Below are 243,793 nucleotides of genomic sequence, written 5' to 3'. Positions count from 1 at the left end.
TGCAGAAGAAACACCCAAGTGCATTGCATAACTGCCTAGGACTGAAATGCAGGGGATGTACGAAACAGGAAAGGTCAGGAACCATTCGATTGCTGCGGCTGTTCTTTCTGCCTGAAGTACTGAGAGTGAGGCCCAGCAAGGGGTTCCTGGGGAGGCAGGTCCAGCCAGAGACTGGCCCACTGGCGAAGCGGGGTGAAGCCCCTCCGATTTCAGATTTTCTTCCTTCCATTTTGCATAAGAAGCACAAAACGTGCTCACACGCAATTTATGTCACTGAAAGGGTCTGTGCAATAAGGGGTTTTGAGCGATGAAGTATGGGTGCATGCGAAGCACTGAGAGCGAGACTGCTGCTGTTCACCGGTCAAATTGGCTGGCGAGCAGGTTCTGGGCTGGAGCTGAAGGCATGGCTCAGTCTGTCAGATGTGTTACACTGTACAGCTTCATTTGTACGCACGTACCTGGTGCTCATGACGTTCTGTAGCACACAGAGTATTGTGTTCTGCCATCATCTCGTCATAATATAAATACAAATTTTTATACCTTTTGGTTGTGGTTTTCAGAGTTTTTTAAATTTTTCATCATTTGGTTTTTTGCATGTAGTGTTTCTCCTCTTTGCAAATCTTTTCATATGGGCTTAATGACTATTTCAGAAGGAGCCCACTGAGTTTTAGCAATTCAAATTAAGAGTATGGTATGAAGGCTGCAGCGCGATTTAAATTAAAGTGCTTTTACCTACACTGGCCCAGCGTAACCCCAATAGTCATTAACGTTATTTGTCTCCAACCACGGGTGCTGTAAAAATTTCCACTTTTACAATTCTGAAGACAAACTAACCTGTAAAACAAAGCACAAATTGAAATGCATTAATGTCTCTTCTAAGTAATTACACCTGAAATCATTCCAGCTCTGCACAAGATAGAAAAAAAAAGAGCGTTAAAAGGCAGCCTGCAAGTTCTGCATGCGTATTTTGTTGATTATGAAAGTGACATCACAGGTGATGTAGAGCCAGACAAAAAAGAGCATTTTAATTTGTTACTAGGAGAGACAAGAGGAGGGATGAAACTCAAATGCTTTTGCAAATTGCATCGTTACGCTCTCGGCTGCAGCGCGTGACATCCACCAGTTTTTGTTTCAGTTTGTCAAGCATGTTGCACTTAAATACAGCGCGATGTCTTGAAAATACAGAAATAGCAGTTTTAAGCAGGTAGCTTGTCGATACGTTTATGTTTGATTCAAATAAACTGGGCTGCTGAATCAGTAAAAATATTAATGCGCAAAGCACAGTAAACTATTTTTTTAATCAAAGCTTTCTTTGAAATTACCACTATCACAGAAGAAGCTTAAAACACAATCCAGCACATCACTACCTTATTATGGATTAATCTTCAATAGGAAAAAAGCTACAATAACCATTTAGCAGGGCTGTATTTTGGGACAGCACCGCTTTTCTCAGCACAAGAAAGAATTGCACAGGGAAAGAGAATTATGTCAAAGGAGGTGGCACTGTTTTTGTAAATCCTGTACAGTTTATGGCCTGTACAGCTCCCTTCCTGACATTTGCCATGTCTTATGATTTGTGTAGAAGAAAAGTAAGTTCCGTCATTTTGCTAATGATGGATGTTTCAAGTTCAGTATTAAAAGCTTGCCTTGCCTATCAGGATAAAAGTGTTTTGTTGAAGCCTATTTAAATGGAAAAGAGCCTTCAATTATAATTAAATTCATGATGATGTAACCATCAGCTTCCTCCAAAGGAGGTAGTTTAAAGTGGTTTCAATAGCAAAGTTCTCAGTTATTATTATTCTAGAAACTGTGAATTACCCAGTGTTCTTAAGGACCGTGGCATGCAAGAAAGGTATGATCATGGTGTGGCTGGCACAGCTGCCACCAGGGGAGCCACGTTTGAAATAGCAGAGATCGCTGATGGTAGGAGGCTGGTTGCCTTTTGCCCGCTATGACTTTACGGTCCCCAGGCTAAGGATGCAGCTCTGCAGAAGCCTCCCAAGAGCTTGCTCTCCTGTGTCACTGCTGTGACAGGAGCCACCGTCCCACTGGCGAGGAGCCGGCTGGAGTTGGAGGGGAGAGGGGGAGTAGGGCCAGGAAGCTGGGGCAGGTCAGGCTGGTCTTTTGCCATCCCTGCTGAGGACCCTGCTGAGTCCTGCTGTATGTTCCCACACCAAGGTTCGGTTTCTTAAGAACAAAACCAGTGTGCAGACAGCCCAGCTGATCAGCCCCACACAGGGTTTTAATCCAAAATAGGGTCAGACGAGTAAACAAACAATTTTCTAAAAAAAAATATAGCCATGTGAATCATTTGTCTAAACACATTAGGAGTGTTAGCCCAAATGTGTAGGCGCTTCTTTTTTATTTATGGCATTGAATCCAACAAAGCTGAAGAAAACTAATCACTTTGACCTGCTTTTCTATGAATAGCAGGTCTCAGAATGAAATCTACCGTTCCTCTAGAGAGAAGATACATGTGCTTGGGAGAGAAAGCAAGCTGGTGCCAAATTTCTGTCTTGTGACTTTGTTATAATGAAAGTTCACATGGCACTTCCAAAGCTGTACTTAATTCAGAATATAGATTTGCTTAAAGCAATTAATTACCTTTCAGGACTGGGCGTTTCCGAAGAGTGGTTGGTACCCCAGCAGTCTGCAGGAGGGACCTCTAACACCCCACTGCTGCTGCGAGCAGATGTGCGGCAGGATGCAAAATGAAAAAGCTTCCACAGTGTTACAGTTCATCAGCTAAAAACTTATTTCCATGTCTTCTCTCTTGGGTGTTTTTGTTGGTTTGTTTTTTTTGTTTTTTTTCACTAACCAAACAAAACCAAACCAAACCCTTAAAGCAGTTATAAGCAAAACACATTTGTAAGAGTTTGTCATGTGCCAGATGTATGCCAGAGGGAGGGTTTATCCTGGCCAGCTGCAACGCCTGTATGGTCTCAACTGTGCCTCCTTGCCTGTGTTTTACAGCCTTGGCCAACGGGTAACCGATAGCTTCTCTCTGAGGTATCAGGCACAACGATGTCATATTTTGCAGTGGAACAAACGCAACATGGCATCGATGGAATAGCGCAGAGCTTGCAGACACCCTTCCAGAAATGTCTATGTCTTAATCTGCTGGAATCCACCATAAAATGGCTTGTAAATACAATATGCTATCTAAAGCAACCTCTCCAGTCCTCGGGCACAGATGCAAAACAACTGCCCCTAGAATGGAAAAAAAAAAAGGGTAGGTAAGCATTTCATTGTGTTTTGACTGAACACAACCAAGAAAAAAAATGAATCAGAGAAAAACAATCGTGACCCGTAAGGAGCTGCAAAAGCAAACAGCAAAGCACACGGGGATGCGGTTCAGCAGGGAAAGGGGCTGTGATGAATTTTGAAGGTATGTTTGTAGCAAGTTTGTAGGGAAGGCTGTTGTTTAACCTCTGCCCTAAAAGCTGATCGATGGTTTAACAAATGAGAATTTGTTTCACGTTACAGGCTTGCTCTTTCAAAATGAGAAGTTCAAGTGCACAATGTTCTGACCTAAAATATTTCAATTCTAGCCTGAATTCCTATGCCAGCGGGGATTATGAGATCATGCTGTCTGTCAACTCCTCTTTCATCCATCTGTTCCCCTCCTCCTTTCCTTGATAACTTTTGAACCTTCAGGCTAATTTTCACCAAATTTGACAAAGCAGAGGTAGGATGGAGGCTGCAACGATAATCCGCGGTGAAAACTTCCAGGGAAATTCCACGTCCTGGTAGAAAGATAAATAGATCATTTCCTGCACTGCCTGTGCCTGAAAGCTGGCCCAGTTGAGCTCTCCACTCTTCTAAGAGGTGGCTATTGGCCAGCACGTATGTGGCTCCTAACCACCGACAGAATGAGCAGATAGGCCTGCCTGCCAAGCTGAACAGATGACGACGTAAGTTTTGTGAAAGGCCACGAGGGAGGTGGGACATCGTACGCGTGTGAGCCTGGATAGAGGGAGGGGAACCAGTCACACAGACAGGGAACTGAAGGCTGCGGTTGCACCAATCCAGATAGACAATTTGATAGACAAAAGATAGACCATCTTTTATCAGACGCGTCTTCTTTCATCTAGGATGTGGACTTCAGTAGCAGAGCTGAATGGCTCCCAGGAGAGCAGAATTTTAGAAAACTTTCTAGGTGTTTAAAATTTGCTTTTACTCAGGTATTTCTTACATCAGTAACATAGTTAGGAAATTTTAAAACTCCAATACCGTGAAGCACAAGCCTCTGAAACACTACTGTAGGACAAGTTGATTTTCGTGCAAGTAACTGACTGAACTGAAACGGCATCGTCTGAAAGTGAATGCTTTTGTTCCTTCCCCATCAGAAAGACGAAATGCACTCTTATCTGCAAGAACAATTTGAAATCTTCAGCTAGCCGAAACTGCAGCTGCATAACAGGCTGCAATCTGATGGAGGGGAATTCAACACTACAGCTCTTTTTACCCATGAGAACTTGCTGCCAGGTCAGGGTTTAATTTAGAAGCGTGTCTTGCGCAGACCACATTGTACCAGAAATCAACATACTGCACTTTGTAGGCAATACAGGTGCTGATTTTGATCTAGAAAACCTCATGTGAGCTAGTCGTAGCTGTGCTGAGCTGCGAGGTTGCTCATTTCCCTGAGTTGCTTCATTTCGACAATTGCATTGAGCTTAGAGAAGTTGCACATTTAGGACACGGAGTGGGAGGGCTCAGCCACCCACATACAGACTAGGCCAATGCCTCATCAGGGTGAAATGTAGAGATAACATTTCTGGATGCAATGAATGATTGATTCCTAGAATAACTGGCCTTAGAAACCACAAGAAAAAAATCACCATTCCAAATTTAGTCTTCGTCAGCACAGAGGATCTAATTCAAGGGCTGTCAGTGGGTGAGCTGCTCCATAGTAGCAACCACAATATAATTAAGCTTCACACTGTAAGAAGAGAGCAAGACAAATAAAGCAGACGGATACTCAATTTTAAGAAAACGACCTATGCAAAAATGGGGAAAAATGCCAGAAAACCCTAAATGAGCAGTTCAAAAGCAAGAAGCCTACAAACACCCAGAAGGCTTCAAAAATACTGTCCTAGAAGCCCAGGTAAAATGCCTGACACAGACATAAAACTGTGGCCCAAACCTCTCCCCTGCATGGCTTGATGGGAACGTCGAGGAAGCTGTTGTGAGGCAAATGGGGAAGCCCAGAAAAACAATGCATGTGAAATGTAAACAGGAAACCAAGATGGCCAAACCTGAGGAGTGGCTGATAAAGGATGCTCCAACTGTTAGTGACAGGTTTACAAGATGCTTGACTCAGAACCAGCCCTTGCAATGCAGGAGAGGTCCTGCAGTCATTGCCAAGAGCCTTCTGTTGGCTCTGTGAGCAGCAGCAGCCAAAAAGGCAAGCAAATGGACCATTGTGAGGAAGGGCATTGGAAACGAGGATTCTGTGGAAAACCTCGGTGCACCCACACCTTGAGGACTGCGTGCAGCCTCGTCTCTGCACCTCAAGCAAGGTGCAGTGATGTTATAAAAGGTAGAGGAGGACAACTGAAATCATTGGGGAGCGGAGCACTTGCTTTAGAGGCCAAGTTTTGGAACCCTCCAAACTGAAGAGGACAGAGCTGAAGTGAAATTTACCCGTGGTTTCTAAATGGCTGTGAAGGTCACAGATAAGGTAAATGCAGAGGTGGCATTCACCAAATCCTGCAGTGCTAGAGCTGAGGGTCACTTGATGAGATTAGGAGATGGGTTAAAAAACAATTAAGAAAGTGCTTTTTTTAAGCAGCAGGTAGTGACGTTCTGGGATTTGTTGCCTTGTCAAGTTTTGAGGTGTTATCAGCAGGTTCAAAAAGGGATTAGACAAATTCATGGACCTAAATTCCATGAAAAAATACTAAAACGACCAGGCAGGGGTGAATCACTATTACAGCAGCTGTGGACAGAGGGGCGGTGGGCACCGTTAGCCCCGCCTCTCAGCTGCGGGGAGGCCAGTGGGCACACACGTGTGTGGCACGGTTTTGGTCCAAGCGGAGCAACGTCAAATTGCGGTCAGGGCTCCCTCAGCCCCTCCCTCCCACACGCTGGTGGCGGCGGGCCCCTGAGCGACCACCGCTACGGCGGAGGGGAGCGGCGCAGCGCTGAGGCGACCGGTGCGGCTCTGACGGGACACCCCTGAGGAGAGAGCCGACCCCACCGCTCAGCCCCGCCTCCGCTCCGTGGGGAGCCCCGCCCCCGCGTGACGTCACCGATCAACGGGCCGGAGCCGGCCAGCCTCCGCGCAGGCCCCTCACCCGTTGGCGCGAGGTGAAGAGGTGCGCGTGAGCGGGCGCCTGCGCGGGAGGGGCTGGTGTGGGGGGTGTTGGTGGGAGAGGCGAGGGAGCGCAGGCGCAGTTGGTGGCGGAGTGGGGCGGCCGCGCGAGACTAGGGCCTGGCGGGCCTTTCGAGCCGCCGGCGCCGCTGACGGGTGCGGCCCCGCCACTGGGCGCGCGCCTCGGGTCCGCCACCCCCGCCTGGGCGGGGCCGCGCCTCCTCAGCCTTCCCGCCGTTTTCTGTGTCTCCTGCTCTGTGCAGTCGCTGAGGTGAGTACCGGGCGGTGTGGGATCGGCGCTCGCTCGCACCGGGAGGGGGTAGTCCTTGCAGCCTTCCCTCTCCCCCCTCGTCCTGCCCTTCCCCGCTCCGGGGCGGATTCTCGGCCAGATCCCCCCTGGGGCTGTGGGCAGGGTCGAGACCGGGCCGGCGGGCGCTTGGACTCATCGGGGCTGCGAGAAAGCCCCTGAGGGCGGCACTCCCGCGGGCTGAGCCGGTTGGGGCCACCGGTCGTCCCCTTGTGAAGCTTCCTCAGGATTCCCGAGAGGTTAGTTTTGGTGTTTGATGGCGGCTTGAGCGGCAGTCTCAGGGTGCTTCAATAACCCGTAGACACATACCTAGAGTTATGTGCGCTCTTTTTAATGTATTTTGACCACAACTTTTTTCTGGCATGGAAGGCAGAGCGCAGTTGGAAGAGTGCCCCGTGACATGAAGCTTGCATAACAAGTTCTATTTCTTATATAATCTGTAACTCTAAGATAAATACACACAGAATTTCAGAAGGATGCGTTTACTTGTTCAGCACTCGTGCCTTCCAGGCTGGCTGGCAAAGTTGGGGTTTCTGGTGGAAGGTATGCTCTAGAAACAAAGTATTAAGTAATACCAAACTGAAAAAAACTCAACCTGGATATTACCAGAGTATTGCAGACAAGGCCTCCTGATTTTGTTGATAATTTATACTATTCTTTGCAGTCTGTTGCACTCACTTTAGGATCCCAAAGCCGATGATTTGTTTGCTGGGATATGGTAAAAGAGCAAACTCCTTTTTCTTTTAAGTTGTGACTATTTTCACAAGAATATTTACATTAATGCTAATTTAAATTTTTTTGTAATTGATCAAAAAACTGCATTATTATGTTGAGATTTTTTTATGTGAAAGGATTTCTTGTTCCATTTTCAGAGGAAGCTTTAAAATGGAGGTTTAGAAGACAAGTTTCTGCTTGCTGCTGGACTAAAACAAAAAAAACCTTTATAAGCAAGATCTTGAAGTGCAGTGTAACATCAATGAGGTTTTGTTTTTAGAACAAACTGAAAGTTCGTCTCACTTTGGAAGAGTTAAAATGGTTGGATGGGGTTTTTTATGTGAGGAAAACTATATAAGTAAATCACTTTTGCAGGTCAATGAATTACTCAATATTTACACCTGTTGCTTTTAAATTAGTTAATTGAATTTACTTTAACTTTAAAAAATATGATAGTATTCTGTTAGTGAATTTATGTGAATTAAGGAAAAACGTAAGCCTTTGCAAAGATCAGGGATTTAATTGATATAAAAATGTGTCCTGATTTGATGAACACCTTACATTAAGACATCCCTGAAATAAAAATTGGTTTCTAGCCTTCAAATAGCTGCTCTAATCCAGAATAACATTCAGTTTTCTGGTGTGATCTGACGCTTCCTTTTTCCTGTGCAGACTAATTTTATTAAAATACTGAATATTCATTTAAAATGACAAAAAAAATACAACTGGAATAATACCCCAAATTTTTTTGTGTATTTGGATCTTTTCTGCTTACAAAAAATATTTTAATCATGAGCTGTGGAAATGATTTTGTGGAAACTCTTAAGCAAATTGGATATCCAAAAGCTGATGAGCTTAATGGAGAAGATTTTGACTGGCTGTTTGAGTCTTCAGAAGACAAATCATTTCTGGAGTGGTTTTGTGGAAATGTAAGTAAGCAGCATGTGGTATCTGAAAAAGAACTGCAAGATTTTGGTAGTCTTGTTGATTCTGGTAAGCCCGTTTTGGAAGGAAATGCACTGGATGAAGTCCTTAAAACCTTGAAGCCTGTGGATTCAAAGAACAGAGAGGAGGAAGAAGAGGAGGAACTGAAGAAATTAGAGGATGAGCTTAAAACTCTTCAGAAGTTAAAAAACCTTCAAATTCATCGACATAATAAGCTTCAGATGATGGTTGCTGCGAACGGCCATGTATTGCAAACATTAAAAAGTAAAGAGGAAGAAGCACATAAAGATTTCAAAGAAGGGTTGGAAGTGTTTACTGTGGCAAATAATAGGCTTAATAATGAACTGCTGTCTCTTACGGATGCAGCTAAGGAACTGGCCTCTCTCTTCACTGCTTCAGATTCAGACCAAGGCTCAGGTCAGCATCCAGTGTTTTTTTCCCAACTTTCTTTGGACAAATATTTGTCTCAGGAAGAACAAAGCACTGCAGCACTTACCTCATACATAAAACCCCATTTTTATCAAGGTATGTCTGAAGGGGTTGAAAAGTCACGTGAAGACAGCTTTCAGTTTGTGGATATAGGCAATCAAGTCACTTGTGATGAGACTAATGAAGTCTGTGAGGAGAGTCAAGAGCTGGCCAGGCTCCAGACAGCGTATATTTGTGCTCAACATCAGCTAATTCAAATGCAAGCTGAAGAGGAGGGCATGAATTCAGCTATAAAATGTGCAGAGAGCATGCTACAGTTGTTAAGGAACGAGGTAAGGTGATAGAAGGTAGTGGAGTTTTAAACCGGCAGGCATGTTCAACTGGATCTAGTAAAAGGAATTGCTGAGTTATTGTTATTTCAACTATTTTTGCATAGTGAGATTGCACTTTTGTGAAGTTTGTCTTGTTCACAAAACTCTGCTTGTGAAATAGCTCCGGTTTCTGTCAGAAATTCTTCAGTATGGCAGAGTACCTTTAATTCTACTTTCCAGAATGACTACCTTAAAAACCTTTCCAGTTTAGTATAACTTTGACATTTCAAATTATAACTGGCTCTCAGCTGTTTGTACAACAAACAAAAGCTTTTCTTTGGTTGAAATTTTGTGGTATTGAGGAGCTAATATGATAAATGTATTCCTGTTTATATTCCATAGCATAAACTTGAAAAGTTTTAGTTCACTGACTTTTGAAACTCAAGTGTTTGTAATATGGGGACATTATGGTGATATGTTTTAAATACCAAATAAATGAATCAGTCTGTCCCAGAAATCTCTCAACAAGTGAGTGACAGGTAGATGTGACTACTGGAAGTTAATAATGTGGAGAAAATGTAACAGAAGGGAAAATATTAACTTATGCCAGTCATGGACTAACTTGAGGCATCATGTCAGTTTGTATATTTTCATTTATGGGTGACTAGCATATAGGCCTTGATTGATTAGAGTTATTTGAAGAAGATTGATTCCAATAGCAGTGTCGGCAGTCATCTGAATATAAAAAGTTACGTCAGCACGTGAGATTTCTGTTAGACATGCTTGAAATCTGGGTGCTAAGTAAAATACAACTTTTCTATTTTTTTCCCCACAATAAACTGTTTCCTGGCCCTGCGATAGAGTGAAATTAGTATTTACTGAAATACATTTATTTGATATCTACTTTAAAAATCTGTACTTATGTGTAAAGTTCTGTAAAACTGCTTTTGCAGTTTTAGTTTTATTTTAAATTGTATCTACAATCTAAAGATTTAATTTAATTGTAGATACAAAAGATGCAGTGATTATAATGTAATGTAAGTACGTGAATCTTGTGTGAAGAAATGTGTTAGGGAAGTGGCTTGGAGGGAACCATGAAGAAACTGACAAATATTTTGCTTTACGTAGGACATTGGAAAACAAGAAAACCTCAGTGCCAAAATATCTAGTTTAAATGATGAAACTTCAGCAATTGAACAAGAAATAACTCAGATAAGCAATGAAGAGCTGCTTCCCCTTCTAAAAGTGAATGCACAGCTTTTGAGTGCGCCAGTGGTGAAAGGATACTTGGATCATCAGATTGCTCAGCTGGACTATTATGCTTCAAGACAAGATGAAGTATGCAGGCATTTGATAAGACAGAAAGCATCGTTTGAACTTATTGAGCTAGCGTATGAAATGGAGTTGAAGAAACATAAGGAGGTCTGCTGTCAACTTGAGAATTTGGTAGCATCTCTGAAACAGAGCAGCAATGAGTTGCAACAGAGGCTACAAGCAATGACTGAGCAAACTGAACATGCAAAGCCAAGAAACGCTATTAGTTCAGAGGATGGTTTCTCTTGCAGGTAAGTATTTTAGTCACTATTGAACTTTGACTTACTTTGAAATAATATTGGGGAGATAAAGACTTAGGCAAGCTAAGCCTTTTCTGTTGCTAAGTTCTTAGTTGCTATAGTATTTTGAATTCTCCAGAACTGAAGCCTTCAAGATATGAGATTTGCCTCTTCCTTATCCTTTAAAATTCTTTTCAGGTTTGCCTGAGGTAAAACTGTTCAATTATCAGTCTTGTTAATATTGCTGAAGCATTCCCAAGCAATTTTGAGAATATAATGAATGTTTAAAGCCAAACCTGTCTCATGTGGTGCCCTGATCTAGGACCTCTTGAAAGTTGTTGTAGAAGTATAAGTGTAGAGAACTGTTAAAAACAATATCCCAGATCATATGCATGGCCTCATCAGCTTAGCCTGCAAAAACCCCCATGTGGTAGATGAGGGGAACGACTGCTTGAATATATGAAATGTGTTTAGCTCATTTTTACTGCTTGATTTGCCATCTGGCTTCAGTGTCCTGTCACCCACGTAGGAGCCAGGTTTTTCACACTCTAAGTAACTAAGTCGTCTTGTAACTCAGGTGATACAGTAGGAACATGTGCTGTGTTGCTGTCACTTCAAGGCTTTAAACCTTTTGATAAGGTATATAGTATAATTATAGGTGTGTTAATGTTAGACTTTTCCTCCTTCTTTAAAATGGTGCTTTAAGTGTGTTGTAATAATTAAGTGATAGTTGAGTATGGTCTTGCACCGTGAATAACTGCATGAATGAGGCAGCATTAATCGCTTTTGCATTGGCAACTTATAAAGTTTTTGTTCAGGTTTATAATTATGTCTCCAAATCACTGAATCAGAATGTTGTCTGGCTACTTTTTCACTTTTTTTTTTTTTTTAAATGAAATGGTATGTGTTAGTGTTCACGATTGTGAAGGGAAGTTGAAAAAGCTAAAAACCCTAAAGGGTTTGTAAGTAGAAGACACTTGAAAGAAAGTAAGTTATTTTTGAAATATAGCTCCTGCTCTTATTAAAGCCAATCTAATTCTATAGTGGGGCTCAATTCCTAAAGGTTTTAATATGCAGAGGTGGTGTTAGCAACCAAGCAAAGTTATCTGAAATCATGTTAGACTTTTCCTGATGCAGTGTAAGGGTACAGTTTGGTACAGCAGGTATTGCTGTCTTTTGCATGACTTGTAACTCATTGGAGAATTTCTTAGCAGTCTTTTCATAGATAGAAAATGGGAAATACTCCAGTAAGCTGGAAAATGTCATAAAGAGTTCTCTTATTTCTCACTGGCCATTGAAGTCTTTTTTTCAGCACTTAAAAAAATTGGATCTTTCTTTGCTGTCATTGAGGTGTTAGGAAATAGTTGGCAAAGGCACATCGTCAGCTTGTATTTGCATTCATTGTGTACTTATTAACTGTTACTTTGGTATTTCATTGCTGTTAATTTAATACTGAAATATTTTTGAGTCCTATTAATCACATAATAGCTATATATAGATAGAATCTTTAAATCAGTGGGAGATACAGCAGTGTAGTAAGAGTACCCTGAGCAGTACTGTCCTTTATGAGTCCTCAGGCTTCTCAACAGGAACATCTTCTCTTGACTAATAATGACAAGAGTGCTTGGGAAACTTAAAAATGCTTGTATGTCTAACTTCATTTGTTACAGGCTGTATCAGCTTCTGGAAGGAGAAAATGAAAACCAACAGTTGTTTAAAACATACAAAAACCTGGAGCAGATGGCTCAGAAGTTAAAGCAGGACTGTGCTACAGTACAAGATCAGCTAGCAGCATCTTCTCAAGAACAGTCTCTCCTTTCTTCCAAGCTAAAAAGTGATGTAGATACCCTTTATGATGCTCTGTATCGTGGAGGAAATCATATACAACTCCGTAGTCAGGTAAGCCCATATCTAGTTATTAAAAGTATTATGTTAATGTGTGTCATGTTCTTCTACTGAGAAAAACATCGTATAAAGGCTGTAGACTCAGGCTGCCTCCCTCATGTCAGCAACAGATTTATTAGCATAATGATGATGGGCCCAGTATTTATATTGTTCTTAGCAAAATGAATTTTGTAAATGTTGGCAGGTGGTGATTTTTGGTTTCTGAGCAAATCATTGCATCCAACTCTTCCTTTGAAAGACATAAACAGTCCTGTATTACTAGTAAGTTTAAGGTGTGGGAAGTATGTCGTCTGGATACAGTATCACTGGAAAATTAACTTAGTTTTCTCTTTATTTCAGCCAGGCTGAAATTTCCCCTGTTATTTCCCCTGTTACCTGTAATACCTGAATAGTACAGTTTGGCCCATTTAAAGAGCCGGGCCATGGGTGGCTCCTTTGGACAAAATAAGAATATCAGAATTTTGAAGGACAGGTATAGTAGGACAGTCCTGCTACAGAGCTCCAGATGTTGGGTTTAGAGCCTCTTTTAAATGGGAATAGGAGTGGTTAAATGCAACTTGTCATGGTTTTTAAATAATTGTAGCTATCTCAAAAGCAGGTTGAGGGAAGTCTACTGTTGAATAATACTTCCTTGGTTAAACACATAACACTTAACGATTCCATCTGTCAAGAGAATTTGCAATGTATAGAACTGTTTTCATGAAAAAATGAAACTTTGTAATTGGAACCATACATATTTTGGGATTGCATGTTATTAAATCCATCAAATACCTTTCTATTGATTCAAGGTACCTCTTAGAAAATAGTGACATCTCCTATTGCTACTCTTTCTCAAGAAAAGTAATTCCTTAAATAAAGAAATAATGTGCAAGTAGATGACTAGCCTACTTAACACTGAACATCATAAGAATGACAGTTGGGAAAATTGTAGCTGGTAATTAATTATGTAATTTTAAAATTGAATTGGCTTTTTTCTTGTGGCTTTTTTTTTGTTCCCTTTTAAGATTTGACAAGCTATGAAGACTTATAATCGATTAAAAATGTCATCCAACCATCTATCTAGTTGAGGGCCAGATTCTTATGGTCTTAACTCATCTGGTTTAGTAAACGAGTAAATGAAATTACATTTCATAACCTGATGCAAGTACCATTATATGGAGCTCAAAAGTTGCATAACTTGAATGGAATCCCTTATCACCCATGTTTCTATTTTTTTTTTGTGATGACTTTTCACTTAGAGAAGAGAAAGTGGCTTCCAAAACAAAAAAAAAAAAATCTGTATTTCTAGTTCAGCTAGTGTATTAACAATATAAAAGTAATAATTTTGTCTTGTATTTTTTGTCAGGAACTTACTGAGCTGTTTCGTCAATTGAAAGCTGACTTAAATAAACTAAATCAACTCCTTATGGATCTGATTGCTGATGTGAAGTCAAAGAGAAACTTTTTACAGTCCAATAAGCTGCATCAGATGGAAAGAAACTTGTATGTGCATTTTTTCAAAGATGAAGACCACTTGAAAGAGATGGTGGAGAAGCTTGAGCAGCTGTCTGAGGCTACAGCCAGTGGTCTGGAACATAAGAATTTCACCACCAGTGAAGTTCTTAATGTTTAAACTTAATTGTACTCTTGAAGGAAAACACATTACTGTAAACTGTCTACAAGTTTACGGAATAAGTGTTAGCTTATCAAGGCTAACATTTATCTATCATTGCAATGTATGTTTAGCTGCCACAGTTACTGAGTTTGGATTGTATGCTGCTTCATGGCATTTGCCACCTGCCCACTGAGTTAAAATCTCAGTTTTGTCAAAGTTCTTTCATATGAAGTAGTATGTTGTTTATTTGGATGAGTTACATTCAGGCCGGTCTTCTGCTAGCCTGTATGTTGATGTCAACTGCACACAGCATAGCACAAAAAGGAATATTTTATACCCTTGGGATAAGTTTTCTGCCATGATAAGAACCTTTGATATGTGCACTGAAAAATAAAGGTGGAAAAGACATTCCAGATTTTGGAACGTGAATGTAATGTGCTCATTCTGAAGAGGAGAGTCCTCCAAGGCAGATGTTCTGTGATTATTTCCCTTACAGCTCTCCTAAGAAGATTTGGTTTTGTTAGAATGTGTTGGAATATATACCAGAGTCTGTTTCAAGTACCAAGACCATCTGTTTTAAGACCCTTCTGATATCTCTTAATTTAACTTATGGTCTACCTTGTCCACTGAAACCAGTCCATACTCATACAGGGCTCTTCAAAGAAAAATAATTTTAAATTTACATTTTGGACTTCTGAGTTTGCTCTATAATTTATAATGATAGGCATTTCAATTCAGAGTCCTGATGCTTTCATAACTCTGCTTTCATGTGCATTGTTAGACTGTTTATCATATTTTTATATAGCTTCCTAATATACCAACGGAACTAAATAGGCTTTGTGATAACTTCGTCTTTTACATTTTGATGGGATCAGCTGTGCTTGCTTTCAAGCATTGTACATATCAATGAAGGTTCATAAATTAGCTTTAACTTCAGTAACAATAGTCTTTAATTTGATGGCAGACTTTTAATTTTTATGTGAGAATAACTTATTTTTTAAACTTCCTGGCTGGATGTCTTTTTATCTGGATTTCATGCTGCTTAACTCTATACATTGTGTTTATTATTAAATGCCAAACACTAAATGCAGTGTTGTCAATATTTATGGTGAATCCGTGTGTTGGTTTTAGGTGTATTCTCATGCATAGCATCTTGTTTATATTTAGTCTCCTAGGTTCTCATTTTGATACGCCCCTGAGGTTTTGACTGCTGCTTCCCATCCTGAGAAGTCAGGGAGTGTTTTTACCCTGTGTAGGAAAGAAATGTTGCTCCTAATTATGAAAGTTAGGAGGAGCTGTGTATGGGGAAGGATTATATCTCTGACTCCTGGAATGTCATGAAAAAGCAAGCCATTCTGCCTCTCCCTCTTTCACATGCTTACTATAAAATCTGAGCTTGATAGGTATAGTCAATACTAATGCAGCCTGATAGCTGTTCCTCTTTGAATCTGAATACAAATGGTACTTGTAAGTATTCAAACTGCAATTGGCCTATGGTCTTGAGCTAAGAAAAATACTTCCATGTAAGCAGCGGAAATATTGTTTACTTGATGGTTAAACTTGACTTGAAAGTCTACTTATGCCCTGGTCTCTTCTACCTAATCCAGAGTAACAGGACTTCCAATTACTAACTTGTGTAGGAATAATTTACTTAAAAGCACTTTTTGGTAGAGCAATTGACTTGTACAGCTTGAATTGTTTAAATATTTTGAAAATGTTGGGTATTTATTTTGTGTTTGTGGTAAATTTTATGTATTGTTATGGTCTAACTATAGAAAGTCATCAAAGCCATCAGTATGGACACCATTGTTTCTAATTCTCCCATATGTGTTGTATCCAGGAGCTCTCCAGGTATTTTGTATGTATTATAGAATATGGCTACAGGTCAACTGGAAAAGCAACTACTTTTCAAAAAAGGTTAAAATTTAGAACAGCAATAACTGCAGTCAAAGCCTGTAGAGACTTCAGATGTTGCTGACCTGTTTCTTAAATTGACAAACTATAGTAACTATTTTAATGTTATAAATATTTAATAGTGCTTGAGTACGTCAATTATACAAAGTTTAAGGAATAGAGGTCTTATAAGTATTTTCTGAAATAACACATAATGAATGTGTATCATGTTAGTAATATTTGTTTCTTTCATCTGTGTTGGCTCTATTCTGGCAGTTACTTGAAAGTTGTTTTGTGTTTTTTATTCTTGGTAAAATCTGAGCACCAATAACAGTAAATATTTACATTCGCTAGATATAAACTAGTTTAAAGATGTTGAGGAAGGGAGAGGTAAGTATTTTGGACATCTATGATAATTCTTGTTTTTTTGTCAGATTTTTTTAATTAGAAGTTAGCTTTACTCATAGGACTGCTTAATTTTTTATCGGTCTATGAGAACACTATTTCAAAGAAGTTTCACTTAGTGATTTGTAAATTATTACAATTTGCTAATTTTTATTTACAATAGTTAAACTTACAGGCATGTCAGGGAGGAAATGTCATTTTGCTATGGAGAAGAGTGAATGGCTGAACATACTATAATGTCTTTAATTTCAACAAAATGTAAGTGCAGATTGTTCCATGGCCCTGGTATCATGCATAACTTGTGTGTTCTGTGTTTAGGTTTAATCTTAAAAATGGAACAGTACACATCATACATAGGATGTGTGACTTCTGAAGTGCCTTTATCTGATATCGCTCAGAGGATTATGACAGCTTTGCAGTCTATTCCTGTAGAAGTTCAGACTAGCAGAAAAAATAACCAGAGTGAGTAAATCTTACCCTGTTTAAGTGTTTCTATTTTCAGTTGAAAAACTGAATCTCCAACAAACAAAATCATATAAAACCTCTAGTCCCTATTTAAAAAGAAAATAATATGTGAGTTTAGGTTTCCAGGTTTAGAAGGGAAATTAAGCTGTAACTGTGATATTTGCTGGGACTTCTCTGATTAAATAATGCTAGGTGAGTGCAAGGAACTAAGATATTACCAGTACCCTCAATTTAATTATTTTTTTCTTCCTGTTCCTCTGTGTAGTGTAGAATAGATGGGAATTTCAAACTGTTAATAATACTGTAAATCAAGTGTATACATTAACTTGACTCGGAACTAGAAATTTCAGGATCACTAGAGGTACTGGGAACTTACCAGAAGGCTCCTGAACTCTCCAGACTTGTGTCTGTCCTTTAAACATGTCTTCATTAGCAACTCACTCCTTGTGAAATTCAAGGGGGAGGAGTGAACAAAAGTCCCAGTAGTAGAGCAAATTGGGTAATGTTAAAAGTGCCCCAGCAGATCTTTGAGTCTGTTGGGCAAGATTTGCTCAGAATGCTGTGGATATTAGGGAGGTTTTGCAAGATGGAATTTTTATTCTGAATTCTTTGTATTTCTTAGTCTACCAGTCTTGTAGCTCTGGAAAGAAGTAAATAGCAAGTTAGAGTTTTGCTTGGTTTTAGTTCTCTGTTTTCTCCTGAGAACTAGATCCTGCAACATTATCAGGTTGATGGGATTTAAATCTAGGATGTGTTCTTGTATATGTGGTGTTTGTTGCAGCCTCATTTTTACATAAATGACAGTTCAGGCACTTCTTTCAGTAGTAAAGTATTGGATCAGTGGAGCCTGATGGTGTTTAGCAGTGAAAAGGGTAGTTCATTGCTGTGTAAATCAGTGATACACATTTGAAGAAATATGGGATGGGTTAATTTTAAAATTAAAAACCAAGCTTGTTTTAAATAAAATCAGATCTCTTCTCAGACTCAGTTTAAGTGCCATTCTACTTCTCTTGCTACTGTGTCATTTCCCCTTCCTTAATTTTCCTGTGTAATGTTTTTTGTCTTAGACTTGGGAACTCTCTGTACTGTGCAATATCTATATCGTGTTATGTTGTCTGCTGTTGACCCATTTACTCTCTGTCAAGCTGTAAAATTACAGACTCTCTTTTAAAAAACTCCATGAAGGTGTCTGGTATCTTTAGCCAAATGATCTTGTCGTCTTTGTAGCATTGCTAAATCCTTATTCACTGGGGAGTGAAAGAACAGTATAAGCATTTAGTGGCAGCAGGTCATATGACTAGCTTTTCTTGCTCTTGTTTTCCATGTAGTAATTACCACAATTGTTTCTAGTGTATAGGCTTAAGAACAAATGTATTTGAATTGCTTTTAGGAAATGGCCTGTATATATAACTTCAGCTGATCAGCGTTGATCTGGAGAGAAGAAAAAGTTTGCGTTCCGTAAAAAAAAAAGAAAACCAAAACCTGTTGTGTTAGTTGGTCTGTTTCAAACTGTATTGAACTGTATTTTATTGATAATCTTTACAGATTAAATTCTACTTACTGTAAAGACTGTTTGTCTTTATAAGGTAAATATTGGGTTCAAATAGGGCAAATATCTGTGATGTTGAACTAGCAGATGAAATTCTGTGGTTACCTTTGCAGTAGAGCTTGTAATGGTTCCATCTAGCCTTAAGGAGTTTGAAGGCAAAGATGGGTTTTTGCTGCCATCTGGCGATACTTTTCCATAAACCAGAAGTTTAAGGTTGCATAGCTCTTTAGATACAGGTCATACTGAATACTGTGTGCTGAAGGAGGGAAATGTAATCCTCACCATCTTCTCTGGGGGATGAATTTGTCAAGAGAAATAGTCTAGCTGTGAAACAATTAAAAGCACTGAATGTAAACTCAGTTACTATAGTTCTTAAATTATAATTTGTTGTAGGAAGTGTCAAGAAAACCAAACCTAAAGTGTTTGAAGCTGCAAATACAGCTATGCCATATTAGCTATTCTAACAGCTCAGGTTAGAAGTCTGAGCTGGAGATAACTGATTATACACATAACACCAACATGAACCTGCATGTAATACTATAAAGTAATAAGCTTCTGGAGACTAACCTAGTTAGTCTTTGAAAATGCTTTTCTTAGTATTTTAAATACAGGGTCCTGGTTTGCCTAGACAATTTTTTTCTTAAAATGGTTTCAGTAAATAGATCACCTTATGCTTTGTTTGATATTGGTCATCAGCACATTAGATTCAGAAAGTGTCTTGCTGCTGGTAATGCAGATTTTGTAGCTGGAAGCAGCAGCGGAGTGTTGTATTCCAGTATGGACCAGGTGTTAGAAGGGGACAAAATACATATTTTGCCCATGAGGTATCTTCTGGCTGGGCAGTAAAAGAACCTAGAGATAAAGGAATCGTAACTAATTGCAAACTCGTGAGAGACCCATACTTCAGTGTTCTCTTTTTCCCCATTCCTGTACCTACTGAGTTTGTAATTACTGCTGGCCTGGTGCCCCTTGTTCTTTTATTCCAGTCTTAACTTGCTTCTCTTCTTGGGGCTACTGGGCAGTGTTGAGGGCAGAAAAGAGGAGGCATGTCCTAATTCTTTCATTTAGCATGGTGCAGAGTCCTGAAGTGTATTTCCAAAGCCTTCCTTAAACTGCAGCGTCTGCCTGCTTTCAGAGCTGTAGGTTAAATATCACTGATGCGGTGTGCCTGGGCCAACAGCGGTGCTGTGGCACTGGGCTCTGTCACAGACCCAGCGCTGAGAGCCATCCTGCTGCTTGTGGTGCTAGTCACTGCCTGGCCTTTCTGTCAGTTTGATAAGTCTGAAGCCTTCTTGCTCTCTCTTCTTGTCTGGTCTTACAATACCTGTTCTATCATGGGGATGAACAATGTGAAAAAATTACCCTCTGCAGATGAAGCATGGTCAGATCTCTGCAAGGTATGGTATGCTAAAAATGTGTGTGCAAATAGTGTTCTACTGAAGAAAATTAATGTGGAATAATACTACCTAATTCTAAGAAAACACTTAAACCGTGTGAAGTTGTAGAGGTTGGGTTGTTTTGGGTTATTTATTGTTTGGGTTTTTTTTCCCTTTTTGCCCATGCCCCCAGCTTTACTTTGACCAAGGTGGGATGTGTTTTCTTGAAAGAAGGAAAAACACATATTTGTGGTATTATAGTAATGCCTCTTCTGAAAGCCGTGGAAAATGTTTGTCTGCTTTTAGCAAATTTGAATTAATTTTTTTCTTAATGGGGACAGAGCACATTTTTACATATGCATACTTAAGAACCTGCAGGGGCCATTTAAGCATGAATGGTATTAATATGAGGGAAGTGGTTGTCGTGGAATATCTTACTGCAGTTATTTCAGGTTTGGTAAAAGTGTCAGTAATGTAACACTATGCACTGCTCTCAGATCTGTATTATAAAACATTTCCCATTCTTTTTTTAAAGGTATAGAGAAGACAAAGGAAAATAAACTAGGTGATAAGGATGCACATCTGAAAAATGACAAGGCAAGCATATTCTAAGATTGAAGACCGCTAAAAGCAGTCTTTTTATAGCAGGTTTGCAGTTGGTTTGCACTGGCTCTTTCATAATAAGCTTTATCACAATATATTGCATACATACACTCCCAGTTCAGATTAACTTTCCTCTACCTTTTTTACACTTGATGTTTACTTACCTATGAGAGTCCTGGCCCCACTTCTGTTATCCTTTTTACAAGAAGTTAGTCTTTTGTGACAGATTGATCATAAATGAGGTTGCCACTTTTAGAGTTACCAGGGTTTAAAAATATTCTCACTCCTCTGTCACTGAACAGTCACTAGCACATAATCATAAAGTGAGCTGATTCATATGAAAAATTACTTTGTATTAGGAAGTTTAATTTTTGGTTTAATCACCTCTCTGAATTTGGTTTGATGTGCATGTGAGTGAGTGTCAGTACAAGAATGGGAATGGATGACTCTGGCAGCCCCAACTCAGGCTGTGATTGTAAGATCCATTGAGCTCATTGATGTGTTGCAGATACTGCAAGTGTACTGTCCCAGCTGCAAATTTCACAGCCTTCCTTACTGACTCTGGTGCATGTTTTGCACTTCAGCAAGAGCATTCAGGTTGCCTAAGATGCAGAAAACTGGTTTCCTCTGTGGGGTGGGATAGTTTCCTCCAAATTAAATTGGCTTGCAGACAGGTGTGCAGCTGTGGGTGCACATGGATAGTAGTGGATCCCCTTTTTGTGAGATGAGGTGCTGATTTTGACTCACTGCATCTAATGAAATTTTCCTTCATCCACATAAATTATGAAACTGCATCCTGGGAGTGTTTTTTCTCTACCTCCAGCCATGTCATTATTTCTAGTAGAAGATTAGTTCTTCCTGGAAGCTGCTGCTGCTTCTTTCTGTGGTTAATTGTCGTTCCAGATGTATTATTCTGACTTGATAATGAAATTGCTTTGTTTTTCTTGTTGAACCTTTAAAAGAGAATTGCTTGTTCCTGATTCTATAATTACTTGAGTGTCCTAATTCAGATTGTACTGTGTTAAACACTAAAAACTATTTGCAGTTAGACTGGAGAATACACTTGAAAGAATTAGTTGTCTTTCTATGGCACTTAAATATTTGGTCCTTCTGTGACATTATTTTTCCACTTATGGTAACTTTTTGTAGTGTTCGCTTTTTGATTAGCATTGCCTAAGTCCAATTAATTTGTCTTTGTTCAGAACAACCACTATTCATTTTGGTAGTGCCAAAGCTTAATTAGCTCCCTTCTTCAGTTTACTTAGAACCTGTTGATTGTACTTTTGCTGTGGAGTTGACCCTGTGAAGTACGATCTCAAGAAGCCTAAGCCTTTTTAATCTTTTGACTCCATAGTTCTGAGGTTTGGGAATACGGGAACTGGGATGAAGAATATTGCAAAACCAGAAAATAAATAGTCTGTCATTCTGGCTTGCTCAATCGATACAGATTGAATAGAGATGGACAATATCCTTTGATCAGTGAAAACTGTTGTCCAGGGGAATGGATGGGAACCCTGCACAGCAGTAACTTGTGGTTCTTTTGAAGTGAGAAGGCCTTTGTTTTTGGAATGGTATTGACAGCAGAGGTACTGAAGCAGGCTGGCTGTGCTAGAAGAGTGGAAAATAGAGTAATTATGAGAAGCTTCAGTTACTTTTCAGTGGAGTGGGTGAATATTATGCTTATGTGTGATGCCGAGACTAAAAATTAGGAGACAACTGCTTTGTGGAACCGTTAAAGAACTCAGAAGAGAAATTATTTTTATTCAATTCTGTGTGAGATCAGGTTCAAAATGTTCCTGCTGAAAGATGCTCTCACAGGGGCTACAATCTTTCAGAAGCATTAAAAGATAGAGAAGTCGCTACAGGAATGCTTAATTTCAAAAACAAATTACATAAAAAAGAAGGAGCTTTTAAAAGAATATATATGGAATTTCCCCTCCAAAACCAAAACATTTGTAGGCAGTACAGGGGTTTATTCAAAACAGAATATTGGAGACTTAATATGAATACTAAAATCTGTCCAGGAAAAAGAAGTATAGCTAAGCGATAGTATGGAGGAGACTACTAAAAAATGTCATCATGCAAGAAGCTGAACTTAGCAGAATTCGTATTCTTTTATAATTGCCTTTTTGGGGTAAGTTAAATGTAAATATACAGTAGTATAGTCCAAATAAACCTTGAGAAACAGCTTACCAATGCATCACTAATAATAAATCATTTTTTCAAATGCCTCAGGAGTCAAAAGCTTGCTAGTTCCTGTGAGACCTGTTGATGATCAAGGCGTAAGAGGAGTATTGAGGAAAGATACAACTGTGTATCTGTAAATAGTTGAACACACGTTTACCTTGGGGAATCTTGGAAAGGTTGCCATTCCAGAGTCCTTGTTTATGAAACCAGGCTAGAGGATCCATCTCAGCTGAAGAGGTTGTAGAAGAAACTAGCAAAATAAACAATAAGAAAATACTAGGGCCAGTAGCATACCAAGGAAATTTCTGAAGGAAATAAAGGATGAAGTAGTAGAATCATAACATTACCATGCAACTTCTTGCTTAATGCTATTTAATAGCATGCTGCTGTGAAGAGATTCAGAGACTATCTGGAGTAGGAAAGCTGTTATGGGCATAGTGGATTAAACAGAATAGAATATAACTTATTCATACATCTGATTATACTTCTTCAGTGCGACTTCCACATACATATTTTTGTTACATCTTACAATCTTGGAAGTTGTTTGAAGAAATCGGTGGCAATCGATGACATTGTTTCAGTGTACTTGAATTTCCAAAGCAGTCATGGTCCCTTGCCACAAGTTTAATATACTAAGCTGTCATGAAAAAAAGCTCTAGTTATTGAAGCTAAAGATGGAAATGAATGGTGCCTTCTCTCTTCATACAAAGATTGCTAATAACCTAGTTGCTATGGAAGATAGGCTGCTGGACTAGATGCGTCTTAGAGTTGTTAATTTGCCATTTTTAGTGTTGGACTAATATTAGAGTTAAAAAACCAGTGGTGGTTTTGGATGCAAACAATATAAATCAACAAAATAATCTTTACTGATAAATCCTTGAATGTTGTTCTATGTAGCGTGGTTCCCCTAAACTGACTCTTTGTTTTGTGAGTATCAATATTTTTTTCATAGAATATCACTTCCTTCAAAGCTTATCTAAATTAACTTGTTCATGTTTATTTTTATTGCTCCTAATAAGTTGAATAATCGGTTCACTAAAAAATTTCCAATTTTTCCAGGAGATTCACGATTCCACAATTGCCTTACTAAAACCATCTGCTAGCCCTGAAAAATGTACTGCTGATCAGATAGTCAGGACAGTACATACTGATGAAATGCTTTGCTGTCAAGATACCAAAATAGTGAGCTGTTACCAGGATTTAGACTTGCCAACATGGGGATATAGAGAAAGAAATCTTTTAGTAAAAGCAAAAAATATGAAGGGTGGTGAAAAGAATGTAGCTACTCCCCTTAAAAGAAAGCAAGATGTGCCTACATGTTGTTCAGAGAAAACAAGAAGATTACCTGTAAAGACCTACACCTCCTCACATGAAAGAGGATACAACTGTACTTCTGGACAAACAGAGTCTTCTGAAAATTGTCCTTGTGATATCAGGAGTTTGGGATGTGAAGAGAAAAGAGAATTGCTTGCAACTATAGAACAGGCAGTGGCTTTTGTAACTACTATGATTTTTCAAGATGGTTCTTCACAGCTCAACTCAGAGCAGGTTAGTGAATGATGTGTTTTGTTTAGACTCACAGAATCACAGAATGGCAGCTTTGTAGAACCATTTGAACTGTGCATGACTCTGAAACACAAAACCATGTTTGTTGGGAGCCTAGAATCTGGACCAGGTCTTGTGTATTACTGCTTACCAAAATATAAATGTAAAATGAGGTAAACCTTAATACTTCTAACTGCATTTTATTTTTAGTTACCAAGTAAAACTTAAAAAAATGAAATTGCTTGGACTAATCAGGCATTTGTGTACTTCAAAAGTGGGGCTGTTAGAATTCGAATATTTTTCCTGCTTTTTACTCTGTAATTGTGCATTTACGTTTCAAGGCTGAAACACTTGCATGGTCCTTTACTGAGTCAATGGTGTATGCAATAACTCTAGTGTACATAACAGGTTTCATATTGTAAACTATTTGGGAAATTTTCTTTATAGGATTACACATAGTCTGTCAGAGGAAACGCTATTGTAATTATACTTAACAGGTCTTAACCTCATCAGTAAAAGGAGTTGTTGTGTTAGTGAAGAATCAGGCTGATCACCCTTGCCCTCCCAGTTACTCCTCAACGGACTGTACTTGGAATGCTGCTAATGAAAAAGATAAATTAATTTATTTAAAAACTGAATGGTCATCTCTGTGGGAACAAGAACAACAGTCTCACAAGAAATTTGCTTGGTGAGAGTATGTGAGAAAAAATACTGGGTTTTGTTATATGCTTTTAGCAACAGGGATTTGGTTACATGGCACAGGCTTTATCTCTTTACATGTAAAGCTCACTGAATTTCATATTAGCTGTATTAGTTCTGTGTTGAGCCTGGGCTAATATAAACCAAATAATAATAGGCTATTCCTTTGGGCTAAACATATTACTAACTGCAGCCCTGCAGAACTAGGTTGGGATCCTGGTAGGAGCAGTTTACATTCACCTAGAAATCCTATATGAACAGCTTACAGCTTATATGGCACCAAAAAATATGATTCATCTGGGTTTATCTTTCTTGCATATTATCTTCCATTTCCTGGGCTATGTTATCTAGTATGTTATGATGAACATTATTATGGTAAACAACCTTTTTGAGCTCTGCTAATATTTTAAAATTTTTGAGCACAATAGGCTCTTTCAATGGCTTATGACATCCCAAATGAAGTTTTCCTAATATTCAGTAATAATGTTACATCAAAATTACAAGATAATTTTTAAATGCTTAATAGTTGGACTAAATATAAAAAATTCTGTTTATGTTTTAAACTTCCAGTTAGTATAACCAAAGTAAATTTTTATTCCTTACTATTAACTTTGAAATAGGGAGAAATGAGAACTGAATCTGATTCTTAGATGCAATAGTTGTATGTTAACACTTCATTAGAATATTTTGGCTTTCAGTAATAACTGCTTTATCGTAAACTGCTAATTTTGGTTATTAAATTACAAAGCATTCGTTTTGAAGATGTTGGACTTGGTTGTCAGTTGCATCTCCGCCACTGCTCCACTGTGACTTGAAACAAATCACTTCTCTTACCTGTACTTCTCCAGCTGTAATACTGGAGTTATATGTCAACTAGTTTAATAACTCATTGTTAGTTTGAATATAGGTTGTTCTGAATTGAGAATAACATCAATAAAGCACATCCATATGAACAGTAAAAACTCAATAATAAACAAGTTTAATAAGTTTATTAGCTATTATTTTTCTGTATTGCCCAAAATAGAGCTTAGAAAAAAGACACAAATAATTAGTAAAATCTATATACTAATATATATAAATTGGTAAAAGCTATTTAAAATAGCATGGATGTGAGAACTAGAAACATTTTCAAAAGGAATGGAAAAATGACAAAGATGAAGGATTCTAGATTTAAATAGCATATTAACAGTAGGTAATTATGGCAATTTAGATTGTCTAGTAACTTTTAGATCATTATTTTACAATAGTGCATTAAGTCAGGAGCCTCTTGATCTTATTTGGGTATATTAAAGTATGGGATGCCAGTTGCTGTTTCAGATTAAGATGGCATTTAATTTTGAGTGTCAAATAAGGATTTGTTTTCTTTGTGAATGCATGATAAGGCGTATCTGCTAGGATGTGTAATTTATTGTAGAAAGAAGCTTCAGGTATTATTGAATTGAGAATTTAATATTCAAATATAGTATTGTGTTCTTACAGGAATAAAGAAATGTCTTGTGTTAACTGTTTAGTATTAGGTGCTAATTAAATGTATAAAGTAAATAGATTCACTAAATCTAGTAGCAGTATAGTGTTTGTTAATGAACTATTTCTGTGCAGGCAAGTGTTGTTTCAAATGCTACGTTGCAAAGTTCCGATTATTTGCTTCAATGCAAAAGATTTCCTGAGGACTCTACTTCAGGTTTATGGTAATGAAATTAGCTGGAAACAAGGTAACTATCTGATCTAATCTATGATCTAATCCTATAATCTCTGTGCTTTTGATGTTTCTCTTAAAATCACTGGGTGTAGAAGTAACTGGTGGTTAAGTAATATATTGGAAAACAGAGTTTTAATACCATGGGAAAGAACACTGTTCTTGGGGAAGGTTGTGACCAGAGTCTTGGCATGTCAAGCTGATGTATTTATTCTCAGAGTAGGAATCAAATCATTGAATAATTTAAGGATAGCTTCCAGTGGAAACAAAAGCTCTCAACACAGTCCTGAGTGTAGCTGGAAGGATCAGACTGCTTCATCTTTCATGTTCCCTAGAAAAACTTTCTCTGCTCAAGAGGAAAGGCTAAAATTCCAGTGGTGCTCATAGTTGTCAGAATTAGGAAGCACTTGAATGGGTCCTTGTTTTTTTGGTAGGAACAAATAAGACTCTCTTGTATGGATTTAAAAAGAACGACAAGCAGAAGATATAAGATGCAAGTATAATTTTTTTTTTTCTTGGTTCTGTATACGGGATAACTGCTGAGTAAATTACAGAAATGTGTGACCGTGCAGGAAGGACTCCCTCTATGGAGAGCCTTCAGCTTGTGTTCAGCATATGAAAAATTTGTCAGTAAATCACAGTAAACTGATGATGATTTGAAGTCTGGTGTGAAGATCTACACAAATGACACATAGCCCTGGGAATGAGGGGAAGAAACGTTATGACGGTACTGGCACTGGTGACAGTTTTATAACCTGTACACATAGGAAATGCTAGATCTAGGTTACATCCTGTCTCATTGATGGGATTTGAATCTGAAGTTTCTAGTATCCAAAAGAATTCTTGTCTAGGTTTTTTAAACTTTGGAAGTTGATGTTTCCTCACCCATTATTTCTGCTATGGTAAGAAAACCCCCAAAAAACCCTACAAATCCCCTGCCTTTAAGGTTAAAAAATCCCATCGTTGTAAAACAAGTAAATGCTGACATTTCTGTGTCTCATATTGACTGCAATCGCTTGAATGATTGCATTAATTCTCAAACTAGTGTACTAACCAGTGGAATGTGTACAGATACGTTAGCCCTGACCAACAAAATACGGCATGCTTTGCTGTTGGAATTCACTAATGTTTTGAAGTAGAAGAAAGACAGGATTTGAGTACTGTTTCACAATCTTGAGAAAAGTGTGCTTTTATCAGCACAGGCTCTTCTCTTTATCCCAGCTTGACCCTGGTTTTGCTTCACTTCTTTCAGCTTTGTTCTGTCTCAGTTCCATAAGTGCCTCCTCCTTACCTTGAAGGTGTCATCCTTTTTCCAGGACTGAATCAGTGGCTATAACTCATTACTGCTGCCCTCACCTTTGGTGAAAATTTTAGTTGGGAAGGAAGGGATGGATGGTTGAGGGGTTTGATTCTTTATCCTTTTTTAGCTAGAGACTGTCTGCTGCTCATTGTGAATAGAGATATGAGAAAAGAATCTTTGAGGTACCTCAGAGAATACTTGGTAACAGGATTCTCTTCTTTCATGTATCCCTGGTAAGATGTTATTAGAAAAATCAGTGCTCATTTCATGCAGTCTTCATGTGAGATGCTGGACATTCACAAGCTCACTAGGCAGAGCCTTCCTGCAGCCTCTGGGCAGTTTGCAGCAGCCATCAGTTGCTGAGTGTTACTGCCCATCACTGAGCCTGAGTTGCTTAGTCTGCCTCTTCACAGTGCATCATTTATGTTTATGGCAAATCTGTCTGTTGCAGTTGTCAGTTTCATTTAATTCCTGTAGGGATTGCCTCTTACTGAAAAAGCAGTGGAAATACCATGGACACATCCAAAATTTGGGTTTGGAGTGTGTGCAGAGCTTGACATACTTTCTTAAGCTGCATAATTCCAAGGCTAAGACTGTCCTTCCGATCACAAAAAGACTCTCTTAGTAGTACTACCAGGAGGGTATCCTTGAGGCAATTTCTGAGGCTGTTCCTCAGCATCTGTTAGCTTTTGATGTGAATAGCTGTTTGGATTCAAAGGATAGTGAGCTACATAAAATCCTGATGTGAGACCATGCAGATGAAGTATTGTTCAGTTATCTGGTCACTCCAGCAGAGCTCACGCTGCTTCAGGGGCAAGATGTCTCTTTCCCTAACATCTGATGAGCAGCCATATGAAGTTCTTTTCAGCAATGGTTACACCAGTGGAGGTTAACAAGCCTGGTTCTCTAAGGACATTAAATTTTGCTTCCAGGTAACTGAGTCTGTAAGGTTGCGTAGCGTGGAGTTCTCTGTAAATGTACCTGTGGGTTGTCCATTGAACTTGGGGGTTACTGAAGAGGATACTTAGATCTATCTTTCAATATATCACAAAGCATTTTAGTTACTAGTTTCTCCTCTTGTTTGAAGTACTACAGTATATATGTTGAGATTGTAGTTCAAAGGGAAATTAAACAGCACTAAGCTTGCTCTGTCCTATGTATCTATGTGAACATGAGAGAAAGTGCAGTGTAAGCACATATTCTATAGGACAAAAGGTTCTGATTTTCAGGAACAATGCATTGTGCAACCATATGTGAATTCATATATACATTAGAGATCTCAGAAGTCTGAGATATTTAGGGTCTCCCCTGACCCCACCCCCCCAGCAATTTTGTGGCTATCAGTCAATTTAACAGCAACAACAGAATTGCAGCAGAGGGAGATGCTCAAAATAAAAACTTCAATTTGAAATTTTTCAGTGATGAGAGAGGCTTTTACAGTCAGTCTTAAGCACCCAAGGTTTACTCATAGTTTAAAACTTGAAAAAAAACACCAGAACCAAACCCACAAAAAACCCTCTTCAAAAATACTCAATATTGAACTTAATCCTATGTAGTCATGATATTGACTGTTTGTTATGGCTGTGAATTCAATGTTTAACATTTTTGTGGTGTAAATGCTTGCATATTTATATGTGTCTACAGGAAAGATGGGCAAAACTTTAGAGGTATTTCTCCATGTGGGAGGTAATTTAAATATTTTGATTGTTGGAAATACCTTATTTTTGTAGTTGCTGATAGCGTCGTCTTAGATCCAAGGATTGCAGCATGGCTGACAAACCCCAGCGACACAGTTCCCTCTTTTGAGTGTTTAGTACAGAAGTATTTTGAAAAGTATTTTACTATGGGAACAGTAAATACAGATACAGGCGCTCTAAGAAATACATCAGTAAGTAGTTTGTTTTAAATTGTTTGTGGTTGGGGTAAAAGGGGAAGGAAATGATTGAAGAATTGCTTTTGCTTACAAAATATTGCAAAAAAAGACAGAAAATGCTTTTCTGATGGAAGAAAATTATTATATTAATACTACTTGTTGGAAATCTAATTTTAAAGAAAGGGGAGAAGGGAAGGGATCGTATTCTCCAGGAACAGCTGTAGAATTCTGCTTCAAAACCATAAAGTTCAGTAACAATATTAATTGATGTACAATCTGAACTTTTTTCTTTCTACCTACCTCCAAGCTGATATCCAGCTTTCCTTTCCAAAATGTCTAATGCTTTGCTCTCTAATTGCTGTGAACTTGTAGCCTATATTTACTTAATTTTGCTGAATTTCACATCTGTTAGACCACATCGTAGGCTGAGCAACAGTAGGGAGTCAAATGTGAACCTTCAAGCATGTGTATGAAAAATCTGAATTTCTATTCTCAATAAGAGAGAATACGTGATGAACTTTTTGAGAAGTTATTCCAAGGTCTATAGAAATGTCTTATTGTCTGTTGAAACTTATTTACTGAGTGTTATAAAATTTTCGTATTTGTATTTTGGGCCACAGCGATCTACTCTGGACACATAAGCCTTCAGAGGTTGTTTGAATGATGAAAATAGATGCGCAGCAACCTAATGATGTGGTTTTGAAACCTTTTGCTTTTCAGAGGCTTTGCTTGTTCAGATGCAAGTATTGTAACATGGTTGTAGGGCTTCTAGGATGCAAAATCATGAATGTGAAGTGGGCTTAGAGCATGGACAGAGATCAGCTGTATCAGCACATACCCATCAGTGTAGACAATTCTGAGAAAACCAGAGCCAGTTTACTTAAAACACTAGCTGTAAACTGCAGTTGTTCAGAACCTACTTCATGAATTAAGCTATTAGTGTAGGGAATGAACAGGCAAATGTGCAGAAGCTATAAACTTGTTGGTTATTTCTATATGTGATGTCCCCTCCTGTGAGTCAGCATCTGTAATCTTATCTCTTTCCTTAATTTGACTCAGTCTTTTGTTCTTCATATGTCACATCTGTTCTTAATTATCATTTCTCAACTTTGTCATCCTGATTCCCAGTTCCAAGTTAAATATTGAAGTCTTATTTCCTTCCTGTCCTACTTCAGGTCTAGTTTGTTTCCTTGCCCCAGCCATCTCCAGTCCCTTTATGCTTCCTTTTTTACCCAAGTCCCAGATAATGTCTCCTTCTAACATCCTGTGATTATTCCTCTCCCCCATTCCTTACGCAATTAACTTGTTCCCTGGACTCTTCCACTTTCTTTTTGGCTTCTCAGTTCTTCCTGTGAACTCCTAGCTCTTTGACAGATTTCTCTTCAGCCTTCTTGCTCTGGCTTTACTGGTAGGTTCCTAACAGCTGTCTGTACTCCCAGAGGGATCCATACCAGGTGATATGTCATGTCTTGTGCCGCCCCACTACTTCAGTTAAGCTCCCTCTGTATTGTGCTAGTCTTGCCCACCCCACATAGTACTTGGAATGACTGCTATGTTAGTCTGTAGTGTGCTACTCACCCACACACCTCTAGCACAGAATATGTGTACTTGCTACTGGTCTGTATATTTGATGCGGTGCCAAAGGCTCCGTAAAAGGGGTCATGGTCCATATACCTTGAAACCTTTGCCTCTTGTCACTTATGCATTTGCTGATGAGGAATCTTGGTGTCAGTTGAAGCCTGTCACTGGCCGTACTTCCACCTCCAGAATGGGACTGAGTAAGCTTTCTGTTGCTGAAAGCATAGTCTTTCACAGACAGCTTGCTTGTTCTGGAACCAGCGGGTATGGGCAACCTTTCTTGGAGACAGGTTGATGCCTTTTCACTGGAGTATGGGCCTGCTTAAATGAATCTGTCTGGGGCAGGGAGAAGTCCTCACTGATAGGACTAGACTGTTGTGAAACAAGGATGACCACCAGTGGATCTAGATATTTCAGTTTTGAAGAGAGCCCTCTGCATCCTACCTTCAGGGCCTAACATTAGTCAGTCTTGCAGTGTTCAAGTGTGCCATAGGCCAAGGGGAAGCCTGTACGGTAGGTGTCCATATTGTCTACTCGCAAATGACCAACACAAACAATGCGGAGGTTGTATAGACTAATAGCTGCTGAGCAGATGGGGAACCTGCATGGGCTGTCAGTGGAATTCATTACCCCATTTTAACTCTCTCCTGCTGCTGGGGCTTTGCTGGGACACGCTTCCCACATCAGCTTGTGCAGAATCTGTTTAGTTTTATGTGCTGTCATCCTGAGTCATACGGTCATTTCAAGATGAAAACAATGGTCCAGGCTTAAGCATGTTCTGAATGGCTGAAACACTAGTGCCCGTTTATTTTATGGTATGTGGTAGGAAAACATGTCTGCAGCAAAGGTTACCCCAAAAATCAGGTAATTCTGGTTTTAGCATGAAACGTAACTTCTTGTAACTAATAGGTGTCTCATATGCTTCTGTTGTGCCCAGAACTTCTCTTTTCTTAAAATTAATTGGACCAATGTGGTAAAGTTCCTGTGATGGTTATTACCCAGCTGTGTATCAGAATACATGCCTCTGTAGCAATAATGTGCTATAATTTGTCCTAATATAAACTAATTTTCAGTCAGATCTGGTTCTATTGTGTTTGTGCAGCAACAAGTAATTTGGATTCCTTCTTCATTCTGTTTGGATGAAATAGTGGATGAAACATTGCTCTTGTCAGTCTGCATCTGTTGTAATGCTTTAGTTCCAGACTTCTGTTTTTCTTCGAATAATGGGGCTGTTTTACAAACAGTCGTCCAAAATTGTGAGTTTGTACAAGGCAGATTTTTATGCATTGTTTGGAGGATGGACTATGTTTACCTGGTGATTTACAGCTGACTCTGCACTGTGAGGGCACAGGATCAAATGTTTAGATGTACTGGTCTCAGACCATGCCTACCCTCACTCCCTAGAAACACAACCAGGAGGTTCTGAGAGTCATTCTGAAGACAGGAGGAGATAATGGCGTCTAGCTCAGGGAGCAATTCCTGCAGAAGACCCTGTTCAGATGGAAAAAGGTATCTAGAGATATCTGCTCACAAACTCAGAAGGGTCCTTACCTCCCTGAAGAGAGAGAAAGATCCTCCCCTATCCATTAATTTTGATGTGGAGATATTTTTTTCTATTTTAGAAAAATCCTTGATTTGGAGATCTGGTTAGACTATATAGCCCCTCCTTTAGGAAGGATTTTGAAGATTTCCCAACCACTTTGATTATCCTTACCTGCTTTTGCTTGAAAAGATCTGCTCTTCTGGCTGGACAGATTAAAAGTCCTGGAGCACCACAGTATTCTGACATCGGACCTGTTATTAATAAAATATTCTTGGAAACAGTTTCAGTGGCAATCTTTCTGGTCCAGTCCATAATTCAGAGCTTAATAGCATCCAGTTTAGTAGAGTGATATCACATCTAGTTACATTACATATACTCTTCCAGATGATAAAATCTTGATTTTGTTCTTTACAAAATATTGGATGTTTCATTCAAAGAGAAGCACTGTCTTCATTTTCTGTGCAATCTTAGCGGAAAATGTAAATCTGAAAACAAGTACAAATGTCCTTTTCTTCTCATCACAGAAGGACCAAAGGAAAGATTCTGAATATATCACATAAAAACAATGAAACTTTGCCCATGAAATGGGCAGCAAAGTCGGATTTGGTAGTTTAATTTCTGAGAGCTTACTCTAGTAAGGAAAACACTTCCTAGCTCAGATTGAGTGGAGAAAGCAGAATTTATTTACTTTGGAGTAGATTTTTTTTCCCAGCTGTGGGTATTTCATGAGAGTGGTAAGGTAAGAAACCTGTAGAATAGCTGCAGGTCTGTAGAGGAGAGAGAGACTTCTGCAGCACATAACGTGAGAACCCCTCTTAGTGTTCCATCAGCTCCAGGATAGGAATGTAATTAATAAAGTAAGCATAGAATAATTAGCATTCCTTTAAAATACACATAGGGTGAACGATAAACCTGAAGACAAGATTGCTTACAAGATGTCCAAGGAACCCTCACAGTCCTTTTTCAACCGAGAAGCTTTCCATGTGATTTCATGGTCACTTGGTTTCCTGCCAATGTGTTCTTTTTTCCTTTTTTAACTATTTTACTATTCTTGAATGAAGGATGTAATTCACTTGAAGCAGGTTTTAAATTTATTTTCAACCTGCCTATGTGTATTAATTTAGTAGAAATGATCTTGGGAATATCCTGTTCACCAAGAATCTAGCCAAATCTTGGTCAGTCTTCAGCAATGCGGCTACTGAGGAAGAAACAGTGAGTGTAACCAGATAATATTCTAAAGTGATTAAGAATCTATTGGTGTCAAAACTGATTTCTGCTCTGAGTCCTCCATGTGATGTACATTACACTCATGTTGTCAAATATAAAATGTTAAGGTTAGGCATCCTGCAGTTCTACTTGCTATTGATTTTGGTTTGGGTTTTGGATTTTGTTTTAGGGTTTGATTTTTTTTTTTTTCAAACTACCATGGACAGGAATCTGCAATCAGTACTGCACTGTGTCTGGGACAATTATCTTGCATTTTGGGTTTCTGTACTTGCTCAAAATTCCATAGTTTTATGGGGTTTAATGCAGGTTTTGCCTGTCAGATTTCTCTTGTCAGTCTTTCCTTCAGGGATTTGTTTTCTTCTTTTTTCCTTCCCATTTATTAGATAAGACCAGAACTATACTAGAATCTTTCTTAGAAGTCCTAATTACCCTTATTAAAATAATGCCTCATGTCAAATGAATTTCACATCTACCTTTTTGGATAGTCAGATGCTGAGCTCATGGTAGAGATCTCTAGGATCTCACTAAATTGAGTGAGCATAGATAGAAAGTAATGCATGTGGAGTAGTTTCAATTTACAGAGATCTTGGAATCATTGTTGCCAGTTTTATGTTGTTTCAATGTGTAGCAGCAGCCAAAAGCTGACAAAATATAGTCACTATAAGGAAAGGTATTGAGAACAAGAAAAAGGATGTGGGTTTTTTTCCAAAGAAAACCTTGATGCACCCACATCTTGAAGACTCTGCAGTTTTGGTCCCAGCACCCTGTCCAGACGACTCTTGAAGATGTCCAAGGTGGCTGAGTCAACCCCTTCCCTGGGGAGATTATTCCAATGGGTGACTGTCCTCAATGTGAAAAACTTTCCTCTGGTGTCCAATCGGAATCTCCTCAAGAGCAACTTGTGTCCATTCCCTCTTGTCCTCTCCATGTGACTCCATGTAAAAAGGGAGTCTCCATCTTCTTTATAGCTACCTCTTAAGTACTGGTACATGGTGATGAGATCCCCTCTGAGCCTCCTTTTCTCAAGGCTGAACAAACCCAGTTTTCCCAGCCTATCCTCGTATGGCAGCTTCCCAGTCCTCTGATCTCCTTGGTGGCCCTTCTTTGGGCCCCTTCCAGCCTGTCCACATCCTTTTTGTACAGCGGAGACCAGAACTGTACACAGTACTCCAGGTGTGGCCTGACAAGCGCTGAGTAGAGCGGGATGACGACTTCTTTATCACTGCTGGCGATGCCCTTTTTGATTCAACCCAGCATCCCGTTGGCCTTCTTGGCCCCAGCAGCACAGTGTTTGATCATGTTGAGCTTTCTGTCCACCAGGATCCCCAGGTCCCTTTCCACAGAGCTGCTCTCCAGCCAGGTGGATCGCAGTCTGTGCTGCACTCCTGGATTATGTTTTCCCAGATGCATGACCTTACACTTCTCCTTGTTGAACTTCGTAAGGTTCTTGCTGGCCCACTCTTCCAGCCTGTCCAGATCTCCCTGCAGAGCAGCTCTCCTTTCTGGAGTGTCTACTTCCCCACTCAACTTGGTGTCATCAGCAAACTTCATCAGGCTACACTTGATGCCGTTACCCAGATCACATATAAAGATATTGAATAACATTGGACCCAATATCGATCCCTGGGGGACCCCACTGGTGACAGGTTGCCACTTGGAAAAGGAACTATTTACCACCACCCTCTGGGTGCGGCCTGTCAGCCAGTTCCCCACCCACTGCACAGTCCACTTGTCTAGGCTGTAATGCATCAATTTCTTAAGGAGGAGACTGTGGGGGACTGTATCAAAGGCCTTGGGGAAGTCCAGGTAGACAATGTCCACCGCCTGCCCCATGTCAACCAGGCAAGTCACTTTGTCACAGAGGCCACCAGGTTTGTCAAGCATGATCTGCCTTTAGTGAAGCCATAAAAGATCAGAGGATGGAACATCTTCTTTACAAGGAAGGTGTGAAAGATTTGTAGTTATTTAAGGTGGAAATGGAAAGACTGAAGGGCCCTATACTGGCAGCTTTCTGCATTATTATAAAGGCAGTGGATAAAGTGAATGCAGTGGTACTATTAGCAAATCCTGCAGTACTGTAACTGTGAGTCATTCGATGAAACTAGGAGGAGATGGGGTTAAAAACTGATCCATTTATTTTTATGTGGTTAGCAATGTAGTCTGCAATCTAGAGATAAACTAGAAAATGTTAAATGTATTTTTTTAAGCAGTCAAAACCTGGATTGTCCCCTAGAGGTGGTAGTCTAACTTTGTGAAGAAATTTTGTAATCTGCAGATTAAGCAGGTTCCATTAAACCAATGGTTGTACACCAAGTCTACATGAAAATAATTGATAATTGATAAATTGTTCTCTTTATAAAAACTGTTACATTCTCCTCCTTCAACTTATTCTTCTAAACCTTTTTCTGTAGGTCATGTTTTATAAACTTAATATTATTTTTGTTTCTCTTCTTTAGCCTGTCTGACATTTCTTAATGTCTGTCTGAAAGTATTGGGGCCAAGTTGCCCCAATACTTAAGCTATATCCGCAGAAGTATTTATCAACACAGAGTAAATGCCTCTTTTAATACAAATAACCCTTAGTTTAATTTCAGTGTTTTATATAAAAACTAAGAACTATCATAACATGCCTTACTTAATTCCATGTAACCTATTTTCCTGCCTCCAACACAGACCAGTATGTGATTCTTGTGGAAGAGTACAGGGACAGAGAAGCATGTAACTTTAGTCCTCTGGAATGCTGTCCCAGGTTCTGTGGTTTGTGGCCCAGGAATTTTATGGGACAGTGCTAGGTTTTTTTGCACTTAATGGCTTGGGTATAAATTTATTCTATTTTGCTTGTTCAGCCATCATCAAAGATACAGGCTGCAGGGAAGAAAATGTCTGCAGCATTTTTCACATTTCCGTCTTTCCTCACAGGAATTCAGTAATGAAAAACAGCACTTTAATACACAAAATGTAAAAAAAAAATATAGCCTGGCAAATAAAAGTAATAAGTTGACATTAAGTTTCTTTTTAGTGACCATGTTTTTTGAGCTAACAATACTATTCTCAGTGTCTGAATGCATTTCAAAATGGTCTTCTAGCCAGCTGGATGAGGTGGCATGACTCTGTGCAGGATACCTCAGGAACAGAAGGGAAGGAAGTGAATAGTTCAGGCACAGAAGAGTGGCAGTACTGATAGGAGAAAGAAAATTGCAAGGAATTTTTCCTCATTTTACGAGTAGTAATAGAATTCTGACTGACTTCAGTGTCAAAGGCAGTGTAGTGGTACTATTTCTCCATGCTCAATCTGTGCAAAATGTAAATAAAGGAAGAGGTAAAGTCTTGAATATTCATTACCTGTACTGCTCTGCTCATGAATTGTTGGTCAGAAGTCTAAGAACATTACTAAAATGTTAAATATAACAGGAGACATACAAGAAAATATATAGTTTAATCTCTTTTAAAGTAGATAGTATTCTAAGTATTTTAATGTTAGCATTAAAACTTTCTAAAATTTTTTCATATCAGTATCAAAACTTAGGTGTGAACTTGGAGAAGCTTTATAATGTAATGATGGACCTTGCTCGTGCCTTGCAGGTAAGATATGAAAAGTAGTTGCTCAGGTATAACTTCAGAGGTATTATGATGAATTCAAGAGACTTATTGGTGTGCTGCTTGTTCAGATCGGAATCTCTACTTGAGTTAAATAGAAGGCTTCAATCTTTACTGGTTTACAGTGCTGATCAAATTTAAAATAAAGTTGCCCATCAAATTTGCCATTTTTTCCAGAAGGAGGAAACAGTTAGTCTTAAGGTTAATCTTTAGAAGGAACTTTTCTGTGGCAACAGTTAACTAAATATTTAAATGAAGATTCTAAGAACAGGAAATGTTCAGAATATTGTGACTTTTGGTATTTTAAAGCTATCTGAACCAGTCTAAAAAGTGTTAACAGAGTTAAAACAGAGTGTAGCTGGGTTTTTTTCGATGTATTTGTTGGGTACAAGAATTCTCAGCATATCTTTTGCTCTAGGTTGTATTAGCCAAACACTGCTCAAATATTGGAACAGCCTTCCCAGAGAGGTGGACGATGCCCTGAGCCTGTCAGTGTTTGAGGCATTTGGACAATGCCTTTAATAATATGTTTTAACTTTTGGCTAGCCCTGAAGTGGTCAGGCAGTTGGACAAGATAGTCATCATAGGTCTCTTCCAAGTGAACCACTTTATTCTATTTTAGCCCTTATTGCACTTCACAATGTCTCTCAAGAAGCGTTTTAGTCTTAGTGGGGTTTTGTGTGTGTGTTTGTTTTCTCACTGTAATCCTATACCTGGAAAAGTGTCAGAATTTAGGGATATGCTCAGGTTCTCGTGGAATCCTAAAATCCTCAAATCCTAGGGGTTTTCCTTGAAATTGATGGTAGCAAGTGTAGGGCTTTAGACCATTAGCTGATGGAGTGTATTAATCTGGATATCTTTAAGTGGCCCAGCAGTATGATGAAACGATCTGTGAAGGAAGGCAACAGGGAAACACCAAAGGCACAGAAACACTGAGAGCCAGGTTACAGGAGGAGTTTTTAGACAAGTGTTGCTGTCCGATTGCTTGAGTGGTTAGAGAAAAAACCAGACTTCCTGTTCTTTGTAACTCAGTTGGGTACATAACCCTATAATTTTTTTATTTTCTTCCTAATGAAAACAAATTTATGAAATCTGAATGGTTGCTTAATTGTTCAAGTGAATAAAGAAAAAAGGGATAACTGTATGTCTTATTATAATGGAGCTTGCTCTAAAACTAAACTGTTTAGAAAAATGAAGTGTGTATATTATTACTATTCCTGTACAAAAATATTATTATTACAAAATGTATTACTATTCCCCACCAAATTAAGTGATAAAGGACTACATTATTTAGATACTATAATTCACACTAAGTAGTATTTCATTACACCAACAGCGTTGTCATATAAAAAGGGATTATATGGAAAGTGAAATACTGCTTACTGGAAGATAGATCCACAGTATGCTACTACTATATGTTTTAAGATTAAATTTGGCTGGTACTGAAGAATTTATTTTTATCTTGCTTTACAGGTTCAAGGTTTGTGGAAACTATATTGCACACTAGAACTTCCACTTGTCAAAATTCTGGCAGGTATGGAAGTTCAGTTCAAAATATGAATCTTCCCTGTATTCACACAGCTGCTGACTATGCTCCAGTAGAACGTTATACCTCAGAGTGCCAAACACGGTCTTAGCATCATAAGAGCTGTGTGTTTTAGTTTGTTTTACAGTTTAAGAAGCATGTTCATGTTCTCAGTATATAATTGTATTTACAGTGATGGAAACACACCAAATACATGTGAACAAACAAGAACTGAAAAAAACATCAGAAATTCTGGGGGTAAATTTTATCTTTATTTTTTCTTTTGGAAATTGTATAGCATCATCTTTCTGCTTTTTTTGAGCATAACTGCTTAAAAAGAGGAGGAATCTTTGTTTTGTCGTGTTTTACATGACAGTTTGGGGTTTCTAGTATTTTTATTATTATAAACATAAGTAATGATATTTACATTTTAGGATACTTTCATGTTTGTTTAGGCAAGCAAAAAAGACATTTGCTTCATTAGCAATCTTACCCAGAATTGAAATTGCTTTGCAAAATGCACAGGTCCTTTTGGATTCTATGTTGTAAAGTAAAAATTGTAGCAATGCTTTCTGAACCTACAGTTATCAGTAACCATCTTCCTGAGAAGTGATATTTCTATCTCTCTTTGTAAATAAAATGCTTTTTACAACATAAGTGTTCTGATAGTTCTGAGTTTGCCATTTCCTCATTGATGAAAACAGCTACAATAGAATCGTATTTTGTAGCATGAAATCTGACTAGATAATCATAGTGGTCTGACAGGCTATTAATTTACCGGAATAATTTACATGGTTCTGTTTCTTACAGCTCTCCATAGTGTTCAGTAACCTAAATTATTTTCCCACAAATTTTTGTGCTTTTTACTACAGTAAATCCCCTTCCCAGATCACAAAGAAATATAGATTGAAGAGTACATAAGCAATCTACTAATCCAAATGTTGATAGGCAGCAATGATTGCACATTATCAAGTAGCCTATTTTTAAAAAGTCCAATATACCTGTTAACCTAGGAAATAGCAGATATTGAAGAAAATAATAATGTAAACAGAATAATTCTGATGTACTAATTTATAGTTGCGTCTCAAAGAGCTTGAACAGGAAGCTTATCAAGTTGCTGGAGAACAATTCCTTTTGACCAGCAGTAGTCAACTCAGAGAGGTAATATTTATGCTACTATTATTATGTAAGTTGTAAGTTCTGTAAATTGCTATTGACACAGAAAAACTATAAAGCATTTAAAATTGTCCTTAGAACTTCAGCATTATTTTTCTTTTATATTAACTATCTTATTTTCTGATTTTTATGGAGGACATATCAGTTTTTCATAAATCATAAATATTGGATAATCTGTATTTGAAAGTATTTGCATAAATTATGTGTTTGATTTTAGTAAGTACACTACTTGATCAATAGCTCAAAATCTTGATCAAAAGATTTGATCTTTTCAATTTTGTGTTAGTTCTCTTTGGTACAGTGTGCTCTGTTTTCCTTGAAATCTGTTTTCTAGAGTTAAGTTCAGACACCAAATAATTTTCCATTCTGTTTCAGCACTTGAAACACTGAAGCATTTATCTTATGTGTTTTTTCCTACTGTAGGTACTATTTGAAAAGTTAAAACTGCATGCACTGTGTGAGAAAGTTCACAGAACTGAAATACAACAACTTGTGTCCACCTCAGAAGTTGTGGTGAGATGGGGAGGGGTTTTAAAACCATCTGCATGATTTAGCAAAACTTCTAAGTTATATTCCAGTATTGTATTAATCACATTTCATTTATTTCTGCAGGAAATGAAAGTTTCATTCCATGATGGGATAAAACAAACTAGCTACTGAAGCAAAACTTTAGCAATAAACTAGAGTTAAAAACATTAATATATATTATAATAGAAATATATACTTATGTGTATATATAAATATAATAGATAACCTTTAATATATATTATTAGTATATAAATAACAACGAGCATGCATGTATGACCATCTTCCTCAAAGGAGAGAGACTTTCTCACCAGTCAGATTTTGGTTCCTCAGTATGACTGGCTGACTGGGTGAAAGAGACCACTGGCAAAAGAAAAGAACATTAACATAAATTCTGCTGGTGAAGGAAATAGCAACCCAGACTTTCTCTTTGCTATGAGGAGATCTGGGCTAAAACCATGTTGTCGTCTTTTTAAGGATGCTTAACTCATTCATTCATGCTAGGAAAGAGGTCTGTGGGAAATTATTTGATACCTGTGGTTTGAAATTGGACTTGTCACTTCCTTTGTATGGTCCAATGTTTTACTTGTGTGCATGAATTTTCCTCAGGCTTTTTTTTTTCCTCCTCTGTGGAGATGCTTGTCTTTAAGAGCGGTTACAATTGGAGTCAGATCTGCAGAATCTTGATGGAATCATAGAATCTTGTTCTCTTCGAACAATAATGACCAAACAGTTCAGATACTCTGATACACGTGTACAAGAGGACGCATGTATCTTCAGGTTCGGTGCAATAAATATTGTGCATATGAAGCATCTCCAGTTCTTCCTTCAGTTAGTGTTGGAGCAGATAATTTTCAGCAATGCAGATGTTCATATCTGATCCCACACAAGTGCAGAAACCTGACAAATACAGTAGTCTAAAAATTATGAAGTCAAGACCAGACTGCAGACTTTTTGCTAACTTGAGGAAAATGTGGATGCCCCTTCCTTTTCATAGAATCATAGAATCATTTAGGTTGGAGAAGACCTTTAGGATCATTGAGTCCAACTGTAAACCTAGCACTGCCGAGTCCACCACTAGACCATGCCCCTAAGCACCACATCTGTGTGTCTTTTAAATACCTCCAGGGATGGTGACTCAACCACTTCCCTGGGCAGCCTGTTCCAATGCTTGACCACCCTTTTGGGGAAGAAACTGTTCCTAATATCCAATCTAAACCTCCCCTGGCACAACTTGTGGTCATCTCTTCTTGTCCTATCTCTTGTGACTGGGGAGAAAAGACTGACACCCCCTTCTCTACAACCTCCTTTCAGGTAGTTGTAGGGGAGACCTTATCACTCCCCGAGCCTCCTTTTCTCCACACTAAACCAGTTCCCTCAGCCCCTCCCTCAGAAGACCTGCTCTCCAGACCCTTCACCAGCTTTGTTGCCCTTCTCTGGACACGCTCCAGCACCTCAATGTCCTTCTTGTAGTGAGGGGCCCAAAACTGAACACAGTACTCGAGGTGCGGCCTCACCAGTGCCAAGTACAGAGACACGATCACTTCCCTGCTCCTGCTGGCCACACTATTGCTGATACAAGCTGAGATGCTGTTGGCCTTCTTGGTTACCTGGGCACACCGCTGGCTCATGTTCAGCCGGCTGCCAACCAACACCCCCAGGTCCTCCTCCTCTGGGCAGCTCTCCAGCCACTCCTCTTCAAGCCTGTAGTGTTGCGTGGGGTTGTTGTGACTGAAGTGCAGGACCTGGCTCTGAGCCATGTTGAGCCTCACGCAGCCTGTTCAGACCCCTCTGCAGAGCCTTCCTACGCTCAAGCACATCAGCACTCCCACCCAACTTGGTATCATCTACAAACTTACTGAGGGTGCAATTGATCTCCTCATCCACATCATTAATAGATCATTTTGTTAAGATAATAGTAATGGAATTCCTTCTGAGAAGAAGCCTCTGTGCACCTGTTTCTGATTTATTGCTACAATTGTATTGCTCTAGTTTACATCAGAGTGAAATCAACTCATTGCTGAGAACGGACACCTCTGGGGAAGGTAGAAATGTAGTATTTGCTTCTCATGTGTGAAAAGGGGAACTTCAACTTTTGGGCCAAGTGTCTGAAATACCAGATATGATCTTTGAGGTAATGTCAACACTCTAACCATAAAAACCATTTGCTACTCAAGAAGGAGGAGGTTTCATAGATCAAATATGTAATCTTGGAGAGTGGCAGAAAGCCTTGGGAGAGATCAATGAAATAGAATGCATGTCATCTTTTTTTGGGAACCTAAAATCTGTTGCAGAAGTCAAAGCAATGCTTCTATCTAGTCCAGAACTTTCATTTCAACAACTGCTGAGACTTGTTTTTTAGAGAAAAGTAGGCTGAAACCTTCCAGTAGATAAATACTGGATAATTAACATGTTGTCTGTCCTCATAGCAAGAAAAAACCTTATGCTTTCAAATCTCCATTCTGGTATAGTTGGATCTATTTTTCACCCTGAACTGTTGTAGTTCCAGATATTTCTGTGGTATTTATAAATATTCAATATCTATTTTAATACTTTCATTCTTTTTCTTAACGAAATTTTATGGCCATTTACAGTCAATGTAATCAGAATATGCTTTATTTTATTACTTCTGGATTTGAGAATTTCCATTTTTCTTGAAGGTCTCCTGGAACTTTTAATAGGGGAGGAACAGGAGAAATTCTCCTGTTGGATTTTGCGTGTGTGTGCATAAATATGTATGTGTGTCAATATGTATTGTTTTGTATGCTTTTATCATATTCTCTCTTGCATTGATGCTGTCTAGCACAAAAAATAAAAAAAGGGGCATGTAGCCAGTGTTTTCAAAGTTGTTGTGGAAAAGTTTTTATGTCTACATGTCTTTTTGCCTCTGTCGGGGACAGGAAGGGAAATAAAATGGGATGGGGTAATCTCCAGTGTCCCTGCTGAAGGCAGGAAACAGTGAAGTCTTCCTTGGGCCTAGGGTGAGATTGCTTGAAGGATGTTATTCTTTTGCCAGTATTTTGGCCATTCAGCTTTGACAGAAAAGTATTTAATATTCTTTATTTTGCAGCTAAATAAGTTGCAAGATCTCCATCCTTTGCCTAAGATAATTTTAGAATACCGTCAGGTGAGCTGATTTTTTTCACATAATGTAGTTGCACTGCAGCAAAATTAGCAAGAAAGATAACATATTCACAGCTAAATAAATAAAAAGCCAAGTGGGCTCTAATGTAAGCTCATTCAAATATTCATTGAAAATTTGAAGTTGTAGGTATTCTTAAGAGTTTTTAAACTTAATGTTTATACTTCTGTATTGTACTATGTTAGATTATAGCTAGCAAAAAACTCTATTGCAAAAACAACTGCAAAACTTCCCTGTTAAATTTGTCTAGTGCTATAAAGCATACTTTTAGGGCAAGATATTTATTTTTTGGGTTTCGAAGAAATACTCTGCAGAAAGTGAAGGAGATAACTATTTATGGTGTTTGTTTTTTTTAAGGTGATGAGCCTCCTGAAAATCCAAAAAGCCTAGTTAGTCTGCTCTCATACTTAATTTTTGACTTTTCAGAGGATGAGTTTCCAAGATATTTAAAAAAAAAAAAAAAAAAAGTGTTAGGTTTTTGCGTAGTTTATTGACCGTGGGCATATAAGATATAAAAGAATAAATGTCAATAGTTCATTTACTAGTATTTGCAAAGACTTGGCTTTAGTGTATAACTGGGCACTTACCTAACTTAGGCTAACAGATTAAGCTATTAGTGAGTATACATCCATTATTTACTAAGATAACGCTGGCTTTTTAAAAAAAGTCTACAAAACAATTTAATATGCATTTGGAAATTAAGATCTTTAATTTGAAAAATCTCTTAATTTTAAAAATAAGCATTTATCTAAACTTTCATGTAATTTAGGTTCATAAGATGAAATCAACTTATGTGGATGGACTAAGAACGTGCATGAGAAAGGTAGAAATATAAAAAGTAGCCTGTAAGATATGGTATTTCAAATTAATCATAAAAGGATTGCAGTGTTTACTGTTTAAGAACTTTTATATATAGAAAATTATAAAGGTTTTTAACTATTATTTTGTAGTCTTGATTGCAGTGAGTTTTTCATTACTGGTACTTACATTAAATGGAATTTAGATATATATTTTAATCCTTTTGGTTTGGGGGATTTTTACTTTACTTGACTACAGGGATTTATTTCCTCTACATGGAATCAGACAGGAACTGTGACTGGCAGACTTTCAGCCAAACATCCAGTAAGTAAGCCTATTAGAAGATTTACATTTTAATTAGCATTAAAAATTAATATTATTTATATAAAATATGTAATTCAACACATGAAATATTTGTTTTCATATGAACCTAGCAGTTGCCGTATTGTATGTAAATGGTGGACAGAAAAGGCTTATTAAAAGAGTGTTTTACTCTAGAACATTTATTCTTATGAATATTTCCTGTTATCTGTGGATCAGAATTTAATATTATTACCTGAAGTTTACCTGAAGTAGAGTGGTAGAATTGTGAGCCATGCATGTACCCTCTAGACTTCAATTGAATACTTTGTGATGAATTCCTGGTGTTTGTGAACCACCCCTTGTAAAGGATTGGTGAGCCCTGGAAGGTACCCTGGGGGCTATGGGAAAGAAGGAAGCTCTTCTGGAATTTGTCTTCAGGCCTCATAGCAGCGAAGGGCTAAGCTGGCTATGCTGTTGCTCTGGAAGCTTTTCCAGGTGCTTACATGGCTGTGAATCTTGGGCTCTTTGTGCTTCTTCTCTTGCCTTTGGCTATAATGATCTCTGTGTACATGCTTGTGGGTGGAACGTGTTTTGTTTGACTTTCTGGACTGCTAAAGGCTCAGGCTATTTTTTTGTCAGAGTGCCCTTTTTAAGGGCATATTCAAATATATCTTATTATGCCATTTTACTTGGAGTTTAAGCAGCATGCTGACCGTTGAAGGGACTGGTGAGGCCTTTTGCATTCTACTTCTGTCACAGCCCATAGCTGCATGGATGACTGTGCAGCACCAGGTGTGGGAGGAGACAGGGTTGCAACTGCTTCAGGGGTTCAAATCAAGGTGTAGGTGGGGGAATAGTAGAAAAGTAGTGACTATCTAGCTGTAGAAATGTTCTGTTTGGTTTAATCATGGCCTTTCTTAGCCTAAGACCTGACCTCTGGCCCTGTGGGAGAAGGGGAATAGATACAGATGTGGGACTCAGCTCCTGAAGGCTAGAGGGAATCCACGAGGCCATTGTCCATTTAACTTCTGCTGAAAAGCATTGTCAGTTCTTATCCGTGCAGGTTGGAGTACTGCTTATCTGTCTATGCAGGTACTAGTCTTATCTTCATGGGTACAAATGGTGTTAGAAGTTTTCTGTGGTCTTGGGAGAAAGGCCATTATCTTCTACAGCTCTACCTAGGATTGAGAAGTTAGACATAATGGTTATGGTGTGACCACTTTGCATGGGCTCATGTGGCTCATTGCAAGCCCTGACTGATATGGTGACTTGTGGAGTTCTGAGAGAAACATGTCCTGGGAGGTTCTCATCCTCGCAATACTAGTGACTTGCTTAGCTCTTCTTTTACCTGTCTTCACAGTTCAGTTTTCATTTATATCTTCCTACCCTCATGATACATATTTCCATACAATTTGTCATCAGACAATTTATAGGAAGTGCTTGTGCTTTTTGCTGAGTAAAACACAGCGTCTAGGATTCTCAATTAACAATGGAATGGAGGAGTGTTACTGCTGCTCCCGCTTCTCATGCACCCAGATGGGGGAAGTGATGGGAGAGAATGGAAAAGATGATCATGAAGGTATTAGTTTGCTAAATATTCTGATGTGATGCACGGGCACTTACAAGTCAGAGCTGAACAGACAGCTGTCTTGAACAACCACATACAACACAAGGTGACCTTTGGCCCATCACGCTAAAAATTACATGAAATCTACTGTTCTTAAAGGTTGTTTTTCCCCAAAATAATGCTGCTAAATTTAGCATCCAGGGTTGCCTAAGGCTTTCTTTTCCTTATAAGGAAAAACATTGGCATGGCTTTTTTTGTGTGAAATGTTTATGGAACTTATACCATCTGTTTCTGAATAATTTATTGATAAGAAGATATACTGCAGTGCCCAGTCACTTTACGAAGTGTTAAAGGATTGGGAAGATTCTTGCCAGAAATCATAAATACTGTAGATATTTTTGAAGTTACTATGATGTTATGTCAAATTTTAGCTGAATATTTTCTGAGGTATTTTTAACTGTGTTTTAAAATGCTTTCAGGAGTGATTAAAGCAAAAGATAAGTATAAATCAGATAAATTGAGAATTCAAGTAGAAAAAAAATTCCACTTGCTGCAGTGGTTGTGGGAGATGGGGTTCCAAACAAAGGTTTCTTTCTTTCATTTATTTTGTAAAAATAATGGATCTATTTGTCCTCTTTCTTTTAAGGCATTAAATGGAGTCCAGGAGGGATTTACTTATAGGTTTAAGGCAAAATGGCCAGAGATTAGGTACAGAGCAGGATTTCTTTTTCAGATAAACTCTTCTGTGATCTTCTTTCAGACAAATCCATATCTGGTGTATGGATGATGTATATTTTTGGCTTTATGTGGGTTTTTCTCAATAGATAAGCTTATTCATATGGATTTTTATGAATTCTGTGTTGCAGCAACTTAGAGGGGGTTTCTTGGTAGAACTTTACTTCAGTGGCTCTCCATGTATACATCTATTTTAGTTTAACTGTGCACTCTATTTCTTCTTATTTGATTTCTTTTTCTACCATGTGTACTATATAATGTGTGCTGCATAATTAATGCATTTTTCACAAATAACAAAGTGTTATATAATGATACAGTGCATTGTTAAACAGGGACACGTTTGATACTGTAGTCTCCTGCTATAGCATTGTAACTGTCTATTTGCTACTCCATGAGAACCTCTGTATCTGAAACCTAAACATAAATATAAACCCTAAAATTCTTCAGTCAAATTATTGTGTAATATCACCATAGGCCAGTTATTTTTTCCACTCTGTCATGGATAGCTTATGGCTATTAGGGGAAGTTATCTAGGTTTATTATTTGAATATGAATATTTAATTAATTCTGCTATAAATACTAGTCTTGTCTACATTAGGATACTCCTTTATTATATTGCTCATAGATAACTTTCCTATTAAATACATTTATTACATTCATAAAGACTTGCTTCCGTTCTCCAAACCTACCTTGAAATACCACTTTCCAGGCTCTCACCTTTTATAGCAAAACCAAGTCGTGACAGAGGTGGAAAAGCATAAAGGCAATTAAGATCAAGCCTCATTCAGAATGAACAGAGAGAAATCCTAACTGAAGATATAAAGATTGCATGTAATTGGATGTTATAATTTGGTTTAAGGTGTAAACTCCAGTGCTAGAAGGTGATGTTCTGTATTAAGGTTTCTTTCCTTTAGGCTTCTGCAGCAGAGAGAACTGAAATGAGTTTACACTTGTATACTTCAGAACATGTTTGTATCATTAAACTAAAGAGCATAAAGTGGTGGGCTTCAGGGAGCATTTCCTTTCTTCTAGCAACAAAATTATATGTGGAAGATAAATAAAATTTTTTATCTTCTCAGACCATGTAAAAAAAAAATAAAAGCATTCCTATTTCTCTCCAGGGAACATGCTTTTACCAGCTTGTCCAAAAAGGCAAAGAAATAAAATAATTTAACCTGTCAATCAAAGAAGCATGTTAGCTTTTAATTTGGAAAGCAGGAATGTATTTGAAAGAGAAACTAATCAGGGTATGTTGAATGTTAATGTGCTCAAAGAAGGACCATAAAAAACCTGAAATATTGAATATACCTCAGTCTCTCCAACAGACATAAGTAATATTTTCTGATAGTGAATACATGATAGCGAATTGCATGCTTGTTTATTAGAAAATGTGTTACTAATAGTGTTTGGAATATGAATAATAAATTACCTGTCTGATTTTCATTTTAATGGGAGAGACAATCTCTTGAAGTAGAGACCCCTCAGAGCAATTGCCATCAAAAATGAGACTGTTCTGTCAATTAACTTAGCAAACCAGTTTGCAGAAATGAACCAATGCCTTGGCTGCTTTTGAAACTGCACTATAGGAATACAGTTTTTATAAACTTGTGTTCATACACTGTCCTACTGAAATGAATGTTGACTTAAAATTGACAGACAGTATGGATCTTATTTGCATTGATCTTTCTTCAGTGTGTGTTTATTGGAAAGCACTGGGGATAGAGACAAGTCAGATGTATTACAGCTTCACATAAAACTTCTTGTCAAAAGTCTTCTGTGTCATCTAGGCTAACAAAATCATTTTTAGGTAAGCATGCTCTGGTGTGGGCTTCACTAAAATAACGGTGAGCTGTCTGAACAGAGATGAAAATGTCTACACGTTTTTTCAGACCTTTGCATCAAAGCAATTTAGTATCATATTTTCTAGTCAGTACAAATAAGTATCACTCAGATGAGCTGATACACTATTAGAGAAAGTCAGAGCACACATGCCATTTGTTATGGTTGGTCTGTGTTCTTTGAGTATCTCTTGCACTCAGAACATATTTTTGTGCCAAGTTTCTTTTCAGTATATTTATTCCAATACTCTTGAGTCATATACTGATTATGACTTCACTAACGGCACTAAAATAGTATCTCATTTTATGAGTATTTTGAGTTTTGATGTTTTTACAATCTCTTGTTATTGCTTTATTTTTTACAAGTATATTTTAGTGCAGGCTCCAGCATTTAAAGAAAACGCATTTACAGCATTGGAGAAAGAAACTCTCTATTTCTTCTCTTTCTTCGTCACTCAACACAGCTTTTATTTTATTACAGGGAAATTTTACTTAAAAATGAGTGAATGAGCATGTTGACAAGACTTTAGTTCAATTGCATTCATGATTTACACTACATTAACATTACGATAGGATGTGCTTAGCTATTGGTGTGACAGCCACAGTGTGAAAAGTTGCTGTTAGTCGTATCAAAACACTAATGTCTGATGCTCCAGAACATCATTATGCTGATTTAATGTCCAAATGCAGAAATAAGGTTTCTGTATCATAGACTGTTGTTGTCTTAACATCTTGAGTACATACAGTATCCTTTTCTATGGTATATGCACGTCTTTGGCATTCTCTGTAATAATATTCCTGATTTGTATAAATTCATAGTCTCATGGTGAGTGTGGTGTATCCAGTAAATTACTGTTTTATAGCAAAATGTTTTCCATTTGGCTCGGTAAACCTTGGAGCATCATTTGGGCTGTAATTCTGTAGTAACAAGAGCAGTTCAATCATGTATATAACTTCTCTTCTATTTGGGATTATCTTTGTATGTATAATTGTCCTTTGTTATTTAAAGAAAGATAATGTATAGCCAGTATAAATCTGTTTCTATGCAGTAATCAACAACCAAAATGCTTGCATTTTATTTACGCATGATAAGATAGGGAGTCTATCATTATTTCTTCAACAAACTAAACATAAGCACAGAAATATATAGAGTGGCTAAAATTAACAGCTCAAAAATGAAAGATTTTGTGCAACTCAGAATAATACCGGCTACAGTATTTTTAGCACATTATGCAATATTGACTGTGGAGGCTGAATTCCTCCTTCACTCTCCTTTAGTTTCTGGCAAAGAGCTCCTCAGAGATGCTTAGACTTTTAGAAATGGAGGGGAAAAAAGTTCCTGTAAAATTTTTGTGTGCTAGAGAGACAATGGCACTGCTTGCTTCTGCTTGTTTCATTAAAATTTGAAGATAATACATAGCACATCAAAATGTAGTAATTAAGTTGTCAGCACCTGAGTGCCTACTGCTGTTGAGTGGCCTTTGTTAAGGTAGTTGGTTATATGCTGATTCATTTTATCCTTTGAATGGCCTTTGCCAAAGATGTTTTGGGAATGCTGCAGGTAGAAGCCAAAACTAGGCACTTACCATGCTTTAGAAATCCATGTTGGAATATAGCTAGTGTTACCACCAGGTCATTTTTTCTCTAATATGAATGTGACGGGAGCACATAGCTAACAAGAAACAAAATTAGCGTCATCTTTGATCAAAACAATTTGGTTTTTTAGCTATGTAGCTTTCATACCTTACAAATTAAAAGGTGTTTTAAAGTGAAGCAATTATAGTAATATCTATTGTTTAGAGTATTCTGTTACAGAAGTTAATCTATACAGTGAGTCGTGTCTCTTGGAATTTTATTAAGTCTGATTCCATGTAATTTTAGAATACTTGAAGAGCAATGTTAGCATTGTATTTTGGTTGCAAGAAACTAGTTTATCACAATCTACATTTTTCCCACTGTTTATCCATACAAATTTTAACTCCTGGCTAAACAGTTTTGTTATGCTTAAGACTGGCATATGTTAGCATCCCCTGAAGTCTGCGTGTGGTCACAGTCGTCGTGCCTCTGTACTGAGGAGTTTAATAGAGCGCGTTTCCTACTGAGTTCATTTTCACTGTCCTCATCCATAACAGTTGCTCACATTGAATCTTCAGCAATGTGCAGAAACGCATGTATGATCTGTATATTAGTTTAAATATTTGTGTGCCTGTTTGTTATGAAGTTGTCTGTTGGTATCTCTTGTGAGTTGATTGACATTTTAGAAATTGCACTTGAAGATTTTTTTTTTCTTCATAGGAAGTATTCCATTAGTGGGAATTCTAGATATACACTTTCAGAAAATACTCAGATCTTAGAGACTTATGTTCTAAAAGGACTATTATAAAAAAAATTCTCAGGCATACGAATTATGTCTTGTCTTACAAGCTCTCAAAATTGAGAGGTGTTAGCATAATCCTCTAATGGCTGAATTCCTTTTTGCAAGGACAAAAAAAAATATAGTCTAATTCTGATCTCAGCATAGGTTTCATTATGTTTTAACATAACAAAAATATTTAAAGTTTATTTTGCTATACCGTGTTCCTTTACTGTACATTGTTCTCCCATTCTGTGTGTCAGTCAGCAAAAATTACTTCAAAAAACGTTGAGAGTTCTGACAAGAGAAAAAAAGGAGACAAACATGAAGAATGATAAAAAGATAATGTATTATAGGGGAAGATCAAAAGTTAGGTAGAGCAGTAGAGACTTCTTGTCTTGGATGGTCCAGTTTTCAGGCAGTACTGATTTTCCAAAGCTTTGTCATTGGCATCCCAAAGAATTGAATGAAAATTATCTCTGTGGCTCTACATCCCTATTACATTCATCTTTCTCTGCTGACAGTCCTTTTTTTCCTGTGTCAATGAGTGAAAAATTTGCCAATTCTTTATTTGCTCAGCATCCTTTCATAAATCCTCAAGAAATCTCACCCAGAGTTTTGAAGATGGATGCACTCGCTCGGGTTTGGAACAAGAACAACAACAAAAAAGTAGTGGCTTGTGTAAGGGTCACTGACGATAGAAAGGACAGAGGTCATCTTGCTGGCTCCCATGTGGCCTTGTTCTTAGTTCTCCCATCCTAACATGATCATCTGCTGGTTGTGCCTTAGGAACTTATAGTTAAGGACCTCTTCTATCAAATCAAGAACTGTCCTTTCCTTACTGTGAGCAAAGAAACAAACATTGGTTATTTAAGTTTCCTTTAACTCCTTCAATCAGCATCCTGTTCGCAGTCTTTTGTAGCCTTTGAAGAGGAATTCCCTGCTAACATATGCTCAGTAAATTTTTCAGTATGTGGAACAATCTTGTTTCAGATGCTAAATTTTACCCTTTCATAAAACAACTCTTACATCTTTTCTTTAGAAAGTAAATTCCTCCAGTCTGGAAATCTTGCCTTTTTTCATGTGTTTAAAGGTCTAGTGTTTGTACCTTTGGGCAACATTTCCTTGACACTGTTTACTTTAAGGCTATAATATACAGCTAATATTCAACTAATACAATATTTACTAGCTCCAACTGCCACTCAAAGGATTGTTATCTCTATGCCTTAGCCCTGTTTTTTCATCAAAACCAAATCATATCTTCTTGGAGTTCATTTCAGAGTTTAATAGCCTCCTGTACTAATGAATATAAGTTTGACAGAGCTTATGTTCTGAGCATACTTTTGTTTCAGGAAAATGAAATAAGTAATTAAATTTAGTCAGTTTATATATGGGAAACAAAAGCAGTCTTTGTCTCTTTTAAAGATGCGTAGAGCTGCATGTATACAAACTGACTTGCTGTGCAAAGGTTAGTAATCTGTCAGTATATAAACACACATCTGGGCTGAACCCATGACAAAATAATTTGTCACAGAACATGTCAAATCAATGTTAGTGAAATTTAAATATTTTTTGTTATTTTAAAAATCACTTGTTGAATCTTTTATCATATGCTGCTACAACGTTATAACCTGAGGTCATTGCCAGGTGTACATTTCAAAACATATGGCAGAAAGAGGATTAGTCATAGGAAATGAAATACACTATTCTTATGGCCAAATCTCTAAAGTAAGAAGTTGTTGTTTTTGGTTGCCCTTCTTCCTTTGTATTCACTTTGAAAGCTGCCTAAGCTTGTGGGAAGGTGATGAATTACTAAATCTCCCACTTGATAATTCTGTGCTGCTGGCTAAGGCAAGAGGGGAGCACATTACCTTTGAATGATTGTTCACTGCTAAAGAAAGTAACTAGTACCAAAATTAAGTAAAACTTTACCAGAAGTCTGTATGATTCTGTGTTTTCTGACAAGGAAAATAGATGTCTCTTAATTTTTAACTAGCCACTAGGTGGCAATTGCAGACAAGTCAAGATTTGCTTAGAAATGCATGTACGCATACATACCATGCTGGTATTGCTATGGTGGCCTTGTTCATTTTCATGTTTTCTCTCTTTATTGAGCTACATGCTGTATTTTGAAAATCAGATCTTCAGACTATCTTGAAATTGTCTTACATAGAAGTCCCAGAAAATAACTGTGTATTCCTTTACAATAATAAATAAATGCTGCTATGGACAATAATTAAATACAGCAATTTTTCCAAAAGTGAAGTAACGAAGGGTTTTTTCTTTATTTCTGCTGTGTAATTTCTCATAAGTGAGTTACCACCAACTTTGGAGGTGCCGGACAAATTGAGTGAATTTGATGTTGTGAATGCCTTCAGGATTCAAAGTCTTGTTCTGCATTGCGAGAATACTGCTTTGGGCACTGTACAGTTTTCCTCGCTATTTCTCCAGCAGCTTTGGCCTTTAACAAAGGAGCAGGCAGAATGTTGACAGTTAAGGAAGTAGCTCACTGAACCTGTGCTTATATTTCTTCTCAAATTGATTAACTGAGCAATGAAAGCACAATTTATCAATAGGTGCAGTCCCATGCAGAGCAAGAAAAGACAACTGAAAAAGAAGGAAAAGGAGTGAAAATTTTGAAGAAGCAGATGAACAAGGGGAGGGGGTGGGGTGGGAATCACTACGAGAATAAAAAGAAAAAAGTAATTAGAGATGTAGAATATAAAGCTCAACGGAGTTGTCATCTCTGTCTATTATCATTGTAATGAAGTCTGGACATACAGACCAAAGTATTACTTCTGTTCCAAAAGTAGTGTAATGCAAGTCATCAAACAGATGCCATGAATTTAAAAGCTTACTTTGTGTTTACCTTTGTAGAGCTGAGCTCTTGTTCAAAGAGAACAGTTGTGGCCTAATTATTTTCATAAACTTTCTGGAGAAGAAGATACTAAGAGAAACTCCAGAAACTTTTGGACTTATAATGCTTCAGTTTCTGCCAGAGTGCTACACGTCATGAGATAAACTAGAATTTGCTGCTCTGAACTTTTTTCAAACAGAAGAGAAAAAACTGTGTTTTTCTCAAGTATTAAGAAATAATTGATTTCTTGAAGCAAGAGCTATTAAAATAATTAAATCTGACAAGATCACAGTCCTAGTAAATATTATTTCTTATAAGAAATGCAACTAGCTATTTGCTGGCATTGGTAGCCACAGTAAAACAATATGTAGTTCCTTTATTGTCTTTATTTTGCTTGAGCGTTTGGCACTATGCCTCACTGTAAGAGTGGGTGGATTAGTCGCCACATCAAAGGATCTGTACCTTATAACTTTACCTGGTCTAACTGCTTCTTTATATCTGTTCAGTCTAACTCCTTGGCTGTTTTTCATCTTCCCTTGTGACACATCTATGCTGTATACATTTATGAATGGACACTCTTTATTTCAGTAGTAAGTTTTATCTCTGTTCTTATTTTTCAATAAGTCCTTAGGTCAGTGCAGGAATTAATCAGAATCGAATGTCCATAGAATAGCCTGCAGCCACGTCCACGTGTTCCCATCTATTTCAATAACTTACTGTTGGGTTTTCTTCTGTTATCCTCCCTGCAGTTTATAGGTCTTCAGACAGACATATTCCACAAATATTTAGAAATGCAGATCTGAGCAGTTAGTGGATTAATGAGCCATTTTCTAGTAAAAAAAATTAATATACGTATGGCTATAGATGCCTTGGTATACATATATAGACATCTATTTCTAGGGAGTTACTGGGGTTGACTGAGGTTATTTGCTCAAAAAAATAGCTATTTTTGCTACTGCAAATGTATACGGAGAGGAAGAGAGAGGCGTGGTTAGATGAATCAATATAAGTAACTGAAAGGGGAATTTAACATAGGAAGTATGATCAACAGCCCTACTTGACACAGAGTAAGAAATAATTAAAATTTACCACCAGCCTCTGTGATTAGGTCATCTAACTATACTGACTTCAAAGGTAATTTATCCAGTATATATCTGTATCCTGTAATCCTTTGAAAGAACCAAAATAACGTACCAGTTTTTAACCTAGGGAGGAATCAAAAACTCAATTCCAAATGTAGATGTAAAACTTTGGATACAAAAAATGGAAAGTTCAACAGAAAGTGCAATTTATTGAGAATTAACTCATGAAACTGGGAACTCAATATTATTTGTTGGATTTTGATTAGGTTTTGTTTTCACTGATAATTCTACTCTTCTTTGATACAATGACTTTCCTTATGGATTAGAGTATCCTTTTTGCAAGGCCTGAATGCTTTATGAGAAAGCTGTGCTTGTGAGGTTCTAACAGAGACATCGAGCCTCAGACATTCTGAGCCTCCTTGCTACAGTGAAGCCTGTCATTGTTTCTGAATGGCTCTGTATATAGATGCTTACAGCATGAGCAAGGATCTGTGCTGTCTTCACCTGAAACAACAGACAAAAGTAGAACAACTTGTAAAAGAGGTATTTTCAGAACCAATAAAACACTGGAATAAGGAATGCATCAGGGTCATCAGTCAGGATGGACAATAGTGGCAAAAAAATCAGATTATGGAGGTAGGAGGAAAGAAATCAGCAGTCTGTTTTTTCAACATGTACAGTTTAATTTAGTGTTCCTAGTGAGATATTTTTTTCTGCCATGCCTATGCTCCCTGCTTTTCCGGCATGATGGTTTCTGAAGAGTTTAACTAAAAAACAGTGATCCAACATATGTCTAGATGCTGGGAAAATGTGTTAGGTAAAGTGAAGTTGTTAAAGAGGTGATGAATTGATGGAGTGCTAACCCCTTGTGTGGCAGGTCCACTGCCAAAGAAAGGAGTCAGCTTTGAACACCCAAGAAAACAAAAGCCAGTCTGCTTTTATCATACCCAAAGTGACTTCAGTGCACATCAGATTTGGTGGGGTTTTTTCTTTAAATTTTGTAATACAGTTATGAAACCTAAATCTTTCATCTTTTAATGCTTGTGGGGGGAAGGGTTTCACTGACAACAAAAAGGTGGAAAAGAAAAGGATACATTTGTAGGGGTGTGGGGTTTTTTCAGCTTTCTACCAGTCATGACCTGAGATTGAGCAAGGCTCAGAGCCAGGTCCTGCACTTCAGTCACAACAACCCCACGCAACACTACAGGCTTGGGGAAGGGTGGCTGGGAAGCTGCCTGGAGGAAAAGGCCCTGGGGGTGTTGGTTGGCAGCCGGCTGAACATGAGCCAGCAGTGTGCCCAGGTAACCAAGAAGGCCAACAGCATCTCGGCTTGTATCAGCAATAGTGTGGCCAGCAGGAGCAGGGAAGTGATCGTGTCTCTGTACTTGGCACTGGTGAGGCCGCACCTTGAATACTGTGTTCAGTTTTGGGCCCCTCACTACAAGAAGGACATTGAGGTGCTGGAGAGTGTCCAGAGAAGGGCAACAAAGCTGGTGAAGGGTCTGGGGAGCAGGTCTTCTGAGGGAGGGGCTGAGGGAACTGGGCTGGTTTAGTGTGGAGAAAAGGAGGCTCGGGGAGTGATAAGGTCTCCCCTACAACTACCTGAAAGGAGGTTGTAGAGAAGGGGGTGTCAGTCTTTTCTCCCCAGTCACAAGAGATAGGACAAGAAGAGATGACCACAAGTTGTGCCAGGGGAGGTTTAGATTGGATATTAGGAACAGTTTCTTCCCCAAAAGGGTGGTCAAGCATTGGAACAGGCTGCCCAGGGAAGTGGTTGAGTCACCATCCCTGGAGGTATTTAAAAGACACACAGATGTGGTGCTTAGGGGCATGGTCTAGTGGACTCGGCAGTGCTAGGTTTACAGTTGGACTCAATGATCCTAAAGGTCTTCTCCAACCTAAATGATTCTATGATTCTATGAAAACCATAAAAAATGAAAATTTGCATTTATACAATCAAGTAGTTCTTACTAATTGTGTTGCAGGTTTTACCAGTTTTATTCATGAAGCTTGGATGTACATTTTTGCACACATTTTCCATAACCAAGTCAATACAATTCTTTTTCTTGGAGCTTGAATTTTAAGACATGATATACCATTTGACTACAGTTTCTGCAAAATAATTGTCTTTAATCCTTGAATTTTAAAGTTATGCTACAAGCATACTTTATGTATTATTTTCATTTTATATATATATGTATAAAAGTGTGTGTATATAAATATTTTTTTTCAATTGCTTGGGAATGAAACCAGAGTCTTCCTGTGGCTTTCTACTGCCTCATACCATTGAAGACTTCAATGCTGTCTCAGCCAGAGAAGGCAATAGGTTGGCACTGGGATACATAGATCAATGAATTGCAGTGATGTTATAAAAACAGAATCAGAATTACAGGGTAGTTGAGCTTGGACAGGACTACTAGAGATTGTCTAGTCCAACCCCTCCTGTTCAACACAGGGTCCACTAGAGCAGGTTTCTTGGGACCATGTCTAGTTGGGGTTTGAATATCTCCAAGGATAGAGGCTTTACAACCTTTCTGTGCAACCTGTTCCAGTGTTTGACCACTGTCACAGTAGCAAAGGCTTTTTTTGTATGTTTAAGTGGAATTTCCTGTAATTGTTTGTGACCACTGCCTCTTGTCCTGTCATTAGGCACCACTGAGAAGAATCTAGCTCCATCTTTACACCCTCCCATCAGGCATTCTGAGCAGAGGGGAAGGAGGATCACCTCTCTTGACTTCCTGGTTGACGCTCTTACTGATGCAGCCTAGGATGCTGTTGGCCTTCCTAGGTACAAAGGCTCATTGCTGGTTCACGTTCGACTGTTTGTCACCAGGATCCACAGGTCCTTTTCTGCAAAGCTGCTTTCCAGACTGTGAACTATGAGATCCTGATAGCCCATTTCTCCAGACTCTTGAGGTCCCTCTGAACTGCAGAGCAGCCATCTGATGTATCAGCCACTCCTCCCAGTTTTGGATTGTCTGCCATCTTGCTGAGGTTGCACTCAGTCTGGTTATCCATGTCATTAATGGAGGTGTTGAGCAGTGTTGGCCACAGGGGTACTCCACTAGCACGTAGTCTCCAGCTGGTCCTTGTGCCACTCATCAAAATGATTTGAACCTGGCAGTTCAACCAGTTTTCAGTCCACCTCACTGTCCATTTACCTAGCTTGTATTTCATCAGCCTGTCTATAAGGCTTTTATGAGAGTTTATTCTGAAAGCCGTGCTAAAGTCAAGGTAAACAACATCTGCTGCTCTCCCTTCATCCACTGAGATAGTCACTTCGTCACAGAAGGCTATCATTGGTTAAGCACGATTTCCCCTTTGTAAATCCATGCTGACTACCCCAGATCATCTTCTTGACTTTAATATGTTTGCAAATGTTTTCCAGGATTATTTGCTCCATTGCCTTCCCAGGAATGGAGGAGAGACTGATTGGCCTGTAGTTCTCTGCATCCTTCTTCTTGCCCTCCCGGAAGAAAGGAGTGACACTTGCTTTCTTCCAGCACTCAGGAATGTCTCTTGATCATCACAGCATTTCAAACACAATTGAAACTGGAACCTTGGCTTCATCTATCCTTCTATCCTCTGGAAATGAATTTTGGAATATAGTGTTGGGGTTTGGTTTTTTTATTTTTTAACCAATGCTAGGGTTCTTTTATAAGCATCCACTAGAATAGCTTGATTTTTTTTCCTTTCACTCAGAGACAATGAAAAGAAGTATTAGTAGTTACCTCTCACAACCAGCTTTTCCGTCACACTGTTTCAAGTATATTCCTTCTTGTCAGAGCATAATTGTTCAGAGAATGCATTTTTGTTTCTCTAACTTCTAACAAGATGTGGATGCCCTTTTCTAACAATAAGGGATAACAGTCACATCTCAGATTGGATCTGTGAAGGTCTTGCAGAAATATACTTGAAATAAATACATAAAAGCAGACATAGAGGCTGTATTGTGTAGTCCAAGGTGGTGATTGCCATTTACCAAAGCTGCATCAATCTTCCACTTTTGATACAGTGAAACTGTCACTTAATTTTCAACTCAGACAGAGGAAAGCCTTCCATTTGGAAGACTTCTGAGGTTGTCTCCTTATTTCTCCATTCTTTAAAATATCTAAAGTAAATTTATCTAATCAAATTTGATAATCTAAATCTTAGAATACATCATCTCCAGGGGAATCTTAGGTCAACTTGTTGTACCTGTGTGCCATATACAGGGATGTTGAACTACCCACTGGAGATTCCTGTCTTTGTCTACTGACTATAGAGGGCTTCTAGACAGCTAGTTTAGACAAATGACTAGCCTAAAGATGTCTAAAATTAGATGGGAGCAATTTATTAAACTATTTCAATAGCTTAAAGGTGAATATTACCACTTTCATGTTCTTGAGTTACTTCTTTTCAGAAGATTTATTCAGTGTATGAGTTGTTAATTAATTTACAAGTGAAATTACGTTTTGCACTTGCAATTACTAGTGTTTTTCAGAATTATTAGTAACACTTCTAAAGTCGCATTAAAAGCAGACTTTCTGCGTATCCTGTCAGTGAAAGCAAGATGGCAATATAGTGATTTATTTTTACCATTGTAGACAGATTTTGAAATAGATTTTATTTATTTCACTTTGTTTAGGATTTTGAAGCTAACAAGTTAAGCAACAATAATCAGTGAAAGTAACTATAAACAACTCATTAACCTATGCTGGAGGTTATCTTATTAAGTGCATGTCAATACCAGTCTAAAACCCAATGAAAAGTCTATACAATGTTCTCTACCATTAAAATGATTCAAGCCAGAATTAAAATATTGTGATTTTGTTTTTGAAATGTAAAGTTAAGCTCCCACATTCATGTCCAGCTACATAATAAAGGACTTAATTTTCTAAACCTCTGAGGATCTACTAGCTTCCGTGGCCACTTAAACTGCATATTATTCATACGAAGAAGCACTGATCCTCCCCAACTTCTTATTGATAGAAATCAATCATTTTGTGCACAGGTCAAATAACCACTTACTTCAAAATATGGTTAATAGCATTAGAATAGGCATTGACACAACTGTATTTCTGAATGTTTATAGAAACTGAAGAATAAAATATTAAAGACGACAAGTGTTTCTTCTGGGTCAAACTTCATTTTGATGGGCTGAGAGCAGTGTTCCTAGTTTACCCATGCTGTGAAAATATTATGTATATTATATGGTAGTTTCCTATCTCCCTCTTTCTGTGTGGTGCTGTGGCGGGTGTTCAACTTTAACACATTTAATTGCAGATATTTAAGAGTGATAGACTAGAAATGATACTGTTCTGTTTTGGGGCTTTTGTTCTTTTACTTCTGCTTTAAATTTCAGTAGCTTTTGCAGTCTGATTACATCCCTCTTAAATTTAAAAATAACAATTTTGAGTTCAAATTTACAGGGAAAATGATCATTCTGATTTGGAAATTATATAGCACTATTCCCATCTCCTGAATTCACAGTATTACATAGTATTAGTATGTTCATCTAATTCCTGAACCACTCTCAAATTAATTGTGTGGAATCACAAAAATTGAGCTTGATACGCATTAGCACTTGTCATGTGTTACCTTTCTAGATGAAGAAGCATGATGACATAAAATAAGAAGGAAGCTATAATGTGTCATCTTTCATGCTTTGCTGGAGGTGTATGAACCCAGATCTTTAAAGAAAAGATCTTCTGTTATTCCTAGACCTGCATGTTTGTTGATAAACTTAGTTCTCACTTTTAACCTTGACTGATGTGCTGTAGATAACAAAGAGCTCCTTCTTTATTTTGTCATACATTTCAAAAAAGTGGGAGTAGATACGAGAAAATTTTCTAGAGGCTGAAGAAGACTCCGTTCCCTTAGCTTAAGGCAGGGTGCGTATACATTATTTTATTGAAAGTAACGCGCTGTACTTAAAAAAAATTGTTTTTATTGAGTTGCTAATTGTGTCCTATGGTGCATCCAGAGGTTAGGATTTGGAAAGGCTGCCAGTGAGAAATGGTTCTTACAAGCTTCCAATTTTCAAGACAGAGCAAATATTCAAAAGCATCTATAGTTACGGAAGTGTGAAAATCCATTTGAAAGGCAAAGTGGTTAATTTTATTTATTATATGAGAAAAACTTGTTGGCATTAGTATCACTATGTTCTTATGCTGCTTATAAACTGTTCATAAACATGTTTTCATAAACTTTAACTTACTAACATTTTTATTCTTATTCGTAGAACATTCAAGGTATCTCTAAACATCCAGTTAGAATTACAAAGAAACAGTACATGAAAGGTGAACTATTTTTTTTATTAACATGAAAAGGCAATTTTATCTAATTATTTTACTGAGTTATATTGTATTTTAAAGCAAACAATAGCTCCAGCATTAAAGAGTAGAATAGACTATTGATGCTTAGTTATACATTATCATTTAAACCAATTACTTTTTGCTCATTCTTCCTGCAAAGATTTGCTGTTTCAGCACTCATTTAAATAGTCACAAACTTTTAGGTTTTCTTTTTTTGTTTCCCTTGGTATCTCACTGTTCTTATTTTCCAGTTGTAATTATGCATCTTAGTTCAATTAAATATCCTAGGGATGATTTTGCGTGCATTCAGCTTGTAAGGCTTTTTTTGAGGAGATGTTAAAGCTGAGTCATTTTAATCAAACTCACAACTAAGCACCAATAGTTAGTCAGGTGTGTAATTTCTGATAACAGAACAGTCTTAAGGCACATGATTCAGAGAGGATCAAAGTAAAGTCTAGAAAAGCATGACCCAAGTGATAGAGAAACCCACAATAGTAGGCTCAAATATAAGAGAGAGATTTGCCAACATAAACTCTCCTCAAATGCATACCGCCGTAGATGGGAAATGATGCTCCTTTGTTGCACTTATTTCTCAGATAAGGGCAGGCTTGCCTTTCCACAGCCATTCACTCTCTGTGTTTGAAATAATACAGATCATAAAACAGGAGTCCACTGAAGACAATGTAAAACTTTGACAGAAGTTTTATCTACCTTGTTCATTTTTAGAAGTATTTTTAAAAAGTTATTATAAAAAAATGTGTGAGCAGTGGCTGTGTAAACCTGAGCTGACACGCAGAACTATGGCACATAGGCCTTTCTGGAAACAGTCCAATGAATTTTGTTGACAATCTTATAAAATGTGCTTCTCAAAAATATATTTCTAAGTTTTTTCATTCCTGTATCAAGCCACACTTAATTCACTTTTATGCTGATCAGACTAATTCTGTTGTATTTCAACCCACCATCCCTTTCTACACCAAGGCAAGTGGTATTCCCAGGATGCACTGAGCTCATAATACCTTGTCAGTGCACGTTATTGCTTTATGATATTACAGGGGATTTCTGTCATTAGAATTTGGATGCCTATATCAACTGTATGTTCTCAATATTGTATTCCCCTACCACCTGTAACTCAGAATTTTGTTATTAATAAATTGCTGCTGCATGTTCAAAGATAAGAATTTATTTTTTAGTTCATCTCTCTAGAACCTTCTTTATCTTCCTTTATTAAGTGATCTGTGAATAATGTTAGTTAATGTAGATATTTGTTACCTAGTGTTTTGAGAAGGGTTTGGTTTTGAAAAAGGAGAAGTAAGTGGTACTGCAAGGATGGCAGAGGTAAAGGTGTTGTACGTGACTGATAGAGTAAAACAATTGTGATGCTGGTAGTTGGTGCTCTGCTAGGTTCCTTATATTGCCATTTGTGTGGTTTTAGTTTTGTGTTTGGTATGTCATCTACAACCTCCTATGGTTTGCAACATGGTATTTTTGGTCTGGGGTTTGGGACCTAAATATCTGTCTTCTCTCTAGGAAAAGAAGAAGAAATAGTAACTATTTCCCCAAGAACATTGTTTGTTTCAAAAAAAGGATATACGTTTTTAGCAGCAGGTAAGATATATGTATTATTATTCTCATACATACTAATGCTAGCAGCTCTCCTTTGGATGACATTATATTCTATAAGGCTGTCAAATCCCTTCGTATCAATTAATATTGTTACATGATGTATAATCCTTAGTGTGCTTTGGAAGTAGGTGATATGTAAGCCTTGTCAGTAGAAAGAAAGAGCTAGTAAGATTACTTGACACCTGAAGATAATGAAGGAATTGGACACCTTGTGATCCATAGCTGGAATATAACTTCTTCAGGATGCGCTTTTTACAGGCATCTGTTTTTTCTGAGTGTGAGGAAATGACTGAATAGTCCAGACTTCCATTTTAATCTGTGATCGTTTGCTTAAAATGCAAGTATGTTTGTATTTTAGAGCAATAGGTTTGTATTAACACTCTGTTGTCTAGATTTTTCCCATATTGAGTTAAGGATCCTTGCTGACTTATCATCTGAACCAGAACTTTTGAAACTGTTCCAAGAACCAGAAACCACTGATATCTTTTCCACACTGGCTTCTCAGTGGTAAGAGTAAATGTTGCTGCTTTTTTGATAGTAATTCGACAAATAACTGTTGCATTACTGCATAGTGATAATGAAAGACAGTATTTTGCAACAGTGTCTATTGTTAATACTGTTCTAACACCATGAGTTATAATTCCTTTCTGTCTTTCTGAGCCTTTTCTTCTCCACTATGGTAATTACCATTTGTCAAAACATTGGAATCCAACTGACCAGTATGACCCTTGTGATTAAGCTGGTGCAATAATATATTGTGAATAGTGCATGCTGATAACCTTCTCACTGTATTATTGTTCACTAATTCTTTTTAAAAATGCAGAGCAGAAGTTAAGTATCTGAAAAATTGCAGAACAACTTTTCTCAGTAAAAACATTTTGGAAATGTGCTTGGTTATCCAGTAGAAGTATTGGAATCAAACTACATATGTATAAGAAACAGAGACTAGAGCTCATGGGATTCCTTTGAACTCATAGGGTTAAATGGTTCCATCTGTTGATGGATGATGTGATACTTGCAAAAGTGATACTTCAGTACTTGAAAAAATATATTTTTTTATCTCCAGATTATTATTTACTGATCTCTTCAGCATGCAGATCAAAAGATTAACTATCAGAAAAGATGCAATATTAGTCACTTAAGTGTTTGAAGGTATTTCTGATTACTGTTTGTATCATGGTTGTGCCTAAAAATCTTACCTGGGACTGGAAGTCCCCTTATACTCAGAGATGCACAAGCATTCAATAAGTGACAGGAAAGATGTCAAGAAGCTTACAGTTTAAACAGATAAGTCAGAAAAAGATTTAATAAAATGCTATAACATATAAGCGCTTTGAACAGAATGATGTCCTGTAAACATAAGGAAATTTTTATATTTTCTCTTTGTTCCCCTCTCTCTCTTTTAATCTTTTATCTCCATTTTTTTGTTGGAAAATTGTTAGCTGAAAGTGAAAGCAAAAACAGATATGATGAATTCACCAGTCCTGATCTAGCTCAATTCCTATCCTACGGTTTCTAAATTTTTGCAGGCATAGCCTTCCCAGCCTCAGTATTTCCCATTCCCAGAAATATTTGCTAGTAGACTCTGAAGTAGCACAAAGAAACAAAATGGAGGTCAACTTATAATTATCCTTCTACCAACAACTGAGTGAGTGCTTGAGGAAGGTTTATTCTGGTAGAAAACAACACAAGGTCACAAACATCCCAATTAATATAGCTATGGAAAGACCACCTTTCTCTGTTGATATTATGATCAATTCTTAGCTGTAACATGATATCACTAGAAGCTCGTGATGGAGTTAAATCCTTATTTTAGTTTGGAGGTATATTACAAATGTATGCATGAAGATGAGTCAAATTTTGTCTCAACTCTGGGCAAAGCTCCAGAAATACCATTCTATTCAGCAACCTCACAGCTCTTGGCAGCCGTCAACCACTTATAGTTGCTACACAGTAACTTTAAATTTAATGAAATATTACAGGCAAATATTTTTATCAGACAGAAGTGTCATGGTGTGTCTACACAATCATTACATAACGATTCTGCTGACTCTTAAGTTTCAGGAAAGCTAATGCTTGGAAGTAACTTTCTATTGAATCTATTATATGATTATTAATTACAGAAACATGAAGGGTGTGTTTAATCTCATCTAACATTGGACATCTGTTATATACCTGGAGAGATTAAGCTGACCTATTGTTGATGTCCCTTATGTAATAAGATCAATCGCACATTGAAAGTGTTGACTGCTCACCATTGAGAACAAAGTTAGTCTGGGGTGGCCAGCTCACACATAGACATCTGCATTTGTTCTGACAAATTCAATTCCTCCTATGTGATCGGTTCCTAGTGAACTCACCTTGGGTTTTGGAATTTTGTCCTCTATTTAGTGCCAGAGAGAAGACATAAAATCACAAGCTTCAGAGGTACTTTCCCATTCCAGATATTTATTAATCTCTCATGATCCACTATTGATAAATAAAATCTTTAGGGCAAAAAATTAGTTCATTGACTTTATAGTAGTTGGTTCTAACCATTGGTATTAAAATGAGTTATCACAGAATGGTGGGGTTGGAAGGGACCTCTGAGATCATCTTGTCCAACCCCCACTGCTTGAGCAGGCACACCCAGAGCAGGGGGCACAGGAACGCGTCCAGGTGGGGTTTGAATGTTTCCAGAGAAGGAGACTCCACAACCTCCCTGGGCAGCCTGTTCCACTGCTCTGGCACCCGCACAGGAAAGAAGGTTTTTTTTCTCATATTGAGGTGGAACTTCCTGTGTTCCAACTTGTGCCCATTGTCCTTGTCCTGTCATTGGGCACCACTGAAAAGAGCCTAGTCCCATCATCTTGACACCCACCCTTTAGATATTGATAGGTATTGATGAAATCCCCCCTCAGTCTTCTCTTCTCCAGGCTGAACAAACCCAGGTGTCTCAGCCTTTCCTCATAAGGGAGATGCTCCAGTCCCCTGATCATCCTGGTAGCTCCCCGCTGGACTTGCTCAAGCAGTTCCACATCCTTCTTAAACTGGGGGGCCCAAAACTGGACACAGCACTCCAGATGTGGTCTCATTAGGGCAGAGTAGAGGGGGGGGATAACCTCCCTCGACCTGCTGGCCACACTCCTTTTAATGCAGCCCAGGGTACCGTTGGCCTTCTTGGCCACAAGGGCATGGTGCTGACTCAGGGTCAACTTGTTGTCCACCAGCACTCCCAGGTCCTTCTCAACAGAGCTGCTTTCCAGTAGGTCAGCCCCCAGCCTGTACTGGTGCATGGGGTTGTTCCTCCCCAGGGGCAGGACCTTGCACTTGCTCTTGTTGAATTTCATGATGTTCCCCTCGGCCCAGCTCTCCAGCCTGTCCAGGCCTCGCTGGATGGCAGCACAGCCTTCTGGTGTATCAGGCACTCCTCCCAGCTTGGTATCATCAGCGAACTTGCTGAGGGTGCCCTCTGTCCCATCATCCAGGCCACTGATGAATATGTTGAACAGGACTGGACCCAGTACAGACCCCTGGGGAACACCACCAGTTACAGGCCTCCATCCAGACTCTGCTCCACTGGTCATGACTTTCTGAGTTCTGTTGTTGAGCCAGTTCTCTGTCCACCTCACTGTCCACTCATCCAGCCCACACTTCCTTAGCTTGCCTGTGAGGATGCTGTGGGAGACAGTGTTGAATGCCTTACTGAAGTCAGGATAGACAACATTCACTGCTCTCCCTTCATCCACCCAGCCAGTCACAGCATCACAGAAGGCTATCAGGTTGGTCAAGCATGATCTTCCCTTGGTGAATCCATGCTGACTGTTTCTGATAATCTTCTTGTCCTCTCCATGCCTGGAGATGACCTCCAGAATGAAATGTTCCACCACCTTTCCAGGGACAGAGGTGAGCCTGATTGGCCTATAGTTTCCCAGGTCCTCCTTCTTGCCCTTTTTGAAGATTGGAGTGACAGGAATTATGAGAAGGAAGAGCAGAATAAACAACAGACCTTTTATCTCCTCTTGGTCTTCTGATTTTCTTTGGGTCTTAATCCTCTAAAATCTGTGCAAGTGATATAGCAAGGGGCATACCAAATGTTTTATTCTGTTTAAAGGCATTGCACAATGTTGCTATTTGTAAACCTTTTCTGACACATTTTGGATGATTGGAAAACCTTGACAAAAAAAGGTCTCTTAGAGATCTATAAAGAATGAATTAGTTTCTGAAGGTCCCTCTCAGAATAAAAAAATGAAGTAAATGTCAGTGTCTGAGCGCATTCCAGCTTCTGAATGCATGTCAGTTGGTATCTTTTAGCAGGTTTTCTGCATTTAAACATCCTTAGACTGATGAATATTAAATAATAAATAGTAAAGAATGTATTATTGGACAAAAATCTAAGCCATACCTCAGAGTCCAGCCAAGTTTTATACCAGTTTATTAACTTTTTTTTTCTTTTCCTAGACTTCATGACTTCTCCACTGAAATGTACCTCTATTCCATAGCTGTTCTTTAGGCTAAAGCCTTCTATCTGAAATCCAGCCTTCTGAAAAACCTTTACAGGCCTTTTATAGCATTTGGCAACAAATACACATGGTGGGCAATTTCTGCAAAGAGGTTAGCTGTATGAGTTTCTGAATGAATTAAGATCTCTTAGGTATAAAAGCTTTCCTTTCATAATTTGGTTAGGCATGCTCTACCACAACTCAGTCTGTCTCTGGGACCTTAGAGATGCATCTCTCTTGGAAACCTGTTGGATCCGTCCTCTCTGCAAGACTAGGCTGTGATATTGTACTCCTATGGCTAGCATACAGAGGTAGCTCATTTCAGAAGAAACACAGCCTCCACCCGTCTGGCCTTCCCTGCACTATGCTCAGCTGTTTGCTGTAGCTACTGTAGATACTGCTTGCTCTAGATAGGTTTTTTTAATGTATTGTGCATTCTGTTTGACAGAACTGTCTTGAAATTACTCTTCAGATAAAACTTGTAGAAGCTGGTGTTAACTAGTCACTTAATGCGAGTTTCTGGGTAATCTTATGCTTAGTCTTGTGTTTTAACTTTAAAGTGCTTTTTTCACAAAGGAATAAAGTTTACGGAATTCGTGGAATAAAATAAAAATGGTGTCTGTTGGCCACTTTGCAATAAATTTACTTCTATTGGCTGTTTTTGTCAGTGAAGAGTCCAAGCTCATCTCTGCCTTGTACATCCAATCTATTTTCTGATCAGCTAACATAGTTACCCCAGCTAAAACTAAGATGATATAAACAGATTTTCATGTTCACTTGTATATGCTTAGTACTATTCCTATTCTTATCCTATTCTGTCTGTAATGATGATCATATGCTATTACCAACATTATCTTATGGCGAGTACTGTGTTATGGCTTACGAAGAGCAAGCCTTAAATAACAGGTCAACATCTGTTATTACAAGAACAGCGAGGGTGCATTACTTTAATGACCTACTTGCTACTGAACATATAGTAAAGTTTCAAGGCTTGCCTAAACTTTTGAATATTCATATCTTGGATTCCAGCTACTGCAAGGTCACCTTGTGTTATATTGTTTTGATGTCTTATGACAGTTACAGTCCTTTGAAAGCCAAATCATCATCCTGGTACTGAAGATGGTGAGAGTTGTGTTGGCAGCTGTCTGACCAGCCAAGACCTAAGTGCCATAAGACATCCAAATGACAACAAATCTTAGTATGCAATTGCTCTCACTTCTTTAATCTAATCTTTACATAATAAATGAAAAATAAGTAATTGTATTTAAAATGCTGTTGATGGGCATATCTTAAAATCACTTTCAAAGATAGAGAGTGAAAAATAAGTTTAAAGTCTTTTAGGTAGCCTGCAATTTCTTTCTTAATTAGAGGTGCAGTGACTACCAGTCTCTTTCAAACCATTCATTTGCCACTCTTTGCAGTAGGCTGTTGTCCTCTGTCATAGTATATACTCATAATGACCATATTGGGTCAAAATCCAGAAGTATCTTGATTTAGCTAAGCATTTAAGCATACCATAAATATATGATTTCATCCTACCTGACTGATGCCTACTTTCCTGCCTGAGTGCTTTTTTGAATTGGGATAGTACTGCTTCAGAGTTCCTATGACTCAAGTATTAAGCTATAGTTAAAATATTTGAATAAGTATTTTCCCCTGCTTCTTTAGAATCTGCCTTAGAGAGCTGGAGTTCCCAAGTAGTGATGAGTTCAGCTGCATCCAGCAGAGCATAATGATATCTTCCATGAAGGGTTCTGAGGGCAGCCTAGCCGTACAAATGCAACTTCATGGCTCTGAAACTAGCTTAGTCATTTTGATCTTGAAGGTGTTGTCATTGTGTTCCAATGTTTAATGCAGACATCTCTGATATCTGCAAATTACATTTACTTCCTGTATTTTAGGTTCCTGAACCTGAAATAGACAACAAAACCAACACTGGGTTGCCAAGCTCTGTGTACGGTGCCAAAGTATGCATCTCGAAGTATGCATCTGAAAAAGGCTATACGCTGACTGCAGAGCCATCTAAGAGAAGTTAATGAGAAATTCTAATCACAAAAGTTTGCATTTGAACTCTGCTTAGAAAGCTGGAACAGAATGACAAGGACAGTGAGTGGTCCGAAGTCCATACCTGAAGATACCTGCTAGATAGGTAGTGTTCATTGAAAAAAGTGAGCAGGATTCACTCTTTTCAAGTGACTGTGGTGCCCAGCTTTTATGTAAGAGCTAGGTGCTTGGAGACCTCAGTTCAACTTTTTAAATCTTAGAGTATTCGATGCTACATCTCTCTCCTCCCAGGAAGATACAAAGCAAGCTTAGACTTTGTACGTTGCAGCTAAGATTCTGTTCAGCAAATATTATAAAGTTGAAACAATTGTACTTGGTTGAGAGAAGAAATGATTTAGGAAAAACATTATAAAAGCCTTCATGTAGAGGGTAGATTTAGACTGACTGTAAGGAAAAATATTTTTACAATGAGCGTGGTAAAATGCTGGAAGAGGTTGCCCAGGGAGGTGGTAGATGCCCCATCCCTGGAAACATTCAAGGACAGGTTGGACAGAGCAACCTGATCAGGTTGAAGACACCCCTGATCACTGCAGGGGGGTTGGACTAGATGACCTCTAAAGGTCCCTTCCAACGTAAACCATTCTATGATTCTAAATATATAAAAGGTTATTGCAGAGAGTTGGATAGAGAGAACTAAGCATAATGAATGGGCTTAAGCTGTTGTAAGAGACATTTCAGTTAAAGAAATCTTTTGAATACTACAGGTAGCTAAATATGGAGATGGGTTACCTATGAAGGCTGTGGAATTTCCATCACTGGCAGCAATGAGACAGACAGGCATTTCCAAGGACAGCTGAGGTGGCTTGTCAGTCTCTCTCACAACCATATTTTTATGACACTATGATTTTATTGCAGATTGCTTAGAGCACACAGTTGGAAAAGCGATTTCTTTATTTTAGTCCCATTTGGGGGATTATTTGTTTTTTACTTAGTGATTGTTTAATTCTGTTTGTTAGTAGTAGCTACGGGGCAAAAGTTAAAGATTTATGAATCTCACCTGAGTACTCTAAATAGAATAGTGAGTACAATGTTTGCTTTCTTTCTCAACTTATGAATTATGCTTTTTGTTGTTGTTGTTTTGGTTGTTTTCTTTTTAGTTGGGGTTTTTTCCTCTTTTTTTTTTTTTCTTTTTGGCACAGTAGTACCATTTCAGTGTGATCTTGGAGGATGCCAAACCTAGCTTGTGGGCTTGCAATTAGAACATGTTTCAGTTGCATGTCACTGGGAGGCAGGGTTGTGGATGTGAATCCTGTCAGGTGAAGAGACAACCGAGTTGCTGTCCTTCAGTAGCCAGGCAACTGTTCCAGGGTGGTACCTCCTCTGCCTTATACTAAGAAAAAGCCAATAAATCCAAACCCAACAGCCAGAAGCTATCAGTGTGAAGGATGATGTAATCAGATTGCGTTTCCTAGGTTGGGACCTACAGGAATCACAGAGGAGGTCAGGTGGGCTCAGAGTGGGTCTATGATAAGCATGTGCACAATGTGGAATTTTGGGAGTCCGTTGAACTGTTGGAAGGTAATTGTTCCCTGAGGTACCCAGAGAATTCAAGGACATCCAAGATATTAAGGGGCCTCTTAGTGGAGTGAAAGGGGTTGGTTCACAGTTTTAGCTATAGGTATCCACATTCACTTCTTGAATTTTGTCTAGGTCTCACAGTTCCTTATGGAATTGCCAGTATAGCTTAGTGAGAGATGGACTTCCACTGAGACTGTGTAATAGGGAACTGGCCGAAAAATAAATGTAGGGTTACTGCTCTGAGGTGAGCGTCATCCCAATGGCTAAGTCACTTAAACGAAGTGGGTAGATTGAGCTTTAGGTGTCTGCTTTATGTTTTGGTCTGTAGAAAATTATTACTGGGTTATGCTTTTGTCTAGTGGGTGTTTCCTAAGACACACACTGGCAAGCACCAACAAGGCATTACAGATATGTTTGCAGTCCCTAATCTTCTTAGTTTCTATTTAGATGTGTTTATGTCATAAATACCCTAGCAGATTTATGAAAACATTTTTCCCTTTCTAAATTATGAAATAAGATATTAAAACATGTAAACATGTAGACTGCATATCTTCATAAACCAAAAAGTTCAGAGGAAAAGACCCCATAAGTAGGTTGGTTACAAATGGATTGAAGTGAAACTTCAGTACCTTTATATCCAGAAATCTAGGTACAGGAATACCAGGTGATTTATAGTTTCTAGGAACAATATTAGCATATCAAACAAAGAACATTCTCTTGACCACATTATCTCTCTGAGATTAAATCAATGCAAACTTAATCTAGAAACATTTATAATGTTGTCTTTTCAAGGTAAATATGCCTTTTCTGTACATGTTAGTTACTATTTGAGAAGGGAAGAAATTCAGAAGAGTCTTTAGTAAATTGTTTACAGTATGATATAATTGCGAGCATAAATCTGTTACTACTATAAACTGTGTGTTTTAATTTCTGTGAGAGCAGAAAGATAATTTTCCCTGTGCACAAACTTTTCCATGCAGTGATAAATTACCTATGCATTTTCTGTCATATATTCTGGGTCAGAGGTTATCTGTTAAGCCAGTGCAGATCCAGTGTAATGAAATCCATGTAGGTCTGTGCCTCAGAAAAATCCCTTTATAGACAAGACTGTTGGACAGTTGTGACTTAGTATTTTAGCTTTTGTACTCGATAACTTTTTTCAGTTTGGAAATTGTAGTCTATGAATCAGAGTACACATAAAAATTTTGCCCATATGCAGTCAGTTTTCCTTATACTGTGCAGCTAAAGAATGAGAGTACAGAAATTTTAATAATATCTATTAAAAATACTTATGTAGTACTATGTAGTGGAGGAATATCTCTAATACTGTTCAATATTTAGATGTATTGTGTATTAAAAGATAATTACCTGAATAATCTGATAACTTGCCGCCATTACAGTATGAAAACAGGCATTCTCTTTAAACTATTAATTTCTACCTCTAAACTATAATTTAAACTGTACACATTAACTGCTGACGGTGAATTAAAATAACAAGGTAATTAGTGGATACTCTTTAAGGGTAATATTTACTGATTATACCAATGAAAGGATGATTTGTGACAGTTGTTTACAATGGTTACTCTCAAGGCTATGCTTGAAAGAAGGCTGGAGAATTTGATAGTGGTCTCATTGCCCTGTTTCGCTTTGAGATCTGAGTTTTGTAAATTCCAAACCACAAAATATTCCCTTCTCTCTCATCTGTCATCTGGGTCCTCATATTAATGCTATTAGTGCTTTCTTTTGTGCGATAATGGAGAACAGCATGAATACATATCTTTCCTCCAGGTGTTGAATTTACCTTCTAATAAGTACTGGAGATTATAATTTTTCAGCTGAGTCTATGTGGCTTTAACTAGAAAAATGGCTGCAGAATAAGGCACGCATCTCATTATTTCTTTGTAGCAATGGCAGTTAATATCTAAAATAAGGAATTGTGTCACTGTCACGGAATTCCAAGGCATTTATGAATTCTTTACCACTAATCATTTTGAAAAACATTCCTTTCCATTTTTATAGTGTGGGCTTGGTTGGCTGATACTTTAAGACATGGAAGAGTCTAGCTTACGCTATCCTTGCCAGAATCAGAGGAACTTGAACACTTGATTTCCAATAATCTTGGGAAGTGTAGGCTGTTTATAAAATGGACTGAGCATGAAAGTCCATCTTTCCTCCGCTGATGTGTATGTGGGATCATGGTAATATCTGCTGTGAACTGTTTTGTAAGAGACAGACGTGCTAATTTTGGGAATTACTCGAGAAAAAGCCTAGAGAGAAACAAAGCACAGAACTTCTTGAGATTACGATATTGGAAGGACAAATGTTTTTTTGGGGTGGCTTCTTTTATTTTTTTTTAAGATAAATTCAACCAGGTCTGAATAAAAAGACCACAGTGCAGAAAGGTTTGTTTTGTTCTTCACAGACTGTCTTCCTCCAGGAAGTGGGGCAATTGTACCACCTGCCAAGTAGGGGACTCAAGGAACTGATTATATCTAATAATGGCAAGGTGAGCCAAACTGTTGCACACTGGTGGTTGGTCCAGCAGGAACTATGGCAAAACAGGGACTCTTGTTTTTCCAGCCACTTGGCAATTCAGGATACTTCTTGACAATAGCTCTATCTGTTGATATCCTGCTGAGTTCTGAAGAACACAGGAAATAAGCAGAGGTATTTTAGATATTCCTGAAATAAATCAAAATAAGTCCTCATGGGCTGAATTATACAAAAAGATAGTACACTGGGCCTGTTTGAAAAAGATAAGGTCAAGTATGCACAAATGCTTGGTGGTAGGCTGACTTGCCCATACCCATTTTATACAACCTTGTTTCAAATGCATTCTTTGTTTCAAATACATTAGAGATTTATCCTCAGCAAAACACTGGGTTTTTTTAGGTTACTTCTTATAAATGTATGATAGAGCAGACATTGAATCCAGTTAAGCTACCTGCTCTCTTAAATAGCAGGAGCAAAGGCCAGTAAATCAGGAATAAGACAAATAGATTTTTGAGAAGCGAAAACCACATCTATAGCTAAATGGTTTTTGAACAGATATGAATATGTGTGCTTCTGTATTAATTTTATGAAAATACTATCAACAAGCTCTTGAAAGAGTTGTTACTAATCAAGAGATGACACCCAGGTGTTTGTTAGATGATTAAGGAGTAGTGAAATAGTCATGCTTATCCAGGTGGACTTCTAGCAAGGTGACAGGAAGAGCTTTAGCTCTCTTCCTCTCCCTGTTAGCAGGCACATGGTTACAAGATGCAGCTGCAGGGTTACACAGCTCCCTTTCCCCCAGTTAGAGATCTCTGTTTTGTTCATTGTCTAAATAACGAGATATACCAGCTTAGGACTCTTAGAACGCCATCTTTGTCTAAATATTTTTTAGGTAGTCCAGGCTATTTCATACACTTCTACTCAGATATTAGAACATGTAGTCTCTTGGATTCATTTTTCCACTTTTTATGAGCTTAATGTCAAGTCTAAAATGAATTTGGGTTAATTAGTTTCACTTCATACATTGCAAAATAATGAAATCTTTGGTTTTTGGAGTTGCAATGAAGAGGAGACATTCCATACCATTGCGCACATATAAGATTGTGAAACTATGATTTGCAATATTAAGACAAATTACAGACATACCTGCTCTTCACCATGGAGCACCTAGGGTTGCTTCTAGAATCCTGCCTTTGAAGAGGGTGGAGAAAAGTTTTCATGTGTATTATATGGCGGTCCTCTTAAAAAGTGTAGGTGAATATCCCTGCTGGAGTCTCCATTTAGAAATATATGACTGTTGTGACTGAGCTGACTTTCAGCTCTGAAGTTTTCCTATGTAACTCAGCCAGTATTGACTCGCTGTATGTCTGGAGGTCCTAAACTCAGTGCTACCTGCTAGGAGTCTCATTAAGGGTTAGCCTAAAATTTCTTTCATTGTCATTGGATTACCTGATTTTGTAACACTGTTATAATTTTTAATTAGTTTCAAGGCTTCTGCTTATTTTTCTTTTGTGAAATAGACTCTGAAGAAACAATTTTTGCAGTGTTTTTAACTGAATTCTTAGTAGTACTTATCTATTATCTCATTGTTTATGTATCACTTCCATTCTCATCAATATCTAAAATATATCTAATTATGTATCTTCTATCTTTCTTCTTTTCAGAGTATTACTGATTAAAAGTGAGGAATCAAGAATTTGTTTCATATATGCAGTTCAGACATAGACACAATTTCAGTTTGAATGGGAAGGCACGCTCTTCCAAATCAAGTCATATTCAGTGGCAGGTATTTTGTGGCAGAAGGTCTAATTGTGGAGACACTACTCATTATGGATCTGGTGTTTAGTAGTAACTTCTTTGGTAAAATAGTTGTGAGTGAGTCTGTACCACTTGCAGCTCCTGCAGCTGCATGACTGCAGATTTCTTAGGATTGTTCCTGAGAAATTTGTTTAAACTATGAGGTACTAGAGTAAAAGCTTGAAGTCCTGTGAGAATGAAGTGGTTTCTTGTGGTAGGAAAAGATGCTGAGAAGGCCACAGCAGTTATTAAGAAACAGAGAAGCATTCAGAAGAGAAGCTTGAAGAAAAGTAAGGCAGAATCTCTCACGCTGCTAGTTAGTGCTTTATACTTGGAAAGAGTATGCCTGGTCTTACACAGGAGCATAAGACTAGAAGGACATTTTTGGATGTAAAGTTGCAGGTGTCAATGTCATAAACCCCCTTTCATAGATTTGTAGGGTCTCAATTTAGAACTAGTTTTAACCTATATAATGCTGCTGAAGAGCTGTTGAATTCCCCATTCCTCTTCAGGCTAGAAAACTCATTTTACTTTCTACCTTATATTTGTTCCTACAGTTTATATACCTAAATTATTCTTGCCAATGTTGCCCATTAGCTTTATTAGCTCTCCTCACCCCCAGTGTTTGCTTTATATAAATACTTCAGGAAGGCAGTCAACTGTGTTGTCAACCCCTCACTCTTTAAGGAAACAAGACAAGCTTTCTTAGGATATTTGTCATCAAAATACCTTAATGAACTAGTATTAGGAGCAGCTAGTTATGACTACATGCAATTCCATGTATATTAATCTGTATTTCTTCTTGGCAAGGAAAATGAGCCTCTGTGGCACTGACTGACTGTTTCACTAAACTGCTTTGGTCACCAAAGCTAGTTTTTTAATCTAGCTCTGAAATCTCTACACCAGAGCACAGTGTCAGGAATACTTGTATCATGGTCCAGAAACATAATTTTGGAACAGCCATGAAGCTGGGCTAGCAGAATGATGAATAAAACAAAGAAATAATGACTTGAGAGACTACGTTTATTCTAATAAATTTAGTGCCAGGGATGTTCCTAGTTGCTGGCACTCAAAGTCTGGGTTGGTAAATTGGTACCTGTCATGGTCGTGGCTCTGGACCAAACAGTTACTGGGCATAGTTCCTTAATTGGCATGGGCCAGGGATTATTTCCACCAGGCTGCTGAATGCAGCACCATCTTTGAATGGTAAGAGAGTTTTGAAGTATGGATATGTGGTCGTGTTTTCCAGTTAGCCCCAGTGCTGCAGGATATTTATGGGCAGGTTTAAATTCTTGATATTGACACAGTCAGTGTCTCCTTTCACGTGGTTGTTTTTTTTTTTCCTCTGTTCAATATTCTGGTAGCCTACCACCACCAAATTCATGTCTCTTGAACACGGTAACCAAATTATGTTAACTGCCCCAGATAAAATCTCACCAGTATATTGTACAGCAGCACTAATATTGTCCTGTCGTTGGAAATAGCTCACTTGGCACATCCTGAAATTGCATTTGTTTTTCCACAGCCAAACCACACTGTTTCCTAGCTGTTCCATGATCAATTATTACATCTTTTCTCTGTTTCTGATTCCTCATCCCCTATTTTATACAAAAATTCTATACTTTAATAATTCTTATTTGCAAATAAAATAACTTGCAGAAAAGCAATAATCTGTATTATTCTTTAGACTCTGTGAAAGGGTTTATTTCTCCAGCTGTGCAGCATGTAGGGATAGGTTGACAATTACTACAGTCTGGATGGAGGAAGCGGTCTCAGAGTGCTGATTTTGTTCCTTTCTGCTGTGTTGGAGAAGAGTTTGTTGTGAGATAGGTTGGAAAACAAGCTCTAAGATCTCTGTGTATTGCATTTCTGTTTCTCTTTTCTGTCCTATTATTATACTCATTGTGGGATTAGGCAGTCTCTTATATCTGCCTGAAAACATTGTGAAATCAGCTGTAATTGTATCCTCAGATTATGTCTCCAGTTTTGGCCTAGGAGTATTTATGTCAATAATGTTAAAGTTCATTACTTTTGCTTAAATTTATGTAAGGCTAACAGATTGAATCATTGTTCTGAAAAGCATCATTATTTAAATCAAGCTTGTTTGCATTAGGCAAAAAGCACTAATTCTAGTTTGAGATTTTCATCCCTTTCAATAACCATCACTTGTGAAATGTCTGTTGCTTAATGAATGATTGTAGTAACTGTTACATTTTTGCATAATAAAAGAAGTGTATTAAAGGGTACTCCTCAAAAGATTCTGACAGGAAACACTTGAAGATTATGGCATTTGCAAATATAAGGTACATGATAGCTGTAATAATTCTTGTTTTGCCTTTGCAATAACTTTGGTAGGTAGCTCTGCCTCTACAATGAGGGTTTAAATATATATATGCATGTATATTTGAACTTTTCTGTTGAAATATAGGAGACAGATCTAGGTTTTGGCTTGTGATGTTTAATTATTGCAGTATGTCTTTTCAAAGAGCATTCATGTAGTGGTTTAATTAGCTATTGCTTTCTCCACATATCCCCTTCTACTCTCTTGTCCCTTCCTGCCCCCAATAACCACTGTAAATGCTGAAATTTAGTAAAAGGGAGGGTATTCAGTCTGCCTAATCAGAATCAGAGTTTTAAAACATTTTAAGATCTGAGTTCAATGCCTCATGGGTGTTAGCGTGGAATATTTTAACAGTTTTACTTTTGCAGCAAAGCAATTTCTCTCTGTTTTGAAAGCTCACTTGCAATAGTTGATATTAATGAAATTTAACACTTGTCTTGCTTTGAACTCTGACAGACTGTCTGTATGTCATCTTATGGAAATTTCACCTTGTAGATTACAGTCCCTTGGAGAAGTGCAGCTGTGACATTTGTTTAGACTAGCAGATAATAAGGCAGAGGGAATAAAGTCTTCAGGAAGCATAATGGCTTTTGTTTTTAGAAGAGCTAAACAATAGCTTTAAATAAACCAGGTTGTTAACAACAAGTTTAACCCCAGGCAGCTTAATTTTATGTCACATTGGAAGCTTAGTATTATTGCCCATTAAATGCTTTCTTAGCATTCTAGAATAAATCAACAATAAAGTTTTAGAATTGGCACCACCACAGCTAACACAGACACTAGTGAAAAAGCAAGCTGTGAGGAGGTTGGAGGTTGGACAGTCCTCAGTTGTTTCGTGGTATCTGATAACATTTGGCTTTGCTAATTTCATGGAGAGGCTTTCTTGTGTATGAAAAACTATCTCCAAATAGTCATCTCCTTCTAGAGTGACTTTGATAAAATGCTGCATTTTATGAGCACACTCCAGAGCTTAATAAAATGTTTCCATTTATTTCATTTAACTCAATTAACTTTAACTTTAGTGTCAAGCTAAATCTTGATGAAATTAAGAATGCAAAGGCAATTCGTTCTTCACTTTTACTTCTGCCTTTAATTCAGCGTGATCATAGGCATAACAGAAATTTAAGCTACAAGAGGTGTTTTTAGTGAAGATTGAAAGAGGTGGGATATGAACTATCTCGTCCCTCTCTGCAGAACCCATTTGTTCAAGACCCTCACATACAGCATTTCTTCCTCTTTTGTTTGCCCTACCAAGATATTTAACAGTCTGCTTGATGCTTTTTTTTTTTCTGAACTGTGTAGGTGCAGTTCGATGTGGTGTGACATCTCCTCCCTTCTTCGCCCGCTTGTTTTTCCTGAGCAAACTGTACGTTGTTGTAGCAATATTATAACTCCATGTAGCAATATTATAACTCCATGTTTTGTTCCATGTAATATCTGAGATGGCAGTTACATCATCCTTTGATTATATATTAAGAGCTGTGTTTCCTTCTCTTTTCTGGTATTTGCCTAATGGCTGCTCTGAAGGTCCATCTATATCTTTATAAAGTTATGAGACTTCTGACAGGTCCGAGATGGGTAATTATTTGATACTCTGCTACAGCTACCTGTATCAGCTCCCAAAATGGCTTCTGTTCTTTCTTAACTGTTTGAAGCCTCTTACAGAAAACTTTGAAAAGTAGGTATGATAAGTAAAGAAAGAACTCCTAAGAGCATTAATTTTCATTTGATCCCTGACATTATTGTTTTAAAGAAATGGCCTCTGACAAATTTTATGTCATCCCAGTTTGTATAGACCCCTTAATCTCTTTACTTTTATTTGTTCTTTCAGTGATGGTGCCCATAACTGTTGATGTTCACACTGGCATCTTAAGCTGGAATTAGTTACCCTGACTTCCTTTTCTTCTGTGCTCGTAGACCCAAAGACCCTAAAATAAGAATGCCCTCTAGTTAATTAATTCCTTCAGCAATCACATGACTCAGAAATAAATATCACGTGTCCGTGTAATTAACTCTGTAAGAGAGGCTACAGATGTGACAAGAAAACCCTTTTTTTGTACCTGCAGGAGTGAAAGAGAGAAAAGGTGAAGGCTTCAGGGTAGGATGTGCTCTTCCAAGCACTTTCATCGATGTCAGGGACTTTCTGTTCTGACAGATGCCCAGAATTGTGCATTTTTACAGAAAAATCTCTAAGTGACCTTTGTTGTCAAGAGCACTGAAAATAAGTGCTAATTTATCTCTTCAGTATCCAATATCTGGGACATCAACATGCAGGTAAATATCTTAATAAAGATAATGGATCGCTTTACTCCCAAATGAATCTTTCAACAAATTATTACTGATGATAGCTATAATTTATGACATGACCTTGTTGTAGTTTTGTTGTCTGGTTCCCTGCTACTTTAAAATGTAGCAACAGAAGACTTCTGGCCCACAGAGCACACTGCAAAGACGTGTCTTTTCTTCTGTAAAATACATGAAAGCTAGATGTCATGCTCTTTAAAAGAAAGTTGAAGACTAATGAAATAAATCTTCATGCAATGGCCTATAGAGGCTACTCAGACAAAATAAATTATTTTATGATTAACCACTGGAAGGCATTTTAAAATCCTAAAGTGCTTCTGGAGTCTTGCAAAAGAGTTTTATAGGGATTATAAAGCTTTTCCTGGTACTAAATAGATATAAAACAAATTAAAATGCATACAAAGAGGGAAAAGAGATACAATGACAAAAAAGTTGCAGAGCTGTCTGTAGTGTAGGAAGGATGACATCAAGCTGACAGCGCTGTAGTCTTTCATTCAAAGAAGTTCAACACAACTAAAAGCTTTTATAAAAACCTCTAAACTTAATAAACCACAAATTTAAACCCCCTGAGTAGGAGGTTGTGACCCTCTTCCCTCTGTGCTTAAGTACATGACCCCTATATTTATGTGGGAGATCCATGCCAGATCCAGGTCCATCCAACATGTGCCACTGGAAGACATCTCTGCCTCTCCTGATGCCACAGTGGGAATAAACATAAACGAAACAAGAACCCTGCATATTACCCTTTAGATAAAGAGGAGGGGATGTAAGGAATCTGGTGTACTACTTAAGATATCCACTGCCCTAGTTTGTTGATTCATTTATTGGTGCATATCCTTGGGTGAGGAGTGAGTTTGTGTTATTCTGTAACCTTATATCCCACTTATGCAAACCAGGTTACAATAAAAATGCGAATACATGCATTTGACGTAACATTTGAATCAGACATGAGAAGTGTTTATAAGTGACATAGATAAAGAAATAAAAGAAAAAATGGCTCATTATATACTTAGTTTACATCAGAAAGGTCTATCTTTCTGTTAGCTATTTCACCTGCTATTTCCCTTCTGACAAGACGTTAGTCTGCATTTCAGTCTTTGTAGATGCTTCTTTCCTTTTTTTAGAAAAAAATCTCTTAACTTTATTTCCACTCTTCTGGGCAGTCTAGACAAATTTCATTTTTCATCCTGATGTCTCTATGCTCTTCTTACGAGAAAGACAATCTAGCTACATTTTGTTTAGAACATAGTTGTGTAAATGCCTCAAAGTTACAGAAGGCATGTATTTGTGGTTATATATGTAATTTTCACTGGACATTTTGTATCTAAATATACATTAAAACTGTGTATGATAAAATTATCTAGGTGGGCTAATTGTACCTTATGCCTGGCCCTTGATTGACACATGAGGTAGTAGTAGTGATCTATTTTGATATGACAGTGGCTTCAGGGAAACTGTTTCCTTGTCTGTATTTTGTAAAAGAGATTAGTCATGCAAAAGTTGTTCCAAGATTGCTTCCACATGTTACCTTAATGTCTGAGACAACTTATGCCTGAGCTTTGTCAGCATTTTCCATTAGTCATGGAATAGCAGCTTTCAAAAGAATTGCTTATTCTTGCGCATTGCATTAACAGCGAGTGGACTAGGTTATGTGTAGCCAATCTTTTCCATATGTTTAGGATGCTCACATACATTGTATATATTGTATTTGCCTTAGGTATAAGCCGCCCAGTGTAACTGAAAAAGTAAGCTTTCAGAATTTACCTCCTACATGATCTATCCAGTGGTGATACCACTGTAAAACGGAGCTTTTCTAAAGCTTGCAGTTGTCACTAATTGCATAAACTGTCTGTACCAGTTTCATGTACCAACACAAAGTTCCAGGCACAAAATTACAGAATATACAACCCTCATCTGCTATTAAATAGCAACAGGTGATTAAAAATGAGAGATTTATACAGTTCAGTAATGAAATCTTAAAAAAGCTGTAAAAGCAGTCAGATGAACGTATGTGTATTCACTCATTTATTGGACATCAATTACCACATATAAAATGAATTTAGTGGCACTCCATCTCGTTTCCCACATCCACAACTTGCAGCTAGGACTTGAATTAACTGGCAGATGCAGGAGAGTGGCCAAGAGCTTTGTGGCTGTTTTGACTGAGCTTAGCTTGGCTGGAATGTAATGCAGATCAAGGCAACGCATGTCTGCCAGATATTGTGTTTGAGAAATTTGTTCTGCCTTTTCCTGTACATAAACAGACGGCTTCCGTTGCCATACAACATTTCCCAGAAATGCTGAAATGTCTTATCGCATTCTTTTAAGACTGATTTCCTTCCATTTCTACCTGTTCTCAAACTTTTTTTTTTTTTTGGCATTGCTCAAACTTTATGCCCTGTGGCCTCTTTGATTTTTTTTTTATGTGTTCGTTTACTTTATGCTGTGTGTGGTCATTTCTGTATACTAAAATTTGCATTACTGCTTTCTTTTTAATAGTCTGTGCAGGTTAAAAATAAATCCTTCCAGATCTCTATTCTGTATTAAATGTGTGATTCTAGTTTATAGTTCAGCTTTTTCTAAATTACAGACGTGATTGCCATATTTTTCTTGGGTATAAAGAAACTTGGTATTCATATGTTTTAAAGACTTAAGACTTAGTTCAGCAGAAACTCGTTGAGATGTTCACTAGACCCTATGAATATATGAAAACATATAATCAGTTTTGGAGAAATTATAGAAAATATTAAAGATATTATCTCTGAGAAAGCAATAAATTACATATGCCTGTTTGTTTCATATCTGCATTGTATGTTTCGTACTAATAATGATGCTTCTTCACGGTTTTGCTTGAAAAATTTTCTCAATTTTTTTCACTCTAAGAATTAGGCAGCTATTCCCTTTTAGGCATACAGCCCAGTTCTTGGTAGTACCACCTTTTTAAAGAGTTTGTGTATCTCTACTGTCACTACATTTGTCAGATTTTCTACAGTTTTCAGCTTTAAGTTGTTTTGCTGTCCTCACAGACCTTTCCAGACTGTAGCTCTGCTAACTCCTTCCAAGAATAATGAGATCTGTTAACTTGAACGTGTCTTCCAGCACTGAAGTCCTTTCTTTATTCTACCTAATAGATGTGTATCAAGTAAATTACTATAAAGCAAAGTACTTGCAAAGCAGTACTAAACGAAGAAAGGTAAAGGACAAACAAAGATGTGGAAATAGACTGAGATAAGTGTGCAGGCAAGGACAGGAATGTAGGAGGTGAAATATTGCACATTTGGAGGTGGCAAGTCAGGAGGGATTTGGAGATGATGATAATATTGATTACAGTCTTGGACAAATAGTGCATTTCAGAGAGTGAGTAATGAGAAGGATGTCATAAAATGGAAGAATGTTTCATGCTAGAACTGATAACTGCATATGTATTTCCTGCAGGACTTCAGAAATTGTGCTATTTCTACAACAAAACCTGCAGCAAATTCTTTCTTCTCTTGAATCTTTTTCGTCATTAATTTCTATTACATTGCATTAACATTATTCCTGTTCCTCCAGAAACACGTACAGTGCTGGGTGAGCTGAAGTCTGCCTCCATGTCACTGTCTGGGCCCAGCAGCTGAGGCTTTTTTATGCCCATCCAGCTTCCTTTTTCAGATTCAAGTTTATTCGAAAACAATGCATCTCCACTATAGATCTGTTTTACATCACACCACAGTTCAGCGTGGAGTATTTTCATGCGTTAGATAGCTTGCTTAGTGATTGTAGCTTAAAAATTTCTTACACAAGACGACAGCAATGTCTCTGTTTCAATATCATGGCATTCCATGATGAGTCCAAAGCCAAAATAAGAAATTTCACTTCAAATAGGTTCTCACAGTACCAATTAAAACAATTATCACATATATAAATTTGTTTGTAAAGGAAACAGGCTGAAGAAGAAAGCCCACTGGGGATTTCTAACATGGCTGCTGTACTTCTGAGAGACTGCCCCCCCCCCCCATTTTGTTATTCAAAGCAATAGTCTTCACTTCAGACAGCAGGAATGCCTCTCTGTATTACAGAAGGAATCAAGCATCCTGGGTAGAAACCAATCGTTGTCAATACAAACAGAAAAAAATTCATTATTAGAAAAAAAAAGCAATCATTTTGATTAATGACTTCTGTTTCTTCAAGCACTTGTGATTTATATGGCAATTTCATACTTTATTATTCTAGACTCTTAAGTGTAGTACATAAATTTACAAATACACAGAGAGAAGTAATGCGTCTCTGCTAAGTGCTCACTTTTCCCACTCTAACACACTAGGAGGTGTTGACTGACCATTTTGTTTTTAGCATTATATTAAAAGAAATATTTGACACAAAGCTCTTAAATTTTAATTGCGTTTCATGTGTTTCATGACTGTCAAAGATCAGGAAATGCTAAGTAACTGTTTTGATTGCCATGATCACATGATACATGTGCATCTGCATCAATAACTGTGTTAGGCAAGGTTTTATTGTGATTGCTTACAATGGGAACACAGAATCCTCCTCCTGAGGCTGCCTATCATTTTTACAGGAATAAGTCTATTTCTGCTTTTCCCCACCAGCTCTGTCAAGCTGAAAGTTGGATAATGCAAAATCATCCTTAAAATCCTAGCAGTGGGTCTTACTGTGCATATCATCAAATTCTAGTGTCTTCTTTCACTGTTAAAGCTTCTCTAGAACCACCAGTCGCTCCCAGCACAACTGCTGTCTTATGTCTTCCTCAGTACCATGATCTGATAAGTATGTTCCTCTCCAGATCTTCATGAGTTCTTACCCACTGTGTTCTTTCTATTGTAGCTTTTCTTTTTCAGAGAAGTGAGCAGCAAACATACTCCCCTCTGCTGACCCCTTGGCTCTCAGTTGTCTCTAGCCCCAGACTTAAGTAAATCTGCAAGTAATCTCCATTGCTGCACTCCTGTCACTGGCCTTCTCCAGGCCTCTAGTTCAAATCATCCAGTATTAGGAAAGCAGTATTACATTTTGTATCACTTCCCTAGTTTCAGCATTCTTCAGTCTTGGTTCTCCACCTCAAGTAAGACCTATACTCTTATCAGGTTCTGTTTTCCCTCCTGGTTCTGGATGGATGCTTTCTCAAGTGTATATGTAGCTTTCTGCCAGGTTCTTCAGGAAATTCCTGTGGCCTTTCTGCCAGAGGTTGCTTCAGGAAATCCTTAATGATGTCTAGTTTCCTAATTCTGCACTTATTAACTCCAATTGCCACTTTGTCCTCTTATTCAGGTACATTTGGGAATCTCAACCTACTTTATTCAAAAAAGCCATGAACTCTTGACCTGGCGTAACTAAAAAGGCAAGTTGTAAGAATCAACAGCTACCAGAGTGATTGACTTGAGTGGAAATAGTCTTCATTACAGCTGGAAAACACTATGTATTAGATTATCCAGTTCTTCATGTTTCTCAGCCTAAAACAAGCAGTGAAAAGTCCATTTTATCTTTGAGCAATTAGTAGCGTTCAAAGCAATAATGTAAACTTCTACAAAACCAAAGACTGTTTGCCCAATGAAGGTTTGAAATCATGTTCAATTTTATTTTCCCTCTGCAAAAAATCTGTGCTGCCATAAGGACTTGCTTAAGTCTCGTTGCACTCAAGTTCTACCTGTTTATCATTCAGAGTGCCTAATTATACCAGCACTGTGCATAGGCTTGGCTAAAAACAGGGTATGGGCCAAGCAAGCAAAAATTTGTGGCTCTGCTGATTTTCTAGGTGTTTGAGTATCATAATAACGATGAAAGACAATACACAAAAAGATGCCATTTTCTCAAAACTCGTCAGCAAAAAATTTCCACGACAAAGCATCTTTCCTGGCAAAAAACTTTCATAACAAGGCATAGCAAACTTTGCTTTTAAAAAAGCAACCAAATCATCATGAACAGACTCATGAGGAGACTTACAAATTGTGCCAATGTCATCAAGTATGCCTGATAGCAATACATCTCCATGTTCCAAATGCAATTTCTGTAGGTATTTGTTTTCAGAGTGTGAGTAGATGATAGAGATTTTCCCCAATAAATTTAAACCAAATAATCAATATTCTTCAGTGTTGTCAATTGTCAATAATGTCAGCATTCTTTCTGAAGCTACATTTGGATAAGGAAAAGCATAGGTGGCAGGTACTTGACATTGTAGGGTCCTAGATTTTTATTCACAAATTGCTAAATCCATTAGCCCTTTCCAAGGACTGTTTACATCGGTTGGTGAGTGAATGGGAACCGGAAAGGATGATACTTTGCTGGGAGTAAACTAGCTACACTCTCTAGTTAAGAAACAGCCAGTGCTGCTGTTTTATGAAGCATCTCTATTGTGGAGCTCTGTAAGAAAAATGGAGAGACTCAGTGCGTGCTTTTATTAGTCATTCTTGATACAAGGTTGGCTGTTCCTATTAGTAAAGCCCTGATATAACCTTTGTTTAAATAAGCTTTAGGTCAGACTTATGCTTTGAGTCTCTATATATGTCACATCTTGAAGAAATGCTGTTGCTGGAAAGATTTAATTTTTCCCATGGGGCAATATTGAATCATCTTCAACCGAAAGAGCTAATAATATAGCAGTAGGACTCTTCCTAGCCAAGAATTTGATTAAAAAGAAAAGGAAAAGAGAAGATAAAGATTAAATTAAAATAAAAAAGTTTCATTTACTAGGGACTATCACTACCAAAATTTGTAAAGAAGTTGTACATTCCTGGCCGAAGACAAAAGCCCTTAAGTCCTTCTGTTCATACCTTACAAGTCTGGAGTTCTTAAATAGTTATTGTCTTTAAATATGTTTTCTGTGGACATAAAAAACTAATTTTAACTGAAAATGTATGATTTTTGTTTGATTATTTAGGAAGGGGATTCCAAGTGAACAAGTGAAACATGCTGACAGAGAGCAAGCAAAGCGCATAGTTTACTCAGTGGTTTATGGAGCAGGTAAGCATTTTTAGAAAAAAAAAAACCAGCTACAGTAGATTCGTACTTTATAAATAATTTATATAAGTAGACTAAATTTCTAAAGGTGAATAAAAGTTCATCCGAGTATTAAATTTTTATTTTTATCAAGGATTATTAAATTATCTACCCAGTATCAAAATTATCAAATTAATACAGCCACATTGACATAGACAAAGATTACTCTGGTTTTGTATTTATTTGCTGCTGCTGTAACTGAAGCATTTGTTTATCTAAAATGAGTTTAATTCTGAGTGGACTTTGCATTCTGTCAGTATATAGATAGAGAATAACTGCAGTGAAATTAAAAGAACACCAATATTGTCTCAAAACATATTTATAGAATTACAGAATGGCTGAGGTTGGAAGAGACCTGTCAGGTTTAACCCCAGCTGGCAACTAGGCCCCACACAGCCACTCACTCACTGCCCCCCGACAGAGGGGAGAATCAGAAGAGCAAAAGTGAGAAGGCTTGTGGGTTGAGATAAAGACAGTTGAATAGATAAAGCAAAAGCCACACAAGCAAAGCAAACCAAGGAATTCATTCACTACTTCCCATGGGCAGGCAGGTGTTCATCCCTCCCCAGGAAAGCAGGGCTCCATCACATAACAGTTACTTGGGAAGACGAACACTATCACTTTGAACATCCCCCACTTTCCTCCTTCTTCCCCCAGCTTTACATGCTGATCATCAGCTGTCCCAGTCATGTCCCCTCCCAGCTTTTTGTGCACCCCCAGCCCACTCGCTGGTGGGGTGGGATGAGGAGCAGAAAAGGCCTTGACTCTGGGTAAGCCCAGCTCAGCAGGAATGAAAACATCCCTGTGTTTTCAACACAGCACAAATCCAAAACATAGTTCAATACTAGCTACTATGGAGAAAAGTAACTATCCCAGCCAAAACCAGCACAGACCTCTGGAGGTTATCGGATCCAGCCTCCCTGCTCAAGCAGGGCAATCTAGAGCTTGTTGCCCAGGACCATGTCCAGACAGCTTTTGAACGTCTTCAAGAATGGAGACTCCACAACCTCCCTGGGCAACCAGTGCCAGTGCTCAGTCACACTCACAGTATAAAAGTGTTTACTTACTTTAGGTCTTAATGTTTGCTTCCATTTCTTCACACCTGCAGAAAACCTGCAAAAATCCATACTGCTACCCATTCTAAGTCCTGCCCAGGTCCTAGATAAGTGAAGACATTCTGCATACTTTCCAAAACTGCCTAGCATTTCTTAAATGATGCCTAACTCTCCTTATGCTCGATACATGCTTAGGCTTACCTTTTCTGAGAAGACAGATGCATATGTATCATCATCCCACAAGCTCTTCTGAATTTATTTTAGTGAACAGCTGACTAAACTTCACGTAGGTCTTCTGGAGAAATCCAAAGGCTCTACAGAAGATGAGTACTTGGAAAATTCATTTAGGAAATGAGAGCCCTAGTTTGCAGGCTTTATTTAACGTGGAAGAACCTAAAACTACATCCTGGGTTCCTGGGTGACAATACTTTCTAAACCATCTTTTGCAGTGAGTCATCATTAGTCCTTGAACAAAAGGCAGAGTTGGCCAAGGGCATTCAACTGAGAAGGGGAGAGAAACACTTCAATTTCAGCTCTCCAGAATATCTATTTTATGTATAGGGGAGTGTGTAGATTACATACACATATATAAGAATATATATACACATACATGTGCATTTTTACATTAAGCTGTATTGCATTTTAAACATTTATGTTTAAAATCTATATTTTAAAAGCCCAACATTAGCTGCCTGCAGACCTTCCCATGCTGAGACTATAATCAAATCTCCCATCTTCAGCCTGAATGTTTTCATCACTACATTATTTCACAAAATGCAAGCATTAGCACCCCTGCCCTTTGCTCCATGGAAATGCTACACATTTCCTGTCAGTTCTGTTCACTCTGGGTAGAACAGGCAGATACCTGACTTAATCAGACTGAATCACCACCAGTTGAATGCCCTGTAGTTCTGTATATATTGTCAGTGGAGAAAAGGAAATGCCTCAGTTACTGGGACTAGAGCCTCCCTAAGTAGAGCCTACGTCTGTCTACTCATGCTATAGAGAACCTAAATGATGAGAGTAAGCAGAGCGCTGGCACTCCCTCACTTGCTCTGTGCCAGGCACTAAATGTTTCAGTGCAGCAGTGCTATATTTAAGTATCTCCATTTACTTGTTTGTGCTTCATCTCCCTCTATCTCAAATGAGGGTAGTTGGAGCACCTGAAAGATAAGAGGCTTCAGTTCATTAGCAATGTGGTCAGATCCTAATTAAGACATAACATGGAATGATATGATTAAACTATTTAGATGGAAACTGGGCTGACAAAAAAATAATTGTTAGATAACTGAAATTGATGGACTGAATTCCACCCACAGTTTGTCTCCCTTCAAAGGATGGTTAACTTTTCATTAAGGAGACAGTTTGATACAACTGAAGAGTGTGAATAATACTTATTTATTTCACTTCTTTTGGGATTGAAAAATACAGAAGTGTTCCCTGAGGAGCTTGCCTGTATTATGCTTGCAGGACTTAATGGAAATCTTCCCTGTAGTAAATAGTGATTTTATTTTTTTTAGCTTTAGGTTACACTTGATTCAAGGTCTTTTCTATAATCCTGGGGGATAGAAGATAGTATAATAGAGAAAGAAGAGTCTCATTATGTCTAGGAGTTGGTACTTTAATAAATACTCTGAATATTGAGAGGGGTGACAGTATTACTGTCTTTTGCTTGGTTTGGAGCAATTTAATTCACCTACTTCTGCTCATCATGTAAAACTAAAGCACAGATAGCTTGAACACCTGTAAAATAAGGAATTAATTCAATGGCAGTATGTTCAAGCCCTGAATTGACACAGAGGGATGTCAAGGTGTTTAAATGAAAAGCAGAAAAACTAATGATGTTTTCAGTTTTAAAAGATGATATTACAGAATGGAGAATGCTGAAACTCGTAGGCTGCTGCTAACAATTCCCCTGGCACAGATAACTCAAGGAGAGTGCTCAGGGAAGCTGTAGTCCAGTCCTGAGCATTGCTTCACATGGCCTGTGCTTCTGCATTGTGGAACATAATCTAACATAATCTAACCCAATTACATGGCTGTACATTCTCCTCTTTTTGCTTCCCAGGAACTGCATTTCCCTGGAATCTTTCAGACTTCCTTACTGATATCGTGGCTTAATTTTCCTGCTATTTTATGCAATACTTAATTCTGTATATCAATGGTTATTTAGATGGATAACTAGGACAAACTTAGATGCTACGGTTCTCTAAGGAAGCCACAGCAGTCTCCTAGCTGTTAGCAATATGTGCTTTAGCAAATAGATTTGTCATTTGCTGACCCAGGAAGACGCCCCAAATTAATTAGATGTCAATAGCTCAGCAAGAGTCATCCTGGACGTCTTGTGAATTTCTTCTAGCACCTTGCCTAGACGGGTGTTCCTGCAGCTCAGTGCAGATCCTGGCATGACTGAGAACAAAATGCTACAGAATTGTTCTGAAATGCACATCAGACGGACAGTGATGGCATTTAGGTGGCTGAAGTCGTCTGTCTTCCAAAAATGCTACATAATTTTTCTTGACAGCATTACTGTGACAATAACTGTTCTATGACTTTGGTGCCTTGAGACGTCGCCTCTCAACTTATGTTATTTGCAGACACAATGCTGGTTTTGTGATGCTGTGCAGCTGACATAGCTGTATCTGTCTTTCAAACCTCATATGACTAATGTGGATGTATGTTTTATTTTTACTGGAACTGTTTGGTTTATAAATGTGTTTAAAATGTAGCATTTAGCTTATATTTTCACACTCTGGAAAACTGTCTTCAGCTTTTTTCCACCTTATCTTAGAAATCCTTTTAGATTCAACATAACATTTATTGTGCATCTATATTCTATCCAAAAGCCATTACTCCTTTCTCTCTCTGTTGAATAATTTTTCACTTCTGTTTTTTCTTTTTCCAACCCTTTATCTCACAACTTGGATGCCGATTTTACAGATATTGAGGAGCCTAAGACTGTTTGAAATCCGTGGGACTCAGACTCCTAACTGCCTTTCTAAAATCAGGCTACTTGGTCTGATTGCTTCAGTAGTTAAGTTTTCCTGTGACTTCTATACCGAGTCTAAAACTTTAAAACTTCTAGATAAACTCAACCATCCCATCTCCATCCTTTTTCAGTTCTTCATTCACATTTACATTTATTTAAAATCGATTTCAAGTTCTTTATCTGCTCCTCAACGTTTGCAGATTTCAGCGCTGAACTAGTAAAATTATACTTAAAGCAACAGTTACTCTGTGAACAAGAGATTTCAACCACATTGTAGGTATACACTATAACTAGGAATTTCTTAATTACATACTTCTTATTATGTACATTCTTAATCCAGTAACTTCGGTGAAACAGTCAAGCTCAAAGCTAAACATTTGCTTTGTTGAAATATGACTGTAGTATATCAGGTCCGTCCTCTTTCATAGAGATAAGTAAAGTTTAACTAATTCCACTAATTGTGAATGTAACAGTGCTTTTGTATGTAGGGGATTTCTGTTCTGCTTTATTGCATAATAAAGATAATTTCTTTATCGCCAGGTAAAGAACGTCTTGCTGACAGCCTGGGCGTTACTCCTCTTCAAGCCAGTCAATTTATAGAGAGTTTTATGCAAAAATACAAGAAAGTACATGAATTTACAAAGAAAACCATTGAACAATGCCGAAATAAAGGTAATCCAAACTCTGTAAGCATATTTTTGTTTAGTGATCAGCACTGTATGACAGTGGTGAAGGCAAAGATTCAGCTTGACCAAAACTTGGATAGTTATAGGAGAAGAAAAAAGAATATAATTTCTTGGTGAATCAGGATTTTTTTCTCTTTTAACCCTAAGAGGAGCTGGTTAAACCTGTCTGCCTTTTCTCAGAAAGATGCTAACAGAGTAAGACGTCTGTTCTCAGAGTGAACCCTACTTAATGTCAAGTTACACTGCATCATTTTGAGATATAATGTACTCCCAACACAAAAAAGCCCAAGGAGTCTTTTACTTAATAAATATGCTACATGGCTGCTGGACCGTGGAAGTTCAGACATTTAGTCAAAAGAGCCAATTTACAGAGCCAGGTTTTTTTAAAGTATTTTTTCTTTGCATCAGTCAGAATTTATATTCTTGAAGTTCAGGTGGTATCTGTGATGACAGGGGTGTACAGAGTGCTTCTTGGAGCCTGCAGCTGCAAACTCTTTTTGTATCAGATTTGTTGTTAGCCTACATATTCATTTATATTTAGTGAATCCTAAGAGTGCAGTAATTTGTGGAGAGAAAATATAGCTGGTTGAACTATTTCTTTTAAAAGCTTATTAGCAGAACTGTCAAAATGGATTTCTTTTGTTTCTTAGTACAGTATATGTACCAAGACATTTTGTAGCAATAAACAGTAAATTTGCCATATAATATTACCCATCATTTTATGGGTGAGTGTCATGAAAGGAACATATAGCTTACTTCTAGTAATGAAAATTATAGTACTCCTAGTTTGTAGGGCTTTAAAATCTACTGGAAGCATGAACTGTCATTGTGCCACACAATTGCATTTCTTCATTCATTAATATTACTGAAGAAAAGTGAAGTTACTGAAAATCTGTTTTTAGCTATCATTAAGCCCAATATAGCATATCTAGCAAAATATTACACGTTTACTATATATTTCTTTTATCTAGTTAAAATAACATAGCATTCTTTTCTTAAAGGTGAATGAATTTCAATAACCAGACCTCTATGATAAAGAATTAGGTTTGTGAGTTCAGTAGACAAGAGTGTCATAACTGATATCCTTGATTGTCATCAAAACACACTTGTCTAATTAGTACTTCCCCCTCTTCACACTCCCATCTATCAACCATTGTTTTAACCATTAGTAGTAGAAGAACAATGTTTTGGTTGTACAAGCTCAAAAAAATCTACAGCAGGTCAACATTATTTAATATTTTTCTTGTTAATCCACCTCAGATTCCAACTTCCCAACAAAAACATTCCAACCTAGTAAGCTCATTCTAAGGTAACTTTTCTTTACTTATCTGCAGTTTAACAGTGAACAGCACTCACCTGACTAATATTATTGAGGTATTATGAATGTCTGATGCTCTGTGTAGACATGATAAACATATAAATAATATTAATTTGTGATGAGGATACTTTTGTTAATGTATTAGTATATACGTTATTATACTGTTGGTTTTTTTGGTCAGATTATCAACATATTTAAAGACTACATTAAGACCTAATTCAGATATATATTTGCAGATTAATCTTTGACCACAGAAGCATACTCTGCCACTATTATATGAAAGATGGTATTTGTTTGGGGATGCTAATCAGCTATGAGTATTGCCAGTGTGATTCTGTTGTGGAGACACACCGCACAGAAATAAGGGTATTACAGTAAATTCGTTTTCCCCTGAGAATCCAGTGTTTCAAGAGTTCCATCTTTAGATATTGTCCTTCATGGAAGGACAAATTGGGAAGACTAATTTGTCAAAGAATATCCTAATTCAGCTTCTTGTTCCAAAACTGGCACTTTTGGTATCAGCGCTGCTGGAAATATACTAATTTGCAGAAAGCTCTATTAATTCAGCAGAACCATCTTCATCCTCTGCACATAAGTCTGGGTATGTCTTGTCCATAGTAAGGTCATACCTTTGTGTTTGAATAGTTCTCCTTACCACATGTGCTTGCATATCCTGATTGCCAAAGAGGAGATGAAACTCTTTGGCAGTCTGAACTTCCACGGTATCTAACGATAATTCATGGATAGTCAAGGTGATCAGAAGTGTAATGAAAGTCTTTGTAAAAATATATTTTTAACACGGATGGTTTTTCATTATTCTTAAAATAAGAAGTATAATTTTGAATATAAGCTGCAATAAGGTTTTGCCTGTGTTATTTTCACAAGAGGATCCTCACATCTCTTTTCCTCTTTTAGCTCCTCTCATTTGCCCTCCAAAATAATTGTTTTGGCAAAATATGTCATCAGGCCTAACATAAAGCTTTAATTGTGTTTTCACGTGTTTCTTTTAAACTAAAAAAACCCACCACACTAGGGTTAAGGAAGTTTGGCCCTGAAAGGGACATGAAAATACCACATAAAGAAAATTTTTAAGAAGTTATAACTTTGGTTTTTTTCCCCAAAACCATTTGATAATTTTGAGAAATATTCATTAATGATATAATTACTCTACAAATTGATTTTTCTTTGCTATTCCCAAGTAAACTATTCATTGCATGGAAAGCTCTAATTATGGCTGCTACTGGATAGTTAATTCTGCTAGGTATTTATAGTTTCACCTCCCACAGAGAGAGTTTGCCGGTATATCAGTAGACATTCCTAATGAAAATACAGCTTTAATGAACTGATGTTTTCCTTGTATGACAAGTACCAATTCTCTGAATGAAAAAGTTCTTAGACCAAAAATACAATAAACATTTAAGGTTTAAATAAGAGAAGCTTTGACTATTTTCAGAGGGCAAAATATTAAATTGACTCAGGCAGCATATAATTACAAAAATCTATATTATCTTCAGAAAGAATTTTTGAAATTTACTTGTAATCACTCTAAGAATACTCATTTCTGTTTAAATCCTACAAGGTTATGTCGTTTCCATAATGGGACGTAAAAGACCACTGGCTAATATCAATGCACAGGATTACAAACTACGCACTCAAGCGGAGAGGCAGGCTGTCAATTTTGTTGTTCAAGGTAAAAAACTGCCTGCCTGCCTACCTTCCTACTTACCTACCCATCTCTTTATCTGTGCTTGGCTTAAGTGGACAACTGCTCTGATAATCTCAAAAGAATTAATATTCTGGTAGTCTACCAGAGTAGTCTATCGAGGCTTGTGTTACTATAAATGAGAAGTTTAAATGATGTGTTTTATCTGCCTTGGCAATTGCCAGTAAACAGTATCGTACTACTACTACTAACAGTATCAATGTTCTAATACACTATAGTGCTCTCTGGTAGTTAAATATAGGTATAAATACAGACTATGAATAGAGAAAATATCTAGAACTCAGTGCTTCAGATGTATTGTTATCTTAAAACATTTTCCTTTCTGGTTTTGATTGTTACTCCATAAGGGTTTCTGTGATTATGTTGTTTACAGATTCAGCTTTTATTTTGCCAGATAGCTTTAGTTTAAGAAATATACAACATTACAAGAATCATGCATTGTTATTATTTGTTTTGAAACCCAACTCATTTTTTGTAAGGACATTCAAACTTAATTCTGTGGAGGGCAAGAAAAAAGGTGGGTTTTTTTTCAGAAAAACATTGAAAATCTGCCATATAAGTTGGAAATGTAAAAATCAGCATAAAGTGCTCAAATGTTAGTTAATCTGATGCATTAACATACCCTGTTGAAATTGCTTGGGCCTCAGTCTTATACAGAATTTAGCCACCTAAAGAAAAAAATTTAAACTGAGCAGGCAGTCCAAGACTGAGATCCCTCCTACCAAGCTATCCCTTGGAGGAATTATTTTTTTACCTGGATGACGCTAAGGGTTTTCATTAAGTTACATTGGAAGCCTACAATTTACAGGCAAGTAAAAAGTGCTTTCGAGACATGGCAAAGGTGTGCTTTTTATAAAGTGATTTGAATTTTCCTTTTGAAAGGATCATGTGGTTTTTCTTTGTTTTCCTTTCTAAATATTATTCATTTTAATGTTTCATTTTAAAAATTACTTAAGTATTTATCTAATATTTGGCACTCTGTATAATTAGTAACAGAATTTAAGTACCGTCTCTGCAAGGGTATGTACAGATCTAGAATTCTGGTATACACCCTCTTGCTTGAATAATAGTTGTGCTCAGGTGATGACTGCCTTGCTGTAGTCCACACCCAACTGTAGAATTTTAAAATAACCTTATAAAATGTGCTGCAAAGCTTGCACAGTTGTAACATTGGGCATGCCCGTACAACCTTCTCCAGAGACTTGTGTTCAGTTTACCTGGGTTTCCATCCAGCTGGCTGGGAGCCCTCTCCAGTTGAAGGCACAATGCTTGAGCTAATACGGCGAGCCCTGCTGAGTGTACAGTGTAGCATTAATAAAGCTACATGGCCTTCTGAGCAGCACTTTCTTGTGTCCATCTGTCCAAAGAGCTTGGAGGTGAGGCACAGCTATCACAGGACTGGCTACGAAACACACACTCACATGTACCTACAATAATAAGATTAACATATTTCATTGTTGGTTCAAAATATACAGGAGGACAAATCTGGTGAAAAATAGCCTGTTATTCAAAATGTGATAATAAAAGGTGTGATGAAGCAAGGATTAAAAACTAAGTATCCCTGAATTTTATGAAAAATGTCATTCTACACTATGATATATTATTTTCAGGATTTCAGCTATGAGATAATATTCTAAGACTGTAAAAACTTTCTAAATTATGCTAAAACATCTTATCACAGTGTACTAAACTGCATTAATATATGTGTTTTATAGTTATATCTAATAGTCTAATTAATTTAAGCAGTTTGCATTTTGGTTATGGTAGCAGCAACTGATAACAAAAGGCTTCTTTTGATGCACGAAAATATTGAGAGGAATATAGAGTTCCAGTTTAACTTACTATCACTGGATTTCCCACAGTTATTTCACAATGTTTTTTCTCTTTTTGAGTATTTTCAAGTTCAATAGTCTTTACCAATGTTCAGCAAAATTTTCTTCAGTTATAACGCAGCTCTACCTAACTTTTACTCTTCTGATTCTCTCTCCTACCCCACTGAGAGGGAGTGAGCAAACGTCTGTGTGGGGCTGAGTTGCTGGCTGGGTTAAACCGCAGCACCATCTCAATAATTAGCTGTGGATCTGCACTTGATATAGTTAATGAGTAAAACAGAGTCTCTGTATGGGATTCAGAGAAGGCAGCCTGCCATAGAAACTATGAAGAAAGAAGAGGTGTTTAGCCTATCTCCTCAATCCCTTCGATATTCTCTCTTAGCCAAAAGGGCCAGCCAGCCATGTCCTGGGGTGCATCAAGCACAGCACAGTTACCTGGTCAAGGGAGGTGACTTGTCCCACTTGATGCTGCACTGGTGCAGCGCCCCCTCGAGCACTGTGAGCAGTTTTGGGCACCTCAATATAGAAGGACATCAAACTATTAGACTGTGTCCAGTAGAGAGTGACCAAGATGGTGAAAGGTCTCGAGGGCAAGGCTTTTATGAGGAGAGGCTGAGGTCACTTGCTGTGTTCAACTTGGAGAAAAGAAGGCTGAGGGGGGACCTCATCACAGCCTGCAACTTCCTCAAGGCGGGCAGCAGGGGGGAAGGTGCTGATCTCTCTGGTGACCAGAGATAGGACACAAGGAAATGGAGTGAAGCTGCATCAGGGGAAGTTCAGATTGGACATTTGGAAAAGGTCCTTCACTGAGAGGGTGGTTGGTCACTGGAACAGGCTCCTCAGGGCACCAAGCCATGGCACCAAGCCTGTCGGAGTTCAAGGAGAGTCTGGGCAATGCTCTTAGTCGTATGGTTTAGTTTTAGTTGGTCTTGCAAGGAGCAGAGAGTTGGACTCAATGATCCTTGTGAGTCGCTTCCAACTTGAGATATGCTGTGATTCTATGATTCTATGGGAAGAGTGCCTTTACCGTGTGCATACCTGGCTGTTCTTTATTCCTACTCTGGAAATTGAACCACTTGGAAGAAAGAATTCAAAATTCATTGAGTTAGGGGGTGCAAAAAGATGTCTACAGTCTAGTACATTTAGGATATCTGAAGGGACGGGAATTATGGCTTGCAATCCTTACTTAAAGGATTGTTTCTGTATTTTATTTGCTAAATCTTTATGTAAAATGTATTAAGCCCCTGTTTCATGGTTCAGAACAGACCCTTTCACCAAACTGCAGGCCTGGAGGATCGTTCTGCCTCTTGATCACCAGAAATGCGTAATCTATTATGTAACATGACACTCTTTTATGCACCACTGCTCTTCATGCTGTAATGTAATGAATATACATTACATACACATGGAAATATGAAAGAGCATAAAATTAAGTTTTCAAATGGAAATGTAGTGCTGAAACAATGTTCTAACCTTTTGTGACATTAAATTTTAATTGATTTATAGGTAAATTTTAATTCCAATTTAGAGTTAGGTAATTTCAGACATTTTTTATAAAAAGCAATTTTTCAACTTATGGCCGTGACTGACAATTCACCTTTAATTAACACATAATTTCATACTATTATTTTCTGGTTTTAATTAACGTGTAATTATTTAGTTTGTTATTTATTAATCATATGATCTGTTTCACGTATTACGTGAATTAAGTCTGCTAGCTTTGCAATTTCTTATAATTCAGAATTCTCAGATGTTTTTTTGATCCGATGCCATAGTTCCAAGAACATTTTCCTTTTGCATACTTGAAATTAAAAGCAGATCACTTTTGTTTGTAGGATCTGCAGCTGATCTTTGTAAAATGGCTATGGTGGAGATTTTTACCTCTGTTGTCATTTCTTCGACTTTAACAGCCAGGTTAGTAATGACTGACTGCAAAATTGCTTGATTTTAAAACAAAATTAGTTGAAATGAATGTGTTTCTGCATTTTAAGCAGCTGTAGAAATACCAGTATGCCTCTGAATCTTTTAACATGCAAGGACTTGTGGGATGGTTTTATACATTCAAAGTTATATCTTTGTGCATAAATGGTTGGATCTGTAAATCCATCCCAAGGCGATGAAGTGCCCTGGGGCCATTTAAACTGAGTCAGATCTAGTTCAGTGGTAGTTCCGCATCTTTGAAATCAAGCCCACTGATCATATCCTTCCTGTATTTTGAGTGTATTGTACAATGGGAATTGAACATTCAATGGGCTGGGAAAAAAACAGGAATCAGGAAACCAGTGCTCAAGCAAAATAAATGAACATTTTTTATTCTTTTATAGATGGCTTTCCTTTGCTAAAGAAAAGCTAGGCCATCGTGATTCTCTTCTGCTGTGACTGCCCATAGTTGGGTAGGAGATCACAGAATGTCCTCAAGATTCTTACGCCACTAGCAGAAATAATGAAGTCTACTTTTCCTGTAATAAAAGGTGGAGAGGATGATGCAGAGAGCCAGTGAGCATTGTTAGTTGCTGCAATAGAAAGATACTTTGAAGGCAAACATGCAGAAAAAAACCCCAAACAAATGGATTCTCATCTTTTTTAATGCTGTAGCAAACTATCCAGTAGAACATGAATTTTTGCAGTAGAAGTTCAGATAAAAGCAGAGATAGCAGTTAATGCAGAGCACCAGAGTTTCTGTTGCCAGCCAGAAGGGGAAATCACAAAGGAGTAGCTGTAGCAATCATGTATTAAGGACTTCAGTGGGAGTTTAGGTCAGTAAAAAGCAACAGGATTTGGCCTTCCAAAAATACTTTGCAAGTGTGCATAATATCTAACCTATAAATAATCTGTGTGTTTGTGTGTGTGTCATTTATACACAGCAGTGTTATCTTACTTGATCAATGTTTCAAAATGTAATTTCTAATTACAAATATAAATTGCATGTGTTGAATTCAAAGGTACCATCGCTTCTATGCCAAAAATAATACTTGTTCTGAGTAACACTCTTTAAGTGTTCTTGCAACTTTTTGAGCAAAATACCATTGAACTATTAAAAAAGAAGAAATGGCCTGCTAGTACAAATCTGAAATGGGAAATGGTTCTTTGGCGAAGATACTGCGTGCATTCAGACAATGATACATTTATGTATCAAATGTCAGATGATGTACTATAACATATTGCATTGTACATTTTGGGGCAGATTCTCTGCACTGATTATAATTCTTCCCACTGCCTGAGTTGTATGAAGAGACCAGAATTTGGCAGCTGTGGCCTGGCTGAAAATTTCTGTAGCAGGTGTAACTTTGAGTTAGATTAGTGATAGAGCAGCTGTCTTCTGGAACAAGCGGCTCACAGTCTTTAATGGAGGATGGAAGTGGAGGTGGTGAGAGGGTAATGAACGTACTCCCCTCTGCATTTCCTACCTAGCAGACAGATCTTTACGTTCAATAACTAACTGTTTGTTCTAATTCTGAGGAAGGCAAAGTTGTTTGCAACTAATGCCATGTCTGATAATGCTCATGAATGCATTCTCCTCTCAACAGAAAATTTTACTTGGGTTGTCCTTTCTCAAATCTATTTCTTTTAAAGAAGTAGTGTCACCAAATGGCTAAGGAGGTAACAGACATGGGGAAGTATTGAAGTTTTACATGTTGAATTTCCTTGTGTTGTGAAAGCATAGAGGAATGGCTACACTGGGCCTCAGAAAAGTATCACTGCCCATCCTTCTTGTTCCTATCATAAATGTCACAGCTGGGAAAGACCAAGACTGCAAGGGCATCTGAAAGAGATGGACTACTTTAAACTGGAATTTTGAACTCCTGCCAGCCATTAGCAAGTGGATGGCTTTGCTAAAGGAGAGCGTTTTGATAGTCACTAATGGGTCCTTGCTGTAATATTTAGTAGGTACTTACAAGCCAGGCTTGTCAGAAAAGCACAATCAATGCCTTTATAATTCTGTGAACGCTCACCTGCTTGGACAGTAGCGTTTGAAAGCATGACTGTTGTCTTGTGAAAAGAGTACAGGACTGAAACTTGAAAATTGGTGTTTCTGCTTGTCTGCCAGGTGACATTCAGTTAGTTATTTTTTCAGTGGTCTGTTTCTTGATTTTCTTATCGGTCAATTCAGGATAATGATCCTAACATCCTTTGTAAAGCGCTTTGAAAAATATTGTTAAAAGGCAGTGTAGACATAATTGGTGCTGTTGTTGTAACAGTAGGAATGCACAGCAGCTTTTCCAAAATGAGAAATACAATCAATCTCCTAATATCATCACATCAGATCATACTAATTCCAAAGACAGTGCACTACTATCTTTTATTCTCTCTTTACCCCCTTGTAAGTATTTTTTTTCCCTATTAGAACTTCTAATTTTGGAAACAGGGTTTTCACTTTGAACAGCATATCAAAGAGAAATATCTTTTATAGATGCTTTAGAAGTGATTATGAATGCCACATTTACACTGGGAGACAGTATCCTATAAGGCATAGCCAAGTAGTGGCTAGCACCCAATACTGTGTATTCCTTACCTTGGAAATAAATTTTTAAAAAAGTAAATTCTAGATAAGATCTTACAGTTTTTAGAGTTAGTTTGCAGGTATGTTGGCAGTCTTCTCCACTGACAGCACTGCGTTCATTTTTCATACACTATAAGCTGTTCAGCTATGAACAAGCTCTGACCCCACAGTACGAAGCTTTTTTTTTCTAGGGGCAGTAGTCAGCAGATTTTCAGTTATTGTTTGCACATATGATATTGCATTTGGAAGTCAGAGAAAGGTAATCAGGTTACATTTTCATGATGCTTCATCAGAGAGGCCCTCTTGATGAACACTATGTTCCACTATGACTTATCAATGACTGTTCTGTCAACTAGCACTCTCATTTTTTCGCTTTGTGTTTCTTCATCTTGTAATTCAAATGCCAGCCTAGCAACTTATGCTGTTGACAATATAAAGTCAATCAGTTACCTGGAAATGACTTTACAGATATGGAGAAAAGTAGCATTAAATGCAATATATATGATAAGGAACTGATATTAGTATGGGTTACCTACTGGCATCAGTGTTAACGTCCCTGAATTTTGTGTGGCACTGATGAGTAATCAGAATGATTTATCCAGACTTCTTCCATATTACCTAGATCTTCGTTAAGATGCTGTTCTGCTGCTGATGGCCAAGTTGCTTACTGAAAATGTGCTGCTGACATAAATTATTCAAGTGACAGCTTTTACCTGTCTGATACAATTCACAAGAACCTCCACACAATGTTTCCTGCAGGCAGATGATAGCAAAGAAACTTCTGATGTGAAACCAAAGCATACAGTAGCAGCTGAAAGGCACATTTATGGAATTGATGACAGTGTAAAGGTATTTGGTGAAATCAAATGGACAGTTTAGTTATTTTCAGTGTTTAAAACATCATTGCAGTGGCAGAGGCATGGAAACTTGGTTAGGAAGAAGGATGCTGGCAAACTTTGGAAGAATCACTGCTTATAGCAATTCTTGTAAAAATTATCCCTTTGTAAGCTGAAGATGCACTGATGTTACCCAAAGTCTACCTGGTACTACACGGACTTCACAGAAAGTCGTTAAAGATTATAATACCCCAACAACACGCAAATTAAATTTAACAAGTCTACAGAACTATTGAGTAATCTGGTGTGAATCCAGGAATTCTGCTTTCTCACCAATTTATTGTTCCTTCAGCACTGGATCCGTGCCACAAACACACAGCTTTACTTCTCAGCATGTCCAAAGCCTCGTTAAAGAGACAGGTTCAGCAACAGGCCAGATATAAATGAATGATCCAAAAAGGAGGAGCCGCTAGCAAATAAAAGGAAGAGGCACAACCTTATTTTCTTGGTCCCAGCTGCTTTTCAATAGCAGTGGATGTTGGAGGTTTTGTATGTCTTCCTCAGGGAACAAACACTTTAATCAAACTAATGATTTTCTGAGTTGGTGAACTGTAAATGCAGCTCGCTTCTACACAGATAGCTAAATTAGTTAGAAACAGCCCTAATCGTCCCAGGAACAAGCATTGTGTTATGTGACCTGGATTTTTTTCAGATACAAATCACATGATAAATCACAAAAGATTTATTTGTTGGAAATAGCTTCAGTTTTAGTTACACACAAGAACCTAGAGGCATTTTTATAAGGTGCGTAGGGATTCAAGCATTAATACTTTATTGACTGCGTATTGTTTCTCAGATTCATACAAAAGGACATGCTGATAAAACCAACTTCTTGACTACATCATAGCTTCAACCAAATACATTCAGTAAACTGCTTAGTGCTGCTGCTATGTGTGATGATTTTCTTCAATTCTGGGCATAAATCTTATGTCCCTTTATCTGTTTCTTCAGGAATTAAAGAATTGTTTTTACTCATGTTTCTTCTGTAGCAATTTTCTAGGATTTTCAAGTAAATGCTTATTGCTCCAGTAGTCTGCGCACAATTCCCAGTATATGGTTGCAGATCTGCTTTAAAGGATTAATCTCTAGCAAGATTGTCAACTTTTATCCTTAGCCTGATACTGGAGAAATAGAATCACAAGGAATAGATAAAAGCTTTGGATTCTGCTTGAGAGAATAAGATTTCTATTTTACAGGTGTATGCTTTTGTTTCAGTAGCAGAAGGAAACGTCCTAGATCATATTGCTATGTCAGAAATGGCTGTCAGTTCTCCATAGCCTCTGTCCCAGTCCAGCATCTAGCTCCTCGCTTCCCGAAGTGGCTAAATAACATTGTATTTCTAGGAGTGCTGTGACTTAGCAAAATCATTACTTTCCTCAAGCATTCAAAGCAGTATTTTACAAGTATCCACAAGATGGTGAACTGTTACCTGAACACTTCATGCATAGTGAGCCAGAACAAGTTGGAATGATTTATTCTTTATAGAAGGAGCTAAATATAATTAATATGCTTAAATATCACAGCCAAAAAGGACATTAATGATGTGGCAGGTTTTTCAGTGTTCGTTTCTCTGGGTCGTTCAACACAAATAAATAATTTTTATTAATAAAAACCTTTTGTAGGTAATCTTTTAGATTGGTATGTTTTAAACCACTTTGGGTACATGCAAAAATTCTATTATCTTTAATTAACCATCTGTTCAGCTTCCTTCTCTTCATGATGTAGCTGCTGAGAAAACAAATTTCACAGGTTAGCTGAATTGTTGTGTTAAAATGTCAAAATATCTTGGTCTTTATTATGGAAACACTGAAAGAGGTAGCTTAAAGTTAATGCAGGTAGCATCTATGCAGGCATGCTATATCTTAAGCTACAGCTTTTATTCTATCGCATTAGAAATCCTTATAGATGCAGCTTCAAAAGAAACTTGAAAAATCTATAAAATGTTACTGTAACCTTGTTCCCTAGTTACATGACAACTTAATAGGCATTCTTTGCACTGGCATCCGTGTACTTTTTGGGGAAACTGTGGCACAATTAAATAACAGGTAATAATAGTAGTATCAGAAAAAAATTAATACAGCTTTAGTGTAGGGAACATAGAGATTTCTAAGATTAACTGGATCCAACATCCATCTGGTCCATTATTGCTGAGCGTGGCCAGTAGCAGATGCTTCAGGAGGAAGGTGTAAGATCTGTAGTAGGATAGCCTGTCTGACTGCTTGTGGGGAGACAGTCTTGCTCTGATTGTGGGAACAAGTCTAAGTTCTGAAATGGAAGATTTAAAAGTCTTCTCCCAAAATCATTGTACGTCATCATTTCATTTATTACATGAGCAAGCATTCTAGCTTTTTCTGGCAATGTGTTTCATTACCTGCCTTTTAAACCACTATTTTGTCTTACTAAAGGCAAATTTATTAAGTATTAATTTCTCAAATTTTCAAGTCATTAAGTTCTTGTTTTTCATTTACAGAACATAAAACATCTTTCAATTTTTTATTCTTTTTTCATATTCCCCCATTTATCTGATTTCAAAATATCTTTTTCTTTTTATCCTTTTTTTCTAACCACTTAACAGCTTTTATGTTCTTTTGGAAATTCTTTAGAACTTATCATTATATACAATGCTTTTAACCGAGTACTCTCTTATCAGCAATTTTGAAGTCTCCCATTATGCCTTTAGAGGTTTCAAATTCAAAATGAAAAAAACATGATGTTACTAGTTGGATGATTATTTTATTCATCAATAAAAGGGGATAACACAGGATGATGGACAAGGATATTAATATTTGGGATATAAAATCTGATACTGTTGTATCAGAAAACGGTATTAATGTCAATGATCTGAGACATAGCCCTTTTTTAAATAAGAAGAAAACCATGTGTGAATAGAAAATGACTGATTTCTTTACAGTATTTCTAAACGTTTATTGTGCTACCAAGTGATCATTAATACCCTTTTTAAAGTAGTGTGCTTTTAGTAACTTTTAAAATGTTTATAGATTTTTTATTTTACCTATATAAAAACGTAACTATTAACATTATCTTATGTTCTTAAGTAATGCATTATAGGATTCTTCTCATTTTAACTAGATTTTTTATGCAAACAAATGAGCTATGATGGATTTGTAATATCCCAACTTTTTTGCTCCTTCTCCTGAAAGAATCCTTTGCCTTTAGGAAATCTATTGCTCAGGTATGTTTTAGTTCTTAGCATGTCTTCGAATTAGAAATAAAATGTGTAATTTTTCATGGCAATTTTACCCAAGTGCTCTAACTCAGAGTCAGACAACCTGATGGTGTCACACCATCTTTTTTCTGAAGATGTAGAGCTAACCAACAGGAAGTATCTTAAACTGTTTTAGTCTGGGCTCTCAGCCTGGTTCTCAGTCAGAATAAGGTGCCCTTAATCCCTTATAAAATCACAGAACCAATTAGGTTGGAAAAGACCCTTAAGATCATCGAGTCCAACTGTATTATGCATGACAATTGGATCTGTTACTTAAAGCTTTCTCAGTTACCCAACTTTAAACCTTACTTTAATTTATTTTCTGTTCATACTCTTAAACCAGCCAGCTCAATATAACATGTGAGCTCCTTTCAGATATTCCTTAAGCAATATACTTAGACCCTACACATGTGGTTTCGCCCATCTCGTTCCCTTTTTTAATGCCCCTGGTGCTTCGTTAGACCTCCCATGGGAGTGTCAGGGGCTGTGGTGAGGGAAGTGAATAGAGACAGCAACTGAGACTGAAGTGACTTTTGAGGGGTCTGGAACGGGCATGTGGTCTGTCCAGATTGCCTGCTACCAAATGATGGAGTAAATCAACTGACTGTTGGTCTGTAGTATTCATTGGTGGTTTGTATTTTGCATTATCTTCATGCAGAGCAGTCTGGAAGACTTGACCATGTTATGCTTCGGATGTGCTGTTAACAGCAGTAAAAATTTCCCTGGTAATACAAAAATGTATCACAAAGAAGTACAGAGGGCTGTTCTCTCTGTCTAACTTCAGGTATCCAATGTGGGTAGCTGTATTAGGAGGTCGTACCCCCTCAAATTCAATGTCAATTCAGAACACCTAAGGTAAAGCCTACCTTGGCCCCTGACTATAGAAGGAGCATGAATTACTTTAAGCATCTCTTGGCACATTGTAACAGCCCAGAACTCTGCACATCGCTGTTAAAAAACAGCTTCCAATAAAGCTACTATAATAATCTTGTCTTTTTTTCCCTATCCTACATCTACACTGGCCTCTTCTGTGGGATATTCCTACAATAGAGTCTGCAGGGTGTCACGCCACAGCACTCTTGTTGGCAGTTTAGACAAAGTGTTGTTTCCTTTAATGGTAAAGTAATACAATTTCTCTCCAATAAAGTAATAGCTGTTTTGCTGAAGTCAGCTCAATAGTGTACTTATTTCTAGGCAACAAATTTGAAGGAGTCATGGGAAAACTTGCAATTCTGTAGTTTAGAACAGAGAGGTCCAGATCTGGAATATATTGCTTTATAGTAACAAAGAAAATCCTCATTTGTTCTTATCTGGCCTAGTACTAGGAAAAAACAAACTATAAAGAATCAATATGGCCTCATAAATAGAATACTATGAAAAAAAAATATCTTGATGAGAGATTAATTAGTTTTGGCATATATTAAATCAATAATATGATTATGATGATATAGTAATGATAACTGGGTGGGTCCACTGAAGGCCTGAGAAGTTCAGTCTGTGTTGTTTCATAAGAAACTGAAAGAATGATGAATGTAATGTTGGAGAGACTAAAAAAGGCTTTCTTTTAAAAATTCTATAGTGCAGCATAATAGTTGTGTGCTGGGCACACTAAACTGATGTCAAAAGCCATGCTCAGACTGGCAATCACAGAAATACTTCTGCACTTGAAGGTGCAGGCTGTAGCAGTATCTCCATTCCACACGACAGTCGTACTCGGATGCTGGTCATGTTTCTCAGTAAAAGAAATCATGTGTGCACTCATAAAAAATGATGCCTACTCTGTAGGCGATCAAGAAAATACTTAATAAAATATTAGCTTCTAAATCAAAGTCGTTCTCATCACCCGTAGAACAACACAAATACTAGTCTTTGCCTGGTTTGCAGTCTCTAATCTAGTTTACCATAGCTTTTAGCAAGAGATAATGAGAGGAGCTTGCTATTTCAATATTCCATCAAAGTGATGACTCAGTTAAGCTATTAAACAAAAGTATGAGGTTTCTTCCAAACTTGTTTCACTCAGGTGTGCAATGGGTGGGTGTGTGCGTGCAATGGAATGGTGAAAGCTACGAATTTTGAATGTGTAAATTGCTTTGATTTTTCTTTCATCTGCATTGATGTAAAATTGAATGCTTCCTTCTTTGGCACAGCGTATCGCATGTGAATGTTATTACTTTAACAACCCTGAAAAAATACAGGTGGCCCTGTACTATAAACCTGCAAGAACAGAAACCATTAAGTTGATGTGAGATGGATACGAGAGAGAGAGATAAGAGATCATAAAGAAAATCTAACTTGTTTGATGAAAATTAAGAAGAAATAGTGTATACTATTCCACTTCTCTGCATCAAGCTAGGAAATAATATTTAGCATTAATTAAAACGTATATCTTTCATTCAAAAATAGAGGTGTATTAGAAATACTTATTTATTAGATCCTACATCTCCAAAATAACTATTATCCCCATTTTCTAATTGAATGTGTGTTGCTTAGCAGGAGAGTAGCAGAGCTAGGAAGAGAACCAGCAATGCTAACTTCTAGTTCTGTATTTTAGCAGACAGAATATTGTCCTGAACTTCAAATTAATCGCTAGATGTTTAAGATGGAGTAGATGTAATTCTGCAGCTGTGTGCAGTTCCTCAGTTAACTGGCAAAGTAACCACGCTGATAGGCTGTGCTGTTCAGGATGGTAAGCATTGAGAAGCAGGGTCCTTTAGCCCAGATGGAGAACCAAGCTAAAATAGCTGTGCTGGTTTCAGTAGATGAACTGGAGCATGTAGACTTGTGCCAAGTCTATCGTGCTGTCCAGACAGAAATTTTGAATTCAGTCCACATTGCTTCCGCAGGTTTTCTGACTCACATAAGGTAGCACTGATATCTGATTAGACCCTGCTCCTGCTGAACTCGGGTTTTCCTTTTAGCGTGGAGATGAGGTGATCAGTTGACCCAATGCTGGGTGGTTTTGAAAATCCAGTTATTTTTCCTCCATTCCTAAGTCATGATAAATTAATAAAATTTTTTATGTATATTATAAGTTCTTCTAAGAAAGGACTTTCCCTTACCAAATATTCAGAATAGAAGGTGCTGTAATCCCGACTGAAGGCATGAGACACTACCCTGGTACAAATAATAACCAGTCTATCACATTTTTATTGCACTGGTTTAATCAATGCAATTATTTTCATTTATTCCATTGATTCACAGTATATTCAGAGGTTTTAATGTTCACAATTCTTTCACATTTATATCTTTTTATAAGTAATTTCAATGATTATGAGGAATCTCTTGCTTTAATTAATTTACTTGCATTGGAAATTGTAATTTTTCATGTAACTGTATTCTCCTGCTATAGATGATCCTGGTCTTTTAATCTCTTTTTGTATCCTGTGTCCCAATTTCCTATTAGAAATATGTTAATCTGTTTCACTCTGCTTCTGACTATGTTGTAAGTGACTAATAATTTAAGATCTATTATTAGAGCTCACCACACTGTTAGTCAATGTCACATTGTAATTTAAGGCAGTGTGAAACTATCTTAGGACATTTTCTTGAAAGCTGTGAAGAGTTATAAGTAGTAACCATATTGATGTTTCAGCCATTTGTAAAGAATTATTTACTTGAATAACTGCTAGGTTTTAAGAAAAGTCCACAATGAGCATTAATTTAAATGTTATACACAAACTACAAAGCAGTTTGGAAATAGGTGGTACAGTTTCATGACTTAGACTCCCAGCTATAATAATTAAAGAAGTAATAAAATAAACCTAGTAGGAATATAGTCTCATCAGATATACAGTATTTTTCCTTCCTGCATGACAACTACACTGAAAGATTATATGAAAGATTATATCTATTTTGCTGTGGACTTGATTCAATGAAATACAGTTATTATTTCCATTGTGAAAGTAGTATCGCACCCAAACCAACAATTTAGGGTGCTATTTCTGTAACTGAACAATTAAGTCACCGTCCACGTGCAAGAGAGCTATTGATATAGAACTACTACAGACAAAGAGAAAAAGCAAGCAGCAGTATGAATTCATTACAAAACAGCTCTAACTGAAAGAGCTGGGGTACGTGTGTAGTTCCACGTCTTTCAAGATATTACTGCATTCAGCTGTACACTCTGTCCTTATGAAGGCAACTGTCCTAACAGCAGAGGCAACAGATCAGGTTGTGTGTCTACGCCTACGTTTTCATTCTTCAACCCACTTTTGTCAGCATGAGGCCATCTACTTTGCACTTAAGTGAAAAGATTATTTCCTGGAAAGGACTCAAGTCACTGGCCAACTAGGAGTTAATGTTGGTATACCAGTGAGCCAAATTCTCTTACTATTATTGACCTAATTTGCATTAGTAAAACCGCCCATTTGCAACCACATCTATTCCAGCTCAACTTGAAAAAACAAGCTGTATTAACAAAACATAGCCTGTCTCTATAATTTCTTGCAATTTTCTGCAAGTTACATAGGTTTTAAGTAATACCTTGTCACATCATCAAATCCCTGAATGACATTTATAAGGCAGCAAGCACAGTTTGGGTTTATGACCATGGCCTTTGTGTTTTCAGAATATGTGGAGTAGCAATCCTTTTAACTCCATTAATGATTTTTCCATTTTCTTAGGATGTTTATTTTCATATTAACATATCTATTGTGCCTGTGATGATTTGTTGATGATATGAATGGAAAGCACTGTTAGAAATTTCTTGTGTATGTTATCTAAAGTCTCTCAAATTTTTCAGGTTAATTGCCCAGATTCATGATGAGTTGTTGTTTGAAGTAGAAGATTCTCAAATCCAGGAATTTTCAGGTTAATACAATCTCTCTTCCCTTTTCTCCCCCACCCCATTTTTTCTCCCTATAATCTGTGATTTCTCAGAGGATGAAGAATTACTGTAACAAGAAGCAGCACATTGATTCTCATGATTAAGAAAAGGTATACTAAACAGATTTTTCTGACTGTTTTCCACTGCTGGCTCTTACGTAGATAAAACGTGATACATTCCTCATCTGGAGTTCATTAACATGCTTATTTGTATTTAGTTTTCTTATCGAGATACCCTCATCCAATGTGTGAATCCCGTAAAGCGAAAAAATACTTTCTCAAAGGCTTCAAAGGGGTTTAGAAGAAAATAAACCAGCTTAAAAAGAATGGCATGGAAAGTAACTTCCTAACTACTTATGATTGAGGCCTGTTACATAAAGAAGTTTGAAATTCTTAATGTAAGAATATAATGTACTATAATTTCTAAGTTAGTTTACTGCTTTTTTTATATTAAGAGAACTTTATGATGGAACTTTCAAGGTTAAGGGTTAGTAAAAGTTCCTGCCTACATTTTTGTCCTCTCATCTGGCTTACTTCCAGACATTATTTTCTAAGCCAGAGTTTGTCTCAGCATCTGGTACAAATTTAGCTAGCAAACGAGGGCACATGTGAGGCTGTCGGTCTCTTCTCCAGTAAGCTGTGGGTTTATTCCTGTAGGCACCAAATGTTTATTCACAAACTTTGGTCTAGTTTGAAGCTCAACAATACCTTTGGCTAAAACAATTAGCATAATGTCACAAATATTGTAAATGAACCAACAGAAGAATATCTTCCATTATAACCTAAGAAAAAATTAATTTCACTTTCCTGCGTTGCGTTCATTTAAACAGTACAATTTGCCGTATTAGTCTCATTTCATCACTGATCCCTCTTGTGAGTATTAGCTCATAATGAGAACATTAAACCTCCATCTAATCAAAACAAAGAACCTGGGAAATATTAAAGTTCAAAATATTAGGCGCATTGTAATGAATTAGGTTAATATATTAACATTTGACCTCTAAATACAGGAGTTCAAATCTGGTTTAAATTAAGAAAAACACCATACAATTTATCACAGATTGCAGTATATACCCAGAAAAGACCAATGTCTAAAAGTGCAATAGTTTCATCGTTTCAGAGAAAGTATAGGATATTGAATGAGATCTGTAAGACAGCGTAGAAGGATTTTTATTATCTGTTTTTATAAAACTAGTATAATACTGAAAAGATAAAGATTATTTACGGTTGCTTATACATAAAGAAAATAAAAGATTCTGCCCTTATTGGATCAAATTCTGATCTCTGTTACTAGTATGAATTTGTAGTAAATTCAGCAAAACCAATACTTTTCCAGTATAATGGAAAAAACCTCTAGCCACTGTATGAAGAATAGTAATAAATTATCCCGCTATATAAGCATGATGACTAGAGGCTTTTTTCTGAAAACACAGTAAGAGTCCAGTTCAAATACTCAAGATGTGTCTGTTCTACACACTGCAGTGTAACTTGTTTGTGTATCTCCACATCTAGGTGCAGTGTACAGAACAAACATACCTGTAAATTCCTTGTTCTGCTTCAAAGCTGTAACCATGTAACTGAAGTTGCTAAGATGACCTTTAGGTAATGGACCTGGGCATTCTAGAAGTCTGAGATAACTTGCAAATTGTCACTGCACTCAACACAGGCTGCCAAGCTTGAGTGTTCAAGATGGAAGTTTGTTTCTTTCTGCTGATTAAAGATTGATTTTTAGGTTTGTCTTTGTTTTTCCCTAAGAGGCAAAGAAAAATAGAAAATTCTGCAATACAGTAACTTTCAGATATGCTTGCTTACCTTGGAACAGAAGAGTGGAACAATGTCTTTTCATTAACACTAAAGGCCAACCTAAGACACACATTTCCTTCTTCATTTCATCATTCATTTCTTCATTCATTCATTTCCTTCCCCTTTACTCATCACTGGTGAGGCCACACCTGGAGTACTGCATCCAGTTCTGGGCTCCCCAGTACAGGACAGATATGGACATACTGGAGATAGTCCTATGAAGTGCCACAAAGATGATTAAGCAACTGGAACATTTCTCCTATGAGGAAAGGCTGAGAGAGCTGGGACTGTTCAGCCTAGAGAAGAGAAAGCTTGGGGGGATCTTATTAATATATCTACATACTTGAAGGATGGAGCACAGAGGATGGAGCCAGGATCTTTCCAGTGGCACACAGTGACAGGACCAGAGGCAGTGGGCACAGACTGAAACACGGGAGGTTCCCTTAGAACATCAGGAAACACTTTTTTACTGTGTGATCAAGCACTGGCACAGGTTGCCCAGAGAGGCTGTGGAGTCTGTTCTTGGAGATATTCAAAAGCCATCTGGAAACGGTCCTGGGCAATTGGTTCCAGACGGCCCTGTTTGAGCTGCAGGTTGGACCAGATGACCTCCAGAGGTCCCTTCCAACCTCAACCATTCTGTGATTCTGTGTTTTATGAATAGTTCTGCTACTGGTAAAAAAACTAATCCAAGTTGGCTTAACAGTGACTGAAGCTGGCTCTTCCTTCAGTGTCATTTATGAGGATTTTGCTTGATCTGAATAGGCAGAGAAAGGGTGCATCTGCATCAGCCTGTAACTTCCAGTCAGGACTATGATGATGAAGCCGATCTCCCTGTTGTCCCCAGACCATGGTGTGAACAGTTTTGGTTCACATCAAAGAGCAGTCCGAGAGCAGTTGACCTAGATTCCTTTCAGATGAAACTAAATAGGAAGGCTCTTTTCTCCTAATCTTTTCCAATTATTTCAGGAGATGCTAACTGAGATAACAGATTAGGTATGTGAGTTTTAAACCAAAGGAGTGTCAGTAGGATATGTGCTCCTAATTCACTTTAGTGCTTCGAAAATCCAGATACAGTTTTCATCCCCTTACCCAAAGTTCCTTCTCTCTCTCTCTTTTTTAAAGTCCTTACTCTTACTTTTATTTGCTGATATTCTTTAGCTGTCAGCTTTGTCTTTACATATCTAATGAGCTTTTGTCCATTCAGAAAATCTAAATTACAGAATCTGCTGACTTGCAGATTCCAGCCTACTGCTTAATGATCCAGAGAGAAATCTCAGTTGTACAGTCACAAAGCTCAGTAGAGGGAAAGATGTGGACTTAAAGCTGAAGAGCAGTACTTGATGGCTTTAATAGACTACAGTTCAGTGCTGTGTTAGTCTCCTGCATTTAGTGTGATCTAACAAGCACTGGCCTACTGTTCAGTGTGTTCGTATTCTGATTCCAGTCATGCTTCTGATCTACTTTTTTCAGGAAAGCAATAGCAGATATATGTGTCTCAGTTTTCTTATTTGCAGAATGGATGTGAAATCTTAAAATACTTCTAAGATTTATAAATGAAGAACATAGAGGTAAATCATATTATTTCAATTAGGTCATAGTGCAGAACATAAGCCTTCTCAGCAGCATTTCCCTTATGTGTCTCTCTTGTATTGTTTTACAACATTAAAATACCTGTTTGATTCTAAGACTCTCCCAAGTGCAGGCTGAGAATTGCCACAAGGCGATCATAATGCTGATGCTTTCTCTATTCCTGCTTAGGACTTCATAGGCCGCAATAAGAATTTTTCAGTATACAGAAATCAGATTTTTAGTGCACCTAATAATCTATGCCCCACAGATGATTTTGAGTCTTTGAATTTGATAAACAATGGGCAAGCAATAAGGTGTTCTTTTTTTCTAATACCTACTTTTGCACAAAATCCTGCATGTAACTTAAGCTAGATGTTACCTGTATTTTGGAAGAATACCTTCTTCAAACAGAATCCATCATAGTATGCATATGGTTCATTCTGAATGGACAAGGCAAAACATAATATATTTATAACAAGGCTTTGAGTGTCCAAGCTTTGACATACTTTGAAATAAAATAAAGCACGTACTACTCTGAATTGTGTAATTTTCAACAAAGATATGGCATATTATTTGCCTTAATTCTCTGTTTAGGGCAAAAACAAGACAGCAGAAGAGCTTTTAAAAACTCCTCATTTTCTACTGGAGAGTGCCTGGAATGATCAAATCAAAACATTTGGCAGAAGACTGTCAGCTTTACTGTCAATAATCTGCCTGGTTTTTAGCCAGCTTGCCCGTCTGGCTTCGTCACATCCTGAGCTCTCCAGCCGCCCAGGAAGCAGAAAGGCAGATGATATTTTGGGAATGCCAAAAACTGGGCTCTTGGATCTGAGAGGGCTCAGTATCTCTGAGTTCTGAAGTCTGTGTAACCAGGTAGACAGACTGTCCCCAGATCAAACTGTGAGTCTGTCTAGGGACTCTGGAAGAGTACTCAGGAATTGCAGAAACCAGTTTTTCATTTTGTGGACTGTTTCTGAGGGTACCTCTTCATCCTCTGTTTGAAAGGCCTCTTTGCCCCTGGATTATTCTGAATACATTACTGCCAAAAAGGGGAATACACTTTGGGTGAAGAAATGCAGAATTAATTTTGTTTTACAGTTCAGGGATATCCATAGTTACAACAGTAAGATCTGGCTTCTGATGTGTATTCCACATATACCTGGTGGATCTGAAAGGTGAACTTTCCCACTGGTGATTACTGTGGATTGTTCCTTGTCACTATGCTTGCTTAATTGCATCCATTAGTGAGAAGCATAATTAAATGAAAGACACTTGCTACTTCAAATAACATATTTTTGTAGAAATATGTGTATTCCGGTACTTTGTGTTGGACCATTTGATATCGCAGTGCATTAGGGCAATTTTTAAAGGTGTTTTTTTAGAACTCATTTATAACCATACCTTATAGATAGAATTAGAGAAGTTAATTTCTGCATCCATTCTTATATTTGGTACATGTAAAACATACAGTTTTAAACAATTTTTCTGATATTTTACCAGGTGTAAAATATTTCACCTGAAATACTTACTTTAAATGTAAGAACACCAAAAAGGACCAATCTAAGAAAAAAAATTCAGAATAAACTAAGCCTGTTGATATTAAGATCAGTTAAGATTATTACTACCTAAAGAACAATATCTTAGAAATTTTTTTTAATCTGTCAGTACGAATTTTTGGCTCATGTCTAATTCCATGAAATTTCATTTATTCTGCTACAATTTGCCACTTAAATGGGTACTGAGGCAGATGCATTACAAAGTGCACATGTTCAAAAGGGGGCTTAAGTAACAGAAGAACAAAAGACTGAAGTGGTCATCACAAGGTAGTGACATTTTCTGTTCTCCAAGCTGTCTTTTTCTAACTTGAAACTGGTGCATAAACTAAAGATGCCTCCTTTCAATTTGCAAAAATCCCTATTCTGTAGATCATATGTCTGACCAGCTTTGACATGTTTCTAGAGTCATAATTTCATAGGTGAATGAGCTTGAAAAATTTCTTCCGTTCCGTAGGGACAAATAAGCTTTTGTCCCACAGCAGGCATGCTTTCTTTTCTTTGCTCCTATTCACAACACTTTCAACAAGCGTATTTATTCTGGCCAGTATCAAGAAAATCTAGTATATGTTAGAATATATGTTAAAATTTCAGTTCCTCTGAGATCTTCGCTGTCGCCAAATTTTTTTATACACAATATTTTAACATGACATACTTAGCACTCATAAAACATTCCAGGATGAGCGTAATCAACAAATCCAATACTTGCTGACTATGAGTCTTCAGATATAAATTGTAAAGGTTCAGAGAACAGCATTTTGCAGATGCCATTGCAGTATATGGCTGGCTGCAAAGGAACATTTTAAAATTAATAATTTATGTGCCCTAGATATGCTAGATTCTTGACTTAACAGAAATAATCATTACCCCAAAAGCCTCCAATCTGAATCTTAGAAAAGAAACAAAAAATTAAGAGTTGTAGAGACAGATCTATTGAAGCATTGTGGTCACTTTTGTTAGTGACTGCAGTCTATATGAGATAAAGAAAATACAGTTTTGTATGCCTGGATTGTTTATTTTGAGCCTTGAGAAAGAGAAGAGTTTTTAAGGAGATTTAAGAGAGTAGCAGGAGAATCAGATATTATATACGTAGGACTAACGGGGACCTCTCCTGCAATTACATACCACCATGCCATATGGTATCTTTTATAAATGACCATCTCCATATGCAAAATTGCTCCCACTGGGAGACTATTCCAGAATTTAATCTTTCCAAAATCTAGAACTTTAAATTTCCAGCTTAAATACATTCAGCCAGTTTACCTATTTATTTTTGTGCAAAGACTGTAATTTTATTTGAATGCTTTCTTTTTCACTGTTTACTGTCTTAGCAAACTACCGAACAGGAATGGTAATCAGCTGCTTTTTCTAGATATTTCTGTTGCCATTAGATATTTATTATTTCATTCAAAATCTGTTGTAAAGTAGATGTAGACAAATCTTTTGGATACTTTCAAAAGTATAATTTCAAAAGGCTGAAACTATGAGGGTGGTGAGGCACTGGAACAGGTTGCCCAGAGAAGCTGTGGATGCCCCATCCCTGGAAGTGCTCAAGGCCAGGCTTGATGGGGCTTTGAGCAACCTGGTCTAGTGGAAGGTGTCCCTGCCCATGGCAGGGGGGTTGGAACTAGATGATCTTGAAGGTCGCTTCCAACCCAAATCGTTCTATGATTCTATTCTATGAAATGCAGGCAAAATTACTTCAGATTGCTTGAAATTAATGGTTTTACTATGCCGCCCACTAAACTCTGGGAAGAGATGGAGAAGTCAGTGTGACATGAGAAAGAGAACAGGGAGCCAAACTGACACAGAAAAAGACAATGAAGAAAATGGAGCAAACCCATGGAGGGGTTTTTAATGGGTTGTCAAAGTGAATGAGGAACCATTAGGTTTGTTCACTGATGTGGTCACTTTAATCTGTGCTTTCTAAAATTAAGAGCAGTTAAGGATGCAGCAGAATTCTGACTGTGCCAGATGCCTTAAAGCAAAAACTGTGTGAACAGAGAAAGGTATTGCAGTCATCGCTGCCTTCATGAATCCCCTTTTGGGGATAACAGCTTTGTGGGAGAGAACTACTCAAATTCAGAGGTCTAGAGACCTAGGGGAAGACTGGTCTAACTCAGTGCATATGCAGACAGCACCCTTTATCATACCACTCACATCTTTCAACCCATGAATTGATGCCTCTGACTCATGCTCCCTCTTTCATTGATGCTGGAGCTCTTCTTGTCTTCTTGTTCCTCCTGTTGCCCTGATGCTCTGTTGCTGTTCATTTGTCTAGCAGCTCAAAAATAATGTTAAGTTGCACGAGTTGAATGCACTCTTAGATTGTTCATAAATGCTTTGGTGGAACATACAGAGCTGAGTCAGTCTGCATGAGAAGTACAGAAACCAGATGTTTTGCTCTTACAAAAGTTGTGTGCAGTTGTGGCCTGGTAGGGAGCTTACTGATGGAAAAATGTCTACCCAGGGAGTGCCTGGCAATCCACTTAGCCTTCTGAAGGCATGCCACCTGGTTGGGGTGCCCCAATGTCTGCTGCATTGCTGACCTCCCCGAGCTGGCAGCTTGTTCAAGTTCAGAGTGGGCTTCTCAAGAGAGAGGCAGTCCAACACTTCTCTGTTAATAGTCATATTGACTTGGACCAGATTTTAAATGGATAATTATGTAAGCCAGCACTTCCCCTTTCACAATCTGTAGTTGTCATGTTTGTTTCTGCTCTCCAAAAATTATTCTATGTCTTACACTGGACCATAAACTACCTCAAATCTAAAATGAAGCAAATATATGGGTATAGCTGTACATAGATGTGTCAACAAATGTCTGGGTTTCCTCAGCCTTGGCACTTCAGCCACTGATCTTTTGAGTTACTGCATAATTCGGACTTCATGGAAAAATCTTATGGCAGCTCATTAGCACGCAAGTCTGAGTGCCAGCACGGTCTGAGCACTCCACTTCTGTTCTGGCAGAAGCTAGTTATCCTCATCATTATTATCAAGCCTGCCTTAGTTTCATAATGTGTCACAAAACATTGCATACTACTCTTCATTGCTGGCATCATTAGAAAAGGTTTCAGCAGCAGCCAGAGCAACAACCGTAGGCAGCTTCTTAGAGTTCTTGTCACTCCTTTGCATCTAACGTCAGCTGCAAAAGAACCATGATGTGCATCAAGGGGTAACTTCAGGGAAAGCTTCTAAGTAATCGTGTGGTTTTCTGCGTAGTGGTTATCACCATGTGTTGCATGATATTTCTCAATTCTATAAGGCACATGATGACATATATTATTTAGTCAGCCATCCTGTCACAGCAATGGTACTTGCTCAATAACTTCTGTTCTGGAGCTGCCTGATATTCCTATTTCACTTTCACTAGCCAAAAGTTACTTCTTTTTTAAAAGCCGTTCATCCATTGAATCTCTCTTTGATTTTTATTAGAACCATATTGTGTTGCAGCAGCAATCTTTGTCAAGCAAAACACTAATTGGCATGACCAAGGATGACAAATCTAGTCCCAAATGATTGATTTGGAACAATTATAGATACATTTTCACAGTAATAGTGAGCATAGTGTTATGACATGTTGAGTTGTTAAGTTACATAAATCATACTGAAGTTTAATTGTTTAGATTCTGGATAGCTCCACTATCCCACAGGGAAGATTTTTTTTTTTAATTTGGCCCTGATCTTTTTACTTTGAAGAATAAGATATTTTAGACAGTTCAGACTTCCAGGGTCTTTTTTTCCTAGCTTTTTTTTTAGATTGAGTTTTATGGCTGCACAAGAAAATTAAAATATATACAATGTCACCAAACATATAGTTAAGAGTAGTGAACTTGAAAGCTGAGAAATTCAGCACTCAGACATGCTGTACCTCTATATAAAATATATTAGTGCTGTACATCTGCATTTATGGGATATATAAGTTAAATAATTCTGCAAATTTAACCCTAAATTCAATTTAAAATAAGGAATTGAACCTTCCACAAGAGTTAAATTTTAACTTTAAAAATATCTGAAAAAATTGTAAATGGTTAATTTATATTTTTTTTAGAAATGCAGGTATTATATAACAGAATATAAAGCATGTAATTTTTTTTCTATATTACAATTCTAACATGGAAAATAAAGCTGTAGGTTTTCAAATATACCTTACAGCACTGGTAAAAAGAACAATGGAGTCCCTGCAGCAAACGGCAGCCTTGGAAGTGCCACTAAAGGTAGGGACAGTTCTGAATTTCTATTACTCTCTCAGGCGTACTTAGCTTTGTATGTTATCATCATCATATTAAGAATCTAGAGACAACTATTTTGCCTTTCACTTCAATAGTTTCATTTTGATATTTGCAGGTAATTGCTTTTTAAAATTACTATAAAAATTACAAAGGAAAATAACTGAAAGAAACTCAACCTCCATTTTGGAAAGTGTGATTGTCACCCACTGTTTGTCTTAGCAATGCAATATGGTAATTTTGAAAACTATTTTGTTCCTTGCCATGAAATTTCTGTTGGGTGTGGTAGAGTGAGAGGTATGTGCCTTTAACAGGCTTTCTAAATGTGCCAGGCATTCATTACTGCTAAAAAATTATTGCAAAAGATCTTTCTTCAGTAATTTTCACTTAGAAAATTGGTCTTTTTAACATTTCCCTGTGGATGTCTAATATATAAAGCAGACAAAATTATTGGCCATTGTTTGAAGTATAGGACATCATCTACTGGAACAATATCTGTAGAAACTGAGTACATAGCTACACAGCTATTGTATTGATCTGTGTATTGGGCCTAATTGTAATTATTTTATAAAATAATTTACAAAATCTGAGAAGAGAGGATGAGGGGCTTCTGAGATCTAAGTTACTCCTTCTCCTTCCCATGCTGGAACCGGCCCCCTCTGCTGCTCACTTAACCCTTCTAAGAACTTGCACTCCTGTTTCCCAGATTTGGTCAAGTGAGACCTTTTGACTGTACTGGGATTCTACGTTTCTTGCACTGACACTCCCAAGTTTTATAAACTGCATTTCTATAAGTTGCTTACATTGTACACCTGTGCTTGCCTAGCTTCTTCTGTTACAATTTCCTTTAAAAAATAAGCAAGACTGTTTTTCAAGGAATATTACATCTAAATATTTCTAGTGGCAGTATTAGACACCTGGCACTCATGCTGCTGTAAGGTCAGCATGATGTTACTGATGGTATATAAAGTGAATAGCAACACTATAGTCCTTCCTTGATAGTTTTAGGACACTCTTTTTGACAGCTTTGTCAGAGACAACATTATTCATTCTTTGCCTGAGGAAGTCATTGCCATGAAATAAAATATGAACAGTTTAAGAGGTTTCTAAGAAGCATGAATGTTTACATGGTTAATGAGAGTGTTTGTAGTTACATGGGCAGAATATCATTTTAGTGTTATATATTTCAGACTAACTACTAACTGGGGGAAGGTTTTAATGTCCTATGGACAAAACAGGACACACCATTTCTTCACCTCACTGACAAATTCATCTTGATGCATTAGCAGATGGTTTCAATATGTCGTTCCTATGAGAACAGCAATTCTGTGTTAAACGACAACTACATTTTAAGAGGTGAAAAGAAACACATTCTTGGACAGTAGGTAGTTGTCTGAGGTTTTCAAAGGTTAGGACTTTTTAATAGGCAGCAGAAGTATTTGGAGATACATGTTTTATTACCCTTGTTTTGGTCTTCTTTTCCTGAGCAAACAACTGTAGGAGCCATGGCATACTTTTAATCCTACTGCACATTAGACTACATGCCTCATCTTCCTCTGAAGCATCACGCATGGATCGATGGCAGAGGCCAGGTAGAAAACAAAGTGACCAACAGCTTGATCTCAGAGAAGAAATTGAGAGTGCTCTGTTAAAAAAAGAGCTGTATTTTTGTTCATGTTGTTTACCTTTCTATACAATAAGAATATGTATTTTAGGATTAGCAATATTGAAAATGAAAAGATTTTTTGAAATGCTCCTGCTCTCTTTCAGCACACTTGCTTCAACTAAATACGTATTATGGGCTCTGCTAATATGAATATTATTTTTTAATATGGAGGAAAAATGTCACTAAAGTAGAGCACAGATATAGTCTGAATGGGGAGAGATTTCTTTTTCTTCTTTGAGGAAAAGGAAGCTTTATCTTTGAAGTAGCTTTTTTGCCTCCTTGCTAATGAGGCAGTTTTCATGTCAGAAAATGTACCGTGTAACAGAGCACCAGTAACTGCAAAACAAAGCAACAACAAAGATACCCCAGAACTGAAGAAGTGGATGGTAAAGAAACCCTAGTATCTTTATGTATTACTGACAAAGTTGCTGATTTTAAACACTCTGGTTTTTGTAGCTCGTTTGAAAAGTGTAAGAAGATTAATTTTGTTTTAGCATATTCCTTGCAATGCAGTAACCTGTATTTGCAATTTCAAAACTGAAGGTTGGTCTTAATTGTTAAGGTATTTTAATCAAAATTGTAGTGAGAACTAAGTATTAATAGATATGAAGAACATTTCTTATTGGATAGGCATGTGATCTAGAGCAGTGTCAACCTCCAAAGGGAAAAGCAAAAATAGTAATCTTGCTAGATGTGATGTGTTTGTTTGTTTAAATTTTCTTTTTTTTTATTTTTTATTTTTTCCTGACAGGTTCCCTTGAAAGTGATTCTTACCACTGGGAAATCATGGGGGTGTATGACAGAATTGCAGGAGATGTAAAGCAGTCATCGGGGATGTTATTCAGTACCCGTACACCTCATTGGCCTATGCTGATTCCTCACTGAATCACTAGGCAACAGCGCTGCTGGATCTTTCATAAGCACCTAATACTCTGCATGTGAATTTTTTTACTTCATTTTGTCTGTAGCCCTAGGCAACAGCAGTGAGATAAAACTGGTTTTTACCAGTTCATTGTGTTTCCTTTAGCCAAGGTAACCAGCAGGGAGCTGCTTTTGTTCAGAGCTAAATTACTACATGTAAGAAATGAAGCAAGACAATATTAACCCTTTGGGAACATGACAAATATATTTGAGTTAGATGGATGTTTAAAATTTAGTGTTAAATATTTTGTGAAGTGCTTGTGTAAAAATACTTCTAATCTGGCATTAGAAAGACACTATTTGAACTGTGTCAGCAAGTGCTTAACTGTTGTGTTCAGTTTATTTTAAAATTTGTGAGTAGAAGGCAGCTGCTTGATTTGCATCACACATTAAATGTCATGTTCCACAGACTTAGAAAAAGAGTTCTTTGGAAATTAAGAGTCTCCACCTTAATTTATATTTAGAATTTTGGAGCAAAACAGGTAAACAAAACTGGATGCCTAAATGCGTTAAGAATAACCAGATTGTTGTCAATTCAATTAATTTCAAATGCAGTTTGTACGCTGTAGCTGTAGCATACTTTAGAGGAAGTATTATAGTTTTGCCTAATCTATGATTTTTATTATTAGTGTAATGCTAAATACTGTTTAGATAAATTTTATGATCCAGCCTTATACTTTTTAAGATTCAGGTTTCTACTTTAACATTTAGATTTGTTGTTGATATTTTGGGTTTCTGTAGAGTTTATTCTTTAAATGAGTTTGTTTCATAACATTACCGGTTGCCAAAGTCTGCCTCCGTGCTTGTGGAATGTGGAACTGTCCTCAAAGTCTACTAATTATTTCAAAGTTGAAGTCAAGCACAAAACTTTTAAGAAGTGTTCAGTATCTTTCACCATTAGACCTCAAATGGTCAAAGTAATATGACTTAAATTTTAGGAGTGTATAGTTACAGAGATTTTGCAGCAGTTTTAATTTGTATCATTAAACAATTTTGCATTGCGCTTAAAGGCATTAAACTATTAAACATTGTTTTATTATGTTGCATGATAGTCATACCTAACCTGTCAGCTGAAGTGAGCCGGGCATTTCTGAAAATGTATTATTATAGTTATAGAAATAGCAGCGGTCACGTAAGCAAAGTCAGAACCTGCTACATATTAATTGGGGGTCAGCTCTTTGGCTGGGGGAGAGTCCAGCCTGCATGTCTGTGACACAGCACCAGGTCATACGAGCAGAGGGTCTGATTCCACCTTTCCAACAGAGAAGAGGTTGCATGAATTTTCTTCTGCTTTTTGCCATTTTCAAGATTTCTGTGTTTGCAATGGCACTGAATAAGTGTGAAATGTTCTGCTTTCTGTTTCACTCCTCTTGAAGACTTACTGTTTTCAGGAGGCCTGTACTAATTAAGCTTTGCTTCTCTACAGCTAAATTTCTAACCTTACTAGTATATGAAAGAAGTCAAAATTTTCTGTACATTTCCCAGCTGATTCCCACGTTGTGCATGTTTCTTAGGGTGCATACTTTTAAACTAGATGATAATGTATTTTTTCAAGTCCTGAACAATATGAGCCATACCCTTCAGCCCAACAAAAACCAAATACACACTTAAGAACATAAAGAACCTCGATCCTCTCCTGTGAATTGACATCTGTTCAAATATGAAGCTACAGAAATGCAGAGGTCACCATACAGAACAAATTTTCAAACACAGCCCTTCACAAAAGACTGTCAGTCATAGTTCCCCAGACGCATGCACTTTGTGTAGGTTGCCGTACAGTGGGCAAAGTTGATATTTTGTTCACCTTGTATCCTAGAGAGGGACTGTGAGCTCCTCTGGGCACCAGCTTTGCTCCTTCTGCTTTTACAACTCTTCTTCCTAGTTTTGAATTTCCAAAGAGTAAGGGAACAAAAGGAAGAGAACCAAGCAACAAGGGCACCGCTTTATCACACATGTCTGAGTGCTCATTCTGCATACGCTGGTGTGAGGGCAAAAGGCAAACTGTCATAATTTTGGAGCATTGTTGATGACCAAGATCTCAAGGCTTGGTGCAGTTTCTGTCTCCACAACTTGCAGAATGCATACCATGAACTTTATCTTTCCAGTGTTCCAGGTTCTTCAGTAAAAAAAAAGGTGTTTTTGTCTAATTGCAGCCTGTGAATGAATTAGCATAATTAGATTTATGGCATAGCTAGGTGGAGACCAGAGCTCTTTGACGCACATGCAACCAGTGTCTGCTGTACTGTGAATCACAAATACTGGGACATATTCTCCGATCTTTTGGTTCTGTTCTCCTTGGATAGCCAGGTGAGCATCTAGTCTTCACTACCTACCCTGTGCTACTGTGTTAAGGTATAGATTTTGTGCATTATTAGCCTTCTCAGACCTCACTGAAGTGTTTTGGCTTCAAAGTTCCTCAGTTTTTAACTCATAGGATCCCAGATATTGAGAAGACTACTGCCTCTCTGGGAAAATTTCTTTTACTTTGCAATATATTCCCACTGCCTTCCATCCTGTATGGCAATATGGTTTTTAGAAATGGTTACATTTTTCAAATTGTGGAATTGCAGAAGTATATATCTCTTTAGCATGGCAGTCATTTCCTTGAACAAGCTGCCTGAGATAGGGTAGTGTTTGCAATTAATTTCCCAACAAGGTCCTCTGGACAAGGCATCAGTTTTACCACACTTGTGTGTTGAACTATGTATAACTATAAAATCAGGGCAGTGCAGTTTTCCCAAACCCTGGGCAAGCTACCCTGCAGCATGCCTGAATCTAAAGAGCCATTATAGGGAAGCAAGGCCAGTCCTGACCACAAATTTCCTCCCAAATAAATACAGGTGAAAATATTCTGTATTTGATGACTGCCAGGAATTCCTTTTGGGTGGCACAATAATTTCACACCAGAGAACTCAAGACCCTTATTATAATAAATGACCACTTTTTCAGGGTATTTTGGTTCTGCGTGAAAGGGACTGTAAAACATGGGTAGGTTGGAGCAGGAGCAATCATAGGAGCCCTTTTCAATGCTTGAAATTCTCAATTTGATCTCTAAAATGATGCCCTTTTTCTCACAACCTATGAAGAGGTAGTGGGAGGGCAAGAAACAAGACTTCTGTTTGAAGTGCAGAACCCTACAAAACTACTGATCAATGAGTGTGGGAGATCACAAAACAGATGGGAAGAGGGGAATAGCTGGATCTGCTTAGCTTCAATTGTTTTTTGTGGGCAGAAATTTCATTAATTAATTCTCTGAACACAGTAATAACCCCATTTAAGCTGATTTATGTGTTTGAATTTAATTTCAGTTGTGTCTTTGGGGGCCCAAACCTTCGCTTTGATCATCTGTAAATCTTTTAGTTTGCCATGTGGAGTAATGGGGAAGGAATGCTATTTGAAAACCCTTTAACTCAGCATCTATGCCAGCTATTTGCTGGCATTTGCATGGGCATAGCATGACCAATACATATCTGCTCAGGACTTGAATCTTCTAATGTCCACATACCACTGTGGAATGGCGGGACTCTGATCTTGAACGTTGGTCCAACTTCCTAATAACCATAGTTCAAGTACTGGCCTCAGATTTTATGTGAGCAAGACATTTTAAATGTGAGGGGGGAAAAAAATCTCTCCGTTTTTGAAAACTGAGAGTAGATTAAGAGAATGAATCTGCCAGAGCATCCAGGACATCATTTGTTCTTGATAATGATTTAAAAAAGCCCTTAAAAGTAAACTCACGTTGGTTTTAGGAGACCTGATGTCCCATTTTCTTGCTTAATCTGATTTGCAAAGGAGGCTAAGGAATGGGTTGAGGGTTGTATTATGCCTTCCTCAATGTCCTAAAACATCTCTTCTTGCTTCACTGTTAAAAGACCAGACAGGATAAATTCCTGAGTAACCTAGTCTTGACCTGATAGCTCACCCTACTTTGAGGTTGGACTAGAGACCACCAGATGTCCCATCCAACCTGAATTTTCCTATAATCTTATGTCATTCTTCAGTTGTACAACAGCAGTCATCTGGTTAAAAGACAAACCAGAAATTCCCTTCAAATATTCTGCTATACTGCATTAAAGTATGCAGTGCCATACCAGAAGAAGCCCCAGAAATGTTCTGGGATTTCATTCCTCCTTCCCACCTGTGTTGCCTCATTCTGTGCCAGCATTTACTATATTCCCTGGCTCACGGGCTCACTTTTGGCTGGCATACTTCCTTTTGGTATTAGCAGGTCGTCAGAAACATTCAGGGAGTGGAAAGGAATCAGTTCTTATTTCTGCCATTCTGCAACAGTTTTAGTAGGCAGGGTGTCTCTGGGATTTAAAATAAGTTTCAATCATGTCCTATCTTTGCCTTCCTGGAAAACATCCCCAGCCTGATTGGCTCATCTCTACTGAAAACAGCAGCCTACAATCAGCTGGTTCTCTTGAGACATCTTTGAAGTGCACTTCTACCACCCATTTTAGTAAGACCCTCTCATGTTATCAAGTGTGTCTTTATTATCCACTGTAAGTCCAGGCAATTTGTTACCCCCTCTGCTTGTGTTTTGAATTCTGGAGGTCTGACTTCTAGCCAATGTTTAATTTTTTTTGGTGCATTTTTCTATGTCACCTTCTCCATTTAAGGCTAATTAGTTGGATAATTTTTAGATTCCTTCTTACTCAGCTTTTGCCATCTACACTAATAATTTAATCCATTGCCAGCCTTTCCCCTGCATTTCATAGATACTGTTATTATTGGTAGTAAAACTCTCACTATTAATTGTCCACAAGTTAAAAAAAAAAATTGCTTATCTTTCTACCTCTCACCTTTGTGCCCTCAGCTTCTCTCCCCCTACCATTTCTCATGACATGCATGCTTTTACGGCATTTTGGAGACTATTTTCTGGCTAACTATATTTTTACTGTAGTTGTTCATTTAATGAGCCATTTTTCTATGGTATCAAAAATTGACTGTAGAAATTCTCGCTTTTTTTATCCCCTTCATTTTTTTGGCAGATTCATCTGCTGTGCACACTGAATTTCTCACTTCTAATTATTCAAAAGTGTCATGCATCAGATTACAATCCCATTTTCCAATTTGTGTGTTAAGCAGAGAACTATTCTTACAGGCTCCTGAGAATCAGCCTCCATCCTCCACACATGTGGCTGCTGCCTGTTACAGTGCATTTCTGTCAGAATTTGCTGAGGCAAAATTAAATACCTCCTTGGATTACCTTGGCCTCTTTGCACTGATCCATTAGTCCACATCCAGCTGAGTCCAGAAATTCATTCATTGCTGATTTGTCCTAAATGTCTTGTTGGTATCTGGTTAGGTGAAGAAGGCAAGTCTTCTCAGGACTTCTGCCAGAAATGTTTTTCCTTCTCATTTTAACTCTAAGCGGTACCCCAAAGCCAACACAGATAGATGATTGACACCAAACTGCATGTGAAGGACACCTGTAAGAACTTAATTTCTTTACAATGAGTAAATTCTGCAGCAGTTTGAAAGGCGGGCCACCCTACTCGCCTGCCAGCAATCCCCATCTCTGTTTATCTTCCTGTCCATTCACTTGAACCGTGATGTTAAATTAAATAAGCTTCCCTGGGAGGTTTTCCTTTAAATATAATGAGCTTTTTGTAACACTTGAGCTGGGAGAAGTCAATCTCTTCCCTTGGGGCCTCTGTGGGTCACAGATGAGGTCAAAAAAGTGTTGTAAATGTCGTGCTTTATTCAAATTCTCTGGCCATGTTGTGCTGCTTCCTATACTATGGCTTGTGATACATTTGATTTTTCTTTTGGAGCTCATTTTTTTGTAGTTCTTCCACCTCCTCTCATATGTGACCTAAACCTTAACCTTTTCCTGGCATTCCCCATACCCCTTAACACCTTCCATTCCCTTCCACTTTAATTCCTCTTACCCCTCCAGTTCGGGCCATTCACTGTTCAGACACTTATAACTGCACAACAAAACAAATGTTTTCTGATAATGAGTCATCTCTTTCTTTTCTGGGAAGCTTCTGAGTCTTGTTTATATCACAGAATCACAGAATGGTAGGGGTTGGAAGGGACCTCTGCAGATCATCTTGTCCAACCCCCCTGCTTGAGCAGGCACACCCAGAGCAGGGGCACAGGACCGCGTCCAGGTGGGGTTTGAATGTTTCCAGGGAAGGGACTCCACAGCCTCCCTGGGCAGCCTGTGCTGCTGCTCTGGCATCCTCACAGGAAAGAAGTTTTTTTCTCATATTTAAGTGGAACTTCCTGTGTTCCAGTTTGTGCCCATTGCCCCTTGGCCTGTCATTGGGCACCACTGAAAAGAGTCTGCCCCATCCTCTTGGCACCCACCCTTCAGATATTTATAAGCATTGATAAGATTCCCCCTCAGTCTTCTCGTCCCCAGGCTAAACAAGCCCAAGCCTCTCAGCCTTTTCTTATGAGAGAGATGCTCCAATCCCCTGATCATAGCTCTCTGCTGGACTCTCTCCAGTAGTCCACTGTCCTTGAACTGGGGAGCCCAGAACTGGATGCAGAACTCCAAATGTGGTCTCACTAGGGCAGAGTAGAGGGGGAGGGTAACCTCGACCTGCTGGCCGCACTCCTTTTAATGCAGCCCGGGATACTGTTGGCCTTCTTGGCCACAAAGGCACAGTGCTGGCTCATGGTCAATGTTGCATTTGTAGAATTTAAATCTTGCTTCAAATCCTTATGGCAAATAGTTTTATAATTCAGACTGATTTTATCACATTGGAATAATAGTATAAAATGCATAAAAAGAAGAGATTCAGTGAAGATGAGTGCAAATCTTCACACATAAGCAAAACCAGCTACCCAAATATAGGCAACTTATTTCCTAAAATGTAGGGAACAGTTAGGTATCAATTTTGGGAAAAGATCTGGGAATTTGTAGGTGTTTGCATAGTAATGAAGAATGGTATAATCAATCCCTCCACTTGCTTCAGCCCCAACAAGGGCTGAACTGTATGCTGTGCCCAATTTTCAGAGCTAGATTTCAGAAAAGATGTGGAGCAGCAGGAATCCATAGGAGAGCAACAGGAATGATCAGAGCTATAGACAGTATCACCTGTGAGGAAAGACTGAAAGAATTTAAGTCATTTAACCTTGAGAAGACTGAGGGGAGATCTGAAAGCAGTCATCCGGTACAAAATGGACTGTCATAAAAATGGTAATAAACTGCTCTATAGGTCCCCTGGAGATAGACTGAGAAGTCAGGGGCTTAAATTTCAGCAACATATAACTAGGGAAGATGTTAAGCAAGCCTTTCTAAAGAATGCTAGTGATAATTAAGCATTTGAATGCACTTGAGTAGAGATTTTGGATTCTTTATTACTATACATTTCTAGAACAGGATAGACAGCTATCTGTAAGAATATACTTATGCTTAGTTGATCCTACTTTGGGACAGGGACAATGACTGAGTAGCCCATTGGAATCCTTTCCGACTCTAGTTCTGGCTTCTGAGGTTAAGGCCTTGAGAACAGTACGCATAGTATCAGAAAAAGTGCCATTCACTCGTCAGTGACACAGCAAATCAGACCCTCATTTTACATCTCTAATGCAAAATGATGGTGCTTCCACTACAACGTGCGTTACTAGTTCTGGGCAGGCTCTGTACTAAGTAAAAAGAAATAAAGCTCCCTGCCATACCAATCTTTGAAGTTGACCTTGTTTTGAGCTGGGGATTGGAGCAGATGACCATCAGAGATCCTCACCAACCTCAGTTATTCTGTGAGTCTAAATAGCCACCAGTAGCAGACCGGAAGCACCCTGCTTTCCTGCTGAGTTATTCCCAGGTAGAAACCCACCCAGTTCAGCTCTGCAACCTACCTGGATGGCAGTGTCAGGTTCTAATTTGCATCAGAGAATGAGTCCATAGTGATATTTTTTAATCAGTAGACTTTTACTGGAATGGGGAAATTGGAGTTTTCTGATGGAGTCTGTCTCAACTAGTGCAGATGGATTTTTCTTCGTATTGAAAAAAAAAAAATGGTTAGGGGTTTTCTTCTGACCCATCATTGATTTTAAAGGATCTTGTTCTTTTGATCAAGCAAAAAATAGTAGTGCTCAAGCTTTCCAGGCCTCTCTTTGTTGTTTCCTTTTCTCCCTGCACATCTCCCTACATAAAACACTATTCCCAGGTTGATTTGCAGACAGCTTCTTAAGACTGGGCAGGGAGTAAAGTTTGTGATCATCAGTCTTCCATTAGAAATTGCTGGGTTTCTTTCAGTGTTGGGCAACACCTAAATTTCTTAAAATATTTTTTTCATGTATCCTACTATGTTTAAAGCACATGATTATGACTTTAGAGATTTTTTTTTCCCTGCTCCAATTCTGAGAAAAACATGCCTCTGCAACCTACAAGCTCAAATCACAAAATAGGCGTAAAGGCTCACAGTACCAAATAGTACATGTGGTGCATCTAGTAGAACTCATAACATCACTGTGAAGCATCTACATGTTCATTTTTTTCTCTTTTCAGCCAGAAACACTAAACTTTTTCTGTCTGAAGACTCTGTTCAGAACTGTTGCTGTCACTTCATTTGAGACCATGGAAATAGCAAAACTACCTACCTGTGGCTTATTATGAGGATGGATCCTTTGAAAGCCATCAGGCCCTGACAGGCACAATCTGACATGTATTAGCCTTTGCTTCCCCTGTGCGCAATACAGCGCACCTTACACTTCTAGTTGACCATAAACTGCATTTGTGGATCCCCCCACGCCAGATGCAGACCCAGCGCTCCATTTGGTGTGTCCAGCCTTGCCACGCAGGAAGCTATTCCAGTTTGTAAATGACCTACTGAGCTAGGCAATTTGTCTTTGCTTATCTAGAAGTCCAGCTTGGGTCAAATGAACTACTGACCTCTCTTTTCATCAGCTGTTAATGTCAGGATTACTCAGCGTTACTCAGCCTGGCAGGAGTAGCAGGAGCTGGCAGACTGTTAGTGTCATGTAGCATTTTTAGGATCAGATATACACTTAGAACTCCATAAAATGCTTAAGACCTAGCCCATGTTTGCCAGCCCTTTGAATACCTAAGTAGCCTTCACAAAAAACCTGCACAGGGTAGTGTGATTGATTCTGCCTCTCTGGGATTTAAGTGCCGCCTTCTGGGATTCACCTCCTTACAACTGATATTCATGGCTTTTCGTTCTAACACTGAGAAAGCAGTTCCTCCATTCAAAAAGCAGCCAGAGCAATGGATGCAGCTGCTGTTCCTGTCCTTTTATCCATGAAAGTGTAGGAAATCTTCCTCCCTGAAAGGCTTTCAACATCCATCATCCACAGGAATGCGTGAACCACCAGATTACAAGATGTTCTGCTGAGGAGCTCTCTGTGCTCCCTCTTGGGGCTGGGCACTGTATATGAACTAATCAATATTTGCTCTGCCAGAGAGCTTTAAAAAAAAAAAAAAAGAAAAGAGCATGACCATCCATCCAGCCTCTGAGTTGCCGTATCCCACAGAAAAGCCTAGAATCTGGTTCCAGCCTCCAATCCAGGGAATGCTTCACTGTTTTAAATGTTGTTGTATGTAAATCAGATCAAAGCAGAATAAACTAACTTTATGTTGTGTAATTGCCCATAGGTACAACCCAGTGAAATGTACATCTTTTGCCCTTAAGCTGGAAGACTTTTTCCCTTTAACATCACTCCTGCATTATACAGCCTCCATGTCCTCCTTCTTCATGCTCCACACTAATAATACAGAGACGGGCGCACTTTCTTGTCCCTGCTTCCCCTCCACTGCCTTTTGACCCAAAGGTGAGCATTTCGGCTGTTTTTATGTGACCTCTTGGTCTTAAAACTAATTTCTATTTTCCTTATATTTCAGTTCTTTCAATAAATTGTCTTGGCAGTAGGTGTTATTCACTCCCAGCCTTGCTCCATCTCCTGCTCTTTTTTGCTCATTGATACTTCTGTACCTAACAGTTGCCAATGACGTTTTTTATTTCTTAGCCCAAGGACATTCTTTCCCCAGCAACTGCAAAGTCTCTTTTTATACTTGTTTTTTATCCAAATCTGCCAACTTAAAGTATTGTCCTGTTTGTGATGCAGCTAAACACATTAGTTATAGTGGGGAAACTGTGGAATTGAAATCCTTTTACTGCCTACATGAAGCTCATATTGTACACTAAGTGTTTAATCTCCAGAGACTTCCTTTCCCTGCCTTGAAGAAATGGGAGGCAAACTGTTCTGTTGCATGAGTCATAAAGCTATTGGACTAAAAGTCAGTTTTGAAGGCCCTTCTTGATATGCAATTGAAAAATGTGGGTTCCCTTCCCCAAAGACAAGTGCTGTGAGAGAATCCAGCAGGTAAAACAGAGGCTAAAGGAAACCTGCATGGAAAAGACTCAACTCAGAAAGCATGAAATGCTATAAAGAAGCTTACGTCTTTCTGCTCCCTGCAACTAAACAGCAAACAGGAAGGTTTTGAAACATTTGGTACTGATAATTTTGAACATGGCGGCAGCGCAGGGATCCAAAGTCTCCCTTGTAGCTTTAGCATCAGGAGGAGGTTTAGAGAATTGTACATTGCTGCAATGTACAATTTACAGCAGCCCTTCCAGCACATACCTCTGAGACCATCATGATTTCTTGCCTGACGTTGTTTGAAATTTCATCTGAGCCATCAGTTCTGTATATCACTACCCTTCCAGACACCATATTGCGTAAAGGCCAAGGCATTCCTCCTCACAGCAAAGCTGAAATAGTTCTTGATTGTTTGCTTACAGAGACGTGAAGTTTTCAGATCAATTCCTTGTGGAATGATTGAGTCGTCCTCTCACTCCATGAGGGTATGTCCCCGGACTGTGTGCAGCCTCTGGAAATGACGGTAGTCAGGACACAGGCATGAAGCTATTACCAAAGCAGGCTGTATCAAATAAGTTTTTTGGGAAATGGACTTACATTTTGGTTTTCCTTAGACTCTGACATGCCTCTTCATGTTTTGGCATCACCTGCACTATATGTGACCTTCGATGGTCCACCCCCAAAGGACTCCAGTGCCAACGCCAAACAGATTCTTCATCTGTTTGTAAACTGAGGGCTGGAAATTGGACCAATGCATTTGAAGCCTTGGACTTGTAATAATTGGGGTGGTTTGTAGGTAGAGGTCATTAAATCGGTTTTATTAGACTGAGCAGGACTGACAAAATACATGGTATTGACAAATTAATATCTAACCCTGGTAGCACTCCCAGAAATAATAATTAAGTAGGAATTAAATGGCTTTCTTTAATTAAAACATTTTACTAGAAAAATAACACTAAGATAGGTATCTCACTCCCAAGAACTTCCTGTCCCAGTAAACTAACCAAAAAATTACTATACTGTATTTCAGCAAGTGCCTCCATGCTCATAACAAGATGTCATTCTTAGTACAGTTTCGGTAGCACGGTGGTGTTGCAACAGCAGGGAGCACAGACTGGGCTGCAAGAGCCATTCGTGACAGTAAGCACCCCAGTGAAGATCCTGCAAGGAGCTCTGTGCCATATTACTTCCTGGCCGTAACAGCTCCATCAGAATCATAGACCCAGAGGAATCCCTTTAGGGCCTCACTCCATGGGTATTCCTGAAGCAAAGGAGGGAAGAGGGGCAAAGATACTCTGGCCTGTCTCTTAAAACGCATGCAACTGGCAGGGTTAACCTCGCCATGTATCAGGGGACTGCACTCTGAAGACTGCATCGCAGCTACAACCACTCTGGTTTAGAGCACCTTGTTCAGACCTAGATGCGCCAGAGTGAAAGTGGCTTGAACTTGTCTTCTTCAGCTCTACGACATGTAAATCATGCAACCTTTATTAATCTCATTAGCCGTAAAGTGATTGTAAACAGGTGTGTGTAACATTCTCTAATTTAGGGGAAGGGTATTAAAGACACAATCTTGAATGTTTTCTCTTGCCTTGACCTCGCTCTTCACCTAACATGGATTTTATACAGTAATATACAACAACTGCAAGCAGGAGCTCTGCGGCCTCTGACCAGTCACCCGAACACTTACAGAATGAGCTTTATATCCTGCAATTAAACACGTAGTTGTTTACATACAAGGAGTACTAGGCTATTGCATATGGATGAAAAAATAGTTCTTCAGTTTAATCACAGAACTTTTAAAAATAGGTTTCTAAGAATGAGTTTTTAGAGTGCAGGAAGGCAAATACGACAAATTTAGATCTATTATTTTATATTAGCATGCTTGAAATATGTTAAATTCACAGCGCTCACATCTGACATGGCCTTTTGTGGGCCCTGAGCTTCTGTGCTGTTTTCCCTTAAGACTTCTTTACATATGCAAAAAATACTGAAAATCTGTGCAGAAGCGCTGGTGACAAATCCTTTGACACTGTGACATGATGAAGGAACAAACCATCTCAGTGAATAATTCTGCAGTTTATTAGCATATTGAAGTGTTTTGATTAATTTTGCTTAAGTGAATGACAAAAGAACTGTTTTATCATGTACCCTGCTCATTTCACTATTATTTGTCCTATTGAAATCTATCTTTATTTCTAATTATGCATAGGCAGGGCACATTCCTAGGACCAGAGGTGTCATGACACTGATATTAATTAAAAGGCTACTGTAGAAATAGCGGATGATCATGGGATTGAGTTGGTTTGCTCAGATTTTCAGAGTCTAGGAAGACAAACGATCCCTTAGGGGGAAAGGATATTTATTTTTTAGACTACATAACTTGCAAGTGCTCAAGCTATCCGTGTGACTTGTTCGCATTTGCTATGCAAACATAACATATAATAAACCAAAATGAGTCAGCATGAGAGTAAGGGAGAAGACAACAACATTGCTTGCCTCTCCAGCTTATTAGCTCTCCCAAAGTAATGCACACAGTCTGGTTGGGCTCACTTCAGGTCGTCTAAACATAGGGTGTCTCAAATGATACTAGAGCCTTATGTTTAGCCAGCTGAATCATGTCCTTTGTATTTCTAGACAGAATTACTATTCATATCAAAGTCTGCTGGGTTTGTGTTTGAATGAGAGTGAAAAACCCGCATCTGCCTTCACTAAATGCAGTATTTCTGCAAGTCACGGTGAGGGAATCTTGCCAGGATGCCCAAAATCTTAAATACTCATTTTGACCACTGCATAGGCCTGAAGCACAAAGTGAAATTGCAGTCCTCTTCCCCGTGGCCAGACTGAAGGAGTTTGTATGTGATAATCATAGGTGTGATCTGACATTTAGGAGACTAATATTGCAATGGTAAAAGGGTCAGATCTAGCAGCAGTGAGAAATACCTCAGCCTTGTGAAAATTTAATAGCATATCCAGGACATTTTTGCTGCAGTTTAATGTGCCCAAGTGCCAGCCATGCATGTTTTTGCTGCCTGGGACCCAAAGCAGCGCAACAGCTACTGGGAAGTTTTCACACTGTTGCATTTGTGGAAATTAGTTTTCAGTGTGTTGGTTTTCCCCCTTTTTTTTTTTTTGGGGGGGGGGGGCCCAGGTTTTTAATTTTTGCATTTGCTCACCCTTTTTTCAACTCCCCACCATTCCCAGGACACTGATGTCCTGCCTAATATTATCTGAAATAGAATCTGATGAACAGAGCTAATTTTTTTCTTCTATGTATGTTTAACACCTACAAAACTTAATGGGAGTGGAGGTAGTGGTAGGTCAGTATAATTTTCCCTGTCATTTGATCCCCATTCACCACACTTTATGATGCAAAAGGAGTATCTCCAGTTGGGTTCTTTCTTACAGTGGACTTAATGGGAGAGGTTGATGTATAATACACACCAATATAGTCATAAGGGAGAAATGGTAGCTTTGTTATAGAAATACACATATTTTTGTCTAATTGCAGCCTATGAGTGAATTAGACAAATTGGCATGCATACACAGGCTAATAATACTGAAAAGACTGTTTTAGACTTCATTCTATAGATAGGCCATATAGAGAATATTTTGAACAGAAAGCTTATCTTTGCAATGTGAAGCAGAATCGCAGAATTACATAAAATCTAATGCTTCCCCCCCCCCCCATGGTTAACCTCAGAGTTATTTTAGGTAGTGTTTTGCTGGATGTACTGAACTAAAATGAAAGGCAGAACTGCATCTCTGTCATGCATTTGCCTCTATGTATATTCATAATATGTATATTCATAATGAGATTTACCTACAGTGTTAGCTGGAGAATGTTTGACTTGGGGCATCCACAGCAGCAGACGACCCTGCTCCCCTGGCATATGCCATGCATTCAGCTTTAAGAAGCTTAGCACGAAGTCTCCTGGTTTTCATTTCTTTCACCCACTTTTTGAGCTCGAGCAAAAATTTAGCTATTTCTGTAGTCTTCACATGCAACATGAGCTCATTTTTCAAGGAAGGGGCTTTTGTCAGACCAAAGCAGTCCAAACAGGACTAACTACCCTGCAAGCACCTCTTGGATTGCTCCGCTCCTCTATATCCATGAAAAAAGAAATAAAAAGAAAATCCATGTCTGAGGCGTTCATGTTCTGCTGTGATCCTCTTGGCTCTGAAGGCTTGACCTCCCCCTTTTAATGACTGCAGTAACTCTAAGACCTCCCAGCCTTTAAGAGCAGGAGGAGGATCTCATCACTGATGGGACACCAAAATGGCTGTTTCTCCACCTGACAAGCTAGGCAAAGGCCAAGAACAATCATTGTAACCATTTGTTCATCCCTCCCCCAAACCCGCCTTGATGCTGCTAGTGAGAACAACCTTCGCTGGGACCCACTTGGCAGGGCCTTGTTCAGTGCTGAACCGTCTTCCTCTTCCCCTTCATGCTCTGCCAAAATGCCTTCCTAGTGCACACTTACTTCAAGGTTTTTTAATGGTCCACTGGTTTCTGGCTTTTTCTTCTGGTCTTAAAAATGTTCCTAAAGAAGTCACAACCTGTAAGACTAAGTGTCTAGGTTTTTCTTGGTTTTCTTCACCTTTCCACAAAGGTGAGAGCACAAAAGATTAATCTGGGAAGCCCGTCATCATTCTCTCCTGTACTTGAGCAACAAGGTCTCTTCAGCTTAGAAGGGTGTAGGAGCTTCTGTTCTTACAAATAAGTCCATCAGATGTAAACCAAATTTGTTCCTAAATAACTGAGTTGAAAGAATTATCCTGGTTTTTAATGACTATTATTTGGGTTGCTGCAAGATAAGCTATGAGTGATAACATATAACAAATAAAGAGGAATCAAAGGTAATTCAGGTTGCTGTAGTCTTCCTTTCTTCATTCCCACCTACCTTCCTGTGGAGAAACACAGAGCAGCTGGTTATTCTTCTTTTCCTACGCTATCAGTTCTTTCCTGTTTAGTAAAAATAATAATAATAAAAAAATCATAGAATCATAGAATCGTTAAGGTTCGAAAAGACCTTTAAGATCATCAAGTCCAACCGCTAACCTATCACTGCCAAGTCCACCACTAAACCATAACCTCAAGCACCACATCTACCCTTCTTTTAAACACCTCCACGAATGGAGACTCCAGCACCTCCCTGGGCAGCCTGTTCCAATGCCTGACAACCCTTTCAGTGAAGAAGTTTTTCCTAATGTCCAACCTAAACTTCCCCTGGTGCAGCTTGAGGCCATTTCTTCTCATCCTATCACTTGTTACTAGGGAGAAGAGACCAACCCCCGCCTCGCTACAACCTCCTTTCATGTAGTTGTAGAGAGCGATAAGGTCTCCCCTCAGCCTCCTCTTCTCCAGGCTAAACAACGCCAGATCCCTCAGCCACTGCTCATAAGACTTGTTCTCCAGACCCTTCACCAACTTTGTTGTCCTTCTCTGGACACGCTCCAGCACCTCAATGTCCTTCTTGTGATTAGGGGCCCAAAACTGAACACAGTACTTGAGGTGCGGCCTCACCAGTGCCGAGTACAGGGGCACGATCACTGCCCTGCTCCTGCTGGCCACACTGTTCCTGATACAAGCCAGGATGCTGTTGGCCTTCTTGGTTACCTGAGCACACTGCTGGCTCCTGTTCAGCCGGCTGTCAAACAACCTCCCCAGGTCCTCCTCCTCTGGGCAGCTCTCCAGCCACTCCTCCCCAAGCCTGTAGCGTTGCATGGGGATGTTGTGACCCAAGTGCAGGACCCGGCACTTGGCCTTGTTGAATCTCATACCGTTGGCTCCGGCCCAACAATCCAGCCTGTCCAGGTCCCTCTGCAGACCCTTCCTGCCCTCCAGCAGATCGACACTTCCACCCAGCTTGGTGTCATCTGCAAACTTACTGAGGGTGCACTCAATCCTGTCATCCAGATCATCAGTGAAGATATCGAACAGGACCGGCCCCAACACTGAGCCCTGGGGAACACCACTCGTGACCGGCCGCCAACTGGATGTGACTCCATTCACCACCACTCTCTGGGCTCGGCCGTCCAGCCAGTTTTTAACCCAGCGCAGAGTGCACTTGTCCAAGCCGTGAGCAGCCAGCTTCTCCAGGAGAATGCTGTGGGAGACGGTGTCAAAGGCCTTACTAAAGTCCAAGTAGACAACGTCCACAGCCTTCCCCTCATCCACTAAGCGGGTCACCTTATCATAGAAGGAGACCAGGTTAGTGAGGCAGGACCTCCCTTTCATAAACCCATGCTGGCTGAGCCCGATCCCCTGGGTGTCCCCGCGTGTGCTGTGTAATGGCATTCAAGATGATCTGCTCCATGACCTTTCCCAGCACCGAGGTCAGGCTGACAGGCCTGTAGGTCCCTGGATCCTCCTTCAGACCTTTCTTGTAGAGGGGCGTCGCAATTGCTAGCTAAGTAATTAGATTGTAATATAAATATTACTGGTGAGCAACTGATTTTCACAATTCTCTCCAGCAGGTGAAACCACAATGCAGGTAACCAACACAGTAGGAGTTGGACCAGACTATAGACTAATTGAGTTTTTGCAAGTAATTTGACTTTACTACAGCATAAAACCTTTGATTCTTTAACAAAAATTTCAGATTATTTCTAGACACGTATGTCACTGTGAAGGTTTTAAGTTATGGTGACTGAACATAATTAGTTACCTTTAAAGCCCAAATGAATATTTCTCGAAAAAAAACATGATACTGTTTGTCCTTCAACTTCCCTGAGGTCTTAGGTACAATTAAGCTTTTGTGCAGAGACATCATGTAAGGATTTATCTCACCTTAGGTGTTTATAGGATAGACGTTTACTGCTGGGCTCTCTAGACTCACCTTGGACCAGTCATTAATGGAGAGAAATGAGCAATTCTAGAGCGTGATTCATCTGACCCTGCCTTTGACATCCATGTGAGAAGATTCATCTCTCTCCAATGCTCGTTCTTCTTCTATTATAACTGCCCTGAGGTGATGAATTTACTTCATTGACTTTGCAAATGCAGTCAAGCACAGAAAAGAACAAAAACATACCTAAAAAAATTAATAGGTTAAATTTCTTGACAAATCTGACAAATTTTATAAGAAATGTTATTAGCACGCACAACCATAAACATCAAACCTTCAAGTTCCATCTTCCTCCCATACCAATAGTCGACATTCCAGCATGTTATACATAATTGCTGTTAAGTGACAGAGCTGATGATAGCTCTACAGATTTCACCTCGTAGGAAGATGAACCTGGAAAACTTTGGTGGCAAGAGCTGCCAGGGCTTGAACGTATCCTGGCAAAAACACGTAACTGCTGTGCCAAACTGCGGGCTGTGAGGACTTCAGGGAGCCAAGCAAACATCCTGTGGTGCCTTAGACTGCTTGATGAGGAGTCCATTTCAAAAGGAAGCTTTCTCCTGGGCCTTTGCTTCCCAGAGGAGTGTGGCCATATCCTGAGATGACAGGGCAGTAAAAAGAAGCTATTTTGCTTCTTTGGCCAGAAGTGTTGTAAGTAACCACAATAAAAATAATCTTTGGGTTGGGACACATTCACCCTTGGTGGAATATGTGAGTTTTTCCTATTTACTAAGACACAAAATCTGGTAATTGTGGTACTTACAGTTGTGTAACAGAAGCAGGGAGGTGGGTTTGGTGTTGTGAACCAGGGCGATGCTTAAGAGGTTAGAGATAGAAATGTAGCAGCAAGTTCGGTGAAAGACTCCAACCAGGTGAAGCGAATGTCAGGTTGAATCCTGCGTACCCTCAGAGGCACGCCAAGCAGAGGCTGTCTCTTGCTAGATTTAGCAGTGGTTCCTTTGGCTGAAGCCAAGTAGACATGGGAGGGCTTTCTGTTAGGTTGGCAGATGGTGGTGGGATGGCTTGTAAAGGGGAGCTGCTGACTGGGAGTAGAAACACAGCCCGGAGCAGCGAGGCTGGATGTCCTGCAACGTGACCAGACCATGCGTCCCACCGCAGTGAGCACACTTACCACATTCACTGCTACAAGTGCATCATATCCCAAACATACCCTACTTGACATACTCAGAATACACCTCAGCCTGTACTAAAACACAACCGTAAGGCATTGGGTCACATAATCCTCCTTGCTGCCAATCAGCCCTTGCTGCTGAGATAAGCATAAGGAGGTCCAGTTTATGGCTCCTGGTGAAGCTTAGATATTACATTATCCCAGCCCCTGCAGCTGTAGGGACATGGCGGGAACTGGAGGAACCCCAGAGCTTGCCATAGCACCATTTGCTTGGCCTACCTGAGAGACAAAACACAGCCAGCAATACGGAGCTGCCTGGGTCAGCAGCGGGCTTGTGGCAGAGCACGGCTGGGAACCTGTGGGTGAGACCCTAAAAGCTCTCTCAGCAGAAGGTGGGCCAGCATGGATGGATGGATGAGTGCATGGACGGATGGATGGATAAGTAGGTAGATGGAAGGTTTTGGTGGCTGTGTGGCCAAGTTAAAATCAGTTTTGTGGGCTTTATGTATGCAACTGTGTTAGACCCAGGGGCTTCCCTGCCTGGCTCCGGCCTCACCCCCTCCTACTTTCCTTGTGAGAGCACCAAGCCGCTGGGGGAGGGCACAGTTACAGTGAAGGGGACAGCTTGCTGTGGGTTTGCTTTGGCTTCTTAGGAGGCCTTAAGTTGTACATATCTAGTGGGTGTGCTGGGGAGCCTGCAAAGGGAGAAGGATCATGAGGTCCTGCCTCGTCTAGATCATGAGGCACACACCTGGGGATGCAGGGCATGGGGGCAAAGTCCTTGCCCTCATGAATTTTAATTTTTTATTCAAAGCAAGCCACCATGACAGGGGAAGGAAGGAGGCCAGGCCAGGCCAGGCACATGTGGCCTGGAAATGGAGAGTCAGAGCCCAATTACCAGTTAATTAAGGTGCTTTAAGGCACACAGCACACCCACAATACAGCTGCTAAAACTAACACAGCTTTTGTTGCCATTTTCCTGTTATTTCACTTAAGCCGTTTTGGGGGTGAGGGGTTTTTTTGGTACCTTTGGTATAAAACAAAGCTTCTGCACGTGAGTAAACTTACAGCTGTTTCCCCCCAGCATGCCTCTCAAATCCCACAACACATCACTATCAGTCCCAGAGGTGTATTATATACTCCTCCTCTGAGTGAGATACTGCTATCATGTGTCTGCACATCTGGATAAAGCAAACAAGTGATAGGGGCTGGATCCATGCTGCAAAGGCATTAACCTTATGTTCCACATCACTGCCTGGCTGCTCAACCAGATAACTCTGCATGTCCCAGAGCCTCAACCTGCACCACTGGGAAGGTGATAGCACCCAGTGCCCTTGCTGGGGGTGCTGCATGGGTGATCTCCAGAGCCAGTTTGCCAGGCTGTCTCTGAGCTGCTGGCTGGCAGGGCTCTCCTGCAGCATTTATAACTGCCACCAGGAACCGCTTTTCAGGAATAAACAGCCCCAGAGGCCATTTCAGCAGCAATCGGTTTATTCCAAATGTACCTAATTGGACTGAAGGCTAGAGGCCCATCTCTCCTCCCCACGCTGGCGGTCAGTGCTTCCCTGCCTCAGAGATGCTCAAGAAGCAGTCAGAAACAGCCTCATGCATGTCTAACACAAACAGTGAGGAACAGCCCATTTGTGCTGATTTTTACCTAAGGAAACGCAGAGGCATAGGGAAGAGAAAGGGGCTCGTGTGGCTTGGGAAACCCCCACAGCTGTGTAAAAACATCCTCCCTGATACCACGCACTCTTACCGCTCCATGTCCTTGGTGGTAGAAAAAAGACACTGCATGGTTTTGTTTGGTCCTTTGCTCCAACGCGACATTTCTCAGGGCTATCTCTGATCTCATGTGGGATTTCAGGTGCAGGTGCTCAACTGGCAAATAGAACAGGGCCTCAAGCAGACCTGTGGCTGGTGGCCAGGGCTGGGCAGGGTCCCACTGCAGCAACACAACACCCAGGGGTGGCTCCCCATTCTCTATATGCAGCTCCAAGAGCACTGGACGCTTCTGAGCATGTTAGCAATAGTCAGTGAGGTGGAACAGCACGCAAATAAAATCCAAGGACATGCATGGCACACAAAGATATTCCTATTTATCAATGAAAACAGGAACGAGTGGTGTTTGCCCGTGCCGGACTGGGAGCTGGAAAAGATGGAGGCACCATCTGCACTGCGGTGTCAGTAACTCAACAGCAATACAGTTTAGGAAAAAACTGACATAAGTTTTAGATTTTATTCATTCGTACATTATTTACAACAGTTGCTTTCATATTACAATTCTCTTTCATCTTTTCAGTTTTCACTTATAAAAAATTAACCAAATAAACCTTATATAACCAAATTTATCACAGCAGGTCTGGTTAATTTTCACAGTTACAGCGGCCATCAGGAACAGAACTTAAGTACCTACAAGTCATCCATCTAGAGCACCTTGCCCAACCCTGCCCGAGGACACCTTGCTGTCCCTCGAGAGCTGGCCGGCTCCTGGGGCTCTGCCAACAGAAGATGGAGAGACCGTGCCGCATCGGGATAACGCTGTGTAGGCTGGAGCTCAAATGCTTAAAGCACACCAAGGGCTAACTCGCACACATCTTAACACGTCCTGCCTTGCTAGAGGAACTGGTTTGCACGGATATGCCTTGACAGTATGCAAACAGCTTTCCAACAGAGCTGACCGCTGCTTCCCTCCATCGGAAAATTATATTAGTTTATTCTATTCTCTGCTACTGTTGAGCCCCAGTAGCGCGGTAGCAGAGTACACTGGGGTACAAGACCGCGGCAATGAGCATTTACCTTCCTGTGTGTGACTCTGACAGCTCCTCCTTGTGTCTGTCTCTCCCACCAGGAACAGTATTTGCAATAACTCACCCTTAAAACTACAGTGAAAAACCTGCGTTGCATAAGGACTTGCAGTGCCGAGGAACGATTCAGGTGGAGCTATCCTACATGGGCAAGTTCTCTGCCAAGATGGAGTCCAGTCCCAGAGACCGATGGCCTTTCCTAGTACTTAATCCTGCTCCCCAGGTGCAATAGCAGCACTGACGCCAGTGTGTTCCTAACGGTATCATCTTCATTACCTACCTCCCTGTGCTCTCCCCTTCGTGCTCATTTACTTTACAGTGGTAATTATTGCTGTTTTAAAATACGTTCGTATTTCTTTGAGGACTTGTAGCCACTTCCCGTTACAGAGTACAGTACATACTATGCTGAACATAGAAAACACAAGACTCATTTCACGTCAGTCTTGTACAATGGTGAAGAGATGCAGAGTAAGAGGCTGTTCAGGGGGATCTGAGTTTCTGTTTAGGCATGAGTTTAGCCAGTAACCCATGAACTAAAAAGCCACTGCCGTAGACATGAGCAGTTCTGGTAAGCAATTTAGCCCCAGTATTTTTTTTTTTAACTGACATTGGACGCTTTCCAAATGCATACCACACATCTGCTTAATACTACCCCAAAAAATTATGTTTTTTTTTCCTTTACTGCATTTGTCTCAAGAAGACTTTTGCTTTAATAAAATAACACAAGCACACAAACTGCTTAAAGCTAACAGCCCAGCACAATCATAAGTACAATTCACAAAGCAACAGATGCTTTGTTAAACCTAGTTATATTTTGAAAAAAAAGCAAATATACATATTACAAGTCAAAAGGACTAAGCTTTGGAGGAAAAGAAATTGAAAACAACCGTAACTATATGTTCATTATGCTTACATAGCAGTAGCTGCTTCTGCATTCAAACGCGTTACTGGTAAATAAATTTACAGTTGCATTATATATTTGTTATGCTCTTTGTCTCAGTAAGTCCATCTTCTACTATTTAGATGTTAAAAGCATATTCTCTCCCGCAGCTGACCATCGTGTGATACAAAGACAGCACTGAACAGTGATTTTAAACAGTGATCAAACTCCAAACGGTGACTTAGAGCTTGTTGTTTTAAATGATACTGTTTTAACTAAATCCTCTGTTGTTCAAATTATTCACTTATTGTATTTTCAATGAAAGGTACTCCAAATGACCACTCAGGTAGCAGTTTTTCAGTGGGAGATAAGCATAATCTCTGTGCATAGTTACTATCACTGAGGGATGCAAGAGCACACCTTTTTTTTTTCCTCAAGACTCTGTGTGGATCTATTTTGAGGGAGAAAAAAGAGAGATAAAAATATGCTTTTGCATGTTAAAGCTTATTTAACAGTTTGCATCCCTTCATTTTCTTTATGTGGTACAGTATATTCCACTGCAAGACTCCAGTTAGTGTAGAATTAAAAAGCCTTTATTAAGCTTTAAATAGAGTGCATACCAACAGCATCATACTAGCGCTAATAAAACACAGGCTCCCAGCACACCAAAAACGAGATCGTTAATTCAGAGGTAACCAGAGCTGGTTCCTGCCCTTGTGTGTTTGGCAATTCGGAAATCCCTGCAGTCAGTCTCTATCCTTTTGCACCTCAGCCAGCAAATCTGGCAAATTAGAAGGCAACAGACCTGCATCGCAGACAGATACGGTTCAGTGAGCAACGGGCAGCAGCAAGGATCGTGACAGGGTTTTGTAAAGCCACAGTTCCCTTGGGTTTCTGACCATGGAATTTTCTGTTCTCACCCTCCAGGGCCTTATGCTGCTCTCCCCAGTGCCGAGGTCCAGTTTGCTACAGCAGGGAAGGGATCAACCCCAGGCACTGGGCACTTTCTGCTCCTGCTGCAGGCGTGCAGCACTGGGACCCCAACAGTCACACCTGACCTTCAACAGCCACCTGCCAACCCTAAGTTCTGCTTCTCCCACACAGAGACTATTACATTCAGATGTCACAACAAATTATCACCCCCATTTCATGTGGGGATGAACACAGGGCAAACGACTGTTCAGGTCCCAGCCCCAGGGACAGATGTCCCCAGGATCGTTTACCCCCTGCATCCACTGAAGGGTGATGCTGAAATGAGTCAAGATGCAGAGCTGGCCCTCGGGATTTTAAGGCTTTAGATGCATCCATCCAGCACATAGCAGAAGAGGAATGTCTTTTGCCCTGCCAGCTGTGACGCTGGCTTTGGGTGCGCAACTCCCTCTGCAGCATCGCAAGCGCTGGTCCTGCCACCCCATTGCACACTGTCTGCAATGACCAACCAGCTCAACCCCGCAGCACTATCACACCTCAGACCCAAAGGGCAGGGAGCATCCTTACAGTCTCCTTATAATACTGTTAAACTCATCTTGCTTCAGACAAACATCATTTAAAACAAGCCTGCTTCTCCTTGACAGGGTTGACTATACCACCAGCTATCTCCTTCCACAACAGCCAGCCTGAAAAGCCCCACAGCCAAGGTACCCGGTGGCTGTGCATCTCTCCTCCCCAAGCAGGCTGCGTCCTGCAGTAGCCCCGACCTCCCTGGCTGCTCCCCAAGCCACACGCGCTGCAGAGTTGGGAGCGGACAGACTGTGCAAGCAAGAGCCCAGCTCCTGATGCTCAGTCTTGTGCAGGGGTACAGCCTGCAGCACACTCCATGGAGAGGTAAAGGCTTGCTCAGAAATACCATCCCACATACCCCATGGGAATAGCGAGGTAGGGGAAAAGAACTGCTTTCAGCTGATGGCAGTGTTCTAAACTTTTCTACGGTGAGAAATGCTGCAAAGGGCGTCTCCCAGCAGAGATGAATTATGGCTGCCATTTCTAAGCATCGTGCAGGTGCTGTCTGCTTCACAGAGGGAAAACACAGCATGATTTTACAACAAATACCAGTTCAAGGGTTTCAAGTAAGATTAGAAATCACTTTCCTTGTTGCTTTCATTGCTCAGCATTATTGGCCTGGGACCATTCAGGGGCTAAGCTTCCCACAGAGCTTATTGCCAAATATTATGTGTGCTTGAGATGCCAGTTTGCTCAGGATGCACAGGGCATTCCCACTCACTCCACAGGGAATTGCCCAGGCTGTGCCAGAGGGCTGAGGCAGCCCCAAGGCTGTGGATCTCAGCCACAGCAATGCAAAATTTCAGGTTTGTTTTTTTCTTCCTCTTTTTTAGATTTTTTTTTTTTTTTTAAGAGACACCTCTACATGGACATCACACCCTAACCCTGTAAGGTGCCTTCCCCAGTGAGCAAGACCTCTGCCCCAGTCCCCTCCCAGCAGAGAACACTCAAACACTGCCCACTGCACAGGGATTAGCAGAAAAAGCCACGATGCTGTCAGGTGGGGAAACTGCATCCTCAGTGCCACCGCACTGCACGCAGTGCAAGGGCAGTGGGCTGCAACAACCCACACGGGCAGCAAAGTAGAAGCAGGTGCTTGGCACAGCTGGGGGAAGTTCCACATCTCGAACACATCCTCCACCTAAATCTGAAGCAGTCTTCCTAGCCATCACATTTACTAACTGAGGCTAAGACTCAAGAGATGCTCCACTCTTCCCCACACTCTGTCTAGAAGCATCCTTGGAAGAAGAAACCACCAAAATAACTTAGGAGCACGCCCTGCCATCTCATACTGACGGGAGTCTCTGTTGGAATTAGACTTAAGAACTGGCAATAGGTCCAAACCACAAGCTGTTCTTCTCAGGACCAAATCTACAGCCATCTTGTGCTGCTCTGCACCACTCAGATGCTGAGCTGGGACGGGAGCAGTTAGGAGGTGGTGCTCAAGCCCAGAGAAAAGGGGATGGTGATGGTCCCAGTGCAGGGCTGTGCTGACCACAGCTATCTGGTGCAGAAGGAAGAAGCTCCCCAGGGCAGGGCTGCAGAACAAGAACGAGGTGTGGGATTTTACTTTTCCATGCAATGCTGTTTAAATCAGTGCACCCTGAAAGTGGCACAGTGGATGGATGGACCCACCAAAGGCCGTTCATCCTCAACACATCACCCTGTGAACTGTACCATATTCTACCAGCACCCAGGCAGCGAGGGCAAGGCAGGCCGGACCCTGGGGAGGGCAGCAGGTGAGCCAGGCATTGTCAGGAGCCCAGGGGCCATGCAGAGCAGTGGGAAGAGGCTTTCTGGCTCCAGAGCTTAGCCCAAGGTACCACAATTCAGGGAAACTTCCCATGAATGAAGATAAAACAACACTACCACTTGATGCTTTTAAGCCCAACCTTGTCTAATCCTATTCAGAGCAGCTCTGGGTGGGAAAGCAGCCACAACGCCAGAGGTCCTGTACCCCCATCCTGCTGCTGCTACTGGGGATGCAGCTCTGGCAGCCAAGTGGGCTTCCCAGTAAAAACCAGGGCTGGGATCAGCAGTGTTTCACCCGCCAGTCCGCTCCATCTTCGGAGGAAAGCAAACCACAGCCTATTTGGCAGCCAGCCTTCAGAAACTAGCTGTCCCGGCTGGAAAGCTGGGAGCAACCAGCTGGATTTTTTCCAAAGAGCCCAGTCACAGAGCAACTGGCAAGAAGCGTTAAGGGAAGAAATTTGCTCAGCAGCTACCGGCCAAGTGGCAATGACTCAATCCCTATCAGTGCATGTCCGGCAGCCGGCATGCCCAGGGAGGAATGCAGACAGCACCCCGAAACCTGCACCTTTCCCAAGCACCTCTTTCTCAAGCAACTCAACAGGTATTACGATCAGATACTGTAATATTATCAGTTAAGTTTTACACGTTTTTAAAGAAAATACTGGTAACCTGATGGTACTTCTGCATCTGTGGGATCTGGTGGGATTTATTCCAGGTTTGGCTTTTCTGACAGGATGTGGAGTTTTATTACAAAGGCACAGGTATAAAATAAAACCAGCAACATTCTTTTAATTAAATATCCCAATAAAAAAATTAACACTCAATTTAGGCTTTATGTATTCCTCCCTTATTAAGAGACTAGTTTTGGTTTTTTTCCCCTCTGGAAAGGTTTTAGTGCAGTGATTATATAGCAACAGAAAAATAAACTAAAAAAGGCACAAACTGTTTTGTGGTTTGTTTTTTTTTTTTTTCTTTCAACTTTTGCTAACACTTTATATTTGTCTATTTTACTTCGGTTAATAAATCACTGAATGCAGCAAGAAAATATTCTGCCAATTTCTGTACACTATACAAAAACCCCTACCAACAGTACATTATTTCAGCTTCAGGAGAAATGTACAGCATAGAAAGACTTTTAAAAATATAGTGCCCCATACAGAAATTTTGTTAATTAAACTCACGGTCTCTTGCTACAGTGCCCTTCACCATCCTTATTTTCCCCCCTTATTGCTGGGACACACACTGGGACTCTGCCCCTCTGGCTCCTTACAGGCTGGACCGAGCCCAGCACTGAGAGCGCTACCGGGGTTGGGGCAAACGGCCCCCCCATCCCCGGCGGGGACGGGGTGAGCCCCCTCCCCACCGAGCCCATTCAGCGCTGCTGGCCACGTCTCAGTGCCGAGAAAGCTTTTGGCTGGAGAGGAAAGGGCAGCTCTCGGTAGGAGTGAGACGCAGGCAGCACCCCACGCGTGGGTCCACGCTGCCTGCCCCCCGTCCGCCCCACAGCTCCTCTCCTCTCCACGCGCCCCCCTTCCGGGGCGCTCCCGCTGATGCTTCCATTGTGTTTGCAAGTGCGAGCGTGGTTGACAAATGCTCTACCCTTTCATCAAGTTCATCATGATAGGTGTTGGGTTCCCCCCCCCGCCCACATAATACTTCATAAAATAGTAACTATTTTTTTTCCCAGGAACTAAATTAAAGGTGTTTTCCCTTTAAATGTATTAACAGAGCTGAACCCCTCCACCCACCCCAAATTAAGTGCAGCCAGAAAAGGTTGTCTTTATACTTCTGATACCACGTTTCAAAAATTAAAACCTACCGATTTTTTTTTTCCCCCAAGACGTAATTCATGCAAAGTTGCTATTTGTTTAAATAAGTTATAAAAGTTGATATTTCAGGCTAGAAGAAGCTGTAGTCTTGGTTATTCTTTAGTTGGCAGGCACTGTACATACATACCGGGTACAGACACATGCCGAATCTGCTTTGCATTGCTTTTTGCATTGTACAATTCACAAATCTGACATCATTAAAGCAGTTAATTACCTTTGATGGAAGGCTGCAGTGAGGCCATCTACATTTATCAAACAAGCAGCTGGTTAAGATAATAAGTATGCTCCCCCCCCACCCCGGCGCTCCCCAAAATGCTATTATCTGTCACACATTGCTTCTCTGAAGTGGTTAGATTTGGTGCGCACATTAATGTGCAAATGTGTTGCCATAGGAACTGCAGCCTCCATTACGCCTCAGTGACACCATTCAGCAAAAGCCAAAACTAAAAATAATAACATAAAAAAAAACCCTTAAAAATAAAATAAAAACAAACAAACAAAACAAACCCAAAAAGGCAGCAAAGAGAAAGTCCAACGCATATGCAGAGTCTGGCCCAGGACTGCAGGTTACACGTGGCTACGAACAGCGCAAGAGATATTTAGGTTTGATCTTAACTTCACACTATGGTACAACGGGGCTCAGAGTTCAGCCGGTCCAAGTCTGTGCTGGCTTAGGAAGGAGGGGGGGAATGGAGCAGAGTCGTGGTTACCGGATGCACCCAGGGTCTCTCAGACATTTGGCAGAATGAGGCACATCCAAAAAAAAGTGCAACACCAGTGCCGTGGTGGCAGTGCGATGTGTTTGAGTGCGTGCACGCGCTTTCCTCTTCATGCATTGTAGCAAGCGGGTTGGGGCAGGGGTTTTTTGCTCCCCACCTTCTCTTTGAAAACTATTAACCAGTAAATAACGATAAGATGAACGTATATTCTACTTACTGGTGCATGAAATACTGAAAACTGCATTCAAGTAATATTTCTGCACTATTATGAATGCATCACTATGTTATCTTACATTTGGAAAAGGAGAAGACTATGTACACCAGAGCAGTGGTACTATTTCGCAGTTAAAGTTTCTGTGCTTTACGGAGGTACCTGGGAAGGAGAGGCTGCCGCTCCGCTCCGCCCCGCCGGGTCGCAGGACTCCCAGCGCCACCACCTACAGCATGCGAGGAAGGAGCGCTGCTCGGCCAGACGATCGAGCTGCACGCCGAGCTGCACGGAGCAAACCAAAAGATGGCATGAGGGAACAAAAACTCAACCCAAAACTGGCAAATCAACAGTGATGAGAAATAGAAGGGCAATTTATTATTTTTGAAGGGGGAGGAGAAGGGAAAAATTTTTTGTTGTTGTTTGGTTGGTTGGGTTTTTTTATTCTTCCCGCAGCTGCAGGCGGTAGCGGTGGTAGCGGAGCTGGAAAAACATTCTCTCCAGTAAGGAGCGCGTCATCCCCGGCAGGGCATAATGTTCAACAACACCCACGTGCTTGAACCCCAAGGATTCGTAGAGCTTGTGGGCTGCCATCTTCACGGCCGTGGTTCCCAGCACGACAGAGGAGTAGTTGTTGAGCATGGCAAACTCCAGCACTTTGCGGCCCAGGGCCTTGGCGATCCCTTTGCCGCGGTAGTTGGAGTCGACGGACATGCGGCGCAGCTCCACCGTGTTGTCCTCCTCGTTGCCCCGCGCCGCCACGATCCCCACCACGTTGCCGTCCAGGACGGCGACCCAGAAGCAGGAGCCTGTGGGAGATAAAGCAGCACATGTAGCTGCCGGCCACTTTGGACTGGCAAAATGGGCAAGGCGCCCACATATCAACACGCCAATGGGAGCTGGGCTTGGGGTCAGAAATCACCTCTCTGTCACACGTAGGGACTAACATCCTCCACAGATACAGACCAAACTTTCTTTCCATCGACACTGTGAAAGGAATGTTTTCCAGAGGAAAACACACAGGGAAGTCATTGCAAACCAAAACATGAGATTCCTAGGGACAAGGTGCTATAAAATTTGGCTGCCATCGAAGACAGGTGACAATCCTCAGCTCACGGCAGCACACGATGGGTACCTTCTCACCCGCAGAGAGTCACGCTCTCCTGTCCCACCCCCAACTTCACTGCAGCAAGTCTCTGATCCCTCCCAGCCCAGCACAACCCATCTTTGGCTGCTTGTTGCATCCCACTCTGAGACCCGGCAGCAGTGCAGGCAGGCCCTCGTATGCTTTGCTGCCAAACTCCTCCTCTATAAGGAGCCACACTTCCCAGAGGCTCTTGTCTCCAGGCGAACAGCTCGCCTGTGGTGCGGGGCTCATCAGCTGAGAGCCGAGTGCTCTGGGCAGACCGGTGGTCTCCAAAGCGAGTAGGGCTGACCGCATACAGAGAGCCCACAGGGGAGAAGCACAGGGTAGGACACAAAGCACCCTTGGTGACTGGGGAGGGCAGGATCTGACCCAGATGCCAGTGAGGGAAGGGAAAGGCTGAACCCCTTTCCCTGGTGCTGTGGTGAGAGGCAGGGAACCAGCTTGGAGCAGGATGGGAGCAGGAGCCCCTGTGCCGGGGCACAGCAGGAAGGACTGCAACAAGGGGAGGTGGTGGAGCCTCCTCAGGTCTGGGAAGCCTGTGCCTGCCACAGGCCAGACACCCAGCCATGGCCCCAACCTCTTGCTGGAACTCATAAGAATGGGTGCAATGCAAGAGCAGCCCTGGTGGCTCAGGGCTCCCACAGAAGGGGGCAATGCCACCCAGCCTGGGGCACCGGTACGACCGCTTTCCCTCATCAAATCTCAGCACCTTCCCACCACTGCAAACTTCATGCAAAGGAACAGGGAAAACACTCAAGAGAGGTGCCATGGGAAAGCAAATCCACTGCAGAGAAATTGCTGCAAGCCCCCAGGAGCAGAGGAAGACTGTCCCTCGCCCCCAGGGACACTCTGTCCTCAGCCAGCACCCAAAGCTTGTTCGCAGCCACAATTGCAGCCTCGATAGATGAACAGGGCTGGCTGCTGCACCCTGAGGGGAGCTGGAGAGCTGTGAGAACTGCTCCACACACGCAGGGACAGCATGAGGGCCTGTCCTCCCTGCAGCATCATCCTGCCAGCCCCTTCTCCAACCTATGAGCCCCGGCTTGTTTCTGGCTTCCCCCCATGCACACCTGGAGATGGCAGTGCATCCTCCTCTTGGGGATTTCAGGAGTTCAGTGCAGGACTTGCCTAAGACTGTTTCAAATAGAAAACCCAAACTGGGCAGCAAGATGAGAAACTAGGATCACAAAAGCCAGCAAAGCGCAAAAATGACATATGCGCCCCCCAGAAAGAGCAGCTCCTGTGCACAGCCAAGATCAGGCTCACCCCTTTTTCCCCCACACAGTTTGGGGTGCTCACGGCCGGACGCCCCTTGCTTTGGAGCTGCTGCTCCTCCTCTGCTGGTGTGTGCCAGGCGAGAGCATCTTGTGAGCTGGAAACACGGTGCTCAGGCAACTCAGGCCAAAACAACGTAGAGTGTCAGTGAGGAAAACCAGCCCCTCATTAATGGTGCCCCGGCACCAGTCAGCTGGCAGTGCTGCTCCAGGAATGAGGATGCGGCTTAATGAACAGGCTGGTTTTTCTGTGGGTGCAGCGGGTCAGCACTGCCACTCTTCAATGGGGCTGAAGGCTTGGTAGGACAGATGCTGTCTTCAAGAGACCAAACCAAAACCCATCTAATCAAAGCCCAGCAGCCTGAAAGGCACCCAGTCAGGCTCAGGGCAAGCACCCCAGGGTCCCAAATGCAGAGCCCCAGTTATGAAGCTCAAATAAAACTGGACCTTGCTGGAGAGAGGTACTTATAACATCCCATCCCACTGCTCGTAACAGCCAAACGTGTAAGCTGATGCAGTTGGAAACAGCTGTAGCTCTGGAGTATTGCAGCATCACTTGGCCCCACCAGCCCAGGGACGTAATAAAAAAAACCCCAAACGAAATTCAAGTAACGAATTACTCGGGTCTTAACTAAAGATCTTCACAAAAAATCCAGGTGAAGCAGAAGTGTCTTGAATGGAATTGAAAAGACCAATGTTGTCAACACGGGACAACTGTGTCCTTAGCTTGGATATTGCTTAATTAACACCCAGGAAAGCCACTATCCAATTATGGCAGCTAACAAGGGGCACTGACGGGTGTCTCACCAAGAAGGACCTTCAGCACTCAGGAGGAACATAGCTTCACCCAGAGGAAGAGGATCCCACCACAAGAGAAACCCCTGGGGCGCTGCAACCTGCTGCAGGTGGTGGCCTTCTTCCCCAGCACTAAGCAGAAGGAAACCTGCCTTGGGCAGCAGCTCCATCTTTAGCATCAACCCTGCCAACTGCCCTGACCCAAGCACATGGCACATCTCCATAGGGACCAGCATTAAACAGCACAGGTGGGTGCTGAGGGGCACATGGCACTGCTCCCCCTGCAAAACAGCAGGGGAAAGATGAATAAGGCAACTCGTAGTCCTCCTTTACTGGAGGAGAGCAAGCACGGGGTGGCAGGAGGTGCCTCACTGGCTGCTGCCTGCAGGACAAATGCACATTGCAACTCAGAGACGCCATTGGAAAGAGGCAGCAGAGGTCTTCTGCACTTCCCCGCAGCACAGCCCAGCTGCTGAGGAAAAGCCAGGTACAAGCAAAGCACGAGGAACCAGCCCAGGTTCAACCCAGCACACTGGGCTCATCCCCGCCTCTGACTCACACGCAGCTCCAGCGATGCTCACTTTTGTTCCCACTGCGAGCAAGTCATTATGCTGTCACTATCTAGGTCAACAGCTAATTTTTAAAACACCAGGACCCATCTTGACCCATTTATCACGAGCAGTTAAGACGTCTCTCCTCCGCTGCTGTGTTGACAGTGTGACTTGTTCCCCTGCATTCACCTGGATCTCAAAATATAATTTATTCAGACATGACCCCAGACAAACACCTGTAAGCGTTGAAACCCAGCAGCCACTTTCCCTCCCAATACAAATAAGCAGGGCTGAGAGCTCACCACACTCTGCTCCACAGCCTTGTTCTTACACCACTCATCACATGGTTTAAACCATTCGCCCAACGCACCCCGCCCAGCCCATCCACCGCACCTCTGGCTGCACAGCAAGCACACCACAAAGTCAGGGCTGCGGTGATCCTCAGCCCTACATGCACAGCCACCAAGTTCAGCTCTGGTGGCATAGCCCAAAAAGGGGATTCATAAGTCCCCCACCTACATCCAAGGGGCAGAGATGAGAAAACTCCTGGGGATGCTCCACTGGGGGCACACAGTGCCATCCCCTGGCACCCACTTGGACCTGAGGCAGCCCCCAAAAATGCCACAAAGCAGCCAGAGCCTGGTGCCCACTGTGCTGCAGCCAGTGGCATGGCCACCATATCCCTGTCACCCAGCCCCATGTGTGGTGGCTCCTCCCAGAGCTGATTCTTCAGCCAGACTGGCCCGTCTTCCTCAAATCAGAGATACCAACCTAGGTTCATCTCAGCTCAAGGTTACACGATTACTTCCCTGATTGCTTCCCGCTTTTATTCCTGATTTTCCCTTCTTCACAAGCACCTCTCTGTGCTCACCAAGCCTGAGAGGCTGCTAAATCTCAACCAGTAACACACTTCCCACCTTTGTAAAACAGCACGTCTCCAGTATTTTTAGGTCTTCTGCTTGTTTAAAACCCAAATCTGGACATGCCCGCCACAGCAGAGCCCACACGGCCCTTCGTGCCCCCGGCCCCTCTGACCGCCCTCCAGGACAGAGGCCATACCCTCACACCCCGCCATCCCAGCAGGGACCGGCCCGGTTGCAAACAGCATGACAGCAAACCTGCACTCCTTGTTAGTTTTTACTTACAACTTTAAAGCTTAATTATAATGATTTTGAGTTCAACGTGAAAAGAAACAGTACCTGGCACGCCTCCCAGTGTCTGTGCACACCACGCTTAGAATTAGCAGCAGGCAGGACACATCTGCTCAAACAATGCGAGTGGTATTTGGCTCTCATTTACACCAGTGCCATCAATCCCCAAGACTTTTACCTGCGCCCACCCCGTGTTTGTGCCTGCTCTGAGGACCACCAGTGGCCAGATCCTTCCGCCCACTAAAAACACTGCAAGTTTTCAAAGGTGGCTACAAGCCCAGGAACAGCTTTTACCCATGAGGTTGTCAAATCCCTCCTCCAGGGAGCTGCATCCCATTTGGATGGGGATGTGCCACCAAGAGCAATTCTGGGGTCCCACCACATACTTCTGACCTTGGGCTGAGACCTCCTCTCCTCTGGGCAAACCCTCTGGTTTCAGAGCAGGAGCACTAAAGGTCTTTAGTTTGCTTTTTACCTAAACTCAACATGTTTTCAGCAATCCTAGCCAGCTGCAGCTCCTCACCATATGCACTCTTCCAGCAGCACTTACTCTGGAGTGGGGTGGAAGGACCTGGGAAAAACACCCCACACTGCTGCTCCCCAGGGCTGGACGGGGCTCTTTCCTATCTTTTCTGGACCAAGGGGATTGGCTCAGAGCCCGTCTTGTTTTTGCACTTTTTCATACCTAGGAGGAAATAAAATGAACTCCATCTCACCTATCAGTAATGAGTGAGAGCCTTATTGCTTGCAGCACTATTAATAGCAGGAGCTGACGTTTTACTCTCTCACACACTATCTGAAAATAATCACTGCTGCAAAGATAAACACAAACCCTGATGGCTACAGCTCTCCCTGCCCTTCAGATACTCATTTCGGGGCAGCATCTCTGTCTCTGCCTTCACTTTCATCTGCCTCAATCTTCTGGGGTTCCCCCATCAACTCATTGCTACAGACATCCAAAGCCCTTTCAGTTCACCCTGCCCTAAACCTTTTTTGACCCTGCAAGAAAATTTACTCCAAGGTCTGTTCTTCATGGACATCTTGCATTTAACTCCAGCTGCCCTGTGAACACTACTCGGGTGTACTAGAGGCATTAGCTGTTTCCAGCCACACACCAAGACTCTTTGCAGCACTGTCCCTTGCCTCCCAATCTGACTCTGCCCCTCCAGGCTGCCAACAGACAAAGGAGAGGAGAAGCAGCCACGGAAAGCCCATCACCACCTTGCTTAGCTCTCTTCACTCCCCCAGCCCGCTGCATCATCACAGAGACTCTCAACTTCAGGAACTCACAGGCAAAAGTCTTAATAAAGGGAGAACTTTTTTACAATGAGGGGGGTGAGACACAGGAACAGGTTTCCTGGAAAAGCTGCAGGTGGCTCCATCTTTGGGAAGTGTTCAAAGTCAGGCTGGACAGGGCTTTGAGCAACCCCATCTACTGAAAGATGTTCCTGCCTACGGCAGGGAGTTTGGACTAGATGGTCTTGAAAGGTCTCTTCCAACCCAAACCATTCTATGAAAACAAAAACTTGGGATGCATGCATCTATGAAAAAGGCACAAAATGGCTGTGTCATGTGTAACAAGGAAGACTATTTTGGGTTGTTCGTGCTTCACAGCAAGGTCGGATGTGGTTCCTCAGCTGACAGCACTCGGGGCCCGAAAGTACACGCTGGCAATGTCTTTCTGCTCTAAATTTAAGAAAGATTCCCAACTTTTGAGGACCAAATGAGAGCATTCTTCTAATCCTCCCATCCCTTTCCTGCAGGGCAGGCTGCCCTCAGGCTCCACACACCGTTGTGTGCCCCAAGCCCCAAGGACTTTGCTGGAGTGGTGGCACCACACTGGCCGCTCATCCTCCACCCAAAGGACCCACCGCTCCTGCCCAAGGAGGACATCCCATGTGATCCCCCAGCTATGCTTGCAAGCCTCCTCTCCCACTCTGCTCCACTGTCATGAGCTGCACAGCTCTCCCCCACACAGCCGACAAGGATGGTGGGCGAAAATAAATTCATTTATTTTTGCTGCAAATTCTTCTACACCCTTTGGTGAATAAAAGGCCAGTGGGTGGATGGGTGGAAAGATTGGAGCCAGAAGCAATAGCAGAGAGGTACTGCTAGAAGAGAGGGGGAAAAAAATGAGACAGCCTTCTCCACCAGTACAAGTCCTGTGTGACTAACTATAGCAGGTTCCCACATCTTTCCTAAGTCCCTAAACACTTGAGGACTGCTACCCCAAAAACTAGAATTTAGCAGCATGCATCACTCTGACAAGGCAAAGCTCTGCCAGGTACTGTTAAAATCCACTGTTTTCTAGTAAATTCCAGTATTTTCACAGGAGCAAGCAAAGCTCTGCTGCCCCAAAATGTCCTGAACCTGCACTTGGGTCCCCCCCCATGCCCATATCCACACACTAGGGTGAGATGAGGGGGTTTGGGGCTGAGCCAGATAAAATCCATCCCTGCTTTCCATAGGGCTGGAGAGAGGACAGAGCAGCTTCTGCATCCACTTCTGACTGCTGGTGCTAATTTTGCACAGGTGTGGTTGCATCCCTGCAGGAAGGAGTTTTCCTTGGAAGCTCAGCATAGGGCAATTATGGAAACCTTGCCCAGAGGCAGGCCAGTCTTCTCCCTCTTTCCTCAAGGGTGGCACTGCTATGTCCCACAGCCAAGCTCTTATTAACTCTGAGGGCTATTAATGGAACAAAATTTCCAGACAGACATGCAACTTCAAGGCAACATCCCTTCAAGCATGGGCTCTGATTTGCAGTTCTGCTTTAGCATATCACAGCAATGCAAATGTGAGCAACTCACCTCCTGGCTCAAAGCTGTCCCAGGTGATGTCCTCAGAGCATCATCCAGATGACAGGATCAGCAGAGCTGCACAGCAGCTGCCACCACTGCCAGGAACCCGTCAAATGCCAGCTCTTCTGCGTGTTTACAGCAGAGCCAGGAAAGCATCTGAGGATGCTTTCACCTGGCCTGGCCAGGCCAGGCGTGAGCTCGTGGGGGACGAAGGCCACCCACAAGCTCAGTGTGTATCTTCAGGGCTTTGCTGGGAGAAGCAGCACCCTGCACAAGGGCAAACCTCTGTCTCCATCCCAGATTTTCCTCCAGGCTACTGGGAAAAAACCCCACCCACCCAAAAACCCCCCACAAAAACAAAAACCCGTCCCCAAAATCAGGCTTGTGCTTCCCATAGGGCAGGGCTTGCAATTGCCTGTGTCACTCACTCTTAATATACCTACATAAAAGCTTGCCAAAACCAACAGGCTTGCTAATCCTAGAGATCCGAATGCTCCCAAACTCCTCCCTGTAACCCACTGACGTACTGCAGTGCAGCCCCGCGCCACACCTCCGCACTGAAATACTAGGGCAGGACAGAGGGGATAAAACACGCTGTTGCATCATGAAACTTTAAACATTTGCCCTTGGAGTCGCTTGTTCAGCATCCAGTGCCATCCTTCAGCATGAGTTTGGCCAGAGCAGCAGCCCTTTCTGCCAAGCAGGGCTGGTCTGAGCAAGGTAGTACAGAGGGAAGCAGGGGGTGTCCTGCACCAGACAGTGCTGTGCAATTATTACTTATAAGTAAGAGTAAAAAGCCCAAAAGGCAAGATGCTGATCTTGCCTCTCCTCCTGCCACCGCTATTTATATACATTGCTTTAAGCAAGACAGGCCATGTGTGGCAGCAAGCGGACAGAGTTCCCAGCCCAAAGCTGGCTGTACCCTGGCCATGTATCGCTGATGCTGTTTAAGTCCCTGCCCTTTTATCCTGTCTGGGTTTTGATGAGAGCGCAGAGGAACTCAGCACTTGAGGCAACTCTCCCTCTTCCCTCCCCTCCCTCCTCGGTGAAACGCGGGGCAGACCAGCCAAGTTACATCAGTGTCACGGGAGAAAGGAGGCTCTTCTGGGCAGAGTGCGGCTGCCGTGATGTGAATGCTGCCAGCGGGAGGAATCTGGGGCACAGACGTGGCACATCAGCTGCTGCCTGGCCACAGACACAGGCAGTTGGGGCACAGGGACTAACCAAGGACAGGCAACCTGCTACAAATGGCAACTACTCAGCTAGCCGGACTGGGGAGGGATTTATTTCTGTGTTTGAGGTATGTTATCTCTCCTTACCCCCATCTTTCCCACGTCTTGAGTTTGTCACCCTTTCACCCTTCTAGTTCCCCTGGCTTCAAGCAGGGCTGCATAACAACAACAACAACTTCTACTAATAACTCTACACTTGACTGCAGTTAAAAGGCATTCCTGGAGGGCTCCTACAAAATAATGGCATTTCAGAGTAGTTTACAACCATGGAAACTGGGTGAGATGTGAGAGACCCTGACAGAGACACTCCTGACACCTGTGAGCATCCCTCTACACCAGACAAGGCCCAGGCGTGGGGGAACAAAAAAATGTCAGCGACACAAAAGAATTATTCATGCATGAAATTAGAAATGCTGTGGGACCCCTTCCTTCCCATAAATAACTCCACATAACCTACCACCACAGGATTCATTGCCCTGCTATAAATAATTCCCTGCTGGAAGAGCACAGAGCAGCACATCTATATGCTGAGGGTGAGTGACACCCCTTGATTCATGGGGCATCTGGGCAGCAGGCAATGAGATCACCTACACAGCATGAAGAGAGATGGATGATTTGGTCCCAGACAACTAGCTCAGCTACTTCTCCATCTACTTTCTTTTCCATCCTTGCTACCTTTCACCTTTGTTGTTGTTACTGAGGGCTGAAGCTACTCGCAACCATCTCTAAGCTCAGGCAAAGCCTCCAGAGCTGCCATCAGCACGAGATCGGTGCGATAAGAGTGACATCCAGCATCTGGCCTGCAACACAACCACAGTGTGGTTCCACACATGTTCACTACCAGAAACACCATGACCACAACCCACAACAGCAATGGGTCTCAAACCACCCCAGGAGACAGGAATTCGGGGGTGGGCTCTGCAGTTGATAAACCCAAGCATAAAAATGAGACATGGGATGTGAAGGAGTTTTGGACTGCAGGCAACAGCAGGCCTAAGCATCTGTGCAAACCCAAAACCATATTCAGATTCACACTGGTACGTGCCACAACATGCTACCGCTGATAAAGCTGGAGCAGCAGCACATGCTGCACGGTGCTGCTGCCACCGGCAGGTTTTGCTGCAGCCTAGCTTTACCTTCACCAGGAGATGGAAAGGGTGGTGAGGTTGCAATTTAGAGTAACAATACAAGAACTGACTTTCATCAGTGCCTGCTCCATGCTTCCCGACGGAGCTGGTCCATCCTCAAGAACACCCAGCTACTTTACCACAGGTATTCTGTTTTGGGGTATCAAAGCCCCTGGAAAACCCCCAAGATGTTGACAGCTAGCTATAGTTTACTTTCACTCTAATATTTTGACAGCTCAAGAGAAAAAACACATTCTGCAGCAACCAGACTTCAGAAAGTGACCAGGTTTGGTCCTAAACAGCATCTCCCGCTGTCACTGCTGGGGATGATAACCCAGCAGGCATTTCTAATCTTAAAACCTCTGCTTTAAACCTCACCCTGTTCCTCTGAAACACCTATGTGACAGTTCCTACGCATGCACCTTACCCCTGTAAAGCTTCAGAAGGACCCAGCCTGAACATCTGGATCAATACAAGCTGTTAGTGGCCATACCCCATGCCAGCACTTCACAGGTTGGTTTTCAAACTGGCTTCAGTCCAACGGGCCCTGGAGTGTCTGTGTGTGACAGCACCGGGGGAGTTCGGCAAAGCCCTGGGAAGTGCTCGGCACATCTCAGGAACAGGCTTTTGATGAGACAGCTAGAAATCCAGGCAATGCCGCTGACAGGGTAAAGACAGCCCTTCCAGCACATTTCAGAGGGTGCTATATTAAGAAGTTCAACAGCAGGACTTTTAAAATCTTTTATCTGTCTCTTTTTGCTGGCCACGGTGCACCTTGAAAAGCAAAGACTAATTTATTAGCCAACATATAACAACTGATCAAGAAAAAGCTGCAGAATCAATTACGTGGGATTAGAAGTACCCTGGCTATCAGGGCACGCTTAGCCTGGTCCATCACTCTGCTCTCCGCTATTAAAAAGAAGGACACGCTACAGAGAAAGGAGACACAAAACCACCGATTTAGCAATTGGTGTCTACCTGCTGGGTCATCAAGAGAAAGTGCAGTTTGAGAAACCAGGCATTGTCTGTGGTTTTTGCATGAGAGCAATTGTTACTGATAAGCAAAGAATTAAATAGCTTAAAGGAGTGGATAAAGACTAGCATATATGATTTTGACCTGGCATTGTCCTCAGGGCTAACTGGATGGTGAGTCCCAGCTCAATGGAGCTGGCTCAGCAGAATGGACTGGTCTGTACAAACGGACAAAGCCAGAAAAAAGTATTTAAAGTACTTTCAGAGTAGGTGTTCCCTATGCATCCAAAAATCTGCATTAAGCCTACCAACTGCAGAGTCAGACCTTAAGTAAACCAATGCTTTAGAATTTAGACTGGTTTTTAGTTAGAAGTTTAAAGGAAAAAAGAAATCAAGCCCTTCTGCCAGCTTTGCTTGCCTGCATCCTCCCAGCAACTGGTCCAAAAAACATTACAATTAGCTCCTCGTTAGTTACATTAGTTTACAAGATGAAATGTGTTGCTGGTTGCATTTTAAGCCAGCTCCTTAAAAGATCACTGTTAAGGCTCAGTATCCATCTTTCACTCTATGGCTTGCTTTCAGAAAGGTACTGAAGTTACATTACAGCACTTTCCACTTCCAAATACTGAAAAAACTGGAAAATCTACAATTATTGGATGTTTTAGAATTCATTATTTTCTGGCTGACTTTTACTTCATATCCATTACTGTAAAAAGGCACTGAGCAATAATCATCAAATGACTGTGTTTTAGCTTAGCAGTTGGCCGAGCCATAAATCACACAGGGAAAATGGATAGAATCGATCATATTTTTGCCATCCATCATTACTCATCTGACCTAAATTTAGCCAAGACTCCCTTTAGTTCAATTTAAGTGCCTGTATCTAAACAGGTATTGCACTGAATGCTTCACAGCAAAGAGGAACTAACGTTACATTTACTTAAGGTTAAACAATAAATGCAATTCTGAGCTCTACAAGGACTTCCAAGGAGTTTTATGCTGCTCCAACTGAGGTCAACAACCTTTGAGGTGAGTCGCCCTCCAGGAGAGCCCCTCTCCTGCAAATGACTGTAGCAAGAGCCTACACAGCTCCCTGGAAACAACTACTTTTAGCCAGGAACAAGGTAGACAAGATGAATTGCACCAAAGATGTAGGTTCAAACTTAGGGTGTGACATAATGATGTGTCAGGACAGAATAATCCGTCTATGCATGCAAGCTCTTTAAGTCAGTCAAAAAAAAAAAAAGGCTGATAGGTTACAACCAGATCACCCACCTACAGCAAAAGGAGAGGGACTAAAAACTTGCATATTTAAAAAGTGACAGACAAAAAAAGCAAAGCAAACCAAAACACACCCCAAAACAGGACTACATTGCTTGCATTACTTTCAGGGTCACTGCAGACAGCAGAGCTGGGAATAAGTCACCTGCGGCAGGTAACTGACTGCATTTTATAGCATATAATCCCAACACACAGGATGGGGCTCCCCAAGTGCTGGTGCAGATGCCGACTGGTTCTGCGAACATACCAAAATCTACATTTCTAAGTCAGAAAAGTGACAGAAAAGGGCAATGGCACAATTTCAATTTTAAGCCATGTAAAGGACGCCTATATTCAGCCAAAACATGCTGTATGGTCTGTTTCAGTGGTTCTGAACATGGGGTTTTTTCCCCACTGTAGCACATTCCTGCTGCCCTCAAAAACCTTTGAGGGAGGACTTCACTACCACAGCAGCTGATGAGCAACAATGATGAGTAGCAGTTAGCAATATTTATAGCGCAGAAACACTGACCAGAAACGTCTCAGACACCAGGGCAGCTCCTCCGCTTTCCTCCCTGGGGCATACCAGGAATTCATGGACAGGGACTGCATTTCACCAAATGCTGCACTGCAAAGAGAAGCTACCACCATACTCCCCTAAAACTTGCAACAAATACAATTCTACTGCACTCAAAACCTTTCTTTCTGCAGATCTCTTGAGTTTCACAAGAATCCTATCTTGTTGCTAACACAATGAATCAAACCTCCCTGACCTCTAACTTTCCATTGTGTTTATAATCCCCAGGAGTGAGACAGCAGTCATAAGGAGTTATATTCTCTCTGAAATCACAGTGAAGAATTCATTACTCATAGAGGGAGACAGGGGAAAAAAAGAAAAGGTTCAGGGTACAGATTTGGTACAAACTACAGGCTGAAGTCAGTTGGTACATGGCTTGATCTACTTGGGCCTATTGCAAGCAAGAAATATTTTTCCTATTTCTAGCACAGCAGCTTGAAATGATGTTGCCTTTACACAAACACACCCTTCCCAGAGCTCAGGCATCCAACAGGGATGCCAATTATAATCACTTGGAACCAACTCACCCCATCATATCACTGCATGTGAATAGTCACCACCTGCCACACCGAGATGAGCCCCTAAAATCCATTGCAATGGACCGGGAAGAGCTCTAGAGGTGAGGCATGAGGGTGGCACTGAAGCACAGCTCACTACCTCGGTCCTCCCCAGCAGCTTGCCAAGGGCACTTCTTTGGACATTTCTTACTGGGACCAATCCTATCTGACTTGTTAGTATGAGTCTCGCACCCAACAGGTCACACCTATTCTCCAAACCTCTGGGGAAGGAGTAGGTGACTAAACAGGGGAACTGAAATGATGATAAAGCTGGTAAGTAGAATCAGGTTTGGGTCAACCAACCAAACCCACAGCCTCTCTGCCCTGCTGCCATCGAGGTGACCCAGTGGCTCTGGGGAGACACCCTGGCATGGAAGGTGATAAAAACCAAAAAGTCATTTCCACCTGCAGCATGCCAAGAAACAAGGCCTTTCCCTTGGATTCTGTCCAACATTTCTGACATTCAAGGCTAGAGGTAGTAACAGGACTGATCCTCAGTTTGTAGCAAATGCGACTCCTAACCCATATAAATAAATGAATAAATAATTAGCAAACTCCCTAGTGTTCCCTAAGTGCTTTTAACACCATCACCTTTTAAATACCAGAGGCTTTCCTCCAGCAGCAACTCTTCCTCTACAACCTACCAACCAGCCTGTCCTCTTCTGGAAGTGCAGGGGAAGAGGTGTTCACCCCACCACACGGGACCAGGCCCTGAGGCATTTTGTTAAGCTGCTGTGGGGCTGAACCTGACCCAGTGACAGCTGCAGGCACCTCCTGGTGCCTCCTGGTGTTCGCACCTTCCCACACCCCCAACCCAACCCTCAACCAGCTGACATGGTGGGTGGTACCCTGGTGGTCAGGTAGAAACAGCGGACCGGACGGGGTACTGCTGCATTCCCATCCCACTGCACTTGTGAAGCCTGGCTGCAGGAGGTGCTGAGCCCCTCCTGAGACGGTGTTTGGGAGTCCTCAGCCTCCCCGAGGCAATGGGGCCACTGTGTCAGCCTGGACTCTCAACAACATTACCACAATGGGCGCTCTCTTCTTGAGAATAAACACAGGCTTTTTTCCAGCAGGAGAAGCCTGTGAAGGCAACCTGCTGCCCTTCAGGTACCACCTCCCCATGGCCATCCCACCACAGGCTGCACTGTAATTCAACACCTTTCTTGCCTGCAGCCCTCTTACTTTTCCAGATTTATTGTGAATATTTAACCCCTGAAGGACTGTTACATTTATACCTAACTCTGCCAAACCAAGCCCCGGTGTCCTGTTGCACCGGTGTGTCCCACCTGTGTATGCCAGCTTCCTCCCACCCACACCGTTGGAGCCCTGCACAGCAAGGAGGGTTAGCAGCAGGTCAAGACTGCACTTCCATCACCTAAATAATGAAAACAGAAGTCCTCTACAAAGCCTCGGTATTGTCTCCTTCCACCCACCACACTGCAGACCCCACCAAGACATCCCGAGCAGCACAAGCCTCCATGACGACACATCGCTTCAAGTTTTAACTGTCAGCAAACCAGTGGAAATGCCCTGTGTAAAGCCAGAGCACTGCCATGGTGCAGAAACACACCTCACGTGTTAAAAACATGTTTCTACATCTCTCTTCCAGTACATAAAGACTAATGCGCCTTGGGTGTAATTCTACTGAACTCCACTGCTCCACACTGAAACTAGCACATTTATTTAATGTGGCAGCAAAAGAAAATTCTACATCCATAAATACATGAACATCTGTCAGGCTGGGCACAGACAATGGACCTGTTGTGGATGATGCATTACCAGAAAATGAAAATTACATGTGTAAATCTCTACATCTCTAAAATTAAAAAAGAAAAAACCCCTCTGGCATGTGTTCAAACCAGACCAGTCAGGCCAAAAAGTCCCTACAAAAGCCTAATCCAGCTATTTCCAGATCTCCTGTGATGACCATCTATCAACATCTTGCATCCTACGTCCACGTGAATGGGGTTCCTTTGAGCCTCTGTACCAGTCACAAGAACCAGGGATTTGAAAGAGATTTGCAAAATAAATCATGGAGTGAGTAGGTGACACGCCACACCTCACTCCATTGGGGAGACACATGGGAAATAAAGGGCAGTTTGCTGAGGGCTTGTGAAAGCAGATACTTTCGTGTCCTGTACCATCCGCCTGTGGCTCACTCGTTCATCAAGCACATGCGGAAAGGAGGTCAACTTATTAATATGAACAGCACCTACAGCAACCAGAGCCAGGAGGAATGCAAATCCACACAGACCTGGGTAGAAACGCAGTATTTTGAGGATCCATTGGACTTTCCCAGCTACAAGGGCAACACTAAATTTCACTAAACCCCCATACCCAATGCTAAGACAGGGCACAATGAATATAACGAAGAGCAGGTTCACAGCTGCACGCACCAGTTTTCCCTAAAACATCATAAATTAATCTTGCAGGCAGCCAGTAGCACACACACTGCAAACTCCAGGTTTACTCCATCACCACGTTTACGTCAGAGGCTTGCTGTAACTCTCAAAAGAGCACAAGGACCTGTACTGAAGGATGCCCCTAAGTATATTCTAAACCCCCAACAAGAGACAGGGATTTAAGCACATGATTAAGGTAAAGTAAATGCTCCACTGAATCTCTAAGCCAACTGTCCCAGAGTTCAGTCTCAGTGAATGTGGGGCATTTCTTACGTTCTAGTTTGTTGGTGGCTTTTGAGTTTCTGTTGTTCCTTTTTTTAAAAAAAGGAATTTCACTGCAATCCTCTTTAGCTGTTTGAGTTATCCATGAAAAATATTCCCACTTCTCAAGAATCCTTGCAGATGCTTTGATGATTTTCAGACTGATGGCTCAAAAAAAGCCCCATAAAACCTGATGACGGCTTACTCCCAAATGCAAATCCCTGCCTGAGAGGTACAGCTTGATGTTATCCTCTGAACATTTGCAGGTTCTGAAATCACACCAGACATTTTCATAGCCATTAAGTGAATCTAATTGACTTTACAGGCAGCAAAAGCTTGAAGAGGTGTTTTACAAATACCCCTTTTAAACAGTTTGGATTTTTAGAAAATCTCTCATTAGCATCCCTTTCATAGAGGAACTTCCCCCTCACTGCTTTCTTTTTTAACAAACCCCACCACTAGCAATGTAACTCCAATAACGAGGACTTTACCAAGACACTCATTGCTGTTAAGCGAAGGCTCTAACCATCATCTAAAACTGCTTAGCACTTACAAGTGGCAGGTGCTCCAAACCAGGCTATTTTCAAAAGCTTCTCTTTGCAGTTCTACTATTTAACATTATTTTAAATTGAAAGACTACAGATTTAGGTCTTCCCTGGATTCCCACTAGAAGTGTTACACAGTGTTTCTGATGCTGTTATCTAGTTCCAGGGAGGATGAACAGATTTGGCACCTCCAAAAAAAGAACAAAAAGCCCTGATCTCAGCAAATGAAATGGTTTTTTGCTGTACTCTAACTGCAATAATGATTCTATATATCCTCTTAAAATGGGAAGAATGGGTTTTATAGGAAAAAGCATAGCAAAACAGATCAATAGGACATGCCCAGATACCTCTGGGAGCGATGCGGGTCAGATGCTCTAAAGAAGGTGTAAGAAATCCTGTTGTTGGCAGCTCATTTGCCTTTAGGCAAAATGTTCTCTCCCTACCATCACCAACACGTGGGTTTGTGCACTGATGCACTCTGTTTTCAGCTTAGTAGACACAATATCCTCGTGCTGCTGACTCCTATTTATTTTCTCATCTTTGTTATTCTGAGTATTCTACCAACAAAAATAAATACTTGCTCTCACCATGCAAAATATCCGAATAAGAGAATTAAATTAAGCAATTAAATTAAGCAAAGGGACATAAATTTAAAAGTGAAATACTAGGAAGGGGAAGACCAGAGAGATATACAGAGGGATGCTGGGCATGGGTCCACCACTCTTGGGAAACACCAGAAGTGATGAATGAGGCAAGAACCAGACCAGACAAGCCCACTGGAGAATTCAACACTGGGATGGACAGGAGAGCCAAGCAGAATCAAAAGGATAAAAAAATGCAAGTATTCCAGTTTAACACAAGACTGGAAAAGTGGGATACAGAACTGCTGTGGCAGGAGAAGGAAGAGGGGGGGAAATGGAAAAAAATATAATTCAAGGAACCACTGTTGGTTCCCAAGAGTAGATGTTATTACCTGATAGCTGTTGCCATGAGTGCTGTATGCAAGGTACACTGAGGAGCCATTCATGGCTGGGCAGCTGGTCCATCACCCCCCGTTTCAATTAGCAGCATTAGCACAGAGACCAAGAGCTGCAACTGTAAAAAGCAAATAAACTTGCATCTCTGATGCCAGTTTCCAAGTCAGGATTCAAGCACCTTGGCAAAAGAGAGTGGGAGCAGCTTGTATAGCAATTACTGGTGACCAAGGATAAATCCAGGCAAGGAGCTTCCTTAAAAATGCAGTTTCGTCAATTCAAAACAATTTACACATTTATCCTGAATTCAAAGATCTTCAGCTGGGAAAGAAAACGCAGATGAAAACTGGGCTGGCACTAATCCTGTGCACAGCTCATCCCCCAGCGCTGCTGGCCAAGACACCTGTGCACAGTTTGGTCCCTCACCAGGGTCACAGGGGATGCCCCACCTGCCAGGACCTCAGAGATGGTCCCCCTCAACACCACCTCTTCATCTACTAACACTGGTATAAAATGCCTAAATATATGATTTAAACAGGGCCTGGGATCCAGGCGGTCCCAGCACTGGCTCAGTATATATTTAATAGTGCCATGCAAAGAAGAACAGAGGGACCTGCCTGGGAGGTAACAAACATTAACTGTATCATGGCTCTACCGTCATGAGCATTTGAGCATATACTTGGCTCTGACCTTTGCTTCTTAAGGAAGCCCATAACCCAACCAACAATTTTGTTTCATGCTGAAAAAAGTATTACATTCACCACTAAACACAGACTTTTGTTTCTTCATAGTGAAAAAAACAGAGAGGGAATAGTAAATCAGCTTAATTTGGATGAAAACTATACTACCCTCCCTTTTATTTTTGAGATCCTGAACTAAAAAAATAATTTTCTCATAAAACCTCTGGTTTTTAGTTTTGCCACTTGGATAAATCCTAGAAGCAGCACATGAATTTTAAGTGACAAATATTACTTTCAAGTAGTACATGCTAACGTGCAACTAATGCATTGTATTTTTCTATTAGCGTTTACACTGTTGCAAACCCAATTTAAAATAGCAGTATCTCATGCAGCCACTTAAAAATACACCTGCAGTACATGTTTCCTGTTACCTAATTTTGAAAAGTCTCCTTTCACTCACAGAATCCCTATTCAAAGGAGAAACCTAGCTTGGCACTAAATCGTGGGAGTCACAGGTCTAAATTTTAGAATTATCCTGTAAGAAATAGAATTTTCAATTCTTGAAAATAACACTCTTCAAACAGCAATAGAAGACAATAAATGATACTGTATGTGCTTTCATAAATAGCGAATTGATTGCTGGGGTCCAACGGGTCAACAGATGACTTAAAAGAATGGCTCAAAGCCATCTCTAACAGATACCACAGCTTGTACCTGCCTCTAAACAGACCACTACCAGCTAAATTTTGATGCAGCTTTAATAAAAGGCATGAGGCTTCTTGATGATTCCCCTTGGTCCTTAGTAAAATAAAAAAAACCAGAGGCAAACCACAAAAAACCCAAACAAAAATCTTATTAGTTCGTTACAAATAACAGATTTATGAATAGAAACTAGGTAAGACACCCTCCTATCTTTGGTTTCCCTTTAAGATTGCTTTCATTAGCCACGTGTCAGGAAAAAAAGAAAACCTCAATTCCTCAGCTTCCTACAGGAGGGAAAAAATAAAAGGGAAACAAGTATCTAAAAATACACTTTGAAGCTCCCTCTTTCACTGATGCAAAAAGCAACAACAAAGGCCCGTTACATCCCTCAGCTCCGTGCAGAACCAGACACTGGCAAAACACTCTGCAAAGTCTCTCTTTTTGCTTTAGCCTGAAAGGGAGCAGCATCAAACATGCAATTATTTGTAACAGATCTCCAGCACTGCATTACAAAAATAAAAGCATGTGCTCTGCAATGCACCGGTAAACAATGCCACGAGCTCCCGGAGCCCACAAGGAGCTCGCGGCCACCCTGAGCCCCGCCAGCCATTCCCATCACAGGTAGTTAAAAATAATCTGTCTGAATAAAGACGTAAGCCTACAGAAAGAACATGTGATTTTCAGAAATCCACTCTGAAATTTGGAGACATTTTGAATAGATGGTCGTCTTGAAAATCACGCCATGCATTTAGGCTTTTATGCCAAAAACTGATTTGTCAACATTTTTAGAGGACTTAAGATAGAGCGCGCAACACCGACTGATCATTTCTGAAGCATTTGGGCTCCTGGTCATGCACACTGGGAGGAACCAACCTGACCACAGACGCTCCTGGATAATCCGAAGAGGCTAAATATTATACTCAATATAATATAATAACATGCTTGGGAATAAGATTATTCAGTTCGTGTTCCTACATCCAAAATTCATTGTCAAGAGGGGCTCAAAAGTTTTGTACTTTTAAAATCCTTGCCACTAGTTAGATACCTGACATGGAGCCTAAGTTTAGGCTATTATGAAAACCTTAACCTGAAACAGACTTTTGGGTAATTGTTTTAAATCTTGGCCATTTCTAAGAAAGCAAGAGGAGTAAGAGCCAGTGAAAATGCTTTATAAGAGTAATTAATTTGCATTTAAACTTGTGGAGAAAATTCTGCAGTCCTTTTTAGGTTTATTTACTAAGACAGTCACGAGAAATTGCACACAACTGTGCCAGAAAACATCCCACACTGGAGAAAACAAAAAAACTACTCAAAGACAGAAAAAAAAAACCAGAATGCCTGCTGTTCCTGCCCTCTTCTTGTTCATAAGTCCCAACATGGCTTGTGTTGGACTGTCTTGAGAAGTTAACTGTGCCTAAAAAACTACTGAGCTTCAATGTACACAACTTATTACTTCTTGTATTGAAGATCAATGAACAGCACTTACGTGTACCGGGGCTTCTAAATACCTGCAGGCAGAGCTTACGTTCCGAAGCATCACATCCCCCCAGCCATGGCTACAACTTAAGCACCACTGCATTAACTGATGGTCATGGCAATTAGGGACTTATGCCCTTACAGAGCATTTTTGAATGTGTGAAAAAAAAAAGGTTATATTGCTCTGCAAATTTTACTGTAAAATCTATTTTCATCTAATTTTGACATGAGACCATACCAAAGCTCACGGATTTGAAGTGAAAGCTATTTTTGTCTTACAGATAGGCACACCGAGTAATGGGTTTGTGCACATGTTCCTGCTACAGGAATAAATAAAGAGTGGGGGGAGGCTGCAGCAGCTTGCCCATGAACGCATTTATCACACTCGCATGCACGGCACAGCCCTGAATCCGCAGGCTGCTCCGCTCACCAGACAATTCCAGTTTTCCCACGTGCCAGCCCTTGGCTGACTGCACCACTCTTCCACTCTGTGCTACCTGAACCCCCCAAAAGTGGGAAAGAACTCTGAATAATAAATATTTTTGTGGGGCACAAAGACCTTGCAGGCTCCCAAGCAGGTTGACTGCAGCTGACCCACATGGCTCAGTGCAGCATGGGTCTTGTGTGGTGCTACCTCCAGACCCACCCAGCGCTCATCGGCAGGGGTGCAGGGTTGGACCAGGGCCCGACAGCGGTACCTTCAGCTCGCCCTTGCCCCCAGGAACAGGGAAAGCCCTCAGGGCACTCAGCTGTGGAGGTTCGGAACTCCACAAAAGTGGTGGAACTCCACAAAAAGGGGTGGAGGTTCGGCACTCCAGTGCTGGCCCTGGCAGTGCCGTGCCTCGCTCGCTGCGGGATGGGGCTGCTTCCAGATGCAAAAGCCACGGCTCCTCCGCAGTGAGAACAGTCAGCCACACATCATGGAGTATCAGATGAGTTGGGTTTTGGCATTTTGCATGAATCAAATAATAAAAGAAGTATTTCAGTCCAGCACTAATGCCGGACAACGCACATCCCTAACACTTGGAAATATGAGCTGTTTTTCCTATTGCTTCCCAACATACTGCACTGGAGACGAGAAATGCCAAACCAGGCAGTTCCAGTATTGCCAGGTTGTAGAAACCCAACAGCAACAGTGGGAATTGCTAAGCAGCAGCAGCATCCCTGACCGTCCCTCTCGCAGGAAGCCAGTCTCAGAAATCCTTTCAGACATAATACTTCCCACTATAAAATACATTAAAGGTCTCTAATCCTTGTACTATCTCTCTGATGTGCAGATTGCATCCCTTGAAGCACCCTCATTGAATTGCAGAGAGATGCCAGCAGTGAAACGCTCACAGGACAGACCCTCCACTGCCTGAGGACGAGGCCTGAGCTCAGTTCCCAGCAGCGGTGGGGAGCAGTGCTGGGAAACGCCGAGGTGGAGATAAGGATGCAGCCTCCGCCCGGGTTCTCCAGCTCGGAGCCCCACGCCGGACTCCAAGGCTCTACGCCGTGCGTGAGGAGAGGCACGCGCGAGCATCCGATACACGACAGCTAGCTCAGGGCTTCAGCAGATACATGAGGTCAGGGTACTGCATAAGCCAGCAAGAAATGCTGAAGACAGGGATGCTTCAGATTCCAGCTGCCTCTCGCGCACCGTGAGTGGGGCAGGGCTCTCCGAAAACACATTCCTCCACCGGGACACAGCAGCCCTGAGCTCTCCCCCGGCGTCAGGTAACTAAGCCCGTTCTTTGCAAAGCAAGAGCTGCTCTATTCTTTCCAAACAATGTTATCAGTGGGCAGCGGCCTCCTGCTTATCTGGCAGCTGGAGCGTTACCCAGAATGTGGAAGAACTGGGCTCCTCCACGGCAGCCCCTCTGCCCGGGGGGCTCTGTGGTGGGGAGAGCACACACACACATCCCCCCACCCACCCCTGTTTGCAAAGGGTCTGGGCATGCCAGAGCAACTGCAGCTCCTGGACTGAGGCCCTCCTCCCAAGGTGGTCCCTGTATTTTCCCTGCACCCCAAAACTCACTGCTGCTTACCCAGCAGCTCCCCCGGGACTCAGCACCAGCTGAGCGGGGTTAACAGGAATCACACCATCTCAAATCCAGCTGCTCACCTCCTTGCAAACACCTGGGTTCAATTCCTCTGGTGTCAGCTCTGTCCCTCTGGCATCAAACCTACTGCAAACAGGCCTGATCCAATTGCAGAACTAAAGTACCTCCTCATTACCCAAGCAAACATCCCACCGAAGGTGAGAAACACCTCAAAAGGAAGGAGCAGCAGTCTCTCACCTGCTCACAGCCCAACTCTGGCCCCATCTCAACTGGTGTCCTTCTGGCAGAAGGACATGATCCTATAACCTCTGCCAAAGGCAGGACATCCCTCCTTCAAGCTCAGCTGAGGAACATGCCAACCAAGAGCAGCAGGAATTGAACCCTAACAAGCCATCCCCCTGTAGCCCCTCTTCCTTAGGGCCCTGTCCCCCTGGGAGGTTGGGTATCACTGCAGGCTCTTAATCCACATCCTCACACACCAGGGTACAAAGGGCAACAGGACAGGGAGGCTCTGCTCGCCTCTGGACGGAGGCGAGAGACCAGAGGCGCACGTCCCCTCCCAGCATGAGGCACCCGTCCACCCAAAGCGCAAGAACTGCAGATGTGCAGCCACTGCTGAAAACCACAGCTTTCAGCGTGGCGTGTTTAATGTGACCTGACACCCCTTGCAGCAACCACTTTGGCTTCATCTGCTGCATTATGCAAGGCAGATGCCCTCAAGACTCCACAGACGTCCCGCAGCTGCAGCTCTCTAGTTTGCCTGTCATGCTGTCTGTCTGTCCTGTGGCACCGGGCATTGCAATGCTGCCACCCACCTCATCACTGGTGCCCAAAACTACTGGCAAAGGTCAGCTCCCACCACCACACCAGGTCTTTGCACCACCACGACACATATGCACACCCCTCAGACGACCCTGCCAGGACAGCCAGCAGCAGGAGAGAACAGTTTAAACCACTGCAGAAAGACGTGCTGGCTCATCAGCCAAAGGCCTGGCCCTACCCACGTTGGAAAGCAGCGGTTTCGCATCGGAGGCAAGGAGTCCTGGTTTCCATCAGCCCTCCAGCAGAGACCTCAACCTCACAAGAACCTCTCCAACACACCAACCACTGCAAAAAAATATACAACACAACCAACTGGGACAGAAGCTTGAAGAGACACTGTAAAATTGATTAGTCATCAAAATCAGATCATAAAAGAAGCTCCAGCTGTGCTTCTCTTATTTGTGTAGGGGCAGGTCTTTATTTAAAAATATTTTTTTGTTTACTAGAGCCTAAGTTACTCTGGTTGACAATTAAACCCATTATCCAACACCTTTCTTTTCTACCATCCCACTCCTTTTTTTTCATAGCCTACGAAGAAAAAAAGGAAAATTCCAATAGCTGAAAATAGGTAAAAATGAAAAATGCAAGTTTACAAAGAGCTCAGTAAGGTGTTTGAACCATTCAACCTTCTGTCTTAAGACCCCACTGCAGGACTCAACAGAAACAATTCTTTTCAAATCAACAGCAATTTCAAGTCACCCCACTGCATACAAGCTCAAAGTGAAGCGCTGGGTCAAATGTTCTGCCAGATCCCTGGTGCAAGCGAAGGAAGGCACGAGAAAACAAAGATTTAAATTTTGGCTAGTGTACGTTTACAAAATCACTGTCAGCACATATTTTTCAGTTCATACAAAACCCAGCAGAGGAAATTTAAAACAATAACTAACTTGGAGGCAAGCGGTTCAGAAAAACTGCAGAAGAAAAACCATAATACGATGTAACTTGTGGGATTGTTTAACACTAACCATTAAACTGGGCGCTTACCGCATCCCATTGCAGACCAGGTCCTTTTGGTTTGGTTTTAAAACTGACCAACAGTTTTTGCGGGTGCTTTGGCAAAACTACCAAGAATGACCTATTTTAACTATTAAATTATTCCCTTACTGCAGACACCTGCCCTACTAGAGACTATTTGCTGTAGATGCTCTGTACAATGGAACCCCAAACCCCGAGCACCACAAGAAGCCCGCTGCAAAGAACAGTTTTTCATGCCTGGGTACCACAGATGGCAAGAACCAAACCTCAAAACCACAACCCACATCCTGATGCAAGTCCTTAAGACCATGTCCCAGTTCTACCTTTGTGTTCATTATCCTAAGAAACAAGAATTCACAAACCCTACAGAAATGCTCCCTTACCCCACTTCTCATGTTGGAAGAAAAACAAATATTCAAGCAGATAGCCAAGGATTCTCCAGAGAAGGAGCGAGAAGTTGCCTGGTCATACCTCCAGCCAAAGCCAGGCCAACCTGCGCTTACATCAGGTTGGGTTTTTTTAACTTGTCTAGTTGAGGTCTGACCATCTCTAGCCTCTCTGGGTCCCTGTTCCTGTGCCCAATTACCCTCGCCATGACCATTTCTTTCCTAACACCTCACTGAGAAAGCTTTCACTAATATCTCAGCTGGAGCAATACACAGGATAACGAGCCCTTCTCATTCCCACTGCAGTCGTTTCTCCCTCTGTGCTAATTTGTAAACTAGCTGAATAAAAGACAAACTTGGGGCTGGAAGTTGTTTTATTGTCATTTTTCTGTCCTTTGGGTGGGACGGGCAGTGCCGACGTGGCACATCAGTGCCTTTCCCTGTAAGTTCAGATGGACAACAGTTCAGTCAACCTCCGAAGCATGCAGTTCTCCGGGCTTTTCCAAAATGGTTGTATTTATACTGCTACCCCATAGGGAAGAAATTTGGCAACGTACTTTGGGGGGAAACAGGAGCAGAGCACTGCATTCATGCCTTGTGCACAGCTACACCAAACAGCACCGCACGGCTTTGTGGCACAAGGACAGGCACTGGGCAGACTGGCATCACTGGTGGCGCCAGTCCCAACCTGCGGATGCCCTTCCCCTCCTTATTCCCCAAAGCCTGTTTGGTCTTTATCTAATTACGGCTCCAACCAACTTGCTTAACACCACTATCTATCATCAAGAACCTTTAACAAGCACCAACAATCCCATACATCTGCTTTTTTACGGCATGGCAGAAGCCTAATTACAGATGATTAAATTCTGTCAAAAACTAAACCCCACACACTTGCTCTAAAACTGAACATCAGCCCTTTTAGGTACCAAATAAAAGCAATGCTAACATTTCAAAGGCATGTTGGCAACACAGCTGAACCAGATTACATAGCTGCCCCTAAACAAATTGAGGGCATTCCTTACTCTTTCTTTGACTCCTTTTCCTTTATTTTCTGTACACCTTAGTGTTACAAATAGAGGCACTTTGATCCATACCCTGAATCGTGACCATGCGATGCAGCTCTAATACCCATTAACTCAATATTACATGTTCTTATTCTACTGGAGTCCCCTGGTACTTTCTCCAGCATAATACGTTGTTGAACCTCACTACAGAGGTTTGGAAATGTTTTGCTATGAGCCCTTTCTTTGTGACACCACCTTTAATGACGATTGAGCTTTTTAAATACAAGTCACACGTCAATTTTTACAAAAGCAAGGAATGTAAATGACACCACCTGTGTGTAAGATGAGACAAGATCTGTACAAGACACGCACTGTGATGGGAAATGAAATCTAAAGCAAGCACATTAAGATATTTGGGGATTTTCATTAGAGGTGGAACATCATTTTAGCAAGACGTAATATTGCACATTAGAAGTGAAGGAAAGTTTGTGGCTATGATACTTCCTAAGGGTTCTCTAAACGTGCCCATGAAGAGATCTGTCACACCTGGGGAAGAGCAATGATACAGCGAAAACATGGTCAAACGGAAAAACAAGAGTAGGTACCCCGAGAAGACGGAACTAAGGTGGGGTACTGGCATCACCTTGCTCTCCCAGCTCACCACCAGTACTATGTGACCACCAAAAGCAACCCTCAAACTTCAGGTGACTGCCCAGATATCCCCTTGATGTGCTCATCAACATGGATATATGCCTACAAAAAGGGAAACAGCACCCGACAAGTTCTAAAGGGACTTTAAATAATCAGATCTTTTACAGCTGAACAAGCAAATACTATCACTAGATACTATATTTTTAATTATATGCCTACATATAACAAATGGACAAATGCATATTATGTCAAACCCAGGCAGCATCCCTTTACATACCTGATCTGCGTCTCTTCCAAAAACACTTGCATTAAGGAAAGTTCTTCTTGATTAATATGGGAAATGGGCGCAAAAAACCAAAACAGGCTCCTCAATGCATTTGGGCTAAAAGGCCTTTCATCCCCTCCACCCACCCACCCCCCCCCAGCGTTAGTACCAAGTGTGCAGAGCAAAGAAATACCACGCTCAAGAAGTGAGGGGTGGGGTGGACCTGGCCAGCAGTAAATAACCTGCATCATCTACCCTCGGTGCCCCCGAAAACCCATGCCCCGGTCCCCGGACCGGCCGCAGAACCCAGGAGTGCTGAGCTCGGGGGGCAGATGGAGGCTGCCTTGGGTGACTAGACATTGGAGGGGCGGGGAAAAAAATTTCAATACTCCAAAACAAAACCAGAGGTGGCTTTGTGCCTGGTGTGGCTGAAAAGCTGCATTCTGGTGACTTTCGAGCTTGCTCAGTGCTGCTGACAGGAGGAAAAGGCGCCAGCAGCAGGGAGCAGCCATGTTCCCCGAGCAGGGCCGGGGGAAGGCTCCCTCCGGGGAATTCATACTCACCTGGCGGTTTCATGTAATATTGCTCAATATCGGACATGTCCGTATGCAGTGCACAATCGAGATAGTGGAGGATAACTTTTCTACTGAAGTAGTACCTCATGCCCATCAGAAAGATGGGCAAACAGCAGGTCAGCAGGAAGGACTTGGTCACAACAAAGCATATTACTATGGAGATAAGGAAGAGAAATAAACGATACCTGTCAGAAAAGAGAATTTAGTGTTGATTTCGGAATACAAACTCATTATTAAAAACAAACAAACAAAAAAACAAACAAGCACAGACAAAATATACATTAGCAGTACACGCACAATTCACACTCTCAAGATTTTTGTGTTAAGTAACAGTGTATCATGCCAAGATATTCCCGGAGAAGTTTAAGGGGTGTCTGGAGAGAGCCGGCGGGAAGGATGCCGCCATGCCATGGCGGGTCCCACCGAACCCCCCCAGAGAGGGGCTGGTGGGGACGCCGGGGGCCAGGCACATCCCAGGCCCCGCTTTGCTCTCCCTGGCGAGGCCGGAACGCGGCCGGGGTGGCAAGCCACGCCGCAGGCACGCCGCTCCGCAGCCATGCGTTTGTCACTGCGGCATTACTATTTCCATCACGGGAAGCACCGACTCCCGGGGAAGACACCATGCCCGCCTCGATGCTGGGGTGCTGCTGAAGACCTGGGGGGGCTTCTGCAGGCACCCTCGAGATGGCAGCTCCCAGATGGCCTCCCAAAGCCACCGGCTGAGACCCCCTGCGCCCCAGTTGTCTGCTGGAGGGTCCCCGTCCTCCCCTTTGGCTGGGGGCATAGGGGCGCAACCTGCCTGCAACCACCAAGGGCATGAGAAACCAGCCCGAAGCTCGCTCGGGGTGGGGGGCACACAGTATTGATAACACGACCCTCGCTTCCACGCCAATTATTTGCGCGGGGGGGGACACCATACAGGCGATATTTCGGGCATGCAACTCGGGAGGTGAGCCCCCTCCTCCTGCCCTGCTACAGGGGTTACACCCCCCTCCCCACGCCTGGGGGGGAAGGGGGCTCTCGGCTGGCGGGCCCCGCCGTCTCCAGGCAACGCCGGCACGCGGCGGCCCCCCACCCCCCGCCCCGGGCTGCGCGGGGGCGGTGCAGCGCGCGGAGCAAGGCGCGCGCCGCTCCCCTTCACCGCACCCCCCCACGCACCCCCCCTGCCTGGAATAACTACAAGGACGACTGTCCCTCACCCCCGCGCAACCTACGCGGCGACCCCCACCACCACCCTTAAAACCCGCGCAGGGTCGCGCATCCCCCAGCGGCGCAGGGCTCCTTCCCCCCCCCCCCCGCCCCCGCCGCAGCGCTGCGGCTCCGCGGCCGCCCCGCACCGTGCTGCGGCGCTCCCCCGGCCGCACCGCCGCAGCGCGCCCGGGGCGGCGGGTCCCCGGCTCCTCCCGCCTCTCCGACCATTTTGTGAAGACCCAGAAGGGGAGAAACACCCCCCCCCACGCACCCCCTCCCCCAAAAGGGAGCAGATACTCACCCGCCAGCAGCCCGTAGAGCAGCTGAGTGAGGGGCTGCTGCTTCAGCCCCCTGAACGCCGTGTTGGGGATCCGCTCCATGATACCCTCGTAAAATATGCGGCGCACCACCTCCTGCTCGGAGGGGTGGAATTCGCGGATATAGACATTGTCGCGGCGGGGGTCCTCTTTGGGGGAGCTGAGGGGCGGCGGGGGGGAGGAAGGGGAGCCTGCCAAAGAGGGCCACATTTGGGAGGAAGAAACAATGATCGTGTCTTTTTTTGATCCTGGGATTGATTCATGATCTTCCGCCACAATCTTGGTCTCACAAACCATCTTGGGAGACAGACAATGCATGCAAACCGGCCGCGGGGAGGGGGCGCAGGAGAAAAACGGGAGGGGGGGCGGTGTAAAAAATATAAAAAAAAAAAAAAAGAAAAAAAAAAAAGGGGGAGGGGGAAGGAGCGGGGCGCGGAGCAGGGAGGGAGACCCGCCGGGCAGCGGCTGCGCGGGCGCGGAGCGGCGCGGCCGGGCGGGACGAGAGGAAGGAGCTCCGCTGCATTTTGGAGAGGCATTTATAGAGCGGGGGGGGGGGGACGGGCGCGGGTCCCCGGGGTCCGAGCGCCCCCTGCATTGGCTGCGCGGGGTCGCCATGTGATCGGGGGGGCGGGACGACCCCCCCCTCCCCCCGCATCCCTGCGCCGCCCCTTGCAAATTACTACGGCGCGTCCCTGCGAGGGGGGCAGCGGCGCCCCGGCTTCTTCCAGGGGGTCGCGCATCGCTCCCCGCATACACCCGTGCGGGGGGGGGAGGGAAGGGGGAAGCCTGTGTGCGTGTCTGCGTGTATTTATTTATTTACAGCGCAAGCACCGCACGGCCGGCAGCTTTCTGGAACAGTCGCTGCGGGGCACGGAGCCGCGGGTGGGGGGGGGCCTGGCGCCGCTCGTACCGCACCGCACCGCACCGCACCGCGTCCCGGCGGGCTGCGGCGTGGGCTGCTGCTCCGTAGTGAGTCACTCAGCGCCGCGACGCGTCCCTGTGCGGCGCTCCGCGGGGCGCGGAGGGGTGCCCCCCACGCACCTCCCGCCACCCTGCGCGGGGACACCCTGCGGGGGGAGGGGGGCGTGCGTGTATCCGCGCTGTCCCCAGCCCCAAATTAATTATCCCTCCCGCCCCCGTGGGTAACTTTTCTCCCCGCGCCCAGGCGGTGCGGGCAGCCCCGCCGGCCCCTCGCCTCCGCGCCCCTCCGCGGGGCGCAGAGAAGAGACGGGGGGCGCAGGGAGAAGGACGGGCTCCTCCTCTTCGCAGGACCCGAAAACCTTCGGCCTCTCCCGGTTGAAACCGGCCGGCATCTGCCCGAGGCATGCGCCGTGCACGGCCGGTGCAGGGATGGGGCGGAGGCGGGGGGATGCTGGGCGGGGAGCCGGCGTGCCCCGGATCCCCCCTCCTGCGAGGTGCATCCCCCGAGAGCTTCATCTGTGCCTGCCCCTGCCCGGTGACACCCGTGCAGGCCCCCCTGCGGGGTGCAGCTGTGCCTCCCCCACCGGCTTCACCTGTGCGTCTTACTGGGAGGTGCACCCCCCCGCAAGCATCAGCTGTGCCTCCGCCTGCAAGGTGCACACCCCCACACCCCCCCCACACACACCCCGAATTTCATCTGTGTCTCTCCCTGCCAGGAGGCACCCCTTGCACCCACCTCGCTTTGATTTATATCCCTGCATCCCCCTGCAAGGTGCACATACGCTTGCGAGGTGCACCCACGCACCCCCAAGCTTCATCCTTGCATCGCCCCGGGAGGTGCACCCATCTGTCAGTGAGTGCAGCTGTGTCGTGGGCACCCAGCAGGATTTGCTGCCCCGGGAGCTCATGGGGTATGTTCTGGTCCTCAGGAAGATGCACGGTGACTGGACCTTAGCTTCAAGCTAAAGCTTGATTTCACTGAGATGATTTCATTATGGTTTCATTGCTTCACTCTTCTATTAAAAATTGTTCAGGACTAAGAGAGATGAGAAAGGGGAAAGAGAGGAAGGATTAGGTAAGGGCTTGGAAACCTTCCCGCCCAGAGGAGTGGTGCCAGCACCCCGCAGGCTCGTGCTGCATCGGGCGTCCCTGGTGAGAAGCTGCTCCTTGGGCAGTTGTGGGACCTACTCGTGGCCAGATGCTGTCGCGCTGCCAGCCTGCTCAGAGGGACCAGCACGGCACGGCCTTGCTAGCAGCAGGCTCCAGCGCCCACAGAGTTCCCATTTCTAATGAGCATCTTCTGTAACTGCAGCCAGAGCAACCCCCAGCTCCCAAAGCCTGCGACTGTCTGAACCAGAGATCAAAATGTAGGATTATAAAAGATGGCATGGCGCAGGTACAATGGCGGCCTTGCTGCTTGCTGCATGGGTTAGCCAAAAAAGCAGCATGTCCTGCTGGAGAGAGGAGCCTCCCATGGGAAGGAGATTCCGCCATGGGGAGAGGTGAGACATATGGCATCTCCACATCCCCCCCCTCCGTCACGTCTCACCTCAGCAAGGATCGTTTGGACTCCTGTACTCGGGAGATACCTGGAAGCCCCAAATTCACCAGTGCAAATGCAAAGAGGCTGTGGATGGGGGGAAAAAAATCAGGGCAGTGTTTGCCTTTGAATTCTGAAAGCTTCAGGCCAAAGATAGGAGGTTGCTGTTTCAAAAACATAATTAAAATAACACTTAGTTTCCATATGCCTGGGTTAAGCAGACATTTATTTTTGTTTGATCCTTTCTAGTCAGATGCGTTGCTTATTTATGAAATAACTACAGTAATAAAAACAACCCATTCCTTTAAAAAAAAAAAACAAACAAAAAACACCAAAACCCAAACCAAACCCACTGCAGTTATATAACAGCCAGGGGAGCTCCCAATTCCAGGCTACGGACCCGAGTTTTTGTGGATGAGTTATCTTTAGAAAGGCACTAATTACTTGTTTACTATTTATGCTGCCACATTTGAGCATCTTATGAACAGTAATTAATATCCCCTGTTCCCCCGAGGTGAGGGGGTACAGTCATCCTTGGCCATGGTGGGGGAACTGAGGCACAGGGGAACACAGTGATTTATGCACCATCATGCAGTAACTCAAAGAAGACACAGGCACCGGACCAGATTTCCCAAGTCCTTCCTCACTGTCTGAATGCCAAACTTTGCCTTTTTTATTGCAAAGCCAGGAATTCAGCTTTCTCTGTAAATGGAGGGGAACAGGAGGCTCTGGGGGTGCTGCTGCACCATGGGGAGGAGGGATGGGGAAGGAGCAGGCAGCCGTGACTGACCGAAGCAAATGTCAGTGAAAATCAAGGGCCTTGCTGAAATCAATTGCAAAAGCCAGTCAGGTTCGCAGACGGCAGATTTGGGCCCCTGGAATAAAAAGGATATTGTTAACAGCAGCTTGCTGGCAAGGCAACTGCTCTGCCAGGAGCTTTCAGTCTTTAAGAACGCAGTTGTCATCCCAAGTCACTGAGGATTTTGCTCTTGGGTTTACTCCCGCTCCTCCAAGACCTGAGGGTAAATCTCCCACATGCCATGACCGACTGCTGAACCTCATGGATAGAACTAATTTAATTAAGATGGACAGTTTGGAGTTTGAATTTCATACAGTGCTCTCAGCAGCCCTCACTGCTCAGTGTAAAGCAGCTTGTATAGATGTTCAATCCATTGATTCGGCCAGGAAAGATACCTGGGATAACCAGGGCAGATTGCACATCTTTGAGGGGCTGAGGATGTTTCAGTGTTTCAGTAAGAAACATGTTTTGCCTTCAGCAGGTCTGCTTTAGCCTAACTTTGCTTTGGATTAGCACATCAAACCAGCAAGCCTTGGATATGTCGTTATTCATCCTTCCCAAAACTGCAGCTCTCATCTTGGGTCAGGGGGAGTCACTCCCCTTTATGGGTTGTAGGAAAGACCCCCCCAGACATACAACAGAATTACCTCTTCCACTGCTGGGAAGCTCACACCCTGCTCTTGGTCTGACATTTTAGGTTTTCTGTCCAACCCTGGGCTTGGAATGGCTTGAAACATCTTCCAACTAGATTTTGCTGTAACTCTTGAAGCATTGAGATCTGTGTGTTTGTAAGCGAAGCAAACTCTTTGGGACGAGCAGTCACTCTTGCCACACATCTATGCCTAAGGAGTGGGGAACACCAAGGCAGGGCCCTGGCAAACCTCCTTGACCCACTGCTCAGTATCTGCTGGGTGAGGAGCTGCTGGCATGGGCCCTGCGCCAGAGCGCCGCTATATTAGCTCTATCTTTCTTCTGCAAAAGCTACAAGCAGCCACAATCCTTTGCTCATCAGGGGCTGTATCAATCAACCTCAGCAATTAACTGGTTGACAGCAAAAACTGCCCCAGGTTATATTAATGCAGCGACTCCGGAACAGCTCTTCCCAGCAGGATGAGGCTGTCTGGCAGGGATGGCTCCACCCTGTCCTTTGCAACCTCTCCATCAGCAAGCGAGGAAGGAAGGTATCCAAGTTTAAAGCTCTTCTCAACTACCTCCAAGTTCTCCTCTAGCCTGGACTTTGGTCATTTTAACTTGTTTTTCCACACTTGACCCAAGGCGCCCGGAGCAGGCTGAGCCCTCCCCGCACTGCCAGCTCTTCTGCCACAGCAGCCTCCCACCCTCCTGCTTCGCTGGGCTGGGAAAAAAAGTAAAAGCCTCTCTGTTGACTGCAGATGTGCATATGAATGTGAGGCATTTGCCTAATAAATATCTTCCTAAAGGGGGATTAATTAACATCCCAAGATTTGCTCTCACTGCACTCCCTCTGACTGCAGCAGCTTCTCTTCGGGGCACTGATTTCCCACTGAGAGCACATTGCTGGCCCGTTTCCGATGCACAGACCCCCTAGGCTGGGGGTTCGCAAATCTTTTGCTCAGGAGCTTTCACCAGCAGTGGCACCCATGCCGTGTGAGTGCTTGGCAGTAACCACGCACACGTCCCAGTTTCCCCAGCCGTGCCGTACACCGTGACCTGTCACAGCAGCGATGCAGGCTTCTTCCTTCCCTGGCTGTCTGGGTGTCACAAATAATAAGTCACTATAAAACCCGATGTACCAAATTATTTCCAACTTGTAAAACTCAGCGAATCGGTAACCAGGGGCCAGAGGTGGGATCTGCTGACTAACGTAGACCTCTGCCACGTGGACCTTGGTGTTGAAGCTGGCTGCCCTCCACTCCAGGAGCTGCGAAGGGGGAAAACCATCCTCTTGGGAGGCATAGAGCCTCCCATCCCAACATGGACCTCTAAAATAGATAGGATGAATCATGTGCTAAAAGTGGTTGGGTTTGTCTACAAAGGAAGCGCAGGGTGACTAGGTCTGCTGCGGAAGTCTCCCCGGGAGATATCTGAAGATTAACCTCTTCCTACAACTTTTTTTTGGGTTGAAAGAATTTTGTGGGTTGTGAATAAAATCCAAATGTTTCTCAAACAGTGTACTTACGCACAGCTGCTTTTATCCTCTTCTGAACAGGGATTTTGGAGCTTGCATGTACATTTAATGTACAGTAACGTCTATGACAGATGTTACATCAGAAACTCCACTCTAATGACAGGAACATTAAACTCTGAGCTGGGTTTCAGACCTATCCAACAATTATTCTGAGATTTATCTAAAGCATCTTGGTGCAACCATGAGGAATACTTTCAAACAAGGAGAGGTTCTGTAGAGATTTAAAACATCTTCAGTTAAGGAGTAGTATTTCCTGACACTAAGTGTGGTGGGAGACAACACATCTTTCCTCCTGCTAATATTATTGCTGCAAGCTTGGATAAAAAAAATTGAAATTTTTGTCAGCTTTTACCAGAAACCTTCATTTTAATTAGCTGTAGGAGACAGAGCTGTGCATGCAGAGTGGGGCTCCACACAGGAGTTGTTTTGGGAGCACGGTGCCATGAAAGAGGGACCAGGACTACCTGCGGCCTAAGAAAAGCTGAGAGCACGAGAGCTCTTATGCATGTGGGAATAACACAGGTGGTGTGAGCCAGGAAACGCTCATTTCTTGAGGCCTTCAGTGCAGGACTTTGCACCTTCTTTGTAAATTAGCAACACTGCTTTGGAAAAATACCTGCCTCCACAGCCAGTTCCTTCTCTTGCTGCAAATAACCTCCAGCCACCCAAATTTTGGCTACCTGCTTGGGTCAGTGAGGTAATGCTACTACAGAATTTGCTGTATCATGAACAACTCTGTCAATGTGTATCCATCTTTGCTAAGGAAGAAGAGAAGAACAGAAGGTTAATGACTGTACTTTCAACCAACAGCTATTTTGCTGGCATTTTTAACAGCAATTATTTTAACTAAAGATTGCCAAAGTGTGGCTGTAGCCTTATGATCTTCTAAGGAAGCTGATGGGACTTGGATGAGCAGCATCTTGTTTACCCCTTTACATGGCAGATCCTGCAGCCTGACAGCATGCGGGGGGAGTGGGGAAGGAGTTTGAAAAGGACCCAGGGGAGGTAAAAGGAAGGAAAACAGGCATAAAATCACAGCAGAGAGAGAAGAGGTGAATGTATTCTCTGGCAAGAAGAGGGAAATTAGATGTCAAACCAACCACAGGTGGAAAAACCTCAAAATATGACTAACGAATGCCCTGGCCCAAGATGAGCTCTGTGATGAGAAGGCAGGAAAAGATGTGAAAAGGTTATTTGGATTTTTTGGGGCTACATTTGGGAGTTGGTTCTGCTGCTGTGCAAAGGAAAGTGGCATTTTCAGCTTGGCCTGCAAGGCTGTGCTGTAACCGCTTGCAAGGGCCAGTGAGTGCCCCAAACTCCTCCAACAGCAGTGTGCATGTTGCCTCTGGGGGAGGCAATATATATCATCCCCTATACGGGTTGGGATCCTGTCAGAGCTGATTTTACACTGGTTTTTCCAGCACTTGATCCAGGCTGGGATTTTCCTTTCCTTGCATAATGCCTTTCAGCAAGGAGCTGAGGCAAATTTTCAGGTATTTCCAGTTTTCCTGCTCAGTGATGCCTCCAGGCCCCAATGCTGCAGGGTGTGGGTCCTGGGTCCCCTTCCCTCCACACAGGGGTGAGGGGATGCTCGCTCTGGGTGCCACAGAGACCTGGGCTCTTCCTGGAGGAGCAAAACTGATGGCAGAGAGAAGTATCAGCATGACCCCCTTCACTATCTGGGGGTCTCAAGCTCTTAAAATCCCGCTTCCCACAGCTGTCTGACACTCAGTTTTCTTCTCTGCGGAGATCCAGATGCTGTTGAACCCAGCATCCTCCCGGGGACCAGCACGGGCATGGGGAGAGGTGTAGGGGACCATCAGCTGGGGTCTGCAAAGGGAGTTTTGGGGAGCTGGGGATACGCTCCAACCTGGCCACAGGCAGCAGCGCTCAGATGTGCTCCCAGCAAAGAGTGCACTGGACATCTGCTCATGAAAGGTTTCACCCCAAAGCTCACAGCTGGGGCAGGAGGATCAGGGTGGGATCACACATAGTTGTTTTTCTGAGTCAGATGAAGACCTGCCCTGGGAATGAGGAGTCCTCATTTTCCTAGGGTAGGCGAAGCTAGAGCAACTTCTGCCTGCAGTCTGCTGTGAACTTGCTTTGGTTTTCTCTATGTGTGCTGCTCCGATTTTGCTGGAAACATGGCAAGTGTAGGGCATTTCTTCTTCATAAACCAAGAACGGTGGGGTTCAGAGTTTCAGGAAGGCCACCTGCATTTTCTACCACTGCTAACTAAAAAAGCTGATCATTTAATATCTCCTTGGTCTTCCAAGCTGCAATGCTTGCAAGAAACAGCAATGCTTCTCTTTTCCTGGAGCTGGCCATCCTTTGCCCTACACCATTGTTGTCCCTCCTTCCCCCAGCCCAGCCGGGCATCCTTGCGCGCTAAAGAAAACACCCTGTACCTCTGGCCCCTCTCAGCTCCCAAGGTGGCGTTCCTGGTGCTTTTCCCTCCCTCCAGAGCACATGGCCTGCCACAGCCCAGCTGAATTTTGGATATGTTTTGCCCAACCTGAACTTAAAGCTATTTGGGGATATTTTGTGGATATGCAATGTGGCAGCAGGTTTCCAAAGTTCAGTTAATAAAAAGCCGAATTAAGGGTTTGCTTGACCCTTGCAAAGCAGACAGTAAGGCTCCCATGGACATTGCTTACTTTAGCTCTGCTTTCTGCTCCCCCTTCATGGTGAGGTCTACCACTGTCACCTGGAGCTCCTGGCCAGAGCAGGGCAGGATAGACGGTGCAGTTATGGGAAGGAAAGCCACAGGAATATGTCCCAAGTGAGACTTTCAGCCCTAAAACATCTAAGCAGAAAAGCTTGGGATCTGAGTGTGGGTCAGGTAGGAAAGGATGGTGGCAGCACCTGGAAGCAACAACCCTGGCAGCAGATCATCAGCTATCAATCCTTTTAGTTTTCCTTTGTCTGGAGCTGAGGAAACCATTTCACTCTCTAAAGCTTTTTTTTCTATACTGAATTCTGGGGAAAATCCCCATTTGTGGTTTCTGCTTGGTTTTTTAAAGTGGGACTTTGTGGGAAGCACTTGGTTCCGGAAACTAGGACTTGGAAAACACCAAATATCATGAAAGCTGTAAAGCAGTGGACTGGCAACAGAGGTACTGGGTGAAGAGAGACACAAGCAAATCTTGTATTTTTAAAGAAGCGTTTTTAAGAAAGTGTGTTTGACAGGAAAGGCAACACTCTCGGAATTACCTGTTGGATACTGTTGATCTGATAGCTCTGCAAGACTCACATCAGCACAGGTCCTGGCCCAGGAGAATTAATCATCTACAGAGAGAAGGCACTAGAAACCAAAAGGAGAGGTTTGACTTTCCCCTCTGACCAGGACCACCACGTGGTAGTGGGCAATGCTGTGATCCTGGGGTGCCGTATCTCCTTGAAAATTGAAGTCCTAACAATCTGTGAAATTTAAAAGACCTAGTGGCATTTTCATAATGGTGAAGCTGCTATATTCATTGCATTGGGCAAATTCACAAAATGCATAGTGATAGCCCATGGCATCCCAGCCCAGAGCGATGAGCACAGCCTGGCACCATACAGAGGCCAGGGCAGGGAAGAAGCCATTCTGCAGTCATGGCTGGATAAAATCGGGCTGAAACACAGCCATTGCAAACCACCCTTGAGCCACTGCCATGATGCTGCATCCTCGGTGCCGGCACTGAACTGCTGCCTCCATGTCAGACAGCTGTTGTGTTGTGCCCGTCTGTTTGTCGAGCTGGCAAAGTGGGTGAGCAACCTCCCAGAATGAAAACCACCGTGCAAACACACACTCACACCATTATCCTGTGGCTCACAAGTGCGTTTGCACTAGATTAAAAACAAACTCAGGGCAACTGATGCAGCAGGGGCCAGGGAAGCAATGATGGGGCTACAGGTAAGAGGTGCAGGACCAGAGCTGCAGGAGCTGGCTGACAGCAAGTGTCTTTGGAAAGCAGGAACCTGCGACCCTGGAGAAATGGGTCTTATTGTAAGAACCCCAGCATCGCCCTGTCCCTGAGCCCAGCCAGCCAGGGAAAGGAAGATGGTTTGCATGTCCTGAAGGTCAACAGCTTCGTGCAGGTCTGGACTGAGGATGAATTCACTACAGACTTGGGAAAGCCACAAGCAGGTCCTTGGGAAACAACGGGCGGGGCTCCCCTGCCGGTAGGGTTTCAGCTGCAGGAGGTGCCTCCTGGGCGGAGAGGAGCCAGACGAGCTGTCCTCCCGAGTTTCCTGTTCTGCGGTTGGATTTTCACCCTGCCATTGAGCCAAAGGTGGGTCAAGCCCCGGGGCTGCCCTGTGGGGTCTGGGGCTGGCTCGGGGAGGTGGGTGCGCTGTCCTGCCTGGCCTAGGGGAGGGCGAGCGGGGTTTATCCTGCACTGTGCGGCACTGCGCGGTGAAAAGGCGAAAGCAAACGCACACAGACCTCCAGTGGCCCTCCCGAGTACTACACTGCATTGTCACTGCCACCCCAGGGACGGGGACCTCGCCTGGGGCTCCTCTTCTCCCCACCACTGCGCGTCGGTGAACAAGAGCTTATGTACAAAGTGAGGGGTCCCATAGAAAAGCAAAGAGAGATGGAAGAGATCCTCTTCTCCGCCCTGCTTCAGCGGCCAGTGCCTCAAGCGTGAGGTTGGCTGGGGCTGCAGCTGAGTTTCAGGTCTTGGGAAGGAGGGTAGCTGGCACATCGCCCACACACCAAGGCCGTCCCATGGCAGTGCTGAGCTGCCTTTCCTGTGCTCCTTTTGGGGCACAGAATCTGCGGCTTGCGTAGGAGGGTGCTCGTAGCCACAGGTCCTTGGAAATACAGATAAACCTGCACGGTCCTACCATGGGTCTGCGACCTGGCGTGGGCTCAGCTCAGCTGAGGCATTGCAACAGAGAGCTCAAGCGCAGGTGAGACACACAGGGATTTCATTTCCCAAACTTGACCATACGCTTTCTTACAATGAGGCACCAACTTTCAGGAATGCTTGGCGAAAAACACACTGACGGTCCAGAAAAGGTCTGGCTTAAGGATTGTCACAGTGTCTTGCCAGCACAAGCACCACACATATCCTACTGCCTGCAGGAAATGGAGCAGTACGGAAACCCTGCACCCCCTGCTTCCGTCCTTCCCTCTTTCCCAGTTTGAGACACAGAGAGGCTTTCCTACGCCATTCTCCTTCATGGTGTTCTCATCCAGACAGGCACAAGGCTTGAACTAATCAGTTTCATGTGTTCTCACCAAAACCCTTCTAATAACCAGCAGTTCTTCACATGCTCCTAGTGTAAATACCTCCATAAGAAATGGTTACTCATTTACAAGGTAGTGCTTTACATGCCAGTCTGCTGCTCCTGGGGGGAAAAAATACAGTAAAATAAACCCCTGGTTTTTTGGTGATGATTTCCCAGGGAATTAGGCTTTATGGGTTTTTTTGTGACCCCTTTCCACCACATGCATGCAAAGCTGTTTTCTGTAGCATAGTTTCTTAGCCCCAGTCTTCTGCATTGTATGGCTCCTTCTGACAGCCCCAGTGTCTGTCACCTTCCAATCATGCCCTCTGCAAGAGGCAGAGTCATCTCAAAACTCAGGACAAATGTTTTAGAGCCCACTACCCAAGGAGGTATCTTGTGTGGCTTCAACAAACAGGTTTTGTAACGGAAAAACCAAGAGCAGTGCTGAATGCAAAAGAGAAGATCAGAGGATTTGAGTTCAAGGCTTAGCATCTAATTTCAGCATGTTCAAGTGAGGATTGAAGCCTGGTAAGAAAAACCTCCTTCTTGCTGTCCCCCCATCCACCCGCCAATGCTCTCCAGGGAATTGCTGCTGACTGCTTCAAAATTCAATTTCTGCACTAGAAGCGGCACGCTCGTCCTGGCAGTAATTGCTTTGCCAGATCACTGTTTCACAGAATCACAGAATGGTAGGGGTTGGAAGGAACCTCTGCAGATCATCTCGTCCAACCACTCTGCTTGAGCAGGCACACCCAGAGCAGGGGGCACAGGAACGCCTCCAGGTGCGGTTTGAATATTTCCAGAGAAGGGACTCCACAGCCTCCCTGGGCAGCCTGTGCCACTGCTCTGGCACCCTCACAGGAAAGAAGTTTTTCCTCAAAATCAGGTGGAACTTCCTGTGTTCCAGTTTGTGCCCATTGCCCCTTGGCCTGTCATTGGGCACCACTGAAAAAAGTCTGCCCCATCCTCTTGACACCCGCCCTTCAGATATTTATAAGCATTGATCAGATCCTCCCTCAGTCCTCTCATCCCCAGGCTGAACAAACCCAGGTCTCTCAGCCTTTCTTGTAAGGGAGATGCTCCAGTCCCCTGATCATCTTCGTAGCTCTCCACTGGGCTCTCTCCAGTGTTTCCTGCCTTTCTTGAACTGAGGGGCCCAGAACTGGATGCAGAGCTCCAGATGTGGCCTCACTAGGACAAAGTGTGGGGCGGGGGGAATAACCTCGACCTGCTGGCCACACTCCTTTTAATGCAGCCCGGGATACTGTTGGCCTTCTTGGCCACAAGGGCATGGTGCTGGCTCAGGGTCAGCTTGCTGCCCACCAGCACTCCCAGGTCCTTCTCAACAGAGTTGCTTTCCAGTAGTTCGGCCCCCAAACTGTACTGGTGCAGGGGGTTGTTCCTCCCCAGGGGCAGGACCTTGCACTTGCTCTTGTTGAATTTCATGAGGTTCCCCTGGGCCCAGCTCTCCAGCCTGTCCAGGTCTCGCTGGATGGCAGCACAGCCTTCTGGTGTATCAGGCACTCCTCCCAGCTTGGTATCATCAGCGAACTTGCTGAGGGTGCCCTCTGTCCCATCGTCCAGGTCACTGATGAATATATTGAACAGGACCAGACCAGGCACAGACCCCTGGGGAACACCACCAGTTACAGACCCCCATCCAGACTCTGCCCTGTTGATCACAACCCTCTGAGTTCTGTTCTTGAGCCAGTTCTCAATCCACCTCACTGTCCACTCATCTAACCCATGCTTCCTAAGGTTACCTATGAGGATGTTCTGGGAGGCAGTGTCAAAAGCCTTGCTGAAGTAGAGGTGAACAACATCCACTGCTCTCCCTTCATCGATCCAGCCAGTCGTGCCATCGTAGACGGCTATCAGGTTGGTCAAGCTTGATCTCCCCTTGGTGAATCCGTGCTGACTACTTCTGATAACCTTTTCCTCCACATGTCTGGAGATGACCTCCAGGATGAACTACTCCACCACCTTTGCAGGGACAGAGGTGAGGCTGACTGGTCTTTAGTTTCCTGGATCCTCCCTCTTGCCCTTTTTGAAGACTGGAGTGACATTTGCTTTCCTCCAGTCCTCGGGCACCTCTCCTGTCCTCCAGGACCTTTCAAGGATGTTGGAGAGTTGCTTGGCAAGAACATCTGCCAGATCCCTCAGCACTCGTGGGTGCATCCCATCGGGGCCCATGGATTTGTGAGGATCCAGTTTGTCTAAATGATCTCTAACTCAATCCTCCTCAACCAAGGGGAAGACCTTATTTCTCCAGATTTTCTCTCCCACCTCTGGGGTCTGGGATGCCTGAAGGCCAGCCTTAGCAGTGAAGACTGAAGCAAAGAAGGCATTCAGTAAGTCCACCTTCTCTGCATCCCGTGTTGCCACGGCCCCTCCCTTGTTCAGCAGTGGGCTCACAGTTTCCCCAGTCTTTCTTTTACTACTGACGTATTTGAAGAAGCCCTTCTTGTTATTCTGGACATCTCTTGACAGATTTAGTTCCAAGCGGGCCTTGGCCTTCCTTGTTGCATCTCTGCATACCCTGACAACGTTCCTATATTCTTCCCAGGTGACCAGTCCCTTTTTTCACACACTGTAACTTCCTTCTTCCATATGAGTTTCTTTAGAAGTTCTTTGATCATCCATGTGGGCCTCCTGGCTCCTTTGCTTGACTTCCTCCTCACAGGGATGTACCGATCTTGAGCTTGGAGGAAGTGGTCCTTGAATACTGACAAGCTCTCTTGGAGCCCCCTGCCTTCTAGAGCCCTAACCAATGGGATTCCTCCAAGCAGGTCTTTGACGAGACCAGAGTTTGCTCTCCTGAAGTCCAGGGTAGTAATTCTACTTGTCTCCCTGCTTCTACCATGCAGGATCCTAAACTCCACCATCTCATGGTTGCTGCAGCCAAGGCTACCCCCAACCCTCACATCCTCAACCAGGTCTTCTTTGTTAGTATAAGGTCCAGCAGCACATCTCTTCTTGTTGGCTCCTCCACCACCTGCATCAAAAAGTTATCCTTGATGCTCTGCAGGAACCTCCTGGATCATGCACGCCTCACTGTGTTGCTTTTCCAGGGTGACTGAAGTCCCCCATGAGAACCAGGGCCTGCGATTGTGAGGCTACTTCCAACTGTCTGTAGAAGGCCTTGTTGACTTCTTCCTCATCAGGTGGCCTGTAGATGACTGGCTGGTCGTTGCTGCCAGAGCACGGCAAGGCCAGAGAGGCTGGTCTGTGGTGCTGGGATGGTGCCATACGTTATGGAATTGCAAGAAGCCCCATGTTTTGGGGCTAGCAGCCCCCTGCACTCAGCTGTGCCTCTATGAGTGGCACATCAAGGCTTGGGGTTCAGTTCCTTGCCCAGAAGCAGCGTAGTTTTGCTGAGAGTGGAGCCAGGAGCCTTGAATCAGCAGCACTGAGCTCACCGCCTTCCCCATCCAATCCCACCCCACCCCGTCCTTTCCCATGTCTGCCTGGTTCCTGCTGTATCCCCATAGAGCATGCTGGGGTGCCCAGCCTAGCGGGAAAGCTTTTTGGGGACTACAGGCTCTCTTGCTGATGCTCACCCACTGCTGCTCCCTGACTACCCCGTGCTATTTCCAGCACATCTCCAGAAAATAGCTCACTCCCCCCAGCGCGACTGGCTCTCCACAGTGGGGAGCGAGCTCAGCAATTTACCAGAGGGATTCTGATTCTTATTTTAGACTGCTATTTTAGCCTTCTTTTTCTTTTTAAAGTTGTTAAGTTAATCCCTTTACAGCTCTGGGAGCAAGGTGCTGCCAGTGCAGCATCGCAGCACCTGCAGGAAGACTGGCTTCACAGCCCCATTCCCTGCAAGCTGCTTTCCTCACTTTGCCCCCCATGTGCCTTCAATAAAAGATGATCTGTGCTAAACAGCTGCTTTTTTTTTCCCCCTACCTGCAAATATCACCACCTCTTCAAAAAGTGCAGAGAAGGTGAAATGGCAAATCTGGGTTTTTGCAGGGTGGCAGCAGTGATGTTGCTGGGCCTGGGACTGAAGACTGCAGAATCCTAATGCAAGCTGAAACCGTGGATTATATCCATTACCTTGCAATGTGCTCCATCTCCACATCCCTCATTGCAAATGACCCTTCCCAGGATCACGTTTTGCTGTCAGATCTGCCTTGTATATGCCTTGTGCAGAAACCTGAAAAATCTGTGTTTTCTGTCACCAGAAAAATCTGTGTATAACATCTGCGGGTCATCTCAGTTTCAGTGGATGGGAAGAGGGTGGTATGCAGTGGTCATGTGACTCTCTTTTCAGTTGCTTCAGTACATCAACACACTGGTACAACCAACCCGGGTGACATCTGTTATTCCGGCAATGCCAACTATGTATCATCTTGACTCATTTTCTATTAGATCCAGCTGTTCTGGCTGGTATGCTATTGACCTTTTCAGCTGGTTCAGCACTTGGCTAGCAGGAGGTCATTGGATGTGACTTCGACACAGGCTCAACACATCTATTCTGCTGGGGTGAGGAGGGATTTCATCCACCTGTTTCGAGCAGGAGCACCTCGGAAGATCAGCTGGCCCTTGCTCACCAACACGAGGTCACCGCCGTGTCTGCAAGCTTCTGGCAGCGTCAATAAATCAGTCTGGCCCTGAAGCTTCAGTAAACTGTGTAATCTGGAAAGCGCAGCTCAGCAGCTCGCACCCCGGCTCTTGGGAACCACAGGTTCACATCATAGCAGGACCAGGTCCTGACTTCAGCTTTGTTAGGCAGAAGGAGATGCCATAGTGATACACATGCTAAAAATACCTACTAAATATCATGTAGCAGTCCTGCTCCTGGGGAAAGCATAGCCAGAGCTTGGGAAAGGGGAGAGGACAGAAAGGCAGGGTGAGGGACTGACCAATACACGTAACTGTAATACAGGAGATGGGAGGTAAGCAGAGCATAACATGTTGGGATACCACGTTTCATAGAGTGGCTTGTTCTAGTGGGCAATGATTTCTCAAAGTAGCTTTCTCTTTTAGTTTTGACCATCTGTTTGGCCATGTTCAGCCCCTAAAACAGAATCTCTGGTTGAGATGGGGACAGAAGTTATACAAATTTCCATCACCAAGTAAGGAACAAGTATTCCCAAACTATTCCTGGTCAAAGTTAGTCTCATCTGTCATTAAAAACCTCCAGAGATGGGGAGTCTTCAGCTTTTATCAGTAACTTAATCTCCAATTTTATTGCCTGGTATTTAAATCTCCTTTTAGTTACTCCTCATGTCTAACGTGAGTCACTTTTGCTGGATATTACCCCAATTACCTCTTGTCCTCCTGCCAGGAGCTGAGGTACAACGGACCACCTCCTGCTTTACAGCGACATTTATGTGTTGGAAGACTATTATCTTATGCCTTTTTAGCCTCCTTTTGTAGACTAATCAAGGCTAATTCCTTCAACTTCAGCCACAAACCTTTTTTTCAGCCATTTGGACTTAATTTAGAGGATAAGGCTTGTCTGGTGTGCCTAGGTTAAGACTGTGAGCAAAAAGTTCCTCTCCTCATTGCTGCAGTTGTGCCGGCAAAATCATCAAAGCAGATGCAGCTACACACATTACGCCTTTTGTTGGTGCTGCTTGTGGTCACAGTACCACGGGGAAGCTGAGCCAGCACAGTCCTTCTGTAGGATTTTTCTAGCCAAGACTCAGCTGAAACTCAGAGGTTCATCCCTTCGCTGCAGCTGTGGTGGTTTGCAGCATGTTTCTGCCTTGGTTCCCAGTGGCATTGCCACTGCACAACTTCTCTAGGAGCCTTCCCATGAGGGGACACAACCTGCGCCTTTGGCTCTGAGCTTCCTCATGCTTTGCACTGCTTCTGGTGCTGTGGACAGGGTAGGAAGTGGAGCAGAATATGTCCTGTAAGGCTCTTGCTTTGTCTTTGCTCAGTCCAAAAGTACATGCAACGCTCCTGGAGCAAGGCAGCCCGGGCTGGTTGTCCGTCTCATCAGGGGGACACTCAGCCCGTGCTTTGGGCACCCTCATCCGGACCCCTCTGTGCTACATCAGGTCTCTGAGAGATGCCATGGGCTGTTATGGTCCTGCCTGGACACCCTCCTCCTGCTAGAAAAAAGCTGTGTATGTGTAAGGAGAAGATGGAAACCTTCTTTCCTTGGGTTTTCCTCAGAGGATTCCTTTTGTCTCTGTAGGTGGGAGCTTATGTGACTGGTGTGCCATGACAGGAGGCCACCTGGGCCAGATGTCCTGCACCTTCTGGGAAAGAGAGGACTAGAGAAGGAGGGGAGGCAAGATAGCACTCAGACAGCACATCCAAACTGTGGGGAGGTTTGATTTCCTTATGGTTGGGCCCGCACTGAAGCCTCCTTGGGTCCCCAGTGCTGAGGACAAATTTTGCAAACCTCTCCTCTGCTTTTCATAGTTCCCTGCTTGTCTCAGAGGCCCCAAAGTGGAGTCTGTGTCCTGCACAGGGGCCTCCCTCAGTGACTTGTGGAAGGCGTAAGGTTGTTTGTAGGCTGGAGGAACACAGTGAGAACAGCACGTTTAGCTGGTTTTGCTATCTTAGTAGGACTGATTGTAGGGAACAGCTGGTCCAGCCAGGAGAGAAGTGTGATAGCGAGATGCCAGATGAGTAAGACTAAACAGAGCAGTCCCAACTCTCCTCTCCTTTCCAGCAGATCAAACCAAAAATGACCCCAAGCAAAACGGCCCCCAGGTGAGATGAAAATGACAACCAGTGCCTTCATTTTAAAATGGCACCTGGCCCCACTGGAAAGGACCCATTCAGAGGACCTAGCACTCTGGCTGTTTTGAGCCCAGCCCTGATGCTCAGCAACTCCCAGGATTTTTTACTGTACCACTAATTATGCTCAGTTTTCCTACCAGAGGCAATCCCTGTTGTAAATCTCTGTTGGAAATCCTTTAAAAGAAGTGCTGGGTACAGGTCCTACAGTTTCCTGTGGGGACTTCCACCTCCTCACCCTGGGGGGAAGATGGCCATTGCAGGGGATGCTCTGGGGATGCTGGTACTTCTCACCACAAGGCACTTAGCAAACATTCAACCCCCACCCACCCCCTCCCCCTCCCCCCACCCCCCCACCCCAGCCTTGGCTCACTGCATAGTGGAAATCAAGCTGGCAGCCACCGAAACCTCCTGCCAGAGCTTTGGGCTGGGGTGATAAGTGCTGGGGCCCTGCAAGAACTTGGGCTGAATTTAGAGGTCTTACATTAAGTGTCTGGTTTAATCGTGATGCTTAAGGTCAGGAGAATGATGAGATCCACCCACCAGACCCTGCTGCCTCAGCAGTGGGTGAAGCTCTGTAGGGACAGGTATGAACACAGTCACCCTCTCACTCTGCCAGTAATATTCAGGTAGAGAAGAGTCTTCTCTTTAAGCAGATGAGGACAGTGTTGTGTCATTGCCAGAACAGAGGTAGGTGATGCCATTTCACAGCCTGCCTGGCATCCAGCTGCTCTGGACAGGCAGGAATCTACCCCAGACCCTCTGTCACAGACACCAGCCCCATATGGATGGTCCAGTGACCGCAGAGGACCCCAAATGGTGCTATGTGCTTCTGCATGGGCAGCTGAAAGGGGCCTGTGCTGGCTCTGCTTTTCAAAACCAGAAGCAGACCCAGACCCTGGTGCAGGTAGGCAATGCCCAGTGGGGACACCTGCATCCAGACTGCAAGATGTCATTGCTGGGAACCTGAGCAGCTACAGTTGCTTCAACTTGTTGACTGTTAATACTACTGTTTGTGTTAAACAGCCAGTTGTACCAGTGGGCTTGGGGTAGCCCATGTTTTAAGTGTACACACTACAGCCGTCCCTGCAAAACAATGTCTGGCCCCAAAGTGCATGCAGCCAGAGCTGGGGCAGAGCATGGTTTTCTTTCCCTGTGAAATTTGTTAGGGTATCAAAGAAAAGAATAATAAATCTGTCATGAGTTGCAGTGAAAAACCACAATCACAGAAGCATTTTCAAGCTGTAAACCTGAAAGGAAGATTCCAGTGAGAAAGACCAAAATGTTTCATTTCCATTTCAATCATGCAGCGATTGCCCGCCACCCCACTTCAGTTGCAAAACAATATGTGTTCAGCGATGTCAAATGTGGCTCAAAAAAATACTTTTCCAAGTTGCAAAATTACTTGAAGCCAACTGTTTCCAGCAGAACACATTGTTTTTAGCTCATCTGATCAATTTTTAATTTTCCCATGAATCTCGTTAGCCCAGCAGCAGTCCAATAAACTCCAAGCTGTAGCTGGGCTCTAACATTTCTATGAACGCTGGAGGAATAAATATGGCATGTGGAGTGATTTATGCAAGTTCGCTTGTGTTTTCCAGTTGTGGTTGCAGTTCCCCTACAGCTCCGATGCTCTCCAGGAATCTCCTTGGCTCTTGCCCTACTGCTGTGCTCCCAAATGGGCTGTCTGGGTCTCCTGTCTGTGCTACTGTCTTCCAGCCCACCCACGCTGTATCAACCTGTCACTATGATGAGCATGGAACACAGAGAGCCAGGAGCAGAGCTAAGAAGTGTGTGTGTCCGCCCACCTGCCTGCCCTGCAGCATCGGGCCAACGCCTCCACCAGCCTGCTCTGACTATGGCAGCGAAAGGAGAAATCAGAGGAGGACACAGACTGCTGGGGAAGCAGTGACACACAGGAGTTTGGAGCTAGTAGTACTTACAAGTTCATTTCATAAAAACGTAATTTGGAGGAAGGATTTCACCTCTGTGCATGAAGAAATATCTAGTCAGGGAAGGAGAAGGAGGCGCTTGTTTTGTTATTAGGCATCCTAAAGGATCATGGGTTTCTGATGAGCTCTGAGACACGCAGAGCTCCTCCTGGACCCGAGATGTGAAGTCAAGCATGAGATGAAATCAGTTCCTGGAATGAGATAATATTTAGCATTATCAAACAGGGAATAGGGAGAGAAGGCAGAGAGGGAGGCTATGCACGGCAGTCAGGCTTTGCGTCCTGCCAAGCCCCAGAGTCATGGAAAGAGTCCCAGATAGGGAGTCCCTTGGGGTGGGCAGTCACGGTGATCAAGCTGAAGCAGCTGGAAAGCAGCAATCCCAACCAGATCCCTGCAAGGGGAGAAAAAATATATTCCGTCTGCTCTTTCAATATCTAGTTGCCACTGGGGGCATATTCAATGGTTCAAGTTATACTGCTTGCGGGGAATCACCACCCTTAAGAAAAATGCCAAGCGGTGCTAAGATCCCAACAGAACTTGTAAGTTCCTTCTGGATGCTAAACTCTTTGGGGATGACAAATCCCCTGGACTATTTGCATGCGCTGCGACTGTAAAGCACATAACACAGCAGAGGCCCGCTTCTCCTCCGGGGTTTCTCTGACTGCAGCAGGAACATGTAGCTGTGGCATGGCCCCAGGGGACCTGGCATTTCTGTGGGCTCCTCTCCAACACATCAGTAGCTGTCAGGTCTTCTGCAAGGCCTCTGGCTTGTGTGCGTTTCTCCCTGAGGCTTGGCAGGCAGGGGCGGCTTTGACTGAGGATTTGTGCAGAGCTCCCGATCATTTTCCATGCTGGCCAGGGGGCCGGGTGATGGCCTCAAGGGTTAAGCGCCATTGCCAGCTGTGGCTCCTGAGCAGGGACAGAGAGGGCCCGGGCACCCGGCCAGGAGGTAAGCTGTTTGAGCACTGCTGGCAAAGACTTCAATCCCCTCGGCTAATTTCGGATGTTCTGCGTGTCACACGGAGAGCTGCATTCCCATCTAGGAGAGAGCTATTCCCTGGGACTAGGAAGGGGAAGGACTGTTAATATAACATCATCAAGAGTGGTCTTTAATTTCAGCACATCTATCTTTCTGAAAGTCCCTGTTGAGGTGGTTTCTCTCATATTACACTTTTTCTCTACGCAGCCCCGAGGGTGTTGCAGAAGAGGCCGTCACAAAACCTGGTGGAAGCAATGCGGGATGACCACTCCCTTTCCAGGAGTTTGAGAGAAAAAAAAATGCAGAATATTAAAATAAGAGAGAAAATTTTGGGCAAAGTCATTCTTACTTTCCATGCTCTGAGCAGGACAAATGATTTCTCCACATTGGCAAAGTTTGATATAACTTTTTATCTACAATAAAAATAGCTATATCTATAATAGATACAACCTTTTCTTCGAGCTAGTTGAAGGAGATTTTTACCTGGGACAGCCTTTGGACCCAGCGTGTCAGGAGCAGAGCATCCTGCCGGGCTGCGAGGCCTCGGTAACAAAACAGGACCATGCTTGACTCTAACTGGAGATGCCATTTGTTTTAGTGCTCCCTGATTTAGGAGCTGCTGGGGAGCTCCTCAACATGAGGAGAGACACCCAGGCCCACTTTGGTGCTCCCTTATGGAGACATAATCTCTCCTACTGCTGTAGAAGCCCAAACATGGAAACCCATCTGTCTGGGGAGGCTGGATTTCCCCATGTCTGGCCAGGGCAGTGAGAGCAGCACTGTCTCCCTGACAGGCATGGAGACCTTTTATCAGTGAGGGGTTTCCCTGGAGGATGGTGCTGACAGATGCCAGCAGTGAGATCATGGAAGAGGGAGCGGCATCAGATGACCAGATCACAGTCTCTCTGTCCTAGACGTGTGTCTAACCCAGAGCTTGTACCTTGCAATGCGCAGGGTCTGCGGCGTGTTAACAACATGAGATACATGTGGCCTGCTGACAACACTTGTTGAGGCTGAAACAGTGTCCACTAGCCCTTGCCATGGTCTATCACCAACCTTCTCCAGTGACGGTCATTGCAATGATCAAGGCTGCTCGATGCTATTTAGGAAGTTTGGGGCAGTGATTGCTCCCTCTCCACTGCCAGCTGTACAGTGAAGTGTTATTTCTGGCTGTGTAGTTCACCAGGGAAAGCGATATCTTGTGGTGAGAATATCACCACCAATGCCATGCCTCTTCTAGGGAACAGGGAGGTGCCTTCATTCCCTTGCTTTTTCTCTCCCTATTAGGTAAATGTGTCACTATGCCTTACAGACTGGCCCTGCTGCAGATCCTGTAAATGTGGCGTTGGCATCGGCTCTTGGATTTTTATACCCTAATCCCCCTGATTTCTGAAAGCACCATGTTTCCGGACAAACCTCAGAACATCCCTACAGGATGAGGGTCAGGACTCCTTGCTGACCAAAGCCTCTCCTGACCTAGCCCTGTTGGCTTTAGAGATGCAGAGTGCTTCATGCGGGGACCGAGAAGGCGGTGAGGATCCTTCCATACAGGGGCTGTTGCTGCTGGGACACTGGTGAAGGAGGAGAGAGTGCCACTGGCTCTGACACCAACCCCAAGGGTTTGGCCTCATCTCATCCCTGTTCCAGTGTCACCTACATGGGACTTTGTAAAACTCAGGGTTAAGGCATGTCTCTTCCTCCACAGCACTGAAAAAGGCCTCAGACCTATATGCTTATTTTCAGCCCCCAAAATTGAGGAATGCCATATGCTTCCAGACTGTGCTGCAGGTTTCCCTGTGGCTCAGGGGATGTGCAATTGAATATTGGATCTTCACTGGGCTTAACAGACACCAAGAAATCCTCAGCATCACTGCTGATGATCTGAATGGAAAAACAGAAAGAGTACACCATCTTCGTGCTGAAGCTAGCGAATCAAAAAACATTTGATGATCAAAATTCATCAAAAATGCAGTGATGTCCACAGCAACATAGCAAGCCTCTGGCACAGATAAAGATATTCTCAGTCCCCTATTTTGCCCTGACACTGTCTACTCGTTATGACTGCAAAAGTCTGCAGGAGCACAGGGACATGCTTTCCAGACCCTCCATGCCAGGGTCATGCAGCAGCTGATGTTACTGCCACAACCGAGGATCCCCTGTGGCTTCCCAGGAGGCTCCATCTGACTGCTCCAATGCTACAGCACAGATGTTCCCATGTACAGAGGATATGTCAGGATTTCTGGACATCTGCTTGCCTGGTAAGAGCGGCTGCCCCAGTCGGGCTGCCTGACATCGGTAAATTATGGACTAACGTGGCACAGTCTACAAACACTGCCATGGTGGAGACAGAGAGCACGTCCCTAGAAACCCAGAGAGCTGGCTGCCCTTCCCTTGTTGGTGACATTTTGTGAACATGTAGCAAGTGCCTTCTGTCATTGGCTCTAATATATCTCCCTTACAAATCCACCTCCACTTAACAGACCCACAGCAGAAAACAGGAGTTTTTCTATTAGTTTATAAATGCAGCTGGGATGTGAGCTGCATGGGTTCACAAGTTTGGCTCAAGTGTTAGCATCAAGGCTGGTGCGTGGCTGTGAGGGGCAGGGGGCAGAGAGGATGGGGAAAGAAACAAAGAACGGGGAAAAATTGGTGTTTGGTTTTAAAAGAGGAGTAGAAAAAGAAAATTAAGAAATGGGGAAAAATTAGTGAGGGAAGAGGAAAGAGCAGGGAATGAAAGAGGGAGATTTGAAAAAGCGAGGGGTGCATTTATTGTGCAGCAGGTGCTTGCCCACACCAGCCTAACATTCAGCGGTTCCCTTAGTCCTCGTAGACAGAGAGCTGGCATCCCTCTAACTATGAACGATATATATGCAAATAAAACCCACAGCAAACTGAATCACCCTGAGAAGAAACACAGGAGATTAAATTACAAGCTCATTGGGTTGAGATGCTTTCAGAGGAATGAAAGTTTTGGCAGGAGGCAATTTCTCCAGAGATGATGGCCATGTCAAACCTTCCCCTTCCCCTTCTCCATGAACCAACCTAATCCGTGGTCTGCTGAAAAGGCTGTGCTCTTTATTTCTGCCAGTCAGAGGTCTCTATCACTGGGCATGTCTCCAAAGGACTGTGGGATCTACTTCTAACCATACATTAAAAATTACATTCGTGTGCTGCATTCAGTATGGGAACACCACGCCTGGGCTTCTTTGGAGACCCAACTTCATAATACATTTCTACTAACATGGTCAGGGACCTCCTGCACTTCTAGAAAGGGAGGCTGAGGTAGCTGGGCTTGTTTGGTCTGACAAGAGGGAGTTAAGGAGAAATCGAGCAGTTGCCTACAAATCCTTGATGGACAATGATAAAAATGATGGAGCCAAACTCTTCTCATGAGCACAGGGCAGTGTAAGACAGGGCAACGGCCACAGTCTGCAGCTTGGGAGGGACAGCAGGGAAAATGTAATTTCACAAGGAACGTAGCGTATCACTGGAACAGGTTGTACAAAGGCTGCTTGGTCTTTGTCTTTGGAGGTTTTCAGAGTCTTTTTCTTTTGGAGGTTTGGGCTAGCAAAGCCACATCTGACCTAATCTATAGTTGGCAGTAATCTGGCTTCGAGCAGGAGGTTGGGCAAGAGGCCTCCAGAGGTCCCTTCCAACTGCTGTGTCTATGATTCTGGGGCTATTTCCACTCAATTTCAGCATTTATGTCTGAAAGTGTGTTTGGTTCAGTCTTGCTGTGCAAAGTGCCCAAAATGATGCTGCTTGCTCTTAGCAAACTGCAACATTTTACTATTTCAGCTCATGAGACTCTTTTGCTTTGATTATTTTCCTTTTAAAAAGACTTAGATTGTAGCAGGTGGGACTTCTGGCAGGTTATTGAATCTCATCCACCTTTTGCATGCTACTAGAAAACATTTTTAATTGTCAGAACTATTCGGTGTTTGTATCCTGGAGACGGCTAAAAGCACAAATTGGATCTGAGGTTGAGCATTATGTAGTTGGGCTATTGGGTGGAGTATTTGATTTTAATTTAGGGTTGTTTTCCTTTAGTTAATAAAATATTCAGCCTTTAATGCCACATAGTCAAACAACAGTTGGAGAGCCGAATGATTGGTGGTTCCAATTCTGCAAGAGCATTAGGAAACCCATAACATTTATCAGGTGCTGAAAGCTAACACATGATGTGTTAAAACTGTGATTTAAAATGAGCTGATATATAGTCCCTGAGACACCAGAGCATCAAGGTTGGATAAAGTTTCTCTGTAATGCACTTAAGAAAGCTAAATTAAAACAATTGAGGTCAGTGAGTTTAATAAAAATTATTTCATACTAAAGCAATTTACTTCTGACTCATAACAATCTTCCCCTTTTGTTAGTCCCAAAATTAAATAAAGGAAAAGCTGTGTTTTTATGGAACAGAAGAGCAGCTCATTTTTCCTTTGGATGCTCTCAAGCTGAGCTGAGCAAAATCTGATTTACTCAGATTTAAGTCTAACTCATACGCTTCCTGCAGGAATCCCACAGCAGTATTCTATTTTTCCAGGTGCAGAAAAGAATTTTTTAAATTTTATTTTATGTGATTATTCACTCTGCTGACATTTAAGGAAATGATGTTCAGTTTCCCCATTGTGTACGAAACCTTCCCCTTTCCAGCAAATGTTACCTACTTTTTTCCTAATCCTCCACTGGGCAGGGCAGGTTTCATACCCTGTTGGTCAGTACTTTTTGGCTGCAATAAGGTGGGGAATGCCATTGAATTTCTCATCTTTGCAGTTTTCTCCTTCACATTAACATTTTTTATCCTGTTATAGAAGTTCAAACAGAACATAGCAGAAGAACTTGGTTTTATGACCATCAGAAAACTTCCTGGAAAAAGTCCTACCAAAAATAGAGGTATTTTGCAAAATCAATAAACTGGGGGTATCCCCTGCTCAGCAGCAGTATTTCAGGCAAGGCAGCTGGAACACTAGTATAACTAAATGCCAGATTTTAATGAAAAGCTGTCAAACCTCGTTAAAAAGTGAAGAAATGAGGATGTCACATTGCAGAGGGAACTTCTCTGCGCTCTGGTGGTAACAGATTTGCTCTTCTTTAGGGTCACTATCTGGCACGAACAGTGATGTCGTTGATTCAAATGACTGTCCTCCTTCTCAATTATGTTATATTATCCATTGTTGTCAGGTTTGTTGTTCTGGCAACTTTTAATGGTATTTACACAACATCACTGTTGCTTTGACTCTTGAACAAGAGCTTTGGGATAAAACCATCGACCTCAGCGAGTCCTTGGCTCTCATCCAGGAAACAGGTTTATGGCATTTGCTTCCTAAGGAGGCAAAATGGTTAAATAAGACATCACAGAACCGGCAGGTTTTCTGATCACTGCCTGAAGGGTTAAATCTTTCATAATGCAGCTGCCTTGGGAGAGGTAGCTCTATTTGTATGACTGTCATATATCCTGGTTGAAGGTGTTTCTCTGTAAACTGCTGACCATGTGTTTATGAGCTGGGAATTGATTTCTTGGTGGCAGTATTTCTTCAGACTCTTCACTATGTATAATGGATCCCTCCAGAGTCTTTTGATGCCCCTAAGGATTACAGGGAGTGACTGAAATATGCTATTATCTTTCTCCTTAGATTTTTTACTATTTCTGGGAATTCTGGGATTCCTTGTGAGAGCCAGAGATTTCAGTCCACGCTCTGCAGCTCCTGCTCTATTTGTTGTGTGGTGACTGTGCTACCAAAAACAACACTCTATATTAATCTATGCCCAAAGTACTTTGTATATAATTAATATATGTATTTATTTCAACCAGGGGTAGATAAATTAAAATAAAAAACCAAACAACACAGTAGTGAAATTCCTATTGCCTACCCCAAGGACCCAGAGAGCTCCTGTCCAGATGTAGTTACAATTCTTGTATTTTCTTTACATAACAGGGCTGGAGCATGTATGACCGAGCCCCCAGGACCATGCGGAGCAAGCACAGCAGAGTCAGGGCTGCAGGGAGAAAAGGAAGTGGCCATGGTTCTCACAGGCAAAGGGAAACGTACCAGGATTCACTTATTGCCTGTACTCCCCTCTGCCAGTTTTATGGTGATAACAAAACCAAGTGAAAACAGAAGTCCAGCCATGATGATGTTAATATGGGTGAAATATCAGGTAAAAAGGAGAGCAAAAGCCAGAGACACCAGTCAGGTATGCCCTGACAGATACTGAATTCATCCAGCTTACTTTGAAGTGAAAGCATTATAGATTGGAGGGTTTTCAGCGCTTTTTCAGAGACGTCTTGCAAGGTGAAGATTCAAAAGGCCTGGCCACAGTTGGCAGGACAAACATGCAGGAAGGGAAGTCCATTCAGGTCTTGCTCTGACAGGACAGGGCACTGACATGATCAGGTTAACTCATGTGGGGTTTGGGACCTTTCACCAGGGACCTGCTTCTGTGGAAGCAAAGAAATGACAACCACAATAAATGGGATATAATCAGTGGAGAATTGACATGGTGACCATAAAGGAGGCACACTCAAGTGGTGGAATAGGGCTCAGGAGGGGACTCAGTATGATTATGAAAAATTGCAAAGGCTAGTCACTGCAAACAGAAGTTTCCGAGCACAGCAAAGGGCCTGTTTTCTGCCAGCCCTGCTCAGCCACCCACCGAGGCTGCACAATGAGAAGTGCCCTGCAGCGCCTGAGAGCTTGCAGCCCAACTCTTTGCAGTGGGATTTGGAGGGAAGGCACAATGCCAGTAAGTGCCAAGTGTTGCTAAGACTGTATTAGAGCATATGCAAGGAAACCAGAGTCAGAAGAGACCTCTGGAGGCCTCTTGCCCAACATCATGCTGCAAGCTGTCTACTGCCAACTCTAGATGTTGGAGACAACCCACATGCCCACCTTGAGCTGTCTATCCAGCATGGCCCAGATCTCCAGTAGCACTCGTGTGGTACCCACCTACACAGCCATACCATAGCACGCATAAACACATACTCGTGGCCATCTCAAATGGCACAGGGCCCACATTCAAGCAACTGAATTGTGCCTGTCAGGCAGAACACATAATTGGCATGATGAGATACATGTAAGTCTCTCCTGAAGGTTGGGGTTGTGGAGCAGTCACTAGGGATTTTGACATAAAGACTTATTTTGGTGTCAAAATAAGTCCATGCCTTAAAATACAGACCTGAGTGGCCTTCCACCGCTCCCTCCCAAAGTGTGGTGAAGAAACAAACAGCCAGACCACCCCTAAGAAAAGCAGGTTAATATAAACCACACATCAGTCCTGCAACTGGAAGCCATTTAGCCAAGAAAACACAAAAATGATGACAGATGTGCCAGCCTGCAAACTTCCCCTGAGCGATAATCTTCCTCCTTCTCTCAGGCTCTCTCTTTTCTACTTGAAAACCTTGAAAGGGTTAATGAAACCGCAGAGCAGGGAGGACTCCAACAGCTCTCAAAAGGCTTTTGATAAAGTCTCACACAAGAGGCTATTGAGAAACTTGGCAATCCGGGGGTGAAAGGTAAAGTCCTGTCATGGATTAAAAACTGTAGAAGAGATAAGGAGTGAAAAGTAGGAACAAATGGCCAATTCTTAGCATGGAAAGAGATTAATTGTGGGTAGCTGCAAAGACAGGATTGCAGACTGATGCTGTGTTTACTTATCACTGGCCAGCCAGGAGGTAAAATGCACTGTTGGTTCAAAATGTTCAGGATAGCTAAGACTAGGGAGATTTAATACAAATGCAAGGAAAATCCAACTTAAGAGTCCAGTTCTGCCAGGAATTAGTATCACTCAGCATGTCTTAAAAAGCATGAAGAGAGTAAAAAGGCAAGTTGGCACTAGAGGCAAAGACTTGACAGAGACAGGCAAATACAGGCTAACGCTGAGAAGACAGAACAAACACTTATTGGCCGATTGTCATGGGCAGCATCATCAATACATCAGAATTAAGAAGCTAAAAATGTGAAAACAGGAAGAGGAAAGTCCCGAGGGCACCCCACATCCCTGCGCTTTGACTAACTACACCACCACCCGTGTAACCTGATGCACACCAATGGATAGGAGCAAGGCAAAACTGAGACATTTACATGAATACGAACAGCCTATACAGTTGTACATAAATTACAAGAGCTCTCATTCCTTCTGCTCCCTGCTACAAGAATAATCACTGTCTGGACTCAGAAGAGGTACTAATGCAGTGAGTTTTCTTCTCGAAATCTCTCTCATTGGATAAAAGTTTTGTAGAGATTGTTGCTTTTTCTGATATTGGATGAAGATGACAACAAATTCAATTTTACTTCCTTACACAGAGATTTAAGAACAGGACGTATATTAGCAGCTAGTATTTCATGGCTGACTTCCTATCATACCCAAGAAACCATATTGTCTCCATTTGACATGGACCATCACTGCAGTATAGAGGCATTACTACAGTCAGTACTAACCTTGGAGGTGAGTTACTTTACTCACTTAAACATATTTATTTGCTGTGGAATGACACGTCCGCAAGTGGCTCTCTTTTCCACCTTTCAGCAGAGGAGATATTGGTGAATACTTGAGTCTAACTTTATCTTTTAAAAGGTCAGAGCCTTTTTTGTTGAGTCCCTCCTCTAGAGTTTAGTGCCAGAGACAGAAATAGTCCCCAAGACTCCCGACTCCCACTGTTATATTAAAGTCCAAGAGTTCATAAGTGTCCTTGAAGATACCAGGTAGAACTTTGGACAAATTCCTGAAACGTCTTGGCCAGGTAAGAAATCATCATCTCAAGTACAGAACCACCCTTGGCAGGATGCAAAAAGGATGTGGAAATGAATATGCCCTGGTTAAATCCGTGAGATGTAAAGGGAAACTAAATAATCAGGAGTTGTTTGTTGCGATGAAAGGTAAACAGAATTTCAACCTACATTTCATCTTCATATGATCTATTTAAAATTCACTGTTACACAATGCTGTCTCAGGAGTACACGGTATTTCTTCTGCCCTTCCCTCGATTTTCTTTCTCTTCAATTGTGATTCTTTTGAAAGTGTATACAGAAAGGGAATAGAGCAAAATGGACACAGCAGACAAAAAACAGATTGTGTATTTCCTATAGAGGGCTCATCTCCAGCTGCCAGAAGATTGTTTGGAAAGATCATGGATTCCCTTGATGACAGTTGCAAGTAAATTAGGTCCACAAAGTCAAGTAATTAGGTGAATGCAAAGAGGAAATAATTGAGAGCTTCCCTGTTGTAAGAAATCTCAAACAAATTGGTTGCCTGTTGGATCAGATGGATTTCCTCATGTATTGAAGTCTTCCAGCAGTTTGTGTTATGCAAGCTGCAGGAATTTGATAAATAGCAATGATACTTATTCATGTAGCATCAATATGGTGTTCTGAAGATTAATCAGGTATTGTCAGAGGCGCTGGGCTTGCTTTCTGACACGTACATCAGGGACTTTCCTGTCATTCCTGTATCACAAGGGAATGGTGAAGTGTCCTCTGCAAATGGCTAAGACTTACCCTGAATTAGAAAGATTAATTACTTAGGCTGAGTACGACTAACCACCAAAGTTTTCACTTTATTGTCAACATCAGCAAGAGGAGTTTTTCTTAAACGTGGTCTCTCTCTGCTCTCTCCAAGACCAGTTGGAAAACTATTGAATTAAAGGAGAATGAAGTTAAGCCAGAACCTAAGGCTGCTGATCATGCCCTCTTCCTCCCCTGCCTTCACCCACTCTCCAACAAGTCCATATAATAGAGATGAATAATTACAGACTGGGGTCCACGTGGGCATCCTGATGATCAGGATCAGCATGCATAAAACAGTCTGGTGAACTGGAACATCCAGAGGTGCAGCTGGAAAAGTTCAAACACGAGCTGAATGGGCACCACCAGATGCCAGCTGTCTCATTCCTGTCAGAAATAATTCAAGTGGCAGATTTAGTAACTTGTTAACTAATGAGCTGAGGATGAGCAGCTAAAGCCTGAGCCCATCCTATCTAATTCCAGGCACTGAACTGTGGTCCCAGGTTAGAAGTCTCACTCCTTGGCTCCCTTCATAGTCAAAGGAGATGTAGGCACTGCCTCATCGTACCTGGAAAACAAAAAAAACCAAAAACATGCCAGAAGGGTCCACAGTGAAGTACACGTCCAAAGCCAGGACGAAAACCACCTAATGCATTCCTGACAGCTGACTATCAAACCTTTTCCTCAAACCCTCCAGGGATGGAGATTTCATCCTCAGATGGTATGTTCCCATTTTTAGAAAAAAGGTCTTTTCAAACATCCAGTCTAAACCTCCCCAAGTCCATCCCAAGATTTCCTGCCCAACAGTTAGGGGACAGATTCTCCAAGGCAGGAGCCAAAGCAGCATCTGTGGTATCACCATGCACCCTGTGCTACCGTGTACTTGGGCTTTCAGAGCCACAGTAGAGAAGTACAATTGCATCTGGAGCACTTGATCTCCCCGCCCACACCTCTCCCAAAAAGAAGCACTCCAAGTGTGTGGAGGGTGCATGCCTCCATGACAGCAGTGCCTGTGTTGGCATGCGTTACCGGACCTTCCTTCTGGCTGGGGACAGGGCACCTTGCTCTGGCTGGTGCTTGGGCCAGGGCAGGCAGCTGCTGAAGGCAACACCTTTGGCCACCCCAAGGATTCCCAGCGCTCACTTGCTGTGGGCTGTGTGGGGATGCTGGGAGGTGTCCGTGTGATGTGGAATCCCCCAGAACTGGATACCTGTGGTGATGGTGGGATCTGGCCAGTGCAGCTGAAGTGGCAAAGCATGAGCAAGCTGCCAAACACATGGTCCTTCTTCTCCAGCCTGTGGCATGGCTACCTGCCTGGACTCTGTCCAAGCTTGCCATGTCATTTGCTCAGCATGGGACAAGTCAGGTTGAGTTCATTAGATGCAAACAGGTGATTTTTAACAAAAACATTATGTTTGCACATAATAATCAAACTTTGCTATGAGGGACAGAGAGCAACCACAACTCTGGTAGGGAGACACCTCACCAGGACAAGGTTGGTGAGAGAGAGAGGTCCCATTGGCAGCTTAGTGACCATTGGAGGAGGCAAGGTAATGAGCTAGGTTTGAGGTCTTCCCAGGAAAAATTATTGTTATAGTTATTACACTTCATTCAATTAGGAAAAAAACTTTATGTGCTTAGAAAAAGCTCTTACTTACTGACAATTCTGAAAGTCACATTTTCCTTCCAAACAACACTCATAATAGTTTCTAAAATGTCAGTTTTGACTTTTGCACGTTTCTGTATTTGGCAAATAGTTTCAGATTTCCTGAAAATCCCTCTTTTGCTCAGTGTTTGCACCTTGGCCTAGTATGAGTCTCTGGCAGAGAGCACCTTATCATTCCTTACCCAACAAAACAATTACTAGTAATGTGCAAACAGTGGTAGAAATACTGAATATCTTAATATCATCTTTAGGCATTACATTTACTTGTTCTTCTTATGCTCTTTGTACATTTCAAAGCCAGCTTTCAGCTAAACAACTATATCCATGTTTTTTGCCATGCATGTAAGGAGGATGAGAGGCAGTATGTATAAGTTGAAATAAGAAAGGTTCAGACCAGATAAAAGGGAAAACTCTTTCATCATGAGGACAGCACAGGAACAGCTTGACATCAAAGCTGGCCCTGCTTTGAGCAGAAGGTTGCACTAGAGACCTCCTGAGGTCCCTTTCAGCCCAAATTATTCTCGCTCCTGAGAGCATTCCACTCATCTTACAGAGGCAATCCCTCCTCCACCCTGTAGAGACCAGCAGAGCTTTGGTCTTCTCCAAACTCTCCAGAACCACCTCAGCAACTGATAGCCAGAAGACCCTGGCCCCAGCACCACAAAGTCTCCCGGGCACATTGCTGGGAATCTGCAGCTCCAACCCACCTTGGTACATCCACAGGAGAGCACTCAGAGCTACTGATCTTCATGACACTTCTGCTCTGAAAAGATGTATATATCTAGTATATATGGGGTGGATTATGTTCTGGAGGTGCCTAATTTCCTATTGAATAAATATTAAAAGGGCAAAACTATTTTAGGGAGAACTGGCCTCCCCTCATAGGTCTTCTGAAGTGCCAAAGTCAACTGATTGCAAAGGCAAACTCAGTATTAGATGGAATGGATTTGCCCTCCCAGGTCAAGTGTCTAAAACCTCATTGAAGCAGTGTATACATTAGGCAGTGATCAATTACTGCCATTCTAGGGGAGAGGATAATGCGAGAGACAGTGAAGTACACAAATACAGAGCTGATGACCCTAGCAGTATGCTGCACAGATTCTCTTTGGTGCATGAAACATCCAGGGAAATAGTTCCAACAAGAATAATGCAAAAACCATTCTGAATCTCTCTACCAACACCACAAATAGCGTTTACAGAAATCTGTCGCTGCAGGAACGGGGACAAAATGAGCATCCTATTCTTCCTCATTCAATACAATGAAGTTAGATCTTGGTAGGCCATTTTGCATAGTGAAGCCCAGGCATCAGATCAGACAAATGATTTCACTCCTGTGAGGAGCTGTCAGCACACTACAATGATGAAACCAGCTAAGTATGTATGGAACTAACTGGGAAAGAAAGTGGTACCTGACCAGAATATATTTTCCACTCAATAATGCCTTCCTGAATTTAGCCTCTCCAGTCATGCCAAACCTCAAAAAGCCTGGAAAATACATTAGGAGGAAGAATAAGTCTGTCCAGTGCAAATTGAAATAGTCAACACTCCTTTGTGAGTGGCACTGAAAGACATAGTAGCTCACCCAGTCATCGTTCATGCCACCAGTCCCTCAGACTTCAGAAATGACTTCTGAAAACCTCTCCAATTATTGTGCCATCTTGGTTTCTTGTTCTTGGGCAGAATAACAGAGAATGACACACTCACCAGACTTGCGACACAAAACATCAGCCAACAACGGTGCAATTCTCAATAAAGGCGTAGACCATGGCATGGCAGAAGGAACCCTATGCTTGTACAGGACAGCCTCAGTATGAATGTATGGATGATGATTATCCATAATTTTATCACCTTAATGGCTTGGAAAGTCTGTGGCTTTGTGTAGCTAGTCACTTGAACCTACTCTTTCTAAGGTGGAATTGCTCTTCTAGAATATTTTTAAAACAGACATTTTAAGCTACTCATTTAACATCTCTAAAGCTTGTCTCAACATGACATTTATAGGGATGAAAGCACCCATAATTGTCATTTTACAAGACAAAGTTGCTTCTTTGCTTTCCTAACACCATTCAGTTCTTTTTCACAGGCCCTATAGTATGACCCTGTCATTACATTTTTGTTCTTTGATTTAGTGGTTCCAATTCTTGGGAGCTTATCAGAAGTTTCATGGAATTTGGCGCTTACCTTAAAGATCTTGCTCTCAGGGCAACTGATTACATAAGAATGTCACATTTTATTTAAAAGAATAAGTTTCTAGTCCTCCGGGCTACATAGCAAATTTAAAACACAGATCTGAAACATCCTAGTGGCTTGCAAACCAGAAGATAAATTGAAAGAGTGTTTCTTTCTGTATCTCATTATTTTCAAGTCAGTGTTAAAATGGTAGGCTCTTGTAAATCTTGTAAAATGGCAATTATGGGTGATTTCCTCCATAGAAATGGTTCAATGTCACACTGAGACAAGCTTTAGAGAAGCCTGATTCATGATTTCAGAATATTTGAAATTGGCACTGCTGTATCTTGAAATCTGTAACCATGAACATTTCAGTGCTTGGGTCTCCCTATTCAGATATTGTACATTTTATGTGACAGTATGAAATTTTTAGTCTGCATTTAAATTTATGCTCCTCCTAGCCAGCTTCCTAAATAGTACACACAGATATTGCATAGACAGTGTAATTCCACTAGATTTAAAAAAAACCCACATCATATTGATTCCCTCTTTCACTCAAAGGCATTACTGGGCATCCTGATTTGCCCTGGGTGTTCTGCACTGGTTCACAGGCATTTTATGTTTTGTAGCTTTGTTGGTTTTCTCTCTGTGGAGTCCAAATCTATTATCATATATGTATCCATAATGACTATTCTGTAAATTTGTGGCTTTGGTTGAAGGTATCACACCATATTTACAGTGCAATATATTTTTATCCAACAGCTACAGCACAGATATTAATAGAAGACAGAGATAACTTCTGTGATGTGCATGGGCCATAAGACCTCAGTTCCTGTTTTCCTTTGCAGACCAAAACCACAATCTCTTCAAAGGCATTTGTCTACATGCACTCTTTGTTGCCTGTGTGGAGTTACACTGCAAGTGCCAAAGCTTTCCCAGGGAAGTACCACTGCTGGAAGCACAAGGCTCTGGCAGAATGAAGACATTTTTCAGGTCTGCGCTGGTGTTGATTCATACAGCAGCTCCTGGGACATTCTCAGGGTCAGATGAAGCTTCAACGGCTGGGGGCTGCACTTCAGCTGGCCTTCATGTGTCACAGAAAGGGAATGGAGACCAGCAGTGGCTCAGCAGCAAGGGAGGTGAAAGGCAGGAAGGGAATGGCTAGGTTAGACAAGATGTGTACTTGTAAAACAGGAAAACAAAAATACAAGAGCTGCATCCTCACCATCTTCATAGGGTAGTGTTCAGTCCTCCTCTACAGAGTGCAGAAGTGAGCAGCAGACAGGCAAACAGCACTGCCCTGCCAAGGCACCTTGGGTCGCCCCATTGAACAGTGTAGGGTTGGGTATTCACCTCCTAAGGAAGCAGAGCTGGTGGAGACTGCCCAGTTGATTCCACCTAAGGTGTCCCCTGAATATGATCCCAAAATCTAAACTTAGCTGTAGAAGGTGCAAAAAATGCCAAGTCCCATGTTGGGTGTCTCTGACCCTAACGGAGACCTTGGGCTGCTCCTGGAATAATAGACCAGATGAGAAAGCCAAATTTCTAGCATATGGGAAATGTCCTTTCTGTTCTTCTTTGAAATTTGATTGTGGTTTGAAGTGTACTGAACCCGTAACTGTCTGGCTTCTCACAAACTGAAAATTCCAAGAAAACGGCACTTCAGAAGCAATGTGATGCAATGCTTGAAAAATAAAATGTACTCCCTGGACCCTGAGGCTGCTAGTGGATCTGAGGTTTATGTTTCCAAATGTTGAAGAAGATTAATTTTTAACATGAACACCAAGTCCTTTTTCAGCAATACCTGTGTGCAGTCACAATTCCCTTTTTTGTAAAGATCATACAGAGCAGATGCAATAGAGAGCGCCATATTTTTAATGTACATGCTAGTTTAAACTGAGACTTAAGCAACACTATGACAAACACCGTAGAGTGGAAAAGTGGTAAGTATTTTAAAATGGAAGTCCCAATTCATCAGAAACACTCATCAGTTGGACTATTTCCATGCGTGTAGTTTGACATTCATTTAAGTACCTTTTTGGACCTGAGCCAAGGAAGAATATTGATTTTGATGAGTTTTCCATTAATCACACTGAAAGATTAAACACTTGATTGTGAGGGGAATCACATAAGTAAACAAATTGTTTTGATTTTCTATAAAATATTGCATTGGTCCCAAAGGCCAGCTGGTTCCGATTTACTCTTGGAGTAAATGCTTAGTTGCCATTAGATGTCTGTGAGACAGGAGATGGCATTCTATAAATACTGCATGACCATGACCACGGCAGGGTGATGCTCGTTCCTAAATTGGATCAAGCAAATGTTGATATGTGAAGTATGCTCTCTGCTCTCCTTGCCTGCCCCTTCTCCCACTACCCCTGCTCTGCTCCCTCTGACTGCACATTACCATGTCTTATACCCCTTAATGCCTGGATATTTTCAGAACAATCATCATGCTGAAGGCATGGTGATAATCATATATGTATAGACAAAATATGTGAAACCACGTAGGTTGGTAGTATGCCATCTTCTATGGACATTTATAACCTGCTTGGAAAGTCTCACCAAGGAAGTGACATATGTTGCTAATTAGTCTCGTTGCTAATAATAGTAATCTTCTGGTTTATAGTGGTTTTGTTGTGTTTTTTTTTTTAATCTGGAGCAGGTGAGAACCACCCAGGATCCACAAAGCAGTTTGAAGTGTGTACTCAGAACAGAAGTTGAAATGTGAGTCACCTAAACATCCAGACAAATGCACACTTTGTATATGAGTTACTTCTCTATGGGAGCAGTATGCATGCATTCAGTCATTTCTGCACTTTACTCTGAAACTTGGGAGCCATGTATGCCTGCGAAAAGTTGGGCAGCGTTGTTTGGAAAGCTTCCAACACACCTCAGATATGATTCGTGGCAGTTATTCACCATGACACTGGAGTAATTTGGGTTGAAAAACAGCAACTCTCTAACAACAACTGAAACAATGTAGGGCAAGAGGGGAAAAAATAGTTATTCAGACAAAATTACATGCAATATTTTAAAGTATATTCTTTCTTGAGTATGACACCACTGACGTGAGTAGTTACCTTATAACTGCTAAGTGCTGTTTTCATGGGGTAACCTACAACTACTTTGATGTAATCTCGCTAATGCACATGAACACACAGAATACCCTAGACATGGGGTATCAGCTGCCAGTACCACAAGCTATGATTTTCAGTCTGCCACTAAAATCTCTTAGATTTCCCTTTACAGCCTTTCTGACTGTTCTTTAAAAAAATGTTCCTTTTGCTGCTTTTTCTATCAGTTCCTGTGGCTTACACCTCCAGTTCTTTTCCTCATTCACTCACATACCAAAAAAAGTGCCAAATTCTCTGATTTACTTTCAGTCTGGAGTCAAAGTCCTGTAACCATATAACAGAACATAATTCAATGACAGATTACTTCAGTTTTAGGGTGTGACTGCCCAAAGGCTGTAGTGCTTTGCTCATTAGAAAAAGAGCTTAATCAGTTCTTGCTCCTGGCTTGAACAAATATTATATCCCTCACCTACAATAATGCTTCACTCAACCATCACCGAAATAATAGGTTATTGTAGCCTTAACCAACCAAGCCATCTCACCTTGCTAATTGTAAGGTTCTTCTTCTAGTTTCTATATTAAGTATGAAGAAGAAGAAAAAATAGGGCAAATATAATTTTCTAATGAGTTAGAGAAAAACCAGAATGTCCTTGGGAGCGGCTGCTCTAGGTTATATCCCTATGAAATAACAGGAAGACTGAATAAGGAAAAGTGAGGTCATTATAATTATTAAGGTAGGACATAGCAGCAGACAGATCTTAGATGGGTGAAGTAAGTACACAGCATGGCTGTGTGGAAGCAAACTGGAAAATTCACAGAAATCAGCATTGTATCTTCAGGGCTACACCTGGTTTGGCTACTTTGGTGAAGGCATTTGAACTCACTCATTTGATGGCCATAAATCATGAGAAATCTGCCTCACGGGACTTTTCCATAGTAGTAAAACTGTAATTAAGGTCTGTGAATGAGCAGACTAAAGAGCCAAAGAACAAAGCCCTTGGAGGTTTGGTGCTCAGCTAATACCAACAGATGTGCCTGCTGTGGAGGAAATGTCCATGGATGTTAAGTGAGAGCACTCCTGATGACAGAAAAATGTAGAACTGAGCTTTGTTTCTCTCTGCTGTGGTTGTAGGGACAGTCCTCAAACCTTATGGTAGATCACTCATTTCCCGCCTGTGTTTTGGGCTCCCTCCATGAAAACCCGGGGCACTGGATGATGAGCCTGGGGGAACTCAGCTTGGTGGTTCCAACATTGCCTCCATCTGTAGAACCCCAGCCCTTCACCCCACCTGCTGATAAACTGGTGTAAGTTCAACAACATGGAGATGAGGACAACAGCTACTGTGTAGCTACAGTTGCAACTAGCTTGTATTTTAAAACCTTAATTTCACATTATCTGTATGTTTGGGATCTTAGAACAAAGGAGCCTATTTATGGACAGTTTGGAAAAAAAAAAAAAAAAGATTTAACTACCTTTCATTTATGAGGTGGGCAAACAGAACCAGTATTCATGGAGTCCCAGGGGCTGGCTGGGGAACTGTAAGTACATGGTTTGTAAGTACAGCTTTAGTCTCAGCACTACAAATGACAAGCACTGTGACATGCAAGGAACAGGTTGTGGTTTCTGCTCTGATGGACTCCAAGAAAAGGGCATCAAGTACATGCAGTGCACACAGCAGAAACATCTCTGGCACACGAGGGACAGGGCTGGGAACATCACAGGTTGGAGCTCCTGGATAACCCCATATGAGAAGCATCACCGCCTCAGACTCCACAAAGAGTGGATCGAGTAACACAGGGATCAGAGCAAAAGGCAGAGTGGCAGTTTCCAGTGAGCATAAGCAAAAAGATCAGATGTTACACTACACAATGGGAGCCAGACAGCAGCCTGCAGAAAGGTGGCAGCAATGGGATTTGAAAACTCCCCCAAATTCCCAGGTCCTCAGAATGGAACACGGAGAAAATTTTCTCAAGTCTTTAGGGAGCTTGAAAGGGTCTTAACAGAAACACCTGGAGATCTCATAAAACCCCTCTCTCCTGCAGGCAATGCAGGATGGAAAAGAATTGGCAGTGAGTCAGTGGCCAGGTCAATGGTAGAAAGCCAAGGGCCATGGCTGTAGCAGCGAGTCCCTCATCCAAGGAGCAGACTGTGCTCCACAGAAGGAGGAAGACAAGCAGTTTTCCAAGAATTGATCTGATTACACTAGCTGTTAAACTCATATCCAAAAACAGAGGGTGAAGCAAGGAAACAGTCAGCAGTCATTTAATATAAAATCAAAATACGGAGAATGGAATTAGTAAATTATCAAAGATACGAAGGGAAAAATTATATTGGATCAAGTGGCCAAAAGAAGGAGAGCCAATCACATTATCAGAACTGTTGGGATCTGTCTGACAGCTCAGAAGCAAGACCTTTGACAGTCAGTGATTAGTGTCCTAACCAATAAAGCAGATACGAGTTGGTATCTCTACACACTACCAATTCACACTACCGTTACCTCTTCGTAGATACGCAGAATTCAAAAGTATAAAAGGTAGGTGGAGGGAAGGGAGAGGGGACCCTGTTCTAATATATGCTGGAGGCTTTATGCTACCAAAACTAAACAGCCTTAGAATTTCTAAAAATTACGGAAGTTAATCTCCTTACTCAAAATGTTCCATCTACTCCAGAAAATTTAGTATTAAATCTTATCTTGACAGTCAAAGAAGAACTGACCACAGAATTAATTTTAGTGATATCTTTGATACAAATGGTCTTACTTAGCTGGATTTCTTGGGTACAGACAAAATGAAGTCCAGATTATTATTGGAATGAACAGATACATATACTCAATCTCTTAGAAAAGCGTTTTACAAACACAAACAACTATAATTTGAATAACTTGGAAAGGAGCATGTGAAAATATGATTGTTAGCTCAGTGTTTTTAAAGTTTTGTCTTAAAATACCCCAAAAAATCCATAATCCCACAGTCAAGGAAGAGTCAAAACTTCCAAAAACCTTGCTTAGAAGCAAAAACAAATAATCCATTCATGTTTGAATATACACAATCTTTCTGTTGATAATACAAAACGAAAATCACTTGAGAAGTTTTTAGCAAAAGTTTTTAGCAAAAAATCAACTCAGCATACAGAAAAAGGGAGGAAAACTGGCTAAACTAGCCAGTCCTAGAATTAGAGGAATCATAATTAATGAATCCCTCCCCATAGTAGTGGGATTGGAAGTAGATGATCTTCAAAGGTCCATTCCAACCCAAACCATTCTATGATTCTATGATTCTGTCAATGGAAACGAATAGACCAAGTCCGCACAAAGTATGTGCTACGAAGACTGAAGGGCAGGTTAACAGAAGGAAGACAGAGAGGTGATATTGAGCAAACATGGTTGTATTGTTAGATGAACCTGGATGGACAAGATGCCTTTTACCATGAGTGAATACAAATGCTATATTTAGAGTCAGAGACTGTAAGACATTCTCATAGGCCAGGGCAGAATTCTCTGGAAAACTCACTTGGAAATGCACTAGAAGCAGTAGTAGATACTTAGCTGGCCATGGCCTACCATTATGATGCAGTGGTTAGAAAGGCTAAATGGCACTGAACGTCCATGTTGGACGTCAATTGTCTTGGGGTCTTCCTGTTTGGGGTCCAGAATCCAAGCAAGTGTCAATAAATTTGGGCAGGAATAGTTGACTCTAGCACATACCTGAAGGATTAATAAAGAAGCCCTGGAAAAACAGTCACAAAAAACCCCATCTATGTGGCTTATGAAAAAAATGGAAGGTGACTGAGTTGTTTGATCACTGTCTAGCAGAAGCCCAACGCTGAAGGTGCTCAGTTTGGTGGACAAAGGAGTCCAACCACATGGAGCTGAGGTCAGATAACTTCAGAAGAGAAACTTGGTGTGAGCTTTCTATCAGTGATGGAAATTGGCAATTGGGACAGCTTACAAAAAATGGTGCTTGATTTTTCATTGTTTCTTTAAATCAAGACTAAGATATTTTTTTCAAGAAGATAGTCTTGTTGGAACAGAACTCTGGGAAGGATCACATCCCACCCTTGGGAAGGTATTGGACTAGAAGACTAGGATCATAAGATTCTGGCCACATTAGCCACAAATTTGGAGTCTGGGTTGTTATCAAACACATTTTTATGCCCCTGTCTTGGAAACACCTTGGTATTATTCCCTCAAACATTCCAGGTAAAGAAATGTCTAAGAATGAAAATTAATTGCAAGAAAGCACATATTATTTATTTTTGTTGTGATTAATCTGATTCCCAAATCCATTCCCACTGGCTTCCCTGGGGTTTGAGAGATGGCAAGTGACCTTGCTGCATTGAGTCAGTTGCTCAGATTTAAACCAGGAGTGCAAAATTAGTGATCAGCCTGCTCTGTGCTGAGAGTGTCTGGTTGCAGTTTGTGCCATATGTGCATTCCATTTCAAGGGGGCCTGTGAGAACAATTTTGAGGACATCTGTTATCAGCGCAGTCCCACAGGAATGCTCACAAGTCACTTGTGAAACAGCCCATTTTAATTTTGAAAATCCTCTGCTTTGTCTATGAGATAGGGGATTTTCTTTATAATTTGTCTGGGTTGACTCTGCTGTATCCAACTGCACCAGCTTTGGCACTCCATCCACAACCCAGTCCTTAGAAGGAACTAGTCCATCTTTACTAGTCAGTATGTCCAATTTGCATTTCATTCATTCATTTTCCACTTGTGTGGCCAGGTGTTGTAAGGCCTGGTGATATTTCTAGTCTCCCACACAGAATATTTTTTAAAACAGGGAGTATTTAAAATTCCTCATTAAAAGGGCTTGTCCACCTTTCACAAACCCCCTCTCAGCTTTACAAACCAAGTATTTTATAAGTCCAGTTTTCAGAAGAGGGTCTTGAAACGTTCATGAAATACTTCAGCTTCCTCATAACTTGAAGATATTTCAAAATCAGACTATCTCAGATCTTAGTCAAAATATTTGGTCATCTAAAAAAAGATAATTACCTCTCCCCACAAACCTTGTCTCAAAGTAACTTTGCTATTGACAGCTCTTTAGTGCCCCCTCATGATGATTTGTGTTTGACAGCATAAGCAAGAACATGAGCTTTCCGTTAACTCAGGCGTGATGTTTGATGTGCAAACTTTCGCACTTCTGCACTGTAGGTGACCCTCTGTAATGAGACAAACACATTTAAAAATTATAGCCCTACAATTCACCTCTACCCCTGTTACAGGAACAGAGTCAATGCTCTTGTACAATACTGCTGTTGCAAAAGAGGACTAAAAAGCAAACCGTGTGGGGTTCTGTCATGTTAAATTTTGTCAAATCCAGATTAAAGGTGACGCTCTCTTCTAATTCCCTGTATTTAGTATTATTTCCATTGCCCCAAACTGTCTAGCTTTTTGCAGGAGGCTTAGAAAAATAGGAGTGACACCCTAAGCCTATGGATGCTAATAAAAATAATTCTCTTGACTTCAGTAAGCTCAGGATCTTGCCAATGACTCAGTCTTAAAAAAGAAGAAGAAAGGTACATTTTAAATTGTACACAAAGAGTGGGGAATGAATGTGGACAGACTACAACAGGAATTGACCTGGCTTTACTCAATTTAAACTAAGATTTGTAGATATGCTAGTGTGTGTTTGTGCATCAGGCAAAATCAATTTTTTTCTTGAACCTACTTAATTTATACATTTGTGAGAAGTCAACTGGTGAGTGGTGGTTAGCAGAGCTCACTGAAGAGGTTCAGAGAAAATAAAAGTATCTTAAAAATATTAAAGTCCTTTTCTGGCTAGTCTCAGTGCTGATGCGTTGCTGAGGACGCTCCCCTGGGGTCTATTTAAAAATACTTCTCAGAAGCATTTTATAATGAACAATATCTTCTTTCCCTCATCTTTATTCCTCCACTCTTCTGATATTGTATCAACCTATTGTGCTAAAATGGGTTCCCAGCACAAGGCCACCCATTGACCGAAAAACTGAACATTTCAAGTGCTGCTACTGCTCTACAAAGAATTTAGGAATTCTAGGGATCACTGCTACAGCTTTACTGAAGGTTATTTTAGTTCCAGTGCTGCTATTACAGAGAGTGACTGACATGCCTGAGCGAAGGGATGCTACCCAGAGGGACCTGGACAAGCTCGAGAAGTCGGCCCATGTGAACCACATGAGGTTCAATGAGGCCAAGTGCAAGGCCCTGCACATGGGTCGGGGCAACATCCTGTATTGATACAGGCTGGGGGATCAAGGGATTGAAGCAGCCCTGCTGAGAAGGACTTGGGGGTACTGGTGGGTGAGAAGCCAGACGTGACCCGGCAACTTGCACTTGCAGCCCAGAAGGCCAACCGTATCCTGAGCTGCATCAAAAGCCGTGTGGCCAGCAGGTCGAGGGAGGTGATTCTGCCCCTCTAACCTGCTCTGGTGAGACCCCACCTGCAGTGCTGCATCCAGCTCTGGAGCCCTCAGCACAAGAAGGACATGGACCTGTTGGAGCGGGTCCAGAGGAGGCCATAAAATGATCTGAGGGATGGAGCACCTGTCCTATGAGGACAGGCTGAGAGAGTTGGGGTTGTTCAGCCTGGAGAAGAACAGGGCCTGTTGCAATAGGACAAGGGGTAATGGTTTTAAACTAAAAGAGGGTAGATTTAGCCTAGATATAAGGAAGAAATTTTTTCTACTGAGGGTGGTGAAACACTGGAACATGTTGCCCAGAGAGGTGGTAGATGCCCCATCCCTGGAAACATTCAAGGTCAGGCCACTGCTGTAAGAGATAACAAAAAATATTTTTACAAATATACCAACAACAAAAAGAGAGACTCTCCACCCTCTATTGGATGCAGAAGGGAACATTGCAGCTGAGGATGAGGAAAAGGCTAAGGTACTAAATGCCTTCTTTGCCTCAGTCTTTAACAGTAAGACCAGTTATCCCCAGGGTATTCAGCCCCTGGAGCTGGAAGGCAAGCACAGATCACAGAATAAACCCCCCATAATCCAGGAGGAAGCAGTTTATGACCTGCTGCTCCACCTGGACACATATGAGTCTATGGGGCCGGATGGGATCCCCCTGAGAGTACTGAGGGAGCTGGCAGAGGGGCTCGCCAAGCCACTTTCCATCATTTACCAGCAGTACTGGTTAACAGGGGAGGTCCTAGATGACTGGAGGCTTGCCAAGGTGACACCCATCTACAAGAAGGGCCGGAAGGAGGGTCTGGGGAACTACAGGCCTGTCAGCCTGACCTTGGTACTGGGGAAGGTTATGGAGCCATTCATCTTGAGTGAGCTCACCAGGCATGTGCAGGACAACCAGGGGATCAGGCCCAGCCAGCATGGCTTCATAAAAAGCAGGTCCTGCCTGACCAACCTCATCTCCTTCTGTGACCAGGTGAACCGCCTAGTGGATGAGGAAAAGGCTGTGGATGTTGTCTGCCTGGACTTTAGCAAAGCCTTTGACACTGTCTCCCACAGTATCCTCCTAGAGAAGCTGGTGGCTCACGGCTTGGACAGGTGCACTCTTCGCTGGGTAAAAAACTGGCTGGACGGCTGAGCCCAGAGTGTTGTGGTGAGTGGAGCTAAATCTAGTCTGCGGCTGGTCACAAGTGGGGCTCCCCAGGGCTCAGTGTTGGGGCCAGCCTTGTTTAATCTCTTTGTCAATGATCTGGATGAGGGAATCAAGTACACCCTCAGTAAGTTTGCAGATGACACCAAGTTGGGCAGGAGTGCTGATCTGCTTGAGAGCAGGTAGGCTCTGCAGAGGGACCTGGACAGGCTGGATTGATGGGCTGTGGCCAACTGTGTGAGTTTTAACAAGGCCAAGTGCCGGGTCCCGCACTTTGGTCACAACAACCCCATGCAACGCTACAGGCTTGGGGAGGAGTGGCTGGAGAGCTGCCTGGAGGAAAAGGACCTGGGGGTGTTGGTTGGTAGCCGGCTGAACATGAGCCAGCGGTGTGCCCAGGTGGCCAAGAAGGCCAACAGCATCCTGGCTTGTATCAGGAATAGTGTGGGCAGCAGGAGCAGGGCAGTGATCGTGTCTCTGTACTCGGCACTGGTGAGGCTGCACCTCGAGTACTGTGCTCAGTTTTGGGCCCCTCACTACAAGACAGACATGGAGGTGCTGGAGTGTGTCCAGAGAAGAGCAATGAAGTTGGTGAAGGGTCTAGAGCACAAGCCTCTGAGGACCAGCTGAGGGATCTGGTGTTGTTTAGCCTGGAGAAGAGGAGGCTGAAGGGAGACCTTAGCGGTCTCTACAGCTACCTGAAAGGAGGTTGTAGTGAGGTGGGTTTCGGTCTTTTGTCCCAGGTCACTAGCGATAGAACGAGAGGAAATGGCTTCAGGCTGCATCAGGGGAGGTTTAGATTGGATATTAGGAAAAATGCCTTTACTGAAAGAGTGGCCAGGCATTGGAACAGGCTGCCCAGAGAGGTGGTGGAGTCGGGATCGCTGGAGGTATTTAAAAGACATGTAGAAGTGGCACTTCAGGGTATGGTTTTGGAGACATGGTAGTGTTGGGTTGGGTGTTGGACTTGATGATCCTAGAGGTCTTTTCCAACCTTAATGATTCTATGATTGTATGATTCTATGGATGGGGCTCTGAGCAACCTGATCTGGTTGATGTCCTTGCTTATTGCAGGGGAATTGGATTAGATGACCTTTAAAGGTCCCTACCAGCCCAAACCATTTTATGATTCTATGATCTTGCTGAATATACTGTTTGTCAGTAAAGTTGTATTTTAGACATGGAACTGCTCTTTTGGCCTAAGGAACTTGGGTGGCTCCAGCATTTTTTCTTTTGCAGTGAGAACACAAGTTGACCTTGACAAATAAAGAACTTGGAAACTGGCTACTTTTTCACAAAGATACAATCTTCTCTTATGGTTGCTAAATGGACCAGGAAGCTGAGATTTCCTCCTCAGAAAAAGTTTCTAGAGCAGTTTAGCTGCTAAAATAATGCATCTATAACCATGGTAATAGTAGCCATCAGTTTCACTACTAGCACTTCTCTGCCATTTTTGAATTTGCTAATATCTCTGGATATTAGGAACAGAGGAACAGATAACACAGAGGGAATAATAAAGTATGTCTGAATAGTAAGAGACTGTAAGTACTGGCAAACTTAACTGATACCAGAAGCAGTACCTGAAAAACATTTACTGTTGCTGGTTTTGTACTACAAGCAAGATACTTTCTGGCAGAAGACCTTTAAACACATAATGCAATGTAGAGGAAAGTATCTGGAAACAGGAAATAAGAAGTCTGCCAAATTCTTACCAAAAAATTGAACCTGATATGCAACTCAAGATGACTTGATGGGAAAATAAGAAATCTTCAATAAGGAGATACACATCTTGGAGGTTTTGCAGTCCTTTTAACTTGTGGCTCCTTTTTCTAAACAGCTGCTCCATTTTTACTTGTTTCTCAAGACCTTTCAGATGGAAGAAATGCAAAAACCTTTGGACGAAGGGCCACTGTGCTGAGATGCTGATGGGGAATCATGCAATGTCTAGCAGGATACAGCGAGCTTGAGAAAATGTAATGTTAGCTATGCTGCATTCAGACAAGGTAAGCGCTGAATCACAGCTTGATCCTGCCATCCCACTGGGCTGCAATCCTTTGTGGAGTAATTGCACATATGCCAATGGGACTGCAAGGAAGGTGAATTTGGCATGGAGATTTTAACAGAGCATTGGTTCTGAGAAAGGCCTCCAAGATGTATTTGCTCCTAGAAAAGTGACAAAACTAATTTAAACCAGCAAGTAAAAACATGGATCCAAAGACTGCTATGCTGGCATCTTGTCTCTGCTGCACATGGGTCACGTAAAACTGCAAGTAACTGCTTAGCAGCACTATTCTGTGTGGAGCATTTCAAAACCCCACTAGGCAGGAGACAGAGCACACCTCAGCTGTCAAAGCTTCCTCATAGACTTCAGCACTTCCAATGCATCTCATGGTTCTGTCAGTTCTTTAATTCATTCTCAAAATTATTAAGCATCAGTCCTGGTAAGAAAATTTTATTCAGCAGGATATTGGAGGGGAAGGTTCATGTTCATTCTTTGCCCTGCTGCAACTGATCCTTTGTTTTGTTTTCTCTTAGCCAATGTCTAGTCCGTGACAATATTTGGTCTCATATATTAGGGTATTTTTTTCCCAGATTGCCTCCTGTGAAGGACTTTGTCCTATGCCTCTTGCTAGTCCAAGAAAGTCACATCCACTTTTCTGGCCATGTATTCAAAAATCTCTAGTAGATTAGAGAGACAGTTTCCCTTCTGTGAATCCAGACTGAGTCGTTCCCATTCTGTCATGTTCATCCAACTAAACTTCTGGTTTTGATTAGTTTCAACCAATGCAGCTGGCACTGGAGAAGGGCTCGCTGGTCTTCCATCCTAGGATCAGCTCTTTCTAAAATACAGATATGACAAAATGTGAGACAGCGTATTTTTATTAGCAACTCAGCTCCTTTTTTCTTAAATTCCTCCAGTTCTCTTGGGGTATATACCTTTCATTCTAGCAGCTCATGGCTCTTTAGCTTGTTCAACACTTCATGTTTTAACATCTCACTGTCTACGATTTGAGCCTGAAAAAATACATCTGGGACCAATATTTCCCAGCATTCTCTGTGATGCAGACTGATATTAATAAATCCTTTAGCTCTGCTGTAAAGGTCTTTATGCTCCTAAATACTTTGTTGTCACCTTGGCGCTCTAGGGAGTCTCTTGGAGGCTTCCTGTTTCTGATGTGGCGAAGCTTGACATCGTTGACTATCTGCTCCTCTGAAAGCACCATTCCACATTGTACATGCCTTTGTATACGTGCCTCTATAGGACTGCATTTCCATTTTCTGACCTTTGGCATTGAGGCACAGTGCTCTCCTCATTCTCAGTGTGCAGCTGAAATAGATACTCCTAAAATGCACAGTGCTCATGCAAAATTGGGACTCCTTAAAAGCCTGGACACAACCAGGTGCTGCTCTAAAACAAAGAAAGAAATAATTCAGATCCCCAGTCACAGCTTCTTTTGAGTGTTTATTTACCACAAAATGAAATGTCAGTCTCTGAATGGTCACTTGCTGAGATGCCTGGTTTGAGGAAGTACGTTCTCTGGAGAAGATATTCGCTTCGAGTTGATAACACTGAGCCAACAATTCCTTTCAAAGCTGATCTCAAAAATAAATGGCGCATTCTTCCACAGGTTCGTGTCAGTTATAGCTGACAGCAAAACACACCCAAAGAAAACAGAGCACCACTGGACTGAGCAAGCTTGAAGGTAAGGCTGAGCTCTGGAGGAAAGCTGGAGGCCCTACTATTATTCTTGTATTATTTCCCTAGAATGAGAAGGGGTATTTGCCCACCATGAGCAGAAGATATTTACTTTGCTAAAGGAAAGTGGATACAAACTCCTTGCCAGCTTGCAAATAATTTATGTTCTAGTTCCCTTCTTTATGGGTGCATATCTCCCTGCCTGAAGGAGTGAACACTGATTTCAGCAGATGTTAAGCAAAACAGAGAGGATGCAAAGTGTAGCTGTTTGTTCAGAAGAGCCAGTGTTTATTCCCCTAGGATGCTGAAGATTTTATGCAGAGCAGCTGGCCTGGCCTCTGTTGGTGGGTGCGACAATAGATGTCTTATGCTCCTTGGTCTGTCTCTCAGATAGGAATTTATCTGCCCTATGAATGTCTTCAGAGCAGCTCTCCATGGCATGGCTCTCCCTGAGCTATCACAACTTAAGAAGAAGCTCAGACCCATGAACCATGTACTCAGGAGAGATTAGATAACATTTAATGACACCATATACAAGGCCAAAATTTTGCGGAGAAAATGTCTCTTGGTGCAGTCTGGGCCAAAGGTATTGTCCTGACCCAGCTTTCTTTTTGTAATTATTAAAATTATTTGTGTTTGTATTGTTGGACCACCATGTCACTAAGTTTAACCCTTCCTTCAGGATACTGTTAACCACTGGACAGGAATTGCTAATGAAGAGCTTCATCCGTGCTTGGATGGGGCAGGAGTCCACCACGGGGGACAGTAACTTCAGGCTGATGTTGAAAGTTGTTTGTATTCACACACTGTGCTGTGCTGATGGGCACTGGATCGGCATTGGCTCAGGCATTCAGCTACCCCAATACCAAGGAAGTGGTTGCCATATCCTTGCTTCAAAAACCGTCCTCAGGGCAGGTAAATCAGCAGATCCTGGCCTTTTCTGAGCAAGTCTTTTCCCACAATCTAGTTATCCACAGTACTGAGATCCCACAGCCTGGCCCTTAGCGCCCAGGGCCATGCAGTTCTCCATAACCTCTGGATTTTTCTCAGGAAAAAAACTGCTCTTGGCTTACTCTTTTCAGTCACTTTCTGCCCCCATCCAGTCTCCAGGAGCCAGGGGACGTAGATGGCTGCAATTGCCATGCTGGTCACGAAAAGGACAGACCTACTGGGTCAGCCCTGTGTCAGGCTTATATTACTCCACTTCATTTTCTGTGCCTTCAAATCCCTTGTCTTCACACTTGTCACTTGAGATAGCAGGTAGGAACATGCACAAATGTTTTTATAAGCAAACACAGGTCAGATTGAAATGTAATTGTTCAGCCACTATGACTTGCCTCTCTATTTTTCAGTGCTGTAGTTAGATGTGATTTGTGACACTTGGTTTAGATATAATCTTTTACATTGATTTGGCATGTCAGCCTCATATTGATCCCACACTTAGGTCTTGTCATTTTTAGACGGTACAGACTGTAAGCTTCTCTGCCTATTTGAGGGTTGACATCCAAATCCTTACTACACGCCATTGTCCTTCCCTGGTCATGCTCTTGTAATCGTTTTCCTGGCTTATATCCTGTCCTAAAATGAGATTGACTGAAAATGGGGTTTAGTTGATTTTCCATGTTTCCAGGTTTTCTCTTCATGTGTCTTAAATGCCTTTACTGATCTTATCCCTCCAGCTTGTATTGGCGTGTGAGAAAACTTGGAGGATCAGAGAATCAGCTGAACCACATCTTCCATCAATCTCGTGGGGCTTGTTCAGGCAACATTGTACTATGGCAAAATTCTTGTTTTTGTTTCAGTATTTTGTTTCAGATGATGACAAAAGTGATGACTGGTATATAAGGTTTGTTGTCACCTTGTACCGTGCAGCATCCTCGGAAATAATCTGGGCACACCAGAACTCCTCAGTCACAGTGTGGATGGGTTTTGAGCACATTATATCAGACTGGTGCATTGTAGAGATATGTGCTGTGAAGAGGGCATCTTCCTGTATATAATTCATGTCATCAAAATGAAATGAAATGGGACAGCATGTTGCTAATGCCATTTGGCATTATACTGGATTTAAAGAGACTTTCTGGGGAAGAGAACACTTTTTTTACTTTATTTTAAGAGAACCAAGAAAGCTAACTAATTCTTTACCTTTCAAGGCACCTTTCTGATTCATTGTTCTATTCAAATTGAGCTCTAAATCTCATTATTTCTCTAGCTGCTCTGCCTATTAAACTTTCCCTTTGCCTGTCATGGTTTTGTGCAGCACAGTGGAGCTTATGAAACCTTATTTAGTTACATTTTGGAAGAAGGCCCAGATTGCAGCCACAAAGCTGCCACTCTCACATAACCCCCTGTCAACTCCCAGGCTGGGAATATCACCTTTTACATCTGCAATGTAGCTCCACATAGGAAAAGATGAAGCTGAAGCCCCTCTCTGCTGAATGTAAGTGTACAGTCCCTGGGTTGCTGCAATAATGATAAAGTTGTATTTTGATGTAGTTAGCAGCTTGATCCTCAGAACTGACCTTCAAAGATATACAAGGTTCAACCTCCGTTGCCCAGATAATGAGTTGAAGAATAACAACACAAAATAAACATTTACAAATCATTTCTTTCTTTACTCACCAAACTCCTCAACCTGACGCTAATCTGTGGAGTGAGAGGACATAACAGTGTCTTCCACTTGACAAATACAAGTAGCTTTACAGCAGGGATAGCAAATTGACTATAACAGAGTCACCAGCAGAGATAAGCTGAGATACAATCACTATCAGACCCCTTTTTCTAAAGCAATTCGATAGTGTCAACAGCTGAAAATGCTGTGGACGGGTGCTCTGGACTCTTGGGAAGGAAGGCCACCCTGAAAACATAACTTTGCATTTAGTGGCAAGTAATATCCCAGAGAGAGGTCTTCTGGGAAGAGGAGGAGGGAGGTGATGCTACTGAAGAGAGACATTAGGGCAGCTGGGGACAAAGCCAAGCTGACAGCAACCCTTATGGGTAATGCACCCCCTGTCCCATCCTCTGGTGCCAGCTGGCTGCCAAGGACCTGTTTGCTGCTAGCTCCTGAGGACCATGGCCCAGTGGGATGGGGGACAACTATGCCAGTGCCCCTTCACCTCTCCTACACAGGTGGCAGAAACACGATGGCACTGCAGGAGTCTGAATGGATCCATGGATGTCAGCCTTGTAATTTTAACGGAGACACCTTCCTTATCTTGCTGCACATACCTTGTGCTAATGAAAGAGCTATTGATGCTTGTGGAAAATGGAGAGGTGGGTCCTGGCACAGGACCTTACCTACTCTTTTTATCATCCTTGGATCTAGCTCAGTTTTGCTCCACTCCAGAGCCTAGGAACAGAAGTACTTACAAACGCAACTGTCATTCAGATATCAGGCCTTTAACTGCATTTTCTAGGTCCTTTGCCCCCATAACAGAAAACTCACATCCTTTCCAAAAGAAACAGTCTCCTGTTCTCCTTCCAGTATCTGCTGTTGAGTGATTTGCTACCCAGTATATAACAGTATTTATCCATGTTCCTCCTCTGCACCCTCTCCTTGGAGCGATATTTAGCAGGTGACGTAGTTTTTCAGCTTCCAGTCTCGGCCTCCCCCAGTCCTGCCCAGGTGGAACTGGCCAGCATTCAGGGAATTTCATTATTTTTCTTAATGAAAGAAAAGATTTGTAACACAAATGAAGTGTTACTGAGATTTTTTTTTTACTTGCAGAAAAATATGTTTATTCAGCCACGAATTCATCTGTTGACACATTAAGCATCTAGTAAATCAGACCTAGCAGTAATTTTTTTGATAAAAGTATCCACAGAAATAGTTCAAGGCTGTTGCAAAGTTTGGTATGCTTCATAAGGTCCCCAAAGGAAGACAAATACAGAATTTCAGTCTTGTCTATGAAATATTAATTTTTCTGGCAGGTCTGCCCTGCACTCAGTGCATCTCCTCTGTTCCTGCTCAGTCCTGCTTTCCCTGTGGCCAATACAAAGATCTTCCCTCCTTCCCTATTGAGAGGGATCACAGCTGACTTGTGTTTAATCCAACAACTAATTGCTTCAAAATGAGGCTTTATAAACACAGTCAATGACAGCACAAGGCATTTATGTGTCTAAATAATAAGCTAAACAGCAAAGCCCACACCCTCTCCACTCCTCCTCATCTTCTCAGCAGGGATTGCCTCAAGAGGTTGTAGATATTATATATCAAGACATTTAAAATATGTCAGGATTTTACCCCTCAGTTAATTTCCTAATAACTTCAGCCTGATCTAAACACTTGCAGCTTGTCTGAAAGTCTAACCAAGCACTCACAGCCAGGATATGACTGGTCTTCACCCCCTGTCTTTCTTGAAATCCTGGATGCACAAGCACCCTTCACCTGTGTGCCGCTGGCACCACAGCCCTACAGCAAAAGCTGGCCTGGGCTGCAAAGCCATAGTTTTGCACAATGTTTTGGAAGAATAATAAGAGCTGGTGAGACCTTGGTTGTTCCTGTGCCTGCTCTGCCCAGCCTCTCCACCTCCCTTGTTTACAGTAAAGGGGAGGACTGTGATACCTTTGCCACCCCCAGCATGTTGTCAGTAGTGGTGTGAGCAGACACTTCCACCAGCCTTGGATCAAACTCAGACCTGGCTGCTACAGGTAGCCTCAGTCTGTTTGCAGAACCGGTGCCCCCTTCATTTCCATTTTGTCTTGCAGAGGGCCTCCTGCGTTGTCAATCCTCTCTCAGTGCCCACAGGTGCATTCTAAGAATACAAGGTGCAGTGGTTTCAGCTGTTGTCTCCTGCGGTCATGCAGGCAAGCAAGGGCTGGATGAGGTGCTGCACATCAGGGAGCAACAAAGCAAACCCCCACCTCCAGCCTAGGCAGGCTCCACACCTGCACTGAGCGTGCTGGACTTCAGGAACACGCAAGGGACAAGTAGTGAAGCTTCACCTAACCTCCCAGTCCTGCTGGAGCAGGAAGACCCTTTGGTGCCTGTGGATGGGCAAAGTGCCAGAGAGTCTCTCCCAGGGCAAACCAAGGCCAGCTCTGAACAAGGCTCCCCTTGTTCTTATGCTTGACCTTCAGTGTTGTTTGCAGATACATTTAGGTTTTCTTATGTGTAAACTGCAGATATATTTAGAGTTTTTGCATGCCCCTGGGTTGTGCTGGATGAGGAGGGTAGGGGTAGCATTGTGTGCCCAGCCACAAGGTCAAGGGAGAAGCTCTGCTGAGTCCCATTAAAGCTTCCTTGCTCCAGCTACACATTTGTGTCTTGGGTAATTGCTCTGCCCCTGGGGGTACAGGAGGTTTGAAAACCAGTGCTTGTGAAATGGGAGAGCAGGCAACCCCTGCTTATGCAGCACCAGCGCAGAGGCCAAAGGGCACCACCTTCCTGCCCCCCCAGAGCTGCAGCATCCGTGACCACACTCACCTGGGAGCTGCCGCCGTGGGCTGAACTGCTCCCTAGGGCTGAATGAGTCAACCTACATTTCCCCCATGGTCATGACCCTTCTTAGGGAGTTTCAAGCTAAGAAGTGTTTGTGCATGAATGCAGACCTTCGCCTTAGCATGGTCGTATCCTTAGATGTGAAAACTATGGGACCTGATTTACAAGTACGTCTGACCAGAATTAGAGGTTTTTGTCTCTTTGGTCCTCTTTTGTTCTTTGTGTCAAAAGCACCTTTGCAAGGTGCTGCTGACATTCAGGGAGGGACTTGTGTTCTGTTTTTTTTTAACATCTCACACTAGAAATGCTCAGGACTGAGTGACACTTTTCCTGCTTAATAGGGGAAACAGAGGACAATCCCACTTAGTAAATGACACACATGTGCATGCACAAAAGTATGGTGATTCAGAAGGACTTCCTCCAGACTAAAAAAATAAGCAAATTATAAGCAAACAGGAGGAAAGGCAGAGACAGAAGGCTAATGGAAATCAATGATTTTTCAAGCCAAAATTATCACAGTCCCACAATCAATAAAGAAGATAACATTGGCTAAAATCCCTTCCAGACTCTGTGGCAAAGTAAAGGCTCCAGTTAGAAATAAAAGAGCACCATATGACAAAGAGGGAGAGGGGAAGCAGATCAGAGCTGATAAAAAATGCAAAATTCTGAAGTCTAGAAAATTGGTAACACATGATAAAAATATCAGGGAAAACAAGGAATTTTAAAAAATATGCCAAGAATGAATATCTTCTACTGGACCAGAGGACAGAGATCCCATGATGCAGAAGTAGGCAACGGCAGGAAGGTGATTCTTCCAGTCCCTCTTCCCCTGCAGTCTCCGGGGCAGCTGGAAGGGAAAATAGCCAGACTACCTCCACTCCCATCATGCTGCAATCCCGCTTAGGAGATTTTCCATCCTCTGGCCCTGCTGCAGATGTGAACTGTGGAGGCTTCCTTTGTTTTGGTCCCTGCTGAACTCTTTGTGCTGTTTTTTACCTGGGCCAGCAGAGCACAACAAATTTCCCCACAGAGAGGCAGGCTCAGGCCCCCGAGGGATGGGAGCTTGCCATTTACATCCTCTACAAGGTACCTGTTCTCCTTTGAACAGAGGCAAGCTGAGGTCTTGATTCACTGTTTTTACAGCATGGTATTTCATGAGCTAGTCTACCAACCACTTTAATACAGGCAGGGGACAATAGCTGTAAGGCATAAGCAGCATAGGGACATTCATCTGCATGGCTGCCTTTACAGTGGATATCCCACTCAACTTCTCATGAAATGCTTTTAAGCACAGTCACAGAGTCTAAGCCTGCCAAAACATGGATGTCTACTAAAGTGATTTATTTGAAATATGGCTTTTTCTTCCCTTTTGCTACCCATGTCATAGCATTGCACAGAATGTGCCTAAACCAGCTTCTCTTCTCCATTATACACTTTTATTTTTACATCGGGGCAAAGGGCTCTGTCGTTCTCCCTGCACTGGTCCTATATCAACTCTGTGTTGCAGAAACAAGGCACAGCAGGGCTATAGCCAATTATGCATCTAAAAATCAAACACCCAGGCAGGTGTTTTCAAAACCTTCAGCTCCTGCAGGAGGCACTGCCCACTAACCAGCTCTCAGCAGCTATTCCCCAAGGTTTTGCAGACAGCAGTGACAGGCCCATGCCTGCAAAAATCACCTCCCTGTGTTTGAGTGCTGAAGGATAAAGGCAACCACGGGGGATTTCTTAGTTACACGCTTGGTGCAGGAATTATCGTGATAGTGACAATCCCCAGTGGCCTTCAACTGTGAGCCAGTCACCAGTAAGGTCTCTAGTACTCGGTTATGGCCAGCACATCTCCCTCTTCCCTAGAGGCTGAGTCCCACAACAGCACTGGTCCTGGTGGTCTCGCACTTCCTCCTGCCAAGCAGGTTCCTGGTGTCCAACCCCATGCCGACAGCTTGACAGGACCCTGCAGGGTGTGACACAGACATCCCAACAGCATCCCACACCACCAGTGTTCACACTAACCCTCCAGCCCCCACAAACATGATTTTAAAGCCTGTTGGTTTTCCTGGGAGTTTGATTTAACTTTGTAGTGACAGATGTTCCTCCCTGCAACACACCAAAGGGCCCCTCTGTGAACAGTCAAGCTCGGCTCTATTTTTTTTCTCTCTCTCCTGAAAGAGAGAGAAAGGGTATCAGAGGCAGAGATTTCCACACCAGATGCATTGCTTATCTGCTCTGTGTAACAGGCTGTTGGATCAGCTCCTGATAACATGTGAATAGATTTCCCATTGCACACCTGAAAGGTTCTTGGGATGACTCATCTGGGTACACACCGACTCCTCAGGTGCTGCGAGTGCAGCTATAATATAAACCAGCTGTGGCCCAGTTCGGAAAAATATCCATCCATGTTGTCCAGGAGTGACTGTGACTGGAAATACCTTTAAATAACTAAAGTAATTCATCTTATTCATGGACTGCAGCAAACTGCTGTTCTGAAATGGAACAACTGGAGCAACTTAGTGGGCACCATATTATCCGGTGAACAGGATTTATTACAATGGATATAAAAAACAGTGAAGCTGTTCTTAAAACACGTTCCACCGAGGCATGCTTCTGCCTAAAACTATGGAAAATGCAAGATGTGTTGGGCAGCACACTGGAAAGGTGCAATGAAGGCAAATCAAGGAAGGCTGAATCCACGATGCCATTAATGATTGTTGGAAGTAAATCCCAGAGAAGGCACCTTTCAGTCTCTTTTCAGATGTGACAGAGAAAGCTGGAGCTACAAACAAGCTCTGTGTGCTCTCCGGTTTCTCCCTGCATTTTGGAAAGCAGGAACTCCTCCATTTGTCAACACTGAACTGTATCAGAGGCTGCCCGGATCCATCACCTGTGTCTCCTCCTGCCTGGTACACACCACATAACTGAAACAAAGCTGTTGGCCAAAGCTTCTCAGAGAGGTAAAGCTACCCAGCTGTCTGTATATTAAAATGAAAGGGCAGCCGCTTGTTCACTTGCTGATTGCTACTGAAGAGCATATGATCCTTTTGATACCAGCTAAGCAGGTCTGGGCTCAGCCTACAATGCTGACAGGAGAGCTCTCCCAGGTACAGGGCCACAGGTGGCCCACCAGCATTCCTCTTAAGTCAACAAAGACTTCCAGTGATTTCAAGACTTAACAATTTGCAAGCACCCAGAGGAACAAAAGGTTTTTCATATGGTCTTAAAAATCTGTAAAATGTCTCTGTAGTGAAAGGGCAAGCAATGTAATGAAACCTGACAAGACATCATGAGTGCTTTTTTTTTTTTTTTTGTAGCAGAAGGCATGTAAAGAGGGATATTTGTACTCTGCATTTGCAGGGCTGCTTCCACGTTTGCTGAAGACAAACTGATGTGAGCTTATTCCATCCCCACCCCTGAGATGGGAAACAAATATCCAGAGGCAGATATGGGAGCTTAAACTACCTTTGCTCTACATATGCATAACTACACCCTCTGGGGCTACTTGTAGGAGATACTTCAGCAAAGCCTGGTCCAAGGAGTTTGCCCTCAGCCAAGCTGGTGAGGACTTTGTGCAGCTCCCTACAGTGTTTGAGCAGAAAAGCAACAAACTGTTGCAAATTCTGTAGGCCAGAGCCTCTCTTCTCCTCTCTCTCTCAGAGCCTGAAAAGTCAGTATTTCCTGCTTATTAATAATATATTCATAAATAAGTGAAGGCAGCGTGGTATATGAAGTATTTCTCAAAGGAGAGAAGAATGAGTCAACAGCAAAGAAACAATTTTTAATATCATTTTTTTCATTTGCAGATCCATCCTACAGAGAGAGCCTCGAACACCATGGGCTCTAACATGGAAAACTGCACCACCACTGCTCACCACTGCCTGCTGGCAAAACTCACCACACCGCTTTCCTAGAAAGGAGAAACACCTAAGCCCAATACCAGTCTCCCTTTGAGCTGTGCTTAGGTTGGAAGAAAGACCAAAACTGAAAACAGACCTTGTTTTTGCTCTTTGTGTAGCTTGGGTCAGGGCTTGATGTTTTTTGCTAGTTTTGTAGATGTTTTTAAGAACAGCCCAGCGCATATTTTACACTAGGATTGAGTAACAAGTATGTTAGGGTAGCTGTGGTTAAAGGTCTTGCTTACTGCTCTGATTCTCAGCTTAAAACCACAACAGAACCATAGGAGGACAAAACCAAATGTTTCCAGGAGCTGAACTGTGCCTGGTGGAAGAGCCATCTGCTTTGTAGCCTTTGCTGGGATTGCTGTGTAAGTCAGCAGGAAGCACAGGGCCTTTCCCTGCATTGCAAAGGGTCAATTACAGACAAAAGGGCCTCGAACTTGTTAATCAACATGCACTCAAATACCCTGCGGTGGGACGAGGTCCGTATTAGCTCTCCTTTGCCTCCGATGTGTGAGGCTCATGGCAGCAGCCCCTGCCTCTGTGTGTGTTAATTGCCATTTGCCAAGCCAAAGGCAGCTCCTGGAGCTAGACACAATCCAGCTTTTCATCCACTGGTCCACAACCAGTTTACTAAAGAGGTCAATACCTTTGTGCAGAGACCCACAGGCTAGTTACTGACTTGTAACTGAGGTGTAAATGAAAGTCAGGTATTCAAGCCCCATCCCCTGCTCTCCACCTTATTCAGCACCACTCACACTGGTGCAAACCAGCAGACCTTGCAGGGCACAAGCAATGCAACTGGCATCACAGCAACTCTTTTCAACCAAAACTGCCAGAAACAAGGTTTACTGTAGCTTTATTCTTTTGTCCTAGAGGTTTGTACTATCATAGATTTTAAAATAATGAATTTTATTTGCCACAAAAGAAGAATAGAGGACAAAGACTTTTCACTTACATGAATGTTTGGAGAACTTTCAGAGCAAATACAAAATCCAATTTCCTTCCAATTTTTCAGCTACCAAAAAAAAAACCCCAAATCCAAAACGAGAGTTACCAAGGGATGACAACCAATGGAAGGAATTACAGCAGTCTCCAGCATAAGCAGAACAAGAGGCACTGCTCACCTCTCTGATAGAGAAACGACAGACCAGGCCCAGGCTTGTATGCAGACTTGCACCATACCTGTGCCGCAGGGATGAGGGCTTGTGCTCTGCCATGTTTCGGGCATTTAGAGAGGCTCCTGGGCATCCTGGGCAGTGGCTGCTGCACAAATCCTGTCCTTCTGGCAGGTAACTTGCTTGTACCAAAATAAACACGTTTACAGGGCGATTTGGCCCCATCAGTTTTCCTACCTGTTGCCATCTCTGACATTTTTGTGCCTTTCTCTACTCCTTTCTCTATTCCTTTTTTTAGCACATATACTTATTATTTTAAATAATCTGTTGTCTGGTGCATTATTCTGGACCATAGCCTTCCAGACGTCACACTACCTTTTTCTAAACCTCCTGACACTGACACTGCTTACTGCTCCTGTTTATGCCTAATGCTGTCAGCTGCACAGTAATTACATCAGAAATGTGCTGGTTCCTTGAACACATGTGGAAATCATGTTCTTCTGCGTGTGCCACTCACATAGTAATTAAAATTTTGCAGTTTTCCTCCAGCCAGATGAGGGTACTAATTTCTTTCTTTGACAAAACAGATTTTTTTGATGTTGTTTTTGTAAGTGCCCCTTGCATATTGGGATCATTTTTTAGTAACTGGATGAGAAGAGAAAATTGCCAAGCACCACAAAGATAGGAAAAGGCAGACAGAAAACTTGCAGAGATTAGCAGAGCTCTGGAAGGTTTCCAGAGCAAATCTGGGAGTTTGATCACTCACAGAAGAGGTGACAAAGGTGAGCGGTGGAGAGGAAGGTTGTTTTTCCTGTAGGGCTGCCTTCCTGTGTTGACTTTCACATGCACACGGGATGACTGAGCACTGGCTGCTTACTGTGCCTCTCGGAAATGTGGCGGTGTGCCAGCATGCTGCCCTGCTGCTCTGCCCGATTGCCCGCAGGGCAGACCCTGGGGCTGCGACTGTGGTTCTGCATGCACTGGAGAGCTCTACGCATGGCACCTCGGAGCCACGGGTAGTAGGAGGTCACAGTCCCTGGTCTTATATTGTCCTGTTGCACTGTAGACTTCCTAGCACCGCAAAGTGGCCTGGCCTCCCCAGGCAGCCCGCAATGGGGTGGTTTGGACTGGGAGAGACATGCCTGGGGGAGCCCACTGCAGGTGGTGGAAAGTCTCTCAGCTTGCAAACCAACCATGGGCCCTACACAGCGTATAAAACATGATGCTGAAATGCTGCCCAGCACAAGCATTTTGCAGTAACAGAGGGAAACTACAAAGCGCCTTCAGAGGGAAGCAACCTGGCCAGATGACAACCACAGATATGCCCTGCATCAAAAACATAAGTCAGAGTGATCCTGACTTTCCATCTTGATTCAAATTGTCTCTAATACACCGTTCGCAGAGTAATGATGAAGGAAATAATTTATGAGGCTCTGAGCCAGTCACCACTGACAAAAGTCCAGCGTCGTGGCTGGGGCCTTCATGAGGATGAAAGGGAAAGAGCCCACCTTGCCCTGGTCTTTGCTTTAGGGCCTGAGGAGGAGCGGGGTGAGACAGCATCTGCCCACTGGCCCACAAACCTCCTCAGGCTGCTTCCTGAGCCTCCCGTGCCTCGGTAGGTTGCCCTCCGACAGCGCTCCACATCTTCCCAGGCTGCACGCAGGCTTCTCCTCCCCAGTCCGGTCACTGGCCACACAGGTTGTCCCTAGTGCCCCAGGAGAAGAAGAGAATCAGAGATACATTGTCTTCTGGGATGGTGGCTGGTCTGCACTGCTCCACCCCTGGTGCCAGATACTCTGAACTGAGGCAGGAGGGAGATGGAGGAATAAGGGGAAACCTATTGCACGGGAGAGGGGGTGGAGTGGGAATGGGGATGGGGACGCATGCATGGTGGCCACAGGCTTGACAGGACACCTTGGAGGAGGCCGTCTCAAAGCTTTTGTTAACCCCCCACCTCATTATACCCCAAGACATTATCTAGTGAGAGCTAATAAATAGAGGGAAGTTATAGGCAGTACAGAGGCAGCAAAAATGAGTGCTGGGAAGGGAAACATTTTTTGCAGTGTTTTGGGGAGGGGAAAGTAGTGCAGCAAAAAAAGGAACAAGGGAATGAACAACAGGGAGAAGTGAGTTGGGAGAGATGGAGGGACACAGCAAAACTCTCCACAGTTGACTGATGGTTGCTGGTTACCCCACAATATCCCAAGGATCAGACCCACAAGGACTTGGGGGTCAGTGCCTGGGAGTCCAGCAGCCAAGAGACGCACTGGAATTCATGAGGGTTGGCACCATCTCCTAGTGACATGCCAGGCAGTGACAGAAACCTGGCATAACTCCTGAGAAGGAAACAAGCACTGTTCTCCCTGGGCAAAGGGAGAAGCAGCAACTGTAAGTTGTGTGGAGCAAATTCACCTTATCATCAGTTGTCATGGGAGAGTCCCCAGGCACTGTTGAAGAAAAAGTAGCTGGAGAGACGCAGCCTGTGTCAAAAGGCTCAGCAAGAGCAAAAAAATGAGCTGAGAAGGCAATGCTTGTGATGTGGTTGGCAGAAGATTGAAGGCTTTGCTTATTTGGGGTGACTAGCTTGGCTGGTGGCTCTGCAGGCCAAGTGGAAATGCACTACGAAAGGCACTGCCGTGTCTAACTGGGATGAGTGTTTGACAAGTTTGTAACACAAGGACAGTAGTAACAGGCTGGCTGCTAATTTAATTTGTTCACTGGTGATGGGTACATGGGTTTCCAGTGTATTTACTTGGGTTTGCACGCAGTCATAAGGAGATTTACAAGCTGTGAATATCTGCAGTTTTGAAGTACTTTTACAGCTACAGGAGGCTTTTCAGAGTAGTGTTACCTGCAACTTGGAAGATTAATACCTTCCTGGGTATTAAGAAGGCAGGTGCACAGCAAGGTGAAAGAAGTGCTCCTTTCCTAGACTGTCCTACTCAATCCCACACATACATCCCTCAGTCTTGAGTAATCCCACTGACTTTGGGATGCCCAAAGCTCACTGAAGCCCAGATGTCTCCAAGGAGTTCGTACTTCATGCTCTCTTAGTGATCTGAGGACAGCCCCATCTCAAACTAAGCCCATCCACCTGTCCCTGGAGTGGGTGATATTGATTTTCTCCAGCTGGTAAAACCACAAGAGTGGAGAGCATCCATGGGGAAATATCCACAGGTGTACTGGGGATGGGGAGATGGTGGCTAAGTTTGCCTTAGTGCAGACAGGTAAATGTGGCCCATTTCTGTGTATCTCCTCAGGAGCAGAGAGGTGGCCCCTGAGCTTCTCTGTTTTCTTTTTGTAATAGCTTTTTGTCTGGTAACATGAGTTAGCACTAATTTATGCTGGGAAAATTGATAACAATATCCTCTCCTCTTCTGAGGTGCTGTTGGAATTGTTCAGCAGTCGAAATAAGTCCTTTGATTATTGTTTCCTATTATTTGAAAGCATTGGTTTGATAAGGTATTGAAATCAGTGGAGTAAACCAATTAATATCAACTAATGATGAGACCTGCTATTGTTCAGGGATGATTTGCACCGCGATATTTTCCAAGGCATTTGGATGCAATGTTTAACTAATTCTGGTGAGTGATTTAAACGCCAGTCAATTGCTGCTAACCTGAGATAGGGCTATTTGTATAATTTCAGTATAATCGTTTTCTCCTCTGCATTAATTAACACATGACAGCATTACACTGACAGCCTTTTAACACTCTTCTAACATTCCTTCCAAATCTCTCTCTCCCACTTCCCTCTGGACAATATGCCAAAAAAAAAAAAAAGTACTATTTTTGAAAGCCCTTCAGTTTGCACTGTATGCAATGGTACAGGCTCACACCAAGGCCAGTTGGTCCCTGCTTTGCTGAAAGATTGATGAAGAAGCAATTGGGCCTTGCCAGCCTATGAATTCACCATGAGATCCAGAAGCCACAAATACTGCTAATAATAACAGGGCTTGGGAGGTGTGAAGAAGCTAGGACAAGGCACCCATCTGGATGAGAAGTAACTGCACAGGACAGTTAGGCAATTTTCTTTTTTGGGTAGTACTGAAGTGGTCCATGCTCTGCTGCTGTAAGGACACCAGGTGTTTCATAGTCTATCAAGAGTTAATATAGCTGTAATTCCTGGAAAGCATCTTTTAGTCTGTGGGTTTGTTTCTCATCATCTTTATCTCTGCCTCTATATTTCAGCAATAACTTTTTCACAAATTATCAGAAGTATTACTTCCCAAACATCTCTGCAGCGGTTCATCTGAATTCCTATAGATATTTTCTCAACCATTTTTAGCAAAGACTTCTGTCTTCTGTTTGATGCAGAGATCCACCTTTACCTCAGCAAGGAATGACAGTGAGTCCTCTTGACCTCACATTCTCCACCTCATCCCACCAAACCTTAGATGTCCAAGTTAGACACTTACCCTGTCCATGTTCCCTCTATAGTCACTGGACCCTCCACATGGGTAGTTATTTCACCTGATTTGTCTCCTGGTAGTTTAGAGGCTTGTTAACAGAAGTTAATCTAGGAAGAATCAGGTCCAAAAATTTATCCACAGGTTTTACTACCTGGTCTTTTAGTTTGCTTTCCCCAACCTAATCGTGAAGTCACTGCTGCAGCTTATACAAACAGCTCTCCAGGGATCACCTGGCTCATCCCCTGCCACAAAAAAGAACCTGTCCTTAAATCATAACTCTGCCACCACAAAAATCGCTGCAGTGTGATTTTTGAAGAGGTAGATGCAGGCTTTGGAAGAGGTTGTTCACAACTGACTGCTCAGAAATATCTCACAGTTGGCTGATGTGGCTTTGAAACTCAGCCACAACTGCATGCTTGCATCTGAAATGAACAGCAGCCTCCCACGGCTGGGTTGTGCAGCGGTTGTTGCTCCAACACCCCTTCACCTCGCAGCACTTTCACTGGCATACAATCGTCTGAGTCACTGGCACTTGTGCTTCTTGCCCTTGCACAGTGATTATCATTTCTCAAATCATCAGTAGTCCTTCCTTTCCTGCTGCCTCTATGTCTTAAAATAGCCAGTAGAGTTCTGCACCCCGCAGGGAGGATGACTTTGCTCTTAAACTATTTCCATGGCATGCAGGTAAAGAAATACAGTAACGAGTGTCTAAATAGGAGTTCTCACAATAACCTTTTCAGGTTACTGTATTTCTTTTTGGGTTATTGTGGTGTGGAGGTAAATGTGCTGCTCTTTGATATAGACATCAAGCTTTGACTAACTTGGTTAAGAACAACCATGATGCTCTAGCCTTACAGTCTCCTGGCCAATGGCTTGGACTGATGCATTCATTGAGCTCAGCTCCTGAGTCACCAGGTATTCAGAGTTTCTGTAAAAATTAAGTACCAGTTGAAATTAGATGTTTAGCCTTGCTTAAACTTGTACAGAGGAACACTAACAGAGAGAGTTAAAAGATTTGACTCATTAGAAAATTTTAGAGACCCATCTTATGCCTGAAAGTATTGAGTATAAATTGCACAAAGCAAAAAGGTTTGACTAGCTGTTCTCAAGTGTTACTTCATAGAACAGCATTTTTGTTTACCCTAACTCACTGGTATTTTTGAATGCAACATACTGTAGCATTTTGTCCCTTCTGATGTGGTTCCTAAAATGCTAATACCTTTTAAACAAGCTGCAGGTCACTTTGCATTGCACCTCACTGGTGAATTAAATTATCACCACATTATGCTCCTCCAGGCCAGCAAATGTATTTGAAGTGCTTGAAAGTTAATCATCAAAAATACCTTCACAGGGTTCTACAAACAATATTCATTAAAATACCCTCAGTATTCTGTGTAAAGAAATGGCCTATAACAGAGATCCACCCTTGTAAAGCTGTTGCAGAAAAAAAATAAATGTGCATAAAGAATGTTTCTGATATAGGAAAAAATAACTAAGTAGATGAGTATCTGGGAAGTACAGCCTTGTTATTAAAACACAGGGCTGGGAGATGGATGTCCACATTATATTTCCAGCCTGCCACACATTTCCCATATGACTGAGACAAATTGCTTGCAGCATATTTTTAAAACTGGCCTGCAATTTTTGGGTGACACTTTCTGAAGGCTGACACTTCCTCTTGGCTCCAGAGGCACCAGTGTTGCCTTTAATCTTGAAAACCTAAGGCCAAGGGCATACTAGCTTTGCCTGTACTGCTCTAAAAGATCAGTCTCCAGAGCAGGCTTCAGCGCAGCGTGCCCAGCCTCCTGCCCACCACGGTCCACGTGGCTCAGTCCAAGCTGCCCGCTGACAGCCTGCCTGGGCAGCTCTGCCAGGAGGGTTTAGACATACTCCTGCTCTGTCTGGCTGGACCTGTCAAAACAGATCTGTTGGTTCTACTCCATGTTTAACTAGCCTGATCCACCTGATACTGCTGAGTGCCAAGGCTCAGAGCTCCAGCACAGTATCTCCCCAGCTCATACACATGCAGTAGCAAGGGGTCCAACATGGTGAGTTTGTAGGGAAAGACTTCAACGGTGGTA

General features: G+C 42.0%; 3 protein-coding genes across 3 annotated transcripts; 2 read left to right on the top strand and 1 right to left on the bottom strand.

The window, feature by feature from the left end:
- The first annotated feature begins 6,422 nt into the window (after positions 1–6,422).
- On the top strand, positions 6,423–14,291 carry HAUS3 (HAUS augmin like complex subunit 3). Its single transcript, XM_064448980.1, has 5 exons — positions 6,423–6,587; positions 7,496–9,043; positions 10,151–10,587; positions 12,246–12,474; positions 13,826–14,291. Exons 2-5 carry the CDS (start codon positions 8,129–8,131, stop codon positions 14,090–14,092), a joined length of 1,848 nt encoding a protein of 615 aa, XP_064305050.1. The 5' UTR covers positions 6,423–6,587; positions 7,496–8,128; the 3' UTR covers positions 14,093–14,291.
- Positions 14,292–15,294: 1,003 nt separating this feature from the next.
- Positions 15,295–123,633, top strand: POLN (DNA polymerase nu). The gene is made up of 23 exons (XM_064448981.1): positions 15,295–16,834; positions 20,298–20,359; positions 23,612–24,100; positions 24,595–24,785; positions 26,396–26,508; positions 29,523–29,680; positions 37,527–37,595; positions 39,084–39,144; positions 39,329–39,393; positions 40,213–40,296; positions 40,735–40,824; positions 43,907–43,963; positions 45,035–45,100; positions 61,735–61,792; positions 63,338–63,415; positions 63,826–63,940; positions 87,306–87,388; positions 92,009–92,140; positions 95,052–95,162; positions 98,863–98,941; positions 110,392–110,459; positions 119,555–119,616; positions 122,046–123,633. Exons 1-23 carry the CDS (start codon positions 16,591–16,593, stop codon positions 122,112–122,114), a joined length of 2,604 nt encoding a protein of 867 aa, XP_064305051.1. The 5' UTR covers positions 15,295–16,590; the 3' UTR covers positions 122,115–123,633.
- A 19,095-nt stretch (positions 123,634–142,728) lies between these two features.
- NAT8L (N-acetyltransferase 8 like) lies at positions 142,729–179,439 on the bottom strand. Its single transcript, XM_064448979.1, has 3 exons — positions 178,895–179,439; positions 177,391–177,555; positions 142,729–151,007 (listed from the first exon to the last, which is right to left on the bottom strand). The coding sequence occupies exons 1-3, from the start codon at positions 179,226–179,228 to the stop codon at positions 150,640–150,642; spliced, it is 867 nt and encodes a 288-aa protein (XP_064305049.1). The 5' UTR covers positions 179,229–179,439; the 3' UTR covers positions 142,729–150,639.
- Between the last annotated feature and the right edge of the window lie 64,354 nt (positions 179,440–243,793).

The sequence above is a fragment of the Phalacrocorax carbo genome, chromosome 4, assembly GCF_963921805.1.
Source record: "Phalacrocorax carbo chromosome 4, bPhaCar2.1, whole genome shotgun sequence".
Lineage (NCBI taxonomy): Eukaryota > Metazoa > Chordata > Aves > Suliformes > Phalacrocoracidae > Phalacrocorax > Phalacrocorax carbo.
Note: the sequence above shows the minus strand (reverse complement) of the source record. Positions and strands in the feature narration are given on the sequence as shown.

What these genes read in the sequence shown, in the direction of transcription:
- POLN (XM_064448981.1), top strand. Translation starts at nt 16,591, where the DNA reads ATGGCTGAACATACTATAATGTCTTTAATTTCAACAAAATGTAAGTGC. An exon ending in ATATACGTTTTTAGCAGCAG is followed by an intron (nt 63,416 to 63,825) that starts GTAAGATATATG and finishes TCTGTTGTCTAG; the next exon opens with ATTTTTCCCATATTGAGTTA. An exon ending in TGTCAATTTTGTTGTTCAAG is followed by an intron (nt 95,163 to 98,862) that starts GTAAAAAACTGC and finishes TTTTGTTTGTAG; the next exon opens with GATCTGCAGCTGATCTTTGT.
- HAUS3 (XM_064448980.1), top strand. Translation starts at nt 8,129, where the DNA reads ATGAGCTGTGGAAATGATTTTGTGGAAACTCTTAAGCAAATTGGATAT. An exon ending in TACAGTTGTTAAGGAACGAG is followed by an intron (nt 9,044 to 10,150) that starts GTAAGGTGATAG and finishes TGCTTTACGTAG; the next exon opens with GACATTGGAAAACAAGAAAA. An exon ending in ATATACAACTCCGTAGTCAG is followed by an intron (nt 12,475 to 13,825) that starts GTAAGCCCATAT and finishes ATTTTTTGTCAG; the next exon opens with GAACTTACTGAGCTGTTTCG.
- NAT8L (XM_064448979.1), bottom strand. Translation starts at nt 179,228, where the DNA reads ATGCATTGTCTGTCTCCCAAGATGGTTTGTGAGACCAAGATTGTGGCG. An exon ending in GCTCTACGGGCTGCTGGCGG is followed by an intron (nt 177,556 to 178,894) that starts GTGAGTATCTGC and finishes TTATCTCCATAG; the next exon opens with TAATATGCTTTGTTGTGACC. An exon ending in ATATTACATGAAACCGCCAG is followed by an intron (nt 151,008 to 177,390) that starts GTGAGTATGAAT and finishes TATCTCCCACAG; the next exon opens with GCTCCTGCTTCTGGGTCGCC.